This window comes from Phallusia mammillata, chromosome 1 (assembly GCF_965637545.1).
Source record: "Phallusia mammillata chromosome 1, kaPhaMamm4.hap1.1, whole genome shotgun sequence".
Classification (NCBI taxonomy): Eukaryota; Metazoa; Chordata; class Ascidiacea; order Phlebobranchia; family Ascidiidae; genus Phallusia; species Phallusia mammillata.
In genome coordinates, this window is record NC_137252.1 from 26,901,051 (window position 1) to 27,144,843 (window position 243,793).

Sequence of the window (243,793 nt, forward strand, 5' to 3'; positions counted from 1 at the left end):
ATACAAAAAATTGACAAAAGTTTTTGCTTAGTTGTTCAAAATACAGACTTGTTTCGTTAATAGTTTGTTACAAAACTTTCGCTTTAGGTGTTAAAATTTAGGTTTTAAGCACAAAAATAGCAAATAGGTTTATTCCATAGAACATTGCAGCAATGATTGAAATTATATCTTACCGTAACTCACCCAGCAGTAAAGGTTCCTTTCTGTATTTTTGAAATATGTTTTTTTTTAAAACAATTTAGGTAAGATTAGGAAAATAATTTGAAAAATTTTTTTTCTATCATAACTTATTTTATATTCTGGTACCCATTCTACACAGCAGTAACTAATTAAATAGGAGATATTTGTTTTTGTTTTTGTTATTGCCACCTATCAGAAAAAAGCATTCTAGGACAGTTGCAAACATGGTTAAGTTGGGTTGCTAAACCAGGTCATTTAGGTAAAACCTTTCGCTTTTGTAAGTTTACTGATCATCAAATAAGATTTTGAACAGTGAAACGTAAACATAATATTTTAATCACTAGTTGTTAACTTCGGTCGGTTCTTTGTTTAAACGGAAAAAAATCTACACGTAAAAATTAAAAAAAAATTAGTCCAACAATTCAAAAAGTACCTCGAAGAAATAAAAACCAATGGACTAAACATCGTTAAAATAAATGTTTTGTTATCTGGTTAGAATTTGATACAATTTTTAAATCTCATCTTGGTAAGGTAAGATTTCAAAAATCTGTTCGAAAAACGTAATCGTATACGATATTTGTACCAGCCAGTAAATTTTAAACGACGCCAATGCAATGTTTACTTTTTCATAGTCCAGATGAAAAGAAATAGATTAGCCGATTGCATCAGCGTTCGTCAGAGTGAGGCGTAGTAGCAAACAGTCGGTTGCGAGACGACAAAAACTGGAAAGTACAATTAATTACTTTGACATTCCTAAAACAATATGACAAATAGCGCCAACTATGTTTGATAAATTGTAAACGTTAACTAGTTGATAAACATTAGCGATTACGATTTGGTTTGCTTTGCGCCAACAATGTCCCGCCTAGTTTATGTTTGTAAAATTTGTATAAGTAGGTAGTAAATGTAATTTCCCGTTATCTTCACATTCCTTTTTTGTATTTTTTGAAATATTTGTTACAAACGTTTTTGCAACCATTTTAGTGCGTTACATTTGGACCCACATCGGCATATTAAACAAATGACTTGTTTTACTCGCCAAAACATTTCAAATTAATATACACAACAAAAGTTTGAAGGTAATGTTAGAAATTCTCATAATAGTAGTTCTACACAAACAGACATCCGGGCAAATTTCTGCTGATCTGCCAAATAACTTCGTGCTCTGCCTATCATCCAAAATCTAAACGGATCTTCGTTATTGACATACGTTTCGCCGCAATCATCTTTTGTTGTGAAACAAAAAGATCTGTTAATAAGTAACAGTTTGTGCGGTTGACGCTTTGTAGATTTCACAATCCACTATGGAGCAGACAGAGTTTCAAGATGAACGTCTACTGCGTGGACACACACAAAATTATTTTGCACGGGTGCGTTATAAACCCTGTTTTAGATATAGGTTGCATTGAATTGGTTTAGTCTCCAATTGTTTGAAACAACAACCATTCAGTGAAACGTGTATATAAATGGCAAAATAAATTCCAATGACTAGCTTGGTGCTTTTTGTGGCCAGAAAGTTGTTTTTTATGTCTTTTTTAGCGTTAAGTGCATGGTGCCAAGCCAAGAATCAGTTTGTGACGTTGCAGTTTAACACAATTTAAAACTGAACCAGGCAATGCGTCACTTCTGACGTTTGTTTTTTAAAAAGAAATTTTAAATAAAATTTGAACAAATAAATGTCAGAACAACGTAAGACTTTACTCTGTATTGTTTAATCATAACTCAATTTTACAAAGTGTTATGTTTCGCATTATTTTAAACACTCCACACAACTCATCAGTAAAACGTTTCTAAAGGCATCATCAAAAATTTGGTTACCAAAACTCAAATGCAAATTATATCTAAAAAATGGAGCAAACGAGAAAGTGCGAAAAAGACGAAAGCAGAAGTTTCAAGAAAGAAACCAATTTCATTTTAAGTTACAACTTGAACTACGACAACCTTATTATCAACCTTAAAATCAGTCTACTCAATTAGAGGCAAAAATATACATTTAAAGAAACAATCCACTACGTAAAGTAATTTTGGATAAAACTATATATATACAGTTAAATTACGATTAGTTAATATCCCTAATAGCTTCGGCCTTGTTTCTGCGAAGCATTTATCAATTTTCGCAAGGAATCTAAACGGTCTGGACCTACAAACATTCCAACCATATGTCTGTAGTAATTTTGGCGATCAAGATTCAACGCTATGCCAATTCCCTGTCTTATTTGAATTCTTGATGGGAAAACGTTTCGGTCTTCCCCGTCAACTCTGCGTGCGATCTCAAATTGCAGAAGAATAAATGTTTGCAACTCTGCTAGAGTGATATTTTGATCATTGACGAAATTTTTGATCAATGTTCTTCGCATGTGATCATATTTAGCTGCAAACCCTGTATGTAAAGCTGATTGTAGTAGCACATTCCAGGTTGGCGCCCCACGCATGTTGAAAACAGCATTTGCAGGCTGTTGTCGGCCAGGGTTAGGTCGAAGTCCAAATTTTTTTTCATCCGAAACAGTAAACGAGAAATTTGAATTGGCAATTTGACCAGTGTCAGTCAATTTTATGAACAATGTCTCCACACCTGCTCCTGTATAATCGTCAATTGACTTTGTTACCTGTATACAAAAAATAAATAAAGGCGCTTTGTATAAAATGGGAGTTACAAATTGTTTGTGATAGGATTTAAACATCAAGTTTTAAGCAGAACAGTTTTATTAATTTTGCTGTATATAAAAGGCTGTAGCATTTATTGAAAATAACTCTTTCCGTGTTTAATTCAGGAGTAAAAGCCCCTCCCTCCAATATTTGAAACATGTTGCTCATTTTAGATACATGGAATACAAGATTACCATAAATATTCCTAAAAAATTTTCTTTGAATATTTACAAAAAACTTTGTTTTCTTGGTTAACAGTATTCTTAGTGTTAAAGTGTAAATGCACTGCAGAGGTCAAAAACAAGTCTGGTCATAACCTGTTACGTATAAAGTTAAAACCCATTTGTCATGTAAACTCTTTTTTGGTTATTTAGTTTGTAAAGAATGCTATTTTCTGAACTCTGGATGTTAAATGTTCTTAATTGCTTACAAAGACTATTTATTCTTATTGCATAGTTGTTCTTAATTTCATTATTATTTTGTTTCCTTTTGAGGACAGGCCCAAAACCTGTTTCTTATAGTGTCATTTTAAATCCAAGAATGAATCGTTTATGTTTAGTCTCTGACAAATATGTATATGAACACAAATGTAAGTAGTAATAAAACTGTACTAATTACTGATAATATTTAATTCAAACAAAATAAAACACAAATAGTAAAGGTAAAAAGAACTACTTGTTTAAACGATCCTGATTCACTCATTCCTATGATTCGCTGTTGTAAGCTACCTTCACAAAACGTGTCTGCTGTCACGTGACGTAGGCCTAAACTGAATTCCACGAAACTTTGCACAACAGGGCGTATCCTGTTATAAGTCAAACAACACGTTACGCGTCAGATCCGGTGCACACAAAGAAGTTAAACAGTGTTTCAAGCAAGAAATACGCGACGAAGGTTAGAGTTCTAAAGGTTTTCGCATATACATTCATTTTGAGTTACAACTTGAACTTAAAACAACGTTTATTACCGAATTTAAAATCATTCTAAACTTTTTTAGAATCAACAATATACATTCAAAACACATTTCACTACGTAAAGAAATTTAAGTTGAGGATCATTTTTTTGCAAGGAACTTAAACGGTTTGTACCTACAAACATTCAACCATATCTGCGTAGTAATTTTTTCCATCAAAATTCAACGCTACGCTAATCCCCTGACCTATTCCCTCTATTGATTGGAAAACGTTTTGACCTGCCTTGTTAACCCTGCGTGCACTCTAAAATTGCAAAAAATAAATGTTTGCAAGTCTGCAGAGGTGATATTTTGATCATTAACCATATTTCTAAACAATGTTTGGCGCATGTGGTTGTATTTAGCTGCAAACCCTGTGTGTAATGCTAACTCATATCCTAAAGAATAATAATTTGCGTTTACCCTGTTTTTTCCTGTTTAGTGCAGTTATAATTAAAAAAACATATTACTAATTAAGTACCTGGTTTGTTTGCTACCATATAACATAACTAATATGTACAAAACACCACATAATGCCACAACATCTAAATTCTAAAGCAACATAGTGTAAGCTTCGATTTTTAAACAGCTTACACTACCGCTATTCGTGCGTATAATTATAACTGGACTACGAAACAACTGTTTGCAAACAGTACAGAGCTATGGTACACATAGGTGTATACATAGGATTTTATTTGCACTGCTGACAAGACAATCAATCTTATCTACTTTTTGGTATCTTGACTTCGAAACAAGACGTTTTTATCTTTTACATTTAAGCTTCATGCGTTACAACAATTACGATTCAAAAGGAAATTATTTCAAATATTTCTGGTCGAAAGCACTTTCGTTCTGACCGCAATACTCAACTTTTCTGAAACAAAGTTCGGTTTGAGCGCAACAAACTTAAGTCACGGTACGCGTTGATCGTTTGTACTGTTGACGGAACAAACAATCCTATAGCTCTCATTCCTTGCCATATGTTTCGCTCCTTTAAATTTAGAGTGATTTCCAAACAAATTTCCCAGAAGCTTTTAAACGTGGGTTTTGAGAAGCATCATCCTTAATCATTTAGCATCCTTAGTTGTTTATAAAGACCTTCTGCGACCTTGTGGGTATAAATTACGGTTTATGTGCACAATCCAATTATTGTACCCATTTCTGCACAAATTTTCCTACAAAGAAATTAATTTACCTCTAAAGCAAAACAATTTCCATCACAGTTAATGTGTGTGTTGCAAACTTGTATTTCGTTTCACATTTATAAACAATAGAAATAGATATTCGAACCAGTTTAACTAATGATGTAAACAAGTGGTCGGCAACCGCCGGTCCGCGGCCCATTACCGGTCCGCGACGCGTTCGTTACCCGCCATATACTTTTTCAGGTTATATGCTGCAAAACATTTTGCACATGTATGCGGGGATGATAAACTAATTTAGGCGTTTTCAATGCTAAATGTTTGTAGCTTTCGTAATAAAATTGCGGTTTTAAAACGGTCCGCAGTGGAAAAAAAGTTGCCAAACCCTGATGTAACCGATACATGCATTTTATCAATATGTTTTTGTATGTGTGTTTTGTGCTAGTCGAGTGTTACTTCCCTGATAAAAGATATTTAAAAAGGACTCCAAATCGTTAGTTTTAAAACAGAAATTCAAAAAGAAAGCTTTTGTGGGTGAACATTTTAAACCATGCAGCATATCTTTGCTGGTTAAAAATTATTTGCAATGCAAGTAGGCATAAAGTCAACATCTAACCAATCTTTTGCACAGCGTTGCCAGTTTAGAACTGACTTTATTTTAATTCACCTCATACAATTATGTTGCAGAATAATAATTGCTCTAACCTTGTTTCAGATACAGGTTTCCATCGAATTGATTTAATCCTCGATTGTTGAAAACAAACAACCATTTAGTCAAACTTGTATATAAAGGACAGAACAAATTCCCTGTGAACAGCTTGGTGTTTTATGGAATACAAGTTGTTCTTTGTATGTCTTTTTAGCAATAAGAGCATGGTGCCAAGCCAATAAACAGTTTGTTGAGTTGTTTTTCAATTTCGAAAACCACACAGTACGTCACTCACTCTTTTTGTAACATTTTTTGTTATTGTTAAATCATGACCCAATTTGGAAAGACATGTTTTTTGTTTTCAACTTTCAAACACACACCCCACCCAATCCAATTATACAATTATAATTGTATGTGTAAAGTTTACAAATGACACTTACCTCTCCCAATTCCTACGTATTTAGCAAACGATCGCACAATATTGACTCCAAACTTAAACTAAACCAGGGCGATCCAAACGATTGTGCGGCTACTAACACTCGACGGGAATGATCGAATTAGCTGATCATGTGTTGTTGAATACAATTTGGGTCCCAAAACATAAAGTCGATTAGAACAGAAAATTTAGTTAATTGGTTTAATAGTCAAGTACTAAATAAACCCTAAAGCAGGTCTTCATCCACTTAGTCTTGGACCAGCCTGGACATGAGAACCGGGAGCATACAAATACACTGTTTATAACTGGTGGTAAAATAAAGGATCAATGCTAGGCTACAAAGTCTAAATTTCACAATTCATTCTTTTCAACGTTCGCATGTTCTTTTTCACGAGATGACATAAATAGGAGTTCAAGTTTGGTTGTCTCACCGAAATCGCTTATATAGTGTCAAGTACTTTTGACGCAAAAGATTTGATAAAAAAAACACAACAATTTCAGAAAATCCAGTATATAGGATACATTTGCAGCGTTATATCATTACCCTTGAGCACTATTGAATTGCATTAGTAAATGTTGAAAGCAATTAACACGGTTTGTTCCTACAAAGATTTGCATCATATATCTGTAGTAAACTACGTTATCAAACTGCATTGATATTCTAATTCCGTCAAATATTTGTTTTCTTGATAGAAATATATTTCTGTCCTCCGTTACAACTCTGCGTGCGATTTCAAATTGCAAAAGAATAAATGCATGCAATTTAGCAAGCTTGATGTTTGCATCATTGACAATATTTTGAAAAAGTGCGGAACGCATGTAATAATATTTTTTTTTGCAAACCCAGATTGTAACGCCGATGTAAGCAGGGTATTCCGTGTTGGTGTTCCACCAGAACTAAACTGAACTTGAGCATTGGCTGGTTGTTGTGGTCCGGGGTTGGAGATGATGAAGATTGAAAATCCAGTGACCATCAATAGTGAAAGCGTGATTTGCAAGAGGAATCTGACCCCTGTCGACCAAGACTGTTAAATACCGCTCAAGACCTGCGCCAGTCATAGTGTCGATTGGATGTTGCCTCTGGAAATTCAAAAAGAAAATCCGTACCTATTTGTTCATTTTCGTTTCAATGTTGGAATGCGCGTGAAACTTGAAACTTATAGCTAACTAAAAACATTTGATTAAATTTTGCTTAAAAGGTTTCATAACAAGTATCAACTGTTTGCTGATTACCTGTAAAATATGCACCTTATGAACAGTTGCCATAAACCAAAAGGCACCTCCAAAGATATTACCCATATTATTGTTTGCTTTAGACACCTGATAAATACTTAAGTATGTTAAGTATGAAAGTGTTTAATTGCGCAACAACAAACACAAAAACACATCGTTGTACAAACCGTTACCATGCGAGAGACTATTGCAAACAAATAAACAGTCTTTTGCGTTTCATTAATTAAACTATATCACTACGATTCAAAAGAAAACAGATAGTAATGGGGGTAAAAAAACTATTCAAGTTTTAAAGCTGGTAAACACTCAGACATACGTTGGGGCTAGACCCTTCTAATCCACTAAACTGTGTGAGACCCGTTCCTGATTGTGATGTTTTAAACCCGTTACTTATGGAGCTGTTTTAAACCTGTTCCTTATTGTGCTGTTTCAAACCCGTTCCTTATTGCGCTGTTTCAAACCCGTTCCGTAATGTGCTTTTTCAAACCTGTTCCTTATTGTGCTGTTTTAAACCCGTTCCTTATTGTGCCTTTTTAAACCCGTTACTTATTGCGCTGTTTTAAACCTGTTCCTTGTTGTGCCGTTTTTCGCTGCAGAATGAGACGTTTCAGTTTAGTTTTAAGGAAATATATATATTAGCAAAAATGTGAAAATTGTGCCGTAATAAAAGTACGCAAGTTACTAATAATATTTAATTCAAACAAAATAAAACACAAATAGTGAAGGTAAAAAGAAGAACCATTTCTTAATAGATCCTGATTCACTTATTCCTATGATTCACTGTTCGTTAGCTATCTTTGCAAAACATGTCTACTGTCAGTTTATGTTGCTAAATAGTACGTCTGTTAATAAATGCCAAGGATGAAATGTAAACTTCATACATGTCTCAATGTCCACTGTCATAGTTTTTGTAAAGGTAGCTAGGCCAAATTCTGAATTCCGCGAAACTTAGCACAATAGTATAATCAACTTAGCACAAAAGGGCGTATTATTTTTCTTTCTATGCAGTGATCGATCCGACGCTTAATGTATTGTTAAGTTAAACAATAGATTACGCTTAGGACCGATCACTGCACACAAAGAAGTCAAACGGTGTTGCAAGCAAGAAATAGGCGACGAAGATTAGAATTAAATAGATTTTTCCCAAACTCATTCATTTTGAGTTACAACTTAAACTTTATTTTGTCGATCCACATTTTTATCGATTTTAAAATCATTTTAAACTCTTTTAGATCAAAAATATACGTTCAAATCACAATTCACTTTACTTAAAGCAATTTTAAGTTATGCCAATCCCCTGCCTTATTTGGTTTCTTGATGGCAGAGAGTTTGGTCTTTCCCGTTAACCCTGTGTGCAATCTCAAATTTAAGAAGAATAAATGTTTGCAACTCTGCAAGGGTGATACTTAGGTCATTGACAACATTTCTAATCAATTCGTGGTGCATGCGATGGTATTTAGCTGCAAATTCCTTATGTAAAGTATGTGCCAGCAAATCATCCCAGATTGGCGATCCCCCAGTCTTAAAAACAACTCGAGCGTTGGCTGGGATAAAGTTAAAAAATCCGTTGATCATCATCAGTGAAAGTGTGATTTGCATGAGGAATATGACCATTTAAATACTGTTCAAAACCTGCGTCAGTCACAGTGTCGATTAAATGTAGCTTCGGTAGATTAAGAAAATCTGGTGCTATATAACCATTTTAAAGTTTCGCAAAAACATATTAACATTTTTTTGTAAAAAGAGATTGCTTGTGAAATATGCACTACATGAACAGTTACCACAAACCCACCACACTATTGCCATTTTTAAGTCAAATCAAAAAGCACCTCCAATGATATTGCCCTTATTTTTCCAGTTCCACAAACATTTGAAACAGCAGCTTATTGCAAACAAAATAGTCTTTTACGTTTAATTGATTATACGTCAATTATAACATTCATAGCCACTAATAGTTACAGAGAGTAAAAATAAAGTCTATTGTAGTTTAATAGCAGGTCAACTCTAACACTTAGAAACACGTATCTCGACATTTTTTACTCTGCGAGCCTTCAAAAGTGCTTAGCGACCCCATGGCGCCGTCTGATCCACCAAACCTTGTTCATTATCTGGTTTATTTGTACCTTCTTTGATCACTTGCTTACTCACTTCCAAATTTAATTGCAAAAAGCCTGTGTAGCGTAATGGAGTCGTATTATGCTGATCCCCAAAACTTTGCACCATAGAATAGAGCGTAAGTAAGATAATACACCATCTATAAGCGCATAAAGAATCGAATAGGATTTCCCAATTGGCGACAAAGCTTTCATGCTCAAAACAACATTTTGCAAACAGAACGTTTTATTTTGCTACACGAATAGGTGTTTAAGTTGTAAAATTGTATTGGTCATTTTTACATTGATTGGTTCCAATATCCATGTTTGTTATCATTTTCCTTTGTTGGTTTTACTGGCGTGTTACTAACCCAGCTGTATGATTTTTGAAACGCCTTTTTTCTATTACTCTTTTTTCTATTACCTTTTGAATCGGAAGTAGGAGAAAGGCAAACTTGGGAAGTTAGTTAAACCAAATGAGAGTGTTATTTTAATTTTAAAACACATATGAGTGTTATCATTTAAATCACCATGTGTTATTTTAGATTTGGTTGTAAAGTTGATTTTTACTTAAACGTTTAAATTTTAAATCTTGCAAAATTATTGCACCGCAACTTATATATCGTAAGTAAACTTATAAGTTCAAATTCATTTAAATTAAGTTAAAATTTGTATATTCTAGAAATGTAATTGCAATGAAAAAGGACTTTAGATGCATGGTAGTGTGACTTGAAATTGGCCTCAAGAAAACTTTTTGAATCTTTTTAATGTCAAACGAAACGGCTAAAGCATTAATGCATCATATTTTTTATCTTCGTTTGGTAGACCATCCAATGTACAATGAGTCTAATGATACAAAACCTTGATGCCCGAAACAAGCAATACCACTTCCAAACGAGGTAAATCTTGAATTGAATAAAGAGTGGTTGCATAAGCTAACAACAGTGATTTGATTCATTTTTGTTCATATTCATGATTGCAGTTTACTTTAGTGACATGGGACAATGACAACCAAGATGACAAGTTATAGGAATAGCTATTTTGCCTGAAATATGTAGGCGCAGAGGATCTTCGAAGATTGTTTTAAATGACACCATCTTATCTTTAAACATGGTAACACATTTTACAGCAACGTTCACCGAAGTTTACCTTCTCATTTCGCAAGTTTGAAATTAATTAAATTCGAGCGCCTGATCAGCGGCGGTCAGAGTCCGGTCGCGGCAGTGGACAATGGGTGGTTGCGCCATCTCAAACACTGGAAAGTACAACATAGCATGAAAAGCGGTATAGCTATTTGACAACTTCCAACCGGTAACTATCAATATTAGCCAGCAGAGTTTGTTTTGTTTTGGGTTTTTCTTGTAAATTTAATATAAAATACACAATCGTGATAAAATGTTTTAGTAATTGCGTTTTTGGACAACAAAGGAAACATCACAATTTTGTTTAACAGAACCGTAATGTAAAATATATCTACAAAAATGAAGCAAACGTGAAAGTGCAGAAAAGACGTCAGCAGAAGTTTCAAGAAAGAGACAGTTTTCATTTTGAGTTACAGCTTGAACTTATACAATGTTATTATCAATATTAAAACGTTAACGTTATTATCAGTCTAAACTCAATTAGAGGCCAAACTATAAATTCAAAGAAACAATCCACTACGTAAAACAATTTTTGTTAAACTATATATACAGTTAATTACGATTAGTTAATAACCTGTATATATACAGGTAGATCTAGCCTTGTCTCCGCGAAGCATTCAACAATTTTTGTAAACAACTAAAACGATTTATTCCTGAAAACATTTCAACCATATCTCTGTAGTAGTTTTTGCGATCAAGATTCAACGCTATGCTAATCCCCTTCTTTATTTGATTTCTTGAGGGAAAAATATTTCGGTCTTCCCCATTAACCCTTCGAGCGATTTCGAATTGTAGAAGTATAAATGCTTGTAACTGCAAAGTAATATTTTGGGGATTGTAATTTTGAAACTTTTTGCGTCGCAGGTTATGATATATCTCCCCAAACCCTGCACGTAACACAGATTCGAGCAACCCATTTCAGGTAGGCGATAGTCCAGCACCAAAAACCACTTGAGCGTTGGCTGGTTGTTGACCAGGATTAGGTCGAAGTTGAAAACATAGTTGACCACCAATAGTGAAAGTGTGATTTGCAGAAGAGATTCGCCCACTGTCGACCAAGTTTATTAAATGACGCTCAAGAACTGCTCCAGTCATATTGTCGATTGCATGTGGCTCCTGCAGACGAAAAAAATGCCTTCATTCAATATGTTTCTTCTTTGCGTTTTACCTTATTCGCCACTACCCGTTTAAAGTACAGCTACGTTACCTTGCTTAGCGATTTACTGTTTTGCATCGATGTTCGTGACGGTGTGATTGGGGAGCAAGATCATGTGACCACTTGCTTGCCTTGCTCCATTTTAAGTTGTGACAATCTCACTTTCGGTTTGAGCGACACAGAGTTGAAACGGGCCTGAAATTGGAGCCCGAACCCCGCCCAAACCCGAAAGCACAAGCCCAAAATACGGCCCGCACCCGAATCGTTTTTGGAAATTCCGTTTAAGCCTGCAAGTTTGCCTACATATAGAAGCTTCCGGAAAAACAAAAACAAAAAAAAATATAACGGCCTTCAACAAGGCGTTTTATTGCTGTGGGGCATTAGTTCAGCTCAAGAAATTAGGTTCTTAGCTAATTAAGTAAATATTTGAATGCTGACACAGAGTGTGAAGTCAGCTCCGAATTAGGGATGAAACCTAAGGCGAACCCGACCCGAAAGCCCAGCCCGACTTACGACTCGATATACCGTTTGCGAGGGAAACGTGGTATTTACCAAGTTAGGAGTCATCCTGGAATAATTGTGCTTGATGGAGTTCGGTTATAGACATTTCACTGGTAAGACTAGGTAAACCAACTCGCCTTTCCCATAAATCTCAGACCAAATTCTAGGTCACTGAACTGATTTTGGTCACAGGTGATTAGATTTTCCATAATCTGTTACTACATCAATTTCTTACCGTGGGTAAGTTAGGTCGAAAAGCACCTCCGATCGTATTACCAATCTTGTTAAATAGTAAACGATTGATTGACAAAACTTTTTCAAGAAGTGGAATTTCTAAGCAACTAAAAACACAAAAAGGTTCATTAAGTCGAAGCGCCCGACTATCCCCAACGTTGGACTTCCATTTACTTTTTGACAATGTGAACAGAGCAAACAACATAAGAGCTGCCGTTTACCCACAAATGTTTAGTGTGTAAATATGTAACAATTAATTACGGTTCTGGGGGAATCATGTTTGCATATTTACCGTTTAAATCGTGTCTTTTTCTGGACATTTGTTATTTTTTTACGAAAACTCTCAACGTTACGTTTGAAAAGCGCGTTTAAAAAGAATTTATGTCGCAACAAGTTTTATCGATTCTGAAGGTACTGTGCACAATCATACACAGTGCACAATCACAATGACACACAATTACTACAATGACGTCTATCCAGTAACTTGCAATGTAGTGTAATTGTAGCACTCTTGTAGTCCCTTTATTTACAGCAACAAACTACAGAAATACAACCACAGTCACCAAACTGGTCACCTTCCTGGCATTAACTGTGACATCTTACTGCAACAGTTTACATAACTTGCTCATTACTAACTTTAAACATAATAATTTAACAATCTGCAAAGTAGGCCTAAGCATTATTCTATGAGTGTCTTATTGGTAACATTATGAAAGAACTTCTAAAACATATTTCGGATTAAGCGCAACAAAAAGAAGCCATTGTACGCGTTGGTTGTTTGCACTATTGACAGGATATACATTTTCTAACATCTCATTACTTTTAGACTTTCAGGTTAATATTTGATTTCCGCTTTACCGTGTGCTGATTATAATTTATAGACCTTCTGCGACCGTCAGATTATTTACAAAGGTATACATGGGCAACATCCACTTATCGCTCCCATTGCAGAACACAATTTGACCATTGATTATATTTTACTCAAGCAAAATAATTGTTGCTTACATTTAACAAAAGCGCCATGAAGAAATTTGTTGATTACACTTGGCAGTGCCGGATTAAGGGTCTGCTGGCCTGTAGGCACGTTTTATAAGAGGTCCGAAAATCAGGGTTGCCAACTAAACAAATAGAATTATCAGTGTTGTACTGATTTTAAAGTGGCCTGGATTTTTGACTGGTCTGTAGGCACGTGCCTACTTTGCCTAATGGTTAATCCAGCACCGACACTTGGTTACCTAATTGTCACAGTATGAGTATAAGATGGTAAGGCTTAACATGTCTGTAAACCATGTTGACATTTTACTTTCCAAAAACTGCTAGAGTCACATTTTGATCTCAAGACCCTAAGGGTGGGCAATTATCATTTAGTTCCAATAAACAGCAACGTGAAGTTTTTGTTGTCATTTTGAAATATGCGTTTAAATTTCATCAGCAGACTTTTTTATTGTTAACCCTTTCATTTTTTTAATAATTCTAAACCCATATCAACGTTAGTCTAACAGAGAAGTTTTTCGTTCACAAACAAGCAGAAGTATGAGGAAGTCAAGCTTATATACAGCTTGTGTGCTCACTTACGCGGATAAGTATTTGCTAATCACCTCTATCATGGTCCGTATTTGGAAAAAATATCGGGAGTGTCCTGTCTAGCAGGTATAGACTTAGCAAAAGGTGAGAGAGATTGACAAGTTATACAATGTTCTTTTGTGCAGGGAAAGCTGGTTGTTCGTATTTTGACATGTTTTGTTCAACACATACGTATACTACTTAATTGTTAGCTTTTTAGTATCTTGAAACTGCATTGATTTATATCTACGTTTTATGTTTCAACTGCATTAAAGTCTCAGGATAAATTTAACAAAATGGACACGTTTTTATTTTAACTTGCACAAACAAAATTGTAACAATTCAAATAAATATGCACAACAGAAGTTGAATATAAAGTTAGAAATTTTCATAATAGTAGTTCTCCGTTAAAAAAGTGTTTAACATCAGTGCCAATTTCTGGTCCATTTGCAAAATAATTTCATGCTCATGAGAATTAAAATATTGTAGACAGCTGCTTATCTTGGAAACTAATTGAAACGGCTCTTCGACATTGACAGAGCCTCTATTTCGCCGTAATCAACTTGTTTCATTAAATGTGTTAATAAGTAACAGTTTTTGCGGTGAGCACTTTGTAGGCTACATTGGATTTCACACGTCACTGTGGCACAGATAGAGCTTCAAGATGAACGTCTGCTGTGTGTCAGATTTTGGTCTGTAATTTATGTAATAGAACATGTTCAAAGACATGGACCAGGGGCTGTCACACCGAACGTACGAATCACACCCATTCAACCTTCACACAAGCTTGAGTCACTGCAAATGCAAGTAGTCGATGGTACTGGCAATCAAGGGCGTCCGCAGGTTTTCGGTTAGGGGGGGGTCAAGGTGGGTTCACTCTGCCCTTTCCGGACCCCCCTTTTTAAAAAGTTGTGCATAAATTAAATAGGCTCAAATCGTTTTGTTTACCGCTACATGATAATTGGGAGTCGTTATCTTAAAGCCGCGAGGTTTTAATCTCTTGTATTTGCTTGTTATCTAACGCCAATTGTGACGTAACAAGGGTTGGATAAGGAGTTTTATGCGCTAACAATCGGAAAGTTACATTCCGGCTGGGACGCTGGTTGTTAACTGCACTTAATGCAACGTATCAATCATTTTGAAAATGTAAAATGAGTAAAAAATGGATAAAAACGTTTAATGTTGTATTGTTTCGACCCGCCAAACACGTAATGGTTTGGAACGAACATTAGATTGATGTTTATTGAATTTATGCCTTCTACAGTTACCAACTTTAGTGCATTCTTGACATTGTGCAACTTAACGGTAGCATTATCGCTTTAGAAAGGCGTTTAGGCCTTGAGAATCTGTTCCCGTGTTTTAAGCAACGATTTCGATTACCTTACGCTTATCGCTTATCTTGCAGCTGTAGTTTTGCTGGGTAAGCTAGATGGCAGCGGCGAAATCAGGAAACTACAAAGCTGTCGCGAAAATTATTTGTTATTTCTGTCAATTGGACGGATAGAGAAACCGCCAAAGTCGGAAGTTGGATTAGGTTTCGGTCTTGTACCTTCGGGTTAAAGTGCTCGGGACAATTGAGTGGTAGTTTAGGCAACGGGAAACCACAAAATCACCATATAGCTGCATTTGTCAAAAAACTAAAGAAATTAAACAGAAAGCCTATAATCATTTTTCATCCAACAATTTTCCAGGGGGGGTCAGCTGACCCCATTTGCCCCTATGTGCGGACGCCCATGCTGGCAATCCAGTATTTAAATCAAGGCATGTTTAAACCTGTGCTGTTACGATGTCTAACGCTATTGTTTGTGTAGTGATTTATGTCAATGGCTGCGCACAGGTCAGTTATTTGGTAGAAGCACCGAAGGTAGATTTCTTTTTTCGTATTTAAAGCATGGCTTCTGAGCCTTACAAACAAACAAAACTTTTTTCTGCACACAGAGCTGTGGAATTTGTTTGTCTACCCACGAACAGAGAAAGCCTGTATACCAGACAGTGTTGCATACATGTGACAACTTGCTTTAGACCAAAAATGATTTGAGTTAAGTGATGTTTATTTTGCTCAGGTAAAGAAATCATTGCAGCACTGGATTATATAAGCATTTTTGTTCGTTACATAGTCTTTTGAATGGAACTTGTTGTAAAATCACCGTATTATTGTTCTATTGCTTTCTTTTATTGATCATGACAGGATTCATTGTTATATTTACTATTTAAGTAATAAAGCATGTATTAAGTAATACTACTTTTAAAACCAATATACAGTCATTGTCACAATTCAAAAGCTTCGGAGATGTTTTCGTCAAGCATCGACAAAGGAACTCCACAAGAGCTGCTTTGTCAGGGCTACAGGAGGAATAAATTAAAAACCTGTCTGTCATTCATTGTCACAGTAAGTATATGAGTATTTTTACACCCCCACCATTAACCCGTGTATTTCCACAGCACAATAACATTAACAACTGGTTGTGTGACAATACATGACAGTTTTGTGTTTAATTTTTTACTGGTACAATCATTTTGACATGACTGTAACCGGTTGAGAATGTAAGACCCAGTTGTCATCACTTGACAAATTAGATGTTTGTAGCTTGTATGCTCTGCTTGGCGGTCTTCAGTTTTGCTCTTAGGAACAGCAATGCAAAACGTTATCCGAAATAACTTCAATACCAAGCATGTATACTTTTAAATTAAACCATTAAACTGAACATTTTGGTTTCATTCTGATTTTTTTTGCACAAAGTAATATGTCATTTTATGTGCCATGAAAATAAGTTTTGCTTGGGTAAATGCAAACCGTGTCAAAAATAAAATCCTACAATTATTCTTCCAACTAGTATTTTTTCACTTGTAAATATACAAAATCAACAAGTATGCAGTGGTATAATCATAGGCGCCGAACAGGGGTATGTGGTATACCCCGACTAAAACCTCGGGTATGCCGCATAACCGAGAATAGGACCAAAGTTAGTCATGCGTTATATGCTTTCTAGAAATACCGACCAATGCTGTTCCGTAATAAATAAAATTACTTTCGATGGCGGCTGATGCTCACAACAAATGAATTGGTCAAATTTATAACAATTTATCAACTCTTCAAAAAGCGTTGAAATTTAAACATTAAAGGGTGGTAAAAAGCACAACCATGTTGTTGTGAAAAGAGGCGCCCACTTACGGGAGGAGGTTAGGAGTCGCCACCTATGGTATTACGTCGCCGACCACGTAATAAACAAGTTTAACGTTTGTGAACTAAATTATGAGAAAACAGTCCTTTCTTTGTTATTTAACTGCCGCTACCGCAAGGACAACGCCTGACTAGTCAACTGAAAAAAATCTTCCCAACGCGTATTATTACTTCACAAACGTAGGCTTGGTACCTCAACCTTTAGAGCAGAACGCCTTACGAAGCTTAACTTTTGGACCAGCTAAAGACCAAACTAATTATGCGTCACATACAATTTACTACGTAAATAGACACGTTGTAAACGTAACAAACGACTTTGAAACTTATAAAACGAGTATTATAATGTCTAGGGCTAGGCCAGGAGCGGCCTAAAGGCCACTTGCGGCCTTTTAGGGCACAGAGTGTGGCCTTTGATGCCAAAATACATTTTAGGATCTTGATAATGCACGCTGCACAAGTCGAAGAAAAATAAACGAAATTGTTTGGGGCGATTTTTTCTTACCTCCCATTACTATTTAATATGGGAAGCGGTGTTCACACTAGAGCCATTGGTCCCATAGTGGTTCACAAAGGGCTTTCTGGACACTACCAAGAGCTCATGGTTCTGCAATCTTACTTCTTTAATAAAGAAGACAATTGTTTGCACATAATTTAATGTCTAATACCTGGCTGTGATGTCACAAGCTGCCCTAAGATCACTGATATGAGTAAACAAGCGCATCTGAAAGTAAATGTTGTATTGAAGTTGAAAATGTAGTGGGAAGTTTATTTACCTTTGGATCGTAAGTCCTACAACTATGCAAGTGAAAGTTACACAACGACTATTGAGTAGCCTTTATGAACAAAAAGGTTCCCCACCCCTGGGCTAGGCCAAAGCAAAGTAAACATAAAACAAAGTATATGTTTTATGTAAACTTTGGGCCAAGGGTGGGCAACATTTTTGCATGCACGGGCCCAAAAGTGGTGATGTTGCGAAGGCCACCCAGGCGATGGCACGTACATTGCATTCTGCCGACCCCCCAAAAATGGGAATTTTCAATGCGGTCGCCGGCCGTTGCTCGCGGGCTGTATGTTGCCCACCCTTGGTCTACTCTAGGGCTCTAGGCCAAACGTACATGCGCTTTGTTGCATGAAAATGTTTATGTTGAGATGGATATTTAAAAAAAATGGTGAACAGTTTTGATGTATACTAATACATACAACCATAGGCGCCGAATATGCGGAGGCAAACCTTGGGTTTATAAAGCACGGTGGCGGCCACCGTGGATATTTTGGCCTGTTTGTAGCGGTATCGTACGAAGCATCGTCAAATCTGAAAAAAATTGGGAACAAATTTGCTTTTAAACAAGCATGGTGGTACAGCCACAAAACGCGCCCTAAAACTGCAGCCATTTTTGTTTAGTGCTTTGTTTATGATGTCAAACAAACCATTGTCTCCTGCGAATATTGGACCATTGTTGTGTACAGTGCAAACGTGTTGTAAGAAATTGTTAAACTTGACGAAACATTTTTTGAACGTTGCTAAGTCAATGATAAACGATACAGCAACGTGTTGCAATTGCGAACTAAACATTATTCCAATAATATAATTTTTCTGATTTTGACGAACGTTGCATTCAATGGAAAGTGTGTTTGGCTTTGAATTTGAGTTTTTGTTGTTGCACGCATTAGTGACGGGTAGTGATTTATGTCCGCCACCTTGCATTTTGGTAAAACTCGGCGCCTATGCATACAACGTACGGCAAAGTATGTAACTTGCGTTGGTGTCATCCGGGCTCAACCTTACCATCCCCAGTTCTCCACTCTTCCGCCTCCCCGCCGATGTGAGGATGTGGGACACATTTTTGTAGTGTGCAATGTGGTGTTATGGTGTACAAACATTCGTTAATTTGCAACAGCTGCAGAAGAACCTAGCAGTAAAATCGCTGACGTAGTCTTATCATATCCAAAGTATAGACTTGGATCATGTCTAACGACAAAAAGATATTTGGTATTTTATGACGTCATATAATATGGCTTACCCGGGAAAATTCAAAGTCGGCGCCTGTGTGGATATAATAGTCAGAGTCACGTTCACGTAATTATAATAAAACACTTGTAGAAAATGTTGCAATGTATGTTTAATTGCAACAAGGTGACAAATGACATCATCGGTCATATATCAGTAGAACATTATTGTTTTGTCCCATAAAATGGACAATTATTATATTTTAATCGAAAAGGTTGATTTTATCTGCTATTGATCTGTTGAATATATCACGCATGACAAACTGCGATCAAAACGATTCAATAATGATAGATTTCCTGTCTTAGCAAGCTGCAAAATCTATGCATGCTAATTGCTAACCTTGACCGCAAAAAGCATTGTCTGGTTACAGTGTTTTAACAAAAAAGATTTGTACCAAAAACTATAGATATGTTTACTTACCTATATTTTATACAATAGGCAGTTTCTTTGGTGAACTTTATATGTCATGGGTTAATATCCTGTACATAGTTTGTTAAGCTTAGTGTTTACAGACCTGATCATGGTTTATAGTTTTCTTTAAAAAAGACTTACGTTAAACAGTGTAACTTTGGTGTTCTTGTGTTTAAAAATGTTGTATATTGTTGCGGTTGCTTTATACCCGTCTACTACCATACTTCTCACAAAACCAGGTGGTTTATGCCTCACTGTCTCTCCTGTGCACCTTTTATCTAACGTTGTATGTGATGCTGGTTTCACACCTTTTATCAATCTTTTATGTGACTGAAGTGGTCATAAACAAGTGTAACTTATGTGGGTTCTCATATCACTGATAATGGCATTAGCATTTGCGAAAAATAATAAAACATGTTGCAATTTGCATCTATTTGAACCATTATTTTCTTTATTTGTTTCCTTATACTTATGAACAGATCTGTGCATAGCGTTCCAAAGTGTAACTTGTTTTTGTGCAAGTGTGGATGACATTGTATAAAGCTACTGTTGTTTTGTTGCTTACAGCTTTGTAGTGCTGGCTTTCTGCAGCTGGTCTTCTACTGGAAACCGGATTGGAGATTAAAATGCACTCACACCAAAGCCACTCGCAAAGACATGACAGCAGTGTTATTGACACCTGTGGACACACAAGAGGTACAGTGGCTATCTTCGGTTTTAATAACAGACTGTCCAACCCAAGTGAGCATTGAATCACGTTCACATAACATATGCTATATGTAAACAACACCTATTTTACTTAACGGGAAGAACTTGTTTATGTTTAACGTTAGCTACTTTATCCAATATTTCTTGATCCAGTTGATTATCTTGACACATAGGAGTCTGTTTTTTTTTCGTTCCAGTGTGTTTTCATCACCCCCATGTATGCATAGATATTTATGGGTCCCTTTCCCTGAAGGGGACACTTCTTGATTTTACTCGATTTGTTTTCTGTTTTTTTCTTTCCTGTCTACTCCATATTGCCATGAAATTTTTGGTGGATTTGGGTGAAACTTTCACAGATGGTAGACATAGTCATGTAAATGTGCCATCTGTTTCGTTTGACTCAATATCCCCAGTATTTACCCTGATAGCCCCCAAAGTGTAAAACATATTTGTATGTTGCTGTGCACCACAAACGAAAGGTTTCTGTGGTGTAATAGTATAATAAAGGCAACAAAACAAATGTTACCAATGTTTGTAATCTACTTTCATTGCTTAGTGGTGCACATGGTAGTATAGCCCTGTGATGTCAGAAGAATTTGGAGTTGCTATATAAAACACCTCTAGTGGTCAAATTTGTAAACATTGTTCAATTGGGAACCCCATCAGTTACCCCACTACCCCCATCAAATGGGTGATTTTTTGTGCAATGTCAGAATTACATGAGACAGTTTAGACTCTAAACTTTAGAGATTACCTAATTTTAAGGTGTCCATTGTTTTGTTTTACCCTGTAAGCCCCATTAACCTGATTTTGGTAACTTAAAATAAAACAGTAAAATTCAAATGTTGCTAATTTTTTGGGGAAAGACCTTACAGTTCCAAAAATCTAAGTGGTATGCACCAAAAATTGGGGCTGCTAGTTAAAAAAATGCGATTTATTTTAAGTTACCAAAATCAGGATATTTCGACCCAAAATTCAGATGCGATTTTTGGGGTTTAGCCGCAGTAGTATTTTTTGCATTTTTGAATTCTGCATGCTTGACTTAGTGCAGGTATAAAATTTTCTCCTTTCAACAAAAGTCATGCGATGTTTTGTGTGGTTGCTGGAGCCATTTTTTGCTACTTGCCAGGATCGCTTCATGTAAATATTGGGGTTTTTAAGTCAAACAAAGGAGGTGGCACATAACTATATCTACCGTCTGTGAAAGTTTCATCCAAATCCACAAAAATTTTTTGCCAAAAGTGCATGGGCAAACTTCTTCAGAGAAAAAGAAAAAAATAATGAGTGAAATCAAGCTGTGTCCCCTTCCAGGAAGCTTTGGGTTAAGCCTAAACGCGAAATGGAAAACATGGTATAAGGCTTATTTGGAAAAGTCCACAGTACAGTCTAGGAATTGTGCCATATTCAATAGCTATTCATTACTTTGCAGAAATTTGTAGCAACCATCAAAAGCATACAACAAGAGAAAGCCATGCTTATGGTGCAAGCCTACCCCAGTCGGCTTTCTGAACTCATCGATCGGTATAAGTGATTTTTTTTCAAACTGAGCAAAAAAAATTTTTAGTTTCCCAATAGCATAGGTAAAATATCCCCAAACTGTGAATCTCTATGCAACTTTCACATGATTTAGGAAAACTGCCATGTAATTTACTCTTAAAACAGTCAAAAACATATAGCACTTGCTAAATATTTCCAAATTATCACAAACTACATGTAATGTAGCAGTTATTTAATAACATACAAGAAAGTTCATTTCATTGCCTTTTGTCAAAGACCACAAAGTTGACTCTATTTTCAATTAGGTATACAGCAGCTAACAAGTTGAAAATGCATTATCAAAAAATTTTGACTAAAAGATGTTTTGTAGTACTTTGGCTACCCAGGACCAACTTGTCAGAGCATTTATCCACCATGATACACTCTACATATGGGATGAGAGTCTTCATGTAAGTTTTAACATGCCTTGTGGTTTGACACCTGGATAATTTGCCTTTTAATCAAGCATTGTCCCAATTTGTAAAAACAATAAAAAAACCTGCTTAATTTTTTTTCCAAAATTGACACCTGTTTAAGTAAATTGCTAAATTACTCAAATCTCAAGGAATTAAAATTTGTGTAAACCTGACAGTAAGGTCCAATACATGTGGTATCCAATTGTACATAGCCCGTACGTAAAATTAATTTACCCTTTTATAAAGTTGTAATAGTGTAGGTAACTGTGGTTATTCATGAATTATATTTTGTTTTTTTGCTGTATTTCAAATTGTAGATTAGCATCAGTTGACATTTTTTGTGAAAAAAAAAACAAGAATAAAAAATGGCTAGAGTTGGCTGCAAAAGCAAAAACAATCTGTACATTGATCTTTTTTCAATGTCACACAAGCAGTCAAATTCCAGCCTAGACCATTACTAAAAACTAGAATGTATTAACAGACTTTCTGTCGCCTTCGAAGTCTGGATAAAAGGGCGACGCTTGAGCAAATCCATCAAAATTCGACCGCTGGTTTAAATGAGGCTGATGTAAAAAACAGATGTGACTTGTTTGGCCCAAATGTTATCACTGTCAGAGTAAGTTGATTTTAACTAAACACAAGTAACCGTTTTTTAGGTTTAATTAAGCCATAGGGAAAGGTACATTTTATATTTTTTGTTATCTATAACCAGGATTGCCGTCGACATGGCCCCGAAATAAGGACAACCGAAAAATTAAATTTTCTCACTAACAAAACAAGCACTTTTGAACTCTTTGTGTTTACACAAGCCTTGGCATATCACTTGCCATAGGGATTTGACTTGTAACCATTGAAAATAAGACAAAATAAGGACTCAAGTCAAAAAACAAGGACATTTCTAAGAAATAAGGACAATATTTTTTCTAAGACATTGCCTTTCAATATTAGGACAAATCTTGGAAATAAGGACAGTATGGCAACCCTGTCTATAACCCATTGGCTTCTGCTGGCAGAAACAATTATGTTACATGTAACCACTGCGTAGCAAAAAATAGGATCAAATCCTATAGATGTGGATAACCATTGAGATATAATACATTGTAATTGGCAACACATAGGAAATCTGTCTTTCTAGTTATATAGTATATATTAAATGTGAATTTGAAAAGCAATTTTTGTTGTTTAAAGTTGCAAAGACTCAAGTTTTAGTATCACTGGCTGTAAAGTTTTAGTATCACTGGCTTCAAGGAACAGAATCAGATATTGCTTAATTATTTTTTAAAGGGACTAAATTTGAGGCTGTGTATTAACAACCTTTACTAGTTGCCTGTAGATGCAAAGTGCTTGTATTTTCAGATCCCGTCAAACTTGTATTTGTTGATGTCAGAGATCCTGAATCCCCTTTACGTCTTCCAACTATTTGCTGTGATATTCTTGTGGTTTGATGAATATTATGTTTATGCTACAGCAATTTTTATCATTTTGTTTTCATCTGCAATAACATCATTGATACGGGTAATGTAGTCATTTTAAGCCATTGTAATTTTTACAGAAATATATAACATTTTTAAACATAAACTTTGGTCTGATTTTTTTTTAATTTGTATGATTTTGTTTGTAAAAAATGTAAAAAAAAATACTTTCCCAAAAGGATATACAAACATTGATTACATAAAGTATGACATAAATATTCTAAAGACTAAAAATATATACTGCTTTATGATACCTGTAACCTGGTTGCAATCTGTTAAAACTGGCTATTAGTTCTTGGTTGAACTAAACATATTTTTTCTGTGATTTTCCAGGTTCGTCGTGAACGGGTCAGTCTTCATAACATGGTGAAATACCACAACGACATTACAATGAAGGTTCAAAGGCAAGAAAATGGTGAAAACCTTACCAAAGATGTCTGTGGCAAGGAACTCGTACCTGGTGACGTCATAGTCATACCGCAACATGGTGCTCAGTTGGCCTGTGACGTAGCCTTAGTTTCAGGTAAATCAACACAGCAACATGGTCGCGAGGTTTAAGCTAAAACCATCTGTCGTGAACTCTGTGCTGGCACTGAAATGCCGTGTGTTTAAGACCAACGTGCCAAATCACGTATGCAAAGCAAAATCATCTTGTCAAATGGTCGTTTTGTTGTCATGAACTACTTATGTTTTTCTTAGGATTCATTTTATAGCTTAATAAGGATAGAAATGAAATTTTCAGTATGACCTGCTAAAACCTATTTGTAGTTGGTTTTTGACCCCAATGTTTGGCAAAGCTCTGTTTAGGACCAATGCGTTTATTATCATAGTCCAAATAGATTTGAACCAAAACAATTTATGAGCTCTGCAGCTATTCCTTCAAGGTCGTTTAGTACGTACGCCCATCACAAATAGTCACAAATATATCCTTTTTGAAACAACAAATTTGGCTGCTGCAAAAATCATGTTCGGCAATTGCGTAACTTACATTTCTTTTACTTCACTCGATGAAAAGGAGAGTTCACTAAAAATTCATTTTTTCGCAGGGACTTGTATAGTGAACGAAAGCACGCTGACTGGGAAGAGTGTTCCGATCACAAAGACTCCGTTGCCGAAGGCAGCGAGTAAAATGCAAAATGTATATTCAGCAGACCTGCACAAAAGACACACTTTGTTTTGTGGCACAGAAGTTCTTCAAACACGGTAAGACCAAGTAAGAGATTGGAGGAGTTTTTGTAAGAAAATTGTGAGGAAAAATTAACAAACGAAATAGTCTTGTTCTGTTGTTGTAATCTTGCTTAAGTTGAATTAAAAACTAATGACGGTTATATTGACTAAATATATTCTATATTTCAAAAATAACGATAAATTGGGCAGAGCATTAAATAATATTTCAAGCAAAATTGTGTAAATAATGCTGACGATTATTGCTATTAGGGTTGGGGTGAGGTTTTATAATAATAGTAATAACAATAAACCCTTTTCATAAACTTAGTTTCTAAACCAACCCAATTTAGGTAAATAACTGTGCTCCTTAAGCCATGTATCGACATTTAGCAAACTTTGTCTGTTGTGGATTTTATTGTTAGAAGCTCTAACCACTTGATGCATGTTGGCGAAATTTTCCAAAAAATTATTAATTCCCAAAATAGTGAAGCTCAAAAAAGGTTAAAACCACTGCTGAAATGTACAAGCAGGCAATGTATATGGTTCACATCTAAACAAGTGATGTTCCAAAGTTTCGGTTGGCCGAAACGTTTCGTCCGAATATGCCGCTTTCCAATGTTTCGGTTTCGGCCCGAACTTTTTTAAGAATTCGGCCGAAACGAAACCGAACTTTTTGATTGTATGAAATTAATGCCCTAAATGACAATATTACCAATATGAAACATCATAAATTGATTAACTAATTGTTGTTTCTAAAAGATACGAGCCATGTTGTCTGCAAAATTATAGAACTAAGTAAAGCTTACACTTTGTTAAAGTGGTTTTGGAGTGCCACAAACCAGTTCACCTACATCAGCAACACAATATTTAGTTGAAAACATCGATCAGAATAGGGACTTTAGGTTCGGCCTGATTCGGCCAAATTTATTCGGTTTCGGTCCGAACCTTTTAAGGCGAGTTCGGTGTAAAACCACTGCTGAAATGTACAAGTAGGCACATAGGCGCCGACTTCAAATTTTTCTCGGGTATGCCATATATATGACGTCACGAAATGACGTCATGAAACACCAAATTTATTTTCTGTCGCTACATATGATGTGACTACGTTAAAGCTTGCAGTATATAAGTTTACACACCATAGTTCCAATGCCATGCCCTTCTGCTAGTGTTGCAATTCAACGCATGTTTGTGCGCGGTAACGCGGTAACATTACAAAAATAAGGCCGAAATTACGGTGAGGCGGTACAATCAAGATACACAAAGATTTAGGTCGTTATTTTCTCTGTAGGCTAATAACTAAAAAAATGCTTTGTTTTCAAGCAACAAAGCCCACACACTTCTGGCCTAGCCATCCCAAAAATCGTTTTATACGTTATAAAATCGTATGTTCCGTTTACAGCGTGTCGCCTATTTAACGCAGTGAATCATATTGTGGCGCATTATTGACTTTAAAGTTTAGTGTACTTCAAACGATGTCCCAAACGGCCAGAAACTTCGCTAATTAAGTATCAACCTTACATTTGTGACGTAACAATATAAGCGTTGTTGTTTTTTCGGTTGAAACCAGACAGTCGGTGTCCTTGCGTAAAATGCAGTTAGAACTAAGATTGTTTAGTTCACAAACGCTAAACTTTTTTATCACGTGGTTGTTAACGTATAACCCGGGACAGCAGCGTTTCTCCTACTTCTGTAAGCGAGCGCCAACACCTTCGTTTTATTTTTCACTACCCTTTAATGTTCAAATTCCAATGCTTCTCGAAGACGTTACAATTGTCATGATTGTAATGAATGCGAATAATTCATGGGTTGTGAAACAATAACCGCGATTGAAATTAGTTGTGTATGGTACATATTGGTTCGTATCAGAATAATTTCCACAAAGCATATAACGCATGACTAACGTTGGTCCGATTCTCGGGTATGCGGCATACCCGAGGTTTTTGTCCGGGTATGCGTGGCATACCCGGCATACCGTGTTCGGCGCCTATGAGTAGGCAATATATTATGTTCACACATTCATGACACAAGTGTTGCAATAACGTTGGGTTTCTGTTCATTGCGTGAACTTAAGCGGCTCGCATGTAAAAATATTACAACATGACACATTGGTTGCAGTGTTTGCCCGGGCGAGCTTGTAAAAGGAGTGGTGGTTCGAACGGCATATCACACAGCCAAGGGTCAGCTCGTTCACAGCATCTTGTATCCAAAACCGGTTGACATGAAACTACTGCGGGACGCATACAGGTTTATCGGTGTTCTCTTCGGGATTGCAGTGTGTGGATTTATCTACACTGTGGTGACACAGGTGTGTGGCGATTGCATATTCAAGTAACTGCCTCTGGGATCATAATGAACGGAAATAATGTTCCCGAACGTTTCCGTTAAAGTCCTGCTTCATTTTGATTTGTATGTAATGCGAAAGGCCTTTAAAAAATCGAAATCGGCTAATCCGATTTTTTTTCTAATCTGGATTAACCGAGGTTTTCTGTATATCTGGTTTTGAAATGTATGATGTGAAAAAATAATATCCATGTAATTCCTTATACTTTAAATACTCTCATTTAAAGGCGTTAATGGGTGAAACGATTGAAGATATTTTCTTCAACACCATTGATCTTATTCAATCTCTTAAATCTCCGACCGCTCTACCGCTTGCCATGACAATTGGAATCATTTACGCCCAACATCGTCTCAAGCAGCAAAGAATTCGCTTCATCAGTCCACTAAAAATCAACATAAGTGGCCAGGTGATTTTTCGAGTAAAATAAGATCAAAAAATTAAGTACTCATCATTAATAGTAAGTTACAATGTTTATACATCAGTGTGCCGTGGTCGCTGGTTTGCATGAACGCTTCAGGGTTGACCCTCGTTATGAAACTATGTTCAGGGTTCCCGCGGGTATGGAAAACCTGGACAGGTTATGGAATTTAAATTTGTATTTTTAAGGCCTGGAAAAGTTTTGAAATAAGCAAACTTAGAAAGAAACAACCTTTGGAAACGCGCTGTTGCCTTTACTTAGAATTTGACAAACCCACTGGGTTTACTTTAAACAAGGGTTAAGAACCGCTTGGTTAGAAAGTATGCATTTGGTTTGCGCGAAGATATTTGTCTGAGGCTTCCTGTCAGCACTTTGTGTCACTTTCTTCGTTATAGCACATTTCAATTTGACTTGGGATGTCATTATGTTCGCAACTAATTGCTCAATCCGATTCTTACCAACTGTCAGGGTGCTGTGTTATGCTGTAATGTGAGTTGTACTGATTAAAGGATGGTCATTTTTATCAAACCTACTTCCCATTTGTCCACTCATTGGTACTTTTAAAATCAATATGATGACTAAATAAACTACAGAACCACCAATAACGCGAATAAAATAAAACAAGTATGATTTGTTTTGAATTTGACCATTTTGTTGCAGGTTGACGTTGTAGCTTCCGACAAAACCGACACCCTGACAGAAGACGAGTTGGACGTTGCCACTGTCGTGGCAGATGGTACAAAGGCCACAAGTTTTGACAGCGAAGTGTCTCCGGAAAACGTTGCCACCGGCGGAACAAAAAGGTCGGTTTGTTCACATTTCGCAACAGTCGGTTTGTTCGTCTTTGCTTGATGCAAGTCGTGACGCGAAAGCTTAGGTAATGAATGACGTGTCTCTATTACAGTCTATAATTTTGTTTAAATCCACACTGGTTGCAAATAATTACATGCAAAAAAAATGTTTGGTTGCGATTGAATACACGTGAATATAATGTAGTTTGTGCAATTTGCAGGAAAGAAGCATTGACAAGAGAAAGGATAAAAGGCAAACCGTCTTTCCTTCAGCTTCCAATAAGAAACAATAACAGCATGTTTCAGGCGGTATTTACCCCTTGATTTTTTATCACAAAGTGTTTTCTGGTAATCACCCGATTACAAATTAATACCATAAGATGAACATTAAGTTTGTATTTCGACCTCGCCGAATCTTAAAGTAGTATCCACTACACTCAGGTTGACTAATATTCCTTATTACATTGTATATTTTGGCACGGAACTTGTTTAGGATCGTAGAGGTACGCTTTAAATCTCATTGCAATATCGTAAATACAGAATTTTGTAATTCACGCAACAGTTTTGACTGCGAAAAATAGTGGACTATACCCTACTTTACATTTCGAATTTTTTTGGTTTTTTTTTTTAAATCGTTCGAAAATTTTCAAATTATTTGCTATGACAGTTTTTTAGCGCTTTCACTAATTCACGAGCATTCTTTATAGAGAAACGACAAGCTCGCTGGAGGAAATTCAAGACCACCAAAAGTTGCTGTGGATTATACTATAAACGGTAAATGTAGTTTTTATTCCCTTTTAGATGTGGGTTTGGTAGTTGCGACTCTACATCGTCAATGCAAACTACTTGTATTATCACATCACACTTGTCCAGAAGGATACTTTAACTCTGTCATTAGGTATAGCGTTTTTGTTTTGCAGTCAAAAACATCAAAGAAGACATGGAAAAGAAGATCCGTGCTATTTTTCTTGAATCTCAGAGGTAGAGTTAATTTGGTATTTCGAGTTAAAGCAAACACAAGTTTAAAGTATTTTAACACAAACTACTTGTACTACAGGGAAGAAAACATTAAACGCAGAAACCAGGATAGGCGAAAACAATACCTACAAGAACGTCTGAGAAAAAGACGACAAGGGTTGTCAAAAAGCTTTAAACCGCCAGGTGGCATGGTAGGATTTCTCAATAAACATGTTTGCGTTTGCTTAAACCACGGCCAGGACATTGGCGGGCGCGCCTAAACCCATACACAGACATAAGATACCTTGATAGGGTTTCCTGTCCGACAACGTCCTTGGTTTGAACCCCTTGACAAAAAATGGTTTAAACCAGGGATCCGCATTGTTCTATAATGGGCAAAACCTACACAAACATCTCCATAGACATAATTGCCAACAGGCAATACAGAGTTTAACGTGGTATTTCCTTATTTGCTTTATTTGTTGTATAACATAGAATTTCGGAGGCCAATCGCACCAGAGCAGCTTCAACGGAGAATATAAAATCAAAGAGTTAAAACCGGTCCTGGACAAAGAACCTGCCCCTGTGCCACCGAACACAAGCAAAGAGGTTTTATACAGGTTAGAATGTGACGTGAAATTTTAATGGTTCGATACAACTAGGATTTTAAGCCTAAGCCAGGGCGACAATTTTTTTTATGATTGGTGTTTGATATACAAAATATACTTAAAAAGAGTGGCAGACGATCAGCGTCAGCGTAACCTTGATCAGTGTTTGACTTTTGTTTTGAAGCTCTCTCTGTTCGCCATGATTCTAGGCTTCTTTAAATCATGAAGTTTCTTTTTTGTACTAGTAAAACAGAGAACACAGAGCTTTTTGGAGATTTGGAAGATATTGCAACAAACGAAGTATCCGAAAATGTAACGTTTGCAGTGTTGATGAAAAAGTTGTTGGTCCGTGAATTGACGGAACTGGAGAGGGTAGGAAAAATAGCTTGGTTATTAATCAAAACATGTACGGAACCAAAATTTCTCCTGCTGTAGGTGCGCATTCTGTTTCACTGGATAAGCTCTCAAGATTTAAACGCGATTATCTTTCCCGATAATGTGTTGGAGGATTCGCCCTATGGTCATTTGAAAGCACTCAAGGAAAACCGGTCGGACTATTCAACTCTGTTTCAACGACTTTGCAAGTAAAGCAACTCTACATTTTAGTGTGTTTATTTGTATGTAATGGCTGCACACCTGGTATTTATTACTACATTTAAAGAAATCTTCTTTACATAGCTAGAAGTAGTATTTACATGTAACGCACAATATTTATTTGAATGTTGAAATGTAAACAGTCATCAGTTTATTGAGTTTCTTACCTTGATTGTAGAACATGATTTACTATGTCTGTCATGCCTATTTTACGCTGATACAGAGCAGCTGGTATTTATTGCAAAACGATTCGTGGTTTCTTGAAATGCGTCGGATACTTTCCTGATCATTCGTTTAAAAGAAATCCATCCCGGTTTGTGGGATCGTGGAACGCAGTGTACATAGATGGCGAATGGAGGTTAATTGATACCAATTGGGGAGCAAGACATATATCAGGTAACACGAACATATTTAGTAATTTGTTTCAGAATACCACACATCATCTTTCAGGGGATAAGCTTGTTTACGCGTACGATGAACATTACTTTCTTACTAACCCTAATAAAATGATTACAAGTCATTTTCCTGAAGCTCCTGAGTGGCAACTGCTCCATCGGCCAATAACCTTGGAGCAATTTGAGGTAATCTGTCTTACATTGCAAGAGCGCGAAAATGTGCTTTCAATCGATTTTAATGTTTTTAGAAAGCTGTTCAAAATTGGTCACATTTTTATGACTTTAAACTGTCACATGCCTCTCACCACACTGGAATGATTGCAACTGACAGAAATGGAAATGTTCAGATTAAACTTGACGTGCCCTTGAAGGATTTACGATTCAGTTTTCAGCTTGAACCAAGAGATCAGCGTCAGGCTGGAAGCACTATCAGCGGTGTTGCCACGCAAGCCAACTCTAAAGCGGTATGGCATATACAAGTAGTTAACAATAGTTCGATAGTGGACAGCAATTTACACAAACTAGTGATGTTCTTCTGCCAATTATAATGTTAGTTTTATTTTTCAGAGTAGCATCATTTAGTTAATATGCCTGGCAGCACCTGTTAATTTGGCAATTTATACTTTTCAATGCATTTAAATTAAATAGCAAAATGCATTTTACAGATTTTTGATGTTCGTCTTCCTAAAAACAAAGATTTTATTCTGACCCTTTTCGCGCGAAAAACAGCGGAGACCGCGAGTGAACAACTCTGCATATATCAGCTTTATTATCCAAAATGAATTATATTAAACGTTGTAAATAATTGTAAGCTTACATAATGTTCTACTGTGATGTGTTGTATTGTGTCAGTGTAGAAGCATTAGCTACATTATGGTTTTTGTTTTGTTTTATAAATCGTACGGTCAAGCCAGGAATGAAATCAATATCAAACACATGAAGTAATAAAATTATTATAAAGACGTTAGACATATATGTAGAAATACTCAAATACTAAATTTTAAAATTATGTTTTTAAATTTAATGTTGCAATTTTTAAACAAAGAAAATTTTACTAGGCAGTGTTGAAGGTCAAATAACCTTAAACAAATGATTTCCATATTCACCCGTGCCCCCCAGTCGGAAAACTGTTTTTTTGTTGATTCTAAGCGATTGCAATAATAATTTGTGAAAATTCTGCAATCGTTGTTTACCAAATAATCTCGTTTTGACTCGCCAGCTCGCAACATACGAAAAAATCAAATTTTGTAGCAATTTAATTCCAATGTTTTGTCAAATAATGTCATTAACTTTGTAATATATCCTATCGCAGTTAGTAGATGTGACTTCGTGATCTGGTGTTTACGTTATTTAACGGCATGTATTGTCCTGTGCTGTAATTTTAAACACTGATTTGTGCAAGAACCAATTACAAGAGCACATGTGTAGGCTACAGTTTATCGCCTTTTTTGATATATCGCACTGATTCATTTCATTCCTTTTTTTGTAGCCATTCTTTCCAACTTGTGCTTGCTTATATTAGCGTTCTTTTGTCTATAAGTAGTGAAAACAAACCAACCGAAGTGCAAGACACTTGTGTGGAGTTCTTGGAAGGTTAAAAGTGGTGATGGTATCTGTTCAATTTGTGGCGGCCCGGTTAAAAGCTTAAAACTGATAAGCATTAACATAATACTTCGCTCAATCAGGGTCACACAAACGTTCACGACTTTGGGCGAAGAAACATCACGAAATATTTCAACGGATTTTCAGACACACAACTATTTAACTCAAAGTCGTAACAAATGAAACTGCGGTTACTGTGGCAAAGCTCATGTCTTCGTCTCTAAAAAGGCCCAAAAGGCAGTCGTCCGAATCGATCGATGTAACGACAATAAAATAACAGTCGACCACCAACAACATAAAATGTTTTAGTAATTGCGTTCAGAGCAAAAGGGAAACATCAAATTTTTTGTTAACAAAACTTAAATGTAAATTAAGCTTATATCTAAAAAAATGTAGCAATCGAGAAAGTGCAGAAAAATCTGAAGCAGAAGTTGCAAGAAAGAAACCATTTTTTTAAGTTACAACTTGAACTTACAACAATGTTATTATCAATTTTAAAATCAGTCTTGACTTTTCAATTAGACGCAAAAATCGACATTTAAAGAAGCAATCCACTATGTACAGCAATTTCGGATCAAACTATACATAAGTTACAATTAATTACGAATAGTTAATAACCTTATTAGCTCTATACAACTATACAACCTATAGATTGTCTCTGCAAAGCACTTATCAATTTTTGTTCGGAACCTAAACGATTTATACCTACAAACATTGCAACCATATCTCCGTAGTAATTTTTGCAATTAATATTCAACGCTCTTTAACCCTGCGTTCGAAATGTTTGCAAGGATACAAGGGTGATATTTAGGTCATTATCCCAAGTTGGCGACCCACCAGTCCTAAAATCAATGTGAGTGTTGGCTGGAATAAAGTTTAAAAATCTATTGATCATCAAAAGTGAAAGTGTGATTTGCATGAAGAAAATGACCTTTAAAATACTGTTCAAAACCTGCGTCAGTCACCGTGTCGGTTAATTGTAGTTTCGGTAGATTATAGAAGAAAATCTGGAGCTATGCTACCATTTAAATAAGTTTCGCTAACAAATATCAACAACTTTGTGTAAAAAAGATTAAGTTACCTGTAAAATATGCACTACATGACCGGTTAACACAAACCTACCACACCATTACCATTTCTAAGTAAAAAAAAACGCACCTCCAAAGATATTTCAAATATTTTTTTCAGTTACGCAAACATTTGAAACAGAAGCTTTTGCAAACAAACAAAAACAGGTCTTTACGCTTCATTTATTTAACTACGTTAATCACTAAGATTTAATAAAAACACTGATAGTTAAATGAAGCCTATTGTAGTTTAATAGCAGGTCAACTCCAGCATTCAGAAACGCGTTTGGGCTAGCAAGTGTTTCTCAACATTTTTTACTCTGCGACCCTTCAAAAGTGCTTAGTTACCCCCATCGGGCCGTCTGATCCACCAAACCGTGTTCATTATCTGGCTTACTTGTACCTTCTTTACATCCCGCATTGTAAATTCCGATTTTAATTGTCAAAAGCCTGTGTAGCGTAACAGAGTCTTATAGTGCTGCTGTCCCCATAACTTTGCACAATTGGGCGTAAGTAAGACAATACACCATCCATCGAATGGGCTTTCTAAATTTGCGACAAAGCTTTTATGCTCAAAACAACATTTTGCGAACAGAACAGTTCACTTTGCTACATAAATAGGTGCTTAAATTGTAGAATTGTCTTGGTCGTGTTTTATGTTGATTAGTGCGAATTTCCATGTTTGTACTCATTTCGCAGCCTGTGGTGTTTTTACTGGCGTGTTACAAACCTGGCTTAATAATTTTTGAAACACCTTCTTTTCATTACTATTTGTCGCCAACTTTCGAATTAGAATCAGGAGAAAAGCAAACTTGGGAATTAAGTTAAAACAAAAAAGAACGTAATTTGTTTTATTTAAATCACCATGTGTTGTCTTAGTTTTGGTTGTAAATTTAATTTTCAATAAAAATTTGAACTTTTAGATCTTGCAAAATATACCTCGATGCCCTAAACCAGGGGTCGGCAACCTTTTTTGCATTGCGGACCGTTTATGAAACTGAAATTTTATCGCGGACCGGCCTTCAAAAAAAATTACAAATATTTAGCAATGAAAACGCCAAAGTAAGTTTTTCCCCCGGGATACATGGGCAAAATGTTGTATAGCATTAACCTGAAAAAGTATACGGCCCGGTAACGAACTCCTCGCGGACCGGTACCGGGCCGCGGACCGGCGGTTGCCGACCACTGCCCTAAACAAGCAACACCGCTTCCAACAGGGTAAATCTAAATTGGACAATGACAACCAACATGCCCTACTATACAAAAGCTTTTTTGGCTGAACTTCACAGGCGCTTCGTAGGAGATTCTTTAAAGAAGGTTTCAAATGACTTCATCTGACTTTTAAACATGTAATTTTACATCAACGTTAACCAATGTTTACTTTTTTATTTCGCACGACTTGAAATTAATTAAATTCGAGCGTGGTCATAGTCCAATCGTGACAGTGGACAATAGCTGGTTGCGCCATGTCAAACACTGAAAAGTACAACATAACACGAAAAGCGACATAGCTATTTGACAACTTCAAAACGATAAATATCAGTGTTAGCCTACAGCACTTTGTTTGCTTTGAGCCAACAACGACCCGCTCATCTTGCTACTGTCTTTGACCAATGTATTTTGCCGTTGTCATCGCAACACATTTGTTGTAAAGACTTTTTTGTGACACAAATTTTGCTATTCTACGCGCAGAATATTTTTTGTACTGTTATAAATCTGTAAACTTCCCAAAGTCCTAAACTTTGCAAATGTAATTAGAAAGAAGTTTTGGAGCAAATGAATTAGAATCTAAGTAGATATGCAAAAATACTAACAGCTTGTTATATAACGGACATAGACTATCGATGAGCCCTAACCAATGGAGTTATTTGAAAGTTGCACAAACAACGTTTTAAAAGTTTATTGTATTCCTTTCCTTCTACATTATTACTGCAGTACTGAAAGCAAAAAGCATGTTTTACTGAATTCAAATAGAAAAATGCGACAGAATGGAAGTCGTGTGGTTGTTATGTTGTCTATTTTTTGAACTGTTGGTGACAAAACGTTTAGGGCTTTTGAGATAAACTTGTTATTTAAAGTATTTATAAAAGGCTTTATCAAAGGTCTTAGTTTAAAGTTAGGTAAGCGTTAATATACAAATGTTGTCTAAACTTTATGAACAACAGGGCGTTTCGGACTTACATGGTCAAAATTTTGAGTAAACTGTTTTCTATATTAGTAATATAAACGGGTCAAATTCGTTGTTTCATATTTGCCAGCTGAAAAATCGGTCATTTAGGAAAAAAGGTTATTTTTTAACAAATGTACCTAATAGGCCTACCTCATTACTGAAAGTTTTCGGCAATATTTACTTTTTAATGCAAAGGTGGGACGACTGTGTGCTATACGTCACGCGGGTAAATATTTGTTCATTGATTAGCCTCTCAGCTTCCGTCTCATACGTCAAACAAATGTTTAAGTATTAAGTATTTCCTTACCCGCGGGTGAGATTAATGGCTGGTGACAAAGCTGTATCTACTAGTAGATATCTACTAGTACTAATGCAAGGGCGTAGTTCGAAAATTTAGACTGTTAAATTATTCACTTTTTAAGTTCATACTTTGTTCTTATATATTTCATACATTTTTTTGTAGTAATGGAAGCATCCGTGGAAAATTTTTGTCAGTCGATGACGTCATTACACAACCTTGCGATCGCTTTACTCATTCCTACGTGGCTTATGGAAATGTGAGGCTACCCTGTACTATATATGTCTACATCCTCTCGTTTTATGAAATGTTTCCAAAAATAAATTTGTGACCTTAAATAAACAAAATGAAAAAAGTGCAACAAGGACTAAGTTCGCCATTACTTGCAAATATTAGTTTTTGTATACTTTTATTTATATTAGCAGTTGATCATTTACCTAAATACGCGTGTTTTTTTCGGAAACTGTGCAATGCATCGCAGTTCCAGTCACAAAGTTTAGCGGCGCGCAACTTTAACAGATACTTTTGTAGGATTAAGATGCTACCCGAGAAAACGTACTGAAAAACTTCGAAGCTCACCTAAATGTGAATGAAAATCCTGACGAGGACAAAAGCGGAACAAGTGGTTACGTGAGTCAGAGCAGCATATCGACAAATACGACTAGAATGTAAAGAAAATTACTCTGCAGTGCCCACTAAAAGTGTTAAATCCCTAAAAGTGTTTGTTTTGTATTCTAACATACTAATCTATTTTAATACGCCAGATGCGTTAACTTTTTTTCAGACAATACTATTATTAAAAAAATTGTCCTGCAAGTTATGTCATTATCCTGATGAAGGCGTCTTGTATAGGACGTCGATTGTTTACAATAAAACTGCTGGATGAGCAATACTTGGTAATACTATTATTAGTCTTACGCAAGTATTTTCACTAATTTTTCTTTTTAATTGATTCATCTTCTCGGCTGTTTACTGTACAGGCACGGGTGCCAAGCCATTAATTTTTCTTTTCAGCTTTGTAGTTACCTTGATATCTTTTTAGTATTTTTTTATTGTATCTGAAACTACCTTCCCATTGATTTTTCTGTTTTCAAGAGTAAACTTTTCTTTTATCGTTGTTTCCTTAGGTCTATGTGTATGTTCTTGCATGTCATTTGCATTTAGTTTCTGTTTCTATTTCTATGTTGCGCTAAATTGTTTCAGCATTCTAGTAAAAAAATACATTTAGTATTATATAAGAGACGACCCAGAAAAGTTTTTTTTAGAGCAGTAAGCATTTGCGCAAACTTTGCCAAAAATAAACAGATTTTGCGACAAAAAATGACATGTCGCCGGTAGGGCGAAATGTTACCCACAACCAATACACTTGAAGTGCACAACAAACCCTCGAAACATTTTAAACATAACCAAAGTACGATCCCAAGTCCGACGTCCGCAAATCCGACCTTTCCAAAGACATTCCTAATAACATCATTGTACCTTTAAACAAGCTAGGAAATAATTTTAATGCAGCGTTCACCAACGTTTACTCTCTCATTTCCCAAGATTTAAAATTAATTAAATTCAAAGGTCTCATTAGCGGTAGTCACGCTTGTGGTTATATGTTTCATCGCTCCAGAAGTCATTTTTTCTTTGCTGTCACATGTTTGCAACAAACAAGGCATACGGGTTTATCACTTATTTCGACTAAAATAAGAGTTTGTCAATTCTTTCTTGAATACCCTAGCTCCATTTTACCGATCTGTCTTTTTTTCAAGAAAGTAACAATAGAAGGATCCACGCTAATAGCTCTAAAACCAATTGCAAATAGAGGCAATCGAGTCACTGTTACGTCACAAATATAGCAAGTGGTTGAAAGTGTGGCATTTTTTTATAAGTGTGGAATGGGGAGATTACCAGTTAAGTCATTTGTGCATGAACATTTATATTTTTTATCCTATGTTGCATACTGTACTTTAACAAATTTGTAACGGGGGCCACATTAAAAAGGCAAGCGGGCCGCAGGTTCCCCACCCCTATATTAAACCAACGCAGCCAGCTTATCACGAAAAGTGTGCGTGACTAATGTATTTTCCGTTGTCATCGTAAGCCATGGCTTACAGTGCACTGTTGTAAAATCTATAAATACTCGTGACAAAAGATTTGCCATTCATTTGGTGCATGATGCTTTGGTTCCGCTTTTGTTTTGGACTTTTGTGGTTGTATGTTTCACTGCATTTGTAAGAGCTCCATCTACGTGCACATTAGGACAGGGGTCGGCAACCTTTTTTGCACCGCGGACCGTTTTTGAAAGTGAAATTTTATCGCGGACCGGTCTTCAAAAAACTACAAATATTTAGCAATAAAAACACCTAAACTAGTTTATCATTCCCGGGATACATGGGCAAAATGTTTTAAACCGTTCCACAGGAAAAGTTATACGGCCCGGTAACGAACTCCTCGCGGACCGGTACCGGGCCGCGGACCGGCGGTTGCCGACCACTGCATTAGGACATTAAACACAAATTCCTTGCAAATATGGATAGAAGCGGGCGGGGGAAAAACGTCGCTAAGCCAGTGGTGTAACGCAAATAAGCCTGATAACATAATTAGGTTAATTATTATCAGTCTGCCAAATATCGGGGATATACAACATCACTACACCTGACATTATTCAAAAAAGTATATTATTACAAACTTCTATCTCATTCAGTAGCTGTTTTGATATCTGACTAATTAACATATTATTTGAGGCGTACCTTATATATACTCCACATTTAAGAAAATGCTGAGCACCATAAAGGGATTTTTGTGTTTATATGTTACAATGTGAATAGCCTGTAAAGCAGGGGTGGGCAAACTACGGCCCGGCAAAGGATTTCATGCGGCCCGCCAAATGTTAGTAAATTTTAAAGATAAAGTTTCCGAGTAACGAAGAATAGTATTATGAGCACAGGCGTAGAGTTTTAAAGAGAGCGGGGCGCGACTTGCCGATACCTATACCATGTGCAGTATCTGTACCCGTCCCATACTTTAGAACTAAACACATTTACTTTTTACCTGCTGAATATATAGCTGTTAATAATTTGAGCTAAATCATGGGTGCCCAACCTGCGGCCGTACGGCAACATGCGGCCGCGGAGACGAGTTTGTGCGGCCGTGACCATGTATGTTAAAATACATGTACTGGCGGCCGCGACGTAACTAAAACCATTTTGCCAAATTTGATTTTCAAACTGCTAAAAACAGATTTCGCGAGGCTGGAAAAGATATTACCAGCCTAGTAACTATATGCGTCAGACTTTTTATCAGCTTATTGTGTGCAAACAATGCGAAAAACAGGCACCGCAATCGTCACAATACATTTATGACGTCATAGACAGTTCGCTCCGTTCAGCTAAACTTATGCACAAGTTAGATATTATTAATCTGAGCATTTTAGGCGGCTTTAAATGGTACATATATATATATATATATATATATATATATGATATAAACATAATTCTTTACATCAGGTATTTTAAAACAAAAAACAAGTTGGTGAAATTGCGGCCCGATAAGATTATAAACTTTTAAATGCGACCCTTGCACTGAAAAGTTTGCCCACCCCTGCTGTAAAGCATGACTTTTTACACTAAAATAATACTGGGGTCGTATTTTAATTTCAAGACTCTGTAAGCGTTTGCGACTATCATTTGGATCAAGTAAACATAAAACAGTAAATGTGTTTGTCTTCGATTTATGTGTTGGGATTCCGTAAGAGAACTGATTTTAGTGTGAACAGCACTTTACCTTTTCATACCTGTCTTTGTTTAATTAAAAATTTTCTGACGAATATTTTTAAATATATCAAGATGGCACAAGTAAAGGCATTTTGATGGGTTTCATTGTCGTACAAGTTAACCCGCCTGCCGGCTAAGATTTTAATTCCTATAGACTAGCCAACTGCATTTGTTTGCATTTTGCCTCTGCTTTAATTATATTATCGATTATCCTGTTTTTCATTAAAACGTTTGGTTTTGTAGCTGATGACACGGCAAAAGTAAAAGTCTCGCCTGATTGCCGTGAAATGTTGATACAAATAAATAATAATTTTTTTAATATTTTTTACACCCGATAAACCGTTACAACACTTGACAGGTATTAACGTTACTCTAAACTTACGTTTTGCGCAAAATTTCTTTCACAAACAAGCCAAGGTATGCGAAAGCAAAGCTGATAAGGACTGTGTGCTCGATTGCGCAGATAAATATTTGCTAACCACTCCTACCATGCTTTAGTGCTTTTTTTGAAACAATTAGTTAATTTTTGACAATGCCCTTGCTAGCCTACTAAAAGAGTTCAACCAGTTATTGGTTGGTTCATTTCACCACTATTTGTTTAACATCCTTGTACCTTGTCAGCATTTGATTATCTTAACATTGCATTAACTTAAACGTTAAACATTAAGGTGTATTAGTTCTGCACAAATCATAAGATTTTAACATCAGCACGAATTGTGCTGCAATTGCAAAATAATTTCATGCTCATTGGTATTAACATATTGTGATGGTCATTAAAGTGTAACTAGAGTGCTGGTGGCTTAGTCCATATTGTCCTTACATAAAAACTACAACCTACTTTGAAACATTAATATATTTCCAACACTTATTTTATATTTGGTTCCAAATCATCCACTCTCTTTTATAACCTTGTTTGTCTGCTAGCAGAAACTCATGAGCTCCACACATGCAAAGTTATAAAAATGCATTTCAAGAGATAACTATGAGAAAGTTTGGTATTGTAACTTCAAACACAGTGATCGTTACTCTGCATTAATAAATATGCTAAGTTATATGGAGTACACACTATTTAAATTCATTCCATTCGTATCTTTTGAAGGTTTTACTATTTTATGATTTATCTGAGAAAAAAGTGTTAAGTCATGAGAAAATAGGCTAAAACACAACGATCAGCTCCTAATGTCGAATTGTATACGATTGTAGGGGGTAGTGGGGTAAATGAGAGAGTTGCAGAGTTAAACACAACAATCGACACCTATAAATTGCATACTTTACAAGATGTAATTCAATTCAGACAATGTTTAAAAAATTGAACCATTTTGGGGGCTAATGGGGTAAAAGTTGGGGCCACAAGGTGAAACACTACATTCTACACCTATGAATGGCACACTCTACAGGCTATTTAAACTTAATTTAACTCAGACATTGTTTAAAATATTGAGCCATTCTGGGGGCTAATGGGGTAAAAGTTGGAGCCACAGGGTGAAACACAACATTCTACACCTATAAATGACACTCTATACAAGCTATGCAAATTTAATTCAATTCAGACATTGTTTCAAAATACTGACCCATTTTGGGAACTTATGGAATAAATGTTGGGCGACAGGCTTGAACATATCAATTAACCATTATAAATAGCACACTGTATAAACTTACCAAATTTTATCCAATTCGGACAATGTTAAAAAAATCACCGTTTTTAGGGAACTGTAGAGGTAAATATTAAGGCTACAGGGTTAAACACAACAATTGGCACCCATAAATGATAAATTCCACAAGCTGTCCAAATTTCATTTAATTCCGACATGAGGTTCAACTTCCAAAAGTATAAAATATGAAACCACAATGACCCAATCAAAAGTCTTGTAAAAATTTACCCAAATCGGACAATGTCTAAAATTTTGGCCACTTAGGTGTCATTTGCAACATCCGTTAACGTTTCTGGTGTCATGATACCCCTCTCACTGGAATCTTTTGTTTATTGGCGGTTGCGACAATAAACGAAATAGAACGACACAAAACAAGTACCTCATCGGGTTGGACTGGTATGTGCAAAAACATTCACCAAGTATTGCACAAACACATAAGTTCTGTTGTCTAAATTTATTATTACATTACACAAACCTTTCGTTTATGGTGCGCAGCAACATGCAAAAACGTTTTACACTTTGGGGTTTAGCGGGGTAAATACTGAGGTTATCAAGTCAAACGGCATATCTACACCCACTGTGAAATTTTCATCCAAATCCACCAAATATTTTATCCCAAAAGTGCATGGACAATCTTTACCGGAAAAAAAAGAAGGAAGAAAGGGAAAAAAAGAAAAAAAAACTAATATAGGCCCTTCAGGAACCCATGATTATAGACAGCTGTCTATAGTGGGAAATATTTTAAACAGCTCTTCGTCATTGACCATTTTTTCACCAACTTCTTTGTTAAACAAAAAAATTGTTAATAATTAACAGTTTTGAAGTGGGCGCGTTGTCGCTTTTGGATATCACACTTCACTGTGGCACAGGCAGAGTTTCAAGACGAACCTTAACTGTGTCAGATTTCGGTCTCTAGAGTTATTGTGATGGAACATCTTCCAAGTCATGGTCCAGGGTCTGGAACATCGAGCGTATATCAGATTGACGCTGATGTAGGTTACTTTTGGTCGAAATAATTTAACGTGATGGTTTAGAGATCATGTACATGTCAATGAACAAAGATAACCAGTTTGATTTTGTGTTTTTTAGACCGTAAATTTTATCGAAAATCAATTCAACCAATGCCAAGCGGAACAGTTAGGTAAGTTGCTACTCTTTACTTTTGTGAACCGAAGTAGCAAAGTCCTCTAATTATAAGATATTCGTATCTTGGGTTATATATTTGACTGATTAAGTGGTGGATTAATGGCATTCCGCAACAATTATTTTAACGTCATTTCAATAATGTCGGTTTCTAGTGTATTTTTAACTTTTCGTTTTTTTTGCAAAAAAATCAGGAACAAGTTTTTTGAGAGCCGATGCTGTAGATGGCAAAAAGGTGTCTTTTATCTCTGACGAATCGCCGACAATCTCTGATGATGCTGATCTGTCCCACTTTTCTGATCCCGGCGATGACCTTCTGGAGCCGGGTCAAACTCCCGGAAATAACCAAACGAATCTAGAGAAAGTGGACAAAACAATAATAAAAGAAGCTCCTTTTTTGAAAAAGCTTTTTAGTCGCAGGTAAACTAACTAATGCAAACAGTTAAATTCAAAATTCACTGCAGCATGATACAACCAAATCTTCTTAATTTTAACCACAAACTGGGGAGCAACATTGTTCATGTATTTTATTTTGACATTGCTTTTGTTGCTCTATTTCATAAAATGTTGAGATTGGCGATTTAGTCAACTTGCTAAATATGCAATTTTAGTGCTATTTAGAATTCGGGCAAACTTTTAGTCAAAATCAACTAAATAAGATAAAACTTTTTTGGGGGGGGGGGGAGGTGAAACGCTGCAAAAGAATTGCTAAATAGTTTTTAATAATTATAAGTATCATACACAATTAAGTCAGGTGAGTTTAACAAGATTTGTTTTAAAATAATGTCCTTTGAACTGACATTTGATGTAGCATCAAATGGTTAAAGGAGGTTGGCCTGTAACATAAAAACATCTCACGCAAACAAATCTGAATGTGACTTGTACATGAACTGTGACTTGAACATCCGTTGCCTTTTAGACCACCAAAAGAAAAGAAACAAGTAAACCGCATTCAAGAACATTACCCTAAGTTCTATGATCTTTATGTCCAGGTAATAACGAAGTTTGTTTCTATACGTGTGTGTGTTGGCGTTAACTTGCCATTTGTAAATGCTTCAGCAATCAAGTGAACTAGAGGAGGCCAATTCTGATAACGCCTATTTAAAAGATGCATTAGCAAAAGAAGAGGAGAAAAACAAACATCTGCAGACTGAAGTTGATAAGCTCAAACGCACTAACGCAGTTCTTGTGTCTGAAAATGTTCGATCTTTGCAAAAGAAGTATGTGGAAGTAGCATTGAATAGGTTACGTTATTTTTATTTCAAAGTATTTGCAAAATACTTACGCATATGTGTTTGAGAGTGCTTGCAATGCAATGTCATTAAATTAGCAAATTTACCTAAAATGCATGATAATAAATGCAAAAGTTTTGCAACAATAGAAAAATCCGACTGTAACAAACGTTATGCAAGACTTTGTTTGAGGTGTTTTATTGCGACGAAATCTTGTTTTTGCAGGGAAGAAATCTCAAGAGACACTGAAACGATGACAAGCGATGTAAGCGAACGTGTTATCCAAGCGTTACCAAGCGACTTTATTAGAATGTTTACTTTCGAAAAAATGCGACATGCCGTTGACCAAATGAAATACTGGAGGATAAAAAAAGGTATTTTCTGCAGTAAAACAAACGGATCTGCAGGTGCTTTTCCGGACATAAAATATCTTGCATTATATTTCAAGGTCAACGCCTATTTAAGCAAGGCGGTCCTGGCAACGCATTGTATGTTATCGAAACCGGATGTTACGAATTTCTAAAAAACCGAAAGGGCATATGCGACGACGCGACTTTTTTGCCTAAACCAAACGCCGGAAAATGGGATGTGCTGGGTGCTGATGAATTTTTTTACAACTCAAGACATGTTCAAACCTGCGTGTGTAAATACCCAGGAAAGGTTGGTAGTACTGCGCACAATGGATGAACAATGTTTGATACGAGTTAAACTCTTTTTAATTGCAAAAGATATTCCTACCAAAATAGTGCACAGTATCACAGCGGGACTAAACAACGCCCTGTGCAGGCGCATTATAGCTACAAGTTGGAACCTAACCTTTACACTGTGGTCTTCTTTATTTTTTGGGAGAAATGCAAATGATACAAAATGCAAAATCCAATTAAGTCGAGTATAAAGTTCCGTTCCAATTAAGCCCGTTTTTGTGAAACTCAAGCCCGAATCGGTTCCGTAGTCATTTTTATTAAAAGCCTTGAAGTTGTTTTGTAATTTGCTGCAGGTTTGGTGCCTAAAGCGTTCCGAGTTTCAAAAAGCTGCTGGAAACATCGCTCCGGTTCGTCTTCTTGCAATTTTTGATTGTTTAAGTCAAGTATTTCCATCCTATTCACAAAAACAACGCCAACATCTTACAAAAAAATGCGAGGTATGGAAAACTAGCTTTTGATGGCATAACTGCATTTCAGTTGCCTTTATTCGTCACCCTTCATATAAAGAGATCCGTATACAGTCTTTAAAAATACTAATATGTAATGCCATATCAAAGCTGCGCCATTACCACTTGCTTATATACATTTGAACAGATGCTTCTTCTATCTGCTGGAGATTTTCTCGTTCGTTCAGGAGATACAATGAGACACATTTACGTGGTGAAACATGGACAGCTGACGACCTTAAAGCAAGTTTAACAAGTTTATATGCTGGGAATATTTACACGATTGTTTTGCATGCTTTTGCAGAAATCTGTCAATATGTTAAACAACAACAGGGTTAAATTGATCTTGTAAAGTATACATATTGTTCTTCTTTGATTTAGCTTATAAAGAGCTTTGTAGCATTTTCATCCCAAGATTATTTATCTATAGTCTCCAGCACTAAGAAAATCAATTTCAAAACATTTGCCAATGTTTTTGCAGTCATGGAAGAACCCGCGGAAAAATGTTGTCAGTCGGTGATGTCATTTCCCAACCGTACGATCTTCGCGTTACTCATTCCTATGTTGCTTATGGGATGGAGGTATAAAATTAAACATATTTTGGCATTGAAATGTACCAAATTAGTATATTGTTGGAAACGCAGCCCCATTTATAATATAAGTCAAAAAAGTCTACATGCCTTTATTTAACATTGGAGCTACCAACGCAAGAACTAATGGCACAGGCCTGCTAATTTCCGATAAGTAGCACAACGGAGCATAGGCGTTTGCAATGGCCATAATTGCTGAGTCAGCAACTTGTAAAGTCAGAAATTATTGCCATTACTGTACAATCGCTTATGCTCGGTTGCACCACCTACCATAAATTATGAGGCTTGTACCGTGAGTTCTTGTGTTAATAGATCTTTCCTATTTGACAAATGTTTTAAAACATATTTTTTTAGTTCTTTAGTCATAAGTTCATGTGTATATTAGCAGTTTATGCTAAGTCATTCACCTAAACATACGGTTTTTGGCAGACTGTACAATGCATCGCAATTCCAGTCACAAAGTTCAGCCCCACGCAACTGAAAAAGATAAATTCATCGGACCAGGATGCTACCCGAGAAAACGTACTGAGAAACTTTGAAGCTCATCTAATCATGAATGAAAATCCTGACGAGGACAAAAGCGGAACAAGTGGTTATGTGAGTCAAAGCAGCATATCGACAAACACGACTGGAATGTAAAGAAAATGAACCTGCAGTGCCAACCTCAATCCCTGAAAGTGTTTGTTTTGTATTCTAACATGCTAACGTATTTCAATATGCCAGACCCGCAATCCTTTTTCAGATATTTTAATTATTACTCTTTTAAACTGATGCGACGCTATAACGCAAGTTATTCAACTAAGTTGTTTTAATTGATTTGTTCTTTTAGCTATACAGCCATGTGTACACGTGAAGTTACTATGTCATGTATTTTTGGTTTTGTTTGTACCTAAAACTATACCTATTGATTTTTATATTTTCAATGGGTAAACTTTTTTAATTATCGTTGTTTCCTTATGTCTGTGCATGTACTTGTATGTCATTTACATTTAGTTTCTGTTTCTGTTGCGCTAAATTGTTTCAGTATTCTTGTATAAAAAAGAAATTTAGGATTTCTCAAGAGTGATGTGGCCCCGACAATGTTTAAACAAGGCAGTATGCATTTGTGCAAACTTTGCCAGGCTATTTAATCTTTCTGTCTTAGCAATCGAAGTGAAAATCGAATTTTCAACCAGGTTATCTGCAAAAACAGATAAAGCTATTACGTTTATGTTCGATTTTCCTGTTTTTAAAGCAATAGTCGGTAGATATTAGTTATGACTTCGTAAAGTAACTTAATATATTATAAAATATATATAAATACGGTTTAAAACTTTTGTCAATTGATCCATTCCGTGTAATAGTTTGGGTGGCAAAAGGAAAACAACAACAGATTTTGCCATCAAAAAAACGACATGTTGCAGGTTGGGATGTTAACCACAACCAATACACTTGCAACAAATCCCCGAAACATTTTAAACATTAACCGAAGTACGCATCACTAGCCCGACGTCTGCAATTCCGGGCTTTCCAAAGACGTTAAGGCCATATTAGCAAGACAAAATGGTCAGGATTTTACATAATTTTTGCTTTTATTTAAACGGCCCAAAAGAACGTACTTTTGTAATAAGATTACTTGATTTACAGACTGTTTTATTGTTTATACCTTTTTTAGTTTGGGTATAAAAATATTGTTAACAACTAAATGTAACATCAACAGCAGCCTATGTGTATGTTAATCAATTGCGTAATTACCTATTTCTAATACTCATTAGCTGATACATATATATATTACTCATATTCCATAACTCATATAATAATCTGACCATTTGTTGGCTAAGTGTAATATAAAATAACGTTCAAGACCTGTCGGAGTGTCGGTTGGTTATATATCAGCGATTTTCAAATGCGGCTCCCAACTACTTATTTTGCGGCTCCTACCGGACCTCAGAAAACCACCAAAGATTGCTATTTTAGCTTTCAAGGAAATAATCTTTAGTGATTTTCTGAGGTCTAGTTTTTTGCGGCCCCTCACACTTAAAAAACTACCATTGGTCCCCGACAATAAAAAAGTTTGAGAACCACTGATGTACATTAAGCCGATTAAGAAAGAAAGTCTCATTCTATTTGGTTCATTTCTTTTTGAATGCTTGAAATGCGCGTGGAATTTGAAACTGGAAGAACTATTTAGTGAATCGTGAAGTTGTCTTGTTCTTTTATGCGTTCGCATTCGTTTTTGCAACCTGTGTTGTTTTTACTGACGCGCTACAAACCTTGCTTTATGGTTGTTAAAACACCTTGGTTCGATTACTCTTTGTCTTCACCTACCGTATTTACTCGTTTCTAAGCCGCCCTCGATTGTAAGCCGCATGTCGGGGTGTTAAAAAATGATGTAAGCTGCCCTCGATTGTAAGTCGCATGTTGAGGTGTTAAAAAAATAATGTAAGCTGCCCTCGATTGTAAGCCGCATGTTGAGCTGTTAAAAAAATAATGTAAGCTGCCCTCGATTGTAAGCCGCATGTTGGGGTGTTAAAAAAATAATGTAAGCTGCCCCCATTGTAAGCCGCATGTTGAGGTGTTAAAAAATAATGTAAGCTGCCCTCGATTGTAAGCCGCATGTTGAGGTGTTAAAAAATAATGTAAGCTGTTGACTGGTTTGATTTTGAGCCTTTAGACCAGCAGTTCTCAAACTGGGGTGCTCGGCCCTTTAGGGGTCCGTGAGGCAATTTTAGGGGGACCGCGAAGCGGTTGAAGTACATAATCTTATCTGGCGAAACTTTGTGCCACTAAATAAGTTTAAATCAAAGTAGAATTGAGAAACTCCATTGCCAAACAATAGCCTTTATTGCGTGACAACTACCAAAAATGCAATTGTTCGCGCACAATCTTAATGTTTTTTGTCTTGTCTGTGATGTCAGATGCTGCCTTTGGATCACTGTTATGCGCAATATGCATAACTAGCTAAAATCCTACAACCAACTTTCGTTTTTTCTGAAATACACATTCAGACTTAAGGACCGCGAGCCCTCGAAATAATGGCAAAGGGACCGTTTCAAAAAAATAATAAAAAAGTTTGAGAACCACTGCTTTAGACCGTAAATATTTTCGAAAATAAATTCAGCCAATGCCATGCGAAACTTGATTTATGGCAACACATACATATGTCGCCATTATCAACTTTTTTAGCAAGCAATAAATTTAGTCAATAAGCAACAACTGGTGCAATGGGGGACAACCAACGAGACTACTATGATCTTAATTTTGGGGTGATAATTAAATTTCCCGGTGATGGCTTTGTGTGTGTTACTATGAGTCCAAAGTGACCGAGACAAATAAAATTGTAACAACCAAATGCCAATACCTTTAGCTGACTAAAACAATTCTCCTTTAAAAAATAGGATATCTCAAGATCGTTTGCAACACAAGTCACATGCAAGTAGATTGCATGCATTGGATTTGACAACCGCACCTTGTGGTCTTTGCGCATTTTTTCTTTGTGTTGTTTTTATGCAACTAATGTTAGGCTACTCACAGAAAACAAACTTGACTTCACGAGAAGACGTGATAAGAAGCTTCTGAAATCACATAAATTGGACAGAAAGTCTAGATCAGTGGTTTTTAATGTTTTTGCCCTTGCGGGCTCTTTTCGATAAGCTAATTGCGGACCTCTTTAAAGGTTTAGGTAATTTTGTACTTTCTTTTATTAACAAGCAACCACAACAGGGTGCATAAAATACCAACCACCGTTCGGTCTATGAACAAAATTTTAATACCTTAGAAAATCTTGAATTAAATAAATACTCAACAGACGTGTGGTTAATATAGAGATTCTGTACATTTAGATAGTTGTCCGCTGTTAACTTAACCGCAGCAAATGTCGATACTGACGTCACACCTCTGGTACAATGTTCTGAACGACACGATAGAAGTTCTCCGAATATTTTAAACATTAACCAAAGTTGTTTTGTGTGTCGCGTTTATATAAATTTAGCTCCCTGTTAAGTTTCGGACTTGCCACAGCCACTTAGGTGTTTTATGTAGGCCAAACAATGATAATTAGTTTTATCCGCTCTGAGAAATGGTAAGTTTGCCGTGCTTGACATTTGTTTACTTAAAATAAATTTTGATTATTTATTTTTCATATTTTATTTCTTACTCGCTTGTTTTAACATATTCTCTACCCGTGTTTTGGTGCATTTATGACGTGTAAGTTTTTTAGATTTTAGAAAATACTTATAGGTTACGTACTTTTTTAGCCTATGCTATTTTGTAGATTGTTTAATTATTATGCTTTATCTCGATTTATGGGCAAAGCAACATCCCTAAAATATTCTCTCTAAAATACCCGAAAACATTTTTTTATTAAAGTCCTGTTTGTACAAATCATGTTTCTTAATTTTGGTCCTAAACAGAATATGTGGGGCGTTAGATTAAACAACATTGGCGTTTTTTTTTTTGGGTTATGCTATATTGTTTATTACTAAGTCAATTTCGAAAATGCCATGTGATAGCTTTGACTAATAAAGTAACTTTCCAAAAAACTTAGGTGATTGTATTGTGAAATACAGATCAGTCCCACGTTCAGGTTAGTTATTCTGCAAATAAAACCGACATGGGGTCAAAAGCCCCAGATCTATTGTCCCACAAGTGACAAATATACTTTTTACTACCCAGTTTAAAGTCACGTGCAGAAATATTTTTGTTTGCATTGTCTAGCTTTTTGACAAAGGTTGCTGCAAACACAAAACATTATATTACATTACAGTGTTTGTTTAAGGCGGTGCTGGTATGAGCGGTAACCACCGAACAAAATTAAATCATAAAACGTCACAGCAGTAAAGAGGTACTAAATTCCCCAGTTATCTAAACGCGTTTCAGACGAACTTTGTTATGTCGACTGGGTATTGATCCAATGTAACTTGACAGAGTTTAACCGAAAGTAGCGGGAATAGAGAATAGAATACAGTCTTTCAAAAAAGCTGTGCTGAAATAAACGTTTGATTCAAGAATTTGTTTAAGGATTATTCTACTTAATTGGTGTTGAGGAAAGATTTGCACTAATGACATGGAGACATTAAGCAAAAATATTAGCTGCGAAACGGTAAGTCGACCATTGAACTTTAAAGTGTGCCGACAAAACTGGGACTATATCCCGGACCTAATTATGTCTGCCTAGATGTCTGGATCATTAAAGACCACAAACGTTATAAATTGAAATAAATCAATCGAATTACAAAATATCTGTATTGTACGTCAAGGTAGCTTAAACCTCTGTAAACCATTTAAGCTATCGTTGAGTTTAAAAACCTTCAAATTGATTTAGGTATAATTTTAATCAGCAGGTGCTGTACAGGCAATGTGAATAAATAGGCAATGTGACTATTTCCGGCAAATACACAACTGAACGTTTGAACTAGAGCATGCCGAATTTAGCAGTTTTATAAAGTAATGTGTTTTTTCATAAAACCTCGTTTAGTGGATACAGTGTGTATTTATTGGTGTTATTCAAATGTTTAGGAGAAACAAACGGTATATGAAACGTTGCGCAATATTGAGCAAAAATCCTCGAACACTGTGAATCATGGTAACATATAGGTTTTACGGCGAGCCGTGTAACTATTTGAGGATGCTATGTAATGAATGTTTAATGTTTGACTAGACCATTTAAACCAGGGGTCTCAAAGTCAAACTGCTTTAAGGGCCAAAAACAAACTTTTTAGTAAGTCGAGGGCCGCACTATCGAAACATATGTTACAGTGTAACATGACAACAAAAGTATTGCATGATTAAAAACGAAAGTGTTCATTTATGCCAATAACAGCATTAAAAAAAAAACACAATAACAAACAGATATACAGTGCAGCAAAGTGAAAGAACCAACTGTGCCTTATAGCTTTGTGTGAATACAATGACCAACAATAACGCAACAATGTAAATAATATGGCGCAACCATCGTGGCTGATTCTAAAGAGGAGCTATTTCGATTTTTCCTGTTAAAACGTTGCACATACCACCAATAGAAAGTGATTGTATATTGTAAACTTACTGATCTGACAGGGTATTCCGCCTGAGTAAAACACATAACTTCTAAAAAGTTACTTCGCGGGCCGCACAAAAATCTTGGAGGGCCGCGTGTTTGAGACCTCTGATTTAAACTGTAACTTATTTTAACGATACAAAATTTTGCAAACAATTAGCTTTGCGAAGGACAAACGAAAGTGAATTGATCGTGTGATATATATGCCGACACCAACAACACGTTGCAAATGTGATTTCATACTAAAACTCTTTACGTGTATATTTTGGCCTTTACATCCCGCACTTTGACCTAACTAATGGTGTTGTAAACTCTTGTTTATGTATTGAAGGTATATATAATAAGCGGTTCGGACATTAGTCAGGACTGCACAACTGAAGATCACAACGGTATGTAAACTTACATTTGAAAGAGGGTACATTGTACTCCATACAAACTTTTGTTAACATATTTTAAGCAGACTTTGAAAAGAAAATTTCGTTTAAATCGGACATTTCACCACCTAATTTCCACGAATCGAACGAATCGGATTTCGATAGTGTCAATGGCGAACGAAGTGAAAATGAGCAAGATATAGATACAGTTTCAGTAGACTCTCTGTTAGTGGAACCACGAGAATGGTAAGGATTTTTCATACCAGATCCAGTTTAAATTAAAATTGCGCCAATTTGTTAATTTCCAGGCCAGTCCCAAGAAAAATCGATGAATCAAATCCAGAAATACTTCGACTACAAAAAGAAAATGTCGAAGTAGGTTTTCTGTTAAAAGTGTGTTTGAAATTTTTGTGATTTTTTGTTACTCCTGTGCAGATACGCAACAAAAATGAACAACTAACCTTTCAAATTGAGTCCTTAAAAAGTCAGATCGCTCAATTGATAGAGGCAAATAACAAAAAAGATCGTACTATAAAGAGTTTAAAAGCACAAGTACGACTTCAAGACGCTGACATCCAGGCACTAAGAACCGGTAAATTTTCCAGTCACCAAAGAACAGAAAATCCGGGGTAAGTAAGTTAAAGAAACGACCCTAAAAATAGGTTTTGCCTAATACATTCGGTTTCAATTTTTTGCCAGATCTGTCCAATTAAATCTTACTAAAAGTGCGTTGGGGGATAATTCGAAAAACAGAATATTGGAAATTCTTTCCTCAAACTCATACCTGCAAAGATTTCAAGAAGGATTCGAGTGTTTAGCAGAGTGCATGAAAAGTCAACCCATGTTGAAAGGTATCTATCTATCGTGTAACTTCGTGTTACATACTAGTGGTAATTTTAAGTGAACCCAAATAATTTAGCATGTGTAAATATGGATGTTAAAAAGATGGTGCAAAAGCAATGTTTTAAATTTTAAGCAAAGTGTATTTTAGGTTGGCGCGCCTTTACAAAAGGAAAACCCTGCAGCAAGCTTTATATCATCGAAAGTGGAAGTTGTTTTTTTACAAGAGAGATAAATTCAACCTTTGTCACTGATAATAAACCACCTGCCAAGGGTGGCGATGTTTTGGGTGACGAGGAAATATTTTACAAATCCCTGCATGTAAGGACTTGTGTGTGCACCGAACCTGGAAAGGTAGGTTGTAAAAATTTTGTGCTGTTAAAGAGAATAGGGGAAAGTCGAAAGGGTTTACTGCCAAAGCTGGAACATTTTGGCAAAGGTCGCCAGTTAATTATTAAATACCTCTTGTTTGCTTTTCTATAATTTCTATACTGCGACCAAAAGTAAAAATTTATGTGTTTTATAGGTTTGGTACATATCGCGGGATGATTTCCAAAAGGCTGTCAAAAATAAGATGAGACCCGAACGGCTACGAGAGATCAAAAGATTTTTGACCACCCTTCCTTCATTCTCTAAATTTACCGAGGAAAAAATGAATGATATAGTCAAAAAATCTGAGGCAAGATTAGTTTTCGTGCATCAGAATTTTTTACTTTAATTGCTGTGTTAAAAAGCATAACGAAATAATTCAAAACATACTTCTCTTTTGTTTATGTTTTGCAAATACTTTTACTCTTTCAAAAAGAAATTTGCCAGACAAATGTAGCCTAAACTACAATTGTTGTATGTACAAAGTAGGTTATCCTCCTAGCCCCAGGAGACTTGCTGCTGGGTGAAGGCTACACAACAAGACACATTTACATCATCAAACGTGGATCGTTACAAACAGTTGTGTAAGTTAGATAATGGTTTGTTGGCTTAAGAGTTTACAATCGAAATTCTTGTTTGCAGAGGGCAAACAGGAGAAAAAGTCGTTGGCAGTGGAGAATTAATAGCACCTACCAGTGGTACAAACAAACTTTCCCGCTCCTACGTTGCCTATAGTGCGGAGGTAAAAACAATTAAACGAAAATAATGCTGGTAACCTAACCAGTTTTCTTCAGTGTAATAATTGCATAAAAGCGTTTAATCGCCAATGAGTCTATGTTTGCCATGAATAGGATTTCGCCGAACTAATACAGTATCTGTTACTTTGTTTGCAAGAAGCATTTTACTTTTTAGACTACCCAATGCGTCCAAATTTCGCTCAGTGAATTTACCAGCTCACAGTTGAAATTTATGACATCAACCAAATTTGACGCAACTAAACGGAATGTTCGAGTATTTGCCGACGCTCATCTGAGAGAAAAGGACCCGGACGAAGACAAAAGTGGATCAAGTGGTTACGTTAGTCAAAGTAGCGCCTCTTCACGAAATTAAAACTTTTTTTGATGTAAGCATTCCAGTGTTGTACTTTGTGTCTGTATACTAACAAGTGCTAAAAAAATCTCATGGTACTTTTGAAAACCTTTTAAAAAAATTCTTTTCTGTTACCTGTGACGTGTTGTGACATGATTTTGAATACGGCCTTGTCATACAAAATCCTTTAAAATTAGGGGTCAGGGGTCAATATACAGTCAATGTTTTGTAATTGTAAATTTATTTTGGTAGTGTCTTATGTTTCGGGTAAAACCTGTTGTACAAACTTCATAATCTTGACTCAAAACGTCAAAATAATCAAGCTTTTATTGTTTTGTGCAAGTAATCGCATTTAACCACAGCATGAACCGCACATATTTGCTTCAACAGCTGACAAACAACATATGATTGTTTTCTTTAACATATAAGACTGTGATCATGATTAAGTCAAAAATATGTTTTCCCTTTTTAAAGTTGTTTGAACTGATTGATATTGGAAACTATTAGCTAAATACAAGGCTGGTTGTTGCCTATGTGTTTTCAGTTTTGTTCGTGTGCTATAGTTGGCGTTTGGTATGATAATTTTCTCGTTGGTCTTTCTAAAGTTCGTGAGTTCTATCCTCACTCGGTGCACCAATTCACGGCTTCACGTTATTCAAACCGATTAAGGCTTATTATTCGCAAAAAAACAGTTATTATGCAACAGGTTCCTGACAAGCCCATTTCTTACTTGAATCTGCAATAACGTAACCATAAACGCGTTTGACGCTGCCTCTTAGATTTCATATCAACAATATTTATTGACAAGACAGTTAATGTTTTAAGTGGCAAATTTTACCCCTATTTTAAAATTTTTATTGGTAGCCTATAACAATGCTGTACCATTAACTAAACATGATTGTTGGGTTTAAATGGAGCTACAAACTGGCTGTAAGTCCCAAACTCAACTACAGAAAAAACGCGACATCCAAGTCAACTTTGGTAAATGTTTAAAATACTCGGAGAACTCGTATTGCACCCTTTAGTAAATTGAGCCACAGTTGTGACTTCATTATGTCGTCGGCTGTGGTTAAAAGTCAACAGCAAACTTTTACAAGGGGCAAAAGCAAAAGTGCTTCCTCCGATTTGCAGGAAAGGGCGCAGAGGGCAAGAAAAAATAAAAAGTTTGGGTTGTGGTTTACAGTTTTTGTAAAAAGACGTACATAAAAGCTAAAAACACAATCTCAATAAAGATATATAAGTGGGATTACAAGAATTAGAAAGTATTATATTGTTACTAAAGCAGTTTGCCAAAAAAATGTTCTTTTATACGTTCTTGTTGTTCACATCTTAAACCTCCAACACAGTTTTACACGGTTCAGAAATCGAAGGTCAAACCATTCCAGAGCGACTTAACATACCAGACAACAAATCATTTACCTATTGGGTTGAGCACTGCAGACCGATTTTCGTTACGTTCCAGCTGTATGCTACTTTCACTTTCGTAACCATTTGCTTTGCTTTGTTTGTCGTCTTTTTGTCGAATGTTAGTTTACATTTCGGGTTGTGTCCTTGTCGGACGTTTTTTGATCCACGGTAACCTACTGTAGCTTTGTCTATCCCTTAAACGTTGAGTAAAGAAACCCATCGCATATGCCTAAGTAGCTAGTCGATCACAGTGGCTATTGTAAAGCCCAAACCTTACAGATTTTTGCCTGACATAATTCTTTTTAACACACTAAGACCTGCAATCTAATCGAAATAGAACGCTGAGCAAAAATTTTTACTGATCAACATTTTTTTGCTTGCTGTCAAACAGTTTAATTACGTCGACACATGTGGATTAAAGATGGCAATGAATTGGGATGAAGCAAAATATTTTTCAGTCTACGTAAAACGCATACGTTCAAAAAGTAAATAGCCTATGTACAATATGTTAGTGAAGTCGAAAAAACGTAAACCTTACAAACGTGACAGCCAAAAAAGCTCTAAATAACAAACGAAACACGTAAAAATCAGTTAATGCTCCAACAACAATTGACACAACAAGCACGTATTGACACAACACCGGTTCTATTTAAATGACGACTACTGAATGTGTGCTCAATGTTGCATGGAAGAATTTACTCAAAATTCATAATCGCAATCGTGCGTACACTTTAAACAACCAATAAGGCAAAAAAATACAGTAAAAAACGGGTTGTAAGCGATATTTGAAGGGTTATTTATAGCAATTAACGTCTGGTTTTGGGCGTTTAATCCTAAAACGACAACAACAACAACAACAGCTTAAGATTTTGGTCTATTTTATTGTACTGCATAACTCTCGTAGATCACTATACTTCAATATTTATTTCATATTCGGTGCAAGGTTTATTTAAATTTGCGTTACGCCAAAACGTAACCGGTCGTCATAATATGCAGGTTTCAAAAGTGTTTTAGTGCTTTTTACAAAGAATCTGCAGGAATTGATTTTGCGAACAAGTTAATCCAACGGACAATCGACAGAACCACACAATGCGGTGGTAGACTTTCCTGAAGAAGTGCTAAGCTGGCTCATATATCCACTGGTTTGGCTGTTTGCTTCTTCCTGTTCTTCACCGACGTGAAGATAGGCTTCAGCATGTGTTTGTATGTTGGCACTGGTCGCATCCTGATCAGAAGCGGTTATGATGTTGTGGTGTTCTGGAGCAATTTCGTTTACTGGAATGCTAATGCATTGCACGGTCTGTGCACAAGAAAAAGAAAATGAATGTGTTTTTTAAATATATATATATAAGTGAAGACAAAATGAATTTGGAATAATTTTGTTCCCTATGTTTAAAAGAACAGAAAATGAGTGTCAACCCCCCAAAACGTAGTCGTAAATCAATACACATTACACACAGTGGTGGGATTCAATTTTTTTGCCAGCCGGTTCTATCGAAAAAATCACATTTTCCAGCCGGTTCTGTTACAAATAGTCCATTGAAAGTAATCAGTAATGCTAAACGGTTCGCTGATCTCATAAAATTTCTTGAGACGGTTCTCTAGAACCGGTGCGAACCGGCTGAATCCCACCGCTGATTACACATTATTCAGCCTATATTTTAAAGACACTCTTATGTTTGCCGTTGCTGTTTGCACTTTAATTATTACCTCCTCTCCATAAGCAACATAGGAATGGGAAAATTGATTTGAGCCAAACGGTTGCGGAATTATGTCTCCAGTTCCGAGAACTCTCCCCCGGATTGTGGTTCTGTGGATATGGACAAGTTATCCATGGAATTGCACAATACCCTAAAACGTGATTTAGGCAACTTTTTTCTGATAATAAAACAATACACGTCAAGTTGCCAAATAATGATTTTTGTTTTCTAAGCTTACATCATTGTCGACATCATTCCCTGTTTTATGATATAGATGTGTCTTGCTGCATCTCCTTCACGAACCAGTAAATCTTCCTCAGCGCGAGCAATAGAACCCGAAAAAAGGATCCGTTAAGGCAACAAAATATATTGGCGAGTCCTTTAAGTTTCAAAACTAGATTTGTATGGTGTTTAATTATTTTATTAAATTTGTGTTTTATTACAGGGCAAGGCAAGGAGATGTTACCCTAAAAATCTGGAAAAGTTAAATGCAAGGGAAGGATATGTGTAGGGAAGATGCGGGACCATTGGGCCAAAATTCAGTTTTTCATGACTATTTCTTTGACTTCAAAAGAAAAATTGCCATTGAACACCTGTACTAATACTACACGTTTTAACACACTTACACAAGGGCACAACTTTCTTATTTGGAAATGAGTTGGCAAGATATTCCGTTTAAAAAAGTACAAAAAATATGGCTCAAAGGTCCTTACCCTTGGGGACCATTGAGCCTCGCATAAAGGACCTTTGGGCCAGTATTTTCATGTGATATTCTGGACCATTAAACCACGCATGAGGGAGCTTATTAAGTGTTGTTTTGAAAGTAAAACAATTTTATTGAAAAAGAAATCTAATATTAATCAAAAGAAATAAATACAACCAGTGTAACATCGTAAATCACTCAACCGTAACCTACGTCACATCTTACATGGTGTGATTGCACCACAATGCCAGAATCCCCTATGACGTAACAATACCATTGTGGTTATTTCTCTATGCTGTGCTTTTGGCCATTTAGTATCGAGTTTAGTTTGGACCACGTGTAGTTTGTTAGTTGCTGACTTAAATTTGCAAGCGTTAGATAAAGTAATGAAAGTGACTAATTATAATTTGTTTGTCATTAATAGATGGTAATGCTTTATAAACTTAAAAACTCTGACGAGAATGAATAATGTTGTCTTTGCAAGGTAAGTTGATTTGTATTTCAGTTGCCCGATTTGCCGTACATTTGAATTATCGTTTTTCATCTGTGTAGAACGCTTTCTGACGATATCAAACTGTGTTTATCTTTGATACCCTGGTCCAAAACTGTGGTAAGCTTTATTTCTGCCGGCTTAAAATTAACTTCTGTTTCCCATTTTTGAGTGAATGTTCTCTTTGCAGAAAACCGTGATTATCTTGAACGTGTCGTGTCGTGTCTACCGTGAACGTGACGTGATTACCGTGTCGTATTGAACCGTGTTGACGTGTAAAATAAATTCACGCGTTTCCAGAAATTGGACTTCTCTAGTGTGACGCCAGCGCGGTACCAGGCGCGCAAATTCCTGACGTTACAACCAGCCTCAATAGCTTCATAGGCCAATGACCTTTGGGCCATGCCCAATGGTGTAAAGTCAAAGGGCCATGCCCAATGGTCCTGTGAACAACTGGCTCAATGGTCCTGTATTGCCGCCATTACGAACTTATCTTACTGAACTACGTTACACAGATTAACTTAAGAAATACTAATGCTCATCTAACGCTACAATTAACTAACTAATATCCTGCAAACTTCGTGTTTTAACTAGCTTTCTCTCATAAAGAAATTACAAAAATGTAAAGGAGCAAAATATTTACTTTCAAGCTGCGAAAACTTAGTTATGCTCACACTTTCTTCTGTAAATGACTGACCTTCTTGTTGTTACAGCTTTAAAACTATTGCAACACAAGTACTTTAACGTATGACTGAGAACTCGCTACAGCGGCCAATTTGAGAGAAACGCATGATGGCCCAATGGTCCCGCATCTCCCCTACTATTTAAAACTCTAGCCTTTACACAGCTATAGATTGCATGCAATCTACTTTCTGGGTTCAACATACAGCACATTAACCAAGATATGACCAAAGGTTAAACATAATAAGCAAATCTGTCTAATTGTTGTGTGATATTTAGATTGATATGTATGTCCCAATCTAGTTCTTAATTTGTGGTGCATTTTGCTCTTATTTTAATGCAAATTGTATTGTTTTTTTGTTACACCGCGTTTTTAGTCTACAATTTTTATCCACTTTTAATACTGAGTAAAAATCCATAAGCACTTCCAAATGTTGAAACAAAATTATTTCACTGGATGTGAGGTATTTTACTGCATTATTACTGAGATACGTTTGTGGCGCTTTTCATTACGAGTTCTTTCAAAAGTTACAAAGTTAAGCTGCACGGAATTGGATCAATGGCATGAATAAAGAATGTACTATCCGTGTTTCATTTGTACAGACTTGCTGAGGAAAGTTTACTCCAGAAAAACAACAGGCGCAATGGGTTACCTTGGTAGAAGTAGTAAATTTATAGTCAAGAGATAGGGGACAATTCAGGGAGCGTGAACTTGCTTGAAAGGAAAGCATATCAACGTCCTGTTGTGTCAGCTTTTGTTAAAAAACTTAATCACGTCACGATCCTTGACCCGTTAGTTTAAAACTCTGTGTTGTAAGCAAGCTTTATTGCGTCATAATCTGTTGTTCCATATCAACTAGAAAACAATGACTATTCTTTAGTGCTAAACGATACAGTGATTTACCTACTTCGGGCAGTTTTTTTCACATACCTTGGAAGCAATTAAGCATACGAAAGTTGTGTGTCCAATACAACTAATTCAACATTAAGTTTCACTTATCCTACAAAAAGCAAAAAAATACAGTTTATGGTTTGTTTTTGTCTTCGTTAGCTTACGACGATGAAGTAGTTTCTTGAGTATCACATGACTGTGCATGAGGTCGCTAAAAGATTAAACAAACCTTTAGTCTTCAAATCTCACTTAACAAATGCCGACATGTTTAAAGAAACATAAAATAGTGTAAAGGCCGTCTAAAACTTTTTGTGTGATACTCGCGTTCGTGCTCCAAGTCGTAAAATAAAATGGCCTGCAGAAATTAGCAATACAAGCGACAATTCAAAAGGCTCGTTTGAAAACCGTTTGGCCTATGAAAACCGAATGATTTTATCTCAAGCCGTTTGTGTTTAATGGCCGACAGTCTTAATCACTGTGCGACATTATTGTATGGTGTGGCGGTCATGCCCTTCGACGAATGATGATGTACGTGTCTTATTTTCGTTTCGCTTATGGCAACAAGCTGAAACTTGGCAAGCTGTTACAGATTACAATTCCACGTTGGCCTGTGAAAGCCGTTTAATTTTATCTCAAACCGTTCGTGTTTCATAGCCGACAGTCTTAATTGCTGTGCGACATTATTGTATGGGGTGGCAGTCATGCCCTTCGACGAATGATGATGTACGCATCTTATTTTCGTTCCGCTTATGGCAACAAGCTGAAACTTGACAAGCTGTTACAGATTACAATTCTACGTTGGCCTCTCATCCTATGTGATCAAGTCTTACCATCTTACTATAACCGGATGTGTTGTCAAGAAATGGTGAAGTCATCAGGGAGTGACGCACTTCAAAGTAACACCAGTAAAATGTTTTTCGTGCAAACCAAAAGTTTTACTGACATATTAAAATAAATGTTTACACTGCACGTATTTTTGACGGTTAACGAAGCAATTTGAAAAAAAATCACAAGTTTGGCAACGGTGGTTCGAATCACATTACGAAACTGGACTTTTCCATAGCAGACGTCACAGTTGCCCTGTATGATTCTTTATGACCTGTTGAATCAGAGCGAGAGACGACGAAAGGTCTGCTCTGCGAACCCCGTGGTGTCACTCAAACCAAAAAAGAGATGAAAACGACAAGTTTTTACCCGTTCGCAATAATTTGACTCTTATAACTTTCCCGGAAAACATCGGCCGTCATTATATTTTACCTTATATTAGACGGTACGAAGCCTCACTTCTATTATTTGGGTATGGAATGAAATATTGGACGGACGAAGGGACATTTCGAAATTTCAAATTATATTTATCTGCCAAGGTAGGGTTGGGTTTAGTTTGTTAGCAATAAGTACCACAAGGACATCATTGCAATAAAATCATTTAGAGAATAAAATGTTATGACGTTGCGAGAAGCGAAAAAAGAAAAGGTTAACTTGGTAAATCATGGTCGTTATTACAAGGCGATATACACAGGCGCACAACGTGCGTATAGCGCCGTTAATCAGTTTTGAGACAGCGCAAAGAAACCTTCAGGTTTCGCGTGACGTGGCACACGTTTTATACAACGTGACATAACATTGACCGTTTCCTTTCCTGGATGTAAGGGCTGTGACGTTATCTGTTGTTTAACTTATCTGCCCACGAAAACCAATTTTATTTTAAAACATTTTCTCTTTTTTTACACACTAAACTAATTTGAAATGGCACCCAAATTTAAGCTATTGAGCTTAAGCGTGTTCTTCTCATTTGGGAAAGGCAAAAAAAGTTCTGCTGTAAAATTTTATATTAGTTTACCAGTGTTATTCTTTTCAGATTTTCAACAATCAAAAATGCTAGCTGGATATATTACAAGTTCCTTATTAATCGCTGTGGCCATTTTGCTAAGCTGTGTGGTGAGTGAAAGTTGCGGCCAGGATACGTTGCAAAGTATAGTAGAAGAGGACTGCGGCTTTGCTCCTGGTTATTTGCCGGGCAATAGGACGTACCAACTCTACTGCTGTAATATATCGGAAGATTGGATGATGTTTAAATGGCGAAATGGAGCGTCCTACCTAACGTCGTACATGCTCAAGTTAAAATCGTGGAATTGTCCACAGTTCGCCAACGAATGCAGAAATCCTACTTTCGATTTTAATCCGTTTTCAAAAACAGTTTATCTCTACTTTTGCAACCAAACAGAGTTTGAAAGTTTGTGTCGAAGCGAAGTGTCACGTCTTCTTCCACGGGACACGTCGGTCAGTTCGTTGACGTGGCAAGCGATGGTTGGTCAGCTCGACTCGTCACGTCTTAACATCGAGCAACTTTTGCGACCCTGCACTCAACTCGCCTTGTTCGAGAAGGAAAGTTTCGATGAGATGTTTGGCAAATATCACGAGGCCGTCGCACCGAGTTTGCCTTTCTGTGAACTCAACTGGTGCGGAACAGATGATGCGTCATACCGAAACGGCGTGATAAAAATCTGGAACTGCATGAGCGCTAGGTAAATTGCCGAAAATGAAATCGTAATTTGCAATTCTCAAAAACATTTGTGTTTAGTAGCTAAATCTCAACAAAAGTTATGGTATATGCTCAAGAATTCTTTGCATTTACAGATGCCGTGCCAACATTGTTATCATTTTCATCGGGTTAATCATCCTGTCCATCGCCATCACAACAGCCAACGTCACAGTGATTGCAGTATTTCGACGCAACGAAAAGCTCCGGAACAGCCAGTGTGTTTACAAGCTGTCATTGGCCTGTGCTGACCTCGTCGTTGGTGTGATAGTTTTTGTCCCAACTTTCGTCAGTGCACTTGGAGTGCTCGTGTGGCCGTCAGCCGAAGAAGCTGTGGATGCGAAAGTGATTGGATTCCCACTTGCCAATGGAAGTATAAATGTAAACGTATCGACTGACATATCCATTCGCAAACAGACGGGTGATTTTGTCAAGCACATATCGGACAGTTACATTAACTTCGTTGGCTTTTTTACTCTCACATCTTTGGTAGTTTCAGTTTACACTCTAATGGTGGCAAGCATTGACCGTTTCAGGGCAGTTTTTAAACCATTGACGTACAACAAACATGAAGCCCAGAAACTAGCTCGTATTCTCTGTGTGGTTATTTGGGTGGTTGCTTTCTTGTTCGCAAGTTTACCTTTCTTCGTGCCCAAGATTGAATACCACCTCGTTGCTTCAGTGCTCATCAGCTCAGCGGGAGAAGAAGCAGTTATAATGTACGCACTCTCATTGTTCATTCCCCTTCTATTGGTTTGGATGACCACAGTTGCCACATATATGATGGCGAAGCAACATGCGCGTGTTCGAAGACACATTTCATCGAGGTCCCACAGGTGTAACGCGAAACTTGAAGCTCGACTCGCAAAAACCCTGGCAATCATGGTGGGAGTATTCACTGCATGTTTGCTGCCTTCAATTATCGTACTTGCTGCTTCACTTTCTGGATCACCGAAAACTCTTTTCTCCCAACCCAAACAGCTCGATTTAATATCGGCGTTGGTGTTTGCGTCATCTGAGTTTGTTGCTGTGGTGATTTTAGTCTCGAACAGCTTGTGGAACGTGTTCATCTACAGCACAAGGAACAAGGATTTTCGTTGTGAAGTGAGCGACACATACAGCGAACTGGCGGCAAAGATGGGAATAACTCGATGTCTAGGCTACTTACGTAAAAACTTCCATTCGACAAGGAGTTGTCTTAACCAGTTGCGCCGTGTCAGCACAACCGAGCGACAAGTCGGAAAGTGCGATGGCAGATTCAGTGTTCGATTCTTATGTGATCGATGTTAATGCTGATCGGTTGTTCGTTTCAACCATGGAGGGAATCGCTGAGGGAAATGAAGTTTAAAGCATCACACTGACTACAAACTAGCGTAAATGTTATGCCAGGCTGAAAGGGCGTTTAGAATTCTCGCCTGTGTTAATTCTTATGCAACACATGTGCAAACTATTTATTTTTAATGGAAAAACAAAAAACAAGAAATATAACGAAACAAAACGTCTTCACACACAAAGTACATTGATTGTCAAACCCACACATATTAATATATTTAAATAAAAAAAAATGAGTAGTCTTCACCGTCTGTGTACAAAGGATGGAAAAATCCAGGTGTTTGATAAAACGTTTGCTCTTGAAATAAAGCTAGTAAATTTTTTACACGTAGTAGTTTTGTCATATCTTTCCTTGCTCTAGTCTAGACACAAGCATGTTTGGAAGTGTGTCGAGTTGTAAAAATCCATCTGCATGATGGACGTCGCATGGTCAGGGATTTGGCTTCGCCTATAAAAGTTTGACTCCTCTCATTGCTCAGTGCCATAATTACATCAAGTTTTTGTTTATTACGTCGATGTGCACGTGAAAAGAATTAAAGTTATTTTCTGTATGCGTTTGCTTACTTTTTTTCCATGGAATAATAATTAGTTGCAGACTGATATACTAATGTTTGCACGGGGTTTGAACCAAGTTAGCTTCTTTTTATTTTCACGGGGTTCGAACCCAGGACTCTCCCGGGGACGAATCCCGATCAGGCTTTTTTTTGTCTGTATATGGGTCAGGCGCGCCGGACCATTCGGCCAAGTTCCTGCGAGTACCAAAATTGTAATTAATGGCGCCGTAAGCGACCAATTTTTATTGGTTGTTGTGCCGTAACGCAGGGGTGTCAAACTCGTAGGGTTCGGGGGCCACATTGCAGTTTAGAAATTATGCTGAGGGCCGCATGTGATTTTTAAACTAGTTTTATACACTTAAACAACATTTTCTCTACAACGGCCGCATTGTAGATCCTTATTTCACCAACAGCCGTTACCTGCTGGTTTTTAATTACAGATGTAAAGAAATAGGTTTATATCATGTGTAGAAACCATCTATTGACGCCCCAAAAGCCCAGATTAATTTCCAACTTGATGCACAGATTGAGCTGCACAGTGTGAAGATCAGTTTTAAATGTTTATTACGTCACAATCTATATTGTGACGCTTTGGGTGCCTCTTTTTTCGCATTGTTTGCACACACGCAATACGCTTCCAAAAGTCTGACGCAAATGGCTACTACGCTGCAAATACTATTTTCAGTAACACAAAATCTGTTTAGAGCAGCGCTTCTAACGTGAGAGAAAAAGAGAGAAGTTATGACACAAATGTGTTTAAACCGGGCAGAATCTGATCAAAAAAGTTCAACGCTTTCAAAAAGTTACACGTACCGACCCTGTTTAATCATTCTTCTGTGCCAATATTTTTGCGTTTTTTTTTGCTTTATCTAAATCCTAAAAATGAAGGCGTGTTACTCGATAACCAAATTTCCCACGTGACAAATTGGCGATTTCAATCTTCATGCGCAAATCAAGACTTGTGGTCAATATGTTTTGCGTTGATGTAAATATCATAATAGCGGCGGCGATGTATCAAGATTAAAACTGTCGCTTGTTTGTCGTTTGCTGCCTGCAAAAGCGACATTCGTGTAAAAACGTCTGCAACGGCTTAACCGAAGCTTGTTTCTATGTGCAGACTGCAAGACTAAAATAGACGACAGATCTATATCGTTGACAGCAATAAATTTCATCTGCCGTCTACATGATGAGTACTATATCGGTGTAACGTAGTAGTTTAAAATCGATCTGATTGATGATGCAAAATATGTAACAACTGACCAACATGACCACCGAATTTGAGGTCTTTAAACCATTCAGTATTCTTTTGGTTACTCTCAACAAAATTTTCTGAGAAATGCATATAAAAAGTCAGTTTTGACAAAAAATATTTTTGCACATATTTTCTGGAAAAAAAATACTGCACTGCCATGTTAAATAGCAGGGCATTTAGGGTATTTGAAAAAAGTTTAGCTCTTTTTAAATTGTGTTAGTTTTCTTCCACAAGCACGACAAAGGTTTTTAGTCAGGTTTTACGAAAATCTGTTTGCACCGGTTAAGGTGTCTCAGTTTGTAATTGCCGTTACAAGGTTTAAAGTGGTGTAAGCGAAACCAAAAACACTTTCAAGCAACCAAATAGGAGCAAGGAGAATCGGAACAAAATCCGATCCAGTTTTTTTGTGTGTTATCACCCCGCCTGCATCGTGTAAACATCCAACGCTCACTCATCGGATTTGGCACAGCAGTGATTGACGTGTGACGACATACCCATGCTCGTATCGCCGCTAATCTGTACGATCTGAGGTCGATTCTTCCAACCTGCATTGCCCAACAATGTTATCAGAATTTGCTCTCGGCCTTTGGTGTGATCTCTGTAGCATATGGAAGAAAACGGCTTCTCTTATTTTTGCTGATCTTATCCCTGGTACTTCCAGAATCGTTCGTTTGGGCGGAAGAGCATCTAAGATTTCTTGTGTATTTATTCGCGCCAGGGTCTTTAGGCTTTCTGCACACAGATAAGCACTTACTACTTGCTGCGGAAAGCGTATTTAATGGCACTGATGTTAAGTCGAATCAGCTTTTGACTTGCGCAAACGGGATTAGTAATTATTGACCGACCTAGCACATTTGTATCACCAAAAAGAGGACTTTACTTTTAAAGATTGCCAAAATTTTCGTCCAGTTTGTATGATGTCGACTTTCTATTTCTTCAAATTTTAATGAACGATTACCACAATTCAATAGGTACACTGATGTATACAGCCACAAAGTTGCTAAATGTTTAAGCTAATACTACATTTTAACTGTTTTAAATGTAATAATTACATTAATAATTATATTAAAGCAAAAAGTAAGCAGTGTGTTGACATTTATTGTAGATTTGCTAAATAGGATATGTCAGAAGTATGCAAATACGTTTGGTTACCATTGAAATAGGCTTAAATATTCTTTCGTGCATCAATGATAAACGGTTAAGTTATTTTTTTCAGTTTAGTCGGGCATAAATCGAGTCAAAGTTTCAAAACAATTTTTTACCCTGACGTAGGAAAAAAAGGCATTTTGGTTGTAACCCAAAACTTTCTCGGTCACCAGCTTGAAGATAGCGCGGCGGTTAACAGAAAGGTCAACACCTCAGATAATCAACATCAACCCTCTTTTATAACCGTAAATGCACTAGTTATGCATTTGTTGACAGTCTAACTGTGAGCTCAATTCTCAAAGACTAATAGCAAAATACGTGTTTAATGCGGATTGTCGTCAATTACAACATTAGGTCGTAGTGCTAAAATATTTTTGGTGCCTTTGGAAATTACAGCTTCCATTCTAATTTGTAAGGTAATAATTCACGAACATTCCTGATCAAAAATCTAAAGTCCTAATGTTTGTAAATGTATTAAAATGTGTCAACTGATTGTTTTACTTATAGATTAAACTGATGTTTATAACTTTGTTGTAATGTACTAGTCTTTAATAACCATTGTGTGCATGCAGTCAGGAATTTTTTAATTTTCTAATCATCACTATAAAAAAGCTACATCCTAATCGTTATTATTTTTTTACTTTTAGGGTTTTGTATTGTACTGGTGTTTTGTTTACATGCACATTTCTGTAATGAGGCATCAAGTCACAAAATTTAACTATGTGTGCCAACGTCCATCATACATTTCTGTGCGGATTAGAATCAGAAAATATAGTTGAACGACGCAAGATGGTTTTTATCGTCTTGCAGTGAACCTTCTAACGCAGACGCTTGTGCTTTGACAAGACTCGACGTAATCTTCAATTTTCTCGGGCGCCTTGTGACGTCACAATCAAGCATTCTCAATTAAACATGCCACGGGCGCTTGTGTGTTTCAACTGAAAACAGCAGAGAGGCACACGCTGTCCTGTTAGTTTCTGTGAATCATACCAAATAGCATTCAGTACAGAACAATACTTCTAAACTTGCAATCATACACAAATCCAACCTAAAAATAAATGTGTGTGAGTAACAGGTCTTACCCACAATTTTCGGTTGCCTTAATGGTTTTGAGCTTATTCATAACTTTTTAGCAGGGAATATTCGTTATTGGATGGTCTGGAATCTGTAATCTTTCCAGAAACCAAACTTTTACGCTTCAAGTCCAAATATCGTGGCTTAAAATTTCGAGTTCGATTATGCTTGAAAATTCGTGGAATTACATTGACAAAACATCTCAGCGTTTTAGCAATTTAAATAAAGCCAACATTATTTATCACGTTTTTAAGACACGCTATTTTTTCGATTTTTAACAAAACGCTTGAAGAACTAACAACTAAAAATGTCACCGCCCACGACAAAGGTGCAGTAGTGCAAAGCGAACATATTTTCCAGTTTTCACGGTTTGTTTCGACGATTAAGTATTTTGTCGCCGTGCGGTTTTGACCAGTGGCGGCTCGTGCCTAAAAATTGTGGGGGTGCTGCTCTAAATTTTATCCTTTATTGAGACATAAATAAGTTGGCAATATATAGAAAAGCTACATTGCTAGTTTTCTAGCCATTGTTTTGTGTAGAAAAACAAGTAATACAAATCTTAATTAGCAACTCCATTGTGACGTAATTTTTGTCACGCAATAATGTACACGAGTGTAAACAGCAGACGGTATCATTTGTGTATTTTGTTTACTTGCACAGCGACGGGTCAAACACCATAACATGCAGTAATAATGTGGCACAAAAACACACGCGATACAGACTCGAAACGAAGCGGTTGTGAATACGGTAAAACACAACAAGAATATAACAAAACAATCAGAAAAAAGTAATGAGTCGAAAAAAGGCGAAGTATTTCAGTTAGACAACATTTAAAAAAATGGCAATGTTTTATTTAAGTAACTTATGGTCACAGTCAGCGTTTTCAACATATTCTATGACACTTCACAGATTATTGTCACACAAAAAAACTAGCCATACAGGTGTTTATTGGTATCATAACTGACAAATTTAACAACCACTTTACATTTGTGTCAGAACTTGTTTATTTTTACATCTTTTTTTTGAATTTTTGTGGGCAGACTATTATTTGTCTTTCAGATTCTTAACTGCTATACTTGCTGCATTATTTGCTGGCAAATAGCTTATAATTGCTTTTTTAAGTGCAAAACTCCTTCAAGCTTTAAAATTTACAACACTCTCACGTAAAAACATATTATTAAACCTTGTGCTTCCTTTTACAACCAAAATGAATCATAAAGTTATAGTTTGGGCAAAATAATTGATAGCTTCTTTCTTGGTTCCAAATGGCAACTAAGAAACCGTTTTTCTATTAGTACTAGCACTGCAAGTATTTTGAAAATAATGGTGTTCCTAACAAAGGTTTGCATCATTTTCAGTGGTAAAAAGAACTGTTTTGCCTTTGAAAGAATCATGGAAACAGCAAAAAAGATTTTTCATCCTAGTAATTTCACTTGTCAAAACATCATCTAGATTATTTTTGAAGTAATCATGAACATCAGATCTACAGAAACATTTTCATTTCAGTAACTAGCTTTTCTTTGTCAACAATAGGATGTGCTTGGTGGTCACTACTATCTTGTCTGTAGAATGTTCATTCTTAAGAAACACTTCCGGTGAAGCAATTTAGCAGCTACTGTTTAGACAAACAGTACATGTCCATTATATCAATACACATGATTGCACTTGGTTGCAAATACTGTCCACATGGTGTGTTAGGAAACCAAAACTTTAAATTGTCTTCACTTAGGTATTTCAAAAATCCTGTTGCTTCTGCAAGTGTTTGTTCTGCATTTGATATTGCCTGAATTTCAGTGAGGCATTTAACTTCACAGTCACAAATTTATTTTTTCTTTAGTAGCATTAAGAACTAACGTGAGTATTTCTTGTTGGTGTTTATTCCTGCATGGCATTGGAGCAGCAGATGTTTTATCCCATACATTAATTGAATTCAATGATAACTGCAAAATCTGAAACCCACTTACAGTCGTCTTAAAAAGTCACGACTAACCTTCAAACAAAAAAATTATAAGATTGCAAAATAATTATCTAACTGTACTCACTGCCGAACTTAAGAATATAGTACACGGGTTTGGCTTTGGAGCTCACTGACGCAGAAAGCACAACTAGCGCTACGTCACGGGAGGGGCTGCGCGAGCCACAGCCCCCTGTCGCCTATTTCGCCCGGCATGTAGCTTTTCCAAGTGCGCATGCGCACAACTGAAAACGTCATGAAACGTCACGAAACTCGAGCTGCAGCTCCGCCATAGATAACATATTTATGCAATAATTTTTTTTAAAAAAAGAGGAAAAAATGCCGATAAAGGTGGAAATTATACTTATTATATATTGCTGAATAATATAAAAAAGAATATAATGAAAATTATCTGTAATATTGTAGTAGGAATATTAAGTAAAAATATCTAGGGGGTGCTGCAGCTCCGCCATAGATAACATATTTATGCAATAATTTTTTTTAAAAAAAGAGGAAAAAATGCCGATAAAGGTGGAAATTATACTTATTATATATTGCTGAAGAATATAAAAAAGAATATAATGAAAATTATCTGTAATATTGTAGTAGGAATATTAAGTAAAAATATCTAGGGGGTGCTGCAGCTCCGCAGCCCCCTCGCACGAGCCGCCCCTGGTTTTGACGATATATGACGCACGCGCGTTTAGCGTTGAATCCGGCACTCGAGTTTCTTTCGAAAGACGACTGCATTAAAAACGGATTTTATGTCCGAGTCGCTTCAGTGATTACTATTAACAGCTGGTCTTGCGAAAATTGGCCTTATATGGCTAAGATACTGTTGCCAGTGGTAAACAATAAATTATGATGTTTAGCGTGTTATTGTTTGTTTTTTATTTTATAGGAGCTATAATAAACAGCTAGTATTTGCACTACTGCAGCGTTATAACTTTCTAACACCACAAATTAAACCCATCCACAAAATTAAATGCAGGTTTGTGATAAAATAACACAAGCTGTAAACAAAACGCCGTATGCTTACAATAAAAATAACTCAAATAACTCAAGTTTTATTTCATTATTTTGTAACTTTTTGATTTACACAAGTACATACAACCAGCAATAGTTATACTCTGTGAGCTTTTGAATCTGCAGCCGGAAATTTGCATTTAACCCAACCGTGTAGCCTACGTTACATATCGCTACAGGCAGTGTTTTAATACACCAAACATTTTGGTAAAACATGAAGTGTCCACAATCTCACAGTCAAAGTTGTTGATCTGCTTCTAACTCTCAAGAACATTATCCGGCTTTTATCAAAAGTACTTTTGTTTGTGTTCCTAGCATAATCATTTGAGGTTTTTTTTTTTTTTTTTTTAATGTTTTTTTTTTCACGGGGTTCGAACCCAGGACACTCCCGGGGACGAATCCCGATTAAGTTTTTTTTTTTATGTCTGTATGTGGGTCAGGCGCGCCAGACCATTCGACAGTACAAAATAAACTGCGATGAAAGTGGTATCATCAGTAAAGGTACACAAATTATATAAGCGATACGTATGTTTCGCAACAACTGTTGTCAAATATATATGATCAGTATGAATATGAACCAGTATGAATACGTTTCCAGCTTCTGTGCAATAGCAATTCCAAACATGCATTGCTTCATAGAACATTTCCTGACTGCCGAGGACCGCCCAAGTGGTAGCATCGGGACGGTGACGTAGATGTGTGTGCACGGAGTACCTTCCGTAAATGCTCGCCAACCTGGAAAGTTATAATAATGTTTCCACTGAAATAAAACAACATGTAAACGATCTGACCTTTTTTAATTCGTTCATACTTCATGTTGCTTACGATGTGATTTATTCTGTTGTCACCGAAAGCTTTGATTTCACCGTTAGATTTCAAAACTTGAAACAGTCGTTCTTTTGAATCAGCGGGAAAGCCAGTTTTCAACGACGACGTTTTAAACCTTGCAAAACAAAAAATACTTTACAGTTAAAAATATTACGAGTGTTGCAATTACGATTAAACGCGTACACTGTAATTTGGCTATAATGCATAATACATAAAATTTCTAAATGTCAGAAATTTTATAAATTTGCTAGTTGGATATTTTAGCCAATCTCTAGAACAATTGATGCTTTTTGTGCTTTGCTTAATGTAGCTTTAGATTTGAGAAACAATGCCCACCATTTTATTCCGATCATATTATTAGCTTACTTGTTCTAGAGATTGGCTAAAATATCCAACTAGCAAATTTATAAAACGTTTTTTTGTAGACTGTACAATGCATCAAAATTCCAGTCACAAAGTTCAGCGGCGCTCAGCTTAAAAAGTTAAATTCATCGGACCAGGATGCAACCCGAGAAAACGTACTGAGAAACTTCGAAGCTCTCCTAATCATAAATGAAAATCCTGACGAGGACAAAAGCGGAACAAGTGGTTACGTGAGTCAGAGCAGCATATCGACAAATACGACTGGAATGTAAAGAAAACTACTCTGCAGTGCCTATCCCAATGCCTGAAATTGTTTGTTTTGTATTCTAACATGCTAACGTGTTTCAATATGCCAGATCCGCAATTCTTTTTCAGACAATCTATATATTAGGCTACTCTTTTAAACTGATGCGACGCTATAACGCAAGTTATTCAACTAAGTTATTTTTAATTGATTTGTTCTTTTAGCTATACAGCCATGTGTAGCACGTGAAGTTACTATGTCATGTATTTTTGGTTTTGTTTGTACCTAAAACTACCTTTCTATTGATTTTTCTATTTTAAAGGGGCAAATTTTTCTATCATCGTTGTTTCCTTATGTCTGTGCATGTGCATGTATGTCATTTGCATTTAGTTGCAGATTCTGTTTCTGTTGCGCTAAATTGTTTCAGCATTCTTGTAAAAAAAAGCAAATTTATGATTTTTTTAAGAGTGAGGTGGCCCAGGCAATACGTTTTAACAAGATAGTATGCATTTGTGCAAACTTTGCCAAACTATGTAAACATTCTGTCTTGGCACAATCAAAGTGAAAATCGATTTTTCAACAAAGTTATCTGCATAAACAGATAAAGCTATTAGGTTTAAGTTCGATTTTCCTGTTTTCGAAGCAATAGTCGGTGGTTATTAGGTATGCATTTGTCAAGGAACTTAATATATTACAATATATATATATATATATATATATAAGTTATGTTTTAAAACTTTTGTCAACTGATTCATTCCGCGTAATAGTTTGGGCAGCAAAAAGAAAGAAAAACAAACATATTTTGCCACAAAAAATGACATGTTGCCTGTTGGGAAGGATGTTAACCACAAGCAATACACTTGCAGAAGTGCAACAAATCCCCAAAACATTTTAAATATTAACCGAAGTACGATCGCATCACGAGTCAGACGTCTGCAATTCCGGACTTTCCAAGGGCATTAAGGCAATTTTTTTTTTGAAAAAATTTTGTAACGAGCAGCCAAAACATGGTGTATAAAATATCAACCACGTACGTACAGTCCATGACCAAAATTGTAATTCCTTAGGTAAACCTGAATTAAAGCAAAATATACTCAACAGACATGTGGTTGATAAAGAGATTCTGTACAGTTATATAGTTGTGGGCTGTTAACTTAACAACAGCGAATGGCGATAGTGACGCCACACCTGTGGTGCAATCTCCTGAACAACACAATAGAAGTTCTCCGAATATTTCAAACATTAACCAAAGTTGGCTTGGGTGTCGTGTTTTATCTTTATTTAGCTTTCTGGTGAGGTGCGGACGTTCCACGACCACTTACATGTTCCATTTAAGCCCAACGTTTATTTTGGCATCTGGTATAAGCGGTAACCACCGAACTAAATTATAAAACGTCGCAGAAGTAAAAAAGGTACTAAATTTCTTTGTTAAACGCCTGAGTTTTTAAACGAGCTTGCGTAATGTCGACTGGGGTCTGATCCAATGCAATTTAAAAACTAAAACGAAAGTAGAAGGAATGGAGTTTAGTTTTTCAAAAAAGCTGTGTTAAAATAAATGTTTGTTTTGAGAATTCGTTTAAAGGGAGTGCTCGACCTAAGTGCAGTTGGGAAAAGCTATACATCAATGACATAGAGATTTCAAGCAGAAATATTAACTGCGAATCGGTAACTCTGATATTAAGTTTACAAAAACTAAGAAGTGTGCCGACAAAACTGGGACTATAACCTGAATAATTACGTCTGGAGATGTTTGGATTATTAAAGTCGACAAAGGTTATAAATTACGATCTAAAAATAAATCAAATTACAAAATATTTACTTTGTAAAATATGGTAGCTTAATTAAATCTGGGTAATCAACTTAGCCTAAAACGTTGATTTCGATTTTGATTTGTTTTCGGTCTTTGTTTAAAATCGCATAAACAACCATACTTTATTGAAAAAAGTGGGAAAATTTATTGACAAAATGGGTTTGGTAGTTACATTTGTAAATTTACATTAACCACTCGCTTTATTCGATGCGTCTTTGTCTTACCTCTTAAGAGCATATTTCATTTCAATAAACATGTGCTGTACAGGCAATGTACGAATAAATATATCTATGTTTGGGGTAAATACACATCTGACATAAAAGCGAATGTTGTATTTAACCTGTATATCAGTTAAAACCTATTTTACAAAAATTATAAACAGATTCGCGTTCAGTAAATGATCTTCGTTTTTATGGGTGCTTTCCAATGTTTAGGAGAATTGAAAGGTGTATCAAAGTGCGATCCTCGAACAATATAAGTCATTGCAACACAAGTTTTACGGCGCGCCATGTAAATGTTTAAGAATGATATGTAATAAATGTTTAATGATTGATTAAACCATTTATACTCTAACTTATTTCAACTATGTGATGCAATGTAAAATAATTTGGTAACTTACATGATTTAGATACGAGATTTAGCGTTTACGTGATTTAGCGTTTACACTTTGTAAATCTTCAATATAAATCAGACGCTAATTGCTATAAACAATCCAATATTGCTCACTAAACGTTTTTTGACTCTATTTTATTGCTTAATAAGTTGTTTTTAGAGTTTGCACACAATTGCCATATAAAAACCTGAATAAATTCCCCCCATATTAAGCAATTAGGGGATGTTTATGAAATTTGTCTGTTTTATTAGGTGCAACATTTATTTGCTGTAAGTTGTTTAGGTTTAAAAAAATTTCACATTGGTTATGTTTGTTGAATGTGACGTATTGATGGTCTGCATTTCGATTTTTGGCCGACTTCATGTGTCGTTGTAAATACCTTGTTTAAATTTTGTCAACAAGTAACAATTGGTGCAAAGGGTTTTTGTTGATTGATTTGAAGTGTCGCAAGTTTTAGTTTTAAATTGCAATTGCGATGGCCAATGCGATGGAATATCCTCCAATGCATAATCTTGAGGCTTCGACATCGAATGTATATATGATCGACAAAGTTGAGGTGGGTGACTTAAAATAAGACGTTGCAAACTTTAAATTCTGCAAACTTTAAAAAGCCAAATGTCAATTATCAATCTTCACTAATATGGTTTCTTATTTTTAGAATATAAACTTTATCGAAAATCAAGTTAATCATTTTCATGCGGAATCACGAGGTAAGATGTTGCTCTTTACTGAGATGATGACAACTATCATAAGTTTTTCCTATTTGGTCTAGTTTTGAGTGACTCGGGTACATGTGCTTTTATAGCTTTTGTTACACAAAGGTAATTTAAATGGTTGCATCTGGTTATATTACCAACATTTTCGATTGTTAGTTTAATTTTTGTCTTTGTAAAAACACGCAGGGACAAGTTTTTTGTCAGTCGATGCCCCAGACTGCAGAAAAGTTTCTTTTTTGTCTGAAAAGTCACCAACAATTTCCGATAATGCAGAAAGGTCTATCATTTCTGACTTTAACAATGGTGGTGTCTGCTCTCAGGAAAATAGCAATCTGAGTCATGATGAAGAAAACAAAACATCAACAAGCAAAAAGATGTTTTCATGTCCCCATGTTTCAAAGAAGTTTTTCATTCTAGGGTAATTTCATTGGAGTAGATCAGGGGTCGGCAACCCCTGGCACGCGTGCCAAGGTTGGCACGCGAGGTGGTTTTTCATGGCACGCCAACCGATTTGCGTGTTCATATGAAGTAACAAATTACCCTGTTACACTGCTTGTTTATGCTTTTTATCACGCCATTGTCTTAAAATTCAGCTTTAAATGCACAAAACACTCTGCTTTCTCTTTATTATTGATATCTGCTGGCACGAACCACAATTATTTAGAAAAACGTTGGCACGCGAGGTCATTAACACATGGAAATAACAAGTAAATTGGCACGCGTCGCCAAAAAGGTTGCCGACCCCTGGAGTAGATGGTTCATGCTCTTTTTAGATTGGTTGAACAGGCTAACGATAAAGTCATTACTATATATTAATAGGACCTACCACTCGATGAAAATAGAGTTATTTAAAGAAACCGAAATTTCCAGGAACTTCATATAGTGCAAAACCGGCATTATAATGTAATATCCCCGACTAGGCAAAATGTTTAGAATTTGGTAAAGCCACATTATCCCAATAAAAGGGCTTATACCTGAATATTAAAGATCATAATAGACCTATCTATTGCAGTTTTAGACTTACAAACCAGAAGAAAAAACAAGATTCCTACCAATACAGTAAACGAGACTACTATGACGATTATGTCGAGGTAACAATTTTGCTTGTGATGTTTTGTGTGTATCTTAATGATTTTAACTTAGCTAAACGTTTTAGCAAAAAAATGAGGCCGAAAAGGCAAATCACGAGCTGGAATATATCAAAATGGAGTTTCAAAAATTGACCGAGAAATATAAGGATGTTTGTACCAAATGTGAAAGACTTCAGCTGACCAACGCAAGACTACTTTCGGAAAATGTTTCATTTCAGAATGGTTTGCAACAGAAAATACATCACAGGCAAGTGGATTGACTGGGATTTGACAAGTAACAGCATGGGCCATCATTATTGGGTTTATTAAAGCATGTTGTTGAATGCGACAAATTTACATTCTTAAAGCGAACAAACTTCAAAAGAGTGTGAAACAATGACGAAAGAGGTAAAAGAACGGGTTATCCAAGCGTTGCCAGGTGACTTCATCAGAATGTTTACTTTCGAAAAAATACAAACTGCCGTTGATCAGATGAAAAGTTTTAAAATAAAGAAAGGTAATTTTTGCGGTAAAACAACTAGCGGACTGCATGTGATTGTCATGTTATCAAATAGTATCTATTTTTGTTCAAAGGTCAACATCTTTTCAAACAGGGAACTAATAGCAAAATGTTTTTTGTCATCGAAACTGGATGTTATGTTTTCAAAAAAGATCAGAAGAGCAGCTGTGCTGACGTCGCGACTTTTATGCCGAAACCAAACGCTGGTAAATGGGATGTGCTTGGTGCTGATGAATTTTTCTACAACACGACACACTTCCAAACTTGCGTATGCCAAGAGCCGGGAAAGGTATGAGATGATAAAATCTACTACATACAAATTTGAGCAAGTTCGGTGTAATCCGCTTTGTAGTGATACTTTATTTTTGTTATGCCTTGCATCATGTTCATTATTTTTTGCAGGTGTGGTGTCTTAGGCGTTCCGAGTTTCAAAACGTTATTGATAACATCGCTCCGATTCGTCTTCTCGCAATTTATGATTGCCTCAGTCAAGTGTTTCCATCTTTTTCCCAGAAACAACGCCAACATCTTACAAAAAGATGTGAGGTATGTTAAATTAGCTTTCGCGAATAACAACATTTCAGTTGCCTTCAGTTGTTACTTGTTGACACTTTAGTTTTGTGCAATAGCCGTTGACTTTGTCGTTAACGATCCCCACCTACGTACATGTAACATAACAACATTTTGCAGTTGATTATCGTTTAACCATATTCGCTGTAATGGTGGTATTTAGGAGAAAAACTGTCAAATAGAAAACAATACCAACCAGTAACATCATATCAAAATACACAGTTACCACTAACCTATAAATCTGAACAGGTGCTTCTTCTATCGGCGGGAGATTTTCTCATTCGTTCCGGAGATACAGCGAGACATATTTACGTGGTGAAAAGAGGAAAACTGATTACCTTGAAGCAAGTTAACAAGTGTAACAACTGGGCCCCTTTACTTGATTGTTCTACATGCTTTTGGAGAAATCCATCATTATGTTAAGCAACAACAGGGTTAAATTGATCTTGTAAAGAATATATTCTATATAACAAACAAAATTATTTTAACTATAAGTCCTCCCCATGTCATTTTGTGTATTGATTTAGCTTATAAAGAACGTTTGTAGCATTTCATACAAAGATTGTTTATCCATAGTCTTCGGAACTAGAAAACTCAATTTTAAAACATTGACCAATGTTTTTTCAGTTATGGAAGAACCCGCGGAAAGATGCTGTCAGTCGGTGACGTCATTTCACAACCGTACGATCTTATTCGCTTCACTCATTCCTATGTTGCCTACGGGATTGAGGTATAAATGAAACTAAAAAAATATTTTGGCTTTACATTATGCATATCTTTTCTTTCCTATTGTTAGGATTTAGGAACACGTCTAGGTTTATAATTTTGTCAGGCTGCATAAAACTTGCACTGTATCTACATCCTCTTGTTTTAACAAGTGTCCCGGAACATAAATTTTGTAACACGTAAAATAAAGTGCAATAGGGACCAGATCTGATATTGTTTATTACAAATATTACAAAAATATTAGTTATTGTAAGTTTCTGTGTAACTCATATAAGCAACTTACACACGGTCATTTACCTAAACACACGTTCTTCTATAGACAGTACAATGCATCGCAATTCCAGTCACTAAGTTCAGCGGCGCGCAGCTTAAAAAGATAAATTCATCGGACCAAGATGCTACCCGAGAAAACGTACTGAGAAACTTCGAAGCTCATCTAAATGTGGATGAAAATCCTGACGAGGACAAAAGCGGAACAAGTGGTTACGTGAGTCAGAGCAGCACTTCGACACATTCTACTGGATTGTAAAGACATTTACCATGTAGTGTCCACCTCAAGGGTTAAAATGTTTGCTTACTGATCAAAGGTACAATCCTATTTCATTTCACCAGGTTTGGAATATTATACAGACATTATATTAGTATCACTATAACCATTCAAACTGCTGTGACACCATATTTAAGCTAATGAGTTTTTTTGACCTGGCGGTGTTGTTACCTTTACATGATTTTTTTTGTGTTTTGTGTATCTTGATCTAAGCTTAGCGTTCTGTTGCTATTTCATTTGTTCCTAGTTCAACTTGTCTACTTTTGCTTCCTTAAGTCAATGTCAATGCTTTGTCATGTACACTTTACATTTATTAGATTTGCTTTTGCCTCGTTAATTTGCGTTGTTTAATAATATGCACAAAAGAACTGCTATACACGCCTACGCTGTATTTTTGGCCCAATGCTCATGATTTATTTAGCAACCACAAAGTTTAAAAATAGTCTCTCTGACTTTGTCAAGAAAATTAAAAAAAATGCTTTCGAATGTTTTGATCTTCTAGCAACTTATCCTTTCTGAAAAGAAAGCGCGATAAACACATTTGGCAAATAGAAAAATTGCAAGCTATTGATGGAATTTTTTGTTGCTGCATGTCAATCACAAACGACAATGGCACAGTATGCAGGAGTGTCTGATATTCGAATACCTGGTAATATATTAAACAATATTTTAACAAGGTCAACCATAGGTCTGGCGTTCGCAATTATAGACATTTTATTTACATTGGATACTTATTGTCAAGATTCAAAGGTCATATTATTACGAAATAAGTTTTTTTTAATATATCATTACAAATCTGGCCTAAAAGAAGACAGTTTGCTTAATGAGCGGCTTGGTTATTTAATAATGAGTGGCTTGGTTATTTTGAAACTAATTATCGTTAATAAAATGCAAACCGTGTCCTGTCATTAACGCTATATAAATCTTCATCACAATCGAAATTGAGTGCTGTGTGTCACTTTGACATTATGTAAGTAAAATGTTATTAATTGAAATTTATTAACTGACTGGAAAACATCGAATCACAAAATATCTGTATTGTGCATCAAGATAGCTTGAACCTCGGTGAACCATTAAAGCTATCGTTGCTTGTTAAAAAACTTTAACCCGATTTAAGCATCTATTTTAATCAGCAGGTGTTGTACAGGCAATGTGAATAAATAGATCTATATTTCGGGCAAATACACAACTGAACGTAATCGTTTAGTGGATAAAGTTGTAACTGGTGTTATTCAAAGGTTTAGGGGAAACAAACGGTGTATGAAACGTTGCGCAATATTGCGCAAAAATCCTCGAACGTAACATAGGTTTTACGGCGAGCCATGTAACTATTTGAGGATGCTATGTAAAGAATGTTTAATGTTTGACTACACCATTTAAACTGTAACTTATTTTAACGATACAATATTTTGCATCAATTAAGTTTGCGAAGTAAAAACGAAAGTGAATTGATAGTGTGATATATATGCCGGTACCAACAACACGTTGCAAATGTGATTTCATACTAAAACTCCTTACGTGTATATTTTGGCCTTTACATCCCGCACTTTGACCTAACTAATGGTGTTGCAAACTCTTGTTTATGCATTGCAGGTGTACATCATAAGCGGTTCGGACTGTTAAAATATTTTTAAGCAGACTTTGAAAAGAAAATTTCGTTTAAATCGGACATTTCACCACCTAATTTCCACGAATCGAACGAATCGGATTTCGATAGTGTCAATGGCGAACGAAGTGAAAATGAGCAAGATATAGATACAGTTTCAGTAGACTCTCTGTTAGTGGAACCACGAGAATGGTAAGGATTTTTCATACCAGATCCAGTTGAAATTAAAACTGTGCCAATTTGTTAATTTCCAGGCCAGTCCCAAGAAAAATCGATGAATCAAATTCAGAAGTACTTCGACTACAAAATGAAAAAGTCGAAGTAGGTTTTCTATTCAAAGTATTTTTAAAATTATTTTGATTGTTTGAGCCTTCCGTGCAGATAGGAAACAAAAATGAACAACTAACCTTTCAACTTAAATCCTTAAAAAGTCAGATCGCTCAATTGATAGATGCAAATAACAAAAAAGATCGTACTATTGTGGCGCCCAATTTAATGGTTGCCAAAAGCCTTCGAACACTGCACTAACGGCTAGCCACGTAAAAACCTAGTTTAGACGCGTTCGAGCACTGCTTTCTTTATTTAAAAACACTACATAAAATTCTGCAATATTGGGAAAGTCAATGCGCTGCACAAAAACGAACACAAGTTAACAGTATGACAGCCGGGGAAGAACTCATCTAACAACACGTGACCCGCAAAAGGACTGCAAAACACTCGAAAAAGGGATCGCGACAAAACTAATAAAAGAAACAAGGAAACTCACAAGTCACGTGGTCGAAACGCACCGGTCAATTATCATCGCCCTAGCGGCTTACTTTAGAAGGTACACCTGGGATTGTAGCCGGAATGCTGCGAAAGGCAACGGCAGGGGAGGAGTTAAAGCAAGGTGCAGTGAACACAAGGTGTGCCGTGGGTAAAATTCCCGTATAATTAAAAACAATGCACAGGAAAGCAAACGAACAGTTATAAGATAAACGTGAACGTAACAAAGGAATGTGAATGCGATTAAGTGAAAAACATGAAAAACACAACGTGAAATTAAGGTAACTAACTTCCGTTTCAGGAAAATAAGCACATAAACATAAAACAAACTTAATAAACCGACAAAACAAGACAGTACACTAGTGGTGGCTAACGAGAAACAAGGTGAAACATAACGCAAAAATTACGGTAACACACCCCCCACCCTATCTCGTTGCACTCCTGTGCAACCCGTTACAGATCTGCAAAGTACTTCGGCCGCCGCCGATTTTCCCTGAGGCGGTTAGCGATACAGTCAAAGTTTCTACCTTCGAGAGGGAGATTTACGCCTTCGTCTCGTGGCTGCCGCTGTAATGTTGGGGCCTCCTCTTGAGTCGCAATATTCATGTCGGGTACACCGTGTACTGTCAGCCACCGACAGAGGTAAAGGTTCCAGGATATCAATTTCCAAGCGTTCCATCGGCTTTAGTTCGCCTGAAGGCGCCCTGGGCCGAGCATTGAACTTCTTAATTCTTTCACATTTTGTACAGCTCCGAACGTAGGCTTCAACTTCCACAGGCCACCCTGGCCAACAGTGCCGATCGCCAACTTTGGAACGCGTTTTGGCCACTCCAAGGTGTCCACCGCCGTGAGGTGGGTTATGTAGAGCCGAAATCGCATCATGTCGCATCTTTTGTGGGGTAATGAGCCGGTCTACACGAACGCCCGGTTGGTGTGGAGAGTCTCCGTGTTTTGAACGTTCCTGACCACTCCACTGAACGTTCCTCACCACTCTGGTTCTACTGAAATCTTGTGGTGCGTCCCTGGAATGTATAGACGGCTGCTGCCTACGTGTATTCGCTTTGCAATTTCTCGCCAAATGTCCTTCAGCGTTACAAATAAAACATTTTCGCACTGACTTACTCGCTGGACGAAAGGCCGGACGGTGCCTGTCATATGCCGTCAGACGATGATCTTGATAGCATATCCTTGCAACTTCTGCCCGTACCTCGCTAAGTTCACATCGAAGCATACAGACGGACTGCTGTAAGTGTTCGCCCATCTTGGACAGCATCTCCTTTACTTCTTGCCTTTCCGTTGGGCCTTGAAGCGTCGTCACTGGAAGGATATGGGGTCGGGCGTCCATATCGGCAACTCTGCTGGCTGCGGTGCAAAAGTCGCGTTGAACAATTTCACGCCCTAAAGAGGCCGCAAGCTGGCGGTCACGAAGGCCGCGCAACAAAGCCAAAAACAAGACCTCATTTTTAATCGCAGCTTCCACCTCGGCGGGATACGCGCGCTCACCAAGTGACTGCAAGGCATAAACGAACGCACGCCCTCCTTCCTGAGGCCCTTGTGCACGATCTAGGAGTTCATTACGCAATGTTGCTAAATTCGCATGGCTGTTTCCCCAGGCTTCTGCCTTTGTCACAAGTTCTTCAAAAGATAATTGGTACACGTCGCCTGTTCCTTTGCTAAGGTCCCACAAATAGTCTTTATCGACGTGGGTTAAAAACAAATGGCGTTTGACGTCATCTGTAGCCTTGACACTTGCGCAATACGAGTTAAAAAGCATTAAAAAAGTATTAAAATTGTCACCGCATTTAAAATACGGAGGCGACATACTCAAATTAAAAGACATAATAAAGCCAACAAACCAGAGCCCTTCCCCTGTGCTATGAACGCGCCTGCGTGACTGCAGTGTCCTGGCGTGCTCGCCAATTTGTGTGGCGCCCAATTTAATGGTTGCCAAAAGCCTTCGAACACTGCACTAACGGCTAGCCACGTAAAAACCTAGTTTAGACGCGTTCGAGCACTGCTTTCTTTATTTAAAAACACTACATAAAATTCTGCAATATTGGGAAAGTCACTGCGCTGCACAAAAACGAACACAAGTTAACAGTATGACAGCCGGGGAAGAACTCATCTAACAACACGTGGCCCGCAAAAGGACTGCAAAACACTCGAAAAAGGGATCGCGACAAAACTAATAAAAGAAACAAGGAAACTCACAAGTCACGTGGTCGAAACGCACCGGTCAATTATCATCGCCCTAGCGGCTTACTTTAGAAGGTACACCTGGGATTGTAGCCGGAATGCTGCGAAAGGCAACGGCAGGGGAGGAGTTAAAGCAAGGTGCAGTGAACACAAGGTGTGCCGTGGGTAAAATTCCCGTATAATTAAAAACAATGCACAGGAAAGCAAACGAACAGTTATAAGATAAACGTGAACGTAACAAAGGAATGTGAATGCGATTAAGTGAAAAACATGAAAAACACAACGTGAAATTAAGGTAACTAACTTCCGTTTCAGGAAAATAAGCACATAAACATAAAACAAACTTAATAAACCGACAAAACAAGACAGTACACTAGTGGTGGCTAACGAGAAACAAGGTGAAACATAACGCAAAAATTACGGTAACACTATGAAGAGTTTAAAAGCACATGTACGACTTCAAGACGCTGACATCCAGACACTAAGAACAGGTAAATTTTCCAGTCACCAAAGAACAGAAAATCCGGGGTAAGTAAGTTAAAGAAACGACCCTAAAAATAGGTTTTGCCTAATACATTCGGTTTCAATTTTTCGCCAGATCTGTCCAATTAAATCTTACTAAAAGTGCGTTGGGGATAATTCGAAAAATTGGAAATTCTTTCCTCAAACTCATACTGCAAAGATTTCAAGAAGGATTCGAGTGTTTATAAGAGTGCATGAAAAGTCAACCCATATTGAAAGGTATCTGTCTATCGTGTAACTTCGTGTTACGTACTAGTGGTAATTGAACCCAAATAATTTAGCATGTGTAAATAAGGATGTTAAAAAGATGGTGCAAAAGCAATGATTTAAATTTGCAGCAAAGTGTATTTTAGGTTGGCGCGCCTTTACAAAAGGAAAACCCTGCAGCAAGCTTTATATCATCGAAAGTGGAAGTTGTTCGTTTACAAGAGAGATAAATTCAACCTTTGTCACTGATAATAAACCACCTGCCAAGGGTGGCGATGTTTTGGGTGACGAGGAAATATTTTACAAATCCCTGCATGTAAGGACTCGTGTGTGCACCGAACCTGGAAAGGTAGGTTGTAATAATTTTGTGCTATTAAAGAGAATAGGGGAAAGTCGAAAGGGTTTACTGCCAAAGCTGGAACATTTTGGCAAAGGTCGCCAGTTAATTATTAAATACCTTGTTTGCTCTGGTCCTAATTTCTATACTGCGACCAAAATTTAAAATTTATGTGTTTTATAGGTTTGGTACATATCGCGGGATGATTTCCAAAAGGCTGTCAAAAATAAGATGAGACCCGAACGGCTACGAGAGATCAAAAGATTTTTGACCACCCTTCCTTCATTCTCAAAATTTACCGAGGAAAAAATGAATGATATAGTCAAAAAATCCGAGGCAAGATTAGTTTTCGTGCATCAGAATTTTTTACTTTAATTGCTGTTATAAAAACTATAACGAAATAATTCAAAACATTCTTCTCTTTTGTTTGTGTTTTGCAAATACTTTTACTCTTTCAAAAAGAAATTTGCCAGACAAATGTAGCCTAAACTACAATTGCTGTATGTGCAAAGTAGGTTATCCTCCTAGCTCCAGGAGACTTACTTCTGGGTGAAGGTTACACACCAAGACACATTTACATCATCAAACGTGGATCGTTACAAACAGTTGTGTAAGTTAGATAATGGTTCGTTGGCTTAAGATTTTATAAACGAAATTCTTGTTTGCAGAGGGCAAACAGGAGAAAAAGTTTTTGGCAATGGAGAATTAATAGCAACAATAAAACGAAAATAATGCTGGTAACCTTACTAGTTTTCTACACTGTACAGTGTAATAATTGCATAAAAGCGTAAGTTTAATCCCCAATGAGTCTATGTTTGCCATGAATAGGATTTCGTCCGAACTAATACTGTATCTGTTACTTTGTTTGCACGAAGCATTTTACTTTTTAGACTACCCAATGCGTCCAAATTTCGCTCAGTGAGTTTATCAGCTCTGAGTTGAAATTTATGACATCAACCGAATTTGACGCAACGAAACGGAATGTTCGAGCATTTGCCGACGCTCATCTGAGAGAAAATGAAAACCCTGACGATGAAAAAAGTGGATCAAGTGGTTATGTTAGTCAAAGTAGTGCCTCTTCAAGAAATTAAAAAACTTTCTTTCTTGGTGTTAGCTTGTCAGTTTTTTCCTAAAAAATGTCAGTTTTTTTTTCTAAAAAAAGGACAAAATAATCAAACTAACTTACAATTGTTTTGAGCAAAAAAAAAGTAATCACCTCCAATCACAGTATGAACTGTACATATTTGCTTGAACATCTGACAAACAGCATACACTTTTTTCTGAACTTTGACCTATAAGACCGTGACAATGAAGTGGCCAAAAATATATGCATTAACTTTTCTAAGTGGATTGAACTAAAGTGATATTAAAAATTATGGTCGTTTGCCTGCAGGCACATGTGTATTTTCAGTTTTTTCGTGTACTAATTGGCGTTTGGTATTGTAATGTTTCTCGTTGGTCTTTCTTAAAGTCGTGAGTTCTATCCTCACTCGGGACAACAATGTAACTTTTTAGTTAGCCTTTTAGTCTACAGCAGGGGTGCACAACCTGTGGCCGCAGAGACGAGTTTGTGCGGTTGTAAACATGTATATTAAAATATATGTACTGGCACCCGCGACGTAAATAAAATCTTTTGCCAAACATTTAGATTTTCAAACTGCTCTAAACAGATTTTGTGGGACTGAAAAGAATACTACCAGCCTATTCTTTTTCAGTAGCCACAGGCGTAAGACTTTTTGTACGCCTATTCAGTGGTGGGATTCGATTTTTTTGTCACCCGGTTCTATAACAAAAGGTCCATTGACAGTAACCAGTACTGTTAACCGGTTCGCGGATCTCATAAAATTTCGTGAGTCGGTTCACTAGAACCGGCGCGAACCGACTGAATCCCATCACTGCGCCTATTGTGTGCAAACAATGTGAAAAACAGATACCTGTGTGTAATTTCTAATTTTAGATGTAAATAATAACCATACTTTGTACCATACCTGTGTGTAATTTCTGATTTTAGATGTAAATAATAACCATATCTATACCAGTCTAGTATGTTGGAAATTGACATAGAAAATGTATGTTAATATATTTCCTTTGACTTTGTGCACAACATCGTTGTAGTTGTTTAATCCCTAAAAGGTATTATGACAGGCGATCGTTTATTGACTTGGGTTATTGACTGGTAAAAGTTCTGAATGGGGTCGTGCTATAAAAAGTTTGGGAGCCCCTGCCCCAGGCTTATACCCCATGGGATATTTCATCGCAGTGGTTATCGTAAAATTCAAAACTTACAGATGCACTAAAACTTGAAATCCAATATATTAAAGTTGGCCGTAAATCAGGATAAAGCACAATACTTTACAGTAAATAAACCTTTACGTTCAAAAATTAGATCAAGTATAATATTTCGTGAAACCTAAAAAAAACTTAACAAAATGTAATGTCAAAAAAAGTTATAAAATATCAAACGAAAGACGTAAAAACACTTCATGCGCCAACAACAAAACACTTACATATTGACACACTGACCCTACTTATATGACAGGATCCAAATGTATGCTTAATGGGAGAATTTACTCAAATGTCTTGATCGCTGTTGTGGCACACTTCAAACAATTAGGCAATAAAATAAAGTCAACCGATTAGGCAATAAAATAAAGTAAAAAACGAATGGTGAGCACATTGATGGGTTATTTATAGCAAACAACGCCTGGTTTAAGGCTTGCAAGCCACAATCATACGTTCAGATTTTGTTCTATTTTATTGCACTGCCTCAAAAAACGTACCAGCAAACTTATCGGTGTTTTCAAACGATTGATTCTGTCGCCATACTTCACTTTTTAGTTTGTAGTCCATGGTTTTTCACAGGTCGGCCTGATGCGAAACTTACCTACTTTACGCCACGTCAAGTGTTTAAGTATTACAAAGCTACTTCGGGAATTGATTTTGCAAACAAGTTAGTCATGCAGGCGCTCGACAATACTGCGTAACGTAGTGCTAGACTTTCTTGAAGAAAGTTCGCTGACAAATCCACTGGTTTCGCTTTTTTCTTCATCCGGTGCTTCTACCTCCTGAAGATGGGCTTCAGCATGTGTTTGTATGTTGGTACTGGTCGCATCCAGATCAGAAGCGGTTATGACTTTGTAGTGTTCTGGAGCAATTTCGTTTACAGGAATGCTAATGCACTGCACGGTCTGAAAACAAGAAAATGTAAATAACTGGTTTCAAAACAAAACCATCTAGGCCAGTGGTTCTTAACCTTTTTTCCTTGTTGCACCCCTTTCAAATCACCAACCAATTTTCGCACCCCCTTTCATATCACTAACCAATTTTCGCACCCCCTTCTGTAATTGCTTAAATAGAATAGACCTAACCAACCTTAATGATTCAGCATCCCCGCACCCCCTAGGAACAGTTCTCGCACCCCTTGGGGGTGCGTGCACCCCAGGTTAAGAACCCCTGATCTAGGCAAAGACAAACTAAATTTGGAACAACTGTTTTAGTAAACCAGAGAATTGAAACAAAATAATGTGTAGTTTTAAATTAATACACATTTTTTTCCTAATTTAAAAACTGTGTTGTGTCTTCCATTTCTGTTTGCATTTTATTTATTACCTCCTCTCCATAAGCAACATAGGAATAGGAAAATCGATTTGAACCAATCGGTTGTGCAATTATATCTCCAGTTCCGAGAACTCTCCCCCGGATTGTGGTTCTGTGGACAATATAACACGACCGATTTAAATCCCTAAAACGTGGTTTATGCAACATGTTTTACTAACAATAAAACACTAATCGTCAAGTTACTAAAGGATGATTCTAGTTTGATTTTAAGCATGCACAAGCTTAATTTTATTTGAGCTTACATCATTGTCGACATCATTCCCTGTTTTATGACATAGATGTTTCTTGCTGCATCTCCTTCACGAACCAGTAAATCTCCTTCAGCAAGAAGTAGAACCTGAGAAAAAGGATCCGTTAGGGCAATAAAATAAATTGGTAAGTCCTTTTATGTATAATGTGCTTGCCTGACAGTTCGTTACCCAATGCCGCAAACTTTTGGAAAATCGACAGAAGCGCGGGTGGTTGCTCAAAAACTTAGAGATTTCACTGAGCCGTGTGGCTTTCATCGTTTTTTCAACAGCTAGTTGAAAGTCCTCACGAGATATGTACCAAACCTGAAGAGAAAATTTGCGGTTTGAAAATCAATAGCTTCTCCTCCAAAAGAAACCAAACAATGAATACGCGATAACAATGAATGAAACATCCTGCTTCTAACTCTTAGGCACATTATTCGGCTTTTATCAAGAATATTTCAGTTTGGATTGTGAACATTTTAACATAATCATTTGGTGTTTTGGACCGCAAAAATGCGGTTTAAACGGTATTACCATCGGTAGAGGTACCACTGCCAATTTAACAAAATACTTTAAAGTGTAAGATATGTTTAGAAGTAATTGTTGCAAAAGATATTAAGGCATTCTTGTATTATTCTTGTATATAAGGTCAAAATGTATAATCAGTAAGAATCTAACACACGTTTCCAGCTTCTGTGCAATCGCAATTCCAAACATGCATTTGCTTGTAGAACATTTCCTGACTTCCGAGGACTGCCCAAGAGGTAGCATCGGGTATGCCGATGGGCTCACCTCTTGCACAAAAGATGTTGCTAGTTTTGGTAAAAACGAAACGGCCTCTGACGATGACGTAGATATGTGTGCAGGAGTTGCCTTCTTTAAATGTGCGCCAACCTGGAAATTAAAATATTGGTCCACTGGAAAAACAACATGTAAACGAACTGACCTTTATTAGTTCGTCCATACTTCATTTTCTTTACAATGTGATTTATTTGGTTGTCACCGAAGGCTTTGATTTCGCGATTGGATTTCAAAACTTGAAACAGTCGTTCTTTGGAATTAGTGGGTAACGTTTTTGACCTTGCAAAACAAAAATCTTTAAAAAATACTTCTGCTACAGTAAAAAACTTTTGTGTTTGCATATATAAATTCGTAAGAGGTTTTGACTCCATTATTATTAAGAGAGGAGATTTTTTTTAAAAATTAAGTCTTACGCAAAATCATACGCACATATAAATCAAATTTGAATTTGAATTTGAATCAAATTTGAATAATAAATTTGCTGGTTGGGCATTACAGCTGGTTGTTGCTCATATCAAGCATAAGTGATATCACCTAAGATACATATGTATTTTTTAGCTTCGCTTGTTATAAATGGAGAATTTAGATGCTAAACCTGGAGAGCAATACATGTAAATGACCCACCATTCTGTTAAGATCAACCGTCTTGTTGGTTGAGAGTTCATAGTTCCTGGTTGAACTTTGCTTTTTAGGTGATTAATTGTTTGTTTCAACTCCTCATTTTCTTTTACCAGATAAGCGTTTTGGCTTCTTTCAAAATGAACTTCATGGTTTAAACCATCAACCTTGTCACGTTCCTGCCATAAGCAAAAATAATAATAAAAAATTAAGTTTCAATGTGTTCATGGTGATTATGTCAAGCGCATACATAAAGCTTTTTGCACGAGGTTTATGCGTTGCTTTGAATTTAACATTTGCAAAACCTTTTTAGCCAAGCATACCAAAACGAGTTGCTCCCTTAAATCTTGAATCATTGGGTTGCATTCGTCGATTACTGTGGAAGTCGGCCTATAAAAAAATAGAATGTATAATGCGTTCAGGTTGTTCTTCTGCAGCACACTTTTGTTTCTATTTCCAAATCACATGACGTTGGCGAAACTAAAACAGATCAAAAATACCCAGAAATAGACTGTGGACTTGGAATGGTTTCATCGACTTGATCGGTAATGTCATGTGCATCTGAACTTTGCGTAGTAGTTCGTGAAGAGTCTGATCCGAACGAAGATTGTTTCACCAAGACTTTTGTGTTACTATGTAAAAAAACAATATAAAAACGTATTAACATGCATGGGCTCATTTTAACTCATTTCTTACAACAACAAAATATTATACAGAGCGAACAGGTTGCAAACTTTGTAAACCGTTGTAAGTATGGTAAAAGTTTTTTTCTTATACATTTAAAACCATTAGCAGGGACCTCTAACACCTTCAGGCACCATAGTATGAGTTTTTTGCCTGCACGACTGTATGCAACAAACTAATACACGACGTTTTCACACCGATTGAACAAATCTCAGCTTTATCTGCGACGACATTTAAAAAACCAAAAATAGGTAGAAACATGCAAGCATTGGTCTCTTACAAAAATAATCAATCTCATACCCCGCTTTTTTCCAAAATTTCTTCACGAATGATGGCTTTTTTTTGTCGGTTGTCTCTCTTTCACAAATCAAATATTGTTTGACGTGCTGCTCCGCTATCACATTAAGGCTCTTATGCAACAACATTTAAATGTTCGTTAGATTGCTGCTACTAGAGGATTGGCAAACATATTCTTGGCTATACTTTTTTAACAAAATATTACAACTATTGCGAAAAAAAGCCACCGTGCCCAAGTGAAAACAAACAACATGCTGCAGCATGTTAACATGTTAACAAAGCTGTTGAATTTCAATTACATGAAAAAAACATTTACCTCAACAGATTCAACGTTCACAGTGGAACAATTTTTCGAGTTCGATGAATCGGACATTGCTTTAAAACATATTACAGTTTGACAGCAGTCACCTTCTCACAGCTTGAGATGGCACAAGTAAAAACCTTACTCCGTTAATTGTGTTAAGCTGCAAATGAAGTACTTCGACAACTATTAATTAAGCCAATAATTAACAATCAACTAGGCTGGTGTTGATTTTACATCGACTTGTTAACAAACGATATGAGCTGTTTGAAGGTATGAACTGTTATTAAAACAAAGTCGACTATTACTCAAGTTCTACAAAGTGCGTGATTTTAGGTCAGTTGTTTTCAAATCAAACTTTTTTTGCAAGACCTGACCGTTCAGTCCTTTAATGTCCTTGGAAAGTCCTGCATTGCAGACGTCCGACCCTTGACCCTATCTTACTTTGGTTAATGTTTAAAATTTATCGAGTACCTATTGCGCAGTCCTGCAAATGGTGCCATCGAATGTCATTAGGTTAACACTCAGCAATAAATGTCTACGTTTGTAGTTAAAATTAGCAAAACGACATTTTTTGTTTCGAAAATTTAGGCTTTCTTTTTCAGCTCGAAATTATACACGCAATAGGCCTACACTCAAAAAGTTAAAACTATACCTTTTGTTTAACCGCCAACTGTTGTTTTCAAAACCTCAGAAAACGGACATAAACTTATAGGTTTCCTTCTGTTTATGTAGCCAACTCCATAGTAAAACCAATTAACTCCATAGTAAAACCGGTTAATGGAAGAAAAAGTTTACATAACGATGCATTACATAACGATAAACTGGAATCGCGAAGCATTGCACAGTCTGCACAAAATTGTTGTTTAGCTGAATGAATGTGATGACTTGTGTAAACTAATATAGCACACAGAAACCTAATTTGTTTTTGATGTTGTGTTATTTAACGTATATTGCACTTCGTTTCATTTATAATAATCGTTGCAAAAGTTATGTGTCGAAACGTTTGATAAAACAAAACAATTGGCCACGCCGAAACTCAACATGTTAAGAGTAGGCAACAGAGAAAATATGCGCAAATATTCAACTTTTAACTTGCTTCAAGGTCATTATTTCGATCACCGAAATGTGTATCTTCAAAAGAAATAAGAGAATCTCCCGCTGGTCGAAGGAGCATAGATTTATAAGCAAGTGGTAATTGTGTCGTGTTGATGTAATATGTTTTACCACAGTTAGTATTGTTTTCTGCTCGACAACGGGTTTCGCAAATTTCTGCATCAAATACCACCGTTAAAGCATAACCGGTTAAACGACAACTAACTACGAAATGTGGTTGAATTGCATGCACGTAGGCTGTTAGAGAATCGTTAACAACAAAGTCAACAACTATTGAACCAAACCAAATTTATAACAGGTAACGATGAAAGGCACATGTTCTTTTTAGATATTCACATTGTCTGTGAAAAAGAGGGGTACAATTGACTAAGGCAATCATAAATGGAATCGGTGCAATGTTTACAAACATTTTTGAAACTCGGAACGCCCGGGACAACTCACAAGCAAATAACAGAGAAATTCAGGTATTGGATAAAATGCCCTGCTCTGAAATTAAGCTAACATTGCACAACCGTTTCCGAATTGTTGATTCAGTTATGGCTTTTTTAAAAATCTTTTATCAAACAAAATAAGCTAAATCAACCCCAGTATTTTTTGTACGTAGAAGGTTTGCCATATTTTTCCTGGTTCTTGACGTACGCAGGTTTGTAAAAAAATTCTTAACACAACACATCGCATTGTTCAGCATTTGGTTTCGACTTAAAAGTTGCTAATTGGTGAAATATTTAAGAACAGTAACACAACCGAACTTGTTATGTGTATAATGCATTTTTAGGATCCAAGAATATTAAGAACCAATAAAGAAAACTAAGTTTTGTTTTCGAAACTTCGCAATCATCCTCACATACAGTGGGTCAAGCACCTTCACTTTCACCTTCCAATAATTTCTTCCGCGGGTAAGGAAATACCCAATAATTTACTAACTCTTTGAACTATGGAACAGAAGCTGATGTGCTAGACCAGGGGTCACCAAACTTTTTTTACTGCGGGCCGGATAAGTTTAATAATAATTCGCGCGGGCCGGATAGTTTACATGCCCTATAGCGCCGTCTTTGCGAACTTAGCCCGCAAGGCGATTTTGATAGGGGCGCCAAGACATGGTCTTTCTATAATCCCATTGAAAATCTTTGTGATGCGACTATTAAATTGCATACTTAGTCTCATCTTACAAGCAACGCTTGCATATTACGTCACAAGTGACTAAAGAAAGCAATTGTTTGCGCACAATTAACACTTTTAGTCTTGTTTGTGACGTAACAAACTGGCTTTGGGTCAATCCTGGGCGTTGTAATCCCATAAAACAAGGTAATATCAATTCTACATATCGCGACAGGAAAACTTTCGTAAGAAGTAGATTAATTTTTAAATGTTACAAAGTTATCAATGCGATTTGACAAACCAAAAAAATGTGATCGCGGGCCGGATGAAATGACCTCGCGGGCCGGATCCGGCCCGCGGGCCGTAGTTTGGTGACCCCTGTGCTAGACGATTAACAAATATTTATCCCCTTTAAAAAGCAGACAGTCGCCTCAACTTTACTTTCACATTCCTTTGCTTTATTTATAAAATCAATATTGCGCAAAACCTGTTATATTACGTCAGTACAGAGGTTTCGGCAGAATCCAAAGTACGCCGATGCCATAACCAATCTATTTTTTGCATTTTTGTTTCTTAGTGGGCATTTGCGTTAATTTGCGTATACTTGTTTATCTTTTTATTTGCTATGATTTTGAAATCGATTTTCAATTTAAGACTCGAATTTCCAGTGTGTCAGTGCCGCATAAAATTTCCGTTTCATTACAAGCCATCCACAATATTGCATTCAGTTTTATTCAAGTAAAAAGTAAAAATGTTAGGTAATATCTAACAAACATAAATTTAATGACGTTGTCAAAACACGTTTGGAAATGTAATAACCACATTTACTTGCAATAAAAAACTGGACTTTATACCGGCCAACCATCGAAAAACATTTGGTATAACAGTTGCACATAGTACCAAACAGCAAAACGGCAGATATGGACGTTGAAGCAATTGGTGTCGCTAGGTGATCGGAGTCAAACATGTTTTTAAAGGCGGAATTGGACTCTAAAGCTACACTTGCCTAATGAAAAGATATAACTACATAAGCCTACATACGTTTCCACATATTGTACCGTTTAAGCAAAAAATCTAGGCACGCCTTCTGAGCATGCACATTATGGGGCAAAAATATGAATTACGACCCAAATGTAATAAACACGGTCAAACAAGTTTATCGTACCGCCTATACTAAAACACTTTTCTGCACTAGTGTTTGTGGCGTTATTTTGCTTTATCTTAAACCTAAAAAAGAACAGGGGTTACTCGATAACCAAATTGCTCACGTAGCAAATTGCCGATTTCAATCTTCATGCGCAAATCAAGACTTGCGGTCAATATGTTTTGCGCTGCTGTAAATATCATAATAGCGGCGGCGATGAATCAAGATTAAAACTGTCGCTTTGTTTGTCGTTTGCTGCCTGCCAAAAGCGACATTCGTGTAAAAACGTCTGCAACGGCTTAACCAAAGCTTGTTTCTATGTGCAGACTGCAAGACTAAAATAGACGACAGATCTATATCGTTGACAGCTATAAGTTTCATCTGCCGTCTACATCAGTGGTCGGCAACCGCCGGTCCGCGAGGAGTTCGTCACTGGGCCGTAGAATTTTTTAGGTTAAATGCTATAAAACATTTTGCCCATGTATCCCGGGGATGATAACCTAATTTAAGCGTTTTTATTGCTAAATATTTGTAGTTTTTTGAAAACCGGTCCGCGATAAAATTTTAGTTTCAAAAACGGTCCGCAGTGCAAAAAAGGTTGCCGACCCCTGGTCTACATGATGAACACCATATCGGTACAACCTGATCGTTTAAAATCGTTCTGATTTGTGGTACAAATATATAACACGAACACCTAACTTTTCTAGGGGTCTTTAAACCAATAATCATTCTTTTGGTTACTCTTCACAATCTTTCCAGAGGAATGCGCAATAAAGGTTCGTTTTGACGAAAATTATCTTTCGCAAATCTTTTCTGGAAAAAATAAACCGCACTGTCATGTCGAGAAGCAGGACATTTGGAAAAATTGAAACCATTTTAAATCGTGTTAGTTTTCTTCACAAACACAACAAAGGTTTTCGGTTAAGTTTTACCAAAATTTCCTTTGCACGGTTTAAGTTGTCTCAGTCTGCAATTGCTGTTATACAAGGTTCAAAGTGGTGTAAGCGAAACCAATAACACTTTCAAACAACCAAATAGGAGCAAGGAGAATCGGAACAAAATCCGATCCAGTTTTTTTTGTGTGTTATCACCCCGCCCGCATCGTGTAAACATTCAACTCGCACTCATCGGATTTGGCACAGCAGTGATTGACGTGTGACGACATACCCATGCTCGTATCGCCGCTAATCTTAACGATCTGAGGTCGATTCTTCCAACCTGCATTGCCCAACAATGTTATCAGAATTTGCTCTCGGTATTTGGTATGATCTCTGTAGCATATGGAAGGAAACGGCTTCTCTTGTTTTTGCTGATCTTATCCCTGGTGCTTCCAAAATCGTTCGTTTGGGCGGGAGAGCATCTGAGATTTCTTGTGTATTTATTCGCGCCAAGGCCTTTTTGGCTTGATGCACGCAGATGCGCTTTTACTACTTGCTGCTGAAAGTGCAGTTTATGGCATTGACGTGCACCCGAATCATATGTTGACTTGCGCAAAAGGGATTAGTAATTTCTATCGCCAAAAAGAGGACGTTGCTTTCAAATATTTGTCCGGTTTCGTCCAGTTTGTATGATTTCGACTCTCTGTTTCTTTTAAATTTCAATAAACGATTATCACAAACCAATAACTACACTGCTGTATGCAGCCACAAAGTTGCTAGATGTTTGAGCTGACACTGCATTTTAACTATTTTGAAAGTGCTAATCATATTGATAAATATATTAGAGCACAAAGCACAAAATTTATCGACATTTAATGTAGATTTGGTAAATAAGGTATGTCAGAAACATGCAAATACGTTTAGTGACAATTAAAGTGAATGTTCTTTTGCCAATCAATGATAAACAATCAATTTATTTTTTCAGTTTATATGGGCATAAATCGAGTCATAGTTTCAAAATAAATTTTTACCCTGACGTGCGAAAAATAGGCATTTTAGTTGTTACTTGTAACCCAAAACTTTCTCGGTCACCAGCTTGAAGATAGCGCGGCGGTTAGCATAAAGGTCAACACCTCAGATAATCAACACCAATTCCCTTTCATAACCATAAATGCGCAAGTTATGCATTTGTTAACGGTCTAAATGTGAACTAAAATCTCAAAGACCAATAGCAAATACGTTTTTAATGCGGATTGTCGTCAATTACAACATTAGGTCGTCTATCATACATTTCTGTGCGGATTAGTGTCAGAAAATATAGTTGAACGACGCAAGATAGTTTTTATCGTCTTGCAGTGAACCTTCTAACGCAGACGCTTGTGCTTTGACAAGACTCGACGTAATCTTCAATTTTCTCGGGCGCCTTGTGACGTCACAATCAAGCATTCTCAATTAAACATGCCACGGGCGCTTGTGTGTTTAAACTGAAAACAGCAGGGAGGCACACGCTGTCCTGTTTGTTTCGCCTTTCTGGCAGGCGGTTTCAACTTAGACCAAAAGGTGTGATGGAAGTCAGTCAAACTGTCGCAAGTTTGCCGATACTGTCTCTGTCGTGGCATATTTAGAAACATATTCTGTGAATCGGCAGAGATGACAACGTAAGGTTATTCAGCAGTTTTAGGTCATATCTGTAAGCTAGTAAGTGTTTCTCGGAATTACATGTTATGCAGCAGTTTGAGAGTGCGGCTGCAGCTGCCATCAACTTAATAGAGGGCTTTGCTGGCTGTGGTTTTGTATTGTTCAGCATTGCGCTGCAAGATTTAAAAATTATTTACCAGTCAGCACCTTTACCGTTGACTTGTTGCACACATTCCACTGCATCTTGCATTCATTATTAATGAATACATTTCGTATACTGCTTTATACTGTGCCGCAAAGGATAGGACTAAGTAATCAACAAACGTTTAAAGCTGTTGTTTAGAATTACATGCTTATTTTTGAACGGCATTTTCATAGTTTTTTGGGGGGTGGTTGTGATGTAATATGGTAAACCTAAAGACACGTGCTGTTTTTAGGTAGTTTCTGTGAATCATACCAAATAACATTCAGTACAGAAAAATATTTCCAAACTTGCAATTATACACGAATCCAACCTAAAAATATATGTGTATGAGTAACAGGTTCGCCCACAATTTTCGGTTGCCTTAATAGTTTTGAGATTATTCATCAATTTTTGGCAGGGAATTTTCGTTTTTGAATGATCTGAAAGCCACTTGTAATCTTTCCAGAAACCAACCTATTACGCTTCAAGTCCAAATATCGTGGCTTAAAATTGAGTTCGATTATGCTTGAAAATTCGTGGAATTACATTGACAAAACATCTCAGCGTTTTAGCAATTTAAATAAAGCCAATATTAATTATCAAGTTTTTGAGACACGCTATTTTTTCGATTTTTAACAAAACGCTTGAAGAACTAACACCTAAAAATGTCACCGCCCACGACAAAGGAGGAGTAGTTCAAAGCGAACATATTTTCCACTTAAACGTTTTGCGGTTTGTTTCGACGATTACAAGTATTTTGTCGCCGTGCGGTTTTGACGATATATGACGCACGCGCGTTTAGCGTTGAACCCGGCACGCGAGTTTTTTTCGAAAGACGACTGCATTAAAAGTCCGAGTCGCTTCAATAATTGCAATGTAAGGCCACTATTCAACAGCTGGTCTCGCTAAAGTTTGGCCCCATAGGGATAAGATGGTACTGCCCAGCTGTAAACAATATTTTCTGTTGTTTCGTGTGCAGCAATAGTATAGCTACTGTAACGTTATTCGTTCCTGGTACTATAATATTAAAATCCATTCAGAGCGTAAAACGCAGGTTTGTAAAATCTTATTTCCAGTTGTAAACAAAACGCCGTATGCTTACGAAATAACGACTCATATGTTATAATTTTTGTGCAACTATTTGATTCAAACAAATTCATAGACCCAGTATAAAAGTTATACTCTGTGACCTTGTACGATAATACAGAACGGATTATTGCCAAATTTATAACTGTATTCCGCATAGATTTCTGCAAATCCTTTCAAACTTTGCTTCAGTTTAAATTTGCGGCCGGAAATTTGCATTTAACTGTGCCGTTTTAGGCGATATTACTACAGGCTGTGTTTTAACATTTTGGTAAAGCATGAAATGTGTCCACAATCTCACAATCAAAGTTGTTGATTTGCATAGACCGATAGGAACCAACCGCAACGCTTGATGTTAATTTTTAAGATACAGTTGATTTTTGGTCAAGGTCGAAGAAAATAGCTTTTACATTCCAAGCTGGTTTCGTCACCGAACTCGGGTTCGGGAAATCACATTATGGCACGCTTTAGCAGTGAGTCTCACTTATATAAGTACCGTCATAAAACCATTTCTCAAATCCGGTTGCTTGATGGCGACTCAAGTAGAACTTCATTTAAGTTGTAATTAGCGGCGATTTTGAAGGGTATTTTTGCAGTTTTGTGTATTTTTTGTGTTGATAAATATAGTCTCCCTACCGGAGAAAGAGCCTTATATATAAACGCATAATTAGCCATTTTGACAAAATGCCATTTGTTTGAAGTGCTTTGATGCTTAATGTCTTGAGAGGTCCATTATAAAACAGTGCGTTTCTTATAACACTAGCGTTTCCATTATTAGAGCTTATGAAAGGTTTACATAAAATTAAACGCAAGTATAATTTGAAAGTTTGCGAAAAGTTTAGTGTTGAATGCAACAATAAATAACATAGAAGAAAACCTTTGCATGATTGCTTGTTGTGCATAAGAGTGTGTATACTTTGTTTAACTGCTGGTACATTTTGCGATCATCGAATTTTAGGTAAATCAAATACTTAGATTTCTTGGCGAACGCGTCAATTATTGCAAAAAAAATAATTTCTTTTTCCGTGCTATGCAAAGGTCGGTGTACAATCTTAAATATTTCAATCAGTTAACTAAATATAAGCATCAAACACAATTACTAAAAATCGTGACACCATCAACCCCAGCAGGTGACACAAATGATTTGACTTCGTTATCTGGGAGCACTGTGACCTCTTGGCGTGTTTGTGTGCTTGGTATATATCTTGTCTCACGCACCTTGACTTGGCCGCGAAGAGGAATACGTGTTGTAGCAGCAAATTGTTTCGGCGTGGTGTTTTGGTATGTGTTACAAATTTAAACCGCCGGCATTATATAACCACATTCAACGTTGTTTGTGTTTCCGGATTTACCGAGAAAGTTTTGCTTGGACCCGGTCATGTAAATTCGCTTCATGAATAGTCCGGATGTGTTGCATGCATTTATATGCATCCAAAAAAGCAATGTTGCTGACATCCAATATAACCACGCTTGTAGCCTATTGTGGATTTCTGACGAGTCAAACCACACCAAGCTTTTTGCATCAATCAAAGACGAAAAACCTAAAACGAAATATTGTGGTTGAATCCGTGCAGGGTTGTCGCTTTTTTGTTTATTAGTTTTTGGCCAGGTATATACAACATCGTGATAGTCCGGAGTACACACCCAAGAACCACGATCTTTGTGTGCAGTGATACGCTATTAATGTGTTCTGCAATAGAGATCCGTAGCTATATACAGATGAGGAAATTCCCAGATACCTATCCCCTTTAAGCTACTTGCGAAATTCTTGGCTTATCTCCGCTTACAAATCGGGACCTTGTTTTGTCATTGATCGTTGTAAGTTAGCATCAACGTACAATTATAAGTATTTCCGCGAAAGCATTGGAAGGTTCAGTATTGTTTTGTTGTCAGACATTTGTCTTATGTTACTGTTCAGGTACAAATTTAATAAAATATCATTGACCTGTTGCATTTTGCATTGGATTTTACAGAAATTCGACGAAGAAAAGTTATTTCTTAAATCTATCCAACTAAGAGAAAATTAAATTTGTTACCAACCTGTTGAAAATGTAAGTCATTTCTCACCTTAAGTCCAATTCAAACAAATAACTTTTCATAAAAGCTGTCGTGTTTCATTTCATTTGCTCACCTTCCAGAATGTTCTAAATCATCCGTAAACGGATTGCATATGCATGGTGTTTCTTTGAACTTATTATTTCAGTTTAAACCTTGTGTAAGCCTATGTTGGTTGTTATTCCGTTGTATTGGTTTCGTAACAACCTTAAAGCACAAGGGTGTTGCTATCATCCTTAAGTAATCTGTTTTCAAAAGTGAGGAAGGTGTGGCATAGACCAGTGCTCCGCAACCGGTGTGCCGCAAGACGATGCTGGGTGTGCCGCCGCAAAACCGTAACTTTTTGTTTAACATTTGTTTTTGTGCATTTTATCATTGTAGCAAAAGATACAGTTCACACCACAAAATTAAAGCTACACTACTCACTACACATTCATGTTTTATTACGTCATAATATACTTTATACTGGCTTAATGCAGGGGTCTCAAAACACGCGGCCCGGTGTGGACCAACGAGGGTTTTTGTGCGGCCCGCGAACTAACTTCAAATTTAGGTGGTTACCTTAGGGCAGGGGTTCCCATCCTTTTTACGATCCCGTACCACCTGGACGCTCTACACTGCCACGCGTACCACCATAGAGCACTAATGTGCTCTATGGCAGTGGTCGTCAACCTATGGGTCGCGACCCCAAGTGGGGTCGCCTGAACTTTTTCTGGGGTCGCAATAAGTCGCCGAATTTAATTTATTGCATTTTAAAATTGATAACAGAAAATGAAACTAATATTATGTTCTTTTGGATCGCAACTTTTGCTCCTGTTTTGTACTACAGCTTTCTACCTCCTGTTGCAATTAAATTGTGGTGGTGGAAAAACAGAAAATGCCTTTATCGCGTAACAATGGGTTGGGACAATGTGTATTAAGACTCAACACTATAAGTTTTTCGTATTTAAGGTGACACCAGTACGAGTGAATAGTTATTTATGTAACGTACCCAACTATGCCAAATTTTTCTAATCCCGTTTTTAACCACGTGGCTGTGTGAAGCAGGATTTAGTGCAATGAGTGTATTAAAAACGAAACATCGTAATCGATTGGAAGTGCAGCATAACATGCGGTTAAGCTTGTGCAAAGTCAAGCCGCGGCTTCAAAAATTCGTGGACAGTATACAGGCGCAACCATTTCACTAACAGTGCAAATTAAATGTTGAACAATTTGACAAGTTTGTGTTCCGAAAATTAGGTTTATGTCTTTAATGAAACGCCTTACAAAACTTTTTCCGTAAAACTTTTGTATCGCCATATTTGTTGGTAATTATGTACAGTTTATGTAATAGTTCTTTCCGTTCAGCATTACTTAAAACATTTTTCTCAGTGTTGAAAAAAATGGGGTCGCATGTAAATTCTGATTTCATTTTCCCTTAAATTGGGGTCGCCTATAAAAAAGGTTGAAGACCACTGCTCTATGGCAGTGATTTTCAACCGGTGTTCCGCGGAACACTAGTGTTCCGTGAAAGATCGTCAGGTGTTCCGCGAGAAATTTGCTGGTTTGAATATAGGATTCTAATGTTTTAGACTTCTATGGTTTGGATAGTGTTTTATGTCAAACACCGGTCGAAAATCACTGGTTTAATACAATAGGCGGAAATAGGTTTTCTTTCATGAAACTAATTATCCACCATCCCCAATTGGAATGTTCTGTAGTGATTGGCTTCATTTATTGTTGTGTAATATTAAGACTCGTTGTCTAATAATGAAATAGCTGAATCGCGGGTAAATTGCTGACAATTTAGCTTTGGGTGACCTTTAAAAATAATATAACATTTAAACGCTGTTTCAGTCGACACGAGATTCAACAAACTTTCTGACGTTCAGCATAATTGCTTGCGCGGAAAACGATAAATCACGGAACAGTCAGTACTAGGCGAATATTGTATTTAGGTAACTAGTTTCAATGATACGATTTCGTAAAACTTTCCCCAACTTTAATAGCGCTATATGAGCGTTTTCATCCGTTTTAGTGATTACGTGATGTGCGATTTAGCGTTTTAGTGTCACCCTGAGCCTATAGTTGTTTTATTGCATCAAAATTTCGTTTGGTGTTCCGCAAACATATTTTAATGTATAAAGTGTTCCGTGGCTCAAAAAAGGTTGAAAAACACTGCTCTATGGTACCACTTCTTGCAGAACAACTAATTTGTTTGAATCATATTTCATTCAACGCTATCTTAAGCACCAAAACAGTAGATATATCTATCAAGAGCAATCATTTGACATAATTAACGCCCACTGTACCGCAGCGTTGTTCGGCTTTTCATAGCAAGTAGCAACTATGCTTTTTGTTGAGAATTGACATGACCAGTATTTTGAAGATCGTAATGATACGAAACAACAGGAATAGTTACGTAACAATGACAATAGGCCTGGGGACTGTTTTTTTGTAAACAAAACCAGACAAACAAAATATAAAGTTGCAAATTGAGGTTTTTGTGAACAAAACAGAAGCTACTCGCGTACCACCTGAAAACCCTTCGCGTACCACCGGTTGGGAACCCCTGCCTTAGGTGGAATACCCTGTCAGACCACCGATTTTAGGAAACAATCATTCTTTATTAGTAATGGCTAGAAATACATGGGACGTTTTAATCGTATGATGGAAATAGGCTGGTCCCTCCTGTTGAAAATCGGCAATTCCAATTGTTGCGGCAAATTTTTTAATTTTTTCGTCATTGTACGCCATTGTTTCACACATAGTGGTTTATTGCACTTGTTTTTTTAGTTTGCTACACTCTATATCTGTTTCTTATTTTTTGCAATACAAATGTTTTGTGTACATGATATGGCATAAACGCACGACATTTTTAAATACATAACATTTTTGTTCATATTACTTTTACCAAAAAGTTCCAACATTACGGCACTTTACTAATGTTTTTGGCCCTCAAAAAGTTTAAGACCGCTGGCTTAATGCTTCTTTTAGTCTTTCGAAAAATTGGGTGTGGCGCCAAACATTTAAAGCTTGTATGGTGCGACGTGAGTGAAAAAAGGTTGCGGAGCACTGGCATAGACAATGGGCATCACTCTACAAAGGAGTGCTGTGTATATAAGAAGCCAACTAACAGTGGCGTCAAAAATTAAATATATCGAAATTTAAATATTGTGTAACAAGGTTTAATTAGCGCCGCGAGCACATCTCGCCAAGTTCAGAGCACACATGTACCAAGCACACAACTAAAACACAACACAATTTTAAAATAACACTTTGGAAACTCCACTGACTAAGGCTTTGATGATGGAAAGTTATTTAAAATAGACCAGACTTAAAAAAATCTGGGGTAATTATAATTGTTACTTTGAAAAATGAATTTTCAGCAGACAGGCAATTTCGTTTCGTTTTCTATACTGAAGAACAGTATTTTGCATTAAACATTGAAAGGGGTGCTGAACATTTATGTCCCGAAAGCATAAGACCATTATGATTGTATCAAACGCACTCGTCTTAAGTTATTTCAAGACGGATTTTGATTTGTTTTCAAACAAAATTTGCACTTTGAACTTCGGCGCGGATAAAATAATAGCATCACTTAACACATCAGGTCGGAAAATACCGAATTTGCGTGAGGAACGCGAGTTCGGCTGCTTAACACATGTTTGCGGTACTTTGTTTTGCAGGAGGCAGATGTGCTATGCCTGAAACGCAACAAAAATGAGTCAACACGCGTGCAAAGGTCGATGCTTAAAAGCATGCACCACAACCTTTGCGAAGTGTGGAATTTGTTTATATCCAACCACTGATATTTTGTTTTACTAGTTAATACAGTTCATACATTTTAAAATAGTTATACCTTTGGTCTTTTCCATACCAAGCAAGGTTAACACTTCCTGTATAGTAGGACAGAATAACCTCTAACACCATTATGCCAGGAAAACCAGGGGACCACAAAACGTTTTTAAAGGAAATATCTCTACCCTCGGTAATTCAATCGCATTGTGGCATAAACGGCTATGACGTCATAATCAAGTTAGCGTGCGTGCATCGCATATCAGGCCGAGAGCGATTAGAATGACAAAAAAATAAACATGCGAATATGGTGGCGACGGTTCGGGCCGCGATGGCATTTCACTTGGTCACTCGCATTTTTACTGGCAAGTGGGTGGCCACCAATGTTAGTCCTGCAGTTAGGTCGAACTTTGCCCAGTTTATGACGAAGTCCAGGTTTTAGCGTTCGGAAACTGAAAGTCACATCAACGGAAAAAAGTTTTTTTTGGCTTTTACTCTTGCTCTGTTTGCAGTTTTCAGAACTATTTGTTTATTTTGGCATTATTATAAGCTTATCTTTTAGATTTTTTTCTTAGGTTTTCTCAAAATTTGTTTGCATCAGAAGGATAATAGTGCCATTTCTTTCTGGAGATTGGTAGAGCTATCATTGTGTGTTTTTGAAAATGTACGTGTAAAAAGGGACAAATCTTACAATGCTATATACCTACACGGTATATTTGTTTCCACTAGATATGATACCGATAATCGAAGCTAAAAGGAACAGTATGCAGTACGTGGATCCAAAATTTGAATAATCGGTTATGATTTGAAACTTCCATACACTTCAATTCAGAACTTTTAAAACCGTTGTAAAGTTCACCATATTGACTACTTTTATAAGAAATCAGTAGTTACTGCATCGATATACAAAGAAATGTACAAAAGGTTTTATATTAAAAAAAGGTTTAAAATCTTATGTTGGGTCTCAGAAAGTGAAAGTAATTACAGCTTTGAACACTAAAATTTAAACAGAACTTTTCGTCCGCAATACTTTTAAATGTAACCTTTGTAGCTGTGAGTTACGAAGGGAATTAAGAAGAAATTTTGCCTGATTCAGATAAATGGCAACATTGTATTAATAAGCACTGATACTAAATTACCCTAATTTGTGCAAACTGTTACAACCAAAAAATGCCGAAGCAACCACAAAATTGACCACACGGTTTACCATGTTATGAATCATGACATATATTTTCGTAAAATCCGTTCACCATTAAAACCAACAACAACAACAGGTCGAAAAGCCGACAGCAGCATATCACAATTGATGTTGGACGTGTCGTGTCGAAAACAAGGAGCCACAGATTCTCTCATTAAGCCGATTAATTGGCACCAAGCGCAGGTCGGACGACGGCGTAATCCAGTTGTTTTGTGGCTCTCTGCCTTGGGCCAGAGATTTTTTCCTGCAACTTACTACTGTGCCGAGGTTTGCGTGCCTCCCGAACCGGTACAAGTCAAACCGCTGCCACTGTTGTTTGTGGACGCAAAAGGTTGTAGCGTTTGTCTACAAGACAGGGCCGAGCGGCAAAGTAATCTCTGATGCAGGGCCATGGAGATTCAACCAGCATCCAGTTTATACTGGTAGTCGATATTTTGTTGTGATATGAACCGCTATTAGACTCACACCTACAAAGAACTTGTCTCAAGCATGTGGTAAGTTATTACCCTGTTACATAGGGTTTAGGAAGTTAGGAACATGTGGACTTTGTCTAGTAGGAGTACAAATTTTGCTGTTAAGATTTGTTTTGCAAAAACACTGTTTTATCAAACTAAGATGCAGTGTAATTAGAGATCTAGTTTTCCAGCAAAACGTATAATTTTTCCGTGGTTCACATTTTGTGACATTTATGCAACAGCAAAAATTAATAGAACATCTGAAGTAACTCCCGATTGTTATCGTTAAACTGAGCTAACAGTGATGCAAAGGTCTTGTGTTAAAGGTGTAAATCTTTTGGCAACCCCAGCTTCTTAAATTTGTCTGAATAGAACACTAAAGTTTGACTAAAGTTTTATTTCCTAGTGGGTCAATGTACGCCTTCTGCAGGGCCCCTATTTTAAAAAACCGGTATGATTCTCATTGTAAGTATTTGTAACTAAATTGAGTTAAAAGACGAGACAACTAAGATCTGTTACAATTTCAGTACCAAAACGGCTGTCGCGATGCGGTAATAGTTACGTAACGTGTGCGGTGCAAATCGTGTTGTGAACACGTGTGTTTTAACGTGCAAGCGTACGATGTGTCTACGTTAGGGTCGTGAAAAGACTTGGACGGAAGGTGGTAGCTTTGAAAGGTCGCATCTCTTAAAAGGCTTGATGATTCTTTCATAAAATGTCGATTGTAAAGGTTAAGCTCGTGTGTCACATCTTTTGTTTTCAAAACTACAAATGAGTCCGTTGTCGGAAAATGTGGTTTAAGTTGTTTAAACGTGATTTGCTTCATTAGTCACGAAATAAATAAATGCACTGATATAAAAAGAGAGTTTAGCCATTGCATTTTTTCTTTACATTTTCTAGCAAGACCTTTTGTGTTCGCGTCCATCTTTGAATCAAAACATTGAAATCAATTAATCTAAAATATCGTTTTCGAGGAATTTATGCTTTCGAAGGAGCAACCAATTTTAGCACAATAATGGTGACGGCTACACAATAGCCTACTACCGCTATTCTGCCAACAATATGACTCATGTTATTTGCTACAAAACGTCGACAGCCTCTCTTCTCTGGTGCAGATTCGCATTGTTGCGCGAACAACGTGAAGCAAATCTGATGAAGTTTGGTCTTAAGAGGCCGCATTAATTTGTGGTCCAAAAGTCTACTGTACGTTTCTGTGAAGTTGAGTTGTTTTGTTTGCATGTAATTGGAAGGTAAATCAAATCGTTTTATTACCAGGTAAGAACGATAATAATAACTGCCAAAATGCACCGTTTTTTGTGCATGTCAGCAATGTTATGCGTAGCCGCAGGGATATAAGTCAATCAGAGGTTGTGTACTGGTGAACTATGATTACGTAGTGCCGTGTAAAAAGCCTTTCCCGAGAGAGGAAAATGAATCCTATGGGGCTAATTGCGCCAATACTTACTTAAGTGTGCTGATGGGCATCAAACGATACACTGCTTTAAGAAAATAGAGCTACGTAGATAATTTTGTAACAACTATTTTTTGAACACAATCCCTTGGTAAAAACGCAGACAAAGTAATCGTTAAAGACATTTGGATCATTGGGAAAATTAACGTTTTTATTACCGATGCCAACATAAACATCAAACGCCTTATATTTCCAGTTGTCTTTGCTATATTAGGCCATCGGCTCGTTTAAAGAGTCGATATACAATACATTAGTGTCGAATTATCATATTTACATAATGATGTTCGTTTTTGCATAATGCTTTAAATTGTCTTCACAACTGAGAAAAGAAATAAAACTCACTTGGATCATTTTAAACAGGCAACTTTCACGTCGCTTATCCCTTAAAACACTTCAATTCTGCGTTTTGTCGCGTGATTAATAGATGTTTGGTTAGTGACAGGTCGTAAGTACGTAAGCAATGGCGGATGTTCGGCGCGCCGTGTAAGGCGTGGCAAAAAGAAGAATTTTGCGCAGTTTGATGTTCGTGCACTTTATGATGCGACAAGGGCGGGGTTCTTACGCGATTGTTCGTATGTTCGTGCTGTTCACGCTATGTACCGATTTATCAGATTATAAGAAAAAAGGAATTGTTTTGATTTATCTTGCGAGCCAATTACTTTGCGCCGACCTAGGAAACAATACAGTGGGTGTTTTTATTTTTGCAGAAGGTATTGATTTTAAGTTATTATTCCATTGAAGTTATTCCATTTGACTTGCAAGAAAAAATTCTCAAGTGTGTTTCGCTTGATTAGCCTATATAGTAAGGTTGTTTTATTATTGTTTAAATGGATATGTTTCTCTAGTTTTTTTTAAGTTCACATCCAAATGCATCTCTATAGATTATAATCAGTGCATGGTATAAAATGGTTAACTTTTGGCATAGAAGTCATTAAACCTATTGCAATATGTTCTATTTATTAAATATATTTTTAACATCAAAAGTTTGTACATTTTAGGACCACCTATAGTTTTGTAGAAACAAATTTTTAGCCGTCACCTTGCCTTTGCGATGACAATTGGATATATTCGACATTGATAGCAGCACATCCCTACAGTAAAAACGACATGAGGAACCACCTTCATTCTGCCGTGTGGTGTACAGTTTTGTTAGTTCATCTTGCTACATCGCCAACTTATTCTTGGCTGCTGTCGCAACTTTCTGTCACGTCCCATGGAAGCCTTAAAGTCTCTCTTCGTGCCGAATTCTCCAGCTTGGAAGAAAGAAATTTGGCCCGGGAGAAACTTGCCTTTGATTCCGAAGACCTGAATGTCAGATTAAGGGATGATATCAACGCGATATGCTTTGGAACAAAAACCGATGCTGAAGAATGGAATATTCATGTTTGTGCCAGGCTGCATCGAACAGAAGAGGTACGCAATTTAGTTTTTGGTGACTTTCGTACTTTGTCACTGTGCAGTTGCTGCATCTATGGTCAGATCATTTTTATTGCCTGCAAATTAAACGCTTTTGGTGGATAACTCTGGTAAGCTGTTCCTAATTTGTACTTTTTAAGGAAGTAATTTCTAAAGAAAAAGAGAATAATTTGCACCAAACTGGAGTCAAAAGTGTTTTAAATTTGGACAAAATTTTTTACTTTTTTCAGATCGATGATTTCAATTTTGACGATACTCAGTTACCTGTTCCTGATAACAAGGCAAGTCATGTTAATTTTGTATGAAGTCTTTTCTTTTGTCATCATCCAAATCAAGAGGGTGCTTGTAAGTTAGTTGACCCACTTTTTGAGCGGTTTGTTGCTTTTAATCCGATAGCCTCCGATGTGACTCATAATGCCTGGATTTCGCGTGTACAACAAATTGTTTTTGTTTAAGATGTTAATACTATTTTTAGGATTCAAAACAGCCGGTTTCCGTATTAATGTGGTAACCTTTTCAAATGATTTTGCTCTTTATATGCAATTTAAAGTATTTTTACATCCCCTTTCACTTAAATCTATGCAGTTTGTTCTGCAACTTTGTTTCGAAACCTTTTCGATTTAGTCGCTAATCAACTTTCATTTTTTTCTGAAAATTATAGTCCTTCCATCCAAAACATTTCAACGAAAACTAAAAATCTCGTCCAAAACTTTTAACCAGCCGATATATTTAGTCTCGAATTCTTAAGTTTCCTTGTTGGTGGTTTCGAATACAAATCTCACCAATCATCACGAGAAACGTGGCGCGTTTATTTTTCCACAGAATTCTTAGGAATATTTTTCGAGGCGTGTTAACCACATTGCCACGATTTCAGTATTGCATTTGCACTTGCGTTTTGCAATTAAAAAGATGCTCAGCCTACTCATTTGGTGTAAAAGCTTCTTTTGACACAAAATTTTCGCAAAACATTATTGATGTTTTACCGAAACTTAAACTAAATCAAAACATTATTCGTCAAAAAGAAATTAATCGGATTGTCATGTCGACACCTATTGACATCCAAAGTCGGGCATCTGTCTTTGGAGCTTTTATTCGTCGTCAAATTCTCACGTCCCAAGTGTTTGTTTTCTCGCCTTAACTCGGCTTAAATGGCGTTTGATTTGTTTGTTTAAGCAGATCGCCATCACAAAGCAGGAAATAGTTTCTCAGATCCACAACTGAGCTATGAGTACTGCACGTTCACTGGTTTGCGAAGGAGTTTTGCCAACAAATACAATGAAATTGAAACTCGAGACGAAAGTTTCATTGAGACTTTTGATTCCTTTTTCAGATATCTCTATATTTGTTGGCTGTTGTCCAAGGTGCCGACTCGAAACAATCTTCTGACGTAGTGTTTTCGTCACATCTTCCACCTGTTTTTCCCAGCGATGACGTCACTACTGCAGTGGATATGACATCAACCGATGGTAAGCACAAAACTATTGGTCTATCTTATATATTATTGTTAAACAAGTTTTGCACACCTGATTCAGTCATAAGTAAAGCCCGGTTTACTGTAGGTACAGCGATCAAATGTTGTTGTATTTTTGTTGTTGTACATTTGCCACCGTGGTTTACTTTATAAATCACCAGTTTCCAATATAATACTTTATGCCAAACGCTACACTTGTATGAATGTAAAATAGTTTCAAACAACCGTTAGCAGAATAATGAAAAAGGATTTACAAGGCATAGGCAATCGTACCAAAAAAATTTCAGTACGCTCCGTTATACTGCCGTCAACTTTTCCATCAAACGCTTATCTCCAGTTTTCCTATTTCCACTGAGTCATACCAAAAGCAAGGAAATTGCCATTTCCGACCAACACCCAAGTCGTGGCCATTACCGCCGCCACGCTTTAATGCATAAAACCCGATTCGTCGCATATACACATTCCATGTATCGCATGTCCAATCCTGTTACCAATAGTGTAAGTGGTTCGGTAACTTCTTGTTTTGTTTGCGTTTCGACCAAGCAAGTCTCTAATGAAAGCAATGAACCTGTTTGGCACTTCGCGGAAAATCGTGGTTGTACCGTTTGGTTGCTTCACTCGATAAGATTTAAGCTGTTGAATGGCGATCAACGGTGTTTTCCATGTTCGGTGCTGGGATTTCCAGAATTAGAATTGCAATTTTATGGCTAATATAATGTATTTTTATTCTGAGTATTGTGTTTTAAACCAGCATCATCCTAAATGTAGATTTTTGTATTTTAGGTGTTTCTGAACTTTGTGTTTACGTCAAACTCAACTGCGAGGATCATTGGTACGGTCCACGGTGCACAACGCAGTGTCGACCAATCACAGAGCACCACGTGTGTGATCAAGTCACTGGCGAGATGGGATGCGCTCATGGTTGGTCCGGATCTCTCTGTGCACAATCTGGTAGGTCCAACTGTTGCAAAGTTTCGATTTATATTATGGAAAAGACCTGCTGAATTGGTGGTCGTTGTGAACTTGGCATAGAAAATTATTTTGGAAAATTACAATCATTTTTTTTCAAGCATCGGATTTTTTTAGTGTTTATAAACAAATCGCTTATATAAACAAAAGTCAGGCAAAACACGTGTGTAATACAGGAAACGAACCCAGCATAAAGCGGCACATTTATAGAAACAGTGAAAAGTCATTGCGGCCTACTACGTTGATTGTTATTGTTAACAATTAAACATTCTTAAAATAGAATTTCAACTAAAACGCATGATTTTTTATTTTGATTGCCATTGACTGTACGAAAACACGTCAAGCTTTTTAGTGCCCTCCCTAAGTGATCACCACGTTGCGTCATAATACTATTGCGATGTAAACATACGCCTCCTTACAACGTAATCGCATTGTGTCGGGCCGTGAACGTAGCGCTACGGATTAACAACGACATAGAAACAATAATTCTCCTCCGCAAATCACCCGCGGAATTCCGCTTTGGCACGGATCAAAGAACTCACTTCGGCCCACGTGTTTTCTTTGCTGAATGACACGGATCCATGTGAAGATTAGGACTTGTTGGGTAAAGATGAAGTTAGCCGCGTTAATGCTGATAAACACCAATAAACTTTGGGTTTACCGCGAAATGCTGGAGTTTTGCTATACCTGGACGCGGGTTATTGGGCTGTGAAACCGCGGACTAAAACAGACACAACGATTCATGGCTATCTTGATGCTCAGGATTTTGAACTTTTCACCTATATAGCAAAGTTCAAACCCAAAACGCGAAAAACCAGCAAGGTTATTATGTCCAGGCAATGTTTAGGCTTTGTAAGCCTCTTAAAATGTGTTTCCTAAACCAAACCGTAAGATGTGGGATCGCTGGCTACATGCTACTATATTGTATTGATGTCCGTGTGTTTAATGCGGTTTGGTAGTTTGGTAATTTAGATTAATATGCTGCAGAATGATGAAGGAAACTTAAGATTCAAGCGGATTTGTTTTATCTTTGCATTGTCCACAAACATTTCCAAAGGTTTAAAAACGCAACAACACATTGGTTTCTAAAAAAACTGCACGTAGAGCGTTTTATTGCAAAAGCTTTAACCGTCATCAAAAAGTCAAAATTTTGCTTGTGAAGTCTTTTAAAATTCGGCCAAAATTAAGTGGTCTGGCCGGACATCGCCCAAACTGGTACACTTTACGACTACGCCAAATTCTTTCGTTCTTTCTAAACATCGCAACACAGTACTGGAAACACAAAAAGTTATAAATAGCTTATCATCGTGGTAAAAGTTCACTGAAATTGCCAGGGTTTGCTGCTAAAAGCCTGTGCAATCAACACAGCCGCGTTGAACAGATAATATCGTAAATAACCCGTCAAAGATTCCTATCTTTTACGGGGCACTTCGGACCGTTTATTAGCGGCAACAAAGTCCAATAATGACTTCACAACACGCAACTGCCACAGCGGTTTTGCGCTGATTGACTCGAGCACCGTTCCGACAGACACGGCTATCTTGCGCTGCCATCTGACAACGTTTACCTTTTTGTGCAGTTTAAACTTATAAAAAGCGTTTGTAAAAATGAGTTTTTTTTTCAGTCGAGATGTGTACAGATTATGTACATTTTACAAATATTGCATAATTTTTGACATTAGATGTTGTTAACCATTATTGCAAATTTTATATTGCTGCTTACACATTTTAAAAAATACGTTAGATGTTGTGTTTTTTTGGGTAGTTTGTTTTCAAAAAACATTGAATCGTGAACATATTCTGCACCAAAAACCATCTTCAGAATTTGGCCGAGTTTTTAACGAACAAAAATCTTGGATTGAAAAATTTACGCAGAAATGGCTGCTGCATAGTGCGGTCCTGTTTATCTAATCGGTGTGTTTTGCAGTGTTTCTTCCTCGTCATGTCGCCTCGCAGTTTGTGAAAAGTCGACCCAAACGGGCGAACACGTGGCATCGCTATGAGGAACTCTGGCCCGGAAACATAGAGAGCGAATGCGAGGAGGAGAAGTGCGATCGGGAGGAGGCGAGAGAAGCTTTCGAAGATGACATCCTTACTGTGAGTTAGTGATACTGAACCGGTTACCAGCATAGGATTTTTTTTAAAGAAACCAGAGTGTAGGTGTCGGTAGCCAAAAAAATGCTGGGTTTTAAACTTGCTTTTATTGAAATAATACTTCATAATTTTTGAATTAAATTATTACAAACGCGCAGACAAAACCGTTTTCTGAAAACATTTCAAATAAAGTTTGATGCATATAGGAAATTGATTCTATTGTTTTAGGTCAATAGGTTTTGAATTGCCAAAGACCGACCGGCTTTAAATTGTGTTAATGCAATATCGAATGTATGTTTATACTTCAGATATATTTAACGGGAATATTTCATGCCTTAAAAAAATAATCTTTTTTCAAAACATGGTGAAGTTAATCAGAATTATTACTTTTTTCGAACTAATGCAATGTTGTTATTTTTGCAGGACCAATATTGGAGACGATATATTGGTAAGTACAAAGTATCTCATAGAAAGACATTTTAAAACTTACATAAACTATTCGAATGCGCAAGTGTCCAACTAATCAAGCTTTGAAAATCGTGCATTTAACAAGTCGGAAGCTTGCTTGTAATACTACTATATAGTGGTGTATGTTACTCACAACTGTTTGGCATCATGTCTGCTTACTAATTTCACGTTTATGTTATGTTTTGTCGCGTTTTCGTGCTGTAGTAAGTGAGGTAATTTACATATAAAGCATGCACTGTATTTGTGTTGCACGCGGCAAACGCGAACGTTAAAAGATTGTCAAAATGTCCAATTTGTTTCCCATCTTTAAGGCGTACAATTCCACAATTTTTTCTGCTTTGTTTAATTACTTGCAACCATATTTGGCCAGTGGAGGATTAAGGGTGTGCTGGCTGGACTAACATCCATTTTTCTCAATAACTAATGGTTTAGTGCTTTTGTCCTGTTAACGACAGTTGTATATGTATAAATATGTCCTAAAAAGCCCCGTTCCAAGTTTTACTTAGGGGCACCACAGCCTTAATTCGGCAATGTATCTGTCAAGTAAACTACTACAGGCGCCTAAAGAACTCGCGCTCATTACTGTTTCTTGACATTTGTTTATGTTAAAAATATTTTCATGCAAAAGACATTTTGTTTTAAACAAATCTGCATTGCTTCAAAATCCAACCGTTTTTTTCTTTGTTACAATGAAATTAAAGTATGATTTTTTTAGATCCAGACCACTGTGAACCGAATCCGTGTATGGCGGCAAACACGGTTCGTTGTGTGGACCAAGTCGGAGATTATTCTTGTCAATGCAAACCAGGATTTAAGGGGAAGAACTGCGATTTAGGTATGAATTTTTTATTGACGCCCAAATTTGCCTTGTACACGTAAATGTCGCATAAACAACAGTAATATTGATTCATGTTTCAGGGCTAAGTTTTTTTTAGAAACAAGTATACCAAACAGGGTTTCGTCTATTTAGTTGTTCTGTGATGTATTTTGGTATTTTGTTGCAATAACGTCAATAGAGTTTTTAGGCTCAATAAGCTTATTTGAAAAAATTCAACATTCTTTAATCCGACATTTTGAAATGATTTAGTTCAAGTGAGAAATTTCGGATATTTTCTGTTTTGTTGCATATAGTTGGTATCACTTTATGCAACAACAGCAACGACAAAACCAGTCGTGTGTCCATTTTGAAAAAAAAAACATACTAACAACTGACATATAATAATTGTAAAATTATGTTTGTCAGTCGTGGCTAACCTTGCGAAAACCTATGTCATTATCCACAAATAACCGTGCGACAATGGACGGTTATTTCAAAACTAAAAGGCGGGATCAATTTAAAAGTCGTGTTCTGCGAAACGCATACCAGATAAGGGCCATCAGGTTTGATTGACAGCCGGTAACAATGTTTACTGTCACGTCATAATCCTGTTTTGCCCGCGTGGGACCCCCTACGCCAAATGTTCTCTTTCCTGGTGTCGATTTTCTAAATTTAACGCATGTCCCAAATACCGAGACATTTCGTTTTCACGCCGAAACGCCGTGACAAGATGGATTATAATCGCCACACGCTATACGTGTACGATTTGAGTTTAAACGTAGTGGCAAATGTGTGACATGCTTTTATCAAAATCGTTATCTGACTGGAAATAATCGTGTGGCACAAAAATATGTGAAACTGACTCTAAATCAACTTAAGAGCAACGTTAGAGTTTTTACTCAATATGAAGCAAAGTATAGTTTCAACTTTATGCTACTAGAATCTCCACCTCGCTGCTTGGTGGATGAAGACTTTAATGAAACTTATACGTATTGATTCAAGCAAAGCCTGTCAAAAATGGTCAAATTTTGTTTGAAGTTGCATGTGTTTTCTGTCAAGTCTTCTAACGAAAGCGTATTAAATGTTATGTGTATTTTTTGCTCCAACTGCCGATTCGATCAGTGAGGTATTTTTTGGACAGAAACTTTCCCTAACTTTACGTGTGCGGCACGTAGCATGGAAAGCGTCGAATAAACGGCATTAAACTGATCGAGTGACATTTAACGCAGTTGTTTCCGGTAAGTCAAGCAACGACAGTAGCCGGCGCTAATCAGCTTTTCACGAAAAACGCGTTGATCGGCCTTTGTAACGACCTTATTATGATTTCGGGGAACTCTGTGGGGGGGGTTTTTCAGCTCTATTTCCTCAACAGTACCCAAACCACACTGGTATGTTTTGATTGGCATTGTTCTAGAAATTTTGGACCCTCTAAGCCAGTGGTTCTTAAACTTTTTTATTGTCGGGACCAAATGGTATTTTTTTAAGTGTGTAGAGAGCCGCAAAAAACGAAACCTTAAGAAAATCACTAAAGATTATTACTTTGAAAGCTAAAATAGCAATGTTTGGTGGTTTTCTGCGGTCTGGTTCGAGCCGCAAAATAAGTAGTTGGGAGCCGCATGCGGCCCCGAAAACCGAGTTTGAGAACCACTGCTCTAAGCATTGACTGTTTCGGTGGCTCGTAGTGACCCGATAAACCTCACAGCGGCGCCACAATCACGCCACTTGTTTTCACTGTGACGCTATGTCACGTTGTGACGTCATTGGGCTTGTTAGTTGCATAACTTCCGCATTTGCTTACTCCATTTATGCATGTCTTTTTCAGTGATCGACATCTGTGCCAACGTGCCTTGCGCCAACGGAGCCAAGTGCTCGGTGAGAAATCTTCTTATTGGCTCCTGTTATCACGTGACCCAGCTCTAAACGTGGGGCCATGTCACGTGACTAACTGCCAAATTGTTTTTGTTTCCGTGACTTTCGTTCAAATGTCTATTTAAAGCAAAATTGAAAATTCGGTATTGTGCTTAAGTCGATCCCAAAAGTTTCCTTTACCCTAAATCTCTTTGTAAATTTAACTTCATAATGATAAAGAGTGCTTGCTAACCAGACCTTTTTCTGATTACATTTGTAACGTTTTCTACCTGTTACAGATGAACAGTCCCACATCTTACGCTTGTGCGTGTCCTGTTGGATTCCGCGGTCACGTGTGCGACGTGAACATCGACGATTGTATCGACTCTGCTTGCGGTATCCATGGTGACTGTGTAGACGGAGTAAATACGTACAACTGCACGTGTGACCAGGGTTTTACTGGTAAGTGATATACCTGTAACATGAATCTATAAAACTGAGAAAAACTTCAGAATTTTCTAGGATCCCACGATCTCTGAACATTTAATATCAAAGTAATCATCTTCAAGGGCCGTAGCAAAACAACAACATTTATTTTTTCACAACATTCGTTCAAGGGTGAAAAATTCCAGGCCTTTAAAGCAGTCAGAGTTTATGCATGACCAAAAATTCAATGTATTTGTAAATAAAACGGTTTTGTGTATGTTTTTGCCAGGGCTTCGATGTGAGGTTGAGATCGATGAGTGTGAACCTGAGCCTTGTAAAAATGGCGGAAACTGTACGGATCACGTGGCTTACCACATTTGCACTTGTCCAGAGGATTACCATGGCAGCAACTGTGAAATTAGACACAGCCCATGCAGAAGCAATCCGTGCGAAAACGGTTTGTGCCATTCAAATAGAATTTCCTAAAAATACGTACTTTCAACTTTTGTATCTTAACTTTTTTTGTGATCATGAAAGTTTAGATGAGCATTGTCAATTTTCTAATTAATGAATTTCCGCTTGAAAACAACAGAAAATCCTGCAAAAACTTTTAGAGTGAAACTGTTATTTTATATGCATACATTTGTTCACTAATGTAAGCAACATCACTGAAAAATCAAATTTAAGTTCGTTCTGATCAATATTTTGCATCTTTAGCAGGTGAATGCATTGCACAACCTGATTACACATACACATGCAACTGCCGACCCGAGTTTACTGGTTCTACGTGTCAGCATGAAGTGGACAGCCCATGTGCCTCGGAACCTTGCAACAATGACGGAACGTGTTACGTCACTATGAACAACGTCACCAACGAGGTCGTCACGAACGCCACCAGTGATGCTAATGCCAACGTAAGTGCACTTCAATAACGGTGCTTGTAAAAGGCCGGTTTTGATGTACATTGGGTGGCATACATGTCTTGGATTTTATTAACAATGGTAATGCAACTCAGTGACAGCACAATAATCAGGATAATTTTAAAATGGTTTATCTAGTTTAACCCACTTTCAAAACTCCCATACTTCCTGAAGTACGTTGTGAAATGTTTTGCTAGTAGGTTTTGCCCAAAATGTTTTATTGGAGAAAATTAGTAAAACAAATCTAAAAAAGCAATTGATAGAAAGACAGTGATAAAAATTTCATTAACTTTCAGGCAGATTTTAAGTGCATGTGCACAATCGGATACGGAGGTCCGACCTGTGACGTGGAGATTAGTGCTTGCGAATATGCCGGTGACCCTTGCCCTTTGAACTCGACCTGCGTCAGTCTTCAAATGCAATACGTGTACGTTAATTATTTGTAGTGTACAACGTTTGTGATATAACAGTATCCTAAAAAGTCACAGTACACCAGGCCTTAAAGAGGGTTTACAAAATCAATGCGGAGTTACCAAGCAGCAGTGATTCAACGTTTTTCTATCTTGCAATTTAGACAATATAAAACAACAAAAATGTGTTTAATTTTAAATTTTGGAAGCCATCCCTTGTCCACTGCAACTACTTTTAATTGAGTCGTTATTTTCATTTGTTAAATATTTCAGGTGCGTATGTCCGGTTGGTTATACCGGTGAGTTTTGTCATGTGCCTGGCAACGACAGTGAAGCCGTGGCTCGACTTCAATGTGCCGACAATCCCTGCATGAACGAAGCGCGTTGCATATCCCATGAAAACTCCACCTCTTGTTTTTGCAGGTTTGTATTCCGTTTTATTAATTAAAAATCTGTCATTCGTCCATTAAAACACCGTTTTCGTTTTTGTAAAATAAAATGAAACCATGTTTTGGCAAACATTCACATTACAGTTTTGCATTTTGTTGTGTTGTTTTTGCAGGTTTGTATTTCAGTTTGTTAATTGGTACTTCCATTCCACCAAAAATCATGTTTGATTTTGTAAAAATTTGAGACCGATTTTTGGCAAACAATTATGTTACTGTATTGCATTTTGTTTTCATGTGTTAGCGCTGTTACAGCTGTCTATGCAAACTAGAAGAAAAATATGCTGTGTAATATTTACCTTGTCATGGTTGTTCAGGGTTGGATATAACGGTACGAACTGTGAGAATATGATCAACTACTGTGAAAGCAGTCCCTGTATTCATGGAGGGGAATGTATTCCAAAACCTGGTGACTTTTACTGCAACTGCGCTGAGGTATGATATTAGAAACAACATTAAGTTTCATAAATTTCTTCAATCAACGTGCCTAAAAATTCTGTGCATGGTTTTCAAGAGGGCCTTTGCAAAGTTTGGTGGTCTTTATACGACTTTGCAAAATTTGATAGTCTTATACAATAACCTGCACCTTCTACTGAACTTTATTTTGAAACGTTGTGGGTGGGGTTGTCAGCAGCGCAGATGGTGTAAACAAACGGCTTTCGTGCTGTTTTGGCCACAACTCGTGGTTTGATGTGGTGAAAAACTTCAATTAGTCTTTTTATCGATATAATATCGGGATAAACAGACATACACCGATAGGAATCTTAAACCGGTCGGTCTTTGATAGCTGATTATCATGTTTTAGAGTTTGAAATACACAGAAGAAACATTAAACATTTTGGAGACTTTAGAGGCAGTATTTGTTGTCTCGGTAAATTTTTAACCAATGTTACACCTGGCTTTTTATCACTTTGTCTATATAGTGTTTATAAACACTTTTTTAGCAAACAATTTCACTTAAACACTCCATGTGTTTTAATTTAACAGGGATTCAATGGTAGATATTGCGAAAATGACATTAACGAATGTGCAACGTCGTTGTGTCACAACAACGCCACGTGTAACAACACTATTGGATCTTTCGAGTGTTTGTGTGGACCGTATCTTACTGGCAGGTAAAAATGATATTTTGTACCCATTCGGAGTTCATTATTCTTGCATCTAAATTCTCTCAACTATTTTTTGGTTATACAAAACTTGCAAGTGAAACAATATCTTTGTATGCGACAATCGTACACAATATATATATACGCTATATTTTGTTCATATTGGTACAAAGTGGGCAACATATTGTTGATTTTATAGGTTGTGTGAACACGAATTCGACCCGTGTGGCTCCACCCCGTGTCAGCACGGAGGAACTTGCTACCATGGCAACGATGGTTACGAATGTCGCTGTGTTCCAGGTAAGTTGGAAACCTAATTTTTTACGGGATACAAGTGGTGGAAGCGCGAAATTACCTAATTTTTTACGGGATACAAGTGGTGGAAGCGCGAATTTAAACTTTTTGGATAAGAAAAGTTTACAGATTGGATCACAACTGATCCTTTATTGCTTTAAATGCATAAAACCAATAAACTTGTCAAAGTGCGGCTTCTTGCTAGTTTGACAAAGGACATCCAGGTTACACAAGGACGGTTTGTTGTTTAGGGTACGGTGGTTGGGATTGCCAGGACATTATCGACCCCTGTGACCCAATGATCAGTCCATGTTTGAATGGTGGAGTTTGCTCCCCTCTAGTGGACGACCCAACTGAAGCAAACTGTTCGTGTCAAATCGGTTATTACGGAAGATATTGCGATAAAGGCAAGTTTTTTTTAATAATACTTAAAATACTTCCAAGTTGCTCTCTAACCAAATAATTCACTTTTAGAATTATTTAATTTAATGTTGAAGCAGCATTGATACAGCTGTATATACAAGCAGCGACAGATTAAACTAACTTTATATACTTGTTTAACCAATTACGAAAAAATTTTCGTGCAAAAAATGTTGTTTTACATTGATTTTTCAAATGTTTCAAAAAAGTTTAAAGCATGCGGGATTTTTTAACTTCTTGTTTTTGACACACAGAGGTGGACCACTGCGTTTTACTGGGTAGAACGAAACGGTACGATCCCGTTGCTGGCAAAAACGTAACAATCCGAGTCCCGCGTTCGGATTGTGGTGTCCATGGCGACTGCATTTCGGATAAGTTCGGATTTCAGTGCGACTGCCACATGGGTTATGAAGGCGAAAGATGTGACACAGGTGGGTAAAAGGTCAAGCAGATGTGTGACTAAACTTTAATTAATGATGCCAATGCGGGCAACATTTTTCTGACAATACCCCTATCGTAAGTTCAAGAATATTTAAAACATGAATAACATTGGTATCACACTGTCAATTTCGATTACAGCCACATACACACCAATATTCTGTTGTTTTGTTTCAGCCTTTACGCCTCCAGTGGTGAACTGTTCAACTGAATTATGCAAATGTCCCGAGAAACTACTGAAAACACTAAAAGCAGGTTGGTTGGTTTTTGCTCTCGTTATTCTAGGTCGAGATTAAACACCATTATTGCTACGACGTTTTGCTGAAGATGTTAAAAAAAGTCGGTGACAGAATGGTTTGAAATGTGCATGAAACAAACAGTTCTAAAGAGCAAAAAATAAACCACGATTTTAAGCACTTTTACTGCCGTGTGTCGTTTTAAGCAATCTTTCGTGTTATATGTTTAAACTAAAATACCGCATTTAAAAATAGCTTTTTGACTCTATCCGGTAAAAGTAATTTCGATTTCGGTATTTCAGTTCGGAAATGGCAAATTTTTATTTCGTTTTGTTCTATTGCTTATGAAGTATTGCTATAGAATATATTCTTGTCGTTCCATGTTAAAAACAAGCTGTTAGTATTTTGAAACTTACAGACCGTGATTTACTTTTTAGAACACAACGTAACATCAGTCCCGTGTCAGTTCAAGCATTATGATGAGGGGCTGTGTGCTCCCCCGCAGTGTCTTACGCCACCGTGTGGTTCCTCGAATTCCAGCACTCATTTATGTTCGTGGAAGTCTCCTTGTTTGTCACTGTACAAAAAACGCAAAGCCAAAAAGGGTAAATACAGTTTTGAATTTATTTAACTATTTAAAAAATATGTTTAAGTTTTAGTTTTTGTTGGTCTCAGAAAAGGTTTGTTACAATCATATACTCTTCGAAATTGAAATTTTAAATAAGTTACAGTTTACACAAAAAATGAAAAGAGACGCAACATTAAAAAGCGGGTTGTGCTGTGAAATAACTTTTGCCCAATGCGAAAACAATATTTGCTTGAAAAACAGGAACCAATTTGTACATTATTTTTCCAAACAGATTTCAAATCTCAAACGGAAATCGACTGTCCTGTCCTAGAGCTAGTTTTCAACAGAAGCAGATTGGGACAGGTGCAGTAAAATTCAAATGACAAACACATTGTGATTTTTTTTCAAATAAACTTGAATTTTATTACCAAGGTCATGACTACGGAAATTCTTTGTCACACCGTGCGCCAACTTTCGGTGGTAAGCAGATTTCGAGGGTCGGTTACTGTTCATTGTGATGTTTTGCACGAGAACGAGGCGAACGTGACAATGGCCACGGCGATGGTAAGTTGAAATTGCGCTACAATTCTTGTGTGGTAGAGCTACTAACACCAGAACGATAATCACAACTTCGCTTTCACAAGGGGGCGTAAAGAGCTGAGTTTTTTTATTTAGCGGCTACAAATGGGTTGGGTTGGGAAATAAGTTTTTAAAATTTTTACATTAATAACTAATTTTTGGGGTTAGTTTTATTGAATTTTAAGTGCTAATACCTTACCCCGACCCTAATAGCCCGAACCGTGAGCATTTTTGGAAATATAACCAATCGACTTTTGGTTGTGATTCTCGTTATGGTGTTAGTAGCTCTACCTTCTTGCGTTGTGAACGTTGTATAGTTCATTATTTTACCAACAGAGGTGGTTATTTTTAGAAATAAGTTATACGAAATCCAATATTTCGTATTTGTAGAAACTACATCTAAGCGAATTTACGATGAAGAACACATTTCGTATTGTTATTTCAGAAAGTAGCGCTACATTTAAAACAGTGCTGGCCACTCAAATTTTGAAAATATACGCGTTAAAATATTTTAGTTGGTCCGATAGTTGTACGTATACTGAGAACATTTTTTTGCATTTTGTACAGGACAGCGTAACTTCAGAAGTCAATGCATTTGTCCTAGCATCTGATCTGTTTCAGCGACTTGAAGAAGAAATTGGTCCAAATAACGGTAAGATTGCCAACAGCGTAAAACGAAATGTATCTGGCCGGTGATTTAGAAACGATTTGTAGACAGAAACATACCCTCCGCTTTTGAAACCTGGGATCGAAATATATCATTTTTGTTTATTGCGTGGAGATTGGTTCAGTGTTATCCCCACTTCTATCCATACTTAGCCTATGTAAGGCTTTTGCCCGAGTCCCCAACGTGATACTTTGATGCAGGCAATTATGACATTTACCCTGAAAAAGACACATTCAACTGGTGGTTTGATTGAATACAAGCAGTTTCAATTTAGTAACTGATTTTTTAGTAATAAAGAATTGACTTGGGTCTGGACTTGTGTAGCTCATTTTTTATGTCACCCTCGGTTTAAATTGTGACTCCGTCGACGATTTTTGCATCTTAAAGAAACCTATATGTGCGCGCAGTAGCGTTAGTTGAGCTAGCAGTAAACTTTGGTTCGGCATTTATTATGACGTTTCATTATCCTCGTGCCCATGAGAGTTAATTTTAATCGTAAATCTTGTTTCAACACAAGTTAAACTCATTGTCATGCAATGTAATGCCGTGGGCAAGGATTGAAGATGCCATAATAGTGAGTCATTCCATGTGTTTTGCATTGCCCTTTATGTTGTGAGAGACTGGCAAACTCTTTGTCGCGAAACAAATATTGCACAGACCAACGGGCTTGCTCAGCAGATATTGTAAAAAATAGTAAATAAATACAAAGATGTGACGTAACAAAATGCATGAAAAGTTTTTACTTTAAAAAATAAAAAATAAATTAAAGCCGGGTAATTTTTTTAGTAACAATACAAGAGCCTGACTTTTAATTACTGTTTTTAGGTATGAAAGCAAGATCTAGTCAAAAGCGGGATCCATTTTTTTCGTATGCGTTGGTGGAGGTCAGGTTCGGTGATCACATGGGCCACGTACAGCAACATATCGACAAGCTGGTGCAAAAGCAGACCGGACCCCATCTTATCAATCACAGGAAAACAAAACCAGCTTACTACATAGGAATCCCAGTGGCAATGTGCTTGCTCATCTTATTCTTGGTGGTCCTGTTTTTTCTGGTCAGGCGACGTCAGAGGAAAACGCTTCAGCTCACTTTTGTACGTGACCCTGACGTAGACTGTGACGTGAACGGTGGATTCGACACGGCTTCAGTGGATGGAATAGTGGTATGTTTTCGATCTTGTGTGCTTGGATCTTCACCTACTTTACCCATCAACATAATCTGATATATATTGTATGGCCTATATAGTACATACCGCTCACCTAATTCTACAAAACGCTCAAAGTGGGAGCTACTATATGCTGGTTAAAAAAGTTTGGTTTTCAAATGGTCAAAACAATACTGTTTGAACAGGCAAACACCAAATACTGGTTTGGTACGCTGTAAAATATTATAAAACACAATGGATCACGATTACACGTTTTGGGTTTTAATGCGCACTTGATTAAAACCTATGTACAATGTAATCCTTTTGCGAAAACCCAGGTTTCCCCAACCAAAGCTGTTTGGAGCAAAATTTCATGGAAAAAGAACAAGAAGAAACGTCAAGCGAGCGACTCCTTCGACAACCCACTGTTCGTAGACACACAGCATGGAAGTACGATTCTCTAAATCGCAAACTAGCTCTTAATATCAAATTGAAAACTGGAGCAAACAATAACCATCACCAAAATTTCTGTTCAGATCTTCGTTCGCGACCCAGTGTGACGAGCAATGCTTACGTCACCGCCAAGTCTCCCATGCTGACGAAGAGCAATGATGACGCCACACAAAAGAGTGTCGAGAAGTCGACTGTTGCTTATAGTGTCCATAATTCTCCTGCTCATTCGAGTAACTCAGGTATTTACCATTGCTTTATACCAGGCATGATCATTAGTGATAGAATGAATAATTTCACATTTTGTTTTGTGAAACTAGTTGCTAGCATATATTTGTAAACGGATTTTTTACCAACCAAAATAGTAACTCAAATGTGCTGGAAAAATTGAATTTTCGTAAATCGAAACTCATTCTTCTTCTAGATTTTGAAAACGCTTATTCGAGCGGTGATACTCTGCAGTACGGGATAGTCAACCTCGCTCCACTAAACACCTCACCAAGCAAATCTTCCCGCAGTAGCGTCAAGGTTGATCCATACTCGACCATGGAAGATTCACCTTACAGCTTGGCAGTAGAACCTGGCACCAAACAAAGCACCACATCTCGTCTAGAGGCTAAAGATCTTTACAGCTTTGCCAAAGACTCTGACGAAATTCGGCCTTCCGGTAAAAGCCCATCACATGCCTACGCCGAAATTACAACCTCAACTGGTGCTTTTACGTCGCCAGTAGGGTCCACTGGTAATTCCCCACATAGCAGCCCATCCAGGACGTCATCTAACGGCGGTTCGCCATCCAGAGCATCAACCGTTAGTGCGTTATCTAGTGGTAAGGCTGGTGTGGATACTTCCAACACAAGGTGTCACCCGCAAGTTGCACAAAACGACGATGGGAGCTATCAGTCGCCATCGTCTATCTTGGCACCTAACAATCCATTTCACCCGGACAAACAAACTGAACTGCCTGAGGTGTACAATGTGCCTCGAAAGGCAAACCCAGTCGATTAGGCTTTTGCACTCACAAGAATTTATAGGTTCAATTTCAGGGCATTTGTTAAGTTGTAATGTGTTTGTTTTTATCTACAATAGTTCCTACTATTCTTCTATGTTTTTATTACTTGATTCCACATAAGTTGTAGCCAATCAAAAAAAACTAAACAAAAAACTCCCTGCTAACTATATTTTTTTTTGGTTTGAAAGGTAGCCTCGGTCACCGTGTCATTGTGATACATATTGTTTATGACCGGTTAGAGCAGACTGAAATTACTGGGCAAGCCCCTTGTCTTATATGTTCCGCAAAAATGCAACATATTTTTACTCAAAAAAGACAGATATGTGGTAATCTTTAATAAAAATATTGCTACGGTCACAAGAAACTGATGTAATTTTTGTTTTTACCAATAGTTTGTTGTTTGTTTGTATGTTTCTACCGTCAGCTGTGCCTACGTTTTAGCTTTTGTCGATATTTTCTGCACACGCTTATGGCGCAACAAGGCTGCTTACCAAAGCTTCTTTATACCTCGTTCAGCCATTTAGCCCCCAAAATACTGCTTATTGTGCCTTACATTTATATGGTTAAAGACTGATTATTTGTGTCCGAAATTTCAATCCCACATCCACTCTTATATGTCTAATTGGCGCAACACCGTGTACATACAAGATAGGCCTACAGGCAATTAGATTTTTGTCTCGAGTCAATATGATATGATCATATCCACTTCCATTCGCTTACATGAAAAAGGAATATTGCCTTTTGATTGGTTATTTTCGTCACGTGTCTGTCTCTTCATCATAATACTGCTCTCAATATTTTATATGTTCAACTTCCTAAATATTTGTACTGTCGTGATTTTATCGCATCTGTATTTGTCATTTGTACAAAGAAACCGTTGTAAAATAAACAGATTACTGTCGCTGTGCTAGTTGTAGAAATAAGTTAGATGCAGTGGTGGGACTCAACCGGTTCGCACAGGTTCTATAGAACCGTCTCAAGAAATTTCATGGGATCAGCGAACCGGTTAGCATTACTGGTTACTGTCGATCGATTTTTGCAACAGAACGGGCTGAAAAATATGACTTTTGTGTTAGAACCGGCTGACAAAAAATTTGAATCCCATCACTGGTTAGATATTCTAGAAGAAAAAAAATCACACACCAAAAACTGGAACAAATTTAGGTATGTGATTTAGGTGTTGGGCTATAGAAGGCGGTTGTTGATTTTTATTCATATTTTATTTTTTATTCATCCACCGAGTACAGGTTCCTCGCCTCAGTGCCATGATCTCAATACTTGCGGGTAGGACTACGCAATTAAGCTGTCTGCTTCTTTGCAATTTGGTTAAATCAGTTTAATTGTTTGGGTGCCTTTTCTTGATTTTCAGTTTAAATCATTAGATTCCCCTAAAATAAATCATTCACTTTTAAACCGTGTAGGCCTATAGTGCGTGCCGCTTTCGTGTTTTAGTAACAACTAAACATGCGACATAACGCTATTATTCGAATTGTTACAAAATGCAGTCTCTATACTACCACATTAACGTTGCAAACTTCCTCTTTTTGTGTTTTAACCTGCTAAATGCCCTGTAAACAATCACTTCGTTAATTTGCCGAAAGCTGAATAAAAAACTAGTTGAAACAACGCTTTTCTGCTCAGGATACGAATTGCTTTTATCAATTCAAGCTTTTCGAATAAGCAAAAAAACGGGTATCACTGCGAGATCTGCGACGGTAACCAACTCTCCTGCTTCTGTGAGTGAATTCGTGTGACGTCACTATGGCAAAACATGTTTATGGTAACAGTTGAATTTTGTACGCCGCACGTCATTATGGCTGGTTTCGTGCACATTTCATTGGTGCAACTGCATGAATACCGTACTATAAAAATACAGCAAAAATGCTTTTTTATGTTCCATTTTAAAATAGACCATACAAGGCCTGTTAAAATCTTTCTATTGTCCATGTTTCCTGTGTTTGTTTATTTTAGAATAGTATCAGTGGCTGTGTACAGGCCCACATAACTAGATAAGGCCTTACAGCAGTCATAACAGATACAAACAGAAAAACAAAGTAGAACGTAGTAAAATTGATCACTGGCGAAGGTTTGTTGACATGACCTTTGACATTTTAAACGTGCAGTTTGTGACGCATTTCACAGCTTTTTCCAATTGCGGTGGCGTGATTGAAAAAAATATGTAGGCGAACGGAGTGAGTTAAGTCTGAGCAGAATTGTTGACATAATTTGCTGCAAATAATGTAGAAGTAACGTTACATTTTCTTTTCGAACTGGTTTTGAGACCAGTAGGCAGGTTAACTCACCGTTAATCTATTTTACGTCCTACCGCTGCAGGACAAATGCGCTGTGTAAATGACTGTTGTGCTGTCAATGTTAAATAATGTTGTCGTTTTGCGGACGAGCGCAGTTCACACATGTAGGGAAGGAAGTAGTCATTGGTTCACCCAGTTGCATTTTGTCTGTTTACAGTCTTTACACCTAGCTTTTTCATTTTTATTGTTTTAATTTTTGTAAATGTGATTAAAAAATGTTTGAATGTATGTTGCCATTAGCTCTCATGCTTCTGTGTAGATTTGTTCTAATAGTTTAAATCAGGGGTGTGCAACCTTTGTTACTGTGGGGCCAAATACAATTGCCAAAATTAGATCGCGGGCCGCACCTGTGTATAACACAAGGTGATTTTTCTTTGTTGCTTACCAAATATGCTTAACTACAAGTAGAATTTGCATTAGATTCTAGCCACATATTGCCAGGTCGCAGAAAAATAGCATCGGGTGCATGAATCTGCTCAAAGATTTTTAATAGTTGACTCGTTTGCTAGGACATTTGAAATCCAAGGTCTCTGCAGGCCACACAACCTTGAAACAAGGGCCGCATTTGGCCCGCGGACCGCAGGTTGCACACCCCTGGTTTAAATTATGAAGTACAACAACTGATTAAAGTTTCTGATTAAGTTTATTATTATAATGTGTATAATTCTGTATATAAGACACATATTGATAATGAATGCAATTGTGGTGATATAAGTAGCTTGTAAGGTTTTTAGGCTTTAGCATTTAGGGATTAGTAGATGCTTTAAATGTTTCATTTCCATTAATTTATTAAACTGCAGGGGTAGGTGTATGTTGCATGCAGTAAAATCTAACATGTGTTAATTGTACTGCAATCAATTCAACATTTTTTAACAATCTTGGTCTTAAAATTTGATTCAAGAACATTTGAATTATCAGAATGACTGAACTGACAGGTAACCCATTTGTTTAGTGCATAAGCCACTTTTGTAAACATATATATATATAATACAAGCATAATTTTGGTGTTTACATTGCATATTAAATTTTGTCACGTTGCCAGGTTCAGTTCCACCCTACTACAGAGATGTATATGACTCACTGTGTCCAAATGCAAATGATGAAATTACTCAGCAACTTTTAACCAAAGTCCTTAGCAATTCAGGCCTGGAAAGAACAGTGTTAAGTCAGGTAAAAAGATCGATATTTTGTGTGCTGTTACTACAATTCATTTTACATCTTTGTTTCAGATATGGGATTGCATTGAATGCAAAAACGGAACTATAAATCGAAGTAACCTGTACAAAGCATTAGCATTGGTTGCATTTGTTCAACAAGGAAAAGGTGTCAATTTGAAACTACTAGACAATTTTTCAGGACAAGGTAAACTAATTTCTAATTGCATTAAATTTGTGTTCATGCTAGATCTGGTAGAGAGAATTGCAAGTAATTGCCCACATGTATTACTAGAATTACTATATAAGTGTGGGGGGTGGAAGTAGTGAGAGTAATTTAATGTTGCCATTCAATTTGCTTTTCAGAACTCCCTCGCCCAAACCTTGGAGACATAACTAACTTGAAGCGTTTAAGTAAAATGAATCAAAAATCACCCACAGAACTCAACACAACTTATGCTCAGTGTTGTGCTTTCGATACCATTCAGGTTACCCTAGTTCCAGAGAAAAAAGGGATTTTTTTAAAGCATGTTGAATATGAAGTATCCAGTGTGGTAAGTTAATCCTACAATGTTAACTGTGTCTGTGTACCTCCTTTCTAAAAAAATAATGCAATAAAATGGTTTGGTAGATATAGGTGTAGGGTTGAGCCATACATTTAAATTTATTGCTTTGGTTGGAATTCTGTGGTTTCCAAAGGTAAACAACTTTGTGTGTATTGGGATCTATTGATTTTCGGGAAAACAATTATACTGTAAAAATGTTTGCAAATAAAATAAACACTTTGAAAATATGTTTCAGTCTGTTATTACATGTGACTGTTGTCTCATCTCTCATACTGGGTGTGTGGTGACTCATGATTATATAATATACTATACACATTTAAAAATATGTTGGCAACTTTGTATTTTAAACTGTATTTAAGGCACCTCCTTTAAAATCTTGCCTTTAATAAACTTAGTTTTTGTATAGTGATAAATTTTATTTTTGCAGAGTAACAACTGCACTGTGAAACGTAGATACAATGACTTTTGTGCGTTTCATGAACTGTTGCAACAAGTATTTCCTTACAGAATGATACCCAAGTTGCCTCCCAAAAAAGTTTTAATGACCAGTGAGTGCAATTGCAGTTTGTTGTCTTAAAATAAAAGCCAGTATAACTGGTTTCTATTATGTTTGATTTTGCTGTGTTCTTGTGAAATACTGAAGTAAATTTTCCTGAAATACTTCAGTATTATATATATACAATAAAAGGTCAGTTTTTGGGGCATAAACACATATGTTTGCATTTGCAGCTGACAGAGACTTCATAGAATCACGAAGAAAAGCTCTGCGTCGATTTTTACAAATTATTGCAAGACATCCAGCCATGCATGATTCTCCAGCCCTGAGATTTTTCCTTTCCTACAATGGACATGTATGAGTATTTTTCCATTACTCTAAAACAGTGGTTCTCAAAGTATGGGTCGCGCAGGGTCAAAAAATGGGTCGCGCTATGGTGATTCAGTTCTGCCCAAACGAACTTTTTTCATTTCATTTTTTAAAGTATTTTTGATTCTCCATCATGACTGAATTATTGCATCATAAGCATTTTATGTGGCTTCATCTCAGTAACTTGGAGTATTGCATCATAAGTGATTTTCTGAAAGTTTTGATGGCAGAGTATAGCCATAGCCAAGTACAGCCTCACTCAACCACGTTGTACAGTAAAATAAACCAATCATTAGGACAAGTTAATCATGCGAAACTGAACTTGGAGATGTAACAGTTAGCGTTCAAGGATGAGTTAGTATTCGTACAAGGAAAAAAATACATTTTTTGTTGTTTGAGGCTTGGGTCGTAAGCTGCACATAAAGTTCAGATTTGGGTCGCGCTCAAAAAGGTTTGAGAACCACTGCTCTAAAAAATGTTAGTTGATCTTAGTATACACGAATGCAGATTTTTGTATACCAGTTGGGCCAACTTGCTCATGAGCCACATTCCCCCCTTGTTTATGAGTGCAGTCTTATGACCTTTTTGGAAAAAGTTGGTTCAGCTTCTCTGCACAATAGGTTGTTTTGTATGCAGCAGTTTTACAGGTTAATCAGTAACTTTTGTCTCATGTGGCTGTATGCATACAATGCTGTTGCATTCAACCTTGCAATATCTTTTGACAAAGTTTAAATGTAAACTTTCAATTTGAAATGCATTTGTAAGGTTTAAAACACCATGGTGTTTGTTGCCTTATAATACATATGAATAAAAAAATTAGATTTTGTTTTTTAGAGCGTAGCATAAACAAACATTGTTTTAAATATGCCATACCACTAGGTCAAGCTTGAACTATACTGCAGCACTATTTTTGACCCAGCCATTCACAGTGTGACCAACACACAATAATTCTTGTCTGTTTCCTGTAATAGGAAGTTTCCCACAAAGTAAAGGAACAGTTTCGAGGCTCGCCAGACGAATTTCTGCTTAGTCCTCTCTCATCACAGTCCAAGGTATACATTTTTTAAACTATGATTTTCCTATATTTCTCTGCACTTACCAATTAAACCATATTCTGACCGGGGCATAGGTGCTTTTTAGTGATTTGAACTACAAATGAAGAGCTTGATACCTTTGTACTTAACTAACCGCAAACATGTGTGACCACTTCATATAATGTACTTACAGCACTAATTTGTTTTTAAAACAACCATATCCTCCACATTACTGTACTTTACAGGTCTCAAGTTTTTTTTCTTTTATGATTTTGCATACCAGATTTACTCATACTGTATGTGGTATTATTATGGGTCCCCTTCCCTGAAGGGGACACATATTGTTTTTGTCCGTATTTCTTTTTTCTGTCCAACGCTAGCTTGTGAGACGCGTTTGGTCAAGAAGTAGTGCTCCAAATTTATTCAAATTTACAGAGATGTTAGTTAATTATCCAAATTTGATCCTTCTGAAATTTGACCCCAATTGACCCAGCGGTTCACCCACAGGCCCCCAAAACATAAAATTTTTGAAACAGCTGTACTGACTAAAGTACAGCATCGTGGAGTTTCATGCTTTGTTGTTTGGTGTAATGTAAAGTTTTTTAAAGAATTTTGTATCTTTTTTCGGATTCACACATTTTTTACCCTTTAAACCCCAAAATAAGGCAGAAATACATGCCCTATGATGAAGAAATATTTGAAAAAGTTAACAATTGTTTAAGCAGGATATTCGTTTAGTATTTAAAATTTTGTCGGTTACCTTTACAACCCATAATATGTGTACGCTATCAGTCAGATATAAGTCCCAAGGGAGGAATTCACTGGTTTACGATTAAGGCGGCAGAGCGGGAGTGCTCAGCTTGACGTCTGGACAGACGAGACAGTCATTTCTGTGATTAGTAGTCAGCTGTTTTTTTGTGCAACTATGCTGTGTCGTTTTATTGACTTATCACGCGCATTTTCAGTTTTGGCGCAGGTTTTACACCTGAGACGTAATTCGAACTCGATAAACGCACTTCGGTTTCGTTTATGTCAGGCAAAACATCGTTGATCAACATAAATATAAAATTTATTAAACTTAACTTTTTCGAATGCCGGGATAAATGGTCTTTAAATTCTCGTTGTCACCTTGGCCTTCTTATAACCATGGGTCACTAAAGGTCAACTTGTAGGCATTACAACACCGTTACGAATTTTTCGTCATAACGTATCTTCTTTATTTTTGACAAATCAATTCAAGAATCAGTACTTAAGTCATGTATAAATTAGGCCGAACGGTATTGTTGAACACTAAGGACTGCATGCTATTAAAAACAGTGTCAAAAGGTCATTAAACGGTCGTTTTTGCGCAACGAAGTTAAGTGAAAAACAAGTTGTTATGTAGCAAACGCCTTTTTTTATATGGTGTCTAATACAACAGTTAAGGCTTTCTAGAAAAATTTGTGTTCAAAAACTGAACTTAAACGACAATATCAAGGTCAAAGCAAGAGATTAAATTGAATGTATTTTCCTCGTTCTTTTTTCACCGATTTTTTGTAATTATATGACAATAATGATGCTAAAAGAATATGGAAAAGAACTTTTAAAGTTAAGTTTATGCTTTGTGAAAAAATTGCCCTTAAGAATCTAAAAATAACCGCAACATAGGTTTACCGTAAATCCGCATAAACACGCGTGTGGGGACCCATTCATTTTTGCTTGCAAAAACAATCATATATGTAGATAAAATTGTGTATAGTATAGTAAATTGATAAATATTGTATAAAATATATAAAATGAAAGTATATCAGAAAGCCACTTTTCTAGTTATACATGACATTAAACCAAAGTTTTCTCCTAAGTTTTATTTCATATTAGGAACTGGTTCCCCCTGACACCCAAACAGAATTTGCAGCAAGCAAAGAACAAATCAAACAAGTGACCACCCATGTTCAAAAACTGCGTGACATGGCAACAAGGATTGCTGAGAGATCCAAAGGAAATTCAGCGGATATGCAAGGTTTTGGAACTGAGTTAATGTAAGTTTTAAAAATAAACAAAAAAATCAGGGGTGCTCAAACTTTGCACTATGATGACTGCATTGCAGATCCTTATTCAACGAACAGCAGCCAAGTGTCTGCTTTTTGTTTCAAAATTACTGTTGTAAAGAAATTTGTTTATCTTATATATATATATGTATGTATATATATATGGCTACTAGGCTGGCAATATATATACTTTTCAACCCCCAGTAGATATATTTTAGTATAAATGTTAGGACATAAACTCTTCTACCACTGAAATAACTGTCTCACTTTAAAGGTTGCATACGTTTTGCAAAAGGATTTACATTATATTAGTGGGTTTGGTCTAAAGTGTTCTTTTTGTAAACAAACCAGCAGTAAAGTAAGCATAGTAAATTGAGAGTCATGTATCGAAAAATAACAAGAGTGTGAAGAAACTGTTTTTGAAGGAACATGTAATGTTTGCATAGTCAAGATGTCAAAACAATGTAGTGTGCACTGCACATTTGATACTCCTGAAATTTGTGAACGAAAAAACATCAGTTCAGTGTCTTCTTTTCTCAGCCCTTTTCATGTTTCGCGTGCAATAAACAAGGTAATATGTGCCCTTCACACCAAAGTACATGAAATGCTCTGTTAACACAAAACATTAGTTTTCTATTAGCCGAAATGAATAATAAATCGGTCAGAAATTGATGGCGAAAAATTGAAAAGTTTAGTTACAAAAACGTTTACTTCAACACAACTGTGGAAACCACAGGTTTTTTAGGTGAATTTTTGGTTAGTACCTGGTATGTAAGTAACCACGCCACCGAACTTTTGTCCCACTACCACATTCCACGGTCCTCTGAATTTGTCATCCAGTTCTGTCTTTACATATTCTGCTTTTTCTTTGTGGGTCTGTAAACAAAGGTGATGGCCTGGCACAAACAAGAATTGAAAAATTCCCAACAAAAAAAAGTAATTCCTGACAACTTAAATACAAATATATGACCCTAAAATTTTGCACACATAACAAAATTTAGCCTACATTTTTAACCCCAAAGCACTTTCACTTACCCTTTGGGGTAAATTTACTTCTGGTTAAGAACAAAAAATTATACAAATATTTGAGCAATTGTTATGATGTTAAATAGTGTGCTGTTTCTTTAATATTTAAGAATGCAAAAAGATAAAATACAAGGTGCAGGCATTTTTTAAGTTAGCATTAGGCAATAAAAAATTTTTTAAAGAATTTTATAATTCGAGAACAATATTTATGTGTCAAGAAACAAACAAACCTCAAAGTGTTTTTCACAAAGATTTACAATTTTGATGACAGACTTTTGCAAATCTGGTTTGATGTCTTTTTTCCTGATATCCAACTTCTTTCTGTTCCACAACTTTTAACAAAACATACAGTTTATTAAAAAGCTATTTTAGCATTGCCATGAAATGAACTTACCATGTTTCTTGCTGATTTGAACCTTTGTTTTGTTGTTGTTACTGATTGCATTAGTATTTGTGATGTCACAAAGAGTATGATGATGTGATAAACATATGAACTCTAAAATGTGTGTACTGCCTGTTGGCAAGCATGTTTACATAAAAAAAATCAAGTCAGTTGGAAACATGATTTCAGATTAAACTTTTGGTTGTTAGCTAGGTATTTTTTCTCATTTTGGTAAATATAATTCACACCAGTGTAATACAATAGAAGCTTGAATATACAGTTAAAGGAAAAGTGTTTTAATGCTGGCAAAATTGTTTTGGTTGTATAAGCATCAACCAAGAAGCATTTCAATAACTGATACAAAAAGGTAATTAAGTTGTATATCACACATATCATATGACAAAGTTGTTTTGCAGAGCACTAGGAAATGACAGTGCAGTTGCCTCTCGTTGGGCAACAGGAGGAAACAATGTGCTGAGTTTGTTAAAGCAATCTTTCCGAGGTTTGTCTGTTGAATTCTCTTCCATTGCTGAAAAGCACTCTTTACAGGTAAATCAATTGCACACGTTCTGGCTCATTAGCTTTAAGCTGTCTTTTAAAGCATTTCTTGTTTTCTGGACTTAGGGAATTCGCGAAGAGGAAGGAGTGGTGGATCAACTAAACATGCTCTATGATCAACTTATTGCATACCATGTAAGCTTTTTCTAAGGTTTTTTTTCAAGTTTGTCCAGCTGTACCAAGGCAGATTACTGAGAGTATATGCACGGTCTGACCAAGCATAATTTAAACCAGGAGTTAAAAAGACAAAAATTGATGACACAAGATTTTATAATATACTTGTTTTTCTGTCATTTGTCCATTAGTCAAATAGTATGTTTCTTAAAAAATGCAAAAAGACACAGATCATGTTTATGTTTAATGGAAGATATGTACTTTAAACTTGGCACATTAGGATTAGGCATTCTCATCTGCCAAAGAGTCGTTCATCCTATTTCCAGTGACATTTTTTCTGTGATAGGATTTGTGTGAACGCCATGAGCGTGGAGTGTTGCGAGAACACAACTCTGCTTTAAAGAAATATGGTGCCCTAAAAAACAAACGAATGGCTGCTACTGTTACCAATATGGAACAGGTAACTTTGTAGAGGTTTTTATTTTATTTAAAAGGTGTTGGTGTTAACTCTGTTCATTGGCATTTGTTATGGAATGTTTTTAATTCACATGTTATCCCACAGTTTTATTTTCTGCATAAAATTTCAACATTACCTTGAAAATACAAAGCACAATACCATCATTGAATAAAACTGCCAGTGATCCTGAGACATAATATATGTGATCTTGCATATCAATGTAATGTTGTTGGTTAAGTTACCAAAAATTCTAATTTTGTTACCAAAATGGGTGTAAAAGAGTGTGTGCATAACTGTTACAGGGTGGGGTGGACAAGATTGAATCAAGGATTGTCGCTGTAAGTAGCATCCAATTTAGTTCTTCTAAAGTCCATTTTGTGTTAACTGTTTCAAGTTTGGTTACAAATTAAAATATACTTTAAACAGCAAGAAAATGAAATTGTTACTCGTGAAAATCGCAACTACTTCTCGCTGCATTGTATCCACCTGGAAACACAGTTGATTTACGCAAACATGCAAATCTTATCAGAGGTGGTTGCCACTCTTGTAGCAACACAAATCAAGGGGCATCAAGAGGTTTGAGAAATTTACTTTTTTATTCTGTTTTAATGGAAAGGGGTGGGGATGATCTTAATTTACAATCGTACTGTTTGGTTGAGCACCAAGCATCTTATGTTAATGCTTGGTACTCGGTCAAGTGTGCTCGGTGTATTGTAACATCACAAATGCTGTGTTGTTACCTTTTACACCGGTGGTTCTCAATCGGAGCCCTCGGCCGCCCCTTTTTGCAAGGGGCCACAGATCTTACATTGTTATTCAAAGGGAACCATGAGGCCCAAAATCTTTTTTTATGGGGCCATGGTCCTTATAAGGTCGAGAACCAATGGTTTACACTGTAGTTTATTTCACTCTCAAGGTTTCTTATCTAGCCACCAGGTTTGTATTTAAGCTACAGATGTCCCTTCTGCATGACATGTCAATACTGAGTGAAACACCATGCTTGTGTTACAACAGCGACTAGTAAACACATATTTTTTAAGTCCTATTTGACATTTTTACAAACAGTCGCTTGTATTCTTGTGAACCTTTATAAATGGACCACTACTTTTGTATTAGCAGTAAATACATAAATCGCATTTCCCACTCTAATCGCAAGGTTACAAACCCGTTTGTGACTTGTATGTGGCATAAGGGTGCAATAAGCAAGTAATCAATTTTTAGTACAGTTTTGTGGTAATTCAGTTTAGTTAAAGGGACCACTCAACGGAACTGAGAGTCTTATGATAACTGTGGAATGTTTGCATTGAAATGATTTGATTTATTATGAGTATATATATTTATAGCTGAAAGTGTGAAGGAGATAATTATTCAACAAATAGGTTTCAAGGAAGTGCTGGTACAGAGAAAAACTCTGGATTCTTGTGGAGTAAAATCTAATGTTTTTTTCATGTGGATTTTTTAAAGCCCAGAGATTGTGTCCTGCACAATATGTTAGAGCCCACCTAACCTGACACAACATTTGGTTTAAACCAGTGGACTTGAACCTGAAAGTTCTTGCCTTTTGAGCAAAGGTAGGCAGTTAAGTTCACTCAGCAACACGAAAGTTTCAAAAAACAGTCAAAACCCAATTTAATTGCCACAGCCACAGTCAGGGCTTATTGCACCAATTTTTATCTTTTGTCGTTTGGATTGGGAACAAATGGTTATTACTTGCTGGAGGTGATTCATATTCATACATTTCCACATAAAGTTATACTAGATTTACCAACTAAAAGTTTCAAACACTTTGCAGTTTAGGAAGAACTGATATAAATGGTGTGAAAGCAAAACAAGTTTGAATGAAAGCTAGTTGCTTTTGTATTTGAAAGGCATTGCCTGTTTTATACATAGCCTTATATCAGTGTCCGCTGCTCTCAAGATCATGAAAGACACAAACAATTGCCATCAAACACAATTTATTAAAATAGCAACATGTTTAAACTGACAGGGGTCTGGTGATTGTTAGCAAGACAAATAAAATGTGGTTGGCCTGGAACTTGGCTAAGTGGTCCAGCGCGCCTGGCCCACATGCAGACAAAAAAACTTGGGATTCATCCCTGGAAATGTCCTGGGTTCGAACCCAAGAAAAATAAAATAATATCTGGTTATATGTTAAGTTAGCTAAGTCCTATTGTGTATCTCACAGTTCTTGAATGTATTTATACGGTAGAGCTACTAACACCATAACGCACACGACACCCAAAGTCGATTAGGGGGCGTAAAGAGCTGAATTTTTTATTTAGCGGCTATAAATGGGTTGGGTTGGGAAATAAGTTTTTAAATTTTTTACATTAGTAACTAATTTTTTGGGTTAGTTTTATTGAATTTTAAGTGCTAATACCTTACCCCGACCCTAATAGCCCTAACCGTGAGCATTTTTGGAGATATAACCAAATCGACTTTGGATGTCGTGTGCGTTATGGTGTTAGTAGCTGTACCTATTTATACAATTAGTAATTATAAAATTCCACCCCCAGTTATTATGTTTTAGTCAAATGTTTGAGGGCAGTTAGATGTGGAAAAGACCTAAATTGATTAAAATGCTTGTTGTATTACCTAAGTTGATGTATAACAGTTTTATAAATGTGGCACTTTGAATAGACCCCTGCTTATTGCATGAACAGAGCATGTGTATTATTTGGTTGGAATTATGCTGTGTAGTCTGTATCTTAAGTTATGCTGCAAATGATCAAGTTAATTTCATTCATTGTTGGTGGTTTAGCTACACTTCTGCCATATACACAAGTTCAGCACTGTGTGCAATATGTTTTTCCGCAATGAAATAAAAAAGATGTGTTTCAGTTGCAGCACACATTTATTATCTTCAACTCCAATAATGACATAAATATTTTAAATGCACCCAACAAAACCATGTTAATGATAAACATTGTGCAGATATCAATATTTTTGAGAAAGTTAAATAAACCTGGTTACATTCAGCAAACACATTCCATACTTTTAATAAATTCGTTTGTCTAAATACTTTTAACGAATTTGTTCGTCTAAAATTGGTTGCATCATATTGGTACTGACCCACATTAGATATTTCAAAGGGGACCCAATCGTTTCTTCTTGCGGAAACAATTATGTTGTTGAATCTGAGGTAAATTTAGGTACCCTTGGGATCTGTTAGTTATTCTAGGTTATAAAAAATTCATAACTGCTTGCCAACTCATGATTCACTCAGCAGTGGAATTCGATGATTTTCATGTTTTGAGGGAAAAAAACAAAAAAATTCATTGTACAACATTATTGATAGTGATGGGACGATACCAGGTTTTGAAGCGAGTACCGATATCGAGTACGAGTACCACATGTTCGATACCGAGTACTTAGGTGTAGTGTTGTACTTAGTTGTATATCACTGGCTAATTTATCTGACATGGTCGGGGTACAGGCATGCACACACACATGCCGAAAAATGTAATCTCCATGTGATAACGAAAAAGAATACGTAACCTGGCGGAACTTTTTTCCAATTTTGTGCTGTCTGAAGCAAATATTGGGCTAAAGTTGTCCGTATTCTTATGTTGTAAATTGGCCTTTGTTACTCACACGTTGGTATCGAAAACTGAGGCAAAATATTTCGATACCGAGTATGAGTATCGATACCACTGAAATCGTTCAATACTGAGTACCTGTCCCATCACTAATTATTGAATAACCTTGTTGTTCAGTCTGTTTCATATTCGTTATATTTAGAGATTTTTGTTTACATACATTTAGATGTCAAAGCTTTGGGAGGAGCTAGCACCAAGAGTTAGTAACCTATTACCTTCTCCAGAAAAGCAGAGAAATGGAGCATCAAGTCCAAAGCCGCCTTTGAGTCCTCACTGATCAAATTGAGGTTTAAATCACTAAATTTCACATATATATCTCTTCTAACAGGTTGCTTTGGTGATTAGTTTTGAATGTGGCCTTAAGTTACTCGACAATTATTTGCCAATTTTGCTATTTGCTTCATTTAACATGTTCATGTGGAGAAAAAAGTATGAGCATATTCTGCATTATGTTTTCATGTTATTTTGTCTGTGGTTGATTATTCCTTATCCAAGGAATTTATGAAAACCAAAACAAACTACGAATACATTAATTTGTGTTTTATAAATATATGTATATTGGTTATGTATTGTATGTTATTTGTACATGTGTTCCATAGCCATTAAAAACAACTATTTATATAATGTTTTAAATATTTTAAAACATCATTTAAATCAAATGATTAAATATATATATATATATATATGTTTAAGTTTCCTTGTTATGTTGGGTATTGGATTAAAGAACAGGATTATCATTCATTATATTAGTAATGTCCTTTTTGCATATTCTACAACTAAATTTTCAAGCTGTCAAACCTCTGTGACAATCATCATCTTAGCTAAAACTTAAAACAACATTTATATGTCCTGCAAAATGTGATTGTTAGGGAAGGAATACTGTAATTTTTTTACTCCTTTGTAGTATCAATTAACTTAGTATTAATGTTTATGATCTGTTCTTACTTTAAAGTATAAATCTTTCTGACTATCTTAACCCAAATACATTTTGGTAAATTTTTTTGGCCTACTCAAATGTGTTTGCGACTGTTTGCTGTCATGTGCCTCAGTATTTATCGTTGTGTATTAATTTTCATATTTTGTTTCTTTCAAATTCATTTATCTCTCAGCTCTTGTCAAATGTGCAATATGTAGCATTGGCCTATTGCAAACTTAAAGGTCTACAGAAATGTGCCTTAAAACGGCCTTCACGTTGTTTTTAATTAAGCAGCTGGTGGCTGGATGTTAATTGTATCGTTTTTTTTGTATATTTTTTTCACACTTCCACATAAAGCTCGTTGTTTAGACATCAAATTTCGAAACCCATCATACTGATTAAAATGCAGCGATAATAAAAAACGATATTTGAGAAGGTTTCAATTACATCAAGGGATGGAAAGATCTTTAGCATGGTTGTATGCAACCTGTACGTGGTAGATATGAGTTTGGTTTTTAGAACAGGAATAACGGCGACACAAAGTGAGTGTTGATAAGCAACTTTATGGACAATTTCGCAAAGATGTGTTATCACAAAAAAGGCGGATGAGGCAAAAAAGTATAATGCCCTAACAATTAACCAAGGGGACTGGATATGTGTTTTTGACATTTGTGGTACATTTCAGTCTTTGCCATCAACTTTGTAGCCTTATGGCAAAACCATCGCACAAGGAGAAGGAAGTCACGTTAACAAGGCGAATATGAATGTTTTTTGCCACCCCCCCCCCTCCAATTTTTTTTGTGTTCACAAAGATTAAAACATATGCAAACACATAACCACCATGATTTTAAAATTTACATGAACAGTTGTGAACGCAGACCAGATCCCACCATTTTTCGAGTCTGGCGGAAAGTTATTTGAGACAAAAGCATTCGACAACGTTACGAGGTAGTTGATAGTTTGTTCTGTCTGAGGTATAATTATCAAAATCATTGTGAGAAATTGCCCGCATAAAAAGCTACGCGATTTCGAGTTGGCAGAAACTTTTTGAAATCCGTCGCAACGGCGGCTGATTTTATGGGGGGGTCAGAACTCCGCATCAGCTTAAAAAGCACAGCATAGCCATTTCTAGAACATTTCACAAACGGATTACGGTTAAAATCACGTCAAATTTTTTGATGGCCAAACCATTCAATACTACAAGTCTTTTCTGAAGATTTTACGACGTAAAGTAGTAGCCTTTACCTACCAGTTGTCAGGGTACAGAAGGCTAAGGGTGCTGAATAGAGAATGGTTAGTTTTCATGCGAAAGATAAACCAAGCAATTTTTATGGTTGTGTATAATTAAGTTTTGTACTATTCTAAAATCATTAATTGAATTAAAGTTTTACAAGTGTTTAAAACTTCACCCTTCGTTGGTCTATGCCTGCATGGGTAGATGATAGTTCCCTATGGGACAAGGAAATGTCGAGTTCTTCCGAAGAAGAAATTTTTGAGGTATAGATAAATACAAAACTTTGTTAAATGCAAAAACTGTCAAGAAAACAAAATATGACCAGGTTGAAAAGGTACTGGGAAAACGTAAGCGTGGAAGAGTGCAATACTTGGTACGGTGGAAGGGGTTCTCGAGCGAACACGACTCGTGGGAGCCTGTGTCAAATCTTACCGGGTGTAGGGAGCTAATTCAGGAGTTTAACACCCGTAAGTACCACCAGACACTCTATTGAACATGTTTTTTAACATAGCGGCTAATGTTTACAGAAGGAGTGCTTAGCCCACAACAAGACAGTTTGGCGGAGAAGAATGCTAATGTGCCGTTGTCACAGGTTTCAAAAGGCAAAATACAAGGTGCGTTCAAATACCCTTACGTCTCACATGTCAAGAGAACAACATCTCCACAAACAGGTAGGGTATTTTGAAATTGGCCTGTAATGGGTTTTTATTGCAAGATCATCTGCACAGGAAAACGATCTACAACCCGTGCCTCCGCTTCAAACACGACTAATCGCCAAGCATTTAGAGTGCCTTCCAGCAGTGCGTCGCAGAAGACATTTGTAGCAAAGGTTTATTTGGTTTTGTTAAACGAGTCGTACATGAAGTATACTTACTGGTTATATTATGTTGAAGGATCACAGATACCTACAAAATACCTTGTTCCAGACGAAGCCAAACAAAACACCAGTTGTAGCTACCGTTAAGTTAAAGTTGGAAGGTCCTAAAGTCGCTAATATTCAAGAAGATTCTCAGCCACAAAAGGTGTTCAAAGTGGGAGGTCAAAAACAAATGCTTGAACGTATAATGGGCGTATCCGATCCCAAGTACTGTCCAACTTTAAAAGAACACGATTATCCTCGTTCCAAGCAAAGCAGAAATTTGTTCAAACCGGTCGAATACTTGGAAATGTCTGCAGATGAACGCAAACAAGTTGTTCAGCGAAAGTCGGTCTTGAGAAGTGCAGGTGTACACACAGATAGGCTGCTGTATCTGCAATGGAGGGATGACATGGTGGAAATTGTTTTTTCTAACCGGTTGAAAAACAATGCTTTATCGCCTAAGGTAAGGACAGGGGGCGTTTGTGTCTTATGAAGAGATTTTGTGAACTGATCTTTAAAAGTTATAGGTATCAGATTGTTTGTTGGTAAAACTACGTTTAATGGTTTGATTCTGTTCGATTAATCTTCGAAGTTTCTGGAGGAACTGATGAACGCCTTAGATGCGATTGTATCAAGTAAATGCTCTCTTGCTGTGATGACATCTTTTGGCGAATCTTTCTGCAGCGGATTTGATGTTGATATGCTAATTGGAATTATCACATCCCCAAAGTTCTATGGAAGGACTCCGCGACAATTGTCCGAACTAATACGGTAATTATGGGTCCCCTTCTATGAAGGGGACACATATTTCTTTTCTTTTTGTCTAACGCTGGTTTGTTAAACGCGTTTGGTCAAGAAAGAGTGCTCCAAATTTATTGACATTTGGACAGATGTTACATATTAAACCAAATTTGATCCTCCTGAAGTTTGACCCCGAATGACCCAGCGGTTCACCCGCAGGCCCCCAAAACGTAAAAAATTAAAAACGGCTATACGGAGTTTCATGCTCTGTTGTTTGGTGCAATGTAAGATTTTTTTAAAGAATTTATATATTTTTTTTTATTCACCCATTTTTCACCCTTTAAACCCCGAAATAATCAGTTTTAGTTTTAGGCCAGATATACAAGCCCTATGGTGCAGAAATATTTAAAAATTTTAACAATTGTTTAAGCAGGGTATTCGTTTAGTATTTAAAATTTTGCCAGTTACCTTTACAACCCATAATATGTGTACGCTATCAGTCAGAATGTCAGATATAAGTCCCAAGGGAGGAATTCACTGGTTCACGATTAAGGCGGGAGTGCTCAGCTTGACGTCGGGACAGACGTTTTACGAGACAGTCGTTTGGGTGATTAGAAGTCATCTGTTTATGAGCCGCAATGCCATGTCGTTTAATTGACTTATCACGCGCATTTTCAGTTTTGGCGAAGGTTTTACACCTAAGACGTAATTTAAACTCGATAAACGTACTTCGGTTTCGTTTATGTCAGGCAAAACGTTGTTGATCAACATAAATATGAAAAAAATAAACTTAACTTTTTCGAACGCCGAGATAAATGGTCTTTAAATTCTCGTTGTCAGCTTGGCCGTCGCATAACAACGGGTCACTAAAGGTCGACTTGTAGGCATTACAACACAGTTAAGAATTTTTCGTCATAACGTATCTTCTTTATTTTTGACAAATAAATTCAAGAATCAGTACTTAAGTCATGTATAAATTAGGCTAAACGGTATTGTTGAACACTAAGGTCTGCATGCTGTTAAAAACAGTGTCAAAAGGTCATTAAACGGTCGTTTTTGGGAAGCAAAGTTAAGTGAAAAACAAGTTGTTATGTATACCTTTGTAGCAAACGACTTTTTATATATAGTGTCTAATATAACAGTTAAGGCTTTCTAGGAAAATTTGTGTTTAAAACTGAACTTGAACCACAATATCAAGGTCAAAGCAAGAGATTAAATTGAATGTATTTTTCCCGTTCTTTTTTTACTGATTTTTTGTAATTATATGACAATCATGATGCAAAAAGAATACGGCAAAACTTTTAAAATTAAGTTAATGCTTTTTGAAAAAATTGCCCTTAAGAATCTAAAAATAACCGCAACATAGGTTTACCGTTTTACCGTAACATAGGTTTACCGTAAATACGCGTGTGGGGACCCATTCGTTTTTGCTTGCAAAAACAATCATATATGTAAATAAAATTGTGTATAGTATAGTAAATTGGTAAATATCGTATAGAATATATAAAATGAAAGTATATCAGAAAGCCACTTTTCTAGTTTTTGCTTAAAAATGTTTAAACATCTTTGAAAGTTTAGAGCACGTAACGCCACATTTTCAATGGCAGAGACTTCGTCAATAAACTGATCGATTTTCCGAAACCATTGGTAGCGGTGGTGCAGGGAAAAGCGATTGGACTTGGCTGCACTATGCTGGCGTTATTTGATACAGTTTATTGCTCCGAAAGAGCAACATTCTGGACACCTTACACTGCCATGGGTCTTACACCTGACGGGTGTGCATCTTACTTGTTTCCACAAATATTGGGAATGACTACGGTTGGTACAAACAAAGTTTTGGGTAGTAACTTACTTTAAGCGACAGGACATGTGAAGAAAAATGCGCTTACTTTAAGGCAAATAACATGTTGATAAACGGAATGCGACTTACTGGGCGAGAAGCCAAAGAAAAAGGCCTGGTCACAGAAGTCTTCCCGCACGACTCGTTCAAGCAAAATGCGTTAGCATATGTCAAGAAAGTTTCTCAGCAGAATTCCGAGGTATAATTTTTGGAGTACCGGTAGTAATTTTGTGCTACTATATCCGTTTCATCTAGGCCCTGCAACTAACCAAGTCTTTGCTGCGAAACCCGTGTCTCATGACCTTAAAGCAAACCAATTGTTTGGAGTGTAATCAGTTGGCGGAAATTTGGTCTACACAGGATGTCGTTCAAAACTTACAGAAGTTCCTGCAAGAGTGTGACTTATAAAATGACGAGAATTGGTTGCTATGATTTCAAAGAAACAATGAAATGCACTGCCAGATTTCTATTCGTTCGTTTTATATGATTTTAACCTGCTGCGAGAAACAACGCACATGGTACTTTCCTCAAAATACAGCAAAAAGTTTGGTTCGTTCAAAACAAGGTTTTACTGGTAAACGTACGAGCTAAGCTAAACAAATATTTTGTTGACTTGCTGAGATGCGAATAAAGACTATTTTTTTAACGGACTGCAAAATATTGAAGAAAGGCTTTCTAGTTTCTACAAACTTGAGCATGATTCGAAATAGTTGAAGGTTTCAGACCACAGAAAAGGAATTAAAAAGTTTGTAGCACGACAATGAAAGAATATACCGAAAGGTGAAATACTTTAGCTATTTTGAACCATCTTTGAAAGCTTTTTTAAACTCTACATATTCGTCCATGTTATTCGATTTCCTAGACTGCTTTTCAATGCTCTTACGGTAGTTGGCACGTTGATTCTGTTTTCGCTGCACAAAAAAACAAGTATGAGTGAAAACAGATTTTTACATGTTTGCAAATTCTACCTCCATTCGTAAACATTCACTCATGTCTCGTTCGAACCGATCACACACCCCGACAAACTTCTTGAAAGGATGCTGAAAAAAAGATGAGTTGCCAATAAAAATAAGATCAAAAAGAATATTTATTAAGAGAAGCAATTTAAACAGCCTAGTTTATACACCTATTTGTTTTCTTTAATTCCATAATTCTGTCGTTGTTAGTAAAAGGATATGGAATGTTTCTTGACGTGAATTGTGCTTACTATTTTGGCCCCAAAATAGTATAAAGTGTGTCCAGTTTTTACTGTTTTACCCTATGGTTTATACATTCTCGTTCACTTCTAGTTTTACCAGATGATTTAAGCGATATATCTGCAATCTACAATTATTTGAATATCTACGTTTTTAATGTCATTTTGGGTCCCCACATATACGTTTCTACGTTCTACCACTCGTTGGATGGATTGTCAGACAAGTATCATTTTTGAGATTCGTAAGAACAATTTAGAAAAGCATGAAAGGCATTGTCGCATTGAATCCAATTTTTTGACATTAGCGCGTCATCGTCACGTTTTTGTGATTACGGTGACACGTCATTGGCTAATTTGTTTCGTCGGTCAAATACAAAATCGAATTTCCTTTGAAGAGTTTATTCCCCTTAAAAACACGGGCCTGGATCTTTTTGTTATTTGATAATAACGTACAATCACTGTGATTGTAGGGCAGAGTGGCATTCTAGGTTTTAAATTGAGGCAAAATCTTAACGATATATGAGTTCAAAAGATAGAAAAAAAAACAACTTGTTATACCCATCTCTCCTGTGTGTAAACAGTTTGAGCCACTGTTTATTCAACAAATGGAGGCAAAATTTTATTAATTCTTTGCATCTCCTCTAAATGTGATTAAACTTATTCAAACTCAACATAACAAAAAGTTTAATATGAACATATATTGTGGTTTACTGTGTAAGAAAAAGTAACTGTTTGATCACATTATGAAGTTAAACAAAGAATGTTTGATACATTTTCGAATATTTATTACCTTTATGGGACACATTTGTTGATAACATTCCATTTTTGAAATTGATAATCATGTATGCTCAATTATAAGAAGAATTGAGGTGTTATACCACATGGAAGATAAAGAATTTTCCGAGTGTTGCACACCGGAAGAAAATGAGTGTGTTCACAATCAAAGTTTGATGGTAGATGCATGAAAAGCCTGGTATAAAGAGTCAAACAATTCAAGTAAATGATTGTCCTTATCCAGGCAATATTTTACTGGCAAAGTTACTGGTTCTGCTAATTTTCAGTAAATTGCAGTCAAATTAATATGTCAATATTAGTGTTAAAATCAAATGCAAAACAGTGTTTCATTACGTTAATCTCCCTGTGTAAAAACATCCAAAAACAATAAAAAAAAACAAATGCACTGATGATCAAGCCACCACCATAGGGATACAAATTACTTTTTTATGTCTTAACAAATGCAACTTCTTGTAGTTAGCAAATCTAAAACAATTCAAATCAAAACTGCTATGGATGATGAGACATTGGTTATTTCAGATGGAAAGTTTTCTTCGCGACTTACAGTTGATCTTTGTGTATTGCTGAAAATTACTGCAAAAGTTGGGCAGATACATATGTTGGTGTTGACATTTGCATGATGGTGTTGGGTTGGTAAAGGAAATAAAGCAGCAACACATAAAAACTTTGTTGGTTTGATCAGCAAAGCTTCACAGATAGTAGATGTAGTTATGTAAAAGTGCATCTGTTTGGTTTGCCCCACAAGTGTAAAACATTTTCCATATGTTTTGTATGCTTCAGGTCTCCACAAACAGAAAATTCCAGTGCTGTAATAGTGTCATAAAGGCTGCTGAACATGTGTCACTTGTTTAATCTAATTGTGTTAAATATAGTTTTTTTGCATATGGTAGTTAGGGAGGGTCGACAACCATATCACAGGAAAAGCATTAACAGTTGTTGCTCACAACACCAGTAGTTATGATTTGAAAGATTGGTCGATTGGGACAAATATTTACAAGGCTGATTTGAGACAAAAAATGACTGTTGATTGTTTTAATGGTTTGTTGTTTTAGGTATTTTATTACTGTAGGTGTAGAACCCTGTCGATTATGGCACTTGCCCCCTAAAATGGTTGAATTTTTCAGTAGAATTTGCCATGTATAGAGGTTGAATATTGTGTTTAGCCTGGTGGCACCAACATTTAGCCCCTTAAAATGGGAGAAGAACTATGTCTGAATTGAATGAAATTTGGTAACATGCTATTTTATGTCGTCAATTGTTGTTGTGTTTGTACAATTTACCCCACTATATCTACTATCTGTCCAAAAGGGTGAATTCTATAAACAATGTCTGAATTGGATGAAATTTAGATATCTTATAAAATTTGCTATTTATAGGTGTCGATTGTTGCATTTTGCACTGTGACCATAGGCGTAGATTTTTTAGCATATATTTTCTTATATGGGGTGGCAAACTTAGGTTCGTTGTTACAATGTAGCTTGTTATCGCAGATACTGCCAGTGTATTAACACGTTTTACTTGGAGGAGCCATCGACATGATGTCACAAGTTGTCCAGCTAGTTGATGATGTCACAATACTGTTGTGAGGCAATGGCTGCAGTGAATACTGGATAGTGGCGGATATAGTCTGGTTTTGCTGGGAAGTGTTTATGCATAATAAAGCAGATATATAAAAAAAATTTACATGTTCAATTTTGTAAAAGAAACGAACAGGCGGTGAAGATTTGACAGGCAATTATGGGTACCCTTCCCTGAAGAGGAAGTTATTAATGCAAATTTGATCCGCCTGAAGTTTGACCCAGAATGACCCAAGGGTTCACCCACAGGCCCCAAAAATGTGAAATTTTTAATACGGCTGTACTGACTAAAGTACATCATCTAGGACAGGGGTTCTTAAACTTTTGGGGTCACGCCCCCTTGAAACTATTTATTAAATCTCACTCCCCCTCTGAATAAATTCAAATCAAAAACTCATCATTTCTGTTTATTGTTAATATCGGTTATTTAAAATAATCAATGAGAGGGCTGAGGTTTTTTTTTTTTTAAACCAGTTGTTTAATTCTTGGTTTAGTGCAGGGGTTCCCAACCTGTGGTACGCGAGTAGCTTCCGTTTTGTTCACATAAACCTGGATTTACAACCTTATATTTTGTTCATCTGGTTTTGTTTACAAAAAAACATTCCCCAGGCCTATTGTCATTGTTACGTAACTATTTCTGTTGTTTCGTTACATTACGATCAAAATACAGGTCATGTCAATTGCCAACAAAAAGCATAGTTACTATAAAAAGCCGTACCAGACGGAGGGCGTTAATTATGTCAAATACTATTTTGTAGCGTTGAAAGAAATATGATTTGAACAAATTAGTTGTTCTGCAAGAAGTGGTACCACAGATCACATTGATGTGCTCTATGGTGGTACACGTGGCAGTGCAAAGTGTCCAAGTGGTACGAGATCGTAAAAAGGTTGGGAACCCCTGGTTTAGTGGAACTCAAAACACATCGTAGGTCAGCTTCACAGTCAAGTTTGTTCTGAGCCTTTGTCTTTACACTAACAAGTGTAGAAAAAACACTTTCACACAAAAAGGTTGCTGAAAACGGAAGGAGGGTACGCAGAGCTATGTTACCAACATTGTTATAAACGCGTACATATTTTGCCCAAAAATCAGTAAGAGGCATTGCTTCAAAGTCATCCTTTGCTGTGGAATTGTATTTCAAATCCAAAAATTCTTGTTGTAAATTTTCAAGTTCTTCACTGAGGCGAAAGGGATTTCGAGTCAGTTTCCAGTCCAACAACTCTGTGGTAGTTCCGGAAAGTACCGTTCAAATTCCTCTTTCAAAATCTAAAGATGCTCTTCAATTTCCTTTTTAAGCTCGCCCTCCAGGGTAACACTATTTTGTTCAAGGGCTGCATCTAGGTTTGCAAATGATGCAGCGTTTCCCTGCTGAACTCGATGAAGCCACAGCCTTAGCTTCGCAATAAAAGCATGTATGGCATCAAAATTATCTATCCTCGTGGTGTTTTTGCCTTGTAAGTTGCGGTTGAGTACATTAAGCGCTTCAAAAACGTCAACCAGATATGCCAATGACAACTGAAACCCCTCTGAAGTAAAAACCCAGAGATCCTGTTTCCCCTCATCTTCAAGAAATAGCTTTACTCATTTCATTACCCTTATTTCATAAACACGAGCTAGCATATTCCCTTTCAATAACCAACGAACGGCAGTATGAAACAGCAGGGCCTTGTGATCGGAATCCAAATCATTGCACAGCTTAGCAAACAGCCTCGAGTTTACAGCACTTGCTTTGACGAAGTTAACAATTCTTATGACAGTTGCCAACTTGTTGTTTAATGCAGCAGGTAGAGTATTCGATGCTAAAGCTTCTTGGTGGATCACACAGTGAGTACGAACAATGTTTGGACTGTTTCGCTTCATTCTTGTAATAAATCCGCTTCACGAACCAAGCATTGCAGGTGCACCATCTGTGCAAACACCTACCAGCTTGTCCCATTTCAGGGAATGGTGACCAAAGCAAAAAAGGCAACTTTTTCATAAACAATCTGCTTTAGTAGTTGTTGACAGCGGTTTGCACAGCAACATTTCCTCCTCAATCGTGGTAGTTCGGACATAGCGAAGGTAAACCATTAGCTGAGACAATTGGGCAACATCAGTGGTCTCGTCACATTGAATAGTAAAGTATGGTGACGCGTGAATCTTTTTAAGAACGTGAACTTCAATATCCTCTGCAATGTCATCGATACGAGTTTTAATTGTAGAATCTGATCAATAATTTTTTTCCAGCTTCTTCTGGTTTGTCTTACCTAACACAAGACCAGGTGCCTTTAGCATACATGGTTTAATCAAAGTTTTCCCAATATTGTGGGTTTTTTTGCCAGGGCAATCATGTAAGCTATTTCAAACAAAGCTTCTACAACTTCAGCAGATGATGATTGGCGAAAGTTCTCCTCTCCTGCAATTCTCATTTTCTTAAAAGAGTCCCGTTTGGCTTGAAAATACGCTAATGGTTTGTCTTTCAGACCCAAGTGCTTCTTTTCAAGATGGCGTTTCAAACGACTTGGCCGCAGTGCATCATTGCTCAAATTTTCAAAACATACTACACACTTTGGTACAGCTTGACCATTCATTGTAGCTTCAGAGAATTAACTAGAATAGTGGTTTTCCTTTCTATTGCCAGTTTATATGCATACTACATCATATTTAACGATGTATCACATATACCATTTACTATATTTATAATGGATATATATTTGGCACCTACGTTTCATTGGGTCCCTATCTTTTTCCTGGCACTTTATAACATAATTGTTTCTGCAAGCATAATCTAATGGGTCCCCACACATATGCATATGCGATTTGGTAATAGTAAAAATAGAGCACAATCATTGTTAGATATTTACCAATTTACTATACACATCATTTGATTGTTTTTGCAAGCAAAAACGAATGGGTCCCCACGCACACAGTTGTGTGGATTCATGATAAACAAACATCCTGGTTATTTTTAGATTCTTAAGGAAAAACAACCAACTTTAAAAGTTTTGTCCGTATCCTTTTTGCATCATTATTGTAATATAATTACAAAAAAACAGTAAATAAGAACAGGAAAAATACTTTCAATTTAATCTCATGCTTTGACCTTGATATTGTCGTTCAAGGTCAGTTTTTAAACACAATTTTCCAAAACTGAAAATGTGCTTGATAACTTAATAAAACGACATAGCATAGCTGCGCAAAAACAGCTGATTTCTAATCACCAACATGACTGTCTTGTAAAACGTCTGTCCGGACGTCAAGCTGAGCACTTCCGCTGCATTCACACGCCTTAATGGTAAACAAGTGAATTACTACCTTGAGAGTTGATACTTCTATCTGACTGACAGTGTACACATATTATGGGCTTAAAAGTAACTATTTGGCCGATTAAGGCAAATTTTTAAATACTAAACGAATAACCTAATGCAAACAATTGTTTAACATTTTAGCACATTAGGGCTTGTATTTCTGAACTAAAACATATTATTTTGGGGTTTAAGGGGTAAAAATGGGTGAATCCAACAAAAAGTTACAAAATTCTTTAGAATAGCTTACATTGCACCAACCAACAAAGCATGAAACCCTCAGATTATGTTCTTGGGTCAGTACAGCCGTTTTTAATTTTGTTTGTTTCAGGGGCCTGTGGGTGAACCACTGGGTCGTTTGGGGTCAAACTTCAGGTGGATCAAATTCAGAACAATAACTAACATCTGTGCAAGTTTGAATAAATTTAAAGCACTCTTTCTTGACCAAACGCATTTAACAAACCAGCGTTAGACAGAAATAAATATTTTGGGGTTTAAGGGGTGAAAATTAGTAAATCTTTTTTTAAGGTACAAAATACTTACTCCTTAATGAAGTGCATATAACTCTTTAATGAAGCACTTTAGCAAGTAGAGCCATTAAAAATTTCACGTTTTGGGGCTGTGGGTGAACCGAGGGATCAAACGGGGTCAAAATTCACATTCGCCATCTTTAGACCAATATCTATAATGTGTGTAAATTTGAAAAAGTTTGAACCATTCTGTCTTGACCAAAACGTGGGAACAAATCCGCGTTAGACGGAAAAAAAGAAAAAACAATATGTGTCCCCTTCAGAGAAGGGGACCCATAATAACAGTACGAATTGGCATGTTGATGATTAGATAACTGACAGAGGATCATTTGCTTTTTATTGATGCTGTAATATATTTTTCAACCAATTGGACAAATAGCGGCAGCAAGGTTGAAACATCGTGATTGAGGATTGAATGTCGTTGTTCAAAGCATTGCAGCCAAATTCAAAGCATTGTTACCATTACTGCCCATAATATGTGTACACTGGAAAGCCCAAGGAAGTACTTCACTTGTTTACAATTGTGGCGATTTAGTGCATAGGGGGAGATCGCTGCTTGACGCATGGACAGGCGTTTTATGATCAGCACAGTAATGTCATGTGGTTTTATTAGGTTAGCATGCGTATTTTTAGTTTTAGCGAAGGTTTTATATCTTAGAAGTGATTAAAACAATACTTTGATTTTGTACATTTCAGGCAAACGGCATTGATTAACATGAAGGTAAAAAAACTAGATTTTTTCCAAAGACGCAATAAAAAGTCCTTGACAAGTTGGTCGTCGTCAGAAACAGTCCAGAATTATTTTTTGTCACAACATGGCTTATTTAATTTTTACACATATACTCCAGAGGCCAGAAACAATATGTAATTTAAATATAAAGTGGGAGAAACAGTATTGTTAATCACTACATGCTATTAAAAACCATGTCAAAAGATCATTAAACGATCGTTCGGTGACTACACCGCGATAGGCTACTGAAGAACAACCTGACTCTTTCAAAACTGGCCTTGCACAGCTGAATCTAGGGATTAAATTCTCAGATTGTAGAGTATTTTTTATGTTTATTTTTACTACTTATGTAAATATATGACAATATGATGTAATATGGACAAAACCTTTTGAAGTTTGTATTGATGCTTTCTACTAATTGTCCTTCTTCTAAAAGAATCCAAAAATAAAATCTAAAAAACAGGATTTAAGAACCTTTTTACCATGACTGATTCACATAAATATGTGTATTGGGACCCATTGATCACTATAGGTTATATAACAATAAAGTAATGAACTGCTAATTGACTTTTAGAATACACAAAAATGTCAAAATTTTCATTCTAGTTTATACTTGCTCTGGTATAGAAAACTTATTAAAAAGCACTGACAAAAGTAGCGCAAAATGGATTTTTCCATGCATTGTCTAAAAGCAAAAAACACCTTCGTGTGTACAGGCTTGAAGAAAAAAGACCGTTTAAAACAGGGCATGTCAATAAAACAAATGCACATCTGGAGTATAGACAAGGTGCCAGGGTACTTCCCGGGTGGCAGCATAGCTATTTTATAATGGCTGTCACCGTGGAGGTTTTAAGTGGGGAGGCATGCCATCCCGGGAAACGATGACTCCAACATTTACCCCATCAGCCACCTAAAATGGGTGATTTTTTCAAACAATGTCTGAATTGAATATATAAATGTAACTTGGACAGCTTTTGTAGGTGTCAATTGTCGCTATAGTCTCCCTATTTACCCCTTCCTTTTTTCGCATAGGACAAACTTCAAACAATATATAATGTGAGATTTGGGAGTTTGTACTTTACATAGCATGATTATGCAAGTACAGTTCCAATCACTATGTTTGACTTTACAGCACCAAACGTTCTCATGGTTATCTCTTGAAATGCATTATTTACAAATTTGCATGTATGGGAACCCATAAGTTACTTCCAGTAGAAACAAACCAAGGTTATAAAACAGTGGCTGATATGGGATCCAATGCAATAAAGAAAAAGGGAATATATTCCTGTTTCAAAATAGGTCATAGTCTATATGCAATGGCAAAATGTACTAAGCCACCCTTTCTAGCAGTTCATTAGGTTCGTACAAATATGTCACTGTCTTGTATTGATTGTATGTTTGACCCAAATTGAATTTTGTTTTTGACCTAGCTACCTACAGCAGTCAAATTATTTTAGGTGTTGTAATCCTATCAAACAAAATACTGTTTATTTTTGATTAATTCAAAAATTTAGGTAAACTGTAAGAGAAACTAGAAACATTGCTTTTATGCATGTTGCCATTTACTACTCCAAAGTGTCATTTACAATACCTACTATGAATACATGTGTATTTTCCTTATTCAAACTACTTACAACCAATACATGTTTTTCGTCCCTTTTACAAATCTAAACTTACGTTTTTATCGATGCTTTAAAACTGTGTTGAATGAGTTGTGAAGAATGCCACAGGTTACTTTTTTGGTAATGGTACTGTCCAAACCCAAAATTTAACCTTTTTTACAGTTTTTTTTACCATTTCTGGCGCTTATATGTTATAAATAGGGCGATTATTTTTTGACTTTTTTGATTGTTTACAAAGTCAAATTTCTCAATAAATTTAGAATTGTTTACAAACTGCATTGTCGTAGAGTTGTAGAGGTTGCACTGTCAGTTAACTTTTTTATTTTACACCTTGCAGCCCACTTTAAACTGTGGTAAATGGCTTATTGTGAATCATAAACCATTACATGAAAAAGGTTGATATGGTGCGATGCTCAAAATGTGTAAAATTTTGGTACATCCTAAGTTATTTTACGGCAGCTGTAGTTTAGGTGCAGCTCTTGCTGAGGTTTTGCTTTAGATACTTGTATCTTTCATTTAGACAAATGTATTGAACAATTTTTGTAGTGTATTAGGTGCAGTTTTTGGCAGTGATTTTTAATTAGCTCATTTCCCTTTTTAGAATAATCTAGGTCTGTGTTCAGATTTTTGCCCTTTTGTTATTCTTTTTTCTTTTGCTTTAGTTAGATTATGCCTACAGCTTAATTTAACTTTTTGTACAATAATGCGTAATTTTACTACTTGAGTTCTTCATGTGTCAAAATTTTTCGTTTTTTAGGTCAAAAAATAATCACCCTAGTTATAAAATCCTGGTAAACATAGTCACCAAGTTGATTTTATGTAACATCTGTTTTGATTATAGTGATAGCTACAATGGTAGATCATTGATGTATAAAATACTTATTATTCAAATTTAGTGGTATTATTTCAAATTTAGTGTATTTTACACAGTCAGGTTGTATAGTTAGAGAGGCAGCTCAAAGACCCCTTACATTAATATTGTGAAAAAATACATTAGATTAACAATATTTCAGAGCAAAACAAATACATCTGACTTTCATCTTAAAAGTTTCAATTAAATACAGATTTTCTGCAAAAGACTTTAGATGAATCACAACAAAAAAGTAAGACTTATCTATAATGGTTGTCTGGCAACAGACAACCATACAATTTTTGACACACTATTGTTGTAATTCTATAGTTGCTAAGTTGTGCAAACAAACTTTGCACTAATCATATAAATTTCAGATTGCATTTAAATAGTTTTTACAGCAATATTGTCCTTTAGCCTAAATGTTTTTGATCAAATTACTTTTAGGAGTGCACTAATAGTTAGACAAAGCAAATTAAGCTTTCCTGAATTTGTTACCAATAATTTGCGATTCGTTTGCTGACCTTCAAAATGCATTACTTACTTGTGTGTAACATTCCCGCATTTTTGCAATAAGCTCGTTGCATTCATTGGTGTGCAGGTGTGGAGCTAAGTTTGAGTGCATCGCGAGCAGTAGTCAGTAAAGATTAAAAAAGCTTTCCTTGATTTCTGGTGTCTACAGTTTATTTTTTTGCAATTTCGAACGCATGACTGACGCCATTCGTAAACAAGTTTGTATTTTGTCTTGGCGTCAACATAAGTTTTTAAATTGGAACTTTTTTCAAAAAGAAGCACGAAAATGCAATTCGAGAAAAGTCATGCAAATTTTCAAAACGTGTTGTTTAAAGTTTAAAAAAAAACTTTTGACAATAGACTGTATTTGTTTTGCTGGCGTAAACAGTTGGACGTGATGTGACCAACTATAACCATCTGTATGAACTTGGATTAAACATTTTGATATCGTTTTATTGAAAACAATTACTTTACATGTGTCTATTTATATCCGTTACTTTTTGTGAAATGAGGTAATCGTGACGTATTTCTTTGTACGTTTTCTATTGTGGTTTATACGCTTGGCCGACATTTACTGAATCAGAGTCCGTAACAAGGCTGAACTGGAATAAAAGTGAAGTTCGTCACACAAATTTAGACAAATTGGTAGTTCTTTGTCAATAAGAGAATACATTTATCTTTCATAAACCGGTTTTTAAGTACCGCTAAAGGCTTGTAGCAAATTTGAGTTACTTCTGCTGGCTGGAAGTTTAGCGTTGAGTATGATATTGTAACGTTTGTACCAATTTGTATTCTGTTCTTCAACGTATTTGCCTAGTGAAGGCAACATGAGCACTATACAGCTGTATACAAAGGTATATGAAACTGACACTTTTAAATTTGGCCAATTGGTTTACTTGACACATGAAATTTAAAATATTTTGAACACTTTAGGAAACTCGGGTATGGATCCCAGATGTGGAAAATGTTTGGAGGGCAGCATCATTGGAAAAAGATTATCATGAGGGAGATAAGGAAATATCACTACTATTGGAACCCATAGAAGGAGAGGAAGAGGTATGAAAATTCAACATATTGTGATGCGAAATCAAGAAAATATTTCAAAAAGATATGCTTCAACTTTTATCAAAATCAATCAAATTTATGTTCCTAAAAATACTACAAGCAGACAACATATTCATTTACATTTCTTTTGATAATATTTAGTGTCAATTTTTTACATGCCTATCTTCTTTATACTGGTCATTTAGTATGATTTGGAATTGCTTTACTGTTTGCCATTGAAAACATGTTGTAGTTTTGACAGTGTGTTTATATCTGACCAAAACTGAACTTGTCTTCAAAAGGTATTTTTGTGACTCAACCTTCATAATTTTGTTGTTATTCCGTTGCAGTTTGAGTCAAAGGTGTTAGAGGTTGCCAAAAAAGGCCTGCCACCTTTAAGAAACCCTGATATTCTTGTTGGAGAAAATGACTTAACATCACTGAGTTACCTTCATGAACCCGCTGTTCTCCATAATTTGCAAATACGATTTGTTGAAAGAAATGCCATTTACACCTACTGCGGTGAGTGCATGAAAATTTGATTTCAGCAATAGTCACAATTGGACCATTATGGTAATCCATTGTAGTTTACTCTTAACAAAGGTGTTGATGAGCAATATTTTTTTATAGGAATTGTTCTTGTGGCAATTAATCCCTATGAAGAATTGGCAATATACTCAGATGATTTTATTCAGCTTTACTCTGGACGAAATATGGGAGAAATGGATCCTCACATCTTTGCAATTGCAGAAGAAGCATTTAAACAAATGTCAAGGTAACATCTGACTGATTTTTTACCCATTTACTGTGTGTTTTACACAATATACTGTGTTTTTTTACTACTTCTGCTATTGTGTGTTGTGTTCCTATGCAATGAATTTCATTTGTATATTTTAAGGCAGTTATCAAAAAATGAATATGCAACAGTATTGTTCATTTTAGCATTATTTCTTACAGAGGACTGCTTTTGTTTCTTGACAATGTTGTTAACAGTACTACAGAGCTACCAAAATGTTGTCATTATTATATCTATTGATTTTTCTCTCTAGGGAGGAAAGAAACCAGTCCATTATTGTAACTGGAGAATCAGGTGCTGGCAAGACTGTGTCTGCAAAGTACACTATGCGCTACTTTGCCTCTGTGGGTGGTTCCAGCACTGAATCTACTATTGAACAGAAAGTTCTAGCATCTAATCCTATTATGGAGGTAATCATTTTATCTCTATTGAGCTGTGTGGTGCTTAGGCTTGGTAACAATAGTGTGTTTGAACAGCCCAATGTTTTACCCAATACCCGTAATTTTGTCCAATTGTTACTTACCACAGTTTCATTTTAACAACAAAGGTTAATATTTCTACAATTATCCAGGATACAACATTCACAGTTTATGCTGTTTGACAGACCCTTTGTATATAGTTTTGTCTTAACCTTTGTTGTTAAACTGCTCACAGTTATATATTCTTGCAACAAATAAATTTTTAGTTTGTGTGTAGCACTCTGGTGGCAGTTTTGAGTTCATTGCCAAATTGATTTTTAGTGGTCCCAACTTGCACACTAAACTGCTGTCACTGTTCGCCTTTGGGATCATCAGTCTCATAAAATATGCATGTTTATTTCCAGCCAAGAAATACTTTGCATTGTCTGGTTACTTAAATATATCTACTTACTGGAAAAAATAGTCAAAACAAAAATATATAGGCGCAAAGCCAATAATCAAAACCTAATAAAAAAATAAATGTTCCAAAAAAATTCAGTATAACATCACAGTCAAAACAAAAAGTGTTTTAATTTGGTGTAAGCGTGTGCTAAATTGCTTTTTGACATTGGCCCTACATTCTTTCAAATTGACTGTTTATTGCTGCATTAATAAACATGCAAATTTGTTTTTATTTGCAGGCCATAGGAAATGCGAAGACAACACGGAATGACAATAGTAGCCGATTTGGGAAATATATTCAAATTGGATTCAATCGAAGATACCATATTATTGGTGCCAACATGCGAACTTATTTATTGGAAAAGTCAAGAGTGGTGTCACAGGTTTGTAAGCAAATAACACACTCACAATGATGCATTGTATCATTACAAATATTATCAAAAAACTGTACAAATCTTGTACTTTTTTGTTCATTTGAAAAGGTTTAATGGCGTAGGGAAGTGTGCTTTGTGGTCCTAATCAAATGTTTTACTTTTTACACATGTTTTGTTGTTTTTATTCAGGCTGTAGACGAAAGAAACTACCACATATTTTATCAGCTCTGTGCCTGTTGTGACTTGCCACAATTTCAACCATTAAAATTAAGTAAGTGGGATCTGTAACCTTTTTAATCAGCTGCATCAACATGTCAGTGTAAGATTTTGCCTAATGTGTATCTTTGTTGCATTTTTTCAAAGTGTTTGAGTCGTGTATATGATCTTTATGAGACAATTTTGTTTTGAAAAAAAACATATATATATCTTTGCTTTAGTGCCAGCAAGCAGTTTCGAATATCTGCGAGTTGGGAACTGTGTTGAAATTGATGGCGTGGACGACAAACAAGAGTTTCAAGAGACTGTTCATGCTCTCACATTGCTTGGTATGGTTTTTGTTATCTAAATGTGACAAAATAAGAATCTGTTTTAGCTCCATTTATGTTTGTTCACAGGGGTCAGTAGCAAGTATCAGTCACTTGTATTTCGCTTGATATCAGCAATTTTGCACATGGGAAACATTGATATTGAGGAAGGCTCAAAGGGAGAGGATTCATGTCAAATACAGGTAAACACTTTTGTTGCAATTCAGAGCAAGGTATTGTGCGAAAATTTATGCTAATGTATTTGTCAAACACAGTACTGTATTTACTCGATTGTAAGCCGCCCTCGTTTATAAGCCGCCCCCGATTGTAAGCCGCATGTTGAGGTGTTAAAAAATAATGTAAGCCCCCCTCGATTGTAAGCCGCACGCTGGAATTTTAGATACGATTGTTTGTTAATACACCTTTCTGTTGTTATATGGTATGACTATTTTTGTAGTTGTGTTGATAACTGTACCCAACAGAACGTATATCGACGTATAATCTGTACACGCATACATGTTTTCAACCCCAAATAATTTAAAATGTTGGAGTGAAGAAATAATTTCGGTATAAAATTTAAATATAAGCCGCCCTCGATTATAAGCCACACAAACGGCAGCTAAAAAACAATATAAGCCGCGGCTTACAATCGAGTAAATACGGTATATATTTTTTTGCCTTTTTAATTTTATGGTTGCAATGCTTAAAGCTACTTTAATTTGGAAATATGTAATTCCCAATTGTTGGGGATTTAATAATTCAATATGTCTCAAATAGTTTAAGATGACAACAATTCTAATCAACTCATGGACTTTTCAGTATTAGAGACTTTAAATTTGCCCCAATGTAGTAATGTATTTCTGTCAATTGTGGTGATTTATATGTTACAAGAATACATATATCTGTTAAGTTATCAAATTAAATGCCTGCATTAGCATAATTTATCCCTTTGAATGCAAAAAAGACTTTTTTTAACTCTGTCATGTGCAACTTTTTGTGGAAAAAGAGTATTGTTTAATAGTTGGACGTTGAGCATTTGGACAACATGTGTGGTCTTTTTGGCTTGGAAACAACATAGATACAACTACATTAGTTTAGTTTATCCCTTTGAACACAAAGAAAAATACTTTTCACAGTTTCAAAAATAACTGTAAGATTAGCACATAAATGCAGAGCACTAAAAAGTAGTTGTCAACCTACATGATCATAGAAATATATTGAAGCCGTTTTACTGTATTTGCTGTGTACAACTTTTTATTAAAAAATATGTTCTCAATAGTTGGACGACGAGCATTTAAATACCATGTGTGAGCTTCTTGGCATAGAAGCAAAACAGATGGCCCAGTGGTTTTGCAACAAGAAGATAACAACTATGGCAGAAGTTCTAGTCACACCACTATCTCTAGATCAGGTACTTTCTTGACCAAGAAATATTAAGTCATTTTTTACAACCTTTTTCCTGAGTGCAAAATACCTGACCCTATAAAAATACTAACTGAGGCCTTTTAAGATAGGAATTGTGTCACATTGTGTTTTTTTTATTTTTTTACTGATGTAAGTTTAAAAACTGAACTAATTAAAATATCTAGCAAACATACAAACTTATTGCATTAAGCGTGGTGCTTGGTCAGGGTCAAAATTCATCCACAGTTTGTGCTCACACAGTCGTGTTTGCCAGTGGGGTGACTGTGTTTTATTGCAGGCCTTGTTTGCTCGTGATGCGCTGGCGAAACACATGTACTCTAAGCTCTTTGAATGGATTGTGAGCAAAATAAACCGAGCCCTTATCAGTTCAACAAAGGAACACTCATTTATTGGCGTATTGGACATTTATGGGTAGGTCAAAGTTTTTTTGTGTGATTTTCTAACACAAGTGGTGGTTGACAAAATGACCTGAACTTATAACGGTGAAAAAAAATTATTTGAAAAGTAAGCTTTTTATTCATAGTAGGAAAAACTGACTGACATTTGACATCAAAACTATTGAATGTGTATTTTTTTATGAAAATAAATCATTGAAATCCCATAAAGAAGCTGTTAACATTTAAATCTGTGATCTTTTGAATGTGCAAAAATGTTTGTTTGTTAAATGTTGTGAGGAAAATTAAAACGAATGTGAGCAATGTTGCACTTACAATATTACTACAGTTATTTGATACAGTTACTAACCAATTAAAAACCACTTAATCATTGGAAATATGCATAATTTGTTTATGTGCTGCTTACTCAGTTATATGGTAAGGCTGAACTGTATAAATAACAATGAGCTGTTAACCCACAATTTGTTGGATTGAAATACAACAATATTTTTAATATAAACTATATTCTCCCTCAGGCACTTTAAAACCCTTTAAATTTTGGTGATTAAGTTGAAACCAATTCTGACTAAATAAAAAAATGTATATATTGTTAAATAAAATGTCATGTATTGTTTTCTTGCTTAAAATGGTTTAATTTTTGCTCTTTGAAAAAAAAAGATATTTGTATGATCAGATTTTTTTCCAGTTCTTTACCTGGGTTCTAAATTATGTTATGTATACTGTATAAATTTTTATTCGTACAAAAGATATTTTGAATCAATAAGCAAAATATTTCATATATGATTCTAAAACTCTATTAATGAAAACAGCTGGTATGCTTCACAAAGTACCAGCAAACAAATACATCTCTAAAAAAAAGTTTATGTAATATTTTTTAACATGCACCTTGGTATGAGACCACCAACCATAAGCTTGCAAACATAACCCAGACTCCTACCATCCAGGCATGTTTTACTCACTTCATATGTTTGCATTCTAACCATGCAGATTTGAAACATTCGAGGTGAACAGCTTTGAGCAGTTTTGCATAAACTATGCTAACGAGAAGCTCCAACAACAATTTTGCCAGGTAACAAATTTTACTAATTCAGATTGTGCATGTAAACAAAATATAATAAGCAATAATCTTTGTGAAACATATGTTATACTTTGGACCATAGTTAAACAAATAGTGATTGCAAGAGCGCTCTGTTAACAAAATAAATGTAGTATATCAAGACCACAGGGCATTTTGGTGAAATATATCAAAGACTAGAAGCATTCCTTCGACTAAGACCACAGTTTCTGATTGTTTGATTATCAAAATATTTTTTTGTTACTGTGCAAAGGTTTAAGTATTGTTCAATTTACAGTAGTACATATATTTATAGATAAAAGCAAGGCACTCTGTGTTCTGTTAGACTTCATCAAATGACTGTACCATTTTCTGAAAATGAGACGCATTTTGAAATTCATCTCTTTTTCTCAATTGCCAAATCCCCAAATTCAGTTCTTGTAGATGCCAAGCTATCAGTTCACATTTTTGTATGTGCACTTACTATATCATGTATGTAAAATAGTTCACCCACTAGTTTTTGGGCCACTGCAAGTACATGCATGTTACTGAACATTCATAGAACATTGCATCATAAAATCAAAACAACTTCAAATCTCATGTTTTGTCATTTTACTTTGAACATTTACCTCCCAAACAAAATCCCTCAGTCATTTTCAGTAAACAGCATGTGTTTTTTATGGGTATGCAATGTAAATAACACCAGTTTCAATAAACTACTGGTGGTGTAACATTGCCCTTTTAACACTGTTCAAACCACAATATGTGCTTCAGCAAATGTGTATGATTCATTATTCCAGATCAGAAGTGCTTTGTTTACAGTTTGTGGATATTCTCTAAATGCTCTAGGCAAAGTCATGTCTTCTCATTTAAAATTTTGTGATTCAACAAACTTAGTTCTACCACCTATAAAAACTAACATGCTTATGAAATGTATTTTATTGTCATTTCCATTCTTGAATTTACAATAAACTGTAGCATAATTCCTATTCAATGGGCACTTTTAAAGTTTTAGTTGATAACAGTTTAGAAGAGTTGTGTACATAAATTTCTTTCAAGCATCATTTTTCACTCAGTCATAAGATCTGAAGCTCCTTAAACTCCACCCAAAGCTGATGATTGTGTTCCAGTGAGGCATAAAATTCAACCCTTTGTTAACTGTGCAATTATTTTCGGTCACAATTTGTTGCACTTACAGTGAGAATTTTCTCAGGGATTTATGTTTCTAATGGGTTTACAAAAGTCCTGAAACAGCCAACAGTGGAAACCAAGTGTTACGTTGAAACCTAAACAGCACAAACCTTGTGTCATTTTTGTTTGTCACATTTTTTGCAAATAAAAGAATTTTAGCAAACCAACTGATTGGTCTTTCAAAACACCAGTTACAAGTGTTTACATTTGTTTTGTATTTTGGTGGGTTTGTATAAACAAAAGCAAATAAAACAATGCTTTGGTTGTACCAGTACATCACAAATTGGGCATAGATTTAGTTTCTAGTACATCCAAAAAATATTGTAAATAATGTCTTTAATATTATTTTGTGTTTTTTGCAGCATGTTTTCAAACTTGAACAAGAAGAATATGTTCGTGAGGAGATTGAATGGAAATTTATTGATTTCTATGATAACCAGCCTTGCATTGATTTGATCGAAAGCAAGTTGGGAATTCTTGATCTGTTGAACGATGAATGCCGTGTAAGTGAAACAATATTGCACATTAAATCCAGTTGTTTTGTTTTAAACAGCAATCCTAAAATGTTAGTAGATTTAAGTTTACTAGCTGTAACAATGTAGGCAATAAAATAGACTAAAGCTAAAAGAGGGGCCAACAACACTATAAACTAGCTATATTTGTATTTGGAAAGTATGCTTTTTAGTGCTTAATTTTTTTGATTGTGCAAAGACAAGTAGGTTATAAAAATGTGTCAAAAACTTATGTAATTATTAAATAAACATTTTTTGCTAAAATTGTTTATGTGAGATGGTTCATTCCACCAATGTCCTTTGAACATTAAAGTAAAAAACAACAGCTAAATAGCAGTATTAAAATCTTATGACATAGTGCATCTGAAAACTGAAATGCCTTGAAGTTTTTGTATTTTCTAATATATTGCTCTATATTAAACACATTTAACATATATTTTCTGACAGATGCCAAGAGGCAGTGATCAGTCATGGGCCCAGAAACTTTATACCAAACATCTGAAAACATCCAAGCATTTTGACAAATCAAAACTTTCCAACACTTCATTCTTTGTTGCTCACTTTGCTGACAAAGTCAGGTAACGCCCTATGTTGTGTTTATGCAATTAAATTTTATGGTTCCTTAGATTTAAACATCTAACAAGTTGAACAACAAGGTCATTATGTGTCATAAAACATTGCATACATTGGCCACATTTTAGTGCACTTAAAACTTTACTCTACTTAATTAGGTGTTTTGTTTGCAATAATTCAAAGAAACAAAGTGTAAAAGAGCATGCGAAGATACAAATTGTACTACATTGACTTATGTTTGGGGGGCTTGTTTTTCACTTAAAGTATTTTTTAAGATATGAGATTGAAGGTTTCTTGGAGAAAAACAGAGACACAGTACAAGAAGAACAAGTGAATATTCTCAAAGCGAGCCAGGTAAACAACAATAGCATTACAATAACACTTTTTCAAAAAAAATTACAAAGTAGTGTTACAAAACATGGTAATTCATTACACAATGAAAAAGTGGTATCACAGCTTTTCGCTTTAGTTCAAACACCTGTTACATCAAAAGTCCTACTGAAAAACAAAAGTGTAAAGGACATAAACTAACCATTAGCACAAGGCATAGCACTGACCAGTTATTCATACCAAGTCTGTTGTAAAACTATGTAACCCATCAATGACCCTAAAAAGTGAACAATTTCCTGTCTATATGACCAAAGTAAAGTTGTAGGGCCACCGCTAATTGATTTCTGTGGTATGTGTGTACAAATTGTTGGAATTTACTAGAATTTGATGTAACACATTGTGATGTGTGAATGATATAGGCTCTCTGCGATTCCAAATTTAGGTTTTGCATAGCTATTTGTGGAAAACATGCTTCTAAATACTGGTTTTGAGGCGAATTTTGCAAATTGCCTAATTCTGTCATAGAAATTTGCCAGACTATTTTACACAGTGTTGGAATTTATGTAAAAAATAGATTTTTGATTTTTTTTATGATTTTACACAAACCAAACAAATTTTTGGTGTAAATTTTTTTGCATTAAACTTTTAGTTTAAATCACTTAAAAACAAAATTTAGCATCAAGTAGTTTGCAACTTAGTATAGTTTAACTATTTTACGAATGAACAGTAATACAGATTTATTAAATATTGGTTATCAGTATGCAATTATTTTGAAGCAATTTATGTGATGATGTTTTTAATACGTTGCTTATATTTTTAATTTTTGCTTCTTGCCATCGTCGAGATCAGAAGGTAAACTGGCATGTTTATTGATTGGCCGAGCTTTTTGTTTTTCAGTGCATGAGTATTCACGTATTTTTACTGCACCACACAATAACCTGGCATTTGCTGCCTAATTTAAAAATAACATGCTTATATTTATGCATAAAGTTTTATTAACAAAGAAAAATAGAATTTAAATTGTGTTGATTTTACCTGTTTTCAACTTTTTGTGTGCTAAAGTAGCTTATCTTGCCTGAACGTCCAAATCACCTGTAATGTCAACTTTTCCACTTTATATTTTATTTTTTTGCGGATAGATTAGTGATATTATTTGTTAGACATGTGTCTATTCTGTTTGTTTGAACTTTGCTCAGTTCTTGTAGTATTCTTTACTCACAAAACAAAGCCATTGTACCCATTTAGATGATCTCTTAAAACTTGTTTATTCCATAAAGATTTTTTTTACAATACTTATGTCATATATACCTGGAACTTGTAAAGTAATTGTCATTATCTGTTTTAAGCAAGACATGATTACTGAGTTTTATTTTTAATATTGCATTCAGCACCAAACATCTAAAACAATGATGTTTGGCATTAGCAGCTTTTCTTTGGCAACATCACCAAGGCCCAATAGTAATATATATTCTAGGGAGCATGTACTAGTAATCCGTTGACCAGGAGGTATTGATAAAACAATACCAATTCTCATAAGCATGATACACACAAAGCATGAATCCACATCATGTGATTTGCCTTTACATTATTTTTATGTTGTAAGGTTTACACTACTGAATAATGGTAGTTACTTACTTTGCCAAGTTTTTTCGCTTTTTATAGTGTAACTTTTGTGGAAATGTAAAGCTTTGTATCATTTTTTCATTTAGAACTTCTGGTTTTTGTGTAAGCTCTTTTTGCCCCATTGTGGCACAATTTGTTATAAATTTGGAAAAATTATTTACTTTTATGGCACTTTTATTTTCAAAAATCAATAGAACTGTCCTTTTAAACATTAAACTTGTTTTGAGTAAGTAAGCAACTTTTGAAAGATATTTCTTAAAACTGATTTTAAGATTGCTATGTATGCAGTAAGTCGAATTGCAAGAACTATCTACTACGCTTGTCATATTCTTTGTAACGTCTTGTTCTGTTTTAATCAGTTCGAGCTCGTCAGTGAGTTGTTTGTCGAAAACGAGGACCAGAAACCAACTGAAGTTAAGGCTGGTGTTGGGAAACAGGGAAAGAGAATGACCAAAGTTGCTCACTCCACCACAAAACCAACCACTGGGGGAGGTAGAGGTAGAAAAGAAATGAGACGAACGGTTGCAAGTCAAGTGAGTTTCTGGGACAAAATATGCATGATGTTTTGAATTTTGGCATGTACTTTGTGGTTGCAGATGCGTTTTTTTTTTCATGTAAGACATTAGATACAGTAAACATGTTTGAGTTAACAGGAAAATGCATATTAAGTTATTTACCAATACCATTTTATTTTAGTTTCAAGACTCGCTAGGAAAACTGATGGCCACCCTCAACTCAACAACTCCTCATTATGTACGCTGTGTGAAACCAAATGACTACAAGCTTAGTTTTACGTGAGTGGACTGAATGCGTTGTTCAAAAAATTTGATTTACTATTTGTAATACTTTTTTGTGTGTTTGGTTTTTTGACAACTCTTACATCTCACATTTCTGATATCAATCAAAAATAAAACATGCAGTTTCATACCAAGAAGAACTTGATAATCAAAGATATATTTTTTTTTTCGATTTTTATATGCTTCAATTTATCCTCAAAATTGTGATCAATATTAATTAGTTTGTTTAAAGAAGGGGTGGAATTTTTTATTTTAAGCACTACTAGCTATTAATGAAGCCGATTAATTTAGGTTTGATGCCAAGCGAGCAGTACAGCAGCTCAGAGCATGTGGTGTTCTGGAGACAATAAGGATAAGTGCAGCCGGATACCCGTCAAGATGGAGTTATTCTGAATTCTATGGAAGGTATGTTACAAATGACGTATATCCTAAACTATTTACAACTTTTTTGTTTGCTATAATAATAATAATTCAGATAACCAACAGTTGTCTCAGCCATAAAATTTATTTTTACTGAGACAACATACCTAAGCTTTATAACCAGGGTTGCCATACCGTCCTTATTTCTAAGATTTGTCCTTATTTTGAAGGGTTATGTCTTAGAAACGTTTATTGTCCTTATTTCTAAGAAATGTCCTTCTTTTTGACTTGCGTCCTTATTTTGTCTTATTTTCAACAATTACAAGGAACAAACTTAGTGAAATGACAGTCAAATCCCTGCTATAAGTAAAAGTAAACCTAGACCTGAGCTGTCATGAGATGCACCAAGTATTCTTTATAAACAAGGAGTTGCTGGAACAGATTGTTTCTGGTCCAAATATTGCATATGATATGTCATGGCTCGTATAAATGCAAATATTTATTCAAAAACGTTTGTTTCGTTTCATATGAAAAGTTAATTTTTCGGTTGTCCTTATTTTTGGTTTCATGTCGATGGCAACCCTGTTTATAACTGCCGATTCCTGGTTGCAATTCAAAGAGTTTTTTGTTTTAAGATATCGTGTACTGATGAAGAGCAGTGAGATTTCAAAAAAGAACTACAGAAAGACATGTGAGGCGGTCCTCGCACGTCTCATCACACAACCTGATAAATTTCAACCAGGAAAGACAAAAATATTCTTTAGGGCTGGCCAGGTAAAGTCACTATTGAATGAAGTCTTCACCAAACCTGCAATAATATGTAAAATTATTTATTTAAACTGCAGCTGGGCTAAATTTTAGAACCTAATAATTTTAGCATTGAAATATGCTACAGAATGCAAATACGGCGCCTTGACTAACATTGCGTTCTTAGTTTTTGCAACGTAACAGCTTTTAACGTTTACACTGATGTTCAGGTTGCATATCTGGAGAAGCTGCGTGCAGATAAGCTCCGTGCATGTGCAGTGATGATACAGAAGAACGTGAGATGCTGGATGCAGAGACTTAAGTACATTCGCATGAAGAAGGCAGCCATTTGTGTGCAACGCTTTGTCAGGGGATGCCAGGCCAGAAGGTTGGTTCAATTTCTAGTTAATTATGGGTCCCCTTTCCTGAAGGGGACACATATTGATTTTACTCAAATTGTGTTTTTTTTATTTCTTTTTTTTATTTCATTTTTTTTCTCCCCAAAGTTTGTCCGACTCGTTTTTCCATCAAATGTTTGATGGATTTGGATGAAATTTACACAGATGGTAGATGTAGTTATGTAGATGTGCATCCCACTTTGTTTTTGTTGATAACCCCAGTATTTACCCCGCTAGCCCCCTAAAATGGGTATTTTTCCCCCGAAGTTTGTCCGACTCGTTTTTCCATCAAATGTTTGATGGATTTGGCTGAAATTTACGCAAATGGTAGATGTAGTTATGTAGATGTGCATCCCACTTTGTTTTTGTTGATAACCCCAGTATTTACCCCGCTCGCCCCCTAAAATGGGTGTTTTTACCCCGAAGTTTGTCCGACTCGTTTTACCATCAAATGTTTGATGGATTTGGCTGAAATTTACACAGATGGTAGATATAGTTATGTAGATGTGCATCCCACTTTGTTTTGTTGATAACCCCAGTATTTACCCCACTAGCCCCCTAAAATGGGTGAGTTTTTAAACAGTGTCAGAATTGGCTGAAATTTAGATTTTTTTTTTAATTTTTTTTCGAAAGGAATATCCTTACCTGATTATTTGCTATTGTTTATTGAAACAAGATAATTCGGCACCCGAGATTTAATTTTTATTGTATTTTTCAATCCATTTCTGTACTGCTTGTTATTAGGCATTTGACGGTTTCACCACTAAGCCTGTGTAGCTCAGTTGGTAGAGCGCGAGTCCCGGAAAGACTCCTGTCGTGGGTTCGAATCCCACCGCAGGCCAGATTTTTCTAGCCTGCGCCTTGCCATATGTGTGAATTCTCGGTGACCTGATGATTCGGTATGAGTGTGCCGTGATCGCTGGTCTGCATAGACGCTTCAGGGCTGATTATGTTGTAAATTTATGTTTACTTAACTACTTCTGTGCTGTATTTAGTTTTCTGACATTTTACTCATTTGCACATCTTTACAGTTTGGTACGGTTTATGCGACGAACAAAGGCTGCCATTCGGATTCAAGCAAAGTGGCGTGGTTTTGTCAAGCGACAAGCATTTGTTCGGGTCAGGACGGCAGTTGTTACAATACAATCCCACACCAGAGGAATGTTTGCACGAAGGGTGTACACCACCATGCTACGAAACGCCAAAGCCATTGTTATACAGGTAACGTTCTCTGGTTTGCTTTACCATAACACAACAGTTTAAGAAAAGAAAAAATATATCAAGGTTATTACCTACCTGCTAAAGTGTAGGGCATGGAATTTAAAAATACATATTTGTTTGAACAAATTCATTCACACAGATTTATGTGTTGCCTAAAAAACTAACAACACATTTTCTGTGCAGAAATGCGTGCGCGGTTGGCTTGCAAGAGTTCGCTACCACAAACAACTCCAATATATCATCTATCTACAGTGCTGCGTGAGAAGAATGATAGCTAAACGTGAATTGAAGAAGCTTAAGGTACCTGTTCTGAACAATCAACTTTTTTAACGGGCTTTTTCACACATTAACCCAAGAAATACTTATTTACTCTGGACACCACCTATTAAAAAGCACTGACCTCTATGAGTTTACATTTACAATTTATAGATTGAAGCCCGATCTGTGGATCACTTCAAGAAATTAAACAAGGGAATGGAAAACAAGATCATGGAGCTGCAAAGAAAACTGGATATCTCTGTATGTTTTATTAATCTCTTTTTCATTGATTTAGGCAACCAAATCGCAAAAAGTGTGTAGTTTCAGTTCGTCATACTAGAATAAAAAAAAATTAAGAAAACGGTTTTAAATTTGATCTGTGTCTCTTACTTACTGGAATATCCAGACTAAATAATATTCGATTATAAAGTATGCTTTTTGCAACGAAAGACGTTTTACGCTTTTATAATCTTTTAATTTATTTTATTGCCTTTGTATTTTGCAGTTTGAACAATACACCTTTCAGCGATGACACATAATGCTTGATTATTCTTTTTAGGTGCATGAAAACAAATCTCTCATAAACAAAGTTTTGGAAATCGACAATCTCAAACAACAACTCGTCCAAGCAGAAGAGGGCAAATCTCTTGTAGAGAAATTGAAACAACGAATCGTTGAGCTTGAAACCGAAGTTGGGGAAGTGCGCCACCTGCTGGCTGACTCACAAGCTGAGACAAAGATCGCACTTGAATCAATGGAAAAAGAACGCACAGACAAGGATGAGGTACAATTTTCACTTTGATGAGAGATGTTTAACTTAACACAGTTACAGAGTAATTATAACGGTGTTAGGTTGTGAGTTTACTATGGACTCGAAATCACAGCAGAAAATTAAATAAAATCGTTTTATTTTGCCATTTACAACATAATATGTATTGCAACAAATTTATGGGCCCACCGCAAGCAAAGGGTAACATTTTTACTGCGTTTGTAACTATAAGGACACGAGATATTAAGCTATAAAAATCGGGATTTGCATAAAATATACGATTTGAAACCCGAAGAAGTCATATTTCTTTCAAAAATCTCCGATTCTGAAACTTTGCTTGCTGCGCCCATTTTCAGTCCAAGTTTACATGTATTTCAAGAATTATGCATATTAGTGTACATTTTCTATCTCTGTTAAAAATATATTAGGATTTTTTAGCTTCACAACAACTCACTAATGAAGTCTAAATCGATTTTGTTTTATTACGTACGCAAACGGTTTTGAAATATTGTTCACTGTGTTTGGGGGAACATATTTAACAGAAATCATCTTTTTTCCACTTAACAGATCATTTTGGAGCTTACAACACACCGCGACAAACTTGTAGAGGAAAACAAGTCTGCAGTGGAAGAAATGAAAAACAAAGAAGAAGAATTGAAAAGTGCGTGAAACTGTATTGTTACGGTTTTTTCACTTTCTTTCATTTAAATTTTGTTAAACACCATAAAGCTACACTAGATACTACTGTACATGACATTTGTGATTTGTTATTTAATTATGGTGACAGTTTCTGTATCTTAACCTATTACGATGCCAAACTACTTAAGGTTCTCAACATTTGTTTTGTATAAGTTTCTTAAAAGCTGCTTATTTTACAAAAATGCTCATATTTTCTTATAGCTTATTCAATATACTTTTCGCTAGGGAACATCTGTACAAAAATACTTAAGTGCTTAGTTCAGAGAACTGCTATTGCTTTGCTTACAAAAATATGTCAAACCTCAAAGTCTTTATTCTTTGTCAGAGTCGTCTGAAGAAGCAATAGCGACATCTTGTGCCCAACTCCAGCACGACTTGGACGAAGAAAGATCACAATATCAAAATCACATCAAGGAATACAACAGACTTGAGACAAGATACGAAAATCTGAAAGTAAGACCAGAAATTAATGTCGGTGAATCGTTGCTGAATTAAAGCTTAACAAATTTTCTTGAAGGATGAATTGGAAATGTTGCGATCTAAAGAGCTTGAGGGGTCCGAGGAAAATGGGGAAGTCCCACCGAAACCCAGACCAAGAAGTGTTGCCGTAATGCAATATAACATGAACGTATGTCCTTATTTATACGATGTTTGAACAAAAACTTGAAAAAAATGCATTGCCGTTTTTAGTTTCAAAGAACATCGTTTAAAACTTAATTGGAAATCATAGTACGTCAGGCCTGTTAAAGGCGTTATAATGATTCAATTGCAAACAAAACAGTAGCTTAGCAACCTTCAAAGTTTGTTCAAAAATTTTTCCTCATTATAAAAAATGATAGGGTCAGGTAAAGAAATAAAATTTGATTTATCTTATCTCACTAATCAAAGCGCAAAGTTTGCGCATAGTGATTGTGATTTGTGTCTGACTGTGCTTTGCTCCAACTTTTAAGGGTGATGCAGAAGGTATGGAACCTAGTGAAGAGCTAATCGAACTGAGAAAGAAGATTGAAGACTTGGAAGAAGAAAAGAAAAACCTTAAGGAGAGAATTTATGAGAAAGCAGAAGAAAAATCTGCTCAGCTGTCCGAGCAAATCCAGGTAAAGTTGAAAGAAATGTTACTTGTCATTTTCGGTGAAATTGAATAAAATATTTTTATATAAATGTTTCGAATACTGTTTTCGCCTTGTCAAGTTTTTGACCTCTGCTGACTCAGAAACCAAGTTTTTTAAAACGTTCATTTTTTAATCAAGCATGCAAATTTACTATATATCTACGTTCGTAAGTACTTTTGTTTTGTTGAAATATAGTTAGGTTTAGTTACGTATTTGATGCACGCAAATTTTTTCGAGTCCCCAAGGTGTCAAAAGCTATTTCAAGTTAACATTTATCATCAAATTATGATGATATAACTACCATGTCCTCTGGACTTGTAGATCTGCCAACATCGTAACATTGACATTTTTATTTAAAACAGTTGAAGGAAACTCTGGCTGTAAATGAACAGATGAAGTTGGAGTTAAGTACGTTAAGAAAGTCAATCGCCGAAAATGCTTCAGCCACACTCACCAAAGATGGAAACGTCTTTAAGGTACAAAAATCGCTGAGTCAGCAATAATGATTCAGTACTGCAAAAGTTAACAATAAACTTAATGCACCACCATTTGACAAACTGAACTTATGTACCCAATAGAGGCTAGCAACCTTTGTTTCTGTTGCCCCTTGGTCGCTTTCGAATTCATTTCATGGTGTTTTACACGAATCCTTCAAAGCTGTTAAAATCTGTTTAGGTTAAAGTTGTCACTTCGTTAACAGTATGTAGTTAACCTATGTGTGTTACACCTCGTGAAAAGAATGTAGCCCCTGTCAGGAAAATTCGGTTTTTATTTCTTACGCCCTATTAAAATGTATGCCTTGTAAAATATATTTTCAACGCTAGCCCGATATGAGGCTTGAACTAGCGACCTTAGGACTGTTTTTCACAGAGCTACAGGGGCCCAAGGGTAGTAACTAGAGATGTACCGAATATTCGGTTTGCCGAATTTATTCGGCCGAATCGATCATTTTTGCAAAGATTCGGTTTCGGCCGAATAATTTGTTGCGATTCGGCCGAAACCGAATCTTTTACGAACACAAATTTAAAGCGTTAAACGTGTCTTTTCTGCTTATTAAGGTCCAAGCAATCTTTTAAAAGCCCAAACACAACGAAAATTGTGTCAATGTTTATCTTTTTCAACACATTATCATTTTTCCCACGGTAGTCAAAAAAAAATTAGTAATTCATTGGCAGGTTGCCAATCATGCATAAGGCAATAACCCCACAGAAGTGAAATAAGGACGAAAAACAACTATTTTGCACTGGCTGCCTGGTAGATAAACATTTTTTTCCCGTCAAACGCGTAGCGTACGACTTCGCGTGACGTCAGAAATGATTCGGTTGATTCGGCCGAATTTATTCGGCAAAACCGCCGAATATTCGGTTTCGGCCGAATCGAAATTTAGCCGATTCGGTACATCACTAGTAGTAACTGCTAGTTATATATCGTAACGCGTATCGCTTTTGTGGTCAGTTTAAAAAACGGCGGCACTTTTTGCAGGAGTTGTACAATCAAATGCAAGCGATGCAGGATGAGTTGGACGTGAGAAGAAGTGAAGTGATTCAACTGAAATCTTATGTCGCTGAACAACCGGTCTCCAACGCTGATCTCATAGACAAGGTTTGTATGGAAAATTTTCCGGCGATTCGAAAATAGCAAATCTGACTTCATCCAGCATGGAGCCATTTTATGTTATGCTTTGAAAACGAGTTTGGCTACATTTTTTTAACCAATGATGTTCTTAACATTTTTTACGGAATCTGTTTCGTCTACTATAATTTAGACTGGTGCTTACATTTTAACCATAGTTGAAATTTAAAGTAATAAACATAAAAATCATCACGTTTAATTACTTTTATTTGTCAAATTCGAAACATGGATTAGTAGAAAATTATTGAACCAGTATTGGATTGTCACAATTGACTCCCGTACTCTAGTTATATAGACTGTAAACAACAGCATGTTTCCTTGTTGTCTAGGATTGTTTTCCTGTACGTCCACGTATCAACCTTACGTTGTAAATAGCAAATTATTAAATTCAAATATACACGTAAGGTCTGTGTACAAGTTTAACCTTTCAAATTGACGTATACCGTTTTCGTATTTAAGCCGCACATCTTCGTATCTGTTTCGCGCCGTGCATAAAAATAGAACAGAACGAATTATACAATATAATCGGATTAATTCTTCTAGTAGCCATCTCTTAAATGACCCTATTTGTCATTGCTTTATGCGACCAATCTATCTGTGTATTCTAAGCACTTGTGTAGAAATTTCAGTTTGTATTATGTGTATAGGGAACAATGACAGGCACCGAACTATTGGGAAGTCGCAATCGAATGGAAGACATCAACCTGGACAAGCTCGACAAAAGCGATTTGAAAGCTGTTCTGATTAAAGTTTACGACCATAACAGGTTTGTATGTTAACATTTTGGTTTGGTTTAAGAAACTTATTTTACCCACATAAATTTGTTATTGTGTGCTGGTTATACTAAATGAATTTGTTTTAATGGTTTTAACCAAATCTGTGTTTTGCAATTGTAAAGCCTAAAGTGGTTACTACACACATTATTAAATAATGATTATGAAATATATACTCTAGTAAACGCGCTTTTTAACAAAAATCCTCCCTATTAAACTATTATATGAGTCAATGGGTTTTGGCAACTGATTTAAATATAATTGGGCAGCTTCGCTAAAATTAGAAAAGCAAGGGTCTATGAATCATAAGGATTCGTTTTTACATCACGTATTTCTTCGTAGAATGCTTGAAGCTGAATTGGAAGCTGAACGTCGAAATCACGAGTTCGAAAGTGGGGAACTGCGTGAAAGCATAAAACACCTCAGTCAAAAGATGAAACAGGTCAGCACTGTTGTGACTGCAAAGTTTAAACAAGTCACAATTCCAACACCAATTCATGCATGTGAACTGGTGTTTCGTGATTACATATGTATATTACAAAGATAAATAAATTTTGCTCCACAAACTGGGATCAGGCGGTTAAAGATTTTCAATTGTTTAAAAGGGCTTTAAATTTTAAGTCGATAAGGCAAAGGTAGACGTGTAAACCATAACTTGTATTGTTACAGTTGTAGTCAAAACTGCATTGCTTTTTATGGTTACAGTATCGCATAGTATGCTTTACAGAACGGTTCCTTTGATATGACGTCACCATTCGACGGAAATGTCCAGCAGGAGCTGACCAGGATGTCGAGCGAGAACCTGGAGCTGCTTGCCAGGATAGAATCAATGGACAAACAAAATCGAAAGCTCAAACGCCAACTGAAGCTGTACAGCCGAAAACTCAACATTGCCGATGGTAAGTTTTGCTTTAAACTTGAATTTAGTCTCAAACACTACCAAACTAAGATAAATAGCTTGGATCAGTCCTGAAGCGTCGATGCACACTAACGATCACGGCACACGCATAATCATAGTGCGCCAGGTATACTGAAGGGGTCATACCGAATCAGACGGTCCCCAATAGGCCTGGCGTACTATGATTATCGACATAAGCTTAGAAAATTCAGTGCGAAAAAGCACTAAATATGTCGCTGTGTTTTACTTGCAAGGAGATTTCACTAGTAAGAAAAGATTTACAACATAAGCTTAGGTTTTGCGGTTAACTTTGCTTGAAATGCCCTTTTTGCACTTTAAAAGATGTTTTTCTTTTTTACGCGTTTTTAGGAACCCCGCGTTCCGAATCAATAGCCACCCTCTCATCCGCTTTATCGAGCAACGCGGATGAGGACGCAGCATCGATACACGGCCACCCCATGTTACGCCATAAAGACTCAACAGAAGGGGGAATGGGAATGTTGCAGTTCAAGCAAGCTGACACTGTGAAGATTGTTCAGGGCATGATTGTCGGTGAGTGAACAAAGTTATTTAGTCAAATATGTTTGATACTTTTAATAAGATTCAATACGGCCAAAACCACAGTTGCAAGTCGAGACGGGCTTTTTCGTTGCGGTTTGGCTTAAAACGGATTCGCTGACTTCATACTCGGTCTCACTTGTCCCGCTTATACAACCCTGGACGAAACAGATCCTTATGGCGTTGCTAGGCTTTAGCTTTTCCTTTCGTGTTTTCTGGAAATAAAAGACCGTGTAGAGTGTAGTTGGTGAAAACTCATTCACTATTTGTTCTCTCTTAGTCCGTTTTCCTTTTCGTAAAAAAAAACGATATACTTTTTAGCTTTTAACGTTTATGTGACTTAACTTAAATCATGAACGTTCGTATTTTATTATACAATACTCAATAGAGTTAAAAGTCGGGTATGGTTTGGGCTTTATTTTTATCGTAATTTCGCCTTGGTAAATCCAACTTTTGGATCTATACATTGGCTTTTATTGCAACAAAATTTCAGATTGGGGGTTTCAGGCTTTTATTTACAGGTTTGGACCCCAATTTCAGGTCCACAAATTTGTGCTAGACTCGAACTATTATTCAGGCGTGGTTGTGTGCTAATGAAGACAGTGTAGCTTTCTTACATAACTTTGTTGAAAGAAAAAAATGTTTTCTTCTTTTTGTAGATTTTAAACCTCGTGGTGTGGCTGTGAACATGATACCTGGACTCCCTGCTTATCTTATCTTCAAACTATTGAGGTTTGCTGATTACAGTAATGACGACAAAATGATTAAACATCTTCTCCATCAAGTTATTAATTGCATAAAGAAAGTCGAAAAGGTAAGCTTCTGTAACAAATTCTGTGATTTTTTATCTATTCCATTTCCCTACGCTTGTAGTGTTGTGATTTATTTGACAATACGCACTGTTTTGATAACTTTTGACCAGAATGTACAACTGTGCTAAAATACGTCATCAGTATCACTGTTATTTCGAAATCTCGAAATCTCAAAATCTAGATTTAGGAGTATGGCATTAGAAATGGATTATAACCGACAATTTGTTAATACCAAGTTTTGTTTTACGTCTTAGAAACACGACAACGACTTTGAATATATTTCCTTCTGGCTGGCAAACACCTGTCGGTTCCTTCATAATATGAAGCAGTACAGCGGAGAAGAGGTAAGACATGGTATTTGTTGTCTACAACTCTACGTTATCCGTGATCAAATAAAGTGTTTTGTTCGGATAAATACATCTTGGTAATACTCAACTGACTATACTCATCATATTGTGACGGCATATGTCAATGACGTAACACTGATCTAGTTCAAACTAAACTTTCTTTATAATTAAACTTCCCTAGTAATAGCAAGCAAGCGTTCCATAACGTTACAACTTGATCCATTGTAAAATTTTGTTCGTTAGAAACCAGGTTTAATCTTTGACGTTATTGTAGTGCGCAAAGGTAACTAACGCTCCGGTTAATCGAATATGTTTTTTCTTTTCAACCCATTGTTGTTTTGTTGCACAGGAATTCATTAGGGAAAACACCGACCTTCAGCGACGTCACTGCTTACGTAACTTCGACCTTGCCGAGTATCGACCTGTGTTCAGTGATATCTCGATTTCACTCTTCCAAAGACTCGTGCTTATAATTGTCCATAAGATCAAGCCTATGATAGGTGGGTGTTTGTAGTACTGTGAAAGGTTGAGCAAAGGGAAACGTTTAAAATTACAATAAAACACGTTGAACTTTGTGTTTTTTGCGTTCAACCGGTCATCATATCCCATATTGCGTGACCAACACGGTGAAATGTTCAGCCCCTTAAATCGTGAATTGATGAACATTTCCGTGATAAAAGGACTACTCCAAACCAGAACAGCGAAGTGTGAAATTAAAAGAATGGCAAGCTGTTATGTAAAAATGCATAAATTCTTTAAAATAGATTTGCCCATTTGGCCTATTACAACATAGTAAGACGGAGAGAAAGGCTTGCACTTTATAGACAATATATCCTACATGCCACGTTATTCAATTATTTCAATGCTGCTCTAGCCTACAGGTTTCACGTATGCTAACGTTGAAAAATCCAAGAGTTTTATGACCTAACAGTGACTTATGTTGTACAATTTTTACATCATAGCGACTGAGAGTTTTCTTTAAGCCGTATTTTCCTTTTAACAGTGCAAGCTATGTTGGAACACGACACAATACAGGGTCTTTCGTCTTCGGTCAAACCATCAGGAATGCGAGGAAGAAGTTCAAGTCGCGAAAGTGAACCTGGGGCGGATTACACTGTGGAAGTTATGCTTAAACAGGTGAGGCTGTCAACTTTGCACTTCGTCCTTTACAGGTAGAAAGCATGTGCCAATTTAATCCAACACACAAAGGAAATTCGCGGTTAAAAAAGCAAGCTTGTTTTCCCATCTTTCCCCCTTATTTACACTAACCGGTGTCTTGTTTAGGGTAGTGCAGTTTAAAAACTGGAATATCTATAAGCTCGCCGCTTTTAGTACATTTTGCTAAATGGAATTGTACTCTGTTGTGTTTTGAAATTTAGTCCAAAATTAATTTCTGCACCCAAACAAGTGTAAAGCCGCCCACATAAATCAAGGCATCATAAAAAACGGAATTACTTCAGTAACTTTGATTGTAAAACTTGATAATCTCATTGTCAGTTTGGCAATAATTTTACCTTAGGCTATTTTGCTGCATTTTGCTCTAGTGTATTCACCAATGAACTGTTCCTCCGACATTATCGTATTTGAGATTTAACAACATTAAACAGCACAATTATGTTAAGTGACTCAACTAATCTCTTCTCACAGCTGAGCGCTTTCCACAACATGATGATCCAGCACGGAACCGAACCAGCCTTGATCAAACAGGTTTTCAGACAAGTTTTCTACGCCATTACTGCTCATACGCTCAATAACCAACTTGTCAGGAAGGAACTCTGCAACTGGTCAAAAGCAATGCAGATCAGGTAAGCATAGTTTAATAGCTACTTTGGTTTTATAATCTTGTACCAGTCGTAAAAAAGGTAATTATGCACAGCCGGGTCAGGTTCGGGCCTGGACTCAATGAAACAGGCTTATTTCGGACCTGACTTTATACTCGGTATCCATTTGCCACAGTTTTTCCAAATTTGATTTGTAAATGGGGCCAGGCTATTTTGGTTGGGTAAAGTTTAAACGGACTTGATTCTGGCTTACTTTACCTTTGCGTCGTAACGTTATCTTGGTAAATCTAACATTGGGAACAAACTCGTTGTTTGTAGTATTGAGCTTGGACCTCAATTTTGTGTCCGTTTAAAATTAGACTTTATCAGTTGGCAGCGGAATTTAATCGATTTCAAGCCAATTTTTTTAAATATATCGTACTGTGTGCATTTCCAGGTACAACGTATCGCAGTTAGAGGAATGGCTTCGAAAGACAAACCTCGCTGAGAGTATGATTCGCGACACCTTAGAACCACTGGTTCACGCTTCGCAACTTCTACAAGTGAAGAAACAGTCGGACGGAGACGCTGAGGAGGTTTGCAAGATGTGCACGAGTCTTAACGCACAACAAGTAAGCAAAATGGGCTTCTGACTTCATGAATGTAATGTACACATCATCAAAAACTTACCTATGTTGTTTCTTTTGGTCTCGACACGTTGTGCAGACTAAAACACACAAAAGTTGTTAAAATACTACTATGCAACTTTTTTGTGATGTGTGCGCTTGCTTGTGCTAACTACGGAGATCAAAACGGTGTTTTAGCGTTTTCATGCACATTCGCATTTTGTCATTAGTCCCTAAAACATAAGATGCGAAATATAAAATTTGGTAAATGCATTAAACACTTGTTGTAAAATATTTTGTGAAAGTAAAGTTGTTTGCTAACACTTTACGACATATACAATCGTGTCTTATTCAAACTGTAACGTCACCTTCTTTCATCTTTGTATTCTTACCTTTATAGATCGTCAAATTACTTCAAATGATGACTCCGACTAACGACTACGAGGAACGTGTCTCTCTGAAATTCATCAAAACCGTGCAGTCGAAATTGCGCAACATTCGGACAACTTCCGGTCAGCAAGAGAGTCTCCTGATGGACAACAGTTTCATGTACGGAGTCACCTTCCCTTATTCCCCGTCTCCGCTTGGACTAGATCAAATCACCGTACCTGATACCCTACGTTGTGCTAACTTGATCAAATCAGTCTAAAATGTGTGTAAAACCCGAGCCAGGCAAAAAAGCCTGATTTAGGCCTCAAGTTTTGTGAAAATTTGACAAAAATGATCCAGAGTCATGCCCAAATCCAGCCTATTTTATTGAAACTCAAACCCAAACGCGACCCGAAGATCCCAACCGGACTTACAATTCTTCTTTTTTCTAAGCTTTTTTTTGTGTGTTTTGGGATAATTTGTGTTGCCGTATGCAAGATCAATTCAAGAACCAAATTTTTTATAATTTCAACTTTAGTGCAATATACTCGACGCAAAAAATATGACATATAACATATTTATACATATAAAGGTGAACTTTGTCATCACGCACTTTTATTTCTTGTCACTACCACTGGTACTTTGCATCACATCAACACACTGTTAAAAAGAACGCAAAAAACGATATCATTAAACATGTCACTTTATGGTGCAGGTAAAGTTTAATTTTGTACCGCCATGTATGAACTGCGTATTTATTTTTGGAACACCGTATACTCGAGCAATTGGTGTGCTTTATGTGACGAAATAAGGTATTTATTGTTTTTATTTTTCTTCTAACGTGGCAGTTTATTTCCCGCTAGAAAATTGTGCTGTTTTTTGTGTTACTGAAACGTTTCATCCTTTTTCTTTTCTTGCATAGCCGCCTATTAGACATAGATTTTTCGCCCATCTAGCGCCATAATTCTACAGCTGCTACTTTGAAGGCGTCGTTTGAAGTACATGCTGAACTATACGCAAGCGCCATAATAGCAAATTGATGATTCGTCAATGTACCTTTACTACGTATCCCTATTTCATGTGTATACATTTGCCTGGTGTTGCAATCATATTATGCAAGAGCTATTTTCGCAAATCTGTTGCCGCTATAGGTAAACGTCATTGAAATATCGGCACGACACCTACTTAAAATTCTTTGTAAGCCTTAAACTAGTTACAACTTCAACCAAAGGTTCCTAGCACTGGTGCTTCCCATATTGGGGATATTTTTCTATTTTTAGCAAACTGTTATGTTAAAACTGTGGAATTAAATTAATGTATTTCCTGTCATTTAGGCTATGCGCAAAATCTGCTTGATGTCATACTTTTGCTCCAGAAACAAAATAGTTGCTGAAATTTACGCCACCGCATTGCTCGTATTGTGAATCATCGTAGATTAACGTAACCTAGTTCATTGTGACGTAACATTCAGGTCGCTTCCGCACTTGGAAACTGTTTTTCTGTCACTTGTCGTTTCACGGCTTGGTTCTCTCCATTTGACGTATGTTGCAGTGTTCTACTTTTAAGTTTCGATGTGACCCCTAATTTCATGTGACAATTGTGAGGAAAGTTGCACGATGTGTAAAATCGGTACGCCTGTTCACATTTCAGTTCGAACGAGCTTTGAGCGTTCATGTATTAAATGCCTACGTTTTGAGTTTCCATGGAAAACGTACAATGACTTTCTGGCACATTTTGAACCACAAAGCTCGCTCGGAACCCGTTTCACGCGTAGCTTGTGACAGGCTTACTGACATTCCAACAGGACTCTTTACAAAAAAACTTCATATTTATCTTTTCGAACAATCAGCCCCCTAAAAAGATATACATGTATGTGGTCGCCGTCATGGCTTATATTCCCGAGTGGGCTGGCCAAGTTTCTCCTATAGTTGTGAATATACATATATATATACCGTCTCTTGGGTTGAACCGATTTGTCCGTGCAATAAATGTGATCACACGCACGACTGGTTAATTTTATCACGTGACGACAAATCAAAAAACATTCCATGAACGTTCAAACTTATTTTGTTTGTTGTAACTCGCTCGGTCGGACGAGCACTGTAAGTAGAATGGATGATCAATTAGCATACATCGATACACGAGGCAGAACAATATGTAACGAGCATAACTAGAGGTTGCGCTACAATTCCGTCGCAAAGTGTTATTTGATCAGCTGCGAATGTTGAAACTGAAAGTGAGGTACTCGAAATGTGACCACTTCATACTCACAAGCACAACGATGAAACTCTGTAACGGTGAAAAGTTTTTAAACGACTGCAGTAGCTGTTTAAGTAAAAAAAGGTAAATTTGGATTGTACAGAAAAAGTTCGGTTTAATATCCTAAATTGTTTTGGCTTTTGTAACGGTTGTGTTGTAAAAATCGTTTTTAGGCGGGGTAAAACTAAACTTATTGTCATTGAAGCACTTGCAAACCAACGATGTATTGGTGATCAGTTCCTGGAGGATTAATTACAACCGGATACATCAAAGCAGTTTAAAGTTCTAAAATGTCGCTTCTCGGTCGCCTGATTTCGGATCCAAGCAATATCATACTTCTGATGATAAGTGCAGCGACGGTCTTGCTGATGTTTCACGGAAAAACGGTTTTCAAAGTTCCACGGTACGGAAGGTACGAAGTGCAGTCGAAAGAATCTGGAAAACAGTGGTTACTGGGCCCTGAATCCGAACTGGAAAGGCTCGAACAGACACAAGGAATGAAAGACTCGAAATGGCAGCCTCCTTGTCTTCCTGAAGAAGATCCTGACTTCGAGAAAAAGCAGAAGATGCGCTTGGAGGCTCTTATAGCTGATCCGGCAGAAGGTGATGTGGAAATTTTAGAAGCACAAAATATTGCCCCTGGAGGAAAAGAAGACACAGAAATGTTGGGAAATGTTTTAGATGACGTAGTGGTGATAGAGGACGAGGAAAAGTAGATGCATTTTTAAAAACCGTTCATTTATTTCCGTGTAAATATATTTGTGCATTAAGTTTTGTCAAGAAATAAAAAACGAATATACATAGTCATAGCGAAGATCAAGTCCACAAAAACTGCCAGTTCATTGTAGCCTAACGGGTAAGCCCTACCCCATAAGTCAGGTTTAGGGCGCAGTTAGGCGACACAGATTTAATGATATTTCCCAGCGCTGCATTTTACGTCGCTGTTTGTATCGAAAAAATGCCAATTTGCTAAACAAAACTGTGTATATTTTTAAGGTAATGTGCGTACATAGTGCTGTTCTGTTGTAATTGTAGGCTTAACTCTAAATCCCTGCTTTTGTGACGTCAGAAAATAGCTGATAGCAGTGAAGAATACCTTGCTCAAACTAAAAAAGGCACAAAATAACTTGTGGAGCAGTTGTGCGGTTTCAAACGCAGCAGTCAGACAAGCGTAGAAGGTGTGCGGCCGCCTCAAGGTGTAATCAGTGTTGTGCCGTTGGCTAACAGCAAAAATTCGCACAAGCAGGATGGTTGTGCTTGCTCAAACAGGATATGTACATCTTACTTTGATGTTCAGAACATGAATTTTGACTACAGTGAATGGAGTATAGTTACTAAAGCAGTATGTTTTGGGGCGTTTTCGGTTTATACTTCTAATGCTGTAATGTTATATTCAAGAATTGCAAGCGCTTGTTGTTTCGGTGTAGCAATAAATTTAAACTGGCCATACCTTTTAGAATTTAGACAATATTTTTGTCATGAAACCATAATTTAAAGACTTCGGCTTTATTGTTTTACCACAGTCGTTTTGTTGGCCAGCTGATGAGTGACAGATAGTTTGACTTAAATCCTTTGAAACGACGTAAATTTTATGTCGTGTCATAACGACCAGTCACGCCGTGTCATGTCATGCTTACTTAGCGTCATAAGTTCCCAATAGCAGTGGAATGTGACGAATGTTCACTAGCGCTTATTTGATCAAGTCAGCGTGGAAAGAAATCCGTGTTTAGAAGTGATATGTTGGGCACAACTTTGTTATAAGAACGGGGTCAGTAGAAACTTTTGTTGTTGTTTTTGTTTTTTTTAATGCAAAGGTTTGTACAGACTAAAGAAAAAAAGGTTAAAGAAAAAAGGTTTGGTTGTTTATCTGAAACGTATTCAACTGCAATTTTTATTTGACCCTAAATATATAGAGCAATTACATTTTATCTCAAATACTTGGATTTGCTGCAAAACAATGATGCGTTTGTTTAGAGCAGTGGTATATAGCTACGTCCCTCACAACCAGATGAAGTTTATTTACCCCAAACTTGTTACATACGATGTTACAAAAAAGAGTAACGTTGCGGACTAAAAAATGATAATTAAATTTCTCTCCGCAAAATGTCAAATTATCATTTTGGGGTTAGCTACGTACAGGTTAAGAACCACTGGTTCAGAGTTGGCGGTCACGTAATTAAAGAAGCTAACTGCTTTGCTGATTAACGCATTTGTGCCTCTGTCCAAATCAGTGGTTCCCAATTTGGGATTCGCAGACTTCCTAGAGGTCTGTGGGATGGTTCCAAAGTGGGTCAGTAAAGACTAAAATTATAAGCAAGTTTCTATACAGAGGTTTAGGTAAGTTTTTTTGCGGAGGCCGTAACTTTAACATGATTTTGAACGAAGTCGATAGCAGAATGTTGGGAGTCACCACTAGTCTAATAATGGACATTTTTTATTTTTTAAACGTGTTTTTCGCGATACAGACTGTGCGTGGGGCAATCTGATACGTTTGTTATGTAAAAGCGACTTTCCCCCGCAGCAATTAAACTTTGATGATAACGCATCTGCTACCCTCGTATCGATAACAACAGCTGAAGTATATTGTCAGCGGGCAGCAATTTGGTAAATGAATTATTTACTTTCGTAACAACAATCAACGCTCACGTTTTGCCTGGAGCTATATTGCGTAGGCTTTTTCGAGGGCCACTTTGGTTCCGGTCCGATAAGCCAACCGCTGTTTTAAATTGTCAAGTCCAGTTCTGTTGGAGAGGCAAATTGCTTAAGTTGAAGACGCAATGATTTTAACTATTTCCAGAAGTTTTGTATCCCGTTTTAATCTGTAAAACAGTTGGAATTTTAGGCGAACTTAGTGACAACCTTATTTACAATGTATATGCTTTTTGAACAAATGTTGTTTTGTTTATGTAGCTGGAAGCTGAAAACAGTTAGTCTGTAGATGGATATATTTTGAAGAATTGTGAGTTTTTTATTAAAACAATCAGACAACATGCATAAAAGTACCCGTAATGAAACTGTGGTATCAATTATTGCCAAGAACGGGTGTGGAGTTTTGAAAAAACAGCAGGCTTGAATAGTGATAACAGTTGATAAGATAACCAACGGTTTAAAAGAAACCAGATCACCTTTTATAGTGTATCTGCATAAATTTACTTCTGTCTTGCAGATTTGTGAATATTTTTAAGTATTTAGCAAAACGGTTGCACAATCTTTCTCCAACGAATGGCGTCATAAGGATCAACAATGAATGGAGTTGTATTGGACCAGTTGTGCCCGAGGCGTGCGGCCTTGAAGCTCTTAACGACGTTTGCGACCTTCACAGCGACCCATGGTAAATGTGACATTTGGTTTAGAGCTAAACACGAATCGTTGTGTGTCGAAAGCCAGCTTGAACTTTTAATTCCAGATTAACTGATGGTAAATTACCACCGTGGACATTTTAAAGTTTCTTTTCTAAGTAATTTTTATTAAAAAAGAGGGCATAGTACGATGTTATTGACGTATGTGATATTTCTCGCTTTAATTACGATGTTGTCAACGTGATTTCTAGTGATGTACCAAAGGTATTTCCGCCGAATATGTCGAAATAATACCTAAACTTTTAATATCACAATTCAAAACATCACAAATTAACTTCTTGTTGTAGCTAGAAAAATGCACATGAATGAATAACACAATGTTCAGTAAAAATCACCCTTTGAAACGGGGTTTTAGGTTCGGCCCATTAGCATCAGCACGTAAGGCCAAGAGGGGGCACAATTTTCTTATCTTTGATCCAAGCGTACCCATATGAACCCTTTGGGGGTCCGCGTGTTCGCATGGGGTGTTGTTTTCACACAACAGTTAATTTTGACATATTGCTTGACAGCTTTTAACCAAACTTTACGAGTACTTAGAACTCCGATTATAAAGATTGTAGCAGCGCGTGCTTGCAAATCCCTGTTAATGCGTTCAGAAAAGCACCTGGTTGCTCAAAATAAACCAAATATGTTGTTTAAAATCGTTTAACTGTAGCGTAACGAAGGTATAGGCACCGAAAGACAATAACATGTCTAGACGAGTGGTTTTGTGAATTCCAAAAATAGCTTTTCAGTTGTATTTGCAGCTAAGCGAAAACTCCTTGGTCTTCCCGCAAATATGCGTTTGTTTTCCTGCCCTAGAGTTGCATTTCTAAAAGCTTTACTAAATACACTATACATTGAACACTTGAATGTAAGTCTTCTAGCTGACTAGAAGCACTTTTTGAATTAAGTTGTATTTTTTAGGTCTACAGTGTGGCTACACAAAATGCACGAGTCTTCACGATTATTGTTGCGTTTCAACACAATATTCTATTTATCCGACTTGTTGCAGTTCACTTCACACCGATTGGTGAGTATTAAAAAACTGCTCTTTTTACAAACAACCCATGTTTTCCAAAACTTTTTTTGAAAGATTTGTTTTCGTGTGTGCATGGTTTTATGGTTTGGTTGTCACCATATTAACGTTATACTTATGATTAATCGCCTGTCAGTTTTTTGTTACTTTTGTACCCGGAAAACTGACCATTTTGAAAAAAACACACACTTTAAATGCTTTGTTTTAAAAGTTTAAATTTGTTTGATTTTGCATCACGAACATGGCAAAGTAGCAAAACAACATTACGGTCTGAAACAATCGTGCATTTTTGTTCCGCATGTATGCAGAATGCCTCGTTGCACTCAAATGTTTTGCCGCGGAGTTACAAAGTTTGCTTTTTTCGGCAAAATATCGACGTGCGGTTAGTCACGTTGTACACAGACATGTTATTAGTACCAAAACTTGCAAAAAAAGGTTTTCGCGTGCTATTATCACGTAGTAGTAACGAACGGCGCAATATTAACCGAACATTTTCAAAGTATTGCATATTATTAGATTTGTAGCCTTTACATGCCTTTCTTAAAAAAATATTGTATCAACGAACAACTAACCTTGTTTTTAATTTGTCAGGGCATTGAGAGGAACTGGCATAGGATTTGGAATTACTGTCACAATTATCATTTTCGTTGCTTTTTGCAGTTGTTTTAGAAAGTACAGGCGAAACAGAGGTATGTCAAAAATAACAATAAAAAAGCCTTGCATTTACCCCTTTGTATGATCCGATTTGCTCTCATTATGTAACAGCACAGTCATTTGCGTTGACATTTTCGTAACTATTCAACATACCTAAATTCAAAGGCCATTCCTTTCCGGTAAAAATAATTACGCAATTATTCGTTCGATTTTCTATCCCAAATTCTAGCTTTAAAACTGCCTTCTGTGATGCAGGCGATGCTACAAATCCACAAAACTCGGACTTACCGCCTGACTATAATTCAATCAAAGTCTCCGTTGAAGAACCGCCGCCTTACTACAAACTTTACCCCATACCTGGCGCGCCATCTAGCGGTGACAATTCTCAGTCACCAGAAAGCGCATCGAACTTAGATGAGAGCGAAGTAGCTGGCCCGTCGCGACCTACGACCTCCCCTGAACCGATACCAACGCAACACAATATTGAAGACAGTGCGTTACCTGCTTATGAAGAGGTCAAGACCTGATATTCGTACACCATTGGAAACGTATTCTTTCAGATGAAAACTTGTATGATATCGTCCTAAACCGATATTTTTCGTGCGTTTTGCACAGTTTTACCGACCAGCATCAAAAGCAAACAGCTGTATGGCTAAGTCAGCGTTGCTTGCTTAGGTGTTAAGACCTGATATCCGTACGCCATTGGAAAACGTGATCTTACAAAAGAAAACTTATTTACGAGCGTTTGATTTCACCGACCAGTATCAAAAGCAAACAGTTGTATGTAGTGGTGGGATTCATTTTTTTGTCAACCGGTTCTATCACAAAAGTCATATTTTCTGCCGGTACTGCTAACCGGTTCGCTGATCTCATAAAATTTCGTGAGACGGTTCTATAGGACCGGTGCGAACCGGCTGAATCTCACCACTGGCTGTATGGCATTGTCAGCTATGGTTGGTGTACATTGAACAGCGCCTTGGTTGCGTTTCCAAAATTTAGTTTTGCTTTTTAACACAAAGTTTTTTATACTTTTTGTGCTGATGTAGCAAGACTGACGCGATTTGCATTTTTTATTTCTTTTTATGCTGTTTTTTACAGCCTGCTGCAGCATTAACATGAAAAAACATTGCAACGTACTGTTACCTGTGACAGAAAAGTACTGTAAAAAGGCAGATGATTATAAATATGCTTGAACAGTTCGGCAAGTGACAAAAAATCCTAAAGGCAATTTACAGCAGTGTAAAAAAGTTGTGATGATTAAAATGCATACAGTGGGTACAAATAGCAACAGGGCAAAAAGCATTGCAACAAAACACCAAGCACAACAATTTCATTGTAAAAAGACAGTCATTGAACTAAGTACAACCGGGATATCCTTTTTAGTACCCAAAAAATTAAAAAAATTTCATTGATAAAGTTGTAAATTACAAAAAATAATTGCAAGAGGTGAGGCACCAAAAGAGTTCTTATGTGTTGATGACGTCAAGACAAAGATTGGCAAGTATTCATGAATGCTAATGGAAATTCACGCATGGCAGTCTTAAGCAAGATATTAAAAACATTACCATGGGACATCATATGAAATTTTGAGCTTCAAGGTTGAGTCCTGTTGAAATAACAAAATATACTTTACATACATTTTAGCTGTATATTTTACAAACATTTAAGAAATACAAAACCGACACAATATAACAAATTCATATATGGTGTGTATGAGGGGAACATTTTCAGTAAACTTTTGGCAAGCAGTACCATGTAAAAGTTGGTAAAGCACCGGCCAAGAATAGTAGGTTTAAATGCAAATTGATAAAGGATTTTTCAGACCTAGGGTTACTTACATCAATATAGTCTTAAACCCAAACTACTTTTTACACATGTTGAACAATTTCTTTTTTGTTCTGCCCAAAATATTACATTGTAAAATTGGTGTTCTATTGATTTTGATTAATTTGGAAATGACTTACGGGAAGGTTAAGCTCTGTCAAGGTTTCTTTGAGCTTTTGTTCTACAGCATTGCTGATTTCACATTGATATATTGACAGAACGTCTATCTTTCCCAAACACTGGGTAAAGAATTCAGCACCAATATCGGAAAACTTATTCATTCCCAGGTCGAGCGCAGTCATCTGCAAAAAAAGGCTATTATACTCAGTAGCCCTAAATACTGCATGTTACCATATGGTAAGCAGTTTGATGGATCAGAAATTCAATTTATGCAAAAATTATAATTTTGCAGACTGGAAGCACTAACAATTAAAGCCATTTGAGTTGGGGTTTAGCATTTGTAATAAAAGACACTATTATCTGGTCTCAGATATCCTTTTTGAGTCACTTGTAGTATACCAAGCATACCAGTACCAACCATATAAATTCACAATTGTTTTTACTTGTTTGTCGTGGAATGCAAAAAATAAATCGTAAGATTTGATAGCAACAGAGTTCTAATAGGTAAGGTGTAGAATCTATACCAGTCAAACCTTTGTTTTTCGTTGTGCTACTGCATTAAGAAGTGAAGTGGGATCAGTGATGTTACAATCAGAAGCAATCAGGCCTCCGATTTGCCAGGAGCATCTAGACAGCTGGTTTACCCCATCATTTCCAAACTTGTTTTGGGAAAGATTAACCGATTTTAGCTGTCAAACAAAATAGAACTTAAAGCAGTCTAAGAAATGTTGAAAAAACTAAGAAGGAAATATATTACCATTGCCTGGAGGTGAATCATGGCTTCAGTAAAGACCCTCAAGTCAGTTATTCCACATGACATTAAGTTCAGTTCTTGGATGTATAATAGGCAAGCAGAAAGATGCTCCAACCCAATATTACCGATAGGGTTTTGACGAAAGCTGAGTAGAACCATCTGATAATAAAAGCATGACCCATTAGTATTAATAAACTAAAGTATACTATAAAAGTTGACTAAAATGAAACATAATTTTGATTTTTACATAAAAGCATTTCATGCAATAAAAAAAGTCTTGTTTAACCAAAGTTTCCAAAAAGTTTGGTCTCAAACCAAAACATTACCAGAGTGACATGTTTAACCAGCATTTTGAACAAAACAACACTTCAGGGCATCACTGTCTCAAATGTACAACAAACAAACCTTGTATCTGTGTTCTGCTATTGACTCTGTCAAAGGTTGAACAGAAGATATTCCACAGCGTGGCAATTCCAAACATTTTATGTGCTGAATGCATGTGGCAAGGTGCTCCACTCCTTTGCTTTCAATAGGGCATCCCTCCATATTAAGGCATTCAAGCTGATAAAAATGCACTTTAAAACGTAACAGTTTTTTGTGTTTCTCAACCCACCGTTGCATTTTGTTCATTCATGCTTTTAGCAAACAGCTCAAGGTCAGATATCTTGCAATGCTTTACATCTAATTCCACAATGTGGTCAATACAGAGAGCAAGTTGGTCCATGCCATTCTTTTCAGATAGGTCGTTATGTGAAATGTCCAGTTTAATCTGTAGAGGTATTTTTAAACAGTCAAATGAACGATGTGTTTCATCCTAGATGAACATGCAAACAATCCTAAAGAACATGCTAACAACAATAGAATACCCACTGTTAAAAATAACCTGAAAATATAGATTCTTACCATATGGTCACCCTGGCTGAGTTGTGTGGAAAGTTCATATAAGTCTGTAATATCACAGCTTGAAACTTTCATTTGCTCAATGTTTGTCACTACAGGAGCAAGTTTGTTAATCCCAACGTTGCCAAATTCATTGCCGCTAAGATCAAGGCATTTTATCTAAAACACACAAAAATGCTTATTCGTTTGCAAACATAACAAGGTCTCAAAACCTTTAGGCGGCAGGTTCCCCCATCCCTGGTTCAGCATATTTTTTACCAGATACCCTGAACTTTTTTTGTCTGTTATTTTGGAGCTATTTTACTGAATTGTGTTGAAAATATGACCCACAGCTTCTAGGTAGTTCGGGACAAATTTTATGTTTATACCTCTGTTTTAAAGCTCAAATTGTTATGGACAAAACTGCAGCAAGTCTAAGCTCACTAAAGAAGCCAATGTCAAAACTTTAATGTGACGGCATGAACGCACCGGTCCCTTTCTTTTGCCAATGCCTTCCACAAGTGCAGTTAGATCCGTCATTTTGCAAGAACTGAGGTATAGCTCATCAGTTGTATCAACACATGCTGAAAGTTCCTTAGCCAACTTTCCAACATTGTCATTTCGACTCAAGTCTAGCATTTTCATCTGAAAAAAAGTAAAAACATTATTAACAACTAAAAAGCTTGCTATTTTATATACTGTATTTGCCTTTATATAATACATATTTTTGTCATTGATTACCCACATAGGCTGTTTTAGCAAAAAATGTAAGCAAACAAAAAAACGTCATACCTTGTGTTTTATGTCTTTTACGGACCCTAAAAAACGTGACACACATTTTTCATCCATTCCGCACCCACTCAAGTTTAAGCTTTCCACAGGTCGCTCAAGTTTCACTAAAAGATGATTAAGAGCATGCATGGCAATAGCAGACATTGTGGCAAGGTTAAGATTTATGTCAGTCGGCAAGTTGCTGACAAATTCAATCACAACAGCATCACAGCATTCCAGTAAATCGATCATTATCTCGTTTACGTCTGCAAACCAAGAATTAGTTAAACTTGTATTCCAAAGTAATTTTCTGATTGACAAAGTATTTGCGTTTTACCTAATCTGTCGTCATCAGTCAAACATTTCCGAAATTTTTGAAGAAGTTTGCTCATAAAGGTTGACTGCTTGGCTGTCAACAAAAAAGTTAATTTATATTAATTAATTTATATTATTATTTCACAAAAGTATGTCCAGGTTAAATTAGATGTCTATGTTACTAGAAAAAATATTATAATCATTAATAGTTTTTTTGATGAGTTTTAAAATCCCCATATCTGTCATCTAAAATCGAAGTGAATTATTACAAAACAGATAAAAAAAACGTGAAGCACAATAGTTTCAAAATCAATTTTCTCACTTTAAACTTATTTCTATAAACAAATTCAGCCAATAATGGTCAACAAAAACCAATTACATGGATTTGTCAAACAAATTCAAAATTAAAATCAAACAAATTAAGTTTATCATACCTCCACAAACTTCTTGATCAAGTAGCAGCCCGCACATAAATCGCCGCACCATGGCCCAATGGCCACCAGCAACTATCTCATCAATAATTTCATTGAATTCTTCTTCTGGCATGTACTGACTAATGTACATTGCTGCGAAAATCTCCTGCAACATTTGATGCATGAAGTAAAGAATCTTGTCACCATCGAACAGGCGCTGGTTAAATGCAAGGTGGCGGGCAATGACTATCACCAGATCTTGGACATTAACATCTTCAAGGCCTTCATCCCACAAATCTTTTATTTTGAAAACAACACTTTTTCGCACCATTCCCTTGTAAGCCATTCTGCCTAGTGGTTCCCATAACAGATTGATGTCCTGTCCCCGTGCATGATCCGAATGTCGCAAATGCTCTAACACTGCTTTGAATACTCCTGTTATTGTGTTGACTGAGGCTATATCATCAGCCTTACTGTACAGTGCTGCTATGATGATGAACTGCAGCAAAAGTGGTGTGTGACAAAGTTCAAACAATTGAGGTGCCTTCGTGTTTAACATATCCCACAGATCATCTGAATCTTCTCCAGCAAATGCGTAAAACAGCTTTTTCATATCATCTGTAGACAGGTCATGGATGTTGATAGTTACATCTGGCCGAAGTTCGGATGGAATGGAAATCATAGCATGGGGTCTTGATGTGAATATAAGCATGGAATCTTTAAAAAATTTCTTACTGCAAAGGTTTGCAACCAGTTGCTGAATTGACAATGGGGTATCATACTCTGCACCAATTGGTTTCATGTTTTCAAGAGACCAAGTTGCTTGATCAAAACCATCCATGATAAAAACACACTTCTCAGGGTTTTCAACCATCCACTGAAATGCCATTTCCTTGTCAGCCTTCTTTAACCCAGGAAACAGATAGTCAACAAACAACTGTTTCAGTGTGAGCTTTTCCTCATAGTTCATTTCCATGAATCGTAGGTGTATTGGAACCAAGTCATTTACAGCTCTTGCCAGCCTCTTTGATGAGGTTGTTTTGCCGCAACCGGGTGGGCCGATTAGTGCTGTAAACTTCTTCTTGTTTACCAGCTTTATCAAGTCAGCAAAAGGAACCAGCTTTTTACGTGCAAAATCTTCAGCAGTGACTTGGTGACTTGAAGGCACAAATACTTCCTTTTGTTTTGGACCTATGCCCCGGTAGAAATCATCCTGCTCAAACTTTGGATAAACTACTGGCAAATTTTCCACATCAGTTTCCAGACCATGCAGTATTACATCATCACCGATTGTTCCCTTTTGATATTCAATCGCTTTCTGAATAGCTTGTTTTGTCAAGGCTGCAAAACCAATAATCCTTATAAATAATACATAAGATAGTGTAAAGTAAAACTTTATGAGCATTTTTGGCTACACATGACTTGACTACAATGTATAAACCATCAATATGCCTATTTTTTAAGACACAATGTTTTAAGCGCATTTTTGTTTACAAATGTAAATTCCACAAACAAACTTACATTCAACATGTGATTCTTCAGCAGTATTCGGGCAACCCGGTAAGTAGACATTTTGCACATGTAAGTTGAAGTTATTACACTGATTTTCTACATTATGTTCGATGTTGGTGTCCAACTTGATTTTCTTGGTCATATGAAATTGAGGATTGTAATGATGCTCATGATTATGCTGATGCTCCTCAGGGCCGTGAAAATGTACATTCTAAAAAGTTTTATGTTGCTTTTTAAACATTGTAAGACGAGTCATCCACTTTGCACCCGTTTTTTCGACTTGTACTCATTATTTTATGCATAAGACAAAGCTACCAAAGTTAGGAAATGATTTTACCATCTACAAACTATATAGTGACTTTTACTTAACTGACGCAATCCAATAACTTAGCCAACTCACCGATAAACTTAAATCTTACTTCGCACTTACGTTTTTTTGTACGTTTAAACGTAAATAAAGTAATTTTAAGTTAAAAAACAACTTTCCGGTTAAAATTAAAACTTAAGGCACAAACTAATTGAACATCACAATTTTTACCGTACCTCGCAGTTAATGTTTCGTTCTGTAGTTTCTGGGTTTGAATTGGACATTTTTTCATTCTTGTGAAGGACGCAACGTTCAAAGAGCTGCTAAAAGGCCATACCGGTACTTTTTTTCAACATGTTTAATCAGGAACTGACAACGGGAGGCTGCTACCTGCTACTGGACATGACCTTTTTTTCCTTTCTTCAAAGTCAACCGAAGTTATATTTGCACGTCTCCAACCAAAACGCGTGTCAACTGTTTACGGACAGACGCAATACATGTTGTTAGTCTACTCATGAGAAGAATGCAAACACTCGTTAAGAGTTGAGCAAAGAATGTGGCTCAAAAAATATTTGAAACTTTTGCATTGAAACTTTAAAAGTACTCCACAAAAGCTCGGTTTTGCCCAGGAAAGCGAAATTTCTACAACAGTCAGTTCAAAAGATGTAAAGAACAATACAATAATATATTTATTTTTTACAAACGTTTAGCACAGTGACATTAAAAAAGTATAGGAAAAAAATTAGTCATTTCTTCTGTGGTCCCTTCGGTTCTAAATGTTCTTCTTGTCTTTGAGTTGAAACCTGACATGATTTTGCAACTGGAATCAGTATGTCTTGATATTCCAAAGGAAAGTTTTCCTCGATTAGGACCTTTAAAGGTCGACTCTCGGTGATATGTTTTTGTCTGTGAAGTACACAAAACAAATTAATCTTACTTGCATTCCTTAAGCTGAAATTTAGTATATCTCTGGCAAGATATTTGTTTCCTGAACACACAAGTTATTATTACAGGGATACAAACTTGTATGGAAGTAAAATTTACTTTACAGTCTAAATAAACAATATGACAATTGCATCTAAAAAAGATTTGAGAATCACCTAATTTGTGAGGTAACACACACCAACATATTATTTTGTTAAATATGAGGGGTGAATTTACCCCCATAAAACCAATTATGTGGATATTTTACTTGTCCAGCATTAAAATGAAACATTTTTGCAGATATGCCATGACACCACACACCTTTTCATAATTAGTTCCATGTCCTCATGAGTAATTTTCTTTCGCTTTGCATGCACGCATGCAGCTTCTAAATCTTCAGTTAGGTTCCTAAAAAACTTCCCATAAACTTTTTCAATTTCTTCCATCGCTTCTCTGCAAATGCAATTAACTATGATTATTATTAATTCAGTATTGCAACATTATGAACACTTAACAAACTTTGACACATTTCTTGTGGAAAAATGTTGAACCATTCCCTTTAGTTGTGCTGACGAAATTGGAATATCTGTTCTAGAGGTTCTTCGCTTTGGAGAAACATTTTTCACTATGTGAGCACTGAAAATACATGTACAATTTGGTAATAATAAAAACATGTTGATCTCTTCTTGATTATGAATTAAAGCAACTTTTTTTTGTTTGTTTAGAAATAGAAATAGCATCACACCATGCTAAAATTTGTTTAATATCTTTTAAAGAACAAATAGGTTTTACTAACTTACATATTCAAAGAAGGCTTTAAAACTTTTTTAATTGGCTTTGAAGCTAGGGGCTGTTTTGGAACAGGATTTTTAATAGCTGACTGATCACTGCTGCCAACTGTAGGAATAGCAAAAGCAATAGCATTAAGAACAAAATACTTAATGCAAGGTGCAAGGATTCAACCTGAGAGTACATTACCATGTCTTGGTACAGCTTCTGCCTGCTTGTTTTCATTTGCTTGTATTTGTTGCACTCTACTTATCTGAATAAAAACAGCTTTTACTGTGTTTAAATAATAACAACTTCAACTCCAAAACAAATAGACCTTGCTTCATGCAAAGTAGACATGAACTCTGTGAAATTTTATTTTTGAAATACTTTGCATGCCAAATGATATTTTTGAGGAAAAATACTAGCCATTGAAAGCAGACCATATTGACTGCAGTTGCTAATACATTGTTTAGTTAGTGATTTTTGATAACTTTGCATTTAGACTACTAAATCAAACTTCTATACTTTACCGACCCCAACTTTGGACTCAAACAACTTACCACTTCTTCATCCGGGATAATGTCTGTTACTTCATTTTCATTGATGTCCTCTTGTATTAAAGAAACTGCACTCTTTGAGGCTAAACAAAAACACATACATAACAACTGATAAATATTTTTATAATTGTTAAAACTTAAAAATTCAACAGAAATCAACCTAATTATTAAGAGTTTCTTATTCAAATGTTTAGGGTTCAGAACACATGGTAAAATCATTTGCTTGAAAAAAAGTGTTAACACATAAATTAGTTTATGAATTTGTACACAGACATACCAGCATGCAGACTGCTGACTTGTAATGGGTCTTGGTCAGTCTGAAGGGAGTTATCAGCTGAAGAAGGACAAACATCTTCATGCTAAAAAAGCAAACACTGTCCTCACTCAACAACATTTATCAAAAAATAGTAAAATAGTTTTTGAACCAAAAGTTAGCTCCCCTTATTCAACCCATCCACTTATCCATATTTACTGTAGAAATTAATTCTTTAAGTTATTTGTAACCACAACACATTTTACTCAGTCAGGCAGAAACACATTGGTTCCCAAAAATGCTAAGTTGTTTTCCAGCAAGCAATGGCAACCTGTATTCTGCCACTGTAAACTTTACCTGTAAAATGCACAGATTAGGGCATTTCTTACCTCCGGTATACTGGCAGAAAGTTTTGACTGGTTGTTCACAGCTGGAGTATTTTCAACAAAGGAAATTGAGTCAGCTGATGAGATTAGTACATTTTCAGCTAAAAGATAAAACATACAAATAACCAAAAATAAACGGACTCCTACCAATTTAAAGTAGAAACTTAATTTTGTTAAAGTCTCTAAATGTAATCTATTTTACACGAACAGAAATAATCCCAAAATGTATATATTTTTTAAAATGATTACATTGTATTCTTAAGTAATAATACAAGCAGTATTACATTCTTACACATATCCCACCAGTTGTAAGTTGTTCATGACTTTGATCTGCATTTTTCTCATCAGATGCTTGTAACGTAGATGTATTTTTATTGGATTTATCATCACTTGGCACAGTAATGTCAATACTTTTCTCTGTCAACCTGTAAAATGCATTTGTTTTGCTTTTCAAAAAATCCAAAATCAGTTTATCACTTAAAAGGTTAGATTCCAAGTACCGTAATTTTCCGTGTATAATGCGCAAAATTTAATTAATTTATTGTCCTAAAATCTAGGGTGCGCATTATGCATGGGTACAACAATTTTTGAAGAAAATCTGCCTCGAAATAAAACTTGAAATCAGACCTTTCTTCTTGTTTGTTGTCAATCGCGCATCACATTTAGCCATCCTGCCCAACACACTTAGTCAGTAAAATTCATAATTGACGACACATCGTTTGATGCGATGGTGCAATCCTTGATGGTGTGTTATTGTCAAATACTGCACACTGCCCATTTAGCGACAACGTAAATGGGGTGATATCATTGCCGATATGCAACGGATCGAACTAAAATTTTGTATATAAGTTTGAATTTAATTATTCTGATTTTTAGGTATTTTAATCTAATACATATTAAACTTCATTTGTGTTTTAAAAATAAAAATGTTCTCTGCAAGTATTAAGATCGGTTCCGCTTGAACGCGACCAGTAAGATCTCGTTTGCTGTCACGATGTACCCTACACAAATCCTAAACATTTTTCGCTATCGAGTTTGCGAGCGCATGCGCAGTGATACTGACCGGCAGAATAACATCCGGTTGTTTCAAAAGATGATCTTTTTTCTGAAATAATTTTACGTTTACGGATTTAAGAGTAAAAATTTGGGTGCGTATTATACATGGGTACAGGCTTTTTTCCAGCATCGACATGCCATTTTTAGGGTGCGTATTATGCACGGGGGCGCACTATACTTGGAAAATTACGGTATGCCGTCGACAGGCAACAATTTTTACCATACTTGAAATTTAAGATGCACAAATTAAATTTATCTCCAGTTTAAACCTGTAAGTTTTTAAAAACAACAACAATCGAAATCTTACTGAGACTGGTTCCTCAGAACGGCTGCTTCTGCTTTCGCCTTTTTAAATTCAGCCAACTTGACCTTGAGTTTTCTGCTGTATTCATCCGTGCTTATAACTGGTTGTGATTGAGGAAAATCTCTAAATGCTTGCAATCTGAAGTGGCACAAATTGCTAATTGTACTTGTGTTTAGCATTGAAGTGAGAAAAAATGAGCTACCTTGAATGAACTGCTGATTCCTCCACTTCTGTGGATTGAATTAAAGAACTGGAGCTAAAAAATATGTAAAAAAAAACATATATCCAACATCAATGCGAAATGCTGCTGTTATGATAACTTTCATTAAATATTTAGAGCACTCAACAGCAAATGTTTAAAAATATGATTGGGCAATACCATAGGCATCGATTTTTTAACTATTTGCAAAATTTTAGGGGAGACCTTTCCATGTTTTGAAAACATCCATCAGCCGTTAAAACCCACAATCATAGGAACACAAAGCAGTTGCGTTAACTGCTCCGTTGTCCCAGCGACCGCACGATCTAAGTTATGACCCATGTTGGGTTGCACGTGACGAAATAAAGCTCGCAGATATAGCAAACTTCCACATAGTCAGATAGTGAAGTTGCGACAGGATTTAAGTGTACATTGTTCAAGATGTTCATTTACATTGTGTGTGACGATTTTTAAATGACTCAACATTAAACAGAAAACGTCTTATTCGAGGGTTGGTTGCGTTTTGGCTGCAAAAATGCCTATACATTACTTATTAGTACAGGGGTGCACAACCTGGGGGCGTGAACATGTTTATTAACACGTTGACTGCCAAGGGATATTCCTATGTTGTGCTTAAATTTGGCAAATATGTTTTAGTGGCTTTCTGAAATCAGAAAGTCGAAATATTTTGTGCCATGCTACAAGTTAACTCGTAGGTAACATGCTGGTGTAGGGTGTCTCGGTGTTGCAACAACGCATCCACGACGTTAGTTCGAGACGCCAGATAGTTTTAAGCGGGTTAGGATCGAATAAGTCTACTACGAGTATACTCGTATCTGGCAAGTCTGGCTAGATCGGCGAATACGAGATAACTCGTAGTTGGCAGTCAACGTGTTAAAATATATGTACTGGCGGCCGTGACCTAAATAAAAAATCTTTTGTCAAATATTTTGATTTTCAAACTGCTCTAAACACATTTTATGTAACTGAAAAAGTATTACCAGCCTAGGGGCCATATGCGGCAAAAGTTTTTGTGCCTATTGTGTGCAAACAATGGGAAAAACCAGATACCCTAAGCATCACAATATAGATTATGACGTCATAAACAGCTAAGGCTGATCGTCAGACTGTTCAATCTGTCAAGCTCAATCTGCGCTTCAAGTTAGAAATTAATCTCAGCTTTTTGGGCGCCATTAGATGGTTGACATATAATATATAATATTTCTTCACATCAGTAATTTTAAAACACAAGCAAGCAGGCAATTAACCGGCCGTTGGTGATTTAAAGATCTGCGATGCGGCCGTCATGGCGATAAGGTTGTGCACCCCTGGAATAGTCATTCCTGCAGTTAACATAAAGCAAATATAAGATACTTCAACCACCAGCCTGTGCTGGCAATAAAACAATTAACTATCACATAACAATGCCGATTGTTATTGCAACCATTGTTACGTTGCATAACAAACCACGAGACACTTGCGTTTGTCATTGATTGTGACCTTCAATCTTACAAACCGCGGGTTTACGGCATGGGCGTGTATGTGTATTTTCTGGCAATACTTTATATCAAACAAAAAACAGGGGAGACAATACATATGTTGTCACCCCTGTTTTTTCAGCAGGGGAGACATGTCACCCCGGTCACCCCTAAATCGACGCCTATGGGCAATACAACATACTGCTGTGGGACTTCGATTTCTTCTGGGGGTGGTGACACTTTCCTTCTTTTTGGATGGTGAACAGTTTTCATCAAATTGCTGGCATTCATTGTTCCAAGCAATGCTGTCCGTGGTGTTATTGATACATCCAAACTTTCAGTGTTTTCGTCATTGAAAGCAGAAGATACCCTAAAATAAAAAGTTTAAAACATGAATTTGTACAAAAAATGTATCGCAAGAAATTATGTCTCGTTTTAACAACAAATCATTATTGTGGCACCCGGACATGCCTTGGCGCTAAACTTTCTCCTTAATTGATTGTATTACATCATTTACAAGACCCAAAGTCTCTTCACTTTGATGCTGGTTTGGTGGGAATGCGCAAAAAAATTGTCCCCATTGTGCGCAACAGAAAAAAAATCAGAAAATTTCTTTGTTTGCTCATTTTAAATTTATGCTCAAAGAAAAATTTTGAGACCCTCGAGGTTCTCAAGAAATTTTTATTTTTTTTGAATTTCTCATTTCCTGAGACACAAAAAAGTCAAGAAATCAAGGAACCCTTATAGCTAAGTCAAACTCATTTAAACACCACAAATGATTTGGCAATTGGCATACCGTTTTGAATTCACATCTCTAATACCCGACCGCCGCTTTCTTTGTTTGTGAGCTTTCACAGTTGCTTGCACTTCTGTGGGCACAAGAACATGCTGTAAAAGTGATCTTGGCGTTGCTGATTCCAAAGTTGGTGTCATTAACATGTTTTCTTCTTCCATTCTGGTGTTTAAATAAATATAACAAGTTTGGTAACTTTCTGTGCACAGATTTAGAGATATTTTGTTTGCATGCAAAAATTTTAGTAGCTTACCTAACATGTAGCTCAGTAAATCAGTAGCTCACAGGTTGTGCTGTAGTCGTCCAAAATACGCAGAGTTAATTTTACAGTGCGTATTGTTGTGGGCTTGCCTTGGCCAGGACCAGGAGTTTTCAATAGTCAACTTCCTGCACCAAAATCCGATCCGATTTTCGCGGCAATTAAAATTACCTAGCCACTTTAAGTACATTTTCATTTTTACACCAAACACACACGGGAAAACTGCGGTCTGTTTTTACGTTAAAACAAAGAAAACTAAATATTAGGTAAAAGAAAAAATAAAGTTTATGCCAAAATCTGGTTTATAGAATTGTTTATTTTACTTCTTACAAACAATAAAAAAAGTTTTGTGTCAAATTATAGTCAAAAAATAATTCTTCCAAGCTATATATGTATGCTTTTTGGTTGTATTTTATCATTAACTCCTTGCTTTATAGTGCTTTTTGTAAATTTTAATGCAAAAATGGCAAATATTTTACGCTTGGTTAATTATGATCCCATTTATTTGTTTATGGGTTTCGTTTCCTTTGTCGTTGATTTGTGTTTCTCCTTGTATTTCCTAGTGGTTCTTCGAGTTCGAACTTCATCAAGTTGGTTTATGTTACGTACCGTAAGCATATTGCTATATGTATGATGTAATATAGGCTGCTAAGGCCAAGAAGGGTTTTGGATAAAGTTACTTGTCATATAACAATCATGTTTTATACCGATGACAATACCTTAATTGTGATTTTTCTTTTCGTGTTGATCACACAGTTTACGAATGTCCGAAATTGTGAAATAAATACAAAGTTAATGTAAAGAAAACTTTTCTGCAGAAACATATAGTTTATTGTGATCATGGTGAATTTTAAAAAAGAACTTAAGCATAGCCACAGTGCCACACTATTATATATATTTTGGCTTTTTAAGAACCTGCTGAAAGTGTTACATATTGAATTTATGTATTCTTCTTATCATAGAGAAATATGGTGATAATCTGTCTACAATACAGATATTTTTAAAGGAAAGTATTTTCCAGTACCAAACAAAGCAATGAGAATTAAACGCATAAGTATACATGTGAAATTGTGAATAAACAGAAAAAACTATACATTATATACCAAGGAAACTTTGATAGTTTTCAAAGGTATCTACAGCTACACTCTGTCAAATTTCATACAGTAAAAACATTTTGTTTTATTTCTAGGTATTTTGTGTACATAGCAATGAACCACAGAAGAATGTGATCGGTAAACATTGTTTGAAAAGATCTGAATTAACATTCATGTGGTCTTGGTTGGAGGCTATTATTCACGAACTTACTTTGCCAGCTATCTATATTTTGTGTGAGTTTTGCAAGAAGAAGATCATGTCTTGTCTTACACTACGTGGCCTGAATGAAAATTCAGCAGGAACAGCAAATGCACTAAAAAAGATCTACCATGAGCGCCAGCATTTTGAACTTTGTGCCCTACATGCACTTAATAATGTGTTCCAAGACCCAAATGCTTTCACAAAAGAACAGTTGGATGAAATCTGTTCAAGGTTTGTATGACATGAATGTATACTATTTTCTGAAATTATTCACTATTTATTGAAGTTATTCACCATTTATTTACAATATTGACACAGTTATATATATACATATATATATTTCACCCAAGTAATAGGTCTTCAGTATTATGTTCAAAATAAAATTACAACTTATAATGCAATTTTTGGTTTGTCATATCATATCCATTTAAAGCACAAACCATGAAATATGTGATTACCAAGGTTGATTAATACTTCACTGTCAGTATATGATTTTGTTTTTAGACTGTCACCTGATTCAATGCTCAACCCTCACAAGAGCATGCTTGGAACGGGAAACTATGATGTGAATGTTATCATGGCAAGTTTGCAGCATAAAGGTCATGCTGCTGTGTGGTGGGACAAACGAAGGTAAACAGGTTACACTGTAAGGCATATTACAATATCTTTATTATAAGTTTCATATCAAGCGTGAATTTTAGGATGCTCAAACACCAAATTTGTGTAAAGTAATACATTACTATACTTTCAATTTTGTATGTATGTTGAAAACCAAAGTTAATCCAATATGAATCTAAGTAAGTTCTTGCCCTGTTCTTGTAATCAACCTTTTAAGGATTTGCAATTCAAGGTTGCAACCAAGACCACCATAATATAGGAAATTGACAACTTCTAATCACCTTGATGATTTCTGTTTACAGGAGTCTGGAGCGGATTTGTCTAAAAAACATCACAGGTTTTATCCTCAATGTACCTTCATCCATCGGTTGGGGTCTTCTAACCATTCCTCTTAAGCGGCGTCACTGGATTGCTGTTCGTGCCATTGACAACATATTTTACAACCTGGACTCAAAACTAAAAACTCCAGAGGTCATTGGTGAAGCTGTTCAGCTTAAGTAAGTTCAATGCCTTGAATTTACAAATACTGTTATATTAGCTCGTTTAAAAATGAACTGGGTTATCATGTGCATTGAACATTACAACACAACAATTGTTAAAACTTCTGAACATTTTTTTCTCGTAAGCTTTCTTGTTAACAAGTCCACATTTACTGTTTCTTTAGGTGCAATGTATATTTGTTAAAAACCTGATAGTAATTAGGATTATTGCTTATAGTGCCTAATATATGTGTGAAACATGAATTTTGAACCAGGAATGTAAAGTGTTTTCTCTGTGATGTTAAGTTAATCCATAAATAGGCCTACACAGCTTTTCACTTGGATATGTAACTGGTTACTGTTTAGTGCCTTCTGATAAAGTTAACAGGATATAATAAAAAAGTTACTTTAAGTCCAGAATATTATGCTTATATTACTTTTAGCCCACTGACAATCTGACAACAAAAACACATTAGGAAAAGCAATTTCAAATTTTAAAAAGATGTCTCGGAATATGCTGTATTAGAAAGTCATTTTCCCTTAAATGCCAGACATGACATCATGATAGTTGCATGCCAAGGGAGTAAGAAATAAATGGGACTGAGACCAACTTGGTACTTTTAAATATAAATGAGTTCCATTTGCACAAACTTCTTACATTTTGCTAATAAAATGATGTTGGTTTTAATTGCTAATTATAATTGAAGTTTTGAAAGTAAAGCTTTAGGCTGAGCACCCCAGAGTATGTAAATTATTTTGTAACAAATCTAAAAAAATGTAAGATGTGCTGCAAAAGCACCTTTACTAAAATTTTGAAAAATACAGGCTAAAAACTTTATCTACTGCTTATTGTATACATTGTAACTTAATTTCTTGTGACGTATTATGTTGCATAACTTCAAGCATCCTGTAAAATTTATGTTGTGTGATTTTTTAACTGTGATACTTTTCTTAAACCTTAGTTCCTGTGGAATAAATTCATAATTTTAGCACAATTTACAAGCTGGAAATAGAATTACCACTGACTTCTGCGGTATACTGATATAATAGCTAGGGGTTGACAAACTTACCATTTATCAGCTGTCGGATTAAAAAAGACCAGTACCAATAATGCACAAAATGTTGAAAACCAGTGCCAATAAAAATCAGTCAATTTCTGGTAACAGGTACAATTTGGAAAAAAACAAACATTAGGGTTATCTAACTATGATTTTCAAGTCAAAGCTTAAACCCTACAGTTACTCGGTTTCTTGTTTAATGGGCCAAGTTAACATTTACTGTGACTTACAACTTTTATGTTTTTTGTGGTTCCACTATTACTGAGTATTTTTGTGTCTATAGGAAATTCTTGGCAAAAAAGCTATCATCGAAAAACTGTGAACTATTGCTCATCGTCTCATCAGAAGTAGAGATTGGCCGGCAATGGAAAGTTGGCGCATCACCATCTAATTCCATCACCCAATTGGAGACTTAACTATGCGGAAATTACTGGTACAGCAGCAATGCAATTTTTCCGTAAAGTATGAATTTTGAGTTTCTGATGTTTTTGTGTCCTTTTTTTCAATTTCAACACCGCCTCAGTTTTTTCATGACATCTTTTTGTACAACCCCTCGGCAGTGAAAGCATCCCTTGCTCAGTGCATATGAAAACAAGTTTCAGTGTATACTGTTGTGCCTGTTCATGATCATGTGTTCTTAATAAAGTTACTCTTTTGGTTAAAAACAGTGGTCGAAAACTTGATGCGAAACAGGGGTCACCAAACTACAGCCCAATGACCATCTCTGCTCCCAGCAGAACCTAAATCTTTGTACAAAAGTATATGAAAACCTAAAAATTAGGCAAATTTGTTTTATGTTGTGACATTATTCGAACTTCTAATGCCTTGTAGACCTCATTACTGTTGTGTCCTTTAAATGTAGTGCATATTTCTTAATTGCTGTTTTTGTGTTTGAAGTTTAAGCTACTCAGTTATACAGCATTTACTTGTTACTTATAACAGCCTCATACGGAAAAGTTTGGTGACCCCTTGAAACAGCAAATCTGTAAACGCTAAGCATCTTGTTTTACAGTTTACAAGCATAAATTTTTCCTGCTTAAAAAACAAGTGCTGATGTCCAGTTTGTTTCATTGCCATGTGCCTTTAGTATTACAAGCATATCACACCATATACTGTAGTAACTGGGCCCCACCTTTTAATGCATTTCATATGCCAGCATTTTCAACAAGAATTCTAAAGCTAGATTAAATATAATTACAAAACGGCACTTCATTTGGGCAGTCTAACTGATCTATTTCAGTCACACAATTTCTGTTTTTTAATTTTATAATAGCCAGTTCAGGTATAGTATGTTGTTTTGACAATTATTTTGCCATTTGATTTGTTAAAACTTCATTCTATACTACAATACCTTGGCTTGTCTATCTGTTGTTTGAACTGTTTTGTAAATTGTAAAACTTTTTGTGATTGAATGTTGTGTTCTTAGTCAACAACATATGTCACCGTTTTTAATAATACCCGCGTTTTTTCCACTTAAATTGCCTAAACACACTTCTAAAAAAAACATCCAAATATTAGTTTTGAGAGTTGACTGTATTTTGCAATGAAAACTGAAAAATCCTATTTGTTGTGAGTAAAAATATCCAAATTTGTACTGTTTAATATCTTGCTTGCTAAATATTTTCGATATATTGTTTGGCAGCATGATCACTTTCTGTTTACACCTAAAACCATCTGGTGCCAGTCTGTGTGCAGAGAACACATGCTTAGTTAAACAAACAGTATCATTTCAATGCTGTTCTGTGATGTAACTGCGTACATATACTGAACCACAATTCAACTTCTTTTTTCAAAAAAGCTGTGTATGTGTCTGCACAGCTTAAAACTTCTTTCTACAATAAAATAATAAAAAAGGTTTTAGTGTTGTTTTCTCTAGACGTGAGCAATGCCTGAATGTGTTATCACCATGAGTCGATCGTTATGCATCAGCGACATGCTCAAGACAGTTGAATCATATTTGTTTGACTTCATTGAATTTACAAGTGGCTTCAATTTTATACAACCCCTTGGTCTCACTGGGTTTAGGCAATGTCACTCAGGTTTCTTGTTCAGGAAAACAAGTGGCAGAGAGGGGATTAAAACCCACTACCTTGTTAACACAAGTGGTTGTGGTGTTAACAGGTACAGACGAATCCGGTTAATTGCATCACAATTAAAAATCCCAAACCGTCACCCATCGTTTGTTAAGAAAATCGTCCGGTTAATCGCATACCGTTTTATCGCATAAACCGGATATTCGCATCGATTTTCAACGAAATATGCGATTAACCGGATTGATGATCTCTATGTGAAAGTCGAACAGACCGAGTTTTTCGAATAAAAAACGACGACATGATAGTAAAATCCTCCGGAGGTAATGTACGCGAAAAAGACGTAGATGCATGTTTGCATTCTACACCAAATAACGCAACTAATTTCAACGTTGAAAATGACACGTCTCGACCATAAAATATTTTGGAAAAATTATTAGGAGATTAAATCGGCGTCCAGTTTACCGCTGTACGATAACAATGAGTCGTTATCTCACAGCCGTGCACATTGATCTTTTTTGTTGGCTTATCTAATCGCCAATAGTGATATAACAGGCGTTTAAAATTTAAATGAAGAGTTGAACGTGTCAAAATTACGAAACGGCAAAGACGCTGATTGTAATTTCTTACTAAGTGCGAACTGCACCAAATTTGAAATGTTAAACTGTATTTTAATCATAAACATTACTGCCAAGGTAGTGGTGTATATAGAATACATCGTGTAGACGTTTCGACAATCTCTGTTGTCATCATCAGTACATGTTTAACATGTATATTGTTCATGACCCGCCAAAACGTAATGGTTGTAAAAAATGTTGGATCGCAAGTAATCACATTATGTTGTTTAGATTCACGTAATTGGTAACGTGCCAATGATTGCCAAATTATACGTCTTCTATTCGTGACCTTGCGCAACTTATCAGGAAGAACACCGATTAAGAAAGGCATTTAATCCTCTCGTACTTGTTGCTGCTTTAAATTTTTGAAGCAACGATCACACGTTGATCACATGACAGTCACGCTAGTCTTGCAGCTGCAGTTTTGCTGGGTAAGCTAGAAAGTAGCGCCACAATCTGAGTCTTTAAAGTTTTGCTAAAATCAATTATTCTTTTTGTCAATTGTTTAACGGGTTATAATAGAAACTGATGATGCAGCTCGCCTTAGCGCCCTTGCGCTGTAAAATGTGCCAAAGTTGTAAGTTTGACTAGGTTTCGGTCGTGTACTTTCGGGTTTGGGCTTGCTTACAGATATGCACCTAGCACTTTGCCGCTTAACGCGTTGGTTTGAACTAGAAAACGAAATAGGTCAGAAACAACAGGCCATTTACGTGTATATTAAGCGACAGGCCTGGCACATTTATAAGAGAAACTACCCAAAACAAGACTAAAACGTCATAAACCGTCTTCATAGGGAAGTTCCCAAATTTAAATGTTGGGGCCCCTTGGCTACGATGCGATGTAACATATCTTTTCAAATAAACCTGACTGCAAGAGAAAGCACAAATCAAGCGAACTGTGGCGTGTGCGCCAATGAAGAGTGTGTGTGTGCGTTTCTACTGTTTCTTCAACACGCTTAGGCGATTGCACCACAGCCACGACAGTTAGGAAGCATGACGTCATGCATTGCACTGAGAGTAATAAATCTAGTTTTGACTTGAGAGTACTTTTTTCAATTCTCGGCAACAAAAGAGAGAAAATACTGCTCCGTTGAGCGTCACTGCAACTTTGTTTTAGCTGGGGAAGTGAAAATAAGCGCTATTGTTAACGGCGTGTACTGTTTACATAGCAACCGGATTATCGCATAATCCGGTTAATCGCATCAAATACCCGTGGCAAATCGATGATGCGAACCGGATTCGTCTGTAGTATGTATATACTGATGTAATTCATTCAAATGTCATAAGCTTCTCAAACTGTATGATCCTTGGTTGAAGAGTCTGAGGTCAAATGGAGCATTAAACTTCTTACAATGAGAGGAGTCTGCCCCCATTATATACAACTTGGTAAATGTAAAAAATGTATTAGAGCGAACACAAATGAAATGCTTGTGCATTATTTTTCGGTAGCAAAATAGATCAAACAAAAATATATCCCAATAACATTGTATGATTGGTAGACAAAGGCAGTTTCCAGTAAACCAAAAATGACCATTGTGTTTGGCAGTGTTAGCACCAAGTATGCATCTAAACCAGTGCTTTTCAACCGGGTGTATTGTACACCCCAGGGTGTACCATAATTTTTAAAGGGTGTATCACTTTGATGGGGTGTACTGGGGTGTACCAGATACAAAACATAATACAAGGCACAACATGCATCTCAAGTGTTCATAGATTTTAAGTTACAAAACTCTATTTGAGACATCATAATTTAATATTTCACTTGATACCTTTCAGATGTAGAAAGTGAATTATGGATTATGGCTTGTTGTTATTGCGCTCATCATCATTTCTGTTAGGATCACAGATTCAGTGTGTTACAGGGTTGAATACTTTTTTACTGGGGGTGTACAAATTTTGTGTAAATGTTAAAAGGGTGTACCGTTTCAAAAAAGGTTGACAAGCACTGATCTAAACCACATTGTTGTCACAAAACTTGTTGAGTCTAATTTGTCCCTGTTGAAGACTTGTCTAATTTGTCCCTGTTGAACCGAATCCACCAGAACCCCGATCAGTTGTTTCAAGGCTCTATTGAACACAAAACACATAAATTATATTTCATGAGAACCTGATACAAAATTAAACATTGAAACTTACGTCACATTGCTGCATAGTTGGATAAAAAATCTTCTCACATATCAGTTGTGCAATTCTGTCTCCCTTTTTAACTAAAAACAACATAAAAATGAAATTATCCCAGAATCATGTTGGTGTAATGTACAAATTTTTCGGTTAACAGTGGTTTTTAGTTTCTCAAGGGGCAGATAAATTTTAAAGGTATAGTTTGATTAGTTTCCAAATAAGAGTTTTTTACACCGATAAACTTTTGTTACTGCTGCAGTTGTTGAAAGGAATACCAATCCATATAATATACATCTATGCTAATTTGCAACCTATATGCCTTGACTAACAATATGTCGGAAAACCCTGACCATGAGTGCAAGACTTTATTAAGTATGTTTAGGAAAAAAATAAAAGATTTAAAGGAAACTTCATTTGTTTTATTTTTGAGGTTTTTCATGGGTTCGACAATTTTTTTCCCCAAGAACCTGTGTTCAAAACCTATTCGATACCTTCAAAATCCTTGTCGTTGAAGTTAAACATTACAACTCCAACATTTCCCCTGTAGTCTTGGTCAATTACACCAGCACCAACATCAATAAAGTGTTTATAAGCTAAACCCGATCTTGGGGCAACTCTGCCATAACAGCCGTCAGGAAGAGATATTTGGATGTCAGTTTTGGCGAGAATTTTTCCACGACTGGGGACAGTGTAGTCATATGCACTGTAAAAAAGTGGCAATGAGTTCATTTGACTGTTGTTTTTATGCACAATGCCACACAGATCTATTGTTTGATTAATAATTTTTTTACCTTGAAAGTTACAAACAATTTTATATGTTTTCTACATGCTATGAGTCATTATTTCAGTGTTTGAAATGCTTTACTATATTTTTTACACTATTCAGCACTATTTTTTTCAACTTTAAGAAGTAACATGCTGCACCACAAAGTTTGTGTGGGAAATCAGGAACCAACACACAAACAATACAAAGACTACATCAAACCAAAAAAACATATTTAGTTCAAAAAGTAAATGCACCTGTATAAGTCATATCCAGCTGCGTGTGTAGATCCTCTAGTGGGGGGAGTTGCATTTTCAGTCAGTTTTGCAAACTTAAGTACTGCCTTCTCAGGTATGCTAGGATTGGACAATTTCAATTTTTTGGGTGATGGCAGATTTTGCATCTCTTTCAATGGAGATTTATTCACGGCAACAACATTCTCACAGGCCATTTCTTATTGTTATACTTTACTGAAAAAACAATTGACAATAAAATGAAAACTAAAGCTTTGTAAAAATTTAATGAATGTTTTTGGTAATTTCAGTATTTACCAGAGTTTTTCTACTGTGTGACAAATTTAAACCTTTAAGGTAGGGGTGTGCACACCCCTGCAAGGGCCTGCATGCACCTGCTGGCCAAATGTGGCCCATTCAGTAAAAGCTATGCAGCCTGCAGATACGCTTGGATTTTAAATGTTCTGGCAAATGAGTCCAGTTATTATCTATTTTTAAGCAGATTAATGTGCCCACTGCCCAGTACCCAGTGCCCAGTGCTATTTTTGCAACCTGACAATATGCAACCAGACACAAATGCAAAATTTACTTGGAGTTGTTAACTCAATATAGACATGTTTGGTATGTGACTCTAAAAGTACCTTGTGTTATACAAAGGTGCAGCCTGCAATCAAATCATGGTACCGGTAATTGCATTTGGCCCCACAGACCACAGTAACAACTAACAAAGGTTGCACACCCCTGCTTTAGGACATTAGTCAGTGCAGATTATGGCTCCCAATAATTTTGATGTAGTATCTTAATGCATTTTGAGAAACACGAATGGAGGCCATCACAGTTGGTTGGTTGACAAAATACAAACATAAGCTGTTACCTAAAAACTATTGGCGCCAAATCTTATGCACATGTTTCTCCCTTGCCGTACAAACTCACAAAACAATTACTTTAAAGTAATGTAGCTGAAAACATGCAATTAACATACCAAGGAAAATTAGTCAACAACCGTTTTTTACACTCAATGAAACAAAATAAACGCAGTTGCACAAGTGAAACAAAGCTTTGTATTTTTTGTACTATTGTATTGTTAACAAGTTGAGTCTTTCGCGCCAAATCTTTCCATCCGCTAAGTGTCCCACTTGCGCATATTCTCGTTTTTTTTCTGGGGCAGTGTTTTGAAACATCCACATTTTCATCACATTTACGTTGCATTTATTTATCTATTCCAGCATGACTGTTACTTATTCGACAAAACTTTTAAAAAATTGTCATAAAACGACCTAAGTGTTGAACTTAAAATAGTGGACTATTTTGAAATGTCACAGTATATAATGTGTACTTATTTGCTCACCAAAGAATTACTCTAGTTGTGAAAAAATGATAACCTAGGCTGCTTCACAGAAACACCATCCTAAAAAACAGTATAGGATACTTTTTAAACTCCAGCATAAGGAAAACACATTTGTGTATAAGGAGTTGTATTATTGCTTCTCATTATATTAAGCGAAGATACAGAAAAAATAGGATAAAACAAAACACAAGAGAACTCCCATGATAAAAAGCAACGAACCACGCGTTCCAAACCAAGGAACATGATCGACGGCCTATAACAGAAGTACGTGAAGAGGTTACACGTATATACTGATAGGGAAAAATAACAAGACATAATACAAAAAGTAATGTTGCTGTACGCTAAAGTGTACAATTGAACTATGTTTACAGAGCACGTTTCAAATCGTTTTTTAATCACTACAGCGTTTTGAACATTTTTGAAGTTTTATATGGAAAACATTAAACAAGAAAATGAGTAAAAACTCGCTGTAAGCGTAAATATTTGATGGCCAATTTTAACTCGTCGATACAGCGTTTTGAATATTGACTACGGCGGCGTATTGAATAAGTTTAATACGCAGTATTCTGCAGCAAATTAAAACGCAGCAGTGGATAACATTGTTGACTTAATTTAGATATTTTATGCATGATACAAGAGTACAGTAAACCACGGTTAATCCGGACCCGTTTGGAACAAAAAAAATTATCCGGATTAACCAATGTCGATTGGATAAAGCCTCACCCCATTACAAAACATTCGTATCTCAATTTATGTCAAAATTAGGCGAAGAACAGAATTAACCGAATCCGGTTTAACCGAGGTTTACTGTATGACGAAAATTAATGACGTAGTTCACTGTAGCAAATTCGCAGTACAATTTTTATTTGGCGATATTCGGAAAACATGATGCGTAAAAGTAAAAGTATATGAAATCTTACAGAAATTTCAAAGCTTGGATGTTTAACACTTCGATAGCGCATTGGCACAGTTTCTACTTTGATTGCTACACAAAGCGCCTTTGGCACAGGAATATAATGTATATATGCATGCTGTCCAAATTTATTAGAAGAGCAGCTTAATTTACACCAAGGCCTCAAAAATTGGTAAGGCGTTTACTGCTACTTACAACTGTAATTAAGAATGGCCAACCCAATATAAAAAAAGTAAAAAATATTTTTACGTCGGATTTTTATGTGAATTTTTGTCATTTAGGTCGGTTTAGGATTGTTCAGCGTTTTTGTTCACAAAACATGAAAAGTTCTTAGTGACGTTTCGAATTTCGCGGGCATTTTAGCATTTTAGAGAATCAAAACACATCATATGAGAGGTAGAAACACCAGCGTCAGATGGGTAACACAATAACGCCGACGAAATACAAGAAATATCAAGCATTTCGATGTGGGGTTCAGGATGGCGTGCATTGATTGAGTCTAAAAGTTGGACACCTTCTTCTGGTATTCGTAACTTTGGCACAGAAAAAAGTAAACGTCAATCTCATTTAGATCAATAAAAATATTCAATGATCGAAAAAAGCAGGATTACTTGTTATTGAAATTATTTGCAAAGAGTCGTTAATTTTAAATTATGAACACGCGAATAGTTCAGTCCTAAATTCATGATTATTTAACAAAACAAGGAAATGCTGACAAACCTTTGAACACAAAGGAAAACTCACGCTGTAGTCATAGTTGGAAAATGCCACTACATACTAACACGTGGTGGGGTTAAAGAGCAATATGTAACGCACAGTGGCAATAAGGTTAGCAACAACGCATGTACAGAACGTTCTGGTCCAAAAATGGACTTTTAAATCGACAATGTCGGGTGGTATTACGCAAATATGTGAAGAAAGATGCGTTTTAGTCAGACGGTTCAGATATAAGCTAAAAAAATCGACGCCATTTCGAAATATGCAAAGGGGTTCCTAAATTGTTTGTTAAACAGGAGCATAAATAGTTTTGGTTCCTTTTTTGCGAAAACAAAATCTAACAATACGTTTGCGCAATCTTATACTGCTTTAGGCATTATTTGGCAAAGTTAAAAGGTTACATAAAATAAATTAAACAACATGACAAGACAATTTTCGCAACAAATAATTCTACTGCAACTTTGTTTCACATTTAAAAAACCATGAATCAATCCAGTCATAAAACAAAAAGAGGCCTAAACCAAAGTTTCGTGTTAGTGTGGTTGCGTGCGACAACGGGACCTGAGAAGATAAAGAATTAAAGGGGAGAATGTTTTTGTGCGAAATCCCTGTTTTTTGCACCTTTGTGAAGCCAGTGAAAGAGGGGTGAAGTTTAAAGGTTTTTAGTGGACCGATGCGATTTATGGTGGTAGAACCCATATTTTACCTCAAACGGTGGTTAAGTGCAAAACCAGCCGATAGAATAGCATCAACAAGTAGTTCAAAATTTAGGAGATAGGGTTAAATCAGCACATTGCAACTTAACCAATAGTTCGTAAATTGGGTTTGAAATCTTTAACTTACCAAAATCATTGATCAACAAAATAGAACCAGACCAGCCATACGGAATCTGGTTCCGTAACTACACCATTAAACACTTGTAGTACAAGTGCATAATTCTGATGTACGTAACCCGTGGCAACACTACTCAATATATATTGCACTATACTACCGTATGCGGCCGTTGCTTTTCACACGCCCCAATTCCGACTTTGGATCAGGTGAAAACGAAGACCACGAAACGTCAGCACACCGGCTAGGAGTTATCTGTCTTTGGCTGTAACAGCTCTTTGGCTGCTTTTTAGTCCATTCTGCAGGCGACTCGGCCACAGTACAGTATTCCTTCGCTGTCCAAGCTAAGACGATTACGTCGTCAACCCACGACTGTAATTTCGGGCCTGCAGTGTATTTTGAGTTGAGGACGAGCTTCTCGGCTGCTCGCTCGTCTTTTTTTAGGTTTAGAGTGGTGCGCATGGTGTATAGGTTACGCGATGCGGCGTTAACAGTCGTATCGTCCACTATACCCATGTTGTCCACGCTTAGCGAAGCCCCACCAGGCAAACTGGCAACGAACTCCAAAGGAGCAACGAAAAAGTTGATTTCAGCGCATATATTGTTGAACTGTCGCTGCACGTAGAACCGTATCGTCCATTTGCCAGGCCTCATAGGCTTGCGCAAGCTTAACGGCGTCTCAGTCACTCCGGCGGCCTTTGCTGGCGTTCTGAAGTCATTATAATCGCTGACGACGTTAAGAGGGTCGATAGCGACCACCGTGACGACAAAATCTTCCTCTGCTCGCCTCCACCGCGCCACCAAGTGTACGTCGCTGTTGGGACCTATAATCCCGCCCCAGTCTCGCAGTGTTAGCTCCTTTACGTCCCAGTTGGTGCCTACCGCGGCGCCTTCGAGCCGTGAGGCAAGTTCAGAAGACTTGTCGGTTATCCGAAGGGTGGATTGCGGCGAGACAAAAACCTGGGAACATATCACATTAGGATTATGATAAAGATCATGGCCGAGATATTGGGAATGCATTACGAAGCATGACATTGACTTTGCAAAAAAACGGGAAACACAAGACAAAAGGGCGTTAAGGCTTGACCTCTTTGGCGTGCGGTAGCTATTCAAACAATGTATTTGTTTATAGTGCGAATAACACCACCAAAATTACAGCGGTTTTGAATAACCTCCAGCCAGCGTATTGAGTAAAAAGGTCAACTCTGTGATCTCTAAAAGGAAAATTCTGCGAATTTTGAAACACTGTTGCCAGCAGGCTGTCTAATAGTTACAAACCTGCATTTGAACTGATTTGTCGGGGTCAGAGATTTCTACATTGTCTTTCCTTTCAGTTAAACTTCTCCACGTGGTTTCAACAGTTACTATGTAACCCATGAATTGCTCTCGCTGTTTGTGCATCTCAACCTGTACAAAAAAAAATATAAAAATATGTGCTTTATTGTATATGTTAAGATTCGAAAGTTTCAACAATTTTACAAGCCTCAGTACGGCAATGATGCTGAAAATGTCATACATTTTGCAAAAATGGAAGATAGCAGTTTTACCTAAAATTGCTTATACTGTGCTTGCAACCAAATGGAAATACGACACTAATATTCAAATTTTCAAACTCAGATGCGTTTTCACACCGTTAAATCTACTCGTTTCAAGCCAGTTACATTAATTGAATATCTTGGACCAGTCCATTGGTAAGTAAGGATATAGATAGCATCTGCAACAAGCATTTTGGCTTAAAATATATTCCTTCTATACAGAAATTTCGAGGAGTAATATCAAGCAACGGCTGACAGCTGACAACAAATGGCCAACAACTTGGATCAGCTTATTTCTTCTGAATATTCAATAAATTACATGCAACTATTTCCAGTTTACCATCACACATAATTAACGTCCTGCAGACCACCCAAAAAGTCATCATGGACCACCAGTTGAAAAAGTTTTAAGCCCCCATACTTTGCATGGGATTTTTAAACGGGAATTTAAAAGGAAGTAGTCCTGCAGGCACTACACAACATAACCAGCACCACATAAGCGAAAAATCCACAAAGCTTCCTTGTACGTGTTCCTTATTATGCAAACCCACAACTAGCAATAACCTATAACAGCTTTTATATATTCTCCCACCTGCAATATTCGGTCTACATGAAGTTGACACGCGTCGGGTTGTGGGTTGTTCTTTGTAAGGTGGGAGTTGATTTCCTTGAGTCCGAGTCGCGCGAACGACGAGTAGTGAGTTAAAAACGAGTCGCCCACCGAACTCGCGCCGTCCGCGTGATCGTAGCAACTCTCCCAGTACGAGTTGAGGCCGGGAGTTCCCGAAGGGTATTTCCCGTAAATTTTAAAGTCCAAGTGATTGACCTGTAAAAAATTGAATGCATTATGATAGTGGTGCCGACTTTATCTATCGCAAGTTACAAACTTGACACAATTGTTATTTGTTTAAGTTACGAGGTTGCAGTGTTGCCAGGTCAAATTATCAAATTGCCATTCAGCTTGCCAAAACAAGCCCAAAACGAGCCCAATCATACCGCCATTTAACTGCTAGCGAAGCTACATACTTCAAAATGCACGTAATGTGAGAAAAATGGATAACCAGCCACAAAACGCAACCCGCAACTCGATGTCAAAAACCAGCCGAATTGGGCAGGAAAACCGCCACCCTGGTAACACGGTGCTTAAGAGGAACTCTATTTTTTAACTCGCCTCTAATAACTCCAACAACTCCGCGTTTGATGATAGTGTATGTAAAAAAAGTAATCGAAAATACAAAAAAACGGACTCTAACGTAGGCGCATCGGGGTATTTGTTAAAAGGCAGAGCACGCAACCCATAATAACACAAATCCTCAATTTCCGCAACGTGCTATTGACTTGTAAAGAAGAAAACACGCAGGTGGACTATAGCGGTGGCCTTAAATAATTTATGAGATGCAACCAAGCATAAGGAACGATAACACCACATATAATACTGGGCATTATTACGGAAACCTTTTTGTCATTAAGGCTTTGTCAAATAGTTCGACGTTGGCAAATTAGGGCATAAGGTTACTGTGTTCTTTCTCTCGCTGATCCAGACTAATATTTTGAATGCGTCCTGAAGTTATGACACATACAGTTTCTTTGTTAACAAAGAACATTTGGAACATTATATACGGATCTGTTCATAAGTTTAATGGTGAAAATAACGACCCAAATAGACGGAAACAGCGACATGCCTTATTTTTCGAACGTTTCGGCAAATGCAAATCACTGATGATGGCACGAGCATTTGCCAAAAATGTTTAAAAGATAAAGCATATCACTTTTTACGTCTATTTAGGCCTTTATTTTCACCATTAAAGAACACTTTTATTAAAGTAGCGTAAAATGTAGTCATTGCATTAAAGCCAGGCCAAAACGTTTGGAACGCATTTTTTTGTTTACTCGTCCTAAAATCAGTAGGAGAAAAAGCGTTGGGTTGGGCGCAGTTTAATGGGTTTATTTACCACTAAGCTTACAGGCTCCAACAAGGCGTATTGTTGATGTATATAATATCGTGACGAAAGACGTTTACTGGGCGGGAGATGCTTTAAATCGTCCGACACCAAATAAATCGTGCTGTGTGGTTTTCTGAATCAAGTTCTTTAGGGAGTTATAAGGCGCCACCAAGTTTGCTGCTATACATGTACACAGTTAACGTTTTAGGATGGTGGATCTTTCGTGTATTGTTATTTACTATGCCAATGTACCAGCTGTGAATTATAGTGCTGTAAGAAAAGAATGCAAAACAGCGCGGCGCTGTTAATTGTTTTGTCAAACCTAAATTGTGCTAATATTAAATGGCCATAGCCGGAAAAACAGTTTTTTTACGAGGAAACAGACTCAATGCCCAGAAAAACTAATTTTACCAACTTAATGATACATTTTTGGACATGGAAGCAGAATAACAGCTATATTTGGCGCCTAGGCTTTGCAGACACCCAAACTGCTTACGGCATGCAAATTTATAATGCAAAAAAACAATTAACTCCACAACTTTCGTACTACAGGCCACATAAAACTTTGACACAACGCAGTTTCTACAAGGGCGTCTTCAGAAACTCCTTAAGTAAACAACCACCAGTGACCGTGGGAGAAATTGATCACCATCGCCTTATGTGTGTTATTTGCACTTTGGGTGGGCAAGACTTTCTGTGACGTTTTTGAGGCCAGAAAGGCAGGCGGTGAATCAACGTGTTAGTGTTAACCACAATTATGTAGGTGTTAGTGAACCCAACTAAACCCTGTACTGTATACGTGTATATCTGAGTCTAAGGTCTGGCTGTATGAACAAAATTATGACCCATAATTAGCATTTAAAACGGCTTCTTCATGCTTTGGTTACTGTTTACCGCTTTGTTTGAACTAAAGAGAAAAGAGTGTATTTTAAAGGTTGAAAATTGGATAAAGCTAGATTGGCCACGTTTCATTACTGCTGAAAAACGACAGAAGGTAATAAATTGAGGTCAATGAACACGTTAACTAATATGTTGCCTATAAATTTTATCAGTTCAAATATTTGTCTTACATTCATGGAGCTGGACATAAACATTATGGCTTATACAAACAACCTGTTTGATATATTTAGTGTCTAATTTTAGCGTTACTGAGAAATTCGTTTAATTATTAGTCACCTGGCATTTTTGGGGGCATTATCAATGCATTTCAGCCACAGTTAATACTAAAGTCGTCAATAGTAAAAGTCAAAATAAAGTTGTACTAGTTTGTACTTAAATGACGTTATTCCCTAGACAAGACGTATGATAGATAACAAGCTATACTGAAGCGTGAAAACACATCTTACCACTTCCTGGTTTATAATTTCCTCAAACTTCCTAGCAAAGAACACAGGCCTTGAGGTTTGAAGCCTTCCCAAGTCGGACGGGTAGAAATCATTGGGCGAACAACCGCACCAATCCACAATGTGCTGTGGGAATTGAGATATGGTTTAGTTCTTACTTCAACAAACGAAATTGCTTAAATTAAGGCTAGATTTTGACAAGTATAACAAGTATCTTTTTGTTTGCCAAAAAATCAATTCAGTGGTTTCCAACATTTTAGGCCATGAACTATTTTTATCGATTTACACTTCAAGCCAGTTTTAAACTAACAATTTTCCCCTTACTTCTTGGTGGTCTATAAATCCTGGCCTAAGCTCAACGACAACCTACACTGGTGAATGTTAAATGACAACAGCGATTGTTATATCGCCTGTACCACAATGTATTCTATATGCACACATGCTTTATATCACAGGTTTATATTTTATTCCGTGTATGCTAAACCAGATTTTAAACGTTCAATATCCTAATTTGAATCCACGCAATTTGCAGACGGAAGTTTGAAAACTGACTGAGAGTATATTGAAGGGGCAAAACTGGACAATGAGAAACAGAAGTGCCACTGACCTTGTACTGGCATTTGCAACCTCGTGCTCGATTCCAATTTGTCACACGAAGGTTGTTGTCCACGAAACTCTCGCATTTCTCGCTGTTTTGTACCAAAGTGTGGAAGAATGACTCGGCTGGAAGCAACGTATATTTGTACCTGCATGCAATTTTACATGATATTTTGAGAAAAACGTTTCCATGTTACACTGTGGGCGGGGACGCTTTACTAACCAGTGTTTGAGATCAGTCAAGAGGTCGTCTTTTCCACGAATGGCGTATTCGCAAATCTCGCGGTTCAAAGCCACCCAGTCGCTTCCTCCGTTCACAATAATACCTGAACATAAAACATTGTATGTGGATAAAGTAAAACGTTTTTTAAATCACTTTACGATACGATAATATATGTAAAGAAAATGCCCACAAAAACAAGAAGACAGCTTTGTTGAGCATATATTTCCATTTTAACAGCGTTTTGAATTTCTATGATAGGGACTTTGCGCTAAGATTGTATTTAATTTACTGTTTCAGACATGCCTGACTGGATTATAAACAATTGGATTTGTATTAAAGAATTTGTTAACAATGTTTTTGTATTTCCCATGTCTAAAATAACATTTTGAGTAGATTTTTTTGGAATTGCCACAAATGTTTTTTGAACATCGACCGTAGCACACTTCAGTATTTGAAGCAATATTTTGAGCTTATTCTAAGGCCTATGTGACCCAAATTGCGTTGGTCGCATACTAAAAATACAACATTTTGGACGCCAACGGCAACCCATTTGTCGGACAATTGACCTCAATAGCTAAAGCGGAAACAAGGTTCTGAGCGGAAATGTTCGTTGCAAACAACGCCTATTACTACAGCGGGAATGAAAGCTACTGGTTTTGTGGGAGGGCAACTTAACAAAAGCCCATGTAACGATTTTTTGTCTCTGTAAAACAACACCGCCGCAACGTAAAAAATGTTTCGGCTTTTTAAAGTTGATTTTATAGCTTTTGTGGCCTTTATCAACCATGAGCAGTCGGGACAAACATTAAAAAGCCATTTATTCTCGTCCAAGCAGTTATTATGAAATTTGCGTTTCTGTTCGTTATTATAGAAAGTAGACAATGTACATCTGTTTATACTGTATTCCAATAAGTATAGTAGGTAAATACACACGTTTAAAGTAAAATTGTTTTTGCAAAACCGAAAATTGTTCAGACTCGTTAAGAAATATGGCCAAAAGCAGGTAATACCAATAAAAAACGACGGTCTATCGTTAAATGTGGTTATAGTTGATCTTATCTTGGGCGAAGCATATTATAAACGCTGGGCATACATGAAAATAATAAGCGCAGAGTATTGGCCAATTTTCGCGATCGATCATAATTCGGTATTGACGGTCTTGAGCGTAATACTTGGCAGCACTTTTATTGATTTTCTCGCTAATACACAAAACATAGTTGTATGTGCACATTTTACGCACCAACTTCTGTTTTTTGTCATACGATTAAGGTAGAGCAGTGGTCGGCAACCGCCGTCCGCGGTCCGGTACCGGTCCGCGAGGAGTTCGTTACCGGGCCGTATAATTTTTCAGGTTAAATGCTTTGAAACATTTTACCCATGTCTCCCGGGGATGATAAACGAATTTAAGCGTTTTTATAGCTATATATTTGTAGTTTTTTGAAGACCGGTCCGCGATAAAATTTTAGTTTCAAAACCGGTCCGCAGTGCAAAAAAGGTTGCCGACCCCTGAGGTAGAGCACAGTTTAATGCGCAATGGGCCCAGTAAAAAAAATATCCGAACGTGAATACGAAACCAGTTTTCTAAAACTTGAAAAATATGAAAATGTTGTAGATTAATCTAAATATTCTGTAAAAATGGGCATAAATTAAGGATATCCAAATTTACAAAAAAAGAACGGCAGACGATCAAGATTTTTACACTTTTTAATTTTGCATCATTAAACAATAAACGAGTATTGCTCTTCTTGTTAGTGTTGGAAACGAAATGGTCGTTTACGCATTATGCCTGGCACCAAGAGCTTTTTTACTGTTCAAGAATGTTTTAAAGACTATAAAGGTCGAGAATCTTCATCAGGTTAACTTAAACTAAAAGAGCAACTTGTTGTTTTTTGGTCTGGTACTACAGTGTTGCGGTCAAGCTGTAATTCCATCAACCCACAAAATTTAATCTTACAACGCCACACACTTAATGGCATAATTCTATTGGCATTTTATGGCTAAATCATTTATAATGGCCTAGCAAGCTGTCTAGTGAACATAGTTGTAACGTGCATTGACAAATTTCCGGAGACCACATACAAGTTTTACTCAATTAGTGAAAGTTGAAATTCTCATGAGGCAAATGTGGTACGTATCATTATCATACAAGTATGTTTGCAATGTTATGCTGTACCCGATTGTAACAGTTTTTGTACACTGTAACTTGTAAATGGGCAACAGTTTACTGCTCTTGGGTTACAACTTTCAGAACAATATATATAGGTGCATGGTAAAATTGTTCGATTTAATTTTTGAGCAATATCGACTTAATTTATGGCTTTTTAAAATGAAATACATTAAAATATGCTATCAAACTATTCAGTTTCCTGCTTAGAGCATATGAAACATGCAAGACCTGATGTTTTCTTGTAATATGACACAAAATTGAAAAAACAAACAAATTTAAACCACTAAAGGTTAGGAGGGTTAACACCCAGTTAACAGGCAATTTCAATGAGACACCACCAAAACACTGACAAAACCATTTGTGTCTCATTTTTATTACAAATTTTAAACAATAAGAAACCACCAGCAATGACATAAAACAAACTGTTCATTTTTAATCTTCAAGGAACCAATTTGTAACAAGCTACGGTCGCATGTTTTACTATGTATTGTCTGCCTATACATTTCTGTGTGGAGTTTGTAGAAGAGCATATTGGCCAGGTTTTAATAGTTCGATTTTTATTCTTACCTTCTGGTAAATCCCTCTCGCCCAATCTCCACATATGCTGTTCACATTCCACAAACAAACGATTCAAGCCCTTAAACCAAAACACAATAGTTTAGCATCAGGTAAAACCACACAAAAACATTTGAAAAGCAAAGTGTAGTGGTTGACATCTCGTTTGAAAGTAATATAGTGTGCATAAAAAATCATGTTTTTGGATAAAGCTTGTAATTCACCTAAATGCTTTCAAGTAGAAATCCAAAATATGAAACTTATCTGAAACTTAAGGACTTTAGTGTCACTATTATGAAACTTATCTATTGCATGGAGCAAAATCTTGGGTACACAACTTCAGATACAAATCTATCATGTGTGCGAATTTCAATTAGTTTATATAATTCGTTATTAACCAAATTTGAAAATAGAAGATAGAAAAAGAAAAATTGGCTGTTCAAATGTATGTGCACAACTAATGATATCATTGCACATATATAACATATAATACCTTTTGAAACATTTGTTCAAAAATAGGTTAAAGAGAGCATTGTTGGGAAAATGAAACTTGACAAATGGCACAATATTGAGTTCAGTGAGCTATGTCAGTTGAAGTGTGTAATTTTACACAAGACAAAATTTAGTGTGTCATAGGGTAAGGGACATGTCAGACACAAAGTCCCCTTAATAATTCATACCACACTCTCAACTACACAGTGATCCATGAAATATTAAAATTGCCATGTCAAGTGGTAAAGCAAAAAGATTAGGGTCTGTTTAAAACAGGGGTGGGGAACCTACTTAGCACTGCGGGCCGCATGAATTGCACAACATTTTCGGGCGGGCCAAACATTTTGTTAAATTCCGTGTTATAATATTATAATACAGGTTTATCACTTATTTCGACTAAAAATAAGAGTTTGTCCATTCTTTCTGGAATACCCTAGCTCCATTATATCGATCTGTCTTTTTTCCAAGAACATATTTAAAATACCAATATAAGGATCCACGCTAACAGCTCTAAACGCAATTTAAAAAAATACACCACATGGCAAATGATTTGTTACTGCAAGGAGAGGCAATCGAGTGACTGTTACGTTACAAATAAAGCAAGTGGTTGAATGTGTAGCAATTTTTAGAAGTTTAGAGTCATAATGTGGATGGGGAGATTACCAGAAGTGTCGAAGTCATTTCAAGGACATATTTGTACATAAAAATTTTATTGTTTTTTTATACTATGTTGTATACTGTACCTATACTAAAATATGTTGTGTACTAAAATTATGTTGTATACTAAAATTGTGACGGGGGCCACATTAAAAAGGCAAGCGGGCCACATGCGGCCCGCGGGCCACAGGTTCCCCACCCCTGGTTTAAAAGGTAAGACATATGTGGTGGTGGTGCTATTTATTTATTTATTTATTTAAACAAATCACAAAAGTAAGTCCTCTTTGACCAATCAAACAACCATTGCTTTATTAAAATTTTAAATACAACATGACTATAAGATTTGATTCTAAAACTGTGCTTTTACACAAAATCGTTCTGAACTAACCTGTGCTCAATACAGACAATTGAAGTTATGCATAACTTAGTTTTATTACTTGAACTTAGGATGCTATTGAATCGGCAAAATTGATATTATTTATATTATGAGTGTACTGAAAGCTTCAGTTTACTACAAGATTTGATTAGTTATAAATTTACATTCCTACCTGTTTTCGAATAAACTTCTCATCATCTCTTCCATGAGATTTCATAAAGTTTTTGTCCCGATATGTCGCCAAGAAGTTGATCTAAAAAACAAAAAGCAATAAAATCTCAGTTATTGCCACATAAGCACAAGATTTCAACTTGTTTTTCAAATAAACATATTCATTTTTAGGACATGCAAAAGGTTGAAACTTACAATTAAATATTATTGGATTTGATCAATGTTGTATCACTTTATAAGTACATCAACATTATTCATGCTGTATGCTGAACTCTTCAACAAAGTAAATAGGGAGTCATTACAAAGTAACAAAAGTTTTTGTTGATTTAGCACATTGTAAACAGGGTGGCTCATGTGTCAAACACAGGAAGAGAAGGCATTATGTACTTCAACTAAATTACCCACAAAACGCATCAGTCAAACAATACTAAAATAACACCCATTGTATCTAACTGACAAATGTTTTCTTGTGTAAAGGAGTGTATGATTTCATAGCGGAGCTAGACACTATAATTACAACACACAAAGATTACAAAGTATATCCTTTGGCATTGCAATACTATTATGTTTGATTTAACATATCCTATGGGCAAAACATAAGCGACACATCCAAAGTAATAATTTCCAGTAAAAAAAATATATTTATAAATGAAACAGGGTAAACATTAAAGTAGAAACAAACACTCTACTTTAAGGTGAGGGTTGAAAATGCTAGTGTTATAGGCAGGGTTGCCATCGACTTGAAACCAAAAATAAGGACAAACGAAAAAATAAATTTTTCATACGGAACAAAACAAATGTTTTTGAACAAATCTTTGCATTTAACGAGCCATGACATATCATATGCAATATTTGGGCCAGAAACAATCTGTTCCAGCAACCCCTTGTACATAGAAAATGGTTTGTGCATTTCACAACAGCTCAGGTCTAGGTTTACTTTTACTTGTAGCACGTATTTGACTCATAATTGTTGAAAATAAGACAAAATAAGGACCTGGTTATAGGCAGGGTTGCCATAACGTCCTTATTTCTAAGATTTGTCCTCATTTTGAAGGGCTATGTCTTGGAAAAGTTTATTGTCCTTATTTCTAAGAAATGTCCTTATTTTTGACTGTAGTCCTTCTTTTGTCTTATTTTCAACAATTACACGTCAAATCCCTGCTACAGTGAGTCTAGACCTGAGCTGTCGTGAGATGCACAAAATATTTTCTACGAACAACAAGTTACTGAAACAGATTGTTTCTGGCAAAAATATTGCAAATATTATGTCATGACTCGTTAAATGCAAAGATTTGTTTAAAAACGTTTGTTTCGTTTCGCATAAAAATTTGATTTTTCGGTTGTCCTTATTTTTGGTTTCAAGTCGATGGCAACCCTGGTTAAAGGAATAATGCAGTACCCACTAAATTTTGAAGGCAATTTATATGATCAGATAACGTTTAAAAAGTAAAACTTTTCCTTTTAGCAAAAAAAAAACAGAAACAAATGCTTACCAGTTTTTCATCACTTTCAATTGGAAAGTCCAAAGCGCTAAGATTAATAAAGAAATCCCATTTTGTCCAGAGACGAAGCACATCAGACATTGAACGAAGAAGCATTTGCAGCAAACTAGAACCACCCCAGATGGTAGCCATCCTCCATGGGGCAACCACCACATTTGGATATTGCTTGATGACTTTTTTAATCTCTCTGTAAAATCAAAACCATATTTCTGTTTTAAATGGTGAAAAAATGTTACACTGAACACATATTTACCTGAACAAATAGTCGGAACGTTTGTCAACATGTATGTAATAAAAGTGATCACGGTGGTAGATTACACGCAGTAACCTCTTGAACTGACGGAATGCACGTCCATGTACTACCAACATGAAGCAAATACGCACAGGACGGAGTGACTCACTAAACGATGCCGGCATAGGAGCATCAAAAGCAAACTTATTTTCATGTGGACAACGCCTTGAATGCAAATGAATACTTCATTAGGTTTTAGGAAAGCAGGAAATAGGTATCTGCTAGCATGTATGGTGTGACTTGCCATTTAAACAATAGGAAATTTAGTCACTCATTTATCAATAACAATGGCCCACTTTCTAATCCTTTTTAAATAAACAATGCCTGTACTGTATTGAAGAAATTGGGCTGATATTATATGGGCATGTTTGTGTGGAAACCTATTGAGTGTTCAGACAAGTTAAATGGTTTTAAAGTGACACTATAAAAAAGACTTTCTTTCGAGAACCAAACCTGTTCATGGATTTAGGTAAGAGCATTTTTTCTTGGTGCTTGCATGCAGTATCTGCTATTTCTTGCTTACACACCTCTGATTTTGCTCTAAAAATTGCAGATTGTGCATCCTTTAGTGTTACCTCGCATCTGAAAAATGTAAATCATACAATGAATCTGCCATAGTCTGCAAAGTATATATATATTAAAAGTTAACCAGAACAACAAACAAAACAAGTTTAATAAAAATATATTCATCTAAAATCTTACTTTGGTGCGAACTTGACTTTTTCATTTGGCAGTTCATCATCTTCGAAATGAATTTCCTCAATTAAATTGCTTTTAGTCAAGTTTGAAATTTGTTTATTTCCAAATTCCTGCCAAAAACAAAAAACACTTAAAACAAAATTAACAAAAAACAATAACACACAAAATACCATAAATATTCAAATTCAAGAATATTTTCTACTACAGTAACATAACATAGGCTTATGTTTACTGCAAAATACATCCACTAAAAGTTACAAATGTTTTTTAAAAACATTAAAGCAAGAAATAATGATCAACTAGGTGAGCATTACTTTATCACCAGGGTCCTCTAAAACTCCAGTATTTTTATCAGCATGCTGCAGAAATTGTTCCCTAAAGCGTGGATCTTTCGGATTGAATATGTCAACTCCATCTTTCTCAAACTTGGCCAAATGTGATTTTTCTCCTTGCAGCATAGCTTTGGCCAACTAACAACATGCAAACACAACATTACAATGTGACAATTTGTACACATAGTAAAGTCACTCTACAAGCAGTTTGCAATCATTTCACAATGAAGTGAAATGTTTGTGCACAATACAACAGTTTTCTAGTTATCAATACATTGATCACATAATATGATGTATTGATACATTTTGTTATAACACATCAAAGAGTTTACCAACTACCTTGGAATAAAATACATAAAACCAAGAACAGTAACTACAGCATGTAAGCAGGACTTTACCTGGTCTTGCCTCATTTTTTGCATTTCTTTTACTCTTCTCATTTCTTCTTCTTCAAGCAGGTTTGGATTTGTTTGCAATGCAATTAACGCCTTTGAAATAGACATACATAATTAGACTTGTATATTTGTTATGATGGGGGTAAACAAACACTGCTACATTTAACCTTAATTAAAAACTAGCGCCAATTTCATGAAAGGGCTACTGACATATTTTCAAACAAAACATTTATAACACAATCCACAAAATTTACAAACAAATTTTAAAATATCTAAGTCGTTTTACCTGAACTAGAAGAAAAAACATGATGATGTAAAGATATAACTTCCATTTTCGAAGTATCCTTTTCATAAAACGAATCAAAATCAATTTGCTGTACATTGTATCAGTTTTACTTTAATTTTGACCCCATTGATTCTGTTCAAAGAAAAAAAATGTTTGTCAAAAACAACACATGCATAAAAGTCACAACACTTTTTCAAAAGAATTAGGTGTGTACTATTTAATATTAGTATAAACGACCAAAAAGTTCCATCTTTGCGACTCTTATCACAAAACCCATTGTTCTATTCAGGTTGAAATAACAGATGGAACAAGGAAGAAAAATAAGAAAATAAAAAATTGACATTACATGAATGTGAATATGATAAGATAAAAAGAGCATAATATTCCATGATTTCCATCCTTTAGCACTTTGTTCTTGATTTATTGGTGCAAACTATTAATCTGTTCCTGTTTTTATTTACTAAGAAAGGCATAGTTTTGTTTTACCCTTTTTTGCTGTTTTATTTACACGTTTTCTGTTTCCTTGCATTAGTATTACTATTACGTACCACTACTGTTATCTGTCAATTAAATACACTAAAATGTGAATAGAATCGTTACTTACATTCAACAAAATTTACCTTAGACAAATGAATTTCATGTGCTATTTATAAATAACGAGTTTCTACCCTCTTTTCAGGCAAACGCCTTCTTTGATCGAATCGAACTACTAACTAACAAGAATTCCGACTCGTACAAAAACAAACAACCCGCAACTTCTTCAACGAAGTTTATCCCATGAGGAGACAGAAAACAATAATAAAAATAGCTATGACGCTTCCTGTGAATAACTTTTTTGGACAATTTTCCCATACTAATGTTTCATTTACACAAAAATGCTTTGTTAAAACAAAAATGCTGTTGGGCAATTCAAAAAACAGGTCATTGCCCATTTCAAAGTTGTTTTTTGAGACAGACTTTTAATGCAGTTTCTTTTTTAAAAAGGATAAAAACCACTGTAATAAAAAAAGAGAAATAAATGATAGGTTTTACGCGTAATTTACGCAATTAAGTTTACGCTGAATTTGTTTTCCTTTCGGATATTTTTTTGCATCGCATATAAGGGGGGTTGTACCCAAATAGAGAATGTCAACATTTCCAAATAGGAGAAAATGAAGGCACGCTTGTATTTTTATTTACTTAGCTATGCAAATGTTCTTCGTTAATTAATACCTGTCATCTCTGGATGCACTTACACAGCAATATTTTGCTTACTTTGGTATCAGCGTACAGTTTATTGTAGTGCAACTTTATTTTTGACTATTACAAACAAAGATGAGTGGGTTGTTTGAAAGTAAATCACATACTGAAATGTATTCCAAGTGTCGACCAAAACCAACAGCAGAGATTGTTCAAAAAGTTATGGACTTTTTAAATAAACATTCACCCCTAAAAACAACTGAAGGCAGACACCAGTGCATGGTATGGTGGATGTTGGTTGTGGGAATGGTCAAGCAACTGAATTGTTTGCACCATATTTCACTGAAATACATGGTATTGACATTAGTCCAAACCAGATTGAGCATGCTTTAAGAAAGTTTTCAAATGTGAAGTACCAGGTTGCAAGTGGTGAATCAATGCCATTTGAACCTAACAGTGTAGATTTGTTGATATCCTGTGAGGCAGTGCATTGGCTTGACTTAAATACATTTTTTGCTGAAAGCACCAGGGTGTTGAAACCAAATGGATGTTTGGCTTTGATTGGTTATGGACCGATGAAAATCATCCCATTTCCTTCAATGGAATGTAACAACACTGTTGTACAACAACTCTATTCCAACTTTATTTCTGCCTGCAAGTTTACCCACTTGTTGACCACCTCGCTAACCACTACACAGACATATATGTGCTTGTCAATAGCAAAAACAAAATTCACCATGATAATATTGAACAAATCTGCAACTGGAATTTGGAGGACTTAAGAAATGCACTTTCCACATTGTCTGGATATCAAACTTATATGAAAGAAACTACCAATGTACTAACAGTTCAACATGGATCTGAAAATGTCACTGCTGAAATGGTTAAAGAGCAAGATATTCTTGAAATTTTTATCAGTCGCTTAAAGCAGGTTCTTTGCTCCTCAGATAAACCTGATGATCAGGTTGAGATTAAAGTCAGCAGGGAATGGTTTGTGATTTTAAGTAACAAACCAAACTCTGCAAACAAGTGAATTTTTGCCATTGTGGAAAATTACCATGCAACCTGGTTTTCAGGGATCGGTTAATATAAAATACCTCAAAACTTTTTAACGCTTAAAAAGTAGTTATGCATAAAAGTTTTGGTTTGCACAAGTCCCTAAACTAAACCATGTAAACTAATACATGCAGATGTAGTTTGTTTGTTTCTTTTTTGCTTGTGGTGGGGTGGGAGTATTTGCTTTTATTTGTTGTGCGCTACTCTTTAAACATAGCAACATTTTAACAAAACCAAAATAAAGTACAATTGTACTGTTTTTAACATCCTGACAATGTTTGTATTTACCATGAAATTGTCTTTGTTAAAACATTTTAACTGGTTGATTCATTGTAAGTTGTCCTCTTGGACATCAAAATATTTGTATGGTTAGTGAAGTAATCATATTTACAAAATTCATGTAATGTTTGAAGGTCAAGCATGTAAAAACTTGAAGCCTACAGAAACCAAATCAGATTTTAATTCAGATCTTTTGTTGTATTTTTTGTGTAAACTTAATTTTATGCCTAAATGTGTTAAGTTCCAGAAAAAACGTTGCAGTAATAGGGTAAAAGATCTTTAAAATGTTAACTGTGCAATAAAATCAACTAAACAAATAAAACATTCTGAAGAAACAGTTATTCTCAAATTACAGTATTATGTAATTACTGCACTGTATTTGTTACCACTACTGTATTCGTTACTACTACTGTATTATGAATCATTCAAATTTTAACCAATCCAACAGAAGATTTATAGCTTGCTCTGGCAAAAATTGATCATGTGTTCAAGCCCCCTAACATTCACTTAAATTTGTGTTTGTCCATGTTTTGCAGTGCTTGTAAAGGTTGTCCCATATCGAAAATGACAATTCATGCATGTCCGGACTGTACCACATTTGCAGAAATTGATTTCATGTTTGCATTTGCACCATTTGCCCCATGTAAAGCTTTTTCTTTGTTTAACCACTGGCATATCTGCAGAAGTGAGTTTGAGAAACCTAAACTGTCTTAGTTCTTTTTGCTAGAAGCCTGTTTTTGTATATATAGCGCTGACAAATAAGCAAAATCTTGCTTGATTGATAAATTAGTAAATATCTTTTTTTTTTGCACAGTGTTGATTCCTAAAATTTCTTAAAAAACATTACTAGTAGCAAAGAAAGATGTTTCGGTTGTTTGAAAGTAAATCACATACTGAATTGTATTCCAAGCATTGTCCACACCCAACAACAGAGATTGTTCAAAAAGTTATGGACTTTTTAAATAAACATTCACCCCTGGAAACGTCTGAAAGCAGACACCAGTGCATGGTGGATGTTGGCTGTGGGAATGGACAAGCAACTGAATTGTTTGCACCATATTTTACTGAAGTCAATGGTTTTGATATTAGCCCAAACCAGATTGAGCATGCATCAAGAAAGTTTTCAAATGTAAAGTACCAGGTTGCGAGTAGTGAATCAATGCCATTTGAAGATAAAAGTGTAGACTTACTGATTTCCTGTGAGGCAGTGCATTGGCTTGACTTAAATGCATTTTTTGCTGAATGCACCAGGGTGTTGAAACCAAATGGATGTTTGGCTTTAATTGGTTATGAACCTATTAAAATTAACCCATTCCACGCAATGGAATGCAACAACACTGCTGTACAACAACTGTTTTCCAATTTTTTTTCTGCCTGCAAGTTTACCCCACATGTTGACCACCTCCTTAACCACTACAGAGATATCTATGAGCTTGTCAATAGCAAAAACAAAATTCACCATAATAATATGGAGCAAACCTTTAACTGGAATTTGGAGGACTTAAGAAATGCACTTTCAACATGGTCTGGATATCAAACGTATATGAAAGACACTACCAATGCACTAACAGTTCAACATGGATCTGAAAATGTCACTGCTGAGATGGTTAAAGAGCAAGATATTCTTGAAATTTTTATCCGCCGCTTAAATCAGGTTCTTTGCTCCTCAGATAAACCTGATGATCAGGTTGAGATCAAAGTCAGCAGGGAATGGTTCGTGATTTTAAGTGACAAACCAAACTGAATTTTTGCCATTGCAGAAAATCACCTTGAAACTAGAATTTAAGGGATTGGTTAATATAAAATACCTCAAAACTTTTTAACGCTTAAATAGCAGTTGTGCATTAAAGTTTTGGTTTACACAAGTCCCTAAACCAGTGGTTCTTAACCAGAGCCGATGGTCCCCAAGGGGAACCATGAGCTTTATTTAGGGGAGGCATGGGTGGGGGCTCACTATAAACACCCACCAAAAGTCAGTGAGCCATTTTCTTTTATAATGCTCAGAATTAAGTATGTGTTGCAAATGATTTTACTTCCTAATTTAAGCGACTGTTTCCCACACTATTTGTCCATATTTAGGTTTATTTTTAGCAAAAAAAAATTATTCAGATAGATGGACTTTACAATTAAGTTGAGTTTGCCACATACATTTTTAGGTAGGGGTGCACAGGTCATACTGGGTTACCTACAAGGAGCCACGAGGCCTGAAAGTTACTTTTAGGGGGCCATGGTGCATAAAAGGTTGAGATTGAGAACCACTGCCCTAAACCATGTGAACTAATATATGCAATTGCAGTTTGTTCGTTGCTTGTGGTGCGGTGGGAATATTTGCTTTTATGTGTTGTGCGCTACCCTTCAAACATAGTAAAATTTTAATAAAACCGTAATAAAGTACAATTGTGCTGTTTCCTGACAATGGTTGTATTTACCATGAAATTGTCTTTGTTAAAACATTTTAGCTGGTTGATTCTTTGTAAGTTGTCCTCCATGGCCCCAAAATAGTTGTATGGTTGGTGAAGTAATTATATTTATAAAATTCATGTAATGTTTGAAGGTGAAGTATGTAAAATCTTTAAGCCTGCCGAAACCAATCAGATTTTAATTGTGTTTTTTGTGTCCAAATCAAAATTTTTCATACATATTCTGTTTTTGTGTATATAACACTGACAAATAAGCAAAATTCTGCCTGATTGATAATTAATACATTTTTTTCTTGTGCAGTGTCAATTCCCAAAATATCTTAAACAACAATACTAGTAGAAGGATGTTTCGGTTGTTTGAAAGTAAATCACATACTGAATTGTATTCTAAGCATCGTCCACAGCCAACAACAGAGATTGTTCAAAAAGTTATGGACTTTTTGAACAAACATTCACCCCTGGAAACGTCTGAAAGTAGACACCAGTGCATGGTGGATGTTGGCTGTGGAAATGGTCAAGCAACTGAATTGTTTGCACCATATTTTACTGAAGTCAATGGTTTTGATATTAGCCCAAACCAGATTGAGCATGCATCAAGAAAGTTTTCCAATGTGAAATACCAAGTTGCAAATGGGGAATCAATGCCATTGAAAGATAAAAGTGTAGACTTATTGATTTCCTGTGAGGCAGTGCATTGGCTTGATTTAAATTTATTCTTTGCTGAATGCAACAGGGTGCTAAAACCGAATGGATGTTTGGCACTAATTGGATATGTGGAGGAAAAAATTAACCCTGTCCAATCTATGCAGTTTGATACCAATACAGTACAAAAATACTTAATGGACTTTCTTGCTTCTTGCAAGATGCATCCACTTACATCCCTGGTTGATAAGCACTATTGCAGTGTATATGAGCTTATCAAAAGCAAAAATAAAATTCACCATGACGATATGCAGGAAATATGCAATTGGGATTTGGAGAGCTTTAGAAATATACTTTCGACATGGTCTGGATATCAAACTGTTATAAAAGAAACTACTGATGCACTTATTGCCAAACATGGATCTGAAAATGTCACTGCTGAAATGATTAAAAAGCAAGATATCATTGAAACCTTTATCAGTCAAACAAAGCAGGTGCTAAATGCTGTAGATAAACCCGATGATCAGGTTGAGATTAAAGTCATCAGGGAATGGTTCTGTATTTTAAGTGACAAACCAAGTTCCCCAATCAAAAAGTGAAACTACGTAATACTGTTTTACTTTATGTGCCTCAACCTAACAACTTTCTTAAAGTTTAGGTGCTTGATTGTTATCAAGTGTTTATAATTGTCATGTTTAAGTAGTTTGGAATAGGAGAGTATTTGCTAATTGTTGTCATAAAATTGCTTTCACAACTTTTTACTATTTTTGATTACCGTCGCAACTAGGGCTGTTATCAAATAAAAAATTTCAAATTTCAAATAATTAAAAATTTCAAATAATCAAATAATTATTTGTTTGATAACAGCCCTAGTCGCAACTTACTGACTTTGTATGTATGGTTGTGGTAATGATAACAGCAATTTACCCCATGCAAATATAAATTAGTGTTAAGATGTACTAAATTAGTGGTTTCCTAAACAGTTGTTCATGTGGGCTTCCAGGTGGAACTCAAAATCTTCAGTGGACAATTTTTTCTATAAATTTGTGGATGTGGTTTGTAAATAGACAGTTTAGCTCTGGGATTATAACCTGTGATGTCGATAAAATAACCAACTTTAAATGATCTTTGTATGGTTAGGCATCTTCGAATGAAAATGTTTAGAGTTGTTAAAAGAGTAGTTGGTCGATAAAGGCTGTGAACCACTGACTTAGGTAGACTAAAAATTAAATCAAAATAAAGTGGTTAGCAAAAACTTAAAAACTTGTTTTGTCAAAATTTGTATTTATTTCTGATTTACACATTTATATCAGTCTTCAATGTACTGTACTGTTGATGCTGGTTGTGGTGCAAACTGTTTATGGATCTTCAAATTACGCTATGTCAACCTTTACAGGGTTTTAGTTAAGTCAAAAATCACTTTGCTGCATGTAAAATATGTAATTTCTTAAATTATTTATGTTTGCAATATTTTGGTGCAGAATTTAAAAGTGTATGCAATAAATATTATGTGTGCTCATGCTCAAAAAATATTATGTGTTATTTTTAACTTAAACTGAACTTACAAGTGTGACTAGAAAAAGTGTCAAACATGTGACTTGGTTTAACCTCAGTAATAAAACACTAGTACACATCATTATTTTATTTGAAAAGCATTAAAATAACAGTGTTGCGAAAAGGTTAATCATTTTCAACATGACAAAGCCACCAGTTACGAATTTGGCACACTTTGAACACACATTTTTGAAACAGATTGTCAAGCAAGAGCACTTATTGACCGTCTTACAAAGCACTATATTGTACGTCATGAACATGCCACAAACTGCCCAAAACCACAGGTCATATTTTGGCTGGACAGATGCAATGCAATTTTTTGACATAGGTATAGTAGTAAGACCTGAACTGCAAACAAATCTTACAGAACATAAGCCATTGAGGGGAATAAGCCAAAAAAGGCTAAACAAAATATGCAACAAATACATAGCTAGCTCTTGAGGCAACAAACAAAGAACATAATTTTGGAGTTGATCAAGTAAGGACTTAAAATAAAAATAATGCAAATGTTATTTTAGCCACATTGCAATTTATGCACTGTATAAATACCCCTTTACTGCAATGATTCTTAAACTTTCCATTAAATTTCACCCGTGGCATAAGATACCACCATTTGGAATTGGAGTTATTTAGGAAGTAACAAAACTGTCAAAACATCAAGCTACAACTAACGTATACAAAAATAATACGTTTAATGACATATTTGAAAGCTTCTGTTAGTAATCAGAAAATCTACAAATATTTTTAACGGAAATGTGTGAGAAAACTGCAAATATTTTGATGTAATCTTTACAGTTTGGCAAATCTGTCAATTTTTTTGAAAAATTTGGCAGTAGGTGTATCAAACTGACAGTGTTTTAAGTACATTGTTCCCAACAGGTTAAGTGAAAAGGTTTTGTAAGACACAAAAAACACAATAATAAACGTTTTTAAAACAAACACAAACGTGGTATTTACAAAAAATATGGCAAACATAAATAGCAACATGCACTCAAAAAATTGGTCCACACAAGGTTGCTGTACATTGGGATACTGGAATAATGAGATTTTGTTCAGAATTCTCATCTGGCATGATCACAATGGTATGTGCAATATTAAATCCCACTAGCAACATTGTTAATTGATGCTTTTGGTGTTCTGTCAACAGTGCCAATAATCTCCTTGTTCTGTGAAAGATTTTTGTATGTAAAAATAAGGCAATTTACTACACAAAAACTCTCTGTAAGGAAAATAATGTATTTTCAAAAATTCTAATTTATTTACCAATAAGTTTGTTCGTTTCAAAAATAAACCTAAACAGGTTTGGCTTCATTGTCTAATGTTGATGCATCATGAACTTGCCAGTTGGTTCCCTGTCTCTGTTTTGATAAAACAATAAAGCATCAAATTTGTTGCGAAGCAAAATGACAATTGTTCAATTACCTCTGTAATTTCATTTCTTCCCATTGATTCAATTTGGTCAGTGTTGAATGACTCAATATGGAAATCTGCTCAAATTTAAAAAAGATGTTTACAATGTACAAGGCATTATTAACATATTTTTTTTGCGTGAAAATGTTTTAACAAAACTTATCACCATAAACATTTATTGTTACACAACATAAAAATAGTTACCTCCTCTGCTTGACTGTGGTGAGTCTGGTCGGCCTGGTGAAAATAAAATGCCGTTAAGTTTGTAACAAAAAAAAAATGTAAAAAATATAGAGGGACAATTAAACTTGCACTAAGACTTCAAAAGCTTATTGACAACAAACAACACAACAATCGATGAAATGACTCACCATTTCCATGCAACAGGGGTCGAGTCACCAATGATCTGTAAAGTAAAACACCTCAGATTTTAAATAATGTTTTTTTGTAACAAATCAAAATATTTCAATCAGATTCACACAATAACAGTTTTTTTTTTTCTTAACTGGTATAATTTGCTTTAAACAGAGTTCAAATCTGTATGAAAAAAGTCAAATATTAAATTGTGATAAATATCGTTTTATGGATTTCAAAGATATACCTATTATGTATCTCATCATAAGCACCAGTTGGCCGTTGACTGTAGTTGCTCGGAAAATGTGGTTCTTGAGGAAAAGTAGCAGTGGGATGAGTTGTGTATGATGTGGCTTGTCCACCTTCCATTATAGGAGGGCTGTAGCCAGGACGTACAAACCTAAAAAGAAAAAAAACATGTGGTTAAAAGTAGGGTCTCCGTAGCTATCGCAGTGAATGTTTAAGGTAAATCCTGAAGATAAAAAGTGTACATGCATATTTATGATATATTTCCGCTGGTTAAACCAAACAAGTTGTAACATTATTAACAGTTTTGCTATTTATTTCATGATGTACAGGGCATTTAAACAGACAGGAAACAGAAGTAAAGGAATTGTCTCAAGGGTCCTAACAAAGCCACAAAAGTGGTACAGCAGTGGCAAATCAGGAGATGTAAAGAAACATACATTTGTTGAAGTGGTGGCTGTTCAAGTAGGTCTCTAGGGCAGTCCTGATTCTCAACAGAATCTGTAAGAAGTTGTACTGCTGTACTGTTCACTGTATCCTCATTGTTACCGCATTTCAGAACAAAATTCAACTTACTAGTATCTGTAATTAAAAATTAAAAATTTAGTTGTGAAAATGTTTCATGTAAAAACACATCTGTTTTCGGGATGAACATCATTGATTTTCTGTAGTGATTTATTTGCATTCATACCAGTATTTTTAGTTGCATGGGTGATCTTCTTTCTTTCGTAGCAGCAACACACCAGAAATAAAATGATGATAATGAGCAGAACACCTCCAACTCCAGCAAATATGTATGGCAAATAGTCATTTCTTATTTCACCTGTACACAAAAAAATCATGTAGTATTTCAAACACAGAAAAATCACCTTGATTTGTATGCCATTACAAAAACATATGCCAACATCATATTTTAAACACCATAAAACACCATAAAACACCACATTGACACCCAAACATAAGATTGTTGTAAGCATAAAACTACATACATTCAGGGTGCTTGGAGTTTTCTTTGCATTGGTGACATTCTTCATCAAGTTTTCCATCCGACATAATTGGTCTGAAAAAGCCATCATTGCATAGGCCACACACTGCATTTTTTGTAGCAGTGCATTGGAGCATCACCTCTGAGTTCCAACAGGGCTGCAGAAAATTTACGCATTTAGAAATAAAGTAAACACCAACCAGTTTGAAACATTACATGTCAATAAACAGATATGCAAATTACAAGCTTTTTAAAAAATGGATGGAAATAATTGTGAGCATTAGGGTTTCTCCAATTCTCGACTTTTTCGTTTCTCAAGAAATGAAATTTTTATTTAAGCCGATTTTCAAACAAAACAAAAAATTCGATTGTACGCGTTTTCACTTCTAGTAGCGATCGCAAGTAGTGATTCACTAGCAAACCAGCAAAAACAGAATTTCTCTCGAGAAATTTGTATTTATTTCTCAAAAATCGAGACTTGATTTTTTTGAGATTTTTTGAGAAGGAACTTTAGTGAGAATAATGCAATCAGGCATTGCCTGCCCCCTAAGATAAAAATGAAAGAAACAAAACAATTATTTCCAAGTTTGATATTTTGTGCAGAAAGTCAAGATCCATAAAATATAACTTACAGCGCATCCTTTGCAATATTGGTAATCTCGGCCAGTTGAAAAAGTTCCTCTTTCACAGGGAACACACTGATATGAAGATTCCCTTGTACCCCACCCACAATGGTGCTAAAAAATACAAAAATGTTTAATATTATTCATAGATAATCAATTATGGGACTCTAAAAAAATCAATAATGGGACTGTTAAAAAAAGTGTACTATATTTACCGAGCTAGGCTGATACCCTGGTCCACATTGCTCACAAATCTGACAATTTCCCTGAGCATCTTTGTATTCATGTTCGCCTTCACAAGAATCTCCCAACCCAACCTGTACAGAAAAGGTGGTAAAATATAATATGTCCATATTTCATGCAGATAAAATACACACACACTTACCACAAATATATTGCACAAGCTTAACACAACAACAAAAAGCATCATTCTTGAGGACTTCATGATTATTTTCCTAGAGTTGTATAAAATTACAAAATAGTGCAAATTTCTGAAAATCAATCAGCAATTTGTTTAAAAAAATCAATAAGACATACTCGTACATTTACTCAGACACATTCACAACACATGCACAAGAACCTTAAATACACAAATACTTTGCATAAATGACATAAAATTTTAGGACCAAAGTCAATGACAAAAAGTTTGAAACATGACTTTAGGCTTACAACTGCATCGTAAATGTTTAGACTTTTGGGGAAAAACATGTTTAAACTGCCACCTTTCTCTACCCTGTGCTGATAAAGTTAAGACTGTTGAAAGGACACAAGAAGTAAAACCCTTAATAGCCAACGAGCACTGTTCGGCGCCTCTTGAAAAACACTTAGGCAACGGCGTGCCCATGCAAGTCCGCAAAATGCCGATATACTGACGCGAATAAATAAAATGATTCACTCAAATTAGGCAGGCAGCACGCACGTCTGATAGTTTATCTACCGCTTACTTTTAGTTAATCAATACTCAATGTCGGTTATAATTCATCTCAACTCTCAAGCAACAGACACCTTAGCGTCGAGCCCTTAATCATAAAACGGAGCCTCAATGTCCCATTCAACAGAAGGCGATGAGCAAAACAAATTGGCACATTTGCAGGAGGGCCAATAAATCGCTGCTATTCACTTTCCTTTTATTACAACCTCTCGAATGATCGCCTGGGTGTGATTATCTTGAGCACGTGCGCAAAATTTGGACACCCTCACAGTCAGCGTTCGTAAACACCACGATCTAAACCGCTTCTTCTAGCGCTCAAGACAAGTCCGGGCAAGTCTGGGCCTGCCCCAGCAAGCTAAACTCCATCTCGTTTGATTTACGCGGCGGGGACAGTTCACTCGTACTGAGAGTTCGGGTCTTCTATTCAACCCACGCAGGCATTAATCGGTGTGACAAAACTCGCTTGACTTCTTCCCAGGTGACGAGCGTATTTTGAAAGACGCTATCGAAGGAATCGTATAACTAGCTTTGGCGTTTAAATAGCCCCTTTATGACATGTGCAAACAGAAATCATCGAGGAGAGTGTACACTTTCTCAGAACATCCCGTATTTGCGAACAACGACGGTTTAAAGGTCTGTGAGATAAATTTACTCAAATAGCGGCGGAAGTTGATTAACTGTTCCACCATGTTTACTTATCGGTGGGCACAACGCAAAACAGCTTCCCTGCATGTACAAATGCCTTGAACTTTTCTGCAAAAGTTTTATAAGCATAAACATGCAGCATTGCACAAAAACACTTAATTTAACTGTAAGCGATAAACCTAGATGTAGGCTACATGACATTGATACAAAAAGTTTTCAGACTTAAACAAATCTGTCACCCTGATCAAATCGTACAAACAAAAAATTAGCGATAAGGAGTAAATTAGACAGTTGCTGACTGCGCGTTACTTCGACCGCGTGGCCTGAAGCGCCAAGTTGCGTTATTGCACCACACGTTGCAACATTTTCGTCAACGTCGCTACCACGTTTCTTTTTCTTTGAACCCCGCTTGTTTGGAGTCACGTGTTTTAAAACCTTGAGCTAACGGTAAATTTCTTTGAAGTTCTTGTCTATATCGTACAGCCTATGGCAAGTTATATGACATGCCGCTGCCCAGGCATTTATATTTCGTTTGATCATTAATCAGGCGAATATTGACTTTACCAACGTGTAACCGTGACGCTTTAGGCATTGTAAACTGTACATCAAAGTCTTGTGAGATAGTATACTAGTGTCTGATAAGAGCTAACCGTTAAACCACGAAGTTTAATAAACCATTCGACAATTTAATGCTGTAGGTTACGTTTGAGGCAAAATGTCGTAAAGTTATATTTCTACATTCTTAAATTTTTTTCGATCCTCACAACCTAACCACAACTATTCATTCTTATAGTCTCACTCTCAATCCAACGTTGCTCCTTGAGTTTGATTTAAGCCGACCCCCACTCGAAACCGTCATTTTGGCAACCTACAGCAGCCTTTGAGATTGATTTTTTTACACGCTTCAACGGAAATTAAAAACTATCTAAGCAAAAACTGATTTAATGAAACAACATTTATATTTTCTTGTCTAGTATGCAGACCTATTGGGTTACAAAATCTAAGACTGCAAAATTTCTCTGATTAAAAAAAAACTTGAGTTATAGGCCTACCTGTAGCATGTCGTTGCATTCTGCCAACTCTAAAAGTACCATTTTTTGTAAAATAGCCTTTCTATTGTACAAAGAAATAACCACAGTTTTGTTTGTCAACAAGCTACACAACAGTTGCCCAGAAAAAATCACCACTTGGAGAAACATTCTAGTTCAAAGCTGCTAAAAGCTAAAATTCCTGACAAAAATACCGTTTTAAAAAATTAATTTTGGGCAAAGATTTTGTGGTAAAACCTTTGGACATTTTCCGAAAATTCCTGACGTCTCACAAGTCACAGGTATAGTAGCCTAGAGGTTACATACCTCCATACATTATAGCCTAACATATCATTCATTTAGCGCTACACGTTTTTCAACTTTTTACGGTTCAAAGCGCCGTTAGTGGCTATAGTTTAAATAACATATATACACAAGTGGCGCTAGTGAAGTGCACCTTATGAAACCTGTTGATCGAAAGTTTTCAAAACTTGAGTTCACTTTTCAAAACTTGAGTTGAACCTAATGTCACAAGCAAGTTTTTCTGAGGTGGGTTTACTGTTTTAAACGGGCAATGCAACATGACAGAACAAAAAAAGTCTCATTATTGTATTAGACTTTTTAATCAACAATCTCCTTTGTGGGGAGAACGATTGGCCCCTGACTGATTTTGACAATTGATACTTGTATTATTTTTTTCGTATAGTCTTGGTGTCGCGCATGTCATGTTTTCTGAATAAATGTTTACTCGAGCCTCGTTTTTCAAAAATAATAATACACATTGTCCGCCACTTGAGGGCGCTAAACAAGTGGTTTTAGAAATTTAGCATAAAATGAAAGTTTGGGCAAATTTTAAGCGTTCTGGCCTACGATCTGGTCGATTTGCAAAATTTTAACCTGGCAACCTTGCGTTGGGGGCATTGGACACAATGCAATGCATTAGTTTGGTACAACTTTTGAAATTTATTTTACAAGGTTCGTTACTGGTCGGACCAGGGAAAATCTGATTTGCAAGAATTATGTTTAAATGTAGGACGCACACGGTGACTTTCATTTGACATCTGTTCGTCACTGTGAAAAAAAAAAAAAAAAAAAAAAAACGACCACGTCACCGTATAGAATAATTAAAACACGGATTAAAAAGCTGCGTGACACATTCAGGCATTCCCAAACAAAGGGATGACAATTAGAGTTTAATTCGCCGACACGCTATAGCGTCGTAACCCAACCTGTGAGCGCTTACAGGATAAGCGTAGCATTTAATGACATAACAAGTCGAAAACCTTCACACGATATCCAACCAACAGGAGGCAACAATAGGCGGTAAGTTTTGGAAGCTTGTTCCAGAAGGTTCCCCGCAACCAGCCACAAACAAACAGCCAAGACAGTGAAAGGGTGCTTGTCTTCTGCGTACCTCTTCAACTTACACGCGTTTGTTTGTTTGTTGCGCATGTACCAGCGGCTTGTAGAACGTTGGATCGGGTTGTTTCTTTCGATTGGTACCCTCCTAACATGGGTCGCCTAGCAACGCGTTATCAGCGGGAGAGTT

The 243,793-nt window shown here is 36.3% G+C and overlaps 19 protein-coding genes, 1 long non-coding RNA gene, 1 other non-coding gene and 2 pseudogenes across 26 annotated transcripts; 15 read left to right on the top strand and 8 right to left on the bottom strand.

Annotated features, from left to right (window-relative positions):
• The first annotated feature begins 16,202 nt into the window (after window positions 1-16,202).
• On the top strand, window positions 16,203-32,500 carry LOC145234775 (uncharacterized). Of its 2 annotated transcripts, none has more exons than XM_080099506.1 (22): window positions 16,203-16,316; window positions 20,095-20,223; window positions 21,665-21,756; window positions 22,103-22,181; window positions 22,669-22,803; window positions 23,544-23,702; window positions 23,993-24,182; window positions 24,706-24,862; window positions 26,942-27,131; window positions 27,394-27,573; window positions 28,246-28,388; window positions 28,598-28,685; window positions 29,084-29,150; window positions 29,297-29,357; window positions 29,434-29,545; window positions 29,829-29,953; window positions 30,187-30,313; window positions 30,377-30,525; window positions 30,759-30,931; window positions 30,986-31,116; window positions 31,179-31,394; window positions 31,596-32,500. In XM_080099506.1, the coding sequence occupies exons 1-22, from the start codon at window positions 16,218-16,220 to the stop codon at window positions 31,710-31,712; spliced, it is 2,919 nt and encodes a 972-aa protein (XP_079955632.1). In that variant the 5' UTR covers window positions 16,203-16,217; the 3' UTR covers window positions 31,713-32,500. The 2 variants fall into 2 exon arrangements, with proteins under 2 accessions (XP_079955632.1, XP_079955641.1); XM_080099515.1 differs by lacking the exon at window positions 16,203-16,316 and adding an exon at window positions 18,779-19,766.
• A 19,804-nt stretch (window positions 32,501-52,304) lies between these two features.
• LOC145212974 (uncharacterized) lies at window positions 52,305-52,823 on the top strand. The gene is made up of 3 exons (XR_013856803.1): window positions 52,305-52,360; window positions 52,421-52,614; window positions 52,685-52,823. It is a non-coding gene; the product is annotated as an uncharacterized LOC145212974 (long non-coding RNA).
• A 774-nt stretch (window positions 52,824-53,597) lies between these two features.
• LOC145210169 (uncharacterized) lies at window positions 53,598-54,676 on the top strand. The gene is made up of 4 exons (XM_080079971.1): window positions 53,598-53,636; window positions 53,684-53,778; window positions 53,837-53,936; window positions 54,107-54,676. Exons 1-4 carry the CDS (start codon window positions 53,598-53,600, stop codon window positions 54,302-54,304), a joined length of 432 nt encoding a protein of 143 aa, XP_079936097.1. The 3' UTR covers window positions 54,305-54,676.
• A 7,355-nt stretch (window positions 54,677-62,031) lies between these two features.
• Window positions 62,032-64,503, top strand: LOC145235234 (uncharacterized; annotated as a pseudogene).
• Window positions 64,504-81,554: 17,051 nt separating this feature from the next.
• On the bottom strand, window positions 81,555-84,033 carry LOC145209205 (uncharacterized). The gene is made up of 2 exons (XM_080079473.1): window positions 82,534-84,033; window positions 81,555-82,433 (listed from the first exon to the last, which is right to left on the bottom strand). Exons 1-2 carry the CDS (start codon window positions 83,249-83,251, stop codon window positions 82,396-82,398), a joined length of 756 nt encoding a protein of 251 aa, XP_079935599.1. The 5' UTR covers window positions 83,252-84,033; the 3' UTR covers window positions 81,555-82,395.
• A 24,283-nt stretch (window positions 84,034-108,316) lies between these two features.
• On the top strand, window positions 108,317-126,429 carry LOC145228577 (uncharacterized). 2 transcript variants are annotated; one of them, XM_080093700.1, is made up of 27 exons: window positions 108,317-108,738; window positions 108,972-109,022; window positions 110,072-110,207; window positions 110,996-111,163; window positions 113,108-113,277; window positions 113,698-113,722; window positions 114,458-114,577; window positions 116,382-116,431; window positions 116,707-116,869; window positions 117,123-117,290; window positions 117,554-117,747; window positions 118,050-118,180; window positions 118,437-118,586; window positions 118,927-119,044; window positions 119,597-119,724; window positions 119,915-120,015; window positions 120,261-120,416; window positions 120,684-120,860; window positions 121,045-121,122; window positions 121,541-121,708; window positions 121,964-122,034; window positions 122,104-122,235; window positions 122,818-122,902; window positions 123,743-124,080; window positions 124,401-124,512; window positions 124,599-124,754; window positions 124,937-126,429. In XM_080093700.1, the coding sequence occupies exons 1-27, from the start codon at window positions 108,433-108,435 to the stop codon at window positions 125,518-125,520; spliced, it is 4,236 nt and encodes a 1,411-aa protein (XP_079949826.1). In that variant the 5' UTR covers window positions 108,317-108,432; the 3' UTR covers window positions 125,521-126,429. The 2 variants fall into 2 exon arrangements, with proteins under 2 accessions (XP_079949826.1, XP_079949820.1); XM_080093694.1 differs by having other exon boundaries at window positions 108,318-108,738; window positions 117,551-117,747.
• Window positions 126,430-128,603: 2,174 nt separating this feature from the next.
• On the top strand, window positions 128,604-140,969 carry LOC145232212 (sorting nexin-8-like). The gene is made up of 14 exons (XM_080096758.1): window positions 128,604-128,771; window positions 128,879-129,006; window positions 129,066-129,198; window positions 129,357-129,544; window positions 129,984-130,104; window positions 130,286-130,407; window positions 131,393-131,473; window positions 133,313-133,473; window positions 135,307-135,439; window positions 135,515-135,583; window positions 135,909-136,022; window positions 136,322-136,357; window positions 136,446-136,595; window positions 139,785-140,969. The coding sequence occupies exons 1-14, from the start codon at window positions 128,756-128,758 to the stop codon at window positions 139,893-139,895; spliced, it is 1,563 nt and encodes a 520-aa protein (XP_079952884.1). The 5' UTR covers window positions 128,604-128,755; the 3' UTR covers window positions 139,896-140,969.
• LOC145237501 (uncharacterized) lies at window positions 133,897-134,953 on the bottom strand. Its single transcript, XM_080100389.1, has 4 exons — window positions 134,903-134,953; window positions 134,735-134,840; window positions 134,247-134,378; window positions 133,897-134,091 (listed from the first exon to the last, which is right to left on the bottom strand). Exons 1-4 carry the CDS (start codon window positions 134,951-134,953, stop codon window positions 134,003-134,005), a joined length of 378 nt encoding a protein of 125 aa, XP_079956515.1. The 3' UTR covers window positions 133,897-134,002.
• Window positions 140,970-141,450: 481 nt separating the features above from the next.
• Window positions 141,451-145,858, top strand: LOC145232197 (chromodomain Y-like protein 2). 2 transcript variants are annotated; one of them, XM_080096740.1, is made up of 9 exons: window positions 141,451-142,031; window positions 142,094-142,235; window positions 142,296-142,439; window positions 142,497-142,597; window positions 142,662-143,090; window positions 143,220-143,398; window positions 144,976-145,186; window positions 145,264-145,407; window positions 145,464-145,858. In XM_080096740.1, exons 1-9 carry the CDS (start codon window positions 141,957-141,959, stop codon window positions 145,614-145,616), a joined length of 1,578 nt encoding a protein of 525 aa, XP_079952866.1. In that variant the 5' UTR covers window positions 141,451-141,956; the 3' UTR covers window positions 145,617-145,858. The 2 variants fall into 2 exon arrangements, with proteins under 2 accessions (XP_079952866.1, XP_079952873.1); XM_080096747.1 differs by having other exon boundaries at window positions 142,296-142,382.
• On the bottom strand, window positions 145,768-156,531 carry LOC145232229 (COX assembly mitochondrial protein 2 homolog). Of its 2 annotated transcripts, XM_080096792.1 has the most exons (4): window positions 156,334-156,531; window positions 147,194-147,373; window positions 146,177-146,248; window positions 145,768-146,119 (listed from the first exon to the last, which is right to left on the bottom strand). In XM_080096792.1, the coding sequence occupies exons 2-4, from the start codon at window positions 147,224-147,226 to the stop codon at window positions 146,003-146,005; spliced, it is 222 nt and encodes a 73-aa protein (XP_079952918.1). In that variant the 5' UTR covers window positions 147,227-147,373; window positions 156,334-156,531; the 3' UTR covers window positions 145,768-146,002. The 2 variants fall into 2 exon arrangements, with proteins under 2 accessions (XP_079952918.1, XP_079952909.1); XM_080096783.1 differs by lacking the exon at window positions 147,194-147,373 and having other exon boundaries at window positions 156,334-156,526.
• Window positions 156,532-156,879: 348 nt separating this feature from the next.
• On the top strand, window positions 156,880-183,142 carry LOC145232189 (unconventional myosin-Va-like). Its single transcript, XM_080096731.1, has 41 exons — window positions 156,880-157,156; window positions 157,236-157,358; window positions 157,697-157,868; window positions 157,977-158,121; window positions 158,396-158,552; window positions 159,242-159,385; window positions 159,566-159,647; window positions 159,814-159,921; window positions 159,991-160,103; window positions 161,180-161,311; window positions 161,603-161,736; window positions 162,708-162,789; window positions 164,328-164,468; window positions 164,925-165,055; window positions 165,326-165,404; window positions 167,363-167,536; window positions 167,700-167,797; window positions 168,092-168,205; window positions 168,796-168,934; window positions 169,138-169,295; window positions 170,337-170,526; window positions 170,710-170,826; window positions 170,956-171,045; window positions 171,344-171,568; window positions 172,121-172,214; window positions 172,578-172,705; window positions 172,770-172,880; window positions 173,203-173,349; window positions 173,727-173,840; window positions 174,847-174,966; window positions 175,644-175,762; window positions 176,112-176,211; window positions 176,497-176,668; window positions 177,037-177,219; window positions 177,885-178,039; window positions 178,292-178,381; window positions 178,734-178,884; window positions 179,388-179,521; window positions 180,032-180,189; window positions 180,602-180,776; window positions 181,171-183,142. Exons 1-41 carry the CDS (start codon window positions 157,130-157,132, stop codon window positions 181,417-181,419), a joined length of 5,475 nt encoding a protein of 1,824 aa, XP_079952857.1. The 5' UTR covers window positions 156,880-157,129; the 3' UTR covers window positions 181,420-183,142.
• On the top strand, window positions 170,073-170,146 carry Trnas-gga (transfer RNA serine (anticodon GGA)). The gene has a single exon. It is a non-coding gene; the product is annotated as a tRNA-Ser (tRNA).
• A 57-nt stretch (window positions 183,143-183,199) lies between the features above and the next one.
• LOC145232221 (uncharacterized) lies at window positions 183,200-184,169 on the top strand. The gene has a single exon (XM_080096771.1). It carries the CDS (start codon window positions 183,689-183,691, stop codon window positions 184,112-184,114), a length of 426 nt encoding a protein of 141 aa, XP_079952897.1. The 5' UTR covers window positions 183,200-183,688; the 3' UTR covers window positions 184,115-184,169.
• Window positions 184,170-186,534: 2,365 nt separating this feature from the next.
• LOC145223061 (uncharacterized) lies at window positions 186,535-189,565 on the top strand. Its single transcript, XM_080089366.1, has 4 exons — window positions 186,535-186,729; window positions 187,664-187,769; window positions 188,367-188,464; window positions 188,685-189,565. Exons 1-4 carry the CDS (start codon window positions 186,642-186,644, stop codon window positions 188,954-188,956), a joined length of 564 nt encoding a protein of 187 aa, XP_079945492.1. The 5' UTR covers window positions 186,535-186,641; the 3' UTR covers window positions 188,957-189,565.
• On the bottom strand, window positions 189,485-195,910 carry LOC145223037 (NACHT, LRR and PYD domains-containing protein 9-like). The gene is made up of 13 exons (XM_080089334.1): window positions 195,561-195,910; window positions 195,027-195,228; window positions 193,527-194,846; window positions 193,115-193,186; window positions 192,799-193,043; window positions 192,496-192,651; window positions 192,031-192,186; window positions 191,741-191,896; window positions 191,533-191,688; window positions 191,131-191,286; window positions 190,907-191,062; window positions 190,394-190,555; window positions 189,485-190,035 (listed from the first exon to the last, which is right to left on the bottom strand). Exons 1-13 carry the CDS (start codon window positions 195,606-195,608, stop codon window positions 189,991-189,993), a joined length of 3,030 nt encoding a protein of 1,009 aa, XP_079945460.1. The 5' UTR covers window positions 195,609-195,910; the 3' UTR covers window positions 189,485-189,990.
• Window positions 195,911-195,990: 80 nt separating this feature from the next.
• On the bottom strand, window positions 195,991-202,501 carry LOC145223045 (uncharacterized). Of its 2 annotated transcripts, none has more exons than XM_080089346.1 (14): window positions 202,299-202,501; window positions 202,049-202,207; window positions 201,455-201,622; window positions 199,778-199,831; window positions 199,579-199,713; window positions 198,519-198,640; window positions 198,219-198,316; window positions 197,854-197,935; window positions 197,580-197,659; window positions 197,212-197,290; window positions 197,049-197,145; window positions 196,768-196,884; window positions 196,570-196,701; window positions 195,991-196,230 (listed from the first exon to the last, which is right to left on the bottom strand). In XM_080089346.1, exons 2-14 carry the CDS (start codon window positions 202,204-202,206, stop codon window positions 196,071-196,073), a joined length of 1,482 nt encoding a protein of 493 aa, XP_079945472.1. In that variant the 5' UTR covers window position 202,207; window positions 202,299-202,501; the 3' UTR covers window positions 195,991-196,070. The 2 variants fall into 2 exon arrangements, with proteins under 2 accessions (XP_079945472.1, XP_079945479.1); XM_080089353.1 differs by having other exon boundaries at window positions 197,227-197,290; window positions 202,299-202,499.
• A 973-nt stretch (window positions 202,502-203,474) lies between these two features.
• LOC145204185 (josephin-2-like) lies at window positions 203,475-207,630 on the top strand. The gene is made up of 4 exons (XM_080076648.1): window positions 203,475-203,831; window positions 204,105-204,230; window positions 204,521-204,715; window positions 206,039-207,630. Exons 1-4 carry the CDS (start codon window positions 203,572-203,574, stop codon window positions 206,169-206,171), a joined length of 714 nt encoding a protein of 237 aa, XP_079932774.1. The 5' UTR covers window positions 203,475-203,571; the 3' UTR covers window positions 206,172-207,630.
• A 2,158-nt stretch (window positions 207,631-209,788) lies between these two features.
• LOC145207276 (deoxyuridine 5'-triphosphate nucleotidohydrolase-like) lies at window positions 209,789-211,779 on the bottom strand. The gene is made up of 4 exons (XM_080078669.1): window positions 211,543-211,779; window positions 211,014-211,225; window positions 210,538-210,608; window positions 209,789-210,468 (listed from the first exon to the last, which is right to left on the bottom strand). The coding sequence occupies exons 1-4, from the start codon at window positions 211,734-211,736 to the stop codon at window positions 210,412-210,414; spliced, it is 534 nt and encodes a 177-aa protein (XP_079934795.1). The 5' UTR covers window positions 211,737-211,779; the 3' UTR covers window positions 209,789-210,411.
• A 1,197-nt stretch (window positions 211,780-212,976) lies between these two features.
• Window positions 212,977-229,646, bottom strand: LOC145217314 (xylosyltransferase-like). The gene is made up of 16 exons (XM_080084572.1): window positions 229,513-229,646; window positions 228,893-229,024; window positions 228,610-228,699; window positions 228,194-228,349; window positions 227,883-227,989; window positions 227,634-227,762; window positions 227,142-227,345; window positions 226,880-227,075; window positions 225,388-225,468; window positions 223,703-223,772; window positions 220,969-221,071; window positions 220,756-220,894; window positions 220,152-220,274; window positions 217,455-217,688; window positions 216,606-216,734; window positions 212,977-216,287 (listed from the first exon to the last, which is right to left on the bottom strand). Exons 2-16 carry the CDS (start codon window positions 228,986-228,988, stop codon window positions 215,484-215,486), a joined length of 2,661 nt encoding a protein of 886 aa, XP_079940698.1. The 5' UTR covers window positions 228,989-229,024; window positions 229,513-229,646; the 3' UTR covers window positions 212,977-215,483.
• A 305-nt stretch (window positions 229,647-229,951) lies between these two features.
• On the top strand, window positions 229,952-231,578 carry LOC145217343 (putative methyltransferase DDB_G0268948; annotated as a pseudogene).
• A 68-nt stretch (window positions 231,579-231,646) lies between these two features.
• On the top strand, window positions 231,647-234,127 carry LOC145217353 (putative methyltransferase DDB_G0268948). The gene has a single exon (XM_080084609.1). The coding sequence runs from the start codon at window positions 232,269-232,271 to the stop codon at window positions 233,148-233,150; it is 882 nt and encodes a 293-aa protein (XP_079940735.1). The 5' UTR covers window positions 231,647-232,268; the 3' UTR covers window positions 233,151-234,127.
• Window positions 234,128-234,156: 29 nt separating this feature from the next.
• LOC145217333 (putative methyltransferase DDB_G0268948) lies at window positions 234,157-235,981 on the top strand. Its single transcript, XM_080084591.1, has one exon. It carries the CDS (start codon window positions 234,171-234,173, stop codon window positions 235,065-235,067), a length of 897 nt encoding a protein of 298 aa, XP_079940717.1. The 5' UTR covers window positions 234,157-234,170; the 3' UTR covers window positions 235,068-235,981.
• A 114-nt stretch (window positions 235,982-236,095) lies between these two features.
• On the bottom strand, window positions 236,096-240,166 carry LOC145217325 (uncharacterized). Its single transcript, XM_080084580.1, has 12 exons — window positions 240,026-240,166; window positions 239,856-239,957; window positions 239,650-239,754; window positions 239,022-239,175; window positions 238,724-238,855; window positions 238,473-238,614; window positions 238,034-238,186; window positions 237,804-237,838; window positions 237,637-237,669; window positions 237,445-237,509; window positions 237,286-237,380; window positions 236,096-237,188 (listed from the first exon to the last, which is right to left on the bottom strand). Exons 1-11 carry the CDS (start codon window positions 240,083-240,085, stop codon window positions 237,315-237,317), a joined length of 1,047 nt encoding a protein of 348 aa, XP_079940706.1. The 5' UTR covers window positions 240,086-240,166; the 3' UTR covers window positions 236,096-237,188; window positions 237,286-237,314.
• Window positions 240,167-243,793: the final 3,627 nt, after the last annotated feature.

Excerpts from the sequence above, each read along its gene's own strand:
- LOC145234775 (XM_080099506.1), top strand. The coding sequence starts at position 16,218 with ATGTTTTCGTCAAGCATCGACAAAGGAACTCCACAAGAGCTGCTTTGT. Across the intron at positions 22,804-23,543 it reads CAAATGTTATCACTGTCAGA|ATCCCGTCAAACTTGTATTT; the intron begins GTAAGTTGATTT and ends TTGTATTTTCAG. Across the intron at positions 30,314-30,376 it reads AATTGACGGAACTGGAGAGG|GTGCGCATTCTGTTTCACTG; the intron begins GTAGGAAAAATA and ends CTCCTGCTGTAG.
- LOC145210169 (XM_080079971.1), top strand. The coding sequence starts at position 53,598 with ATGTTTTGCAAATACTTTTACTCTTTCAAAAAGAAATTT. Across the intron at positions 53,637-53,683 it reads ACTCTTTCAAAAAGAAATTT|GTTATCCTCCTAGCCCCAGG; the intron begins GCCAGACAAATG and ends TGTACAAAGTAG. Across the intron at positions 53,937-54,106 it reads ACGTTGCCTATAGTGCGGAG|ACTACCCAATGCGTCCAAAT; the intron begins GTAAAAACAATT and ends TTTACTTTTTAG.
- LOC145209205 (XM_080079473.1), bottom strand. The coding sequence starts at position 83,251 with ATGTCTTTTAATTTGAGTATGTCGCCTCCGTATTTTAAATGCGGTGAC. Across the intron at positions 82,434-82,533 it reads TCCGGCCTTTCGTCCAGCGA|GGACGCACCACAAGATTTCA; the intron begins GTAAGTCAGTGC and ends TATACATTCCAG.
- LOC145228577 (XM_080093694.1), top strand. The coding sequence starts at position 108,433 with ATGAGGAACCACCTTCATTCTGCCGTGTGGTGTACAGTTTTGTTAGTT. Across the intron at positions 117,748-118,049 it reads CCAGTGATGCTAATGCCAAC|GCAGATTTTAAGTGCATGTG; the intron begins GTAAGTGCACTT and ends ATTAACTTTCAG. Across the intron at positions 121,123-121,540 it reads ACTGAAAACACTAAAAGCAG|AACACAACGTAACATCAGTC; the intron begins GTTGGTTGGTTT and ends TTTACTTTTTAG.
- LOC145232212 (XM_080096758.1), top strand. Across the intron at positions 129,199-129,356 it reads AGACAATTTTTCAGGACAAG|AACTCCCTCGCCCAAACCTT; the intron begins GTAAACTAATTT and ends TTTGCTTTTCAG. Across the intron at positions 130,105-130,285 it reads CAAAAAAGTTTTAATGACCA|CTGACAGAGACTTCATAGAA; the intron begins GTGAGTGCAATT and ends TTGCATTTGCAG.
- LOC145237501 (XM_080100389.1), bottom strand. The coding sequence starts at position 134,953 with ATGCAATCAGTAACAACAACAAAACAAAGGTTCAAATCAGCAAGAAAC. Across the intron at positions 134,841-134,902 it reads TCAAATCAGCAAGAAACATG|TTGTGGAACAGAAAGAAGTT; the intron begins GTAAGTTCATTT and ends TTTTGTTAAAAG. Across the intron at positions 134,379-134,734 it reads TGAAAAACACTTTGAGGTTT|GCCATCACCTTTGTTTACAG; the intron begins GTTTGTTTCTTG and ends TGTTTGTGCCAG.
- LOC145232197 (XM_080096740.1), top strand. The coding sequence starts at position 141,957 with ATGCCTGCATGGGTAGATGATAGTTCCCTATGGGACAAGGAAATGTCG. Across the intron at positions 142,598-142,661 it reads AGAAGACATTTGTAGCAAAG|GATCACAGATACCTACAAAA; the intron begins GTTTATTTGGTT and ends ATTATGTTGAAG. Across the intron at positions 143,399-144,975 it reads CAATTGTCCGAACTAATACG|AGACTTCGTCAATAAACTGA; the intron begins GTAATTATGGGT and ends TTTCAATGGCAG.
- LOC145232229 (XM_080096783.1), bottom strand. The coding sequence starts at position 156,414 with ATGCACTCAAACTTAGCTCCACACCTGCACACCAATGAATGCAACGAG. Across the intron at positions 146,249-156,333 it reads TGCGGGAATGTTACACACAA|CATCCTTTCAAGAAGTTTGT; the intron begins GTAAGTAATGCA and ends TCTTTTTTTCAG. Across the intron at positions 146,120-146,176 it reads GTGAATGTTTACGAATGGAG|CGAAAACAGAATCAACGTGC; the intron begins GTAGAATTTGCA and ends TTTTTTGTGCAG.
- LOC145232189 (XM_080096731.1), top strand. The coding sequence starts at position 157,130 with ATGAGCACTATACAGCTGTATACAAAG. Across the intron at positions 171,046-171,343 it reads AAAGAAAACTGGATATCTCT|GTGCATGAAAACAAATCTCT; the intron begins GTATGTTTTATT and ends TATTCTTTTTAG. Across the intron at positions 173,841-174,846 it reads AAGATGGAAACGTCTTTAAG|GAGTTGTACAATCAAATGCA; the intron begins GTACAAAAATCG and ends CACTTTTTGCAG.
- LOC145232221 (XM_080096771.1), top strand. The coding sequence starts at position 183,689 with ATGTCGCTTCTCGGTCGCCTGATTTCGGATCCAAGCAATATCATACTT.
- LOC145223061 (XM_080089366.1), top strand. The coding sequence starts at position 186,642 with ATGAATGGAGTTGTATTGGACCAGTTGTGCCCGAGGCGTGCGGCCTTG. Across the intron at positions 186,730-187,663 it reads GACCTTCACAGCGACCCATG|GTCTACAGTGTGGCTACACA; the intron begins GTAAATGTGACA and ends TGTATTTTTTAG. Across the intron at positions 187,770-188,366 it reads AGTTCACTTCACACCGATTG|GGCATTGAGAGGAACTGGCA; the intron begins GTGAGTATTAAA and ends TTAATTTGTCAG.
- LOC145223037 (XM_080089334.1), bottom strand. The coding sequence starts at position 195,608 with ATGTCCAATTCAAACCCAGAAACTACAGAACGAAACATTAACTGCGAG. Across the intron at positions 195,229-195,560 it reads AACGAAACATTAACTGCGAG|AATGTACATTTTCACGGCCC; the intron begins GTACGGTAAAAA and ends AAAACTTTTTAG. Across the intron at positions 192,652-192,798 it reads TAAAAGACATAAAACACAAG|ATGAAAATGCTAGACTTGAG; the intron begins GTATGACGTTTT and ends ACTTTTTTTCAG.
- LOC145223045 (XM_080089346.1), bottom strand. The coding sequence starts at position 202,206 with ATGGAAGAAGAAAACATGTTAATGACACCAACTTTGGAATCAGCAACG. Across the intron at positions 197,936-198,218 it reads TTTCTGCCAGTATACCGGAG|CATGAAGATGTTTGTCCTTC; the intron begins GTAAGAAATGCC and ends TTGCTTTTTTAG. Across the intron at positions 197,146-197,211 it reads ACATGGTAATGTACTCTCAG|TTGGCAGCAGTGATCAGTCA; the intron begins GTTGAATCCTTG and ends CTATTCCTACAG.
- LOC145204185 (XM_080076648.1), top strand. The coding sequence starts at position 203,572 with ATGTGGTCTTGGTTGGAGGCTATTATTCACGAACTTACTTTGCCAGCT. Across the intron at positions 204,231-204,520 it reads GTGTGGTGGGACAAACGAAG|GAGTCTGGAGCGGATTTGTC; the intron begins GTAAACAGGTTA and ends TTCTGTTTACAG. Across the intron at positions 204,716-206,038 it reads GGTGAAGCTGTTCAGCTTAA|GAAATTCTTGGCAAAAAAGC; the intron begins GTAAGTTCAATG and ends TTGTGTCTATAG.
- LOC145207276 (XM_080078669.1), bottom strand. The coding sequence starts at position 211,736 with ATGGCCTGTGAGAATGTTGTTGCCGTGAATAAATCTCCATTGAAAGAG. Across the intron at positions 211,226-211,542 it reads GCTGGATATGACTTATACAG|TGCATATGACTACACTGTCC; the intron begins GTGCATTTACTT and ends ACTTTTTTACAG. Across the intron at positions 210,609-211,013 it reads CAACGACAAGGATTTTGAAG|TTAAAAAGGGAGACAGAATT; the intron begins GTATCGAATAGG and ends TGTTGTTTTTAG.
- LOC145217314 (XM_080084572.1), bottom strand. The coding sequence starts at position 228,988 with ATGTACAGCAAATTGATTTTGATTCGTTTTATGAAAAGGATACTTCGA. Across the intron at positions 228,350-228,609 it reads AAAAAATGAGGCAAGACCAG|TTGGCCAAAGCTATGCTGCA; the intron begins GTAAAGTCCTGC and ends GCATGTTGTTAG. Across the intron at positions 223,773-225,387 it reads AGAAGTTTATTCGAAAACAG|GGCTTGAATCGTTTGTTTGT; the intron begins GTAGGAATGTAA and ends TTTTGGTTTAAG.
- LOC145217353 (XM_080084609.1), top strand. The coding sequence starts at position 232,269 with ATGTTTCGGTTGTTTGAAAGTAAATCACATACTGAATTGTATTCCAAG.
- LOC145217333 (XM_080084591.1), top strand. The coding sequence starts at position 234,171 with ATGTTTCGGTTGTTTGAAAGTAAATCACATACTGAATTGTATTCTAAG.
- LOC145217325 (XM_080084580.1), bottom strand. The coding sequence starts at position 240,085 with ATGAAGTCCTCAAGAATGATGCTTTTTGTTGTTGTGTTAAGCTTGTGC. Across the intron at positions 238,187-238,472 it reads CAGCCACCACTTCAACAAAT|GTTTGTACGTCCTGGCTACA; the intron begins GTATGTTTCTTT and ends TTTTCTTTTTAG. Across the intron at positions 237,670-237,803 it reads ACCCCTGTTGCATGGAAATG|GCCGACCAGACTCACCACAG; the intron begins GTGAGTCATTTC and ends TATTTTCACCAG.